The sequence below is a fragment of the Martes martes genome (genome assembly GCF_963455335.1).
Source record: "Martes martes genome assembly, chromosome: 2".
Lineage (NCBI taxonomy): Eukaryota > Metazoa > Chordata > Mammalia > Carnivora > Mustelidae > Martes > Martes martes.
The window spans coordinates 170,145,996-170,433,711 of NC_137889.1; the positions used below are offsets into that span (position 1 = coordinate 170,145,996).

Below are 287,716 nucleotides of genomic sequence, written 5' to 3' on the forward strand. Positions count from 1 at the left end.
AGAGTTAAAAGATAACGTACAATTTGGGAGAAGATATTCACAACTCTTCTAACAATATTAGCGATGAAGATTTTACGTGAATTTTATTAGCTTTGGATTCCTATACTAACTTGTGAGCACGAATTCACACTTCATCCGCTGTGGGACTCCGGTCATGAACTCACTCTCCCCTCAACCCTCTGCCCCAGCCTGTCGCCCCAGGGACCCCCACCCCCACCCACCATGTTAAGCAGACTACAAACTTCCCTGATCCTGGACCAGGAGTACCTTTGTTTCTAGTTCCCTTTCACAGAAGTACAGTCCTTTCAGGATTCTTGGACACTGAGGCACAAGATAGGACACCATGAATAAGAACAGGAAATTTGAAAAAAGAACCCTATAGAACTTTCTTGGGGTGCCTGCCTGGCTTAGTCCATAGAGCATGAGACTCTTGATCTCAGGGTCATGAACTTGAGCTCCTCTTTGGGTGTAGAGATTACTTAAATAAAAACTTTAAAAAAAATAGACCTTTTTTTCGGGGGGGATGGGGACAAAAACAACTGAGTCAGTTCTAACTCCCTGGGTTCTATCAGCCCAGGGCCGTATTTCCTGTGTGTGTGTGTGTGTGTGTGTGTGTGTGTGTGTGTGTGAGAGAGAGAGAGAGAGAGAGAGAGGGAGAGAGAGAGAGAGAGAAAGAGAAAGGTCTCAAACTCCTAGCTCTTGAGGCCCTGTGTCCTTCCATACCACCTCCCCACCCCACCCCCGCCAAGGTCATGGCTTCTCCAGCTGCTGCTTTTCTGCTCTCCCCATTTCACCTTGGAAATGTTTTTCAACACCTAGGAAGCTTCCTCTTCTTTCTTTGGAGCTCTCTGTATTTTAAAACTTATTTAAGAAATACTTTCTCTAGCTCATATACATTTCAATTGTGAGTCTTCTCCACACCTGCACAGCCCACAGGTGGCCAGAATTGCCTCACTCCTGACTGTCCCTTCCCACACACCCTGCCGGCCCGGGCAAAATCCCATTTGGGGCAAACAGGGCTTGAAAGAATTTTGAAAGTTGTTAAATCATTGTTGTTCAATTTTAACTTAAAAAAAAAAAAAGTTCTTGTGTTTGGATAAGCTTGCCTGGCAAAATCTTTGCCATTTAGAAGAGAAAATAATGCAAAAAAAACAAAAACAAAAACAAAACAAAACTTTTTTTTTTTTTTTACAGCGATCACTATACTGTTTCTGAAGCAGCCCAGCCCCTAAATTCATGAAGAATCCCTGCATTCCTGAAGAACTCCAAGAAAAGATTGGAGTTTGTTTAGTTTTCACCTGAAAGAAATAGTCTAAGATTCACATCCCGTTCTCCCTACAGGGAGATAGAAGAGAAGACCGGTAAGATCCAGAGATGAAGGAGAAGAAGAGAAATTGTAGCCCTGAGTAATAATGATCATCGCATGCTTTGCTACTTACTAGATTTTGATTTTGTTCTAAGTATTTTGCCTTTATTCATGCGCTTAACCCATTGACAACATCATAAGGTAAGTACTATTATTTGCATCCCTGTCTTATGGGTGAGGACACCGAGAACAGATAGAAGTCAGTGAAGTAATGTGCCTACAAGTCCTTGCCATCCAGTGCTGGTCGGTGCAATGGGTATGGGGTCTTCCTTCAAAGGAACATTCAAACCTCAAGGAGCTTCTGGGATTCTGGAGCAGTAAAGGGGAATTTAACACAGATTTGTGGAGGGAGTCTTGTCACTAATTACAGGAGGACGTGAGCTGTGATGATTGGTGGGTGAGGTTGAGTCCAGGTGTGAGTTTGCGAACATGCCCAGAATTTCGAAGCCCTGGGTGAGTAATGAGACACAAAGAAAATACTGGCCACTCAGAAGAACCTCTCTGTGTTTTGAGAACATCTGTAGGTGTAACACACAGCGTGTTAATCTTGGAGAACTTGTGAAATATGGGACAATTGCCAGGAAACGTAGATTTGGAAAACATTACTCACTTGTATAAATTAGCTTTTGCTGTGTAAGAATCAATCCCCCCCCCACACACACACACGTGAGTGACTTAAGGCAACAGACGTTTAATTAGCACAGTGTGTGGGATTGGCCGTGTGGGCTGGGCTCAGCCTGGCAGTTCTGGCTTAGACAGGGCTGGCCGGACTTGGTTGAGGCTCACTCCTGAGTCTGCAGGGCGAGTGGATAAGAGATGAATAAAGGGATTACCAAAAGGTACTGGGGCCTGGTTAAGGTTGAGTAACTTGGCATTGTATGGAAACCTAATAGTTTTTTTTTTTCCTTTTCCTTCTTTCCTTCCTTCCTTCCCTTTCCGTCTGTCTTTTCCTCATCTCTTCCTTTCTGTTTTCATCAAATTCTAATTTAATATTGAGGAACAAGGCTGACTCTCTCCTACAGAAGAAATATCCCAAATTAAAGAGCAGAGATAAACCTTAGACTTTTCCCATTATAAAGTAATACACATTTGTTGTAGATAATGAGAAACAAAATAAAATGTAACAGTCCAACAAGAAGAATCACCCTTTGTTCCCACCAGTAGAGTTGATATTAAAGAAGTCGCAAGTGCTTCTGACAAGTTGGGGTGAATTCTTGGCAGAGAGTAACTCTGTTCCAAACCACTCTACATATCTACTCATCATGACCTCAAATTATGGTTGTTACTAGACCTATGGCCAGATCTTGTTATTTCATGTTATTAAAAAAGCATCTATGAACTCTTATGGGATATGTGGTTTGCAAATGTTTTCTCCCACGCCTTTTCATTTTGTTGCTATTTCCCTTTACTGTCCAGAAACTTTTGAGTTTGCTGAAGTTGTTTTTATGTTTTAAGTGATTGAAAAAAACTTAAAAATAAAATAATATTTCATGACGCGCCATAATTTGTGAAACTCACGTTTCAGCGTCCATCGCCACTAGAACACAGCTGTATTCGTTTGTGTATGTCCTGTTTATGGTGACTTCTGCACTATAGTGACAGAACTCAAAGTCAAAACAGAGACCAAATGGCCTGCAAAGGCTGAAATATTTACTAAATGGGCCTGAGTTTGTTGACCCTGAATTAGAAGAGCACGAACAGTGCTGTGGACAAGGACAAGGTCTCATCTGTCTTTCCGTCACTTCTGTGCGTAGCTCAAGTCTGTAGAAAGAATTGCTGATCAACAAAACTCTGCCGGTCAAGAGATTCTACTAAGCCCCTTGTGGTCACATACCTGCCAGTTTAAGAAGCTTGGTGTTTTAAATCTTAATTTTTTCTTAATCTTTTCATCTTAATTTTTCTCTAAGCTTCCAATTCAAAGACTCACGTTCCTTTCCCTTGAATAATAGGAGAACTTCAACTTATGTTTTATATTTAGCAACAAGAAAATGAGAAGAGTGCCGAATGTCTCTAGCTCAGTGTTACTGTTAAAGGAAATTACTAAATGGTGAAATGAGCTCCCGCTCTGTGCTGTTGCCCAATGTGAATTATTATGCAATAGAAACAGGGACCAAAAGGAGACTACCCTGCAGCCCATGGCTTCAATATGTGCTGATCAAGGGAACCTTGCCTCTGTTCCGTGGATGCTCCCTCTGACTAAAGGGTCAGAGCGGCCTCGTGGAAGTACAGCCCTCCCACAGAACACCTTGCAACAAGGAAGGTTATTCTGAAAGCCAAGGAAATAACCGGCTCTCCTGATGTCTCCTGAAAAACCAAAGCAAAAACAAAATCCTCACACGATACCATCCTCAAAAACAGCAGTTTTAAAAGGTGGTAATCTGGTATAGAAGAAAGGAATTGGGCTTGGAGGGAGAATATCTAGGTTAAAATTCCAATCCCCACTCCCCCCCCCCGATTTTCTGCCAAGGAGGAAAAGGTAAAAAATAACACCCCTGGGTGCTACTGAGAGGATTAAAGAAGAGGAGGCATGTCAATTACAAAGCACAGTATACTTGAAGACAGGCATGTCAATTACAGAGCACTGTATACTTGCAGATAATACTCAGGGTGGGGATGAATGAGAGCATTTGGTGCAGCGGGGAGCTGGAGATGGGCTAAGCAGGTGCAGGTTGACCTGTTCTTTGCTTTGTATAACTTCCTTCCTTCCTTCCTTCCTTCCTCTCTGCCTCAGCCAAGAAATGATAGAAGGAGTCTTTTTTTTTTTTACATTTATAAAACGCTTGGGATTTTAAAAAATTATTTATTTATTTGAGAAAGTAAGAGAGAGCGTGGGGAGGAGGAACAGAGGGAGAAGAAGAAGCAGGCTCCCTACAGAGCACGGAGCCCAATGCAGGGACTCAATCCTAGGACCCCGGGATCATGACCTGAGCCAAAGGCAGATGTTTAACCGACTGATCCACCCAGGCATCCAAAACACTTTCAATTTTTATTTATTTGTTAAGTAATCTCTACACTCAGTGTGGGGCTGGAACTCATGATTCTGAGATCAAGAATCATGCTCTATTGACTGAGCCAGCCAGGCGCCCCTTGAAGGCATCTTAAATGCATACAAGGCAACAACAACACACACACAAAAAAAACCCTAAAAACAAGTGAACAAGAAAATAGGTCTAAAGGAAGAGAAAACAGGTGAGGCCGAATGAAGCTAGGAGTAAGGGAGAAAACCACTGTTTCTTAGACTTCGGATTTTCTAAACCAGTAAAATTTTCCATAACACTAGGAAAGGACAGAAGGGTGCCAGCATATTCTTTTTGCCAGGTAAAGGCATTCACAACCAAAAATAAAGCAAGACAACAAAGGCTCCCACCACTCTCACCATCATTTCATAAAAGAAAGACTCTTCTGTTAATACCTACAAAGTGGGAATAACGTGATTTCAGAGTACAAGATAGTCGAATTCAGTTTTGTGAGATTATACATTACATTGTTATTTACATTTTGTCCTGGATGGATGAAAACACACAAACTGGCAAAGGCTTAGAAAGGACATCTGTGAAGCAATGACTTCATATACAAAATGACGTCGATACTCATCAAGCAATGGATCCTAAATCCTACCCATGAGCCAATTAGTTAGTGCAAGGAGGAAGATAAATCCAGTTGCCAAAGAAAAGTTATTCCTTGTAGAACCCTAAAAGAATTGTTTTCTCCTTAAAAGGACATTGTGTTAGGTATTAAACGACATCCTCAGACTGAATAGGGCATCTTAATAAAATACATTCCCATGATATGGGCAAATGGGATAATGTCAAAATGCAATTCGATAAAAGGAATTTCTTTTAGATACATACAGTCCAGGCAAACTGCTCTTCACTTGGGTTGACCTGACATGGTAACTGATTTTAGGGGGTCCAGATCTAGAGGGCCAACCAGACTGTGTATCTTTCGGACAGTTCTCCAAAATGGTATTTTTCTTAGCCCAACTTGAAACAAATATCCTGTGTGGACAAATTCTCAGCTGTTCCATGATTTTACAACCCCTTTATAGTATACCTGGAAATCAGGTCCTATGTTGTTGGTGTAGTAACTATTCAGCTCACCGAGAGGGGAGGACTGAACTCTTAGGACAGTTGAAAAATGGATGAGAGCACAAAGGGTTAAATAGAGGGAAACGTGGAAAAGTTTCTGCTCTGAGGGAAGTACTATATAGACAATCAACGAATTCACATATGTCATGTGTTGTAAATTATTTTCGTTCATTCATTCATTCATTCCCTATTTATTGAATGACTCCTACGTGCTATTGTATACACTGAAGAAACAGCAGGCAGCAGTGAGGAAAGCAGAAAAAATTCTCTGCCCTCATGGGGTTTGGTGGTGGAAGAGGGAAACATAACAAGATACACAAATGACAAGATACAAAAGTAACATCAACAAAATATGTACAAGTAACATATTAGAAAGCAATACATGCTATGGAGAAAGACAGATCAAGAAAAGGGGATAACAAGTGTTGGGGAGGGTGTAGCAGTGGTTTCCATTTTCAAAAATTTGGAGAGAGAAGGCCTCATGGAGAAAATAATATTTTAAACAATGACTTAAGAAGGTAAGTTAAGTAGGGCTAATGTGGGTATCTGAAGCAGGAGTACCCCTGGCAGAGAGGATAGAGTCAAAGGCCCTGGGGCAAGTGTATGCCTGGCAGGGATGAGGAAGAGGAAGGTCAGTGTGTGCAGAGTGACCCAGGGCTGGGAGCAGACAATGAAGTGCAGAGGTAGTGGTGTGGGTTGGGGAAGGGGAAGGTCCCATAGGGCTTTACAAACCATTACAATGACTGACCTTTACTCTGGGATATCTGGGAAGCCTGGGAGGGCTCTAAGTAGAGTAGTCATATGGCCCAACTAATATTTCAGCACCTTCCCTTGGCTGCTGTGTTAAACATAGACTGTAGGGTGGTGAGAACAAAAGTAGGGAGAACAGTTAGCCGGCAACTGCATTTTTCTATGTGAGATTACACTTTATGCACCAGCAAAGTTGTAACAGCCTTTGGGATTAAATGACGTGGGAATCTTGCAGTGTTGGAGGTTTGGTCATTCTGCCCATTCAGGTCTGGGTAAAATCCCCGAGATCCAGGACTCTTACAATTTATGCAGAGAAATTCCCACTGACTCTAGACAAATTCAGATGCCATAACAAAAGGTGATGTGCTGGGGCGCCTGGGTGGCTCAGTGGGTTAAGGCCGCTGCCTTCAGCTCAGGTCATGATCCCAGCGTCCTGGGATCGAGCCCCGGATCGGGCTCTCGGCTCAGCAGGGAGCCTGCTTCCTGCTTCCTCCCTTCTCTCTGCCTGCCTCTCTGCCTACTTGTGATCTGTCAGTCAAATAAATAAATAAAATCTTAAAAAAAAAAAAAAAGGTGACATGCTATAGAACACTTGCGTAGCTTGGTGCTTGGCGTCCAAACCCACAAAACCAGCTCATGTGGCCAGTGGGAGCCCCAAGTAAAGGCTGGATACTGTCAGAGGGCTGCGTGGAACCCTTGCTAGTGTAGAGAGAGCAATGATTTAACAAACAGGAGAAGAAGCTGAAAAGGGAAATGGAACCAGTGCCCAGAGTTTTACATGCTTTGTCCATAAAAGGCAATTAGAGACTTGACAGAAGCCCTCTCGTTCGCTCTGTAAGTTCACTTCTTCTCACTGCACAGAGATTTATGTTGTCTCTTCCATGGTAAGCATGAATCTTCCATGCAGTACAATTTTTGTTTATTTAAACTGCTGAAATTCCAAGATCCACATTGGTTATCTGTTCATTTTATTTTATTGTTTACTGTAGTATGTTTTATCATTCTTGTGCCTTTTATTGCAAGGCTCTTGTATTGTAGGCTAAACCATATAATGTATTCTCTCATTTGACTTCAATCCATTTCCTTGTCAACAAGGATTTTTTTTTTTTAAGATTTATTCACTTTATTCACTTACTGAGAGAGAGAGTGCACTTGAGTACACAGGGCGCAGGGCCAGGAGAGAGGGAGAGAGAGAGCCCCAAGCAGACTCCCCACTGATGTGGAGCCTGATGTGGGGCTCAATCTCAGGAACTGAGATCAGGACCTCAGGCAAAACCAAGAGTCCACGCTTAACCACCTGAGCCATCCAGGTGCCCCATGAGGAATATTCCCTAAAGCTGATAACTTAATGTGCTGTTCTTAGTTATGCCTCCGGTTGGCAGGATTGGGGAATTACCCAGCGTTGCTCCTGCTTCTGCGATGCTGCCTTTTTCCATGCTTCCCATGCTGGTTCCCCACCTCGCTCACTCTCCCACTGAGCTCGGGCTTGCCTCAGGAACCTTCTCCACCTCGGGCTCCAGAAAGCCACCCCCAATCGTGGGAGCAAGCATCCCCAGTGAACCACCTTACTGTCCTAGGGTTCTCTCCTGTGTAATCTTAATTTCTTGCCTTTATTGATGCCAATTTTGGAAATAGGCCCACTAGTCAAGAACGCTTACCTTATTATGTATATTTAGAAATTAGGTGACAACTTACCGTAGCAATGCGTTTGGGTTCCAAATGACTATGAACATTTAAACACCTGATAGATTTAATAATAAAGGTCGCTTTTCTACATTAACCAAGGACTTTTCATTCTAGATTTATATATGGTTCCCTTAGCCTTTTTTTTTTTTTTAAGATTTTATTTATTTATTTGACAGGCAGAGATCACAAGTCGGCAGAGAGGCAGGCAGGGAGAGGGGGAGAAGCAGGCTCCCTGCTGAGCAGAGAGCCTGATGTGGAGCTCCATCCCAGGACCCTGAGATCATGACCTGAGCTGAAGGCAGAGGTTTTAACCCACAGAGCCACCCAGGCGCCGCCCCTCCCTTAGCCTTTTAAAAAGTAAAGTGACCTCTATTTTTTCTTTCAGTCCCTGGGCTTCCCAGTTGATTTAATGGCATCAATGGCTCACAATTTGCTAGAGTTCCATGGCCATCTTAAAGTCAATATTAATGTTCCTGACCATTGACAATGAACAATTAAATATGCTGCAAAGGACTAAATTAGGGGAAAAAAACCTATAAAGGAAGCCCCCAAAAGAATGATTCATGGCAGGATTTCAGGAAGAGCTGGGGTGCAGAAGTTGTCCACACAAGGAGGTGGTGGCAGCTGTTGGGAGTTTTCACTCACCGAGCCAAAAGGTCAGTAAATCCCCCATGTGGGGAAGGGCTCTACGCGCCTGGGTCACACCAGTCAAGAGAATCAAGGGTCTGAAGCAGGGTGACGGCAGGGCTTAGCCCCACTCCCTACTCAGTTTTGTTATTGGTGACTTAAAGAACTATGGACAGAATACCTTCCTGGGCAGCCAGGGAGCTCTCTGTAGCCATCACCAAGGCTCTGTAGTCCACTCCCCCCCCCCGCCCCGCCGCCCCAGGCACAATGATATCCTTGTACAGTAAGGGCAAGGAGATACTTTCCTCCGAGAACAGTGGTACTTGGCAGATACTAGCTGGGCGGCTAGCTCTTACCTGTCTATTCTACACTGGGACAACAACATGGATGTCCTCTCCCAGTTTGCCAGTCTTCAAGCTGCTAGCCCAGGTATCACCATCGGTTCCAAAACCCTCTCAACTATTTCTTCCCTTTGTGCTGGACATGAGTGCAAAAGAGATTGATGGCAGCCTATCCCCTACTCTCTGAGACAATGCTTTATGACAAAAAGGTTTGAAAATCTTTCTCACATCTCATAAAGAAGTTCTGTATCCAGGAAGCTAAGAGTATTATAAAATCCCTTATTATCATTCCAAGGGCACCAACTCACCCTGGAAATTGGAAAAGTGATGCAGAAATCACTGCTTCTCACCAGGCCATGGCCCTTCTCTAACCCAGGGTGGGGTCAGGGCAAACGGTCCAGTCATTTCCCACTAGGTTATAACTCTGAGCTGCAACTTGCTAGATTTTAGCAAGGGCGTGGGGAGAAGGAAGTTTCCCCCCTCCACACCACTATAATATGAGAGACTCCGGGTCTCGGCCTACCTTTGCTCCTCACCCCTTTCACTTTCTACGTTGGTGACCTGATGAGCACCTAACGGCCTACCGGTACTAAGCTTTCCTGTACTCTGATACTGGGGGGTATGGATGGAGTTGGGGTGAAGGGGATTAGCGAGAGAGAGAAAAGGGAGTGGAGTGGCAGGTGGGAGGGGGTTTGAGCAGGGATGTTCCGTATGCAGTGCCCAGCCTTGGCCTGACCCCACCTCCCAGGGGCAGTGGCTGGCTGGCAGGGTTGTTACGTTGTTAGGTCACAGTTTCAACCATCATCTGGCAGGATACATGTGGAAGGCAGTTTGGGGGTGTCAGTGAAATGGATGACGGTGTGTCTGTCTCGACATCCTCGCTCTCTGGAGGTAGCTATGTTCAGAGGGCTGCTGCAGAGAAGGAATGAGAACTGTATGGGGGAATTGGAGATAAAGATGTGAAATAATCATGGTGTGATCCAAGAGACAACAAGATGGATTAAACGCTTTACCTGGTCTTTTAACCTAATGAAGAACAATTTCCATGATCCAATAAATGTTCCAACCACTAGAGTATTTATGTCTGCATATGTTCTTCAGTTCTCTTGAAAAAAATTCAAGGTCAAGTACACAAATAACTATGTGATAACAGAATGAGCTGAGTGCTACAAGAGGGGTACACATTGGCAGGAGAGAAAATGTGTTACTAGTAGCTTTGGTTTTTTGGGGGTCCCAGCACCAACTTGCTGTTGTGAGGAAAATAAAGAGGAAAATAACCTCTTATTTTCCTCATTAGTCAAGGAGGATTTAATCATCTCTGTACAGCAGAATTTTTGTCAGGATTAGAGACAACCTATGTCAAGTACCTACCACAGTTCCCCAAATAGGCTGGCCCCTCTCGGAATAACAGCTATCACTTTTTTTAAAAATTGTATTTATTTATTTGTGAGAAAGTGCATGAACAGGGTGAGGGGCAGAGGGAGAGAGAGAGGCAGACTCCTGGCTGAGCAGGGAGCCCCAGGATCATGACCTGAGCAAGAGGCAGACAGACGCTTAACCAACTGAGCCCCCCAGGAAGGCGCCCACAAGAGCTACCACTTTTTATGAGGGTTTTAAAATCAAGCTGTGGATGAAACTTTTGTGTCCCACTGAAATATACCCTCCATGGGTGGGAGCGTCCAGAGGAATGGGATCAAGGAATCCCATAGGGTAGGTCTACTGGAGAAGGACGAGAATAGAGGTCCGGCAGCTTGCCTAAAGCACCCGGTGGTGGAGTTGGGATCTGGGTTTAAGTCCAACTCTGCTGCCCAAAGTCTCAGCCACTTCCCTCAAGTCAGCTTCCAGCTCCAACGAGAAAAAAAATAAAATAAAATAAAATAAAATTCCTGCAAGAGGCCACCGGGCTCCTCCACGGCTCTTTCTCCTTCCTGCTCTTCCTTCCCTGCTCACTCGTCTCCGGAGTTGGTGCTCCGTCCCCTACTTGCCTCAGATCCCCCTCGCGCCTCTGTCCCCCAGGATTGAACCTGCCCCAGTTTACCTGCTGGGCAGCAGTGCGGCGGCCCGGGGGGTTTCCCGCGCCCGGCCATCCCCTCCGCCTGGGAGCCCGCTCTCGCCGCCGGCTTCCGTCTCCCGGGTCTCTCCTCACACCCCGCGGCCGCCAGGAACTTCCCCGAACCCCACTCTAGGGTAGGCGCCGCGAAGGGAGGAGAGGTGAGGCGAGGGGAGCGTGTGCGCCGTGTGTGCGTGTGAGTGTGAGTGTGTGTGCGCGCGCGCTGGACCCGCGGGAGGGAAGAGGACCCGGGTCGAGTGGCTGCGTCACCCGCGCGGTTCAGAAAAGGGGCTGACTGGCGTTTCGGGGAGGGGGGGCGACCCTTCAGCCTTCGCTGTTTGAGCCCCTGATTGTCCTGCCTCGCCTGCCGGCGTCCCCAGAGAATGGCCCTGCCTCAGTTCCCTCCTTGCCATTGTGTCCAACCCTGAGACGGGACGAAGGGGCGGTGCGGGCGACGGCCAGGTGGCGAGGTCGCCTTCCCGCGTTCCGTGCGGTTCTCACTCCGTCCGTTCCGCGAGGTGAAAGCGAGGGTGCCGGGGAGGTGACACTACCGCGGGGGAGCGAAGAGCGGGCGGGCAGTGCCACCTGCTGAGAGCGCGGCGGGACGAGAGCGGCGGGCAGCGCCACCTGCTATAAATAGGCTGCCGAGGACACGGCGTGCGACCGCACATCCCGCCGCGAGGGCCTTCATCACACGCGGGGCCCCGTGTCCTCGCAGCGCAGGCGGACGGCGAGCCAGGACCCTGCGCCGGGGCTGGCTGGGGCGTCGCCCGGACTCCCCCTCCCCCCACCGCCCAGCCCCGCGCGCTGAAGATGGGCCGTCCCGCAGGGGAGAGGCGGGGAGAGGAGGGAGGCCGCGGCGGACCCGCACTGCAGCAGCTGTTACCCGCGTGTGACTCGCCTGTCCCGGCCGTGCCGCTCGGGCAGAGTCACAAGGCGCAGTGGGGAGGGAAGGAGCACCGCGTCCCCCTCTTAGGTCCCTGGGGACCGAGTTGGGAGATCCCGGCTTCTGCCCTCCCCTCGCCTCCCCCGCGCTCGCCCAGCCGGGGAGGAGGAAACGCGAGCCGCGCGCAGACACCTCCGCCGCCGCCGCCGCAGCAGCCCCCGCGCCGCCGTGCCTGTTGCTGCCGCGGCCGCGGGACCCGCCGTGTCCTCAGCCGGGTGAAGAAGAGGCGGGAGCCCAGCGGAGGGGATCCCTCCCGGCCCCCCGCCGCGGAAGAGCGCAGCCAGCCCGGCACGATGGGCGCCCCGCCCGCCCAGGCCGGCCCCACGCCGCCCCCGAGCACCTGCGCGCCCCGGCCGGGCCCTGGGCTCTGAGCGAGCAGCGGTGCAGGTAGGTGCTCTCTGGGGCTTCCGCGCCTCCCGGCCGCCCCCCTCCCGGCACCGAGCACGCCCGTGCGTTCCCGGGCCCGCGAAGCTGGAATCCGGCAGCCCCAGGGCGTTCCTGTGCTCGCCGCGCCGGGGGCTTCCGGGGTGGGTGGGTGGGGTTCATTGCCACCTCGTTGCCCCCCTACTTGAACGAAAGTGAAACCTTCGAGTTCGTGATCGCGCAGGACCTTCGACGGGCACCTTCCTCCAGCCCCCCTCACTCCTGCTCGCTGGGCATCTACCCTCTCCCGCCAAATATCTCTGGGGGCTGTTGTGTTTGTAGGGCGACCGGAATGGGGGGAGGGAGGTCAGAGTGACCCCTTGCCATCCTTTAAAAGTTCACGGTACTTTGCAGTAGTAACTTTGGCAGCTTCACCAGTACGCACATTTCTTTCTATGGGCACATCCTGTACTCGTCATTTTGAAACCCTGCTTGTTTCTAGCAGCTTCCTGATCCTTCTGTAGTTATGAGACCCCTCAAACTTCGCCACACACTGTTGTTGTTTTTAAGAGACTGTTTTCCTTAAAATCCACTTAGAAGTGGCTTTACCTGTTATTTTATTTAAAATAGATTATTCTCTGAAAGTTGCTTAAAAAGGAAAAGAAATTGAAAGTGATGATTGTTCCTCCCACCAAACAGTTTAATTTCCAGAGGGCCTTACATTAAGGGATCGGTATAGATCTCTCATTCTTCCTTCTAGGTGATTGGATGATTTCAGTTGCTAATATAATCAGACTTTGAAAGAGCATTTTTAAATGACCTGGTTTAAATGGGTCACACCCAAGAAATTCAGCAGTTATCTCTACACGTCCAAACTTCGAAACTTCTCACACTGTACTTAAGCAGAACTACAGAGGCCTTGATCGAAACCCCTTCTTTTTGAAAGCAGAAATTCATTCTCTGCTTCGATTTGATGGCATTGATAAGAGTTGGAGCACGGCCACCTCTGGGTTTTGGGGTGTGTTGGGAGCCTGCTCTGTGTGGGAGGGGTTGGGGAAAAAGACTGAATGAGGAGTTGTTGCAAGAGGCTGGGGATCCACCTTGCTAAATGACTCTCCTGTGTTTCTGAACACTTCATGTTCTAGGACTGTCTTGGGTTAGGGATCTCTGAAGCAACTAGAGTTGAGGTGCCTTCTCCTGCCAGGGGAGACGGTGTTCCTCGGGATCCTCTCCTTCCCGAGAATCCTGAAGACTGTCTATAGGAATAAGAACATTGCATGAAAAAAATCTGTATAAAAAAGGATTGACTGCTTTTGTAAACAGGTGTTTTAGAACTGTTTGAAAAAGAATGCTTATCATGGTCTTGAATTTCCCTGTTTCTTTTTTTTCCGCCAAGTTATAGGGAAATCAGACCATGAAAAAGGGCTTTCTCCTTAGATTTGTCTGTAAGTAACACTTGACATAATATGAGTTATTGGACCATGGACTCAGCTGTGAATTGCAGGGTGCCATGTGAAATGTTTAGGGGATACTTTCTGGAGTGAACACAGGAGGAATATCCCGAGACTATTAGCTGAGTTCAAGGAGATGCAGAAGGGACTAAGTGTGGTTCAAAGCAGTGAATAAAATGATCAGGTGAAAATGAAAATAAATGTCTTTTTTTTTTTAAAGATTTTATTTATTTATTTGACAGACAGAGATCACAAGTAGGCAGAGAGGCAGGCAGAGAGAGAGGAGGAAGCAGGCTCCCCGCTGAGCAGAGAGCCCCATGTGGGGCTCGATCCCAGGACTCTGGGATCGTGACCTGAGCCGAAGGCAGAGGCTTTAACTCACTGAGCCACCCAGGCACCCTGAAAATAAATGTCTTTATGTTGATTTATCCAGCCATGTGCAAACCAGCAAAATAGGGGGGAAATTCATGGGTTTACTTATAAATTATTAATGTCAAATTTAAGTTTTGTAAATGGGACTCCCTGCCTGAGTCTGCCACTGTCTTTCCCACTGAGAGGTCTGAGGATTTCCCTTTTCGCTGTAATAGCATTTCTGGTTGGGTGCTGTTCTGTCAGTGTTGGGACGACTTCTCCCCCATGTGACATTGATTGTTGTAGGAAATACAGAGGGTATGAGGAGGAAGTGAGTGACTCTGGGGAAATGCACCTTGCCTCTTCTTCCTCATTAACCAGCTGTTGACAGTCTTTACCCTCCATTTCCGGAGCAGGCAGCCTCAACCGGAGAGGCTGCCTCACAATCAGATAGACTCCTCTGCAGTGCCGGGTGGGGGTGGCGACTCCTGTCTGCCAGATCTTCTGGGATCTTCTGGGACAGACCACTGGTGAGCAGGAGGGAATGGCACATATCTGTTCCCCATTGACACCCAGCATGCCCATCACCATGGCATCCGGAGTAGGGATGCCTGCCTGAGAGGATTGTGTCTTTGTAAAGGCTTTTAATTTTATCTTGTCAGAATGGCAACTCCCTCAGGCCCCTTTTCTGCTCTTCATGACATTTCTCTGAAGTTCCCCAGCCTGGGCTCCTTACGTTCCCCAGATGGCCTAAGTCGGCTCAGGTGTCAGGGTAGCTTCTTTGCCCTTCTCCCTGTCTGCTGGGCTGTGCTTCTTCTTCTTTTTTTTTTTTTTTTTTAAGATTTTATTTATTTGCCAGAGAGAGAGAGAGTACACCCAAGCAGGTAGAGAGGCAGGCAGAGGCAGTGAGAGAAGCAGGCTCCCTGTTGAGCAAGGAACCTGATGCGGGACTCGATCCCAGGACCCTGGGATCATGACCTGAGCTGAAGGCGGCAGCTGAACCCACTGAGCCACCCAGGCATCCCGTGGGCTGTGCTTCTTAAGCCTCATGGCCATGAGGGTTCCCATACGTGGTGTTTTCCAGCCCTCATCTTTTCTTGGTCATTGAAACTTGGAGGCTCACAGTCTGTTGCAGGGAAGTGAATGATTCCACTCAGCAGACGGGCTGAGTATAATTTTGACATTAGATTTGGATTAATGAGACCAAGCAAAATGTAGATAGAAAAATCACCCAGCTAAATCACTAGAAAGATATTTTAGGGCTATTGCCTTCTAGAGATGTTTCTATCACAAAGAATAGAAATTTGGGCCTAGGACAAATCCTGCCTACAGCACTAGCCCAGGGATCCATACGGAAATGGGAATGATAAAACATAAATCTCAGAGTTGTAAGAATAGAGAAGATCTTGTATGGAATGTCCAAGAGAGGTGGTTGGTCAATAAATATTCCCCTAACAAAGTGGTTAAGAGCAAACACGAAGCCTGGAGGGGAAGGCCCTGGGTTCAAAACCCGGTTCTGCCATCTGCTGCTAGGATGACCTTGGGAGAGTGACCTGTCCTCTCTGTGCCAGCACCTCCTTCCTCATTTCTTATCTGAAAGTTAGAGCTGATGATGGCAAAAATCTTTTGGAGTCCTTATTTAGATATGATAATAATAGTCTTTATTGTCCAGCGTTGTTGTAAGAGCTCAGTTAACAGTCACGCAGTAAGTGCTATTTTGTCTGTGTTCACAGTTATTATTATTACTTTCAGGAGGATAGCAAGGCAGCCATGCCAGAGGGAGGGATAGACACCCCTGAGGGCCTGCAAGGGCTCCCCCCAACCCCTTTATCCTGGGCCATTAGGTGGAAGAGCATAGAGGAAGTGGCCACGGCATCCTAGGGGACCAGGCTTACACTGGCCCTGATTTATGTAGGAGGGAAGTCGTTCCAAACATCATTACTTTATGTGTCAAATTAGAGAGGTGCTTGCTGGGGCTGGAGTGTCCTGGATGATGCAGAGGTTAGATCCACGGGCTCCAGGAGCTCCGCGTGATGGCTGTGCGTGAAATAAGGTAGTGTCCGGAGGATCTTCTGAGCCTGTGGGCAATTCTTAGGTAGCAGCCCACTGCTCTGACTGGGTGAGATTCTGGGACACATCGTGTAGCCTTTCCCCAGGTGATCTTACCACAGGAGACGAAGAGTATTTAGGTGGAAGAATAATTCTGTTCAGCAGCATGCCCTTTCTATCTGGGATAAAAAGCAGAAAAACGAAGCCACTGATTTGCAGGGGGAGGTGATTAGCTCTCCGGGGAGTGTCTGCCCATCCTGGGTAGGGGGCGTCCCGGGCAGCTAATCAGTCTTGGCTGGTTCCTAAACTGGCTTGGAGCTAGAAGCTTCAATACCTCTCCTGTCTGTCCCTCTTTTATTCCCTCCTCTCCTCCCACCAGCGCTCTGAGAAGGTGAGGGCTGGATGTGCTGTGGCTGTGGTGTTTATTGCTAGCTTCTGGGAAGTCCCTCTCCCATTCCCCATGGTTGGCTGGGGTGGCACGGAGAGGGGGCTGGGAAGAGAGGGGTATTCCAATGGCGGCTTGCTAACTCCTACCATCTCTTCTCTCACTTCCTGATCAATAAACTCCATTCTTTCTTCTGGTACCTCCCCCGTATTTGTATTCTTGACAGGAAGATGGGAGCAGCTTTCTATCCCCACATAATGTCGGGGACATTTGGTATTATACATTATGAAAATTAGATTTTCCCGATTTGAGAGGTTGAAGACAACTTGAGGATGATCTTGTTCCATTCTCTTATAAGAATGAGCTTGAGATTTGGAGAAGTTCAGTGACTCGCTTTCTCAGCTTCACCCTTGAAAGTGTTTTCATCAGGAAACTGAGATTCTCTGCTGCACTTGGATGGCAGTCAGGAATCGGACTGTCCTAATTCTGTCATCCAGCTTGGACAAGGCACTAACTTCTGCAGAACCACATTTCCTCATGTCAAATATAAGGGAAAAATTTTTTTTAAAAATTTATTTATTTACCCGACAGAGAGAGAGAGCACAAGCTGGGGGAGCAGCAGAGGGAGAGGGAGAAGCAGGCTCCCTGCTGAGCAGGGAGCCCGATGCTGGGCTGGATCCCAGAGCCTGGGGATCATGACCTGAGCTGAAGATAGATCCTTAAGTCCTGAGCCAGCCAGGCATCCCTCAAATATAAGGGAAATTTCTAAAGAGCTGAAAAGGACATTTCTGACTTACGGATTTTATAATTCTAAGTGCATGCCTTTAGGGATGTTTGATATAGAAGGACTCACTAACAAGACGATTGCAACTGTTCTCATAAAAGCATCTTTGTGTTTGCGATGCCTACCATGTTTATGGACTGTGGTAGGTAGGAATTGTGTAGCATACAGATGGTCTGTGTGAGGGACAGAGCTTGTACACAGATGAATCTACCAACAAAAACATAGTTTGAAGTTCACTCGGAGTAACAGATCACAGTATTTCTTTCTTTCTTTCCTTTTTTTTTTTTTTAAGATTTTATTTATTTATTTGACAGAGAGATCACAAGCAGGCAGAGCGGCAGGCAGAGAAAGAGATGGGGAAGCAGGATCCCTGCTGAGCAGAGAGCCTAATGCGGGGCTGGATCCCAGGACCCTGAGACCATGACCCGAGAGGAAGGCAGAGGCTTAACCCACTGAGTCACCCAGGCGCCCCTGGATTGCAGTATCTCTTACTCAGTGTATGAGACCCGAGAGCTCTCTTAGAGTTGGTGGTTCTACCTGGGAAGGATGGTCAGAGGTTGCATGCTGATCATGTGGACTGAGATGGCTTTAAAAATAATCTAATGATGTATTAGTATTATTTGAATAGATCTTCTATTTCACAGAACTTTTTATTGAAAAGTAGTACAGACAGTTACTCACCTAGTCTAAGATACCATGAATCTTACATCAGCAGAATCTGAATTATTGATAAATAATTATGGCTATGTTTGGGGGTAGAACTTACTTTTTCTTTAATTTTTACTTATTTAAGTAATCTCTCCACCCAACGTGAGGCCTGAACTCATGACCCTGAGATCAAGAGTTACATGCTCTTCTGACCGAGCCAGCCAGACGCCCCCTGGGGTAGAACTTATTATTTGAGAGTTTACCAACAGTGTTACGGACCAGTCTACTTTTTACAGAGAAACTGAGAATGTGCCACGGCTGGTTCAGAAATGAAAACTGTAGGCATTTAGATAATTTTGTCAATGACATGGCAGAACTAATTTGATGACTATTCACTAAATGTTTGAAATTCTAAATGGTATAGTTTTTTTTGCACTATGTATATATTGCCTTACAAGAAGACTGAAAACAATCCCGTATATTGTTGCCACCATATTAATAATTGCCCCATCTACACTAATTGGTAGATCTCAGGTCTCCCCTTTGTAATAATTCTAGTCCTTCTTTTAGCATGTCTTGGGATTAGCGGCTGTCAACGGTTAGGACTTGAAGCAGATTCAGTTACAGGAGTGGAAGCCGAGCAAGATATTTAATGCCACTCTCACCAGGTGAGAGAGAGAAAAAAGAAGAGAGAGAGACCATTATTTATGGGGTTATGTGAACTTCAAGTCTGTTTTTATCATCAAGAGAGGTTGTCCCTTAGAGGAGAAGAGACAGGGAATACATTTCCACAAACTCTGTTGGAGCTCGAAAGTGTGAGCTTATTTCTGAATTTTTGAACATTTAAAATTAAAAAGTGGCTCTGAACTGTGTTCAAATCCTATTATAAAAATACACTCTTATCATTTATGCATCTATATTACATAGAAAAATATAGAGTTAAAGGAAGAGACTTCAGTTCTATTTCAGAAAATGTTTAGAATGTGAATATTGAATATATTCCCGGTTCATACACAGCCGTCTTGCCTCTTATTTCCTCACATGATGGAAGGGGGCAAGGGAGCACCCCGGGTCTCTTTTGAGGGCGCTAATCCCATTCATAAGGGCTTCAGTCTCATGACCCAGTCACCTCCCAAAGGCCTGACCTGCAAACACTATCACATTGGGGATTAGGAGTTCACCGTTCAGTCTGTAGCAGTGATCTCTTGGCCTTTGCCTTGGCCAGTAGAATAGTGATGCTATTTATAGAGATGGAGTTCATGGGCAGCAAGAGAAGTTCTGGGAACTGGGGAGATGAGACTGAGTTAGTTTTAAAATAACTAAATTGGGTGGTTCAGTGGGTTAAGCATCCGACTCTTGATTCCAGCTCAGGTCATGATCTTGGGGTTGTGGGATCGAGCCCTGCATGGGGCTGCAGGCCCACTGGGGCGTCTGCTTCTCTCTCTCTCCCTGAGCCCCTCCCCGTGCTTGCATGCGGACACGCAAGGTCTCTCTCTAAAATAAATAAATAAATCTTTAAAAATGACTGATTGAAGCTGAGGTGCCTCTAGGCTATCCAGATAGAAATACCGAATGGTCTGCCCTGATCTGGATCTCAGCAAAGAGGTTCAAGGGGAGACATTCACGTGGGAATCATCAGGGTCTGTGTGGTAGATGTCATTCTTGTGCAGCCCTCAGGAGGATGGGTGGAGAATCAGGAGCTGACTCTCCCACGCCCCCCTGTGACACGCAGATGAAGCTCTCCAGGCCTCCGTGACCCAGCCCAATGATGGCAATGCTAGTAGTCTGTACCCGAGGCTAGGGTTGGGGATGAGGGTGCAGTGAGGTCACACTTGCGGTGTGCCCGGAGTGCTAGCAGCAGCAGGAACGTCTGAATGTGGTTGTGGACACGCAAGCCATTAGGTGAGACTCTCCAAAGAAAGCAAGTGGAGTAAGGACAAGGGATGGAGTGAAACAGGGGCCAAAAGCCATCAAAGAACCTGAAAGAAGCAAAAAGGAGGTAAGAGGAGACGCAGAAGAGTTTCAGGCAGGAAGGAGGGGTCACCCTTGAGAAATTCATCAGAAAGGACAAGGCAGTTAAGGACCAAAAAGCCCCCCTTGGGTTTCACAGCCCGAAGATGCAGATGACCTTAATGGGCGCAGGTTCAGTGCACAGGCTGTGCATCCGGTCACAGTCGAGATTGTCCATGGGCACTGGGTAGTGAGCCAGTAAGTGTGGAAGGAAGTTGTGTGGGGAAGGAAGACTTGGGGCTCGGGAGGGTTGAGGTCAAAGGAAAATGTCTTTTTTTTATCCCCCCCTCAGATGGGAGAGACTTTATTCCTTAGTTTACAATATTATTGAGCCTCTATTGTGAGTCAGACAACTGGCAGGCTCTGGGGACACAATGTTGAGTCAGACAGATGCCGTGGCAAGGTGCTCAGGGAGGGAAGGATGAGCCAATGAGGAAGGACGAGGTTTGAGATCCTATAGACAAGTCAGTTCTGCCCAGAAGGCTTTTGTGTCCAGTGGAACAGGAAGGCGTTAGGCTATATCAGAGGTGGTTGTTGAAAGTCACCCATGGGGGGGGGTGGGGAGGTAAGAGAGTTTGGGGCCACCGGAAGCAGCATTTTCTACTGATGAGCGGCAGTGTGGGCACAATGGCTGATAATACATGAGTTACATGAAACTGTATTTATGGCGATCTGTGGGACATAACTGGCACCAATTACATGTTAATGAAATTTGAATTCCTGTTCAGCACCTCTGGACTAAGTCAGGGAGAGGCTTTTAAAACTTAAGTAGCATCATAATTGAAAAGGTCAGTTGTTGAAAACTGGTCTGGTTCAGTGGACTCTGATAATGGATAGATAGCCACTCTTTTTTTCTCTCAAGATTACTTGTGGGGGGAGAATCACCACTACTGAATTTGATTATCTTGAAAAAAAAAAAAAAAGTCCTTGAGGGATATCTGGCAGGCTCAGTCCACAGAGCATGCAACTCTTGATCGAGGGGTCATGAGTTCGAGCCCCACACTGGGTGTAGAGATTACTTAAAAAAAAAAAAAATTCCTTGAACTATGTGTTAATACAACAGGGTTTAAAGGGATCTGAGCAGGACGATATTGTTTTCTGTCCTGCTTGTTTTGGCTGGATCATCGAGGCATACAAACGTTTCACAGGAGTTTCCTGGTGGGATCTTTGTAACCTGTAGTGAGCGCGACAGTTACAGCATTCGTATAAAGAAGCACAATTTCAAGAAGGCTCTTTCTAGGCCAAACACCTTGTTTGAACTAAGATCTGTTTGTTTCCCCATGTTTGGGTTTCAGGCTTTTTAGTTCTTCAGGAATAATAACTCTTCGAAAGTAGCTATTGCTGTGATTTCATTAAATTCTAATGTCTTTGTTTTTCTCCCCCAGGATTCTGCCCCAGAAGCACATAAAATAGATTGCTCGTTCTCAAACAGAAAACAGTGGCAACGTTTTGCTGAGTTTCCAGATCTTTCCCAAGATGGAGCCAATCACATTCACAGCGAGGAAGCATCCGTTTCCTACCGAGGCCTCGGTGGACTTCAGCCTGCGGCTGGTGGGCTCCTTGCCTGTACATCCGCTGACCACCATGCCAATGCTGCCCTGGGTGGTGGCGGAGGTGCGGAGGCTCAGTGGCCAGTCCTCCAAAAAGGAGCCCGGTGCCAGAGAAGTCCGGCTTTGTGTGTCCCCCTCTGGACTGAGGTGTGAACCCGAGCCGGGGAAAAGCCAACAGTGGGATCCACTGATCTGTTCCAGCATCTTCGAGTGTAAGCCCCAGCACGTTCACAAACTGATCCACAACAGTCACGATCCAAGTTACTTTGCTTGTCTGATTAAGGACCATGCAGCCAGTCAGCAGAGTATCTGCTACGTGTTCAAAGCTGACGATCAAACAAAAGTAAGTGGAAGTGGGGACGAGAACCATGGAGGTGGAGCGGGACGGCTTTCCTCGCGTGGGGGTCGGGGCGTTGACTTTGCGGATCCTGGAATGAATAAGAGAACGCTGCGGTCATACATAGATTATTTCACTGGTGAGGGTTCAGATCATTTAGGGTGTGTGTTCTAAAGCAGTGCTTTTCCCACAGAAAGGTGCACACGAATCAGCTGGAGATCTTGTGAAAATACAGATGTGGGTCCAGGAGGTCTGGGATGGACCCTAAGACTGCATTTCTAACAAGATACCAGGGAGGTGCTGATGCTGCTTCTTTGCAGATTGTGGTTTGGGTGGCAGAATGTTACCTAGATCAGTGAGCTCCACATCTTTGACCCCGTTAAAAAAATATGTATGTATTTAGAAGCTATATCCGAATACTATTAGCCAATTTCCTGAGGTATCATGGTCACTTGAGCAAAGACTGTTGATAAGAACAACGGGTTTGAATCCAAGGTTTGATACATGGAGGTTTTGCGTGTGTGGATGCCAACTTTATGTTGGATCTGATTAAGTCGTTATCGTTATAGCTTATGACGTGGCTGAGAAACGTATCATATGGGAAACGGAAAAGGTATCATCGGCTCTATGACTTTCCTGGGTATTGGTGCTTGCGTTGTTTTTACCTTGTTTTGTGGTTCGGTGCAGAACTCGTTGAAAGTCGCTTGTCCATTTTGTGAGGCTCAGTTGAGATCAAATTGAAAACATAATCCGCACGGCTACAATCTCCGTTGGGCCCATATAAACTGCATTTTGATAGAGCCTCCTCGGCTGACCAACCCCAGGAGCTGAGGAATGCCCCTGCCAGGCCTAGCATCCCTCTGTGGCTGTCTGCCAGGCCCATGGAGTGAGGCGGCCAGTGTCAATCATGTGGTAAATGTCAGTAAATAGAAATAGAAAGGCTAATGTTTTTCAGCCTGTACCCCACTGTTTTGTTTGGTTTTGGTTTTGGTTTTTTGTTTGTTTGTTTGCTGTGCATCCCCTCCACGGTGCAAGAACTTCATTGGGAAATTCATGTTCTTGGTGACCAAGTAGACTCTTCGAGATTCACTTTTAAGCAAAAGTGGCTCTTTGATTCCTTCATTCAGCGAGTGCTGCTCCAGGTGTCAACCAAGAGGGTCTCAGTGCAGGCTAGAAGGAAGACAGAAGCAACGATAGCTCAATATCACATGGTCCATGTCCAGGTCATGACCGGAAGACAGAGAACGGAGCCGAACACACTGGCTGTACGGAGGGTTTTCTTCAATAAAAGCTAATTTGAAGCTTACAATCACTATTTTATCCACAGAATTCGGTATCTCCTTAGTCATAGATCACTTAATGTTGTCATCCATGCACCTCAAATAGATGGGACAGCAACCCAGTACAGAGGTTCTGAGGGCTTCAATTCCAGTCCAGTCTGCCACTTATAAACTGGGTCGCCTCAGGCAACTCTGAGCCCTAGTGTTTCATCCGTAAAATGGGGATAATTATCGTGTCTATCTCAATGTTGCCAGGGGGACCAAATGAGCTAGAACAGCACCTTAGTAAGCAGTTAATGGCCATAAAAAATTTTCATTAAAGAGAGTTTTACTGAAAGCAGGTTATATGCTAATTTCACTTCATCTCTAAGGTAACAGGAAAAAGGAGGCTAAGATGAGTGTCTTCAACTCCCAAGATCCTGGTCATCCTTCAGCAACATTTTTTTCAGAAACTAGATACTTTAAAAAGTGCATAAATAAACTTAATGGTTCTTATTATTTGGGCAAATTCCAGAATGTAAATGAAAGGACGGAACAGCCTGTACTCCAGGCCCACCCGATCTATATAAGGACTGAATTTCCTTGGGGAGAGTCTTTGCGTGAGATACTTGTCCAGCACTTTCCACTTTTTGACTCTTTCCCAGAATTTTTTACAGCCATCTGAGAACAGGCTCCTGGCCGGTCATTCAGACACCTGACAGGAAGAAGAGATTTATAACTAAATTCTGTAACTGGAGCTCCCTGTCTTGCTGAAAGTAGACAACTGGCCTTACTCTACGTTCTGAAAAGCCATGGGAGAGGTAGGAATTAGGTCCTGAGTTATTTTTGGCTGGCGTACAGTTTTTCCAAGCACAGATTGCCAGGGCTCAGAGTAATACATTGCTGTCAGCCTGCTCCTCGTGTAAGAGAGGTATTTGTAGCACAGTTACCTCAATCAGAGATTTGGGTTGGTTGGAGACTGAATGGTACACCAAACTGGGCCCCATTCTCCATCAGGCGTGACAGCTTTGATGTTCTTGGGACGTCCCTGGCACCGCATCCCACGGGAGAGGATCATCTGCTGACGGAGCACGTTAACCTCCGTCATCATTTCAAGGGATTATTGGAAACATTCGCTCAGTTGAATCATTCTCTAGATTAAGGCCTCTCCTGAATAAATGAGGTCGCTTTCAGCCATGCTTGCCAGAGGAGATGTACGCATTTACTGCCAGGCTTATGAACACGGAGCTACTACTTGAGAGGAAACCCTCCGATAGCATGTAAATTGACTTGCTGAAGAACGTCTAGGGAGAAGAGGCATATAAAGGAATAATTTTTAGAGCGTGAGATGAGACCGTGTTTCCCATAGTGTGTTGCATGGAATACACTCGAGGTGTTCCACAGAGAAAAGCTTCCACAGTCGAAAAGCAATCTCCACCTTTTTTGACGTGAAGGACCCTTTTCAGTCTTAAAAATTATAGAGGATCCTGAAGAGCATGCATGTGGGTTATATTTATTAATAATCACTGCATCAGAAAGTGAAACAAATTGTGAAGGAACTAATTTCTTAATTTGTTAAAAAAACAAAAGGAATACGCCTCTTATGTGTGAGCATCAACAGTATTTTTCTGGGGGCACCTGGGTGGCTCAGTGGGTTAAGCCTCTGCCTTCGGCTCAGGTCATGATCTCGGGGTCCTGGGATCGAGCCCCACATCGGGCTCTCTGCTCAGTGGGGAGCCTGCTTTCCTCTCTTTCTCTGGTGCCTCTCTACCTACTTGTGATCTCTTTCTGTCAAATAAATAAATAAAATCTTTTAAAAAAAGAATATTTTTGTGAAAAATAGCTATATATTTTCCCCAAAATATTTAATGATAAGAGTGACATAGTTTTACTTCTTGGTTTGTTTGTTTGTTTCACATCTCTTATTATCTGGATTAATAGACAACAACCAGATTCTCCGCTGCCTCTCCATTCATTCTGTTGTGGTATGCTGCTTCGGTTGAGCGTATGAAGAAAACTTGTCCTCACGCAGATATGTGGTAGGAAAATGGAGAAGCACTGTATGGCCTTTTTAGAAAATTGTGGGTATTTTTCTTTATACTATACCAAAACTCGACAAGTGGGAGTTGCTTAAAGGCTTGTTGCAATGTGAAATCTGGAACCGTATCAATGCACTCTCGCACTTTGTTATATTAAAACCTGTTGGTTTATCGTGCATTTTAATGAATCTTTTAAGCACTTATGACTGTGTAACATCATGCATAGGTTATTTGGAAGATATTGGTTCACAGAGCTACATAGTTCACACTCTGAGAACCACGGTTTTAGAGAAGCTGTCTTCTATTTCACTCTTGAGTTGGACACTCATCCATGAAATCCCCAAATTTATTGGGCCAAAGATTACATTTTTCTCATAACATCCAAGAACATCCCTCAGGACACATCCGAACTCAGTGGGATAAGGTTCTGGGTTGAAGTATAGTTTTGAGTTTGGGTCCATGGTAGGAAGTGAAGACTTCCATTCTGGAAAACAGATGGTTGCGTGAGAGTGACCCCGACTAGACCTTTCCTCCTCACATCACAAAGAAACCAGGCGTTCTGCCCAGACTCAGCCCTTGAAAATGAGTCTAGGTCTTTCTTCCTCCAGTGCTTCAACTTTGTCTCTTCTATGAAAATCCGTACTCAGAAGAACGTCAGACATTTCACTCACTTGAGTTTTACTTGAGATCATTCGTAAGAATATTTCTATTTCTATAATTTTCTTTATTCACGGAGAGAAAAACTCCGCTTCCTTGAAAGGGAGTTTCCAATCACTGAGTTGCAGGCAGTGTAAGTTCTGGGGCTTCTGACGTTGTCTGTTGCTGTTTTGTGTCAATAGGAAGAAAGAACGGATTTTGAGAGGGGAGTGTCGGCATTATTGAGATGGTAACAAATGGAGCAGTGTAGGTTGGTGAGCAGGTGATGGGAGGGGACAGTGGAGGACCCCAGAGTAAGTCAGATTGGGTACATGAGAGCAGTTTTACTAAGCGCCCGTTGTTTTTTAAGTGATCTTCCTTTTCTGCTTGGATCATGTCTTCGCTTTTCAAACACTGTTTTTGACTCTCTTCAGATTCTGATCTTCTGGATGCTGTGTCCAGCCTGGGCACAGCATGGGTGTTTCATAATTGTGATGGGACAGATGTCATTAATGTAAGAGTGCTCGTGGGCTTTCGTCTTCTCCATCAGAGAATCTGGTATTTGCTAGAATCTTTTTTTTTTTTTAATATTGTGAAATTTCTATGTTATATTTTCTAAATTTAAATGTTGTATTTAAAAATGTTTTAAATTTTAGAAGTTTATATTTTCTAAGCTTGAAAGTAAAAAATCAGGGGTATTCGAAGATTTGTAACTGGATTAATACTGACCATGACTGAGAGAAAAACACTATTCTGTTGCCTATGTAACCAAAGGGACCAGAAAAGATTTTGAGATAAACCTAGAGGACAACATGAGTTGAAGGCAACAGCACATTCACAAGAAAAACTTTTCTTTGACAGCCGAGGACATGATAAAGTCAACATAAAAAACAACCAGTTATGCTGAAAAGATATAAAACCTCTGATAATGGACACTCTATATAGAAGAGAATGACTTTCTACTATCCTTTGTTAAGACTCTAAGACAAATTCAACATTTTAACTGAGAAAAAGCATAAATATAATACTTAGATGAATATAATAATTCACAGTAAAAATTTTAAACTACTTTCTTAAAAAGACAGTTATATTTGTCATTATTTTTTTAAAGATTTTACTTATTTATTTGGCAGACAGAGATCACAAGCAGGCAGAGAGGCAGGCAGAGAGAGAGGAAGGGAAGCAGACTCCCCGCTGAGCAGAGGGCTGGGTGTGGGGCTCCATCCCAGGACTTGAGCTGAAGGCAGAGGCTTTAACCCACTGAGCTACTCAGTTGCCCCATACTTGTCATTACTGTTCCTGGTATAATTTCACCCATCCGTATTGATGATAATTTTTCCCCAAAGTAATAACTTCTATTTGTAGAAAAAACTGAGAGGCAAAAAAGTAAAAACTGTCATATATCAGTGTTGCTAGCAGACTAGCAAAGCTTCGAAGTACACATAATGCATCTTTTTCTGTTGTTGTTTTAGCTTTTTAAAAATTTCTTTTTTAAAATTTAAATCCGATTAATTAACGTATCGTGTATCATTGGTTTCAGAGGTAGAGCTCAGTGGTTCATCAGTCTTATCTAATAATACCTAGTGCTCATTACCTCACGTGCCCTCCTTAACATCCGTCTTGCTAGTCTTATTCTTCACTCTTCCAAAGAGGAAGTGTCCTTTCTTACTGGGAGAGAGGCTACGTTGATCTCCATAATAACGTGCTAAACCCTTCCCGGGATGAGGAGGAGGAGGGGGAAAGTGTGGGAAAGGAGCTCGGGGTCAGGGGTAGAGTAACTGCATGAACTTGTAGCGGAAGGAGACTTCTAGAAAGACGTCTGCGTATAGATGAGGACTTTATTAAATGCTGCTGAGGAAGATGTACTTGAGAGGCCGTCAATGTCCTTTGAGGGAATGGGTTTCCTTCTCCATGATTTTTGGCATCTAAACTGCATTTCTTGAACGTGACACGTACCTGAAACTGAACCCCGGGGGCTCCCCTACCACGAAATTGAAGAGGGCTTAACTATGTGTAGATTTAAGTTCAGAGCAATAAGTATTTCCCTTTAAGATTTCCAGTGAAGAACCAGTGTATTCTCTGAGGACCTGGGCTTTCTCAGTAACCCCCTGGATTTTTGAGCTCCCTCACCCAGGCTTTCTGGATTAGGTTACTTTACATATTCAATGAAGAGGTGGTCTTATTTTGTTTTCTCGCGATTAGCAGAACTAAGACTTCAAATCTCTATCAAAAAAGCCAGAGTTTGCTTTAGCTGAGTTTAATGATTTAATTTAAATTTTTTTGGAGTTTGATTTTTTTAAATTTTTTTTTTAAGATTTTCTTTATTTATTTGACAGAAAGAGAGAGAGAGAGAGAGAGATCACAAGTAGGGAGAGAGGCAGGCAGTGGGGGCGGGGCAGGCTCCCTGCCAAGCAGAGAGCCCAATGCGGGGGCTTGATCCCAGGACCCTGAGATCATGACCTGAGCAGAAGGCAGGAGCTTAACCCACTGAGTCACCCAGGCACCCATGGAATTTGATTTTTGATTGCAGCTTTGTTTGGGTTGCATTTTACCCATTACCGATTTGTCTTCCTAACCCCCCATCTGCATGGGGTTTTCTTTTAGTCCCAACTGTGTACTGCTTATTTCAGGATTTTCAGTAGTCTGGCTCCCATCGCGTCTCTAGCTTGGCTGGTGCATTTGCCGGCTCATTACTTTCTTTCTTTGCTAGAGCGAAGATGGAAATTACAACACTGAGCTGGAGCGTTTTGTTCCTAAGGGTGATGATTCTGAGGAATATAGGATTACTTTTCAGATGTTCTTATCGGTTGCCCTTCTGCATTTGGCTTTCATAATTTCTAAACTTCAGACGTTAGTCTCTTTTTGTTCCTCAAGGGATGGTTCTGAAAAGGTTTTGTTGTATATATTGTGGAGGACTTTTGATCTGTGTTCCATTCCTGCCGCGCCTCTTTGATCCCTTCTGGTTTATTATGTAAGGTTTCATTCGGGGTCCCACTCGGCAGCAATGACTCAGTGCACGGTTGCCGGGAACAGCGTATCCGTGTCAGCTAATCAACACTTGACCGTCTGTCCCGCTAGACAGAAGTCAGTTGCTGGGTGCAAAGGTTGGCAGGGATTCTTTCTCATCTATAAAAAGAACGTCCCGGACTGCATGAACTCCGAAGTATTTGTTGGAGGGTTTGGGTTAGAGACACGGGATTGATTGCATAATTTATTTTTGACTTTGAAAGATGAGTCTGAGGGCTGCAGGAAGCACCCACCTTGTGAGAGACCCTTAATTTTTTAAAAGACCTTGTTTTTCAATACATACCACTTTGTATAGCTTTGCATTTTTCACCCAATGTAATTATTTTTTAATATAAGTCTGTTCCTAAGAATAGAGCTTACAAGTATCTTGAGCCCAAAGTTGACTTGCATCTTAAAAGGATTTATTTATAGCCCAGACCTTTACCATCCAGTGGAATAATCAGTAGCCCGATGAGAGATGAGCACTTGTGATGTAGCTAGTCTGAGTTGAAATGTGCTGTAAGTGTCAAAACACAGTAAATTGCAAAAACTTCATTTGAAGAAAAAAAAAGAACTTAAAACATTTCAATAACTTTCTATATTGGTTACAGTTGAAATGATAGTATTTTGGATATATTGAGTTAAATAAAATATAACACTAGAATTAATTTTACCTGCTTATTTTACTTTCTTTGATAAGCCTCCTAGAAAATTTAAAATTACATATGTAGCTTGTACCCTCTCCACTAGTCAGCACTGGGCTAGACTAGCTATCCAGGAAGTATTTCCAGAAATAATCTGAGCATTCATCCCAGAGTGACTCCAGGCTTCCCACTTTTCTTTGCTGCCTTCTATTTGTTAATGATAGAATTTTGCTCAAAGTTCTTCTGAAAAGATCACATTCAAAACTACAACCTAGGGTGCCTGGGTGGCTCAGCTGATTAAGCGCCTGCCTTTGGCTCAGGTCATGATCTCAGAGTCCTGGGATCGAGCCCCACGTCGGGCTCCCTGCTCATTGGAGAGCCTGCTTCCCCCTCTCCTCTCCCTCTGCCTGCCGCTCTGCTTACTTGTGCTCTCCTATCTCTCTGTCAAATAAATGAATGAAACCTTACAACAAACAAACAAAAAGCTACATCCTATTTTTAACTCTAGATTTGTACTGAGATAGACAAGAACCCTGTGAGCCGCTAGTTTGGAATATACTGGAAGAGACAAATCTCTTCTTTCTACTTTCTCTCTCTCTCTTTTTTAAAGATTTTTTATTTATTTGAGAGAGAGACAGAGCGCAAGCAGGGGCAGGGACAGAGGCAGAGGGAGGGGGATAAGCAGACTCCCCACTGAGCTGGGAGCTGGATCCCAGGACCCTGAGCTCGTGACTAGAGCTGAAGTCAGATGCTTAACCAACTGAGCCACCCAGGCGCCTCTCTCTCTTTTTTTTTTTTGTAAGTACATTTCCACCCTTTGGATGCTTAGGGATGTGCCCCACTAAGGGTGTCCTGTGAGCCTGAACCAACAACCAGAGCAGGCCAAGTGCAGAGAGGCCTGGCCCTGAGAACCTCAAACGGAGCTGGATGGCAGGTAGGGCTTGGGGGAGGAGCTGATGTAGGACCAGGAGAAGAGGTGGCCTTGAGTGGTGTGATCCCCGATGTTGGACTCTGTGTCTGACTGAGCGTTCGCATTTGACTTCACGACAGCTGATCCTGCAGAAACACTTTCCTAGCTGCCTTGGTTCTGGGCAGTGTGTCAGAAGTCATGGTTTCTTGCGCTCTAGTGAGGTAGGTATTTGAAATGTTGCAGATTCAACATCAGTGCATGTGTTGGAAGGTTACCAGTATGTCGTGTACTTGGCTGGGTGTTCTGGTACAAAATCAAGTGAGATAAGATTGCCCCCTCAAGAGGTATGATGATGTTTTCATGTTCTGAATGCTGTACTGCCAGGAGTTAGCAACATCTGTAAGTTATAGAAGAGAAAATTGGGGAGAATGGGAGGAGGCCCAGTGTAATGCCTGCAGTTGTTTGAAAAGCTGCCATGTTCGTACAAAAAGAAATAGACACACCACGAGTTGCTCTGGAGGGCAAAGTAGGAACGGTAGAAACTTGCAGAGAGACAGATTTTTGGCCCTTCCTAGCACTGATAGGGAACTGTCTTGAACAATGGATGTGGAGGGATTGTGTCCCAAGGAGATTTCACCCGACAAGTCATCTTCCTCCTGTTTGTACACTTCCCACTTAGAAGGAGTGAATCACCTGACAAGCTTCCCCTATGGTTTCAGACAATTGACCCGCTCCCAAATCTATTTCACGTTGAAGCGAAGTTGTTGCCTGGAATGTCTAGCTGTGTGTCATAGCTCTATCTTCCGAAAGGACCCTGAGTAAATGTATTTGATGTGGGATATTTGAATGGGTATTAAAGACCCACTAAGGGGGCGTCTGGGTGGCTCAGTGGGTTAAAGCCTCTGCCTTCGGCTCAGGTCACGATCCCAGGACCCTGAGCCCCGCATCGGGCTCTCTGCTCATCAGGGAGCCTGCTTCCCTTCTTTCTCTCTGCCTGCCTCTCTGCCTATTTGTGATCTCTGTCTGTCAAATGAATACATAAAATCTTTAAAAAAAAAAAAAAAAAAAGTAAAGACCCACTAGGCATTTTCTAGGCCAGTGAGTTGGGTGGAGATTGAATGGGCATTCTAGGTGGAGGAAAGAGGGTGTGCCAAGCCATTGCAGGACAAGGGAATGCAGAGGTGCCCACGGTGGCTGGGACTGCTGTGTTAGAGTTTTGCAAATTGCATGGTCTGAGATGAGACTGGGAGGAAGGATGGGGACAGGTTTTATAGGGCTTTGTAAGCCTTACCAAGGGGGTTGGATATATATATTTTTTAAAAAACATTTTATTTATTTATTTGACAGAGAGAGATCACAAGTAGGCAGAGAGGCAGGTGGAGGGGGTTGGGGGTGGAAAGCAGGCTTCCCGCTGAGCAGAGAGCCCGAGGCTAGATCCCGGGGCTCCATCCCAGAACTCTGGGATCATGACCTGAGCCAAAGGCAGAGGCTTTAACCCACGGAGCCACCCAGGCGCCCCGGGGGTTGGATATTCTTAAGAAGGTTGTTACTTAGAGGCATTGATCAGGGCAAGTGAAATAACCGGGCTTATATTTAGATTTTGGAGTGGAGGACAAAGTAGAGGAATGAGAGGCAGATGAGGCAGACCAGCTGGGAACCTACTGCAATAGTGAGTGTGAAAGCTCAAGAAGTGTGTTGACCCTCTGTGCCTGGCTGACTCAGTCGGCCTAGCATGCAACCGTCGATCTCAGGGTTGTGAGTTCAAACCCCACATTGGGTAGTGGTTACATAAATAAATAGAAAGATAGGAGTATCTTCATCCATCAGTATGATGTGAAATAGCTTATTCTCATATCAACCAAGATATCAACCAAGTTGATATCTTCAAACTCTTTCCCTTCTAGATAAATTAGTGGTTTAATTTAACACTTTGCTGGTCTCTCATGAAAGAGAAAGTCTTATTCTGATTTGCCGTCCTATTGACGCTGACCTACCTGGTTCCTCAGGAATGATGTGAAAAAGAACACAGAAGTAAAATTGCTAATCTAGTTCTGCTTGGTCTTCTAAAAATATTTATCCTGGCATCTCCCATCTTAAACAAACGCTCCACTGAGCCCAAATCCCATTCCTAGCTCCCTCCAGTCACTGGCCCAATTTCTTGCTCTACTTTTTAAGAGTAGTCCTGGTGATTATCTTCACGTTTATGCACCCATTTTCTCCTCGACTTACCAAGTGGCCTTCTGTCCTGATCGCTGCTTCCAACTTGTGAGCTCTGGTGATCCCTTCTTGGCTTCTCTCATCCAATTTCTCAGTAGCTTTTGGCACAGTTGGCAGGACAGTGTTTCTTCTGTCTTGAAACACTGTCCCCTCTTGGCTTTTGAAGAACCATACCCTCCTATTTCCTCTTTTACTTCAGTAGTGGTTTCCACCCAGACCCTTTTGTTTGTTCTTCTTCTTCTCAATTCTGAATTTCATGTCCCCCGAGACCCAGTCTTCTACATTTCTCTTCTCGACACTCTCTCCAGATGAGCTCACCCGGTCTCATAGTATTAAATACCACCTGTTTAGGGGCGCCTGGGTGGCTCAGTGGGTTAAGCCTCTGCCTTCGGCTCAGGTCATGATCTCGGGGTCCTGGGATCGAGCCACACATCAGGCTCTCTGCTCAGCGGGGAGCCTGCTTCCCCCTCTCTCTCTGCCTGCCTCTCTGCCTACTTGTGATCTCTGTCTGTCAAATAAATAAATAAAATCTTAAAAAAAAAAAAAGACTACGTAGATCGCCTCTCTGCCTCCTTGTGATCTCTGTCAAATAAATAAATAAATCTTTAAAAATAAAAATAAAATAAGTAAATACCACCTGTTTGATGGCGACACCCCAAAGCGAATCCATTCTTTCGAACTCGCTGGTGAGTTCCAGACTGGTCTCTCCAGGATCCAACTGGACTTGTCTACTTGGCTGTTACTAGGGCATCTGAAACTCAACCTGGTTGAAAAAGACCCCCTGAATTCACTCCCCACGAACCTTCTCCGGTCTTGGGCAGCTCTGAAGTGGCGAGGAGGGTTGGTCTGGCTGAAATCTTGGCATTGTCTTTGATTTCTCTCTTTTCTTCACATTCTCATTCAGATTATTCAGCGCCCGGTCCAGATCTGGCTCTTCTCTGATTCTGTTGCAAACCCTGAGCCTGAGGCTGTGTCATCTCTCATCTGGGCTGCTATAATACTTCCTAATTGTTCTCCCTGTTGCCATCCTTGCTTCTCCTCTCCACCAGCCAATCATCTAGAGAGAACCTGGAGGCATTTTTAGAAAACCTATATATTCATGGCACTTCCCTGCCTAAAACCTCTCTTGTAACTCTCCCCCGAATAGGAACTAAAACCCCTGATCCTAGGACCTACCATGCGGACCTTGTTTTTCACACCCTTGCAGGGCTGTCTGGACCCCAGCCTCCCTGGCGTTTATATTCCTAAAACGTGACAGCCTCGTTCTTCACATGGGGACTGTGCATTTGTTCTCTCTGCCTGGAAGACTGCTCCTTCCTTAGACCATTTTGGAGTTGCTTTAAACCTTATCCTCTGGCCACCCTGTCAAAAGAACCTCCACACCAATTATTATCACTCTGTCTGGTTTTAATGTCTTCATAATACTTACCAGTATCTGAAATTATCTTGTTCGTTGCTATGCTTCCTTGTTTACCATCGTCACACCTGCTTAAATTCCAAGAGAACAGGGCTCTTGGCTTTCTTGTTCATGACCAGACCTGGGCACCCAGGAAGGGCCTGACACGTAGCGGGGACTTCATGAATGAATGAATGGGTGAATGTTACCTTTCTGTGGTCATTCTTGGAGATGCGCTTCTCCTTTCTGTTTTTGATTTTTTTTTTTTTTAATCCAATCTCATCTGGAAGGCCCACGTGCAGCCATATGCATTTATTTTCCTGTTTTGCCTTTCCTTCCTCATCAGGACAGATTTCTCTTGTTCAGTTGGGATTTTTGTTCTTAGATACCATCCGTCTCTCCCCATCCCTCCTGAGATTCTTCCCCTTGGTCTTTGTTCATAACATGACATTCATTGGTTCTGAACTCTTTGAAATCTGTACAGGTCTCTTCCTTGCTTTTATGAACTCAAATTTTTTTTGGCATTTACTGGGGACTACTGTGGGAGAGATTTCATGAATATTGAGCAGTCTATTATTGAGAAACTCTTGTGTGTAAGTTAAATCCTTTTAGCAGGAAGTTGAGCCCTTTTTTTTTTTTTTGCATCGGTCTTTTGTCTTCCTTTTTTTTTTTTTTTAAAGATTTTATTTATGTATTTGACACATTGAGAGAGAGAGATCAGAAGTAGGCAGAGAGGCAGGCGGAGAGAGAGGGGGAAGCAGGCTCCCCACTAAGCAGAGAGCCCGACGCCGGGTTTGATCCCAGGACTCCGAGGTCACGACCTGAGCCGAGGGCAGAGGCTTAACCTACTGAGCCACCCAGGCGCCCCAGTCTTTTGTCTCCCAAATTAAATAGTTTTTCTGATTATAGCGGCATTAATGTTGAATGTAAAAAAAATTAGTACACACGTGTTCAATTTAAAGTTGCCTCTGAATCCCCCCTCCTAGAGAGAACCCAACAAATTGGTGTCCATTCTTGTAGATATAATTATTTTGTTATATAAGCAAATGTTTCTATATGGAATTAATTTCTATATTTATTTCTGCCATTTTTTCTAAACTCTGTGCTCTCTCTCTCCATATATATAATAGAAATAAACACACAGGTATAGTGGTGACTATAGCTATATCGTAGATCTTTCTTGTGGTAGTACAGGTTCATTTTTTGGGTGATTGCACAGTTGGGTGCAGCAGGGAGAAAGGAGGGGCTGATCATAACTGTGGCAGAACTGTTCCTGGGTGATAGCGTCATCTTTGTTTAGCTTGGATGAGCCATTCTCATTATGAAAAGAGAACATAGCCAGGATGGGCTGCAAGTGACTCAGAGACGTCTAATCTGCTTAGCATAAGACACAAACAAGATTTGGGAGCAACAAAAGCGAAAATAAGCCATTGGGACCACATTAAACTCAAAAGCTCCTGCACAACAAAAAATGAAAACCTATGGAGTAGGAGAAGGTGTTTGGAAATCACATATCTGATAAGGGATGAATATCTAGAATATATAATGAACTCATACAACTCAACAGCAAAAAACCAATTGAATTGAAAAATGGGCAGAGGAACTGAAAAGACATTTTTCCAAAGAAGTCATACAGATGGCCGACAGGTCCATGAGAAAGTACTCAACACTGCTCATAATCGGGGCTAAGAAATCAGAACCACGACGTCACCTCTATACCCAATAGAATAGTTATCTTCAAAAAAACAAGAGATAGCAAGTGTCAGCGAGGATGTGGAGAAAAGGGAACCCTTGTGCACTGTTGGTGGGAACGTACATTGGTGCAGCCACTGTGAAGACAGTATGGAAGTTCACCACCAAATAAAAACTAGAATTAGCATAAGGTCCCACTATTCCCCTTCTGGGTGTATATACAAAGGAAGTAAAAACCACAGTCAAAGAGATGTCTGCCCTTCCATGTTCATTGCAATGTTATTCACAATAGCCAAGGGATGGAGGCAGCCTAGGTCTCCATCGATGGGTAAATGAATGAAGAAGTGGTGCTATATACACAATGAAGTACTATGCAGCCATGAAAAAGAAGGAAATTCTGCTGTTTGAAACAACATGGATGGACCTTGAGCGCATGATGCTAAGTGAAATAAGTCAGACAGAGAAAGACAAATACCATGATCTCACTTATCTATAGAATATTAAAAAAGCTGAAATCATAGAAACAGAATAGAATGGTGGCTACCAGGGGCTGGAGGTGGAGGAAATGGGGAGATGTTGGTCAAGGAATATAAACTTCCAGTTGTTTTTTAAATATATCTATTTTTTTTAGGGGGAGAGAGAGAGGGAGGGAGCGGAGGGTGGTAGAGGGAGGGGGGAGAGAGAATTTTAAGCAGGATCCACACCTAGCACAGAGCCCTTTGCAGGACTCAGTCTCACGACCCTGAGATCATGACCTGAGCTGAAATCAAGAGTCGGGCGCTTAACCACCTGAGCCACCCATGCGCCCCTTAACTTCCAGTTATAAGGAAAATAAGCTTTATGGATCTAAGGTACAAAATGGTGATTGTAGTTAATAATACCATATTATGTACTTGAAAGTTTCTAACAGAGTAGAACTTAAATGTTCTCACTCCCAGAAAGAAATGCTAATTATCTTATGAGATGGAGGTGTTAGCTGATGGGGTGCCGTGCTTAGCGGTGGTGGTAATCATTTTGTGATACATAGGTGTGTCAAATCAACACCTTACACTCACACAGTGCTAAATGTCAATCATAGCTCAATAATGCTGGAAGAAAAGGTACACAAGAACAACAAAAAATAAATAAAATGAAATTTTTAAAAAAGGCAAGACAAGAAAAGAACCACAAAGAGTTTGGAGAAAGTCAGGTCTCAATGTTGAGTATGGGAAGCAGAAGCCAGAGTGAAATTCCTATTCTCATAGGCAGAATTGGGGGAATGGCCAAGGTTTTCTAAGAACAGGAGGTCAGATATTAGTTTTTAGTTAGCTACGGTGGTGTATTATGTTGCAGTAAAATATCTCACTCCTCTCTCGCCATGGCCTCCGCTCGCTGATAACCCCAGATAGCTATTCTAGCCTACAGCCCAGAAGAGGTCATGTGAGTGCCATTTGGGGAAATCAAAGAAAAGGGGCCATGTAGTCTGTCTGCACACAGTGAACAGGGAAATGATGAGTAATAAGAGTGATAGGAGGCGGGGGTGCGGGGCTGGCTCAGTTGCCTGCCTTTGGCTCAGGTCATGATCTCAGGGTCCTGGGATCGAGCCCTGCACGGGGCTCCATACTCAGCAGAGGGTCTGCTTAGGGATTCTTTCTCTCCCTCTCCTTCTGCGCCTCCCGCTGTGCTCACCGGCTCTCTCGCAAACAAACAAACAATAGTGATAGCAGGCAGGACAGGAAAGAGAGCTGGTTGTTGATACAGGATCTGGAAACTGGAGCAGAGGGACTAGGATTTGCTGTGGCCTCTCGAGAATCCCTGGAGAATTTGGGACAGATGCTGACCTTCTCTGTCCCCATAAGGGGAGATTTTGATCCAGTTTTTTAATCTCTCAAATGACAGAATGACCTCTGCTGCTTATCTGGTCTCTATACGGAGATACCCTCTTGTAACCAGTCCTCACAACTGGTCATTCCAATTTTCCCAACTTTTCTCTCTTCATGATGGTTTTTTCCTGCAACAAAGATCTGGTGTAGCTGTCTCCTTGTGTCTCCTTCTGCACAGAAATAGTTAATTCATAGAGATCAACAGAAATAATGCTGCCTCCCACAAAAAAAAAAAAAAGACTAAAAAATATTTTGACAATCCCCTTAGCAGCAGACATGACTTGGAGCCCACAGTTGCCCTGTGCTACTTCCACGATGTTAAATTTCAAACCAGAGATTACATTTTAATTACGGTGGCATGCCTCGATGAGATTCGGAGCTTTGAAAAACAACCGGAGACAAGTTGGACAGGCGAGTGAATAAATGTCACATCCAGGCGATTTCCATTCTCAAAGGTTGATTTATAATGCTTGGACTTCTAAATTCTGTTCCTGCCTTTCTCCTTCCATGATATTATGGATTTTCTCAGGACTACTTATAATAAAAGAGGTCACTACCACTGATTTTTACAACAAAGAGAAGATAAAGCAGTATATACCACTTGTGCTTTATGAAGCAAATAAAATTACACTAAATAAGATTTTCTATTTTTTGTTCTTGGCTTTCATGTTTTAAATAGTGACTGAACCAATGTCGTCATGGAGTGTTTCTGGCATTTTCTTTGTAAGGCTAGCCTACAATTTTTGATCAGTATCCAAAACCGAGATATACAAATGTACACTTTATCTGTCAACTAATTACAAAGGATGCTTTTATTTTTGTAAGTATACACATATACTATTTTAAAATTTCTTATTATGTTCTTGCATATATAACATTTTAAAAATGTTAATTAGTATAATTCAACATAGTTGTTGAATAACTTTTCCTTTAAGGTTTTAGTTGATATTTTACTTGTAACAAAATATCAAAACAAGGAGAAAAAGATGTGAACAAAAATGATTCCTGTCTGGAGGCTTGAAGACTTATCCCCCGCCATGCACGTACCTTTTTTTTTTCTTTTAATGAGAAATGTGCATCTTGGAGATAAAAGGTTCAAAAGAAGAAATAGACCAAAGAATTTTAAGGTCATAGATTTTAATTTGATCAGACAGTTTCTATGCAGTTAACGATACTGGAAAAGAACATCCACTCCTATTTAAGACTCATAATGTGATCACTGGTTAAAAAAATGCATGTGCATATTTCTGGAAATAAATACTCTAATGTAGATTCAGAATGTGCTGTATCATCTGTTTCATAGTTTAGATATGTCAACCTCCTTTTTGTCTCTGTCAGTGCTGAGGGATTACATTCAATTATCTATACTGACTCTTAAAGGTTGACAAATTACTTTCATCACAAGGAGAACGTTCTTATTAACTTCACTACAGCGGGTGAAGATTGTTTTCATTCAGTAAACATTAACTAAACATGTACTACGTGCCCGACACAGTGCTAGGCCAAATTGCCCAGGCCCTTGAGGGACTCAGAGTCCAGGGGCTGTGAAGGTTGGGAGGAGGCTTAGAGGACAGTCCCAAATGAATGCTTTAGTATAGTCTGGTGAGACGTAATGGGGATCAGTTGGACCACTAGATGAGCTGTCCTCCACCTGGGGCGTCGAGGAAGCTGTCTTGGAGGAGATGATGGGTAAGCTGAATCAGGTGAGGATACAAGGAATAGAACCATGGAAAGTGTGACGTGGGGGTGGCCAGAAAGAGGAGGGAGGATGTGTGAGTAGGTTTCTGAGTAGGTGGCTGGCTGAATAAGGGGGAAGATCATAATAAGGGAAAAGGAGTTGATGACTTCCATTTGGGGCTTGTGGGGTAATGGAGTTGTTTGAGGGACATGCCATGGGCTGAAGCTCAGTTGAGTGGAGTCTACACATGATAGTCAAAACTATGAGAGTGGTTGACAGCAGCCACGTTGAGAAAGGAACCCCCCAGGAATATGAGTATTTTAGGAGGTGGGTGAGGGAAGAGGAGACCAAAAGGGAATACAGAGATAGGAGGAGACGCATGAGACGGCAGTGTCCTGAGAGCCAAGACAGTAGGGATTTTCAAGAATGAGGGCAAGGATAACAATGTCAAGGGAAGTAATAAAGTTTGTATAGATAATAGCTGGCAGATGTTTCCTAGACGTGGCCCCAGGGGAGAACCCTGAACGGGCACCTTTGTTTCAGTGAAGTAGGAGGAAGTGAATGCCAGGTATCATTGAAGAGTGGATGGACATCAAAGACATTGAGATGCTGTTGTGACTTCTAACCGAATCCAGGAAAAAAAATGTGTATGCATACACACACACACACACACACACACACACACACAGATATATAAAATTTTCATTCTGATCTACTTTTTCTTCCCTTTCCTATTTTTACCTCTACTCAAGGCCATTTTGTTTTTGCTTTTTACCACCCCCCTACCTTTTGACTGTAAAAATAATGATCATAATAAATTTGCATGACTCTAATCTACAAAATGCTTTCATATACATCAATGTATTTCATATGCTCACCCACCCTTTGAGTTGATATAAAAACTAATTTACAGGGGCACCTGGGCGGTGCAGTCGATTAAGTGTCTGACTCTTGGTTTATGGCTCAGGTCATGATCTCAGGGTCGTGAGATCGAACCCTACTTTGGGCTCCTTACTGAGCATGAGGTCTGCTTAAGATTCTCTCTCCTTCTGCCTCTCCCCACTGCATGCACACATACTCTCTCTCTCTCAAATAAATCTTTTTTTAAAAAACCCTAATTATTTAGGGTGGAGGCTCAGATGTCCTAGATGCCTTATAATTCAATCCCCCTTTTGATAATTAGGAAACTGAGGTTCAGAGAGACTTGGTGTCTTATGTCACATGTCACCACTCTTTGGAGAGTCCTAGCACTAGAAGCCAATCCTGATTTTCATTGCATGATTCTCAGTACAGGGTAGGGACAACAGTGTGGTTCAGGCAACCGTGTTAGAACTCAGTGCAGAAGGAGCTTTGGCCCATAGCCAGCTAAGATCCTGCAGATTTAAATCACTCTGACTCACCCATATGCTATTTGTTGGTGGACGAGAAAACCAAAGCACAGACCCTCCAGCCTCATGTGTGTTAATGACCTAAGCCTCCGCTACTTTGTTCCCACTCATGTCCCCTACTGTTGGACATTTGTTCTTTTTTGCCTGAGGAGCAACTATTCTTTTTTTTTTTTTTTTCATTTTAAACAAGAAGTTTATTTAAACAACAAGACGCTTGACTTGAAGGGAAAACTATCTAGGATTCATTTCTTTTAGAGTAATTTATCCCTACTTAAAGACAGATTGCCCTACATGTAACAGCTACGTACAAAAAAGTTATAAAATTGTCCTTGGTTTTACAATGATAAATGAAAAACATTAAAATTCTCCAATCGAACAAGGTATGCAAGGATTTTTATGTTGTTCTTTTTTTTTTGTTAAACAGTGAGAGCAAAATAACTTACTGGAATATAAAGATAAGAGCTGACTGAGCATGCCACTAATGGAGAGAGGGGGTATTTTCACAGAAGCAGTATTTTCCCCCATCCCATCTCCATTTGATGTCGATCAAAACATACCATTGGCCATTTAGTTAAAAAAAAAATGCAATATGCTTGTGCACATACACAGTTACTTTATGTACAATAAAGGAATGGGGAAGGGGAAAATGAAAGAATAGAGAAAACTATACTGTAGTAGTCAGGATGTGGTGGAACCAAATTGCGGCTTTCTAATTGAGAATGTCTTCTTGGTCTGGAGGAACAGAGTTCTGGAGTAAAGTAGCAGGTTCCCTTTTTAGTAGACATCTCCTGTCTGCTGCTGGAACACATCAATTGTATCTTCATCCTCCATTTCCAACTGTGCAGGTGTGTCTGTTTCATTGATTGGCTGCCCATCAAATCGGAATCTGATCTGCCTCATTGACAAACCCTTTTAAAGTAGCAGCAGCCCAACTTGCTTCAGAAATCAACAGGTTTCTCATTCTGTATGATAAAAGAGTATACAGCTGTTTTCAGCCGCTGAAATCAATCTGAAAGATGGAAAATCCTTGGGCTTTTCGTCGGCCATGGCGAGCGCCGGGGTCTCCTCAGCTGCCGCTTCACAAAAGAGGTACCAGGTCCGCACCGAACGAGCACACAAGCAGCACCAGGAGCGGTAGAAGAAGGAGGCGGCAGCGGTGGAGGAGGGAGAGGGCGCGCCAGGAGCAACTATTCTTAATCTATCAATCGCTTCTCCATTTGGTCCTCTGGGAATGACCCATGGCTAATTAGCATATTCTGTTTCCTTGGCTTCAGTGATTGGTTCAGGGGGAGTGTGTGATCCAAGCCGAGCCAATCAGATTCAGTCTTGGAAACACAGGCTCTCTGCTGGGGACCACCGGGCCACCGCCTGGAAAGAGCCTGATGGATGAAGTAGCTGGGCCCCGATGACATCATCTCCACCCTGGGAGCCAGCGCCCTAGACCTGGAGCTCTCCCCGCACTTTCAGGTGCCCGAGCCGGTCAAGTCCCCATTGATGCCTAATCCCTTTGGGTGGCAGTTGGCAACCACAAGATCTTTAAGTGATAATTCTCCTCTTTCCTCCTTAGTTCGTTTGCCCCTTGTGTTGACTTGACTCACTGGGTTTGATCATTGCATTCTCTGGGATTTCTCTCCCATCCTCTTACTCTGGGCTTTTTCAAGTATGCTCCCCCTTGTTGGCTCCGGTCCCGTTCCCCCTCCCCAAACCGCCTCATGGGATAGTTTCGCATCACTCTGCAGTGAGTCAGAGTTTATAAGTTTATGAGAGGTCTGTACTTTGTATCAACCGATGCTTGCTATTGTTAATAAGGACAGAAAAAAATTCTACCATTAATGCAGCACTTCTTTTTTATTGTGCTAAAATATGCATGTCATAAAATTTATCATTTTAACCGTTCTTGCAGTCCAGTGGCTTTAAGTACATCCGCTATCTTGTACAAGTATTGCCGCTGTTTCCAGAACTTTTTCATCATCCCAAACAGAAACTCTGTACCCATGAAAAATAACTCCCCAGACCCTGGTAACATTTAATCTACTTACCATCTCCCCGAATGTGCCGATTCTAGGTATCTTCTGTAAGTGGAACTCTATAACATTTGTCCTTTTGTGTTTGGTTTATTTATTTTTAAGGTTCACGCGGTAGCATGTATCAGAAGTTCTTTCCTTTTTAAGGCTGAGTTACATTCCACTGACTATCTAGCCCACATTTTTTTTTTAAGATTTTATTTATTTATTTGAGAAAGAGAGAACGGGAGACAACACAAGCAGGGGGAGGGGGAGAGAAAGAAGCAGACTCCCTGCTAAGCAGGGAGCTCGATGCGGGACTTGATACCGGGACCCTGGGATCACGACCAGAGCCAAACGCAAATGCTCAACCATGTGAGCCACCCAGGCACCCCACTTGTTTATCTATCCATCTGTTGCTGGGCATTTGCGTCATTTCTAGCTTTTGACTCTTGTGAATAATGCAGCTGCGAACGTTGATACACAGTATCTGAGTCCCTGCTTTCAATTCTTTGGGAATATACTGAGAAGTGAAATTGCTGCATCAACTCTGAACTTTCTATACGCCAGGCACTGTGCCGTGTATTTTATGCCCATTATTTTATTTAATTTTCGCGAAAGCTTTGTAAAGTGGTATTATTATTCTTACTTTAGAGTTGAGGAAGCTGAGGCTGGGGGAAATTAACATGCCCAACACATTCTTTTCCAGGAACAACCCACATATGTGGGACTCCAGAGGCTATGCCTTTAGTCAGAATGACGTGGCCACAATACAGTCAGCCCTCTAGGCCCTCCAAGAAACACGTTCCTGTCCCTTGTGTCAGGCACTGGGCTGGAGGCTGGAGTCCAGAGGCCTGTGTTCATTATGCCCAGTGTGCTCTTTAGTGAATGGGGAGGAAGGGCAGTAACTCTGTAGCTGATAGCCTGGGCTGCGGGGTGGCTGGCCCGTCTTACCTACGGCTGTCTTCTCTTCTCCATCTGCACTGCCGGGCCTTATCTTTGCCCAGCCGGTGACCGATTTGGCCAGCCTCTTTCAGAACATGTACAGCCTCTTTCTTTTATGAACCCAATCCTGTCTGTAGGTGGAGGGAACAAAGAAACAAGTTAAAAACAAATTTATATACTTCTTGTGATTAAAAAAAAAAGACACACATAACCGTTGCAGACAATTTAGGGGGAAAAAAGACAAGAAACATGACAAAGAAAACGGAAACCATCTTCAAATTATGCTATTCAGAGATAATTGTTTTTAATGGAAGTTTAAAGTAAATTAATAAAATGCTTTATCATCCTCTATGAGAAAAGATCAAAGCATTTTGGTATCAATTTACTCTGTAAAACAAAAGGGAGAAATTGGCCCTAAAAGGCCCCCCAGCTACCTCTAATATGTTTAAATTACTGAATTCAGTTACTGAAGATTTATGTCTTTCTGTTTGGAGGACATTCATCCTACAGAATTTGCCAGATGGTGCCCTGCAGTGGCTTTATGATTATCCATCATCATTAGAAGGAAATGCTCTATAATCTGTCTGTATTAACTTTCAGCTCTTTCAAAGGCATGTGTGTGCTTTGGAAGAAAGGTGCTACATGAGGAAAACATACAGGAAGCCCTTTCTAGAGAAGATGGGGAATTCTAGCAGTAAAAAGTACCTAAATGCAAATGCTAGAGGCAGACGGTATGTAAATGACAGCGGACAGATGACGGGTGACAGGTCTTACTCTGGGACATAGATTCCTTCCCTTTGTGCCCCCCTGTAGGATGCACTCTGCCTCCCATCCTTTAGGTTAGGTTGCTGTGGCCCCTTAATGCTTTAGCATTGATCTCCAGGGCTGTTGACATCCTGTGGCCTCCTTGTCATTAGAAAAAGTCTCCCCTTCCTTCCTCAGAGAGGAAGCGGTCCCGCTCTACAGCTCAGCCGTGGGGCAGTGCTGAGTTCACTCTTTACTTGCTTCCTTGGCTGGCCATCCTGGGTCAGCAAGCAACACAGAAGACTCCATGGAGTGGTCCTGGCTCTGCCTTTTTTTTTTTTTTTTTAAAGATTATTTATTTATTTATTTATTTGACAGACAGAGATCACAAGTTGGCAGAAAGGGAGGCTGGGGTGGGGTGGGGAAGCAGGATCCCCACTGAGCAGAGAGCCCGATGCGGGGCTCGATCCCAGGACCCTGAGATCACGACATGAGCCAAAGGCAGAGGCTTAACCCACTGAGCCACCCAGGCACCCCTGCCTTTTTTTTTTTTTTTAATTGGAACATAATTGACATACAGTGTTCTGAGTTTCAGATGTACAATATAATGGTTCCACAATGCTGTGCCTTCCTCAGTGCTCATTCCATAAGTGTACTCTTAACCCCTTTTATCTGTTTCCCCCATCCTCCCACCCACCTCTCCTCTGGCAACCACCACTTGGTTCTCTGCAGTCAGTTGTCTGGTTTCTTTGGTTTACCTCTTTTTTTCCCCACTTTGTTCATTTATTTCTTAAATTCCACATAGGAATGAAATCATGTGGTATTTGTCCTTTTCTGCCTATTTCACTTAGCATGATCCCCTCTAGCCCCACCCACGTTGTGACACATGGCAAGACCTTCTTCTTTTTGTGATAGAGTGATCGTTCCATTGTGGACCTATAATACATCTTCTTTATCCATTCCTCTATTGGTGGACACTTGGGTTGTTTCCATTGTTTGGCTATTGTAAATAATGTATCACATAAAGCTTTATATCGTGGTCCTAGCTCTGCCTTTTTGAGGCTTGCCTCTCTCTCTGGGGACATGAAGGTTGTATATATTCGAGATCTAGGTGATGCAACACTAATTCTAGAAGAACCCTGGTGACGTGGTCCTCAATTCAACACACACTTATTGAGCTCTATCCAAGTCTAGTCCTGGTGGAAAGCTACCTGGATGGAGACATCAATCCTACCTCTTTCTTGGCCACCACCACCACCAGCAAGCTCTGTTTTTTGGAGACTAGTACTTTCACTAAAGCCCTCTAAATCTTGGCTGAATTTATGTGAAGTAGTGTTGTCTACAGGTGCTTGAATTATCACTTTGTAATTATTAGTAGCGATTCAGATTAATACAGACTCCTAATATAGTCAGAAACACATCAGCTAGATCTTCCAAAGCTCTGGTTCCATCTGAAACTCTCATTTCCAGGGTGCCTGGGTGGCTCAGTCGGTTGGGCATCTGCCTTCAGCTCAGGTCATGACCCCAGGGTCCTGGGATCGAGCCCTGCATCAGGCTCCCTGCTCAGTAGGGAGACTGCTTCTCCCTCTCCCTCTGCCTGCTGCTCCCCCTCCTTGTGCTCTCTATCAAATAAATAAAATCTAATAAATAAATAAATAAAAACTCCTCATTTCTGATTTTTTTTTTATTTGAAGGTAGTCCCCTTTCCTTCTGCTAAAACAAATTCTATTTCTTCTTTCAGTCTCCTTAAATTTACCAGGTATGCTTGTTCTCAAATGTTTCCATCTCTCCCTCCCTCTCTCTCTCTCTCGTTTTAAAGAGGAGGCAGTGTGGGGGGTGGGGGGTAGAGGGAAGGGAAAGAGAAAAATATTAAGCAGGTTCCACGCCCAGCGCAGAGCCTGATGCAGGGCTCTGTCTCGCGACCCTGAGATTACCCTGAGCTGAAGTAAAAATTCGGATGCTTAAGCCACTGAGCCCTCCAGGTGCCCCTCTTTCCCTCTCTTAAGCTACTACTTAAGAGTCTCTCTTACAACTATTGCTACTTAACTCCTGTTTTCTTTGGTCTGGAGAGCCCAAATCCGAAATCCCAGCCATACCCATTTTTGCTATACCACCGTGATGTTTGTGTTAAAGGAAACCCTGCAGGGGGATTGTCTTAGATGTGATAGATGAATGTTTTATGTTAGAAACAATCATCGTGCCGTTTTGCAAATGAAATGTAATTTTGTGGAAATTCATGATACATGGTAAAGCTGAGCTGCTTAGACACAAATCCGTATGTTTTTATCTGCTTAATGCACCTTCAAAAATATTGGTGCTTTGAAATTCAGGTCATTTTTGTCCCTTCTCCCAAATACTGAGGGTTGATACACGGCAAGTGTGGTTACAAGCTGCGTCCTAGAGCCACATATTAGCTTAAGGACCTTGGAAAGTTACTGAATTTCTCTGTGCCTCAGTTCCCATGTCTATCAAACTAGGATACTCATAGTACCACTGTCTTGGGTTGTTGTATGGATTAAATGAATTGAGATACGTCAAGTGCTGGAATAGGACCCTGCATGTGGCTGCAGCTACTCTATCCAAATATTATCCATTTTATGAAAAAATACCATGTGACTTACTTTTTGGAAGTCAGACAACATTTAGGTCTGCGTATTGATAATGTATTACTTTTTGAATGCATTGGCCAAGCTCATTGTGATTCCCACCACGATAAATATCAAATGTTTAAATGTTTTAAAACAGAGCAATATTCTGTATTCTGTTTTATTTTGCAAACTTCTGATAATTGCATCACCCCAGGAGTTTTCCTCCTTGGATGGGCTACAGAGAGATCAGAGTCAAGGTAAGGGTCATAAAAAAGAGTCTGAATGTTTCTTTTAGCTCGGATTGCTTTTTAGGTTTTCTTTGTTTGTTTGTTTTAACTTCTGGTCGTTGAAGCTCTCTTTTGGTTCCTTTGTCTTCCTCCTGGTGGCAAGGTCCTGGTTCTGTTTTGCCTCTGGTACGGTTTGTTGGGATTCTGCTTTCTCTCTCGCTCACTGCAGTTAGGCTGCCCGCCTTGGCAGTGGGTATGCCTTAGAAAATTTAGATCTTGATTTTACAGCTTGTCTGTGCACAATAAACAGCCGACCTGTGCCAATTTTTTTTTTCCAGGCTCTTTTTGGCAGAGGAATGACAACCGGCCGCTGGGGTCAGGAATGCTGCGCGCTCCTCCGTGGGCGGCTCGAATCTGAGCTCCACTCTAAGAACTCCGGCCTTAATCTAAGCTTCTCTGTCATAGATATGGATGTCGTGATCACTGGGACAAGTGTCTGGTCACTTTTTAGACTGCAGTAGTTGTTCTTTCCAGTAACTTCTAGAAATTCAAGGTCCTATGAATCATGAGCAGTTACCCAGAGTGTGGTGAGCTCTTCCTGAAAGGTGTCCAGAATGGGTTTAGGAACTGTGTGGGCAGGAGAACAAAGAATGTTCTTCTGGGCTGCTAGTCTGAGCTCATTGTGGCCTCCTTTATCTATTGGTGCTTTAAACTTCGTAATGAAATTATAAATAGCTCGTGTAAAACCACATAGGGTAATTTGTGTTTTCTTAATCTTTTTTTTTTTGATACTTTCATAAGTGACTAATGATGTCTTTAGAGAAGGGATACCAGAGCAATTTTTTTTTCTTTCCATATATGTAGTCTAGCATTTATCTATTGGTCTATCTGTTCAGTTCTTGAATCAGAAGTGATCGTAAGTGACTTACACGTGTACACGAAATAGAACAATATTCTGTGGATTACAAGTTGGGTGACAGAGGAGAGAAACACAATAAGGACAGACTCTTGAGTCAGAAAGAAAAGTTACAATGGGATACTATGTAACATGATGTTTTAACCAGTGGTTTCCAAATGCAGCGTGCATTGGCCTCACAGTTGGGTACTTTTTAGAAATGCAGGTTCTTTGGCCTTGCCCCATGAACTTTGGCCCCTGCATTGTGAACCTGTGCCTCTAGGTGATCCTGATGCAGTGGTCCAGGGCCACCGCCAGAAGCACTGACCTGTTCACTTGCGGCAGATAAGTAAGTTGGGCTCCAAGCTTTCTGGCAGCCAACAGGAAAAGGGAAGGTTGCTTTTTCGTAGTGTGCAGATGATAACATCTCTGGCTTAGGTATAAATGAAGGTTTAACTATGCTTATATTAACTTTGATATCTGAATAGGATCTTGACTTACATAGGAATTTGGAAAGAAAAGTCTTCTATCCTCCTCCCTACCATGAAATATGTCAGTGGGTCTGTGGTATTCAACTAAATGGTATTAACTGACCTTTTTGGGGTATGTAATAAAGTCTCTTAGAAAAGTAAAGACGGGGGGAAAGGTGGGGATGGGGAGGATGGATAAATACAAAACAGGAGGAGGAGCGAGCAGATGAAAAACGCAGATGGACACCGGTTTGGATAACAATTTGATATTACCTGCAAAAGTGACTATACTGCACACCTCGTAACCTAGCAGTTTCGATCCTAAGACAGTATGTATGAATTTGTGCACCCTGATGCCAGGAAACAGGAACAGAAAGTTTTTAGCAGCGTAGTGTGTAGTAACCAAAAATTGGAAACAATCCAACTACCCATCACCAGGAGAAAGGACAAACTGGGGAATACGACGGATTTCTAAATAGCAACAAAAATAAATCAAATTTTTAAATTAAATTTTAAACTTAAATATTTAAATATTTAAATTTAAAAATTTTTTTTAAAGATTGTATTTATTTATTTGAGAGAGAGAGCATGAGAGAGAGAGAGAGAGAGAGCATGAGAGGAGAGAGGTCAGTGGAGAAGCAGACTCCCTGCCAAGCAGGGAGCCTGATGTGGGACTCGATCCTGGGACTCCAGGATCATGACCTGAGCCAAAGGCAGTCGCTTAACCAACTGAGCCACCCATGTGCCCTTAAATTTAAATTTTAACTTAATTTAAGTATTAAACTTAAATTTAAATTTAGTAAGTAATTACATTTTTATTTAATTTAAATATTAAATATTAAATTTAGTATTTACATTTAAATATTTAAATTTAGTCTAAAATTTAAATATTTAGATATTTAAATTTAAATATTTAAAATATTTTTTAAATTAAAAAAAATTACAGCTATGTGCAAAAACATGAATTAAGTTAAAAACCATAATGCTGATCAAGGGAAACCAGATAGAGGAAAATACACATTGTGTGATTCTATTTGTATACATTTCAAATGGGTGAAGAAAAGAACAAACTGGCTCACTGTTTAGGGGTGTGTGTTTGGAAGCTGGGAGTCACCACCTTTCCAGGGAAAGGAAGGAGCCAGGATCATAAAGAGATACATAGGGGTCCTTGGGCAAATGAAGTTTATTAAATATAACAGCAGATCTAGAAACTAAATTGTAGAAATTGACATCTCAGCTGGAAACACTTAGAAAAATTATGTTTGCTTGTTCTTTAATTGGAATTAATATTAACATCAATGGATACACTGAATGAATATGGAAGTTGGTATGTCCCCAAGATGTGTCTTTCTTTTCCGGTTTTGCTGAGGTCTAATTGGCAGACAGCACTGTGTAAGTTCAAGGTGTACAGCATAATGATTTGACTTACAGAGGTTGTGAAATGGTAACCATAATAAGTTTAGTTAATATCCATGATCTCATAGAGATATGGAAAAAGAAAGAGAAAAAACAAGATGTTTCTCCTTGTGGTAGAAACTGTTAGGATTTATCCTTTGAACTTACATACATGTCGAACAGTAGCATTAGCCCGAGTCCTCGTGATGTGTCTTACATCCCCAGGTTTTATTTATCCTGTAGCTGGAACTTTGTACCTTTTGATCACCTTCCTCCAATCCCTCACCACCCCCACCCCCCACCAACCCCACACACAGACACACTCTTACCTCTGGTAACCACAAATCTGATTCTTTTTCTGTGACTTTGTATTTGTTTTTGTTTTTAGAGTCCACATGTAAATAAGGTCATACGATACTGTCTCTCTCTGTCTGAGTTATTTCATTTAGCATGATGCCTTCAAGGTCGATCCATACTGTCACAAGTGGCAGAATTTACTTGGGTTTTTTTAGCTGAAGAATATTCCATTGTAGGGGCAACTGGGTGGCTCATTGGATTGGGACTCTGCCTTTGGCTTGGGTCGTGGTCTCAGGGTCCTGGGATCAAGCCCTGCATCGGGCTCTCTGCTTGGTGGGGAGCCTGCTTCCCCCTCTCTCTCTGCCTGCCGCTCTGCCTACTTGTGATCTCTCTCTGTCGAATAAATAGATAAAATCTTAAAAAAAAAAAAAAGAATATTCCATTGTATGTGTACACCACAACTCCTTTATCCATTCATCCACTGATGGATACTTAGGTTGTTTCCATGTCTTGGCTATCGCGAATAATGCTGTTATTAACAGAAGTGCAGATCTGTCTTGGACACAGCATTTTCATTTCCTTCAGATATATTCCCAGAGGTGGAACTGCTGAATCATATGGTAGTTCTCATTCATTTCTTGACTTGGTTGGTAGTTATATATGTTTCTGTTTAAATATAATTTGAGAAGCTGCTTTATGTACTTTTCTGTATGTGTGTTACGTTGTTTTCCTTGCGGAGAATTGTCAGATATTAAAATAATACCTAATTATTTAAAACCATGAATGATGAAAAGGTGAAGGATTAAGGTACATTCACAAGATAAAAACTCACTTCAGCAAAGGTAGAGAACATGGTATTGGGTTATATACCTTGAGTACTTTAACTGTCATATGGAGAAAGACTGCATTAGGAAACTTTCTGATACTGAGTTTATGTGAGAACAATCATGGCCATTACTATTTCTTTTTTCCTTTTTTTTTTTTTTAAGATTTATTTATTTATTTGAGAGAGAGAGAGAGAGTGTGGGGAGCAGAGGGAAAGGGAGAGAGAGAATCTTAAGCAGGCTCCACGCCCAGCATGGAGCCCCATTCGGGGCTCCATCTCAAAGTCCGGGAGGTCATGACCGGAAACCCAGACCTAGAGTTGGAAGCTGAACCGACCTATGCACCCAGGCGCCCAAGGCCATTCCTATTTTTCGTAAGCCTTCTTCATGCCATTCTCCATGATGGGTACTTATTGTCACAAATAATTATGGGAAGGAAGCACTGTTCTCCCATTACCCCGAATCTTTTCCATTCCCCTCATTCCTTTCTGTTCAGACTCACACCAGACGTTCTGCGAACTCATCCTGCAGCGTAAAAGAACTTTTACTCTTCCTTGTGTCTCACATTGAATTTCCTTTGTCCTCATGATGGTCACTGAGCAGGACCCACAAATACATTGTGAAAAAATGAATTAGAACGAAAAGCTCTGTTCTGTTCCATTTCTTCTCCCCATCAGCTTCAATCGGAAGGGTTTTGACTAACAAATTTGGAATCATCTGAGAAAACTTTAAACTCATCTGTCATTGTTTTTTTTTTCCCCAGTGACAGCTAAAGATTGCATTCATGGGCATCTGCCAGAATAAGCAGTCTGAATCTTTAGCGGGATCTCTGAAACTCAACTCCCAGTCATTTCTAAAGGATGTGTCAAGATGGGGCATCTTTAGTTCGCCCTTTACAGAAATAGCTTCTGTCGGTTCTCTAGAACGGGTCCCTCACATGGTGCATTGCAGAGCCCACTCGACTCAGAACATGCAACTTATTTTTTTATTTCTGAGCTTTTAATTGATGTGAGAAAACAAGAATTACCACTGATGTTCTATTACGGTTATGTGTTAAAGCATTCATTAGATTGGAGGTCCTATGAAACCAGCTTTTACTGTTTTCATTGATACTTGGGGAAAATGGCTTTACAAAGCTTTCGGGATGGAAAAAGGCACTGGAACATCAAAAGTGCAAATACTAGTAACTGTTACGAGCAAGCATTAATCTTCTTTAAGTATAAAGCTGTTATTTTAAGAGGGATTTGATGGGACACTTAATATCTTCCGGATTGTGGCATTTTAGAGCGGGAATGGCCCTGATGGGGCATTAAGTCAAATTCCTTCCTTTTACAGATTAAAAAAAAAATGGATTCAGAGAAGTTAGGGATTGCTAGGCAATGTCAAAGGTGGGACAGGGACCCAGGGCTCCTGGCTTCCTGCCCTGACAGAGCAATTTCTAAATGATTTTCACATAAAACATAATTTTAGAGGAAGAGTTTCTTTAGTACACTTAAAGCTTAATAAATTTCAGAGTCTTAAAACTTCCACTGGAATATTGTATTGTACAAGGTGTGATAGCAGACAGTTAAAACACAGTATAGTAGGGACACCTGGCTGGCTCGATGGGTAGAGCCTGCGATGCTTGATCTCAGGGTCATGAGTTCAAGCCCCATGTTGGACATAGAGCTTAACATTAAAAAAATAATAATAATAAATAGACACACACACACACACACACACACACATATATATATATATATATATATATATATATATATATATATTTGTTACCTACTGTCTAACCAAAGATTAGAACATTTTGACACCTTCAACTACACACATAGAAGTAGCAGCATAGTAGAAAATAAAGACTCGGGAATCAGGCAAACCTACACCCCTCCTGGTATTGGCAGTGTTTCATCAGGCAGTTGTATAAACTTTTAAACTCCAAGTTTCACGTTTGTAAAACGCGGAGAGTAAAACTACTCTTGGACCGACTGAGAGGAAGAAAATGGGTAATATGTAAAGTGTTCAGCACATTGCCATCTCCTAAACATTCAATAAATGTTAGTAGCTAACAATATGTACAAAATGTTGAACAATGAGTGAACTTAAGAAGAGCTAGGTGTGCTTTGTCATCTTTTTTTAAGGATTTTTATTTATTTGTCAGAGAGAGAGAGAGTGCACAAGTGGAGGGGAGGGGCAGGCAGAGGCTGAGGGAGAAGTGGGCTCTCCGTTGAGCCCAGAGCCAGATGCGGGACTCAATCCCAGGACCTTGGATCATGACCTGAGCCAGAGGCAGACACTTAACTAACTGAGCCACCCAGGCACCCCTGTGCTGCTTCATCTTGACCACCATGCTGATCCTAAGCATTGTATAGACTGAGTATCTCTGGTTTGCGGACTGGGTCTGCACTGAGGAAGTGGCATAGTTTTATTGATTTGGGGGAGGGGGGCGCAGAAAGGCTTTTAGGCAGAAGGAAAAAACGTGTCAAGGAGCCTGGAAGGTCAGGGAGCCAGACAGCCTGTTGAATGGCCTTTTCAGGGGCTGAAAGTGAGCCGAAGCCACCTGCATTGCACGTGGTCAGTGTAAATGAGGACATTTACCCTTGTCAGTTTGTAACAGGTGAACAGTGACCCTCTGGTCAACTGGGAGAAAGCTGGTGGGTGAGAAGCTTTGGCCATAGGCATCCATGTGTCACGGTGTGAATTCTGAGGCTGGGGGTGGTGTGGGGGTGGTGTGTGAGGGTGAGGGGAAGAGGAGCCAGACTGACTAGAATCTGGAAAGGTCTACCGGCTAGACAACTGTTTGGCAGGGAACATATCTGAGAGCAAAGACTAGAAGCTCGGGGTGAGTCAGAGTGGGTGCCACGGGTGTGGGCTGTCCCAGAGGCTGTTCCAGGAGCCTGTACACATCAGGCTACCCAGACAACCCCAGACAGAGGCGGGCGGGGGTGGGGTGGGGTCCAAGACCAGTGACAGCACGGCCAGAAATAAATCCAAGAAATCGGTCGAAAACTGGAGAGAGCGAAGAAAGGAAGTCACAGACCAGGCCAAGGTAGGGACAGGTTTGGAGGGAGGGGATGAGGACATGTTGCTTCTACTAACCTCTGTCCCCAGATGCTCCCTGTGCTGAGTTGGTGCCCGTAAGCATGAAAATTGATGCAAATGGCTTCAGACAAAAGGAGAAGGAGCAGAGTGAACAGGAAAAAAGGTGCGGGGAGTGTTTTTGTGAGAGTGGACACCTGCATTGGCCAGCAGAGAGGAGTCTGACAAAGGCTAATTTGCAGAAGTTTCTGCAAGTCAGCGGCCGGGACAGGAGCAGTCTTTCTTTGAAGGCTCTGCTTTATCGGCTAAATAAATAAAAGCTAAATAAAAGCTAAATAAATAACTAAATGTTGCTTTTCCTCAGGGTTCTGTCATAGACCTGCTTCTCTTCCCACCTGTATCAGCCAGAGTAGTCTTGATTTTGTAGCAACAACACACAATCTCCAAATCTCAGTGACTTATAACAATAAACATTTATCATTATCGCTTGATTGCTCGTAATCTTTATTCTGAGACCCAGGCTCACGGAGTGGCCTCTGTCTGAAATGTTGCTGCTTGTCATAACAGATGGAAACAAGACCATGGAGAACCTTCTGGCCTGAGAGCTTCTGTGCAGAAGGGAGGGGACACACATCATTTCCATGTGCATGTCATTGGTCAAAACAAGTAACATGACCAGACATGACATCAACAAGGTGGTAAAAACCTCCTTGTTCCCCAGGGAGGGGCACTGAAGCCTTATACCAATAATATAATGCACCCCATGACTGTACTAACCTCAGGATCATCTCAACTATTCCTATGATCCCACTGACTGTCCTCATGATCCTAGATCCCGTCCTTTACCTCCCATCTCTGCCCTGAAAGCCAGATCCACATAGACAGCTGTTGTCCTTGGCCGCTTTAAATTGAAAATGACCAGAAAAAAAAAAAAGAAAGAAAGAAAATGACCAAACTAAAGTCATTTCCTCTTTAACATTTCATTTCCTTTTTTTTTTTTTTTTTTAAGATTTATTTATTTAAGAGAGAGATGGAGGAAAGGCAGAGGGAGAGGGAGAGAATCTCAATCAGACTCTCTGAGCACGGAACCTGACAGAGGACTGGATCCCATGACCCTGAGATCATGACCTGAGCTGAAACCATGAGTCGGACGCTTAACCAACTGAGCCACCCAGGCGTTCCTGGCATTTCGTTTCTTTTTGATTAAAGACCCACTGTCCACCTGGCTACCCAAATCAGACACCTGGGTGTTGTCTCTGAGTTCTCACCTTCCTTATTCATCCCACATTCAGCCCAACCAGAAAGTCTTCTTGATGGTAAGCACTGCGTGTCTCTCCAATACTTCTGCTTCTTTTCATCTCTCCTACCTCCTACTCGTTCAGGATATAGTCTTTCTATTCTGGACTACTGTGGTGAGCTCTTAAACCATCTCAAGGCTTCCATGTTTCCCCTCTCCAATTCATTCCACCCAGCATCCAAGTGATTGTTCTGATTGGCCGATCTGACGACACAGCCTTCCGTGGCCACCTCTGGGTAAACTCTTGCATGGCTTCTGGTTGAGAAGAAAGCTGTGGAACACTACTGAGATTCTTCATCTGCCCCGTGGTTTCCGCTAAACCATTGTCCCACCCTTCAAGCCTTCCTACCTTCCATGCCCTGACCGGAGTGAGCCCCTTCCGTTTTCTCGAATGCGCCGTGCTCTCTCTTAGTTCTAGAATACCTCGAGCGTTGTTCCTGCTGACTGTTATGCTCCGTATCCTCTTCAGCTGGCGAGCTGTTGCTCATCCCTCAGATCCCACCCTCCCCCAGGAGGCCTTCTCCGACTCCTTGCTAAACTAGGTAAGATGTTCCTACTGCGTATTTGTGGGTCACCATACTTCCTTTCCTGTGGCCCGGATCACCTGCTTTCTGCTTACTTCGGTGTCTGTTGTCTGTCTTTGCGGCTCCACGGCGATCTCTTTGAGGCAGTGACTACTTCAACATTACATCCCCAGCTCCTGGCAGTTGAATAGTCCAGGGGTTAGTAAGGGTGTATGGTGTGAGGGTGAATGACCATTCATGGTGTCCAACAGTAGGGTTTGTGCTGAACCCAAGAGTAAGAACAGAAAAACATGAAAAGTTTCTGGTTTCCTTCATGTCAAGGTGAGCTGAGAAAGACTAGCCGGCTGAGGGCTGGAGGGATGTGGAGAAAGGTAAAGAAAAGCAGGGTCGAGAGGAAGTGAGATCCACTGGAATATAAGCCGCTCAAGGGAATGAATTTTCGTTTTGTTCACTACGAAATCCCTGTGCTCACAACAGTGTTCCACACGTGTTAGCCCGTTCATAATCACTTTACTGAATGAATGAAGGAATGAATGAACGAGCAAATTGTGAGTCAGGCTTCCAGAACTGATCCTGGCTGATGGAAGCAGAAAAAGGAATTAATAGAAGGATAGAAGGTCATTCGCAGAATCAACATAAAGACTATAGTGTCAAGCCCTGAAAATGAACGGCCACCAAGAGGAGGGGAGCAGGTGGAACTGTGGCCAAGGTGACATCACAGAAATACCCCACTAAGGGACCACCACTGCTGCAAGGCACTGCTGTCCCTGGCCTGCCACCACTGGTCATGAGCTGCTGTGACACTGGACTCTAACCATGCCCGTCCTGTGAGTCCGGTCTCACTGACCCCGTGATCTGACTTGACTCCTTCAAGCCCCAGACAGGAATATCTGACTGAAAACAGTAGCACCGGGAAGAGTACATATTTGTCCCCTGTCAGCAGAGGGGGCCATGCCGCCACCTGTTCCAGATTTCTCCCTGAGTAAGACAGTGCAGGTCGGCCCCCAAAACCTCTAAGTGTCCACTCTGGGAGGACTGGATAGAAACATGGAGAACCAAGGAAAGTATTTTCTCATTTAAATTGTTTTATCATCGAGGTACCTGGGTGGCTCAGTGGGTTAAGCATCTGCCTTCGGCTCAGGTCATGATCCCAAGGTCCTGGGATTGAACCCCATATCGGGCTCCCTGCTCAGTGGGGAGCGTGCTTCTCCCTCTCCCACTCCCCCTGCTTGTACCATGCTCCCTCTCTTTCTTTGTCAAATAAGTAAAATAAAATAAAATCTTAAAAAAATAAATTATTTTATCATAAACACTATTAAAAACACAATCAGTTCGGAAGTTTGTAAAGTATAAAATGTAATTTTACTCCCTACTTCCCAAACCCCATTTCACCACAGGAAATAACCCCGGTCATCAGCTGGGAATTTGTTCTTATATACTTCCTCAAGGAACCACTCCGACAAGAATTGTTTCTTAAACCGCACAGGTCTGGACATCATAGCTATTACAGGGTGTTTATAATTTACGTATAGGGCTCATCATCTGGTATTTCTTACTTGGGAATCAAGGGGTTGCTTAGAACCTCAAGTCCTGTGATGGTATCTGTCATTTTGATGGGCAAGCACAGCTTGAGTTCTGTTGGAGGGAAGGTGCTCGCTCTGCCTTAACCGATTCTTGTTGCCAAGGAGACAACTTCCTATTCAGGATGTCTCCTGCGGAGAGCTCTTTTCTTCTTCAAAAGCAAAAATCATCTGAAATAATGCTGGGATTTTCAAGAAAGTTCTAGAATGAACCCATCCTCGACCAGGCTTCAGGGATGTCATTCTGGGTGTGCAGGTGTTACTTTTCCTTATTATGCTGGTGGCTGGCTGCGCTGCTGGGTCCGGGAAACCGTGCTCAGGTGCCCCACATGGCGGGACAGTGCGGACAGAAGACGCTTTTGTTCGAGACCATTGCACGCAAAGAACAGAGGGTTGCTCAAAGAAGCAAGTTGAATTTTAACAAAGCAGAACTAGCTCTTAAAGATCAATGTTCTTAAGATATGTGACCAACCACATGTTAAAAGTTGTACACGGAATACTATTGTTAAGTGAGGCTGGGTGAATGTGTCTCCGAGGGTTACATGACTGACCCAGATGGGTCATGAGATTAGCCCCAAAATAAGTATCCAGTGTCATCTCCAGGGTGGCCTTTCAAGAATGTGGAAGCCAACCTAGCCCTTCAGGCCAGCTTGCTTTGCTCTGTCATCACGTGACCCAGTTTCTGTCATTGAAAGATGCTGCCTCCGTAGTTCATGAGGAGTATCACCTGCTGCTTCTTTATCAAATATTTCTACTTGGAAGGGAGCAGCTATGATAAGATTTAGGGGAGATATCAGGATTCCTGTATGAAACTTTTATGTCTGAAATTCATGCTATATTAGTCCCAAAACTGCTATAGCAGTTCCTTTTTACACTCAGGATTAATTTTAGGTCTTCTTTGATAGAATCTAATAAGCAGATATGGGTTGAAATTTGTAAATATCAATGAACGGAGATAATTCCAGTTAGGAATCTCAGCCAAAGTAAAAGTCAGCTTTTTATGGATAATTTATGGACATTTTGATAACAGAAAAGGGCCTTTATTTAGAAATCTCCTTTTACTGGGCACCTGGGTGGCTCAGTCGATTAAGCGGCTGCCTTCAGGTCGGGTCACGATCCAGGGTCCTGGGATCGAGCCCCACGTCAGGCTCCCTGTTCAGCAGAGAGCCTGTTTCTCCCTCTCTCTCTGCCTGCCACTCTGCCTACTTGTGCTCTCTCTCTCTCTGTCGAATAAATAAATAAAAATCTTTTTTTTTCTTAAATCTCATTTTACAGGGGGCACCTGGGTGGCTCAGTTAAGTGTCCGACTCTTGATTTTGGCTCAGGTCAGGATCTCAGGGTCATGAGATCGAGCCAGTGTTGGGCTAGGTGCTCAGCGGGGTGTCTGCTTGGGATTCTCTCTCTCCCTCCCCCTGTGCTCCTCCCCACACTCCTGTGGGTCCACACACACTCTCTCTCTCAAATAAACGAATAAATGTTAAAATAATATATATCAGATTACACATAATTATAGCTAAGCTGTGGGCGTATGACCTAAAGTCATCATATTTTACAAAGAACCATTGGCTCTTTAAAAAAAAAAGATACTAGTTCAAGTGAGAACATTTAAAAAGAGGTGAAAGCAATGAACTTTGATGTTTTCATTGGAGTTAAATTTGTCCTTGCCTTGGTGTCTTTTCTGTTACACAAACAATCCTCAGGAGACAAGGCATGTTGGAAAACTCAGTATCACATGTATCTCTTAAAATACCACCCTTGTTTTGCCTGAGCAGGAAGTGAACAGTTTTGTCGTGTCCCCAGGGAGAGGCCAGACCGTGACCAGGGCATTGAAGGGTCGACAGCTGCCCAGGGAAAAGAATTAGAGGCATCAGCTGCAGAAAAAGGAAGCTGGCCAGTGGTGGCCACGAGGACGAGACGTGGGAGCTATGGTGGTGGCAGCAGAGGTCCGTGGTGCCTGGAGCGGGTGTTTGGGAGCGCACTTCGTGGCGATGCTGATTCAGGCTTCCTTTTCAGTCTCTGGGTCATGAGCCAGGGGCTCTCCTGAGCTTTACAAACTGTTGGTACAGCCACAGGATTCTACGTGGAAATGAAAATACACGTCCCCACAAGTCTCGTTCACCAGGACTCCGCGCAGTTTCAGCCGTCATAGCCGCGAATGGAAAACAGCGCAGAAACCGAAAAAACCCCAGATGTCCATCAACAGGTGGCAAGTAGAGTGCTACTTACTAGTAAAAAGGATGCACCTAGTGATGTGGAAAATGTCAAAATCACTACGCTGAGGGAAACAAGTCCCTACTCCCAAAAAAAAGGGTGCATGCTATACAGTTCCATTTATAGAAAGTTCTGGAAAATGCCGGCTAATCTTTAGCAGAGAAAACGGATCAGTAGTTGGTGGTGGATGGAGTAGAGGAAGGTTTGGATTGCAAGGGGGCATGTGGACTTTTGGGGGCGATGAAAATGTTTGGTCAGTTGCGTTGGTTTCACAGATATGTTCATATGTCAAAACACATCCAATCGTGGACCTTAAATATATGCAGCGTTTATTATAAATAAATGTTAAAGAGAAAACCTACAAAGAAAAGAATAGGGCTCATGAAATAGTACATGCTCAATAAGTGTCCATTAATAATGGTAATAACAATAGTAGGTAGGCACTATTACTGTCTGTTTTACAGATGAGGAAACTAAAGCCTAGAGAGGTTAAGTAACTTGCCCAAGGTCACACAGCCAACAGGTGGTATGGCCAGAATGCAGTCACACTCCAAGACCTGACCCCCCACGGTGTGAAGACACAGCCAGAAGAAGGAGGGGGCCCAGAAAGAAGCCTGGAAGAGGCAATGTGCTAGAGAGACAGGGAGAGGGAATGAAGGCAGTGAGCAGGGTTCAGTGTGGCCACAGAGAACATTTTGTGAGCACATTCTTTATTGAGTACAGAAGCCTGGCTCTTCTTATTCGGTTTTTGATTCACATCCCATAAAATTCACCATGTCAAGTGTGCAATCCAGTGGTTTTTGGTGTATTCACAGGGTTGTGCAATCATCACAAGCGAATTTTATAACAGTTTTGGCACTTCGCAAAGGAGACGCTGTGCCTATCAGCGGTCACTCTCCAGCTTCCCCTCGCCCCACTCAATCTCTCCAGTGCTAGAAACCACGCATTGACGTCCTGTTCCTCTAGATATTTCATATCAGTGGAATCCTACACATGTGGCCTTTTGTATCTGGCATCTTTTACTTAGTATAATGTCTTCAAAGTTCATCCGTGTTGCAGTGTCTGTTAGTAGCTCATTCCTTCTCGTGGCTGAATAATATTCCATCGTACTAATTGATTCATCTGATCAGCTGTTGATGGACCGCTGGATTGCTTCCGCTTGTTGGTGACTGTGAATAATGCTGCTGTTCTCAATCAGTTTTGTTTCAGCAGCTGATGGTGGTTTTAAGTGGCAAAGTGAGAGGCGGATATCAGTGATGGGCAGAAGCCTCTCAATTTATTGGTGGGCTTCTAGTTTCCCTTATAGTTAACAATATCTCTGAGGGCTCTTCTGAAATATTTGCCCACGTGGTGGAGAATTTTAGACCGAGGCTATAGGTGACAATGATTGTGTTTAGGAAAATTATTTGCAAAACAACTGATAACGTTTTTTGAGCCCTTTTAAGTTTTTTGAGTGTATTTTCCAATATAATTTTACACTCATCTCTGTGCTAAATCTAATTATTATTTGTTTGTGCTAGAAGAGTCTTTGAGGCCCAGAGAGGTGGGAGGTAGCCCATGTCCTTGCCACCTGGTGGGTGGCCCTTGACCACGCTCCGAGCTCACCTGCAGCTCCCAGGCGGGAGCTTCTCATTTTAGCCATCCTGTTTCTGCTTCTCAGCCCAAGGCTTTCTCAGGAGCCCCAGGGGTGAGCTCAGATTGCCTGAGGTCAGCTTGGCAGTGCTGGGGAACTAATGACCCCAGGGCAACCCAAAACTAATAAGGTAAATAAATACTCAGCTTCCCTCCCTTCTCCCGGATGTTCTACATCTGGGGTCAGCAAACTCCTTCTCTTAAGGGTCAGATAGTAAATGATTTGAACCTTCCAGGCTGCATGGTGTCCGTTGCTGCTGTATCCAGACCTGCTCCTTCGGCGGGAGAGCAGCCGCAGATCTGGGTGGGGAGAATGAGCTGGGCAAGTGCCAGTTCAACTTTCTCTACAGAAAGAGGCAGTGGGTTGGCTTTGACCTGCTGGCTGCCGTGTGTCCACCACTGTTCTCTGGGATTCCTCCGATTCCCCAGTGGAGTCGAACCCCAGGTGCCTCCGGAGGTAACCCCTTCATGACCATACACTTTGGGGCTTTTCTTTCTTTCCTGTGTTGTTAACTTGTACTTCCGGGGATTTCTAGCCAGACACATGGCCTGTCCCCAATTCCTTTTCTCAGGGCTTGTTTTTAGGGGAACTGAATTTGAGAAGCCGGGACGATGTTAGTCAATATAATCTTATGACAAGCTAACCCTGTGAAGAGGTACCGGGCTCTGGAATGAGTCTGAGCTGCTGTTCTGCTGCTGAATGGCCCAGGCTGAATGATGTCACCCCTTTGTGCCTCAGTTGCTTCGTCTGTAAAGTGGGTATCATCAGAGAACCTACCACAAAGTATTGTTAAGAAGATTTTATGTAAATCTTTGTGAAGAGGGCTTAATACAATGCATTTAGGCATTATAAAGCATAGTGACTTTTGCACAGGTGATAAAGTTTTTTTTGTTGGTTTTTTTTGTTGTTTTTTTACTTGTGGAAAAGTGCCTTGATGATCTCTTGGCAGAAAAACTTTATATTGAACTGATGGAATTTTCTTATTTATTATAAGTGAGAAATATAAATGACCGACTGATGGTATGCATTTTTAACCCATTTTGGACCTTGCTTATTTGAAAATCTCTCATGCTTCGTGTTCAAACAACACCAAGCACAAAGATATCCGAATATCTGTTTAGTAAAACACTTAGGATCTCTAAAGCGGTGGTAGTATTGTCCAGGAGAATAAAACATGGATAATCTAGAAAGGGGTCCCAGTCTTTACCCCAAGGAGGAACTCATTAAGAGTTTTAGGTTTTAGACAATTGTCCTCAAGTTCAGTTGATAATGGACATGGGTTTTTCCCGTGGCCCCCGCTCTGTGAGTGTGGAACCGATCTACAAGTCCTCAGCTATAAATAAGCCTTTCCCTTGTTTGTAATAACTCATGATTCCTACGGGCAACCTTGCAAGGAGGTGAAGACGAAGGCGGAGAAGACCTACGTAGAAAGCAGCCCTGGGCTAGCGGTGTGGGCAAGGTGGGGACCACAGAGCCCAGGGGCCTCCCGTTCACACCAGCGGCCTCAAAACGGTGTAGCCTACATCTTCACACTGGTCTTTGAGATCAGGCTGTGGTCTTCCTTCAGTCAGTGGATGACAGCCCAGAGTAGTTTTTAGATTTTTAACTTTTACCGTGTATGATTTAAAGTCCTTGGGATTCGGCTGATATTCTTGGGCAGTCATTGGAAGAATGTGAATTAAAACCTCCATTCCTGGAGTCCTGGTTTTTCCATTGTCTCTCATGTCCTTGTTTTGTGCACAGATAATGGGATGGTTTTGAGTTGATCTGGGCTGCAGAAAATTTACAGAGGAAATCAAAGCAAATCCACATATTTGATTGAGGATATGCAGTCATCGCTGTGTGCTGCTTGGTGTAAGGCCCCTGACAGCCCCAGAGACTGGTTCCCACACCCGCCCCCATGCCTCTCCCTCCAGCCCCGGCACTCAGGCACATTTTGCATTTCTTTTTTTCTTTTCTTTCTTTTTTTTTTTTTTTTTTTTAAGATTTTAGTTGTTTATGGGGCGCCTCGGTGGCTCAGTGGGTTAAAGCCTCCGCCTTCGGCTCAGGTCATGATCTCAGCATCCTGGGATCGAGCCCTCCATCAGGCTCTCTGCTCAGCAGGGAGCCTGCTTCCTCCTCTCTCTCTGCCTGCCTCTCTGCCTACTTGTGTTCTCTGTCTGTCAAATAAATAAATAAGATTTTAGTTGTTTATCTGACACAGAGAGAGAGGAGAGACAGCACAAGCACAGGGAGCAGGAGAGGGAGAGCAGGCCCCCTGTTGAGCAGAGAGCCTGACTTGGGGCTCGATCCCAGGATCCTGAGATCATGACCTGAGTAGAAGGCGGATGCTTAACCAACTGAGCCCCCCGGGCGCCCCCTACATTTTGCATTCAAATCAGATGATTTGATGTCTTTCCTGGCAATTTTAGGAGGAAAAGTATGAAAGCTAAATTGTAGAATAATATTAAAAAAGATACATGGGAATATAGTGTGATATGAAAAGCATGTTGTTAATGAAATAGAGTCAGGTTGGAATTCCTTGGATAAGAGAGGGATAGTGCTTTTAATCTGGGAGTGATCCGGAAGAATTCTTTGGAGTATGTTTTTAAGCTGATGCATATTAATATCAGACTTTTTTTAAAGAGCGTCAGAATGCTATGTGCAATTAAGGCTTAATCAAGGAGTGTCACGTGCCTGTCATTACTGGCAATAGAACATTGCTTACGTAGTTTTAAATTCACATGTTACTAAAGCAGAACATACCAGTTATATAATATATCAAATCTACTACTTTGCTGTTAACTTTGAGATCTTTCCAAATCATTTTACCTATTAAACATGTCCCTTTCAATGCTTAATAATGACTTGGGTAAAAGGCTGTAGAGAAGCATAGTTGCAAGTAAGTGCAAATAAATTAAAATGACCCAGGCTGATGTGCAGAGAATCCTGGTAAAATCCATGGAAGTTCTGTCAAGGGAGGGATGAGCATGAGCCAAGTCTGGAGAACTGTGTACATTGCGAAGTTGGGATGGTAGGACTCCTGGGTGGCTCAGTCAGTTAAGCATCTGTCTTCAGCTCGGGTCATGATCCCAGGATCCTGGGATCGAGTTCCTCATCAGGATCCCTGCTTAGCGGAGAGCCTGCTTCTCCCTCTCCCTTTGCCTGTCGCTGGCCCTGCTTGTGCGCTCTCTTTCTCTCTCTCTCTTTCTCTGTCTCTGACAAATAAATAAATAAATAAAATCTTAAAAAGAAGAAATTTGGATGGTTATTGTGGTCAGTTGGTATGTGGGGAAGGACAGCAGACAGTAAGGATGAGTTCAGCTAAAAGCAACAGAATAATGGAATGCCCAGTTTATAGCCGTGCATATCCTTATTCCTCAGAATGTGGCTCTTCAGACAGAAACACCACCTGGGAGCCTCTTATCCACATAGGTTCTTGGGCCCCACCTCACACCTACTGAATCAGAATGTTCACTTCAATGAGATTTTCAGATGATTCATAGATACATAAAATAAGTCCCATTTAGACACTAAAGATATTTTGATGTCTCACTTAATAAGGATTTAGAAGTAAGACGTTATATCACCAGTCATCCAGGCTGCCATTTCATGATCCTCTATCATCTGTAGCATGTTGATTTTGACCTTTTAGGTTGTGACCTCATGGTTCCAAGATGGCTGCTGTAGTTCCTGGCACACGTGAGTTCCAAGCAGGAAAGAGGAGGCTTGCTTCTATTATCTCTGTTAGCCAGGCTGGGTCACATGTTGATTTGTAGATTCATCTCTTGGGAAGAGGAATAGTATAAATATGGCTAGTTTATACCATTCATCCCTCTAGTAAAAAAAAAAAAAAAATCAAAATAAAAGATTGCCAACTCGTAAGCATCCTTAGGACTAAAGTCTGATATCAAGGGTCTCTGTTCATTAATTACATAAAATTAGGGTTCTGTTAGGAAAGAGGAGTGGGGGAATTGTTCTTAGGCAGAAATCATTATCTACCACAGGTAGGCAAGGCCAGATGTGGAAGAGTCTTGGGAGTCATGCCAAGATTGGACTGGTTGTTATGAGAGAATCAAGGTAGGGATAGATTCATATCTGTGGTTGAGAAGTAACTCTAGCTCTGTGGAGGACAGGCCAGGACCAGTAAAGAGATGTATGCAGTCATCCAGGGGAGAGATGATGAGGTTGACCCGGGACAGTGGCAGGTGGACTGGAGAGAAGAGGATGCATTGGAAGACTGCTTAGAGACGCACGTCATTACCTGGAGAAGCTGCAGGTGGATGGTGAGGAAGGGAGAGGATGCATGAGACTTGTGTGTGCTCACTCACTCAGCTGTCTAACTCTGGATGCCATTAGAAAGAAAAAAAAAAACTATGTGACATATACATGCTCACAGGTTACAAAGCTCTGTAACCTGCACTTTCCACTTTCTGCATCACAGACTGATTTCTGTATCAATACATCTAGAACTCTTTCATCCCTGCCAGTTAAATGATACTGATAATCTGATAAATTTAAGAAACCGTAGCAAGTAGGGACACCTGGGTGGCTCAGTAGGTTAAGTGTCTGTCTTCGGCTTGGGTCATGATCCCAGGGTTCTGGGATCGAGCCCCACATCGGGCTCCCTGCTCAGCAGGGAGTCTGCTTCTCCCTCTGCGTCTGCCCCCCCCACCTTGTGCTTCCACTCTCTCTCTCTCAAATAAACAAATAAAAGTCATTTAAAAAAAGAGAGACACTGTAACAGGTAAGAAAGGAATCTCTCTCTCCATCATGTTTCCGAAACATGCCTCTCCCAATTTCTTTCCTAACGTAATACAGACATACTTAGAGATACCTAAACACGTTCATGTCTCTCTTTTCCTCTCATAATCATGCTATTCTCATGCTTTCCTTGTGCGGTTTCCAGTCGACTCTTTTCTACAAAAATCCCTGCCCTTTATTTGTCACGAGCGGCCTGTGCTCCAGGAATAACCACTGTTAACCATACTTCACCTCCAAGTGTACACCTTCCAATTTTCCATTTATATATATAGATCGCAGTCTAGACAGTCTGCCTCTAATGAACTTCTAACATAGTATGGCGTTAACATTTGAGTTTTGTGTGCTGTCTGTCTCTCCACTAGGATGTAAGTTTCGTGAGGGCAGGGATTTGTGTTATTGTGTTAACAGACCTATCCCCACAGTCTACAGTATCTGGCTCCAAATGGGGGCTTTGGTAAATATTAGCGGACAAAAGAATGAATTTCCAGTGGATTATCCTCATTGTGCTTTGCTTTAATACATTTCAAATCTCCAAATGGCTTTTCCCTGGACCTCCTTTCTGTATCTTCCCTGCTAGAACTCATATGATACATTCAAGTGTGTCCACTGATTTTAATATGAATCTACAGGAAAGGGGAGTAAATTAATTACCCCCCCTCCCTCGACCAGTCACCTGATTCGTGCCAGGATGGAAATCATGATGATTTTTATCTGGTCTCTGGGGTTATCTGCCCCCCCTGCCCCACCCTTGCATGAAGCCTCCCGCTGACTGGGTCCACATCAAGACTCCCTTCATGTGTTGGGAGAACATAAGCCGCGGATGGGTTTGTGAAATATCCACGGCCACAAGCTCAAGAGGGCAGGCACATCCCTTCCTTCCCACAGGAAGAAAAGACACGAACGTACGTGATACACGACACCATGCTTTTATCCCTCACCATTTTATCACCATTACAGGAAGAAATAATATTATCCTTTTAGAGATGAGGAAATTTAGCTCATCCCAGGAATATAGAGTCAAAGGAGAGAGTTGAGATTCCAACATAGCCTCTCTGACTCCAAATTTCAATTTTTTTATGCCCTTTACTGCTTTTTCGTAAAAGTTCAGCACAGATTGTTTGATATTTTTCTTTTCCTTCGTCATTACTTTTAAAAAGGTCACTTCTGACATTCGATGTACATTTCCGACAAGCTACATACCCTTTCTCCTTCTCTTCCTCCCTCCCTCCCCTGCTTTTTCATTTCTTGCATTTGTAATGCAACAGATGATAGTTTTTCACGATGTCCTGGGGATGATATGTTTTATTGAAGATTCCAGACAAATAAATGATAAGTAGTCACTTGTGGAATCCTACACTGGAAATGATTTCAGCTGTAGTTTTGTGGTTTTAAAAAATGCTATTTTTGCTGATCTGTACTCAGAGCTGTGGAAACAGATGGCCACATTTGCTGGATTTGCTAGTTTTGTGCCCCTTTTCTCATATACATTCATGGTGACCAAGTTTACTTTTAAAAACATATGCTAAGAATAATGACATATTTTTCAGATTGAAGTAGTCTAGGAAAAATGTATGCTTAAGAAAGAGTGAGTCTATAAGGGGCACCTGGGTGGCTGAGTTGTTAAACGTTCGGCTCAGGTCATTATCCCAGGGTCCTGGGATCGGGTCCCACATCAGGCTTGCTCCTCGGCGGGAAACCTGCTTCTCCCTCTCCCACTCCCCCTGCTTGTGCTCCTTCTTTCTCTTGCTGTCTCTCTCAAATAAATGAATAAAATCTTGGAAGGAAGGAAGGAAAAAAGAAGGAAAGAAAGAGTCTATAAGACCATGGGGCATCTGGCTGGCTTAGTAGAGCATGTGATTCTTGATTTTGGGTTCATAAGTTCAAGTCCCATGTTAGGCATAGAGATTACTTAAGGAAAAAAAAGTCTGTAAGATCAACATTGCATATTTATCTCCAAGAAAACCCACTCTTTGACCTGTCTACCTTCCAAGTCCAACCCATAAATGCCAAACTCCTTAGTTTGACAGTCAAGGGCCTTGACCATGATGACTTTTCATACTTTTCTCTGTAGTTCCACGATTTTGTACCCTATTCTCCAACAAAATGAGACTGTTTATTCTTCTTTTTAAAAAGATTTTATTTTATTTATTTTATTTTTAAAAGATGTTATTTTTAAGTAATCTTTACACCCAACATGGGGGTTGAACCTACAATACCGAGATCAAGAGTCACATACTAAACTGACTGAGCCTGCCAGGTACCCTGGTTATTCTCCTGAAATAACCAAGCTTTCCTCTTTTTTGCTCATTCCTATTTCTTTAGTCTAGAGAGCTTCCTCTCTTTCATAACCTTTAAGAAGCTTTCTATCTCTCTCAGCTCAAATGCCACCTCCTCCAGAAGGCTTTCCTGGATTGGATTTGCTTTCACACCTGTACACCCCACTAGTCTTTGTTTATCCCTTCTTTAGGACACTTAAACTACATCTTTTACTTTATGTCTGCCCAGATTCAGAGTACCATTTTAAGACGATTTATTAAAGATGAATGTGTCAAAATGCTTTCAAAGATGGCAGTTCGTGGTATTTTACACTAACAGTACTTTGGTTGTCGACAGGTGTCTACAGATTTTTTTTTTTGAAGAAGGAAAGCAATTCGCTGAGTGCCTGCAGACTGGCATGCAGAATCTATTTGACACTCTTCCTACTCTCCAGTGCCTTCCACCCAGCATTTCACACATTTACGTGGTCTGCCTGACCGCTAATGGCACTCAGTTCCCAGCTCTGTATAGCAGTTAAATTAATCACACAATATACCAGATCCAAATCCTAGCTCTGTTACTTACTAGCTAGCAGTCTCAGGCTAAGAGTAGGAGCTCTGATAATACCCATGAGCGCCTGCTTGTATTTAAGGTGGGCCTTTTGCAAATAAATAGATTTTGTTTTCTTCTGCGTACAAACTCAGGTGCAGACACACACTTGGGTTAAAGAGTCCTGGAATGGGGGCACCTGGGTGGCTCAGTCGGTTAAGCATCTGCCTTTGACTCGGGTCATAATCCCGGGGTCCATGATCAAGCCCAGCTGCTCAGCAGAGAGCCTGCTCCTCCCTCTCCTTTTGCCTACTGCTCCCCTTGCTTGTGCTCAGTCTCTCTCTGTGTCAGGGAAATAACATCTTAAAAAAAAAATAGAGCGTTCTGGGATAAATTGGAGAGCAAGCGTATTTATCTTTGAACTGAACGGACACTCAGTAAAACTGCCTTCCACATCGAAGCAGAAGTGGCCCTTTACTGCTGTGCATCAAGGTGCTGGGCTAGGTTGGAGTAGGGTTGGCAGATGTCTGCTGGATACAACACCCCTGTATCCTGTGCCCGCGGCCAAGGTCGTTGGTACTCCCATTGCCCAGGACAGGACTGCGGAGCCCAGACAGATTCTTGCGACTCTACTTACCACGGGTGCTATATTTCTCCTACCAGAGGAACAGAGCTGGCGAAAGAGATAAGTCGGGGTGAGGTCTATTTTTCATCTTGCAGTTGCTTTGGGGTAAATTTGGGGAGCTGCTTTGGTCACAGTGGAGGACTTGAATTTACCACAGGTTAATAGGAAGTGAAATCATGTCTGCAAAAGTACGTTACAAGTTAGGAAATGCTATGGAGGCAGCTGCCCTTTCTTTCTGGGTGGTTCTGTGCTTGAGCTAAGTGGTTTTCGAGTGTTTCAAAATGCCTGAAAAATCACACTCCAGCATGTTAAGTTTGTGATTACCACAACCATTTCTATGATAGTTAACATTCTATTTACATATAAAGTGGGTTGTGTTCCTTCTTACCCTCCCCCTGCTGTCCCCGGGTTCCACACTCCCTCTCTGCGAAGGCTCCCACTTTTTGAAATATGTGAACAAGATTGGCTCCCGCAGAGAAAACAGGAGGCAGGAAATAGCACAGGATAAAGGAGCAGAGGCCAGGGTCAGGTCAAGAGCTTCCCACGTCTTCTCCCCAGTCCAGCAGGAACCAGATGAAAGCCTTGAGGAGGTCCTGGAAGCAAAAGGCGATAACCCAGAGAAGACTGAGAGTTACATGGAATATGCTGGAAAAAATAGGAAACACATTTGCAGCTTGGACTAACACTGATTATCTTAAAACGTCTGAATGGTTAGGGTGCCTGGGTGGCTCAGTCCGTTAAGCATCCGACTCTTGATTTCAGCTGGGGTCATGAGCTCAGGGTCATGAGATCGACCCTTGCAGCGGGCTCCGCACTGAGCGTGGAGCCTCTGTAGGGTTCTCTTTCTCCCTCTGCCCCCCATTCCTTAAAAAATGTCTGAATTCTTAAATAATATTCGTGAACTCTCATTTTGCAGCTTAGAACTAACATCTTACAGCTGCAAGCTGTAAGCATTTGCAGAACTGACATCTTACAGCTTCAAGCAGCTTATGTCCATGCCTTAGATTCTGTACAAAGCTTTGATGGAGCCACAGATGTCTCATGTCAATCTAGGAGTTGCTCTGTGATGGCTGAATTTCAGGATTTAGGGAGTTTTCTAGATCAAGAGTTGGTATTTATCATACATGTTAATAGTTTGCTGCTGCTACCGAAAGTGGATAGCAGTCATGTCTCTGAATGTCTTATTCCATAAAAAACCAACTGGATACACCTTTTTAAGAACCATCAGGGGCAGCCAGAGGTCAAGGATTCCGGATTCCTTCCCAGTCAAAGGATGCGCTGAGGGACCTCCAGAAAAGATACAAAGTCTCAGTCCCAGGCTGCTTTACAGCTCCTTAGACAAGAGTCATGATCATGTGAACTTCTATCCCCCTCACACTTCCTACTGGAGAGGGTTTGCTAAGTTTCAAAACTCAAAATTCAAGACAAATCATGAAACATTTGAGCAATAATTCTAGACAGTTCTTTATTCATATATTTTTAAAATTTTTTTGAAACCTAGAGGTCATTCTTGATTCTTCTCTCTTATACCTACCTTCCATTCTATTGCAATCCCTATTGGTTATGTTTCCAAAATATATCTTTAATCCATCAGCTTCTACCTAATTTTCACTGTGAGCCCCAGACTAAGCTAAGCCATCACAGTAACCTCTTTTTTTCCCTTTTTTTAGTATTTTATTTATTTATTTGACAGAGAGAGACCTAGTGAGAGAGAGAACACAGCAGAGGGAGTGGGAGAGGGAGAGGCAGGCTCTCTGAGGAGCAGGGAGCCCAGTGCAGGTCTCAATCCCAGGACCCTGGATCGTGACCGGAGCTGAAGGCAGACGCTTAAAGACTGAGCCACCCAGGTGCCCCATCACAGTAACCTCTTAAACTGGAGGACTGGTCTCTTGTTCCCATGCTGCTCCCCAGTGCTCCATTCTCCATGTGGTCGCCAGAGTGACCAGAGTAGAGGATTGAGCCACGTGATTCCTTTCCTTAAACCCATTAATATTGCCCCAATTACACTGAGGATAAAGTTCAATTTTTAACACAGCCTCAGGGCCCCGAGTCATCTATCCCTTGCTTCCATCTCCAGCTTTATCGTGAGCCACTTTCTACCTCTCTCTCTCTCTTGCATTCACAGAGATATTTTTCCCCTTCCATTCACAGAGCCTTTGCACATGCTTTTCTCCTGACTTGTGACCTGGCTGCCTCATTCAGATCTCAGTTTTAGCATTAATTGGGGGCTTTTTGACTACACATTCTAAAGTAAGTCTCTTGCCCACAAGTCTTTTTCTCCCACATTACCTTGTTCTTCATAGCATTCGGTACACTTTGTAATTACGTGTCCCACTGGTTTCCTTACTTGCTTAATGTCTGTCCCCTCCTCTAGACCATGAGCCCCATGAAGGACAGGGACTGTGATGTTGTTCACCATGATGGCCAAGTCCTTACACTGCCCCTAGAGTAAGGACTCGAGGGGCAGACTAGAGTCTGCCAACTCTGGTGGGTTCTCTGTATCAGTAGTCTTTGTCTTGACTACACAGGTCAATGATGAGTTTCTACTAGGGGTGGGCGTAAACTCCTTAGCCCCATCCATTGCCCTCTTCAATGGAATAACTGGATCTCATCTATGAAGCAGGACATCATATTGTGTGAATGCTACGACCTTGTTGTTCTGTAAGGTTTGTATCTCTGTGTTTTGAACTCAGGCCAAGCATCACTGGTGTATCCTATTGCTGGGGTCAGAATCTTTGCATCTTAACCCTGGTTTCCTTTACTTATAAGCCTTGGGCAAGCTGTTTAACTTCTCAGATTTTACCTCTTGAAGCTGTTCTTAGAGACATCAAATGTCTCTAATTTTTGTTTTAGTGTCTAATGCTTAAACTTATATGAAAGTCTTAGCTTAATGTCTGGTACATAGTAAGCACCTGAATAATGTCTGTTAGAGCAGAAGCTCAATACATATCTATTGAATGAATAGATATTGATTGAATAAGATATTGAATGAATAACTTAACCTCTCTCAGTGATGAATTTCAAGTTCAAGTTCAACCTCAAGTTCATCACCTGTAAATAAAGAGGTTTAGCTAGGTGATAACTTTCTAGGCTACTAGCCTAGGGATTTAGTTATGAAGATGTTAATAATTATGACATTTGCAGTTATGTTTTTATAGATTTTTTTCAGAATTATTCTAAGCAATGAAAGTCAAATTCTAAGCTGAAATCAAATAAATTAAACAAAAAATTGGGCAAAAAAGAAAATATTTAACAAATCACCCTAAGTCCAGTGGTAAGCTGGTCTTTGGTTTAGTCTGCCTGGGGTCACCACAGGACTTGTAGCTTCTCTGAGGGTCTTTAACATTTCTAGGACAGTAATTAACCATTTAGTAGAGGTATCTCCTACACTAAATGAACATGAACTCTTCATTTCAGGTATCTCTTTGCATATCCCCAAGGGCAGGAGACATGAAACCATTAAGAAAATATAAACCAGGGGCACTTGCTGGCTTAGTAGGGAGCACATGTGACTCTTGATCTCATGGTCATGAGCTCCAGCCCCATGTTGGGCAGAGAGCTTGCTTAAAATAAATAAGCAAATGAAATATATAATGAATTTTTGTAAATCAGTTTTTAAAAAGGCAACCCAGGGATGCCTGGGTGGCTCAGTCAGTTACGCCGCTGCCTTCGGCTCAGGTCATGATTCCAGGGTCCTGGGATTGAGTCCCACATCGGGCTGCTTGCTTGGCGGGGAGCCTGCTTCTTTCTCTGCCTCAGTCTGCCACTCTGTCTGATTGCGTGCTTGCGTTTGCGCTCTCTCTCTCTCTCTCTGACAAATAAATAAATAAATAAAATCTTAAAAAAAAAAAAAGAAAAGGGAACCCAGTAAAAAAATGGGCTGATAATGTGAACAGGCAATTTATGGAGGAGGAAACCTGAATAGCCATTTGACCTATGAAAAGATGGCAACTCACCAGCAACCAGACAAGAGTAGAATAAAGCAAGAAAATAATATTGTATTCATTAGATTTTTGAAATTTAAGAGCTTGATAACATCAGGACAGGTAAGGATGTGAAGAAGCAGGAACACATGCATGTGTGTGGGAATATAAATGGGAACAGCGATTCTGCAGCAGAATACGGCCATGTGCGGTAGAGCTGAAGATGTGGTTGTCTGTAACAGAGCTGTTCCATGTCTGGGTATATATTGTGGACATGAGCACAAAGAAACCAGTAAAAGGGTGTTGTTGCTATGGTTAAAAAAAAGAAAAATTCTGTATTTCCATCAAAAATGGAAGAGATGATTAAATTATGGACTAGTCATGCAATTTGTTACAATTGAATTTTATTCAGCAGCTAAAATACACCATGTTGAGTATAAAAAAGCCATTGCCTAAAATAAAGTATACACTGTGAAACCATGTAGGATGAAATTGAAAAGCACAAGATGTGAGTGCATATTGTTTGTGCATTCATACTTATGGGGATAATGTAATAGAGAGGGAAAGATATATAATATCTTAAATATATTATATATAATATATATCTTAAATATAATAGAGAGGGAAAGATAGACCCATCACGGGACAGTGGGTACTTCTGGGGATGTAGGAAGAACTCTGTAAGTAATATTTTACTTCTTTAAACATATACATATGTATACACATGTGCAAAATATTTAAAAGTGTTAAAACTGGGTAGTAGCTACATGAGTGTCTATCAAAATATTCTATTTGATCTTTTTGAAATATTGTATAATTAAAAAATAAAACCTTAGAAAATGAGAATGTTATATGTAATAAAAAGTCCAGTATCAGAATCTGCTCTTTTGTAGTTTAGGGATAATCTCACTCTTCTTTTGCCTTTTGCAGCTAATTTCCGCTTGACTTTTGTGTGCATCCTTAAACTTCACCCGCTCCAGGTGGGTTTGTAGATCCCAGGGTTGAGTTCAAGGTCTTCTCTTTGTACCTGCTCGTTCCTTTCTTGCAACATTTCTCACTCAGCCATGCAGTTTCCTGTTTACTTGCTGCTTGGGTCCACTGGACCCCAAGACGTCCCTCTGGGGACAGGTGGCTTGTTTGCTGTAGCATCTCCAGGGACTGGTGTGCACTGGTGTGCAACAGATCTATATTAAGTGACAATGAATTCATGGATGCTTCGGTGGTTTACATTCACTGCTGTGCACACAGTGGGCTGGACTTGGATACTTGAAATCACCATCAGTAGATACTAGGAACTATATTATCAACTATGAATTGAAACTACTTAGCAACGTGTCTTGCCTCGGGGAGGCTGTGTGCCCCATTGACATGGCCCGCCCGTAGCCCTTGCACCACAGTGTCATGGTGGAGAGGAGGACCAGGTGATGGGCTTCTTACAAGGAAACCTTGTCTTAGATCCCCGGACTCATCTTCCTCAAGAATCAGGTCGTCATGAAGCTTTGGCAGGGGATGTACCCATCCAGCTAATTTCCTGGGCACCAGGAGGGAGGTCAGGGTCCTTTAGTCCATCAGCCAAGTCAGCTCTTCACAGGGAGGATCACTGTGGCCACCTCCCCTGACCCAAGAGCCCAGCCCCTGCTTTGTCCCTGGTCACTTCGGGTTTGGGTTGAGTGGGCTTGCCAGCCCCCAGTGTGGCCTCAGAGGAGAGCCTGCTGTAGGCCCCACTGCCTTCTTCCTAGCCCTGGCCAGCTGTAGCCTCGAGCAGGGCCCCGCTTCTTCAGACCTGGGGAGAACGTGCTTCCTTTCTCTTTTCTTCCTCTCTCCTTTGTTTGATTATTAGAATCTGCTCCCATGCCATGCCCAGATCCACGTGGCCTTGCTGGCATTGGCTCAACCTCCAGCCCCACAAAACAGGCAGAACTTCTTCCCCCCACGAATCCAGCTCTTGGCTGGAAGCTGGTGGGTGTCTTCAGAACCTCTCTTGACCAGAAGAGACCCCTCAAATCTCAGAGCACAAAGCCCTGTGTTGAGAGCACTTGGGACCATTTGCTTTCCTGCCACTGTGGAGAGAGCCTCAGCTCTACGCAGGCCTTGACCTCGGGCCAGGTAGTTTACTTTTCTGACCCTCAGCGTCTTGCAGCAGGGTTTTGAGACAATTAGGGGAGGTTGTAAAGAGGCTAAGTGGACAAGCTTGGGCTTGAATCCTGGTTTTGCCTTGGCGTTTCCCCATCCCAAATAGGGCAACCCTGACCCCCACATGCAGATCGTAAATGCTCACAACAATGCCTGGTCTGTAATGAACACTTTCTGAAGGTTCGCTGGTTTTAGGGGTGGCTCGTAGATAGCATGCTCTCAATATGCATTACGTTCTATTACCATTATTTTTATTTACCTTAAGTTCCTTCAGGTTACTGTAACAAAAACACCACAGACCGAGTGGCTTATAAATGACAGAAATTCACTTCTCACAGTTCTGGAGGCTGAGAAGTACAAGATCAAGGTGCGGGCAGACTCAGTGCCCAGTGAGGACCACTTCCTGGTTCGCGTAGAAGGCCCTCTTCTCCATGTGTCCTCGCATAGTGGAAGGGGCAAGGAGATCTGTGGGGTCTCTTTTGTAAGATGTAAAGATGTAAGATGTAAATGCTAATCCCATTTAGGAGGGCTCTACCCTCATGACCTAATCCCTTCCCAAAGGCCCCCCTCCAAATACTATCACATGGAGGATTTGGTTTCAACATGAATTTTGGGAGGATATGGACATGAAGTCTATAGCCTTTTGTCCCTGGGCCTCCAAATTCATGCCTTTCTCACATGCGAAACACATTCATTCCATTCCCAAACCCCCAGTGTCTTCACTGGTTCCAACATCAACTCAAAAGTCTGAAGTCCAAAGTCTCATCTAAATATCTCAGTCAGGGGCGCCTGGTGGCTCAGTGCGTCAAGCCTCTGCCTTCGGCTGAGGTCATGATCTAGGGGTCCTGGGATCGAGCCCCGCATCAGGCTCTCTGCTCAGCCGGGTGACTGCTTTCCCCTCTCTCTCTGCCTGCCTCTCTGCCTACTTGTGATCTCTGTCTGTCAAATAAATAAATAAAATCTTTAAATATCTCAATCAGATGTGGGTGAGTCTAGTAATTCATCCTGAGACACATGGAGACAAACTCCTAAGCTGTGAACCTGTGAAACCAAACAAATTATGCTCTTCCAAAACATAATGGTGAGCTAGGCAGAGGATAAACATTTCCATTCAAAAAAAATAAAAAAAAAAAATCCAAACTATAAGGCAAAGCTCTCATTCGATCCTAAAGTTTGAGAAAAAGTCTTCTTCATCTTGATTCTCTGCCCTCCAGACCCACTAGGGGAGGAGTAGCACCTTCTAGACCCACTGAGACAGAGGTCCTGACCCTGCAGCTTTGTAGGGTAGGAGTTGGGCCCACAAGACTTTGGGGCTGTTGTAAGATTAGCGAGATGATGTATGAAAATGCCTGGCATGGAATAAATGTTCAGTATATATTATTTCCTCCCTTCCTGATCCTTGATCTTGGAGAAGGACTACCTTAGACCAGAGGCTGGTGACCTCTTCCACTGGAGTCATAGGCATTCATTCTTGCAAACTTCTCCCCTGAGGTAAGGAACCAACTCTAGATCTCTTGAAAAGTTCCAGGGGCTTTGGCATCCTTGTGACATCCTTGTGACATAAGGACCTGGTGACTGGTGAGCAGGTGTGTTTAGTTGTGTCTGGACCCTGAGCCAAGGCTGCCAGGCATAAACCCATCATGGGCATTTAACTGAGCACATATTTCATAGCATTCCTGAAAGAAGCTTGGGAGGAATCTTGGAGATCTCGAGTCTAACCTCTGAAATGTGCGAGGTGGAAATGGGAGATGTAGCATTCGCTGCCTGAGATCACACAGCCGGTGGTGTGTAGGTTAGACACGGGCACCCCGACCCCCCCCACCCCCCCGCAGCACTGCCTCCACAAAGAGGAAGATTCCAAAGGACTGTGTGCAAATCAATCAGACCACTTTAGAGGACTTCTGATCTCCTCTGAAAGCTGGTTTATCTTCACTTCACCCAGAGCACAACCTCTGTCAAGTCTGAACAATTTCAGGGGAGGAGAGTGCTGTTGCAGACCTCCCTAGCTGTAAGCATTTGAGACATCAAAGGAGATTCAAGTACAAAGGGAACCCAGAAGCCAGTTTCCTGCTTACACCTTCTCATCCCTTATATCTCTTGTCAAAGCCAGCAGAGATGGTTTTCAGTTACATATCTCCTCTAGCTGTGTGCAGAGACCAGGAGGCAGATGATGGTTTGGTTTTGTAACCTGTGCATTACTTTGCTGAGCTGTGGACCCAGAGGGACTGTCTATCTTAAAGTTTTGGGAGGAAACACCCAGGAATGTGGCTCCAGTGTCTTGACTCCTGGAACATGTGCTTGCTCTGTGCACCTGAAAATTGCACTGAGCGTAACCAGGCACTGTCCTTTTGGGGAAATGCAAGCGTACACGGCTCGGTGGACATTTTGGAGAATTTGCAAGCTATAGCGAGGAAGCAGATGTGAATTATTTGCCTGACCGTGCAAAAGTGCGTGGCTGTGTACCAGGCCTGGGGAACCAACATGGAAGAGTCACTGTTCTGCTTTTTAGGGGCTTGCTGCGTGGTTCCAAAAATATTGTGATCCAAAAATACTGACACGTAACAAATTTAGGCTTTGAAAAGAGCGAGAACATTCATAAGAAGAGTTTCCATTGTGTTTAAAACTCAGTGATTTTTTTTAAGACTTCATTTGTTTAGAACAGTTTTAGGTTCATAGCAGAAAGTGTGCAGAAAGTATAGACGGCCAGCGTTCACGTATAACTAGCCTCTCTGATTATTAGCATTCCCCCCACCATCTGAGTTGACACATTTATTACAGCTGGTGAACCTACATCGATACGATGTAATCATCCAAAGTCCGTCGTTTATATTAGGACCCACTCTTGGTGTTGGACCTTCTTTGAGTTTAGACAAATGTATAATGACATTATCTATCATTATAAAAGCGTGCAAGGTAATTTTCACTGCCCTAAAAATCCTCTGTGCTTGGGGCACCTGGGTGGCTCAGTTGTTAAGCATCTGCCTTCAGCTCAGGTCATGATCCTGAGGTCCTGGGATCGAGCCCCAAGTCAGGCTCCCTGCTCAGTGGGAAGCCAACTTCTCCCTCTCCCACTCCCTGTGCTTGTGTTCCCTCTTTCACTGTGTCTCTCTCTGTCAAATAAATAAAAACCCTAAAAAATTCAAATCCTCTTTGCTCTCCCTACTCATCCCTCTCTTCCCATCCCCAGTCTCTTTGCAACCACTGATCTTTGACTATCTCCATAGTTTCACCTTTTCCAGAATGTCTTAGAGTCGGAATCGTGCAGTGTGTAGCCTTTTCAGATTGGCTTCTTTCATTGAGTAATATGCATTTACGGTTCCTCATGTCTTTCTGTGGCTTAACAGTTCATTTCTTTCTAGTGCTGAATGATATTCTATTATCTAGATGCACCACAGTTTACTTACGCATTCACCTACTGAAGGACAGCTTGGTTGCTTCCAGGCTTTGGTAATTAAATAAGGCTGCTCCGAACTTCTGTGTGCAGGGTTTTGTGGAGACGTAACTTTTCAACTGCTTTGGGTAAATACCAAGGAGCACGATTGCTGGATTGAAACTTGATGATTTTAAAGAACTAGATGGTAGAGAACAAACAGAAATTCTTTTAGAAGTGGGAAATCACTCTAATCAAAGAGAAACTAAACCACCTTTTTTTGTTTTGTTTTGTTTAAGGGAATTGTAATTTACCATGAAAAAAGGGAGAAAGGGGAATTTGGGTCCGTTTTTTTTCACTAATAGATTTTATCAGGAGATAAGGATTAGTATTTTTCAGTCTTATTTTTTAGGAGAAACCCTAACTTTCAGTTTAGAAAAGAGGTTATTGTTTCAGTAGGTCAGCGCTATGTAAAATGGTGTTTTTAATGTTTCCATTATAAATTATGATAAAAATGTATAATCTTTAATTATAAAATAAATAGCTTAAAGAGCTTAAAGCTGAGCATCTATGTTTAGTTATAACCCAGGATGAGGATGTCAAAAATCTTATGACTAAATTTTCAGTGTTTTCTTTTGTGAGCTCATTGCTGCTGGGTTTTTCCATGATTTTGAAACATGTGTGTACAGTTTTTGGGAAGAGTTTATTTGCTTAAACTTTATAGACTGACTAAAAATAGAAAAACATTGTTTCTATTTTTGGAATGTTTTACGAGCTAAAACGTGAACACAATTACCATACATATTAGGCCAAAATAATGAGACAGGAACAGATATTAAAATAGTAAATACATGAATTTATCTTGTTTAGAAATGTCATAAGCATTTTAATGAATTCAGTGCTTTTCTTAATGAAGAGATGAATCTGTCACAAAATACATTTCTTTTTCTTTCTTTCCTTCCTCTCCTCCCTCCCTTGCTCCCTCCCTTCTTCCTAATTTTAAGTAGGTTCTATGCCCAGTGCAGGGCTTGAACTCATGACCTTGAGATCAAAACCTGTCCTGAGACCCATGATTGGACGCTTAACCGACTGAGCCACCCAGGTGCCCCTAAATTTCTGTTTTAAAAAGACTGCTGAGAGAGGAGGGAAAAAAGGCATCCTGCAGTTGGAGTGAACTGTATTTGTAAGGGGGTTAGTCACTGGCTGGTCACCTCTCGAGTTAACAATTCAATGACTCACTTTTTACACTGCAGAGTCTTATTATTTCTAGTTGGGCTGCAGCCAGCTTTTAATTTTGCAAGGTTTTTTGGTAAACGTACTAAAGGTGCCTGGAGCCCTTAAAAATGTCTTACTAAATCTGTTTGCTGTTATGCTGGTTAATAAGAAATGACAACCTGATGCCCGAAATCAAAACAAAATTAGAGGCCTTAATTTAAATGTTGATATGGAGGCATCAAAGTAGAATGTTCTTTAGTTAATAACCTGAATTTATTGTCTACATCCAAATAAGTCTTCACCAAATTTATCCTTCTACTTCCCTCCCAGAACTCTCTTTCCCTCACTCACCAATTTATGAAGCACTGTGTGTTCTGAAGGGGGCCTTCAAGTACTCGGTCTTGCCACCCAAAGACTCCATTTTGAATTTACCATGATTTAAAATGTGATTGCTTGTATGTGCTTGAGAGAAAGTGACAGAGGTACCCAGGTGAGGAGGGCTGGGATGTGTGGGAAGAGGACCAGGGGAGAAGTAGTGGGAATTCACAGGATTCATTGCTGGGGGAGGAATTTCCGAGGTGTCTGAAAATGAGGGGCAGGAATGCTTGTGCATTTCCAGTCTCTCCCTGGCTAGAATGATGGGAATTTACCAGAGAGACTTGGACAATTCGTGGTGGCTTTAAAGAGTTAAAGGAACAAATGGAACACAGTCATGCCGCTAGATTTAGCAACTCATAAAAAGGGAGAGGAAAATATTGAGATGCATGGAGGCCCACCCGTCCTGGAATTAGTTTTGGCTGACACACAGTCTCCTCTTTGATCTCAACTGTTTGTCCTGTCTGTAAACCAGTCATGAACTTGAGACCTCTAGCCCATCATCTCTCTTTTATTTTTGCATTTATAACATATGCTGTATTAGTCCGAGTTCTCCGGAGAAACAGAACCAATGCAGATAGAGGTAAGAGGAGACTTATTATAGGAATTGGGTCATGTGGTTATGGAGGCTGAAAAGTCCCAGGATTGCCGCCTGTAGGCTGGAGGACCAGGAAAGCTGGTGGTGTAACGTAGTGCAGGTCTGAAGGCCTGTGAATTTGGGAGCTGGTAGTGTTAAGTCCTGGTCTGGAGGCCCAAGAACCAGGAGCACTGATGCCCATAGGTAGGAGAAGATGAATGTCTCAGCTCAAGCAGAGAGTACGAATTTGCCCTTCCTCCGCCCTTTTGTTCTATGGAGGCCCTCAACTCTTGGATCATACCAACCCAACAGTGGGGAGGGCTATCTTCTTTAGGCAGTCTACTGATTGAACTGTTAACCTTCACAGATATACCCAGAAATATTTACCAACCATTTGAGCATCCCTTAGCCCATTCAGGAGGACACATAAAATTAATCACCATAAATACCCATCACTAACCAATAGCAATCACTGGTAGTACTCCTCCTCCTACTTCTACCACTATAGTTACCATTTCCTAGGCACCTACTATATGCAGGGATTCAGGCTGAGATGCTTCACATGCATCTCATTCAATCCGAAAACTCATTCTGTAGAGCATGCGACTCTTGATCCTGGGGTTGTAAGTTCAAGCCCCACGTTGTGCTGCAGGAATTCTCTTCCTGGTCATGCCACTTCGAAGAGTGAAGAGGTAGACAGAGAAAGAGTGGTGGGCCGCAAAGCAGAGTTTATTGAGAGATAGTATAAAGCTCCCGGAGAGGGAGGTGGGCCCGAGAGGATTGCCCTTGGAGTTTCTAAGCGTAGGGATTTTTATGAGCTCTTTTGCAGAACTATATTAAGCAATCAGGGTGTGCTGAGTCGTGCCAGTCAGGGCTTTGGTAACCTATCTGTCTACCTGTTAGGTTAAGGTCTACATACTGACGGTCTCTTTTTTGGCTGACATCTGGAGGCTTAAGTCTTAACTGCCCCTTGTCCGTGATATTGACAAATGCTTTGTGGTTAACTGTCTTATTTTAGGACGTTTTGCAGAAGTCATTTCTGCAAAGGCCGCAAAGCAGAATGCCAGTCCTGTCTAAGCTGCAAAACAGGATGTCAGTGCTGCTTTAGTGTAGCTGTCCTGACTTTAGATTTTCTTGTTGGAGACCCTGGCCCTGACTCCCTAACTGTCCAACTCACTCCTAACAGTTGGGTGTAGAGATTACTTAAAAAAAAAAATTGCTGGGGCGCCTGGGTGGCTCAGTGGGTTAAAGACTCTGCCTTTGGCTCAAGTCATGATCTCAGTGTCCTGGGATTGAGCCCCATTTCGGGCTCTCTGTTCAGCAGGGAGCCTGCTCCCCTCCCCCCCTTCTCTGCCTGCCTCTCTGCCTACTTATGATCTCTGTCAAGTAAATAAATAAAATATTTAAAAATAATTCTTACAACTAGCCCTCTAAAGTGTGGGTCCCATTATTATAAAGCCTCATGGCATTAACTTACATAAAGTCATTAAAGCATCATCACCTAGAGATATTTTTAAAATTGATTCATAATTTGCATACCATGGAATTTTGGTTTTTAGTATATTTTTAGTGTATTTGGTATAGTGAATGTACTAAAAATTCCAAAATATCTTCATCACCCCAGAACAGAAACCCTATACTCATTAGCAGTCACTCCCCATTTTTCCCTCCTTCCAATTCCTGGAAACCAGGAATCTACTTTCTGTCTCTATGGATTTGCCTTTTCTGGATATATAAGTGGAATCATACAATATATAATCTGTTGTGTCTGGCTTCTTTCACTTAGCATATTGTTTGCAAGGTCCATTTACATTGTAACATGGATCGGTACTTCATTACTTTTTATGACAAAATAATGCTCTGTTGTGTGGCATATTACATTTTGTTTATCCATTCATCAGTGGATGGACACTTGGCTTGTTTCTACTTTATAGCTGTTATGAATACTACTACTATGAACGTTCACATGCAAGTTTTTTCATGGCATATGTTTTCAGTTCATACAGAGGGATTTTTGTTGCATGACTTTTTTTTTGGACTTGATAGTATCCTCAGCAAATATTTTTTCTGGAAACAAAGTTTTATGCCTGAAAGGGATAACTGCACACCTCCAGACTAAAATTTGCTAAAACTTTCTGCAATGTGAGCTCTGGTTTCTGTCCTGTCTTAGTAAGACTTGGTTTCCAGAGACAAGCACTCATTTTTTTATTCCCTTTGTCCAGCTGATCCTTCCTCCTGGAAAGTCTTATCACCATCTGTAAAAGTTCTAAAGTCTTGGGACACCCGGCTGGCTCAGTCCCTAGAGCATGCATGTGATTCTTGGTTTCCCGGTTGTGAGTTTGAACCCCTTACTGGGTGTAGAGATTCCTTAAAAAAGAAAAAAGGAAAAAGAGAAAAGATTCTTGACCTTCCAGCCAGAAGAAGTTGGTTCTTCCTTTGCAGCATAAGTTAACTTTCTTTTTTTTTTTTTCTGGGAACTCCCTGGAGCTTCACCTGGGCCTTTCTCTGGGCATTGCTCACTCTTTTCCTTCCCAGTCCTACTGGCTACCCCTCTATTCCCCTTGAGGTCAAGATTCAGGTCTTAATCACATTTCTGTTCCTTGCCAAGACACGTGTTGCTTTATACAATAGATGATGAATGTCCTCGAACTGAATAAATCCCTGATTACTTGCTGTGATATTGTGATTTATGAGAGAGATATATTTGATCTTTGTCCCCTTTCCTGGCACAGAGCTCCTAAACCCCTTGGAATTTCCTGTGAAGAGAGCCAGAAAGGTGTTCTTTTATCATGTTAATGAAGTGACTTTTGGAAAGGCCCTCGGTCACCTAGGAAAGGAGATTGGTTGCCAGGGAACTAACCACGTGATCAGAGGATAGGAAACCTTCAGTCCTACCCCGTGACCTCTGGGGTTGGGGGTAGGGGGTTGAGTGGAGAGGCGCACTGAAGTTTGAGTTCATTCCCTGGGGCCAAGGATTTAATTGATCGTGTTGAGGTAATGAAGGCTCCATTGAAAACCCACATGGTGGGGTTTGGAGAGCTTCCGGCTTGGTGAGCCCTTTGGAGACGCCATGACAGTGGCGCTCGCTCAGAGAGAGTGTGCACGTTGCCTGCACTTTCTCCACACCTCGCCCTGTGCATCTCTCTCATCTGGCTGTTCCTGAGTTACAATCCTTTCTACTACACCAGTCATCTAGGAAGTGAAATGTTACTCTGAGTCCTGTGAGCCACTCTAGCGTATTAATGGAACCCAAGGATGGGGTGAGGAGAACCTGTGGCTGGTGGGTCAGAAGCCCAAGAGGCAACTTGGCCTTGTGATTGCCGTGGGAAGAGTGTGTGGGGGCCACGGTCTTGTGGGAGCGAGCTCTTAACCTGGGGGTCTGACACTATCTCCAGGTCAGTAGTGTCCCAACTGAGGTGACTTGTCAGACACCCAGCTGGTGTCAGAGATTGCTTGGTGGTGTGGGAAAAAAACAAAACAAAACCCATATTGTCATTGGTGTCAGGATCATGGCTGCCCTGTGGTTCTGATGAACTTGAAGCCATGTTGTTTCCTTGTGTTACAACGGCCCTGTTCTTAGCCAGGTCTTGTGGGGGAGAGGACCAGGCTGGCGAGTGAGGTCGGGCTTTTGCATGCTTCCCCCTCTTTGCCTCCACATCGAAGCTGGTGGAGTGCAGCCACGCAGGTACAGCTCCTCTGGAATCCTCGGGAGATTCTGGGGTCCTTGCTTCTTGCTCCTCCTCAAAGGAGGAACATGGCAGGAGAGTCGGGCAGCAGTGTTGGGATCTTCTTGCAGGGGTGGGGGTGATTATGGTCAGACTTAGGAGGGGGTCAACTCTTCCAGTTCCCGGGTTCCCCCATCTCTCTTCAAATCCTCCTTTAGTGTCTCAGGAAAACAGATTAAATCATCTTTTTAAAGCTACAAGAAAGACAGCAGTCTTGGATTTTCTATAGATCCTGTTTAGATCTCCTCGATCCTACTTGGATAGCCCATCGATCTTCACAGAGCAACCTTATCTTATTTTTTCTTTTTATTCATTCGTTCACTCCTCCATTCCTATAATCTCTATACCCAACGTGGGACTCGAACTCATGACCCTGAGATCAAGAGTCACATGCTTTTCTGACTGAACCATTCAGATATCCCGCATACCTTTTTTTTTTTTTTTTTTTTTAAATAAGGGATCTAGCACTTTGGAAGTAGTTCTCAATCCTGGCTGATAGCCAGACTCACCTGTTAGGGTAGGAACCCACATACATCCACTCCTCCAAGCTTTAAGTAAAGTGAGAGGTCAACACCAGTATTGACCTCTGGCCAAGTACATTTGGCTGACACATTGTGCTTGGTTGGGTGGAGTTGTGCTAATTGGGTGTCCCTTCTTGGAGATGCCCCAGCTCATTCAGTCCTTATCATCTCACACCTGGCTCTCTTCATGCATTTATTGACCTGCCTGCCCTTTGAGGTCCCTGAGAATTCGCCTCTGCCCCCAGAGCGCCAATTTATCCACCCTCTTCCCCCACCTACCCCTTAGCACCAGTGGTAACTCTGATAGACAATCAGGGCTGGAAACCATCAGCACCTTGGAGCATTGACTGTTCTGTCTGTAGGGGTTCTCAATTCCAACTGAAAGAGAAGCACTAGGGAACTGTTAAAAATAACCAATCCCTGGCCCATGTATAGTCCTTCCCTGGGGGAATAGACAGTTTCTTGGGGGAAGGATACTTTTTTTCAGACGGGAGGGGGTGTGGTGTTTCAATGAAAATTGTATTATTTGAATGCGGAATCAGTAGACTGTCTGATGTTAACAGTCTCCTTTTTTTTTTTTTTTTAAATATTTTTATTTATTTATTTGACAGACAGAAATCACAAGTAGGCAGAGAGGCAGGCAGAGAGAGAGGAAGGGAAGCAGGCTTCCCGCTGAGCAGAGAGCCCGACGCGGGGCTCGATCCCAGGACCCTGGGATCATGACCTGAGCTGAAGGCAGAGGCTTCAACCCACTGAGCCACCCAGGTGCCCCAACAGTCTCCTTTTAATAAAATTCCAAATTACAACAGAATTGCTTCCTACATTGTGACTTGCAAGGAATTTTCAACAGGAATTTTCAACAGAATTGCTTCCTGCATTGTGACTTACATGTTGGCAGTGAATTAAAATAAGACCCTTCTATATTTTTTAAACTATTTGGTGTTGGAGCCCCGCCTGTTACTGCCTGTCAAGTGTGTTCAGTGGAAAGACCCTTGTATTCCCATGAAATGAGTGCTTTCTTTTTTTTTTTTTTTTAAAGATTTTATTTATTCATTTGACACAGAGAGAGAGAGAGAGAGAGAGAGAGAGAGATCACAAGTAGGCAGGCGGAGGGGGGAGGGGGAAGCAGGCTCCCTGCTGAGCAGAGAGCCCCATGTGGGGCTCGATCCCAGGACCCTGGAATCATGACCCAAGCCGAAGGCAGAGGCTTTAACCCACTGAGCCACCCAGGCGCCCCGAAATGAGTGCTTTCTGCCCAGTCCTGGATCAGGCAGAGAGCTCTGGGGCAGAGGGAGACCTCTGTGTGTCTAAAGGGTATGTAAGTTCAAACCAGGTTCCGATGAACCTCCGCCCCGATGCGTATATATGGAGAATTGGATCCAGGGTAAAACAGTGAAGACGATGTCCCTATCTCACCTTCCAGCACACTCTCCCATTGTAACGGTTAGATCCAGAATTTGACCCAACTTTATTTCTTTGTGTGTGTGTACGCACATGCTCAAGAAGCGTGATTTTTATTCTCCTAAATTTAATCTAATTTCTTTTTTTGCCTCCCGCTTGCCCAACTGGCAGAAAATTTACCTCGGTTGGGAGTAATTTAGGTTTCTTTAATCAATTTTGGGTTCCCTTCATCCTCACCCCAGAGTTGCTTCTAAATTCTGGGCATTTTCATAGAGCTCAGTCTGGGAATTGGAGTGATGGAGTATGGTGATGTTTGTCCTGGACCCAGCTTGTTCCACTTGTCCTCAGCTCTCTACCCACTGCCATCTAACCATGTTGTTGCCTAGGAACCCTCCAGGTCTCCCTCTAGCTGAGCTAGTGCTCATCATCCCCGGGACACAGGACAGTTTCAGCTGTTCTTTCAAGGGTCTGTTGGCCAGGAGCTCATTTTAAACCCCACGTCAATAATGACTCTCATATACTAGTGCATCTCAGATGCAAGTGTGCACACTGGCCGTCCAGAATCATGGTAAAATGAAAGTTCTGACTCTGTAGGACTGGGTTAGGGAAGGGCCTGAGATTCTGCATTTCTAACAAATTGCCAGAGGGTGACCAGGCACTGGTTGAGTAGCAAAGTTGCAGAAGACAGAGGGGCATCCTCAGTGTTTATCTCTTCTACTTGCTGGGGGTGAGGGGTGGGGTGGGGAGGGGAGTGATTTGCTAACAGGGAAGGATCTGGTTAAATGGCTGCAAATGCCCTCTCCCTTTTTTAGCTTTAATTTTTTTTTTTTTTTAACATAAACTCTACCCACAACGTGGATCTCGAGCTCACAACCCCAAGATCAAGAGTCGTATGCTCTACCCACTGGTCTCAATTTCTTTTGAAGAAATCAATCACTGCTTAAAAGCATGAAGAAGCCCCTTAAGATGGTCCTAAGGCCCTTTTCAGTTACCTAGATAGGCTCTGTTAGAATGCTGTTGGAACTCTTGGCTTTCCCCATACACCCTACCTGCAAGGAGAAATAAGATGACATCTCCCTCGCCCCCACCATCCTCTCCTCTTGGCAGTCATGCCTGTGTGTAATCCCCCTTGCCTTGCGCATGGACTGGACTTCCTTCCTCGTCTTTTAATGAATAGAATACAGCAGAAGTTTGGGGCTGTCACTTCTGAGATGAGTTTATGAAATGATTGATGTCTTTTGCGGACACATGCTCTTTCTTGGATCATTTGTGCTGGGGCATTCGAACTGCCATTTTATGAGCAGCCCCGTAGAGAGGACCACGTGATGCCACAGAACCCAAAGTCCTCAGTCCAACAGCCTGCAAGGAACTAACCGTGTGAGTGAGTTTGGAAGATGGAGATTGCTGCAGCCTCGGCTAACAGCTTGAACCTAGCCTCAAGAGAGAAGTTGGGCCAGAGCAGCCAGCCAAGAGGCTTCTGGATCTCTGACCCACAGGCACTTGTGTTTTCAGCTTCTCAGTTTTGGGGTAATTTGTTATGCGGCAATAGATGATAATACCCACCTAACTCAGATGCCAGACATTTGGAGATCATTAAAACGTTCTGTTGGCCTATCTGAAAATGAGGCACAACGTAACAAAAGGAAACAGAAGCAAAATTCTTGCGCCCGGGGTTGCGTTGGGCATGATGAACTCAGTGAGTGGCTAGACGTCACGCAATGTATTTACACATTGGCCGTTAGACCTTTGGACATTTTTTTTTTTTCCCAACGTGGAACTCCAGGGTGCCTGGAGTTAGAAACCTGCCTTAACCTTTGTAGCTATAAGCTGACTACGCTGTCTTATCATCTTGCCTTGGGAGAGAAGAAAACTCTCGAAATCAAAATTTCTCACGTGGCTGAAAGCTGCGGGCGAGCAGGAGCTGGAGCTACTCCCCCCCACCCCCCAATAGCGTAGTTTTCTGACTCCAAGAAAACCACCTTTGATTATATAAAGGTATTAGGGGCTGGGGAAACACTAGTCCTTTTGTTACCAGCAATCTCAGCGTTTAGAAAGAAAGGCTGTGGGGGTGGGGGTAACCCCGGGTAAGTTGGGCGGGCTTTGTGTTAGCTCAACTCGGCGGGGCCTTCTGAGACAGGATTCCTAGTTTTCGGAAAGTTGTCGGACTCCTCCTCCGGGAGCTGCGCAGCCCGGGGCACCCCGGAGGAGGGCGACCCCCGCGAGCCCCAACTTCCCGCCCGGAGCCCCGCGTGGGGGGGGGGTGGGCGGGGTGGGGGCGGGGTCGGTGGCGCTCCCTCCCCTCTCCGTCCCTCCCCTCCCCTTCCCCGCGCTCTCCCCACCCACTTCCCTTTCTCGGCTGGCCGGGCCGGGCCGCCCCGCGGGCGCGACCTCTCCCGGCCGTGACGAGCGGGGAGGAGCCCGCCGCCGCCGCTGCCGCCGCCGCCGCCGGGGGAGCCATGCCCGCGCCCCGCCGCGCCCCGAGCCCGCCCCCGGCGACCCGCCGCCTCCCGGGCCGGCGGCGGGAGTGAGCGGGAGCGACCGGCGAGGAGCTGCCGCCCGGCCCGCGATGTCACCATTGTTCAGCTGGGTGGCCAAGGTAGGCGGCGTCGGGGCAGCGTCGGGCCGGCGCCCGTTACCGGAGCGGACGGCGCTGGGAGCCGGCGTCCCCGCGGGCGCCGTTCTGGGCACCTCTGTAACCGTCGGGCCGTGAGGGGGTCCGGAGCGCGGGGAGCGCCCCCGGCTCGGGGTGGAGGGGCGGGGGTCTGACCGTGCCGGGACTGCCCGCGGCGGGGGACGTCCCGCGGCCAGGGGACAGCGACCGGAGAGTGGCGGGCGCCGCCGGAGTCGTTTCCCGGGCGGCTCTCATTCATTAGTCGGCCGGGCGGGCCAGGTGGCGTCACGCCCATTTCACGGATGGGAAGAGCGAGGCCCGACGCCCGGCCCCAGGTGTTCGCCCTGGAGGCCGGCTGCTGCTTTTCCCCGCGCAGCCCACCGCGCGCAGCGCTGGGTGTTGCCCCGCGGCGGGACCGTGTGTGGCATCTTCCCTGACACAGGGTCGTGCCTGGTGGCCTGGGATAGGGCGCTGCGGGGGCCGAAAGGCTGGACTTGGTGCACGCAGAGGGTATTTGTCCTTTGTCTTAAACTCCCTGATTTCAGAGGGTACGGTGGTGCGAGTTTTGAATGTAAATTCTATCTCCATGAAGTTTTATTTTCCGAACATGAGCGCTTTCAGAGTAACGGAGCCTTACAAAGCCCTGCCAATTTCACGATTGCTGGAACGGAGGGACTGGAGTAGCTCTCCGGAGTTCCCACCAGTTGGAGGACGTGGAATTATTTTTATTCTTCCCGGAGTACCAGGCATTTGGGTGATTTGAATGATGCCTCCCTCGCAGCCTCTAAAAGGCCGGCAGGACCCCAGGGCACCTTTCTCACACCCTGTGGCGTTTCGCAGATTGAGTAATAAACTCTTATTGGAAGAACCCGTTAGCCATTATGTGACCCTTTACAAATAGTAATTAGGTGGTGGTTCCATCTGCTAGTTATACAGTGCTTTTAGAGTGCTGGTTTTATAATAAATACCTGTCCTTGAGCCAGAGAAAGCTTTGGCTATCAATTAGTGCTAATAAAATGGAGACACAGAAACCGGATTATCAGGCACTGTATCCTATCTTCTCATCCTCACCAGAATTTTCACTTCCTGAAACACAGCGGGTGGTAAATGAAAAAGTTTTGAATCACAGTTTTGTATTGAAAAAGACACAAATGATATGCCCAGATTTCCTGGTTTGATGTGATAGCTGATTAGCTTTTATAAATAATGCTAAATTAAAAAATGATGTGAGGTAGTTTAAGAAGTAATTCAGGGTGTGTTGTCTGATTATATTTTATTTTAGGTTGAGGATTTGAGTCTACTTGTATACTGTTATACTTGATATCATAAGGCCAAAGGGAGAAACAAAAAAAAAACCCCAGACTTACTGTTTGAAGTCTAAATAAACAAAACCCCAAATACTTATTGTTCATACTGTTTTATGGTTTTATTTACTTTTCCAAAACCTATTTAATAAAGATGTTTTTCACTACAGGAGTGAGGTGGACTTTTGTTCACGTTGGCTTAGGAGATGACAGTGAAAACACCAGACCAAAGTTTTATTAAAAAAAAAACAAACACAAACTCAAAAAACAAAACTGTAAGGACTTCTATAAGGATTGTCAGCTTTCTCCAACTGGCAATACTTTTGAAAAGGTTATTTAAATGAAATGTATATTGATAACTTCATCTAAATTCTGAATCATGTTATTCCAAAGTTATTTAAACTGCAAAACAACAAAACTATGAAATGTTTTTGGAACACATTTGTCAGTTGTCAGCAGAAAGTGCAGTCATTTTATATTTCATTCCTGTTAGGTGGTGTGTGATTATAAATTGGATCCTGAAATTGATTTTTATAGACAATATGTTCTGTGAGATTTTAGAATATGAAATTATTTGAAAGTTCATTTCTTGGGGCTGTAGATGATAAGAGTGACTTTCTAGGGAACCTGATTTGGTTTACTGTTAAGAGATAAGGCATCAACATGGTTAGCATTATAAACTAGGGAATATTTTAAAGGCAGAAACAGGAGTTGCAAATAGGACACACAATGTGCATAATCCCAAAGTACAGTTATATTTGACTTTAGAATGACCCTTCAAGAGCACATAAATGAATATGAGCACACACCTCACACAAACACTACATCTAATTGCTGTTCTATTTTGACCTTTGCAAACTGGCTCCACACCTGGTTGGGAGAGGGAAAGGGGCGTGGACATGGCTTGGTGCAGATGGATACCTGAACAGAAATTTGTTTTTCTTGGGTGCCGCATTAATATTGTATAAATATTGACTATGCAGTGTGAGGAATAGAGCCCAAACAGAGAATTCTATGTTAAAAAAAAAATTAAGATGCACTTCCTTTTATGTTGGACATGGCCTTGAAACAGTAAGGCAGGTGTGCATTGTATTACAAATGGGGCAGGTTTTACAGAGGTGAGATTCCTTGGTTAGTCTCTCATTGGGACACATGAGTTTTCCCATAGATTGCTAATAAAAACAAATTTCTCGGGCATCGTGATTTTTATACTAAACCCACAGATGTCCCAGCCACCTGGCAGTTTTGAGTATTTCTGTTGATCACTTCTGTGCCTCCCATGCATCAGTTAGTGAAACCTGCCGCAGAACCACCGGTAACTTTCTGAATTTATTTGGATTCGCACCTGCCTGTAAAGATACTGGCTAAGATTATTGCTAGTATTCCAAAGTAGTGGATTTTCAATATATATGTTAGTCAGGTTAAAAGGAAAATGAGCCTAAATATATCCACGTCTGCTGTGTTCTCAAATTCAAGTGCAGTTTCATGCAGTTGATGCCTTGTATTTTTTTCCATTGCTCGTGTATTCACCAGATGTTATTGGGCACCTTTTATGTACCAGGTACTGTGAATGCCCTGAAGGAGTTAGTTCAGTTTGCACACAGGCTTATCCTTTTTTTATTATTATTTTTTTAAAAAGATTTTATTTATTTATTTAATTTATTATTTTTTAAAAAGATTTTTATTTATTTATTTGACAGATCACAAGTAGGCAGAGAGGCAGGCAGAGAGAGAGGAGGAAGCAGACTCCCTGCTGAGCAGGGAGCCCCATGCAGGGCTCGATCCCAGGACCCTGGGATCATGACCCGAGCCGAAGGCAGAGACTTAACCCACTGAGCCACCTAGGGGTCCCAGTTTTATTTATTTGTTTGACAGAGAGGCAGGCAGAGGGAGGGGGAAGCGGCTCCCCGCTGAGCAGAGAGCCCGATACAGGGTTCAATCCCAGGACCCTGAGATCATGACCTGAGCCGAAGGTAGAGGCTTAACCCACTGAGCCACCCAAGCGCCCCTACTTATTATTTTTTAAAAGATTTTATTTATTTGTCAGAGTACGAGCGAGTGAGCACACAAGCAGAGGGAGTGGCAGGCAGAGGGAGAAGCCGCCTTCCTGCTAAGCAAGGAGCCCCAATGTCCAAGACCCCGGGATCATGACTCCAGCTAAAGGCAGACGCTTAACCGACTGAGCCACCCAGGCGTCCCAAGACTTATCCTTTAAAAAGTGTACACACTGGGGGCACCTGGCTGCCTCAGTGGGTAGAGTATATGATTCTTGATCTCAGGGTTGTGAGCTGGAGCCCCATGTTAGGTGTAGAGATTACTTAAAAGTCAAATCTTTAAAAAAAAATTAAAGAACTGTGTACACTGAAGCTTTGTAAGGCAAATATTTAAAAATGCATTAGTTAAGGAATCATTTTGTAAAATAGTGGCTAACATTTTATGTGAAACCAGGTTTTTCATATTTTGGCTTTGCTGAAAACAAAGGTTTCTAGCGACTATTCATTCAGCAAGTCATTTCAGAAATGCGTTCTGCACAGATACTTACTGCGCACCTAGTATATGCCCACTCCTGTTTGAGGAGCTGGAGATACAGCAATGACTAAGGCAGACCAGCTCCCTTCTTTCCTGGAGCTCGGGTCCTGGATGGTGGAGACTGTGCAGAAGCAAACAAACAGACGAACAAGGTAGTTTCAAGGGGTGGCAAGTGCTAGGGAGAAAAGTAAGCAAGGTGCTTGGTGCAGAGTGACGAGGGGCTGGGTTGGCAAGGAGGTGGCAGTTTCTCCCCGGGAGGACGGGGGGACAGAAACGCAGAGACCAGGGCCTGGAGGTGGCTCAAGTGGGCACGTTAGAGCAGTGGGGAGAAGGCAGGTGTGACTGCCATCTGGCGAGTGCGGCGAGCTGTGGGCCCTGAGTTGGGGAGGTGCCTTCTGGGCCAGGCCCTTTAGGGCTCTGCAGGCCCAGGACCGGGTTTGTCTTGGCTTCAAGTGCAGAGGGAGCCATTGGAGGGTGTGAACTTGAGGAGTGCTGTGGGCTGATGTGTACGTGGGGCGGAAGCAGAGAGACACTTAGGCTGTTGTGTTTTGGGCAGGGGTGACGGGGCTAGCTTGGACTTCGGTAGTAAGGAAGGGACACCTGTGGAGGCATCACTGTTCTTTATCTTCTGAAATGAGGTGACTGGGTGGCTTTGCTATCGTGTTCATCTGAGACTGGTGCAAATGACCGAGAAACTAATTACGTCTATGTTGAGTACAACTTGCCCTTGGTTGGCTGCCTCTGAAGAGCAGGGCTTTCCGGCCCAGTTGTGTCCCGATGCCAGTGTGGTTTGTTTACCTTTGCAGTTTCCTGCAGACCAGAGCAGCCCATTTTGCGAGCCTCTGGCCAGCTGGGCTGCCCTGGCGAGGGCCACCCGGCAGCCTTCTGGAAGGCGCGCATCTGCCCACACCTGGTGCTTAGGTAGCGGGTCCTCTGCTTGCCGGGGTCGAGCCCGTTGCGTGTGGTGCGTCCTAGGTTCATGTGATGAGTTATTCAAAAATATAATTTTTTTTGGGTAGACTTCTATTATGTTTAATTAGTGAGTGTTTGAGTTTAATAAAGAGGGGAGGACTCCTTGTCCTAATCAGACCATTCCTTCACTTCGAAAAATGTGCTGCCTCTGCTAAGCGAAGCTGGCGTAGCCGGGATCAGGATTTGGGCAGGGCTCCCGTGAGGCCCATTTGCCCGCCTGGGGCAGCAGCCTCTCTGGGGGAGCTCCGGTTGCTTAGAGTAACAACACCATGGGCACAGGTTGGTTTTATGAAAAGAGAAGGGAGAAAAACAGGAGTAGAAACCCTGCCTCATCCACAACACAGCAGGGAGCTCAGAGCAGATCTCATAATGACCAAAAAGCACATTAGTTCTTTATCCCCCCGCAAATTCCCTAAACTGATCTTAACCTATATATGTGTCTGCCTTGGTCTGTCCCTGACTATCTAAACCCGTCCCATCCTTCACGCCTGAAGCATCTTTGAGTATTCATTCATTCCTTGGATGCGTATACTATCCTGGTAGAAAAGAGCCCCCAAGGCATGTCCTCTCCCAGGAGGATAGCCCGCTGGCCATGGGGGAGTACGGAGTGGCTCTTGCACTAGCCAGGGACGGTCACGGTGTGCCAGGTGGTTAGAGGGGCAGGTGCAGAGGCCTGGAGGCACATCGGAGAAACCTCAGCCCCAGGCTGCTGGCAAGGCCGGCTGGAGAATCCACTGTAGCGAGCAGGAGAGGAGGAGACCAGACAGGTGAGCAGCCACCTGAATGCACGTGGCAGGCAGACCCCTTCAGAGAGGCTGGCGTTTGATCGAGGGGGGCCCCCCCGGGGACCAAAGCTTATCTTTCCCCAAATTCCTGTAGCCATGTACTCAATTCTGTATGATGCCTCCTGTTGTGGTTGATTCTTTTATCTCCTCTACTGGCCTATAAACTCTGCAAAAACAAGGGTGGTGTGGTCGTCTGTACTGTGCATACAAATCCCTTGGACATCTTGTTAAAATATAGTTCTGCTCTAGTAAGTCCGGATGAAACCCCAAATCCTGCGTTTGCCGCAGGCTCCCAGGTAACACGGATGACCTGGGGACTGCACTTCACGTAGCAAGGTTCTCTGTATTTTCTGTTATACCTACCATTCGAGGAGTTGCTTATAGTTTATGGAACAAATGCCATGATTTCAGAGTAGTCACTTTTATCTGGGAGGATAATAGTGGAAATAATAAAACCTAAAAAAATTAACCTTGAAATTGGGTGTCTGAGGAGTAGGAGTGGAAAGAAAATTTTGCATTGCATACTCTTACACCTTTATAAAAAAGTCAGCATTTTGTGTATTAACTATTCAGTTGGTCAAATTTAAAAAATGTTTTGGCCTTTTCTCTATTTCAATGTATTTAACTTTACCCTGGATACCATTAGGATATTATAACAGACTAGGAATCAGATTATTATTGAAAAATGGACTCAAATTGCCTTCCTTTTTTTTTTTTTTTAAATAGACTTAATTTTTAAGAGCAATTTTAGGTTCGCAGCAAAACTGAGCAGCAGGTACAGAGAGTTCTTGTACAACCTCTGTTCCCACACATGCGGAGATAGCCTTTCCCATCATCAATATCTCCAACCTTTTGTTACAGCTGATGGACCTGCACTGACACATTATCTCGGAAAGTCCCACGTGTATGCTACAGTTCATTCCTGGTGTTGTGCATTCTGTGCATTTGGACAAAGGTGTAATGGCATGTATTTTTACTACCATACAGAATAGTTTCACTGTCCTAAAAATCCCCTGTCCTCTGCCTGTTCCTCTTGTCCTCCCTCCCCACCCCCTGTCAACCACTGTTCTTCATAGTTTTGCCTTTTCCAGAATGTCCTATAGCTGGAATCATGAAGTACATATCCTTTTCAGACTGGCTTCTTTCACTTAGTAATGTACATTTAAGTTTCTTCTGTATCTTTTCATGGCTTGATTGCTCACTATAGCTCTGAACAACATTCCATTGTCTAGATGGAATCGCCTAGAAGGGCATCAGTTGCTTTCAAGGTTTGGCAGGTATGAATAAAGCTGTAAACGTTTTTGTGCAGCTTTTTTTTTTGTGGGTGTAAGTTTCCAGCTCCCTTCAGTTAGGCTGGTGACATCAAGAAGAATGATTGCTGGATTATATGGTAAGAATACGTTTAGTTTTGTAAGAAGCTGCCAAACTGTCTTCTAACTGGGTGGACAGTTTTTGCGTGCCCATCAGCAGTGCATGAGAGTTCCTGTTGCTCCACATCCTGGTTAGCGCTTGGTGTTGTCAGTGTTTCAGTGGGTATGTAATGGTATCTCATTGTTGCTTTAATTTCTGTTTCCCTGATGACATAATGTGGAGGCCACCTTCCTGTTGATTTTTTTTTTTTAAGATTTTATTTATTTATTTGACAGAGATCACAAGCAGTCAGAGAGGCAGACAGAGAGAGAGGAGGAAGCAGGCTCCCTGCTGAGCAGAGAGCCCAATGTGGGGCTCTCGATCCAAGGACCCTGAGATCATGACCTGAGCCGAAGGCAGAGGCTTTAACCCACTGAGCCACGCAGGTGCCCCCTTCCTTTTGATTTTTAACTTTTAAGCAGTAGAAATAATAAATTTGTCCTTTTGAATTTTATTTCATAATATGTGGTGGTATTTACTAAATATATAATAAAGTTATAGGAAAACAAAAATTTTAATGGTTATATTTGTGTATCTGTAGTTAAGTATCTTTGATTTTTCCATTATTTCTGTTACTTCTGATTTTGCTATTGGGAGCATGAAATAGCTGTTTACATCATTTTGTTAGGTTTAAAGAAAAGACTTGGTGGAAAAAATTTCCTTGATCTTTATGTACTTTGGTACAAAAATGATTTTGCAAATTATTTTTATATCTGTCATATGTTATAATGAGATTAGACTGCTAGGCTTTGTTCATTTAGTTTCGTTGAGCTGGGCTAAGTTAACCTTGAGCCTTTCTTATCTAAAAAATAACATATTCCCTAGTCATCTTTTTAAAGATGCTGTTTTAAAGTTGAGTAATGTCAAAATCTGCATAGTAAGGAGATAGCGAAGATCATCTGCGAGTGTAAACTCTTTGAATGTGGTTGGTTGAGTTTGCAGTTTGTCTGCAGTTTTTGTGCAAGTGAGGTGTAGGCATGAGGACCCCGAGATGAGCAGGACAGGGGCCCAGCCTTTGAGCAGCTTGGGATTTAACAGGGAGAGGTACACCTGCGAAGATGATTTAATGAAATTGTACAGATGTGTGCATGGGGAATCACTCAGCTGGGGATTCGGGGAGATTTTTTTGAGGATATGAGATGAGTTAAGTCCTTCTTTTAAAAAACAATATTTATTTTAGAGTGAGAGAGTGTGAATGTGCAGGTGCATGAGTTGGGGGAGGGGCAGAGGGAGTGAGAGAATCAAGCAGAGTAAAGCCGACTCCCCACAAAACCAAGATCGGCTGCTTAGCCGACTGAGTTACCTGGGTGCCCCCTGAGCTAAGTCTTTAAGGAAAGGTGGTTGAGTTGTAGGTCCCTGATGTGTGGTGAATGGAAAAGAATTGCTAGGGTCTACTTGTAGTTTTCCAGCATGTTTTGGAATCATTCAGGGTTGCTTTCCAACTCTGTTGCCTTGTTTTTGAGACCAGTGATTTTTAACCTTGGGGAAGGCAGTAACTTCAACAAATGGCCCAGATAGTGTGAGATTCAGAGTTGAGAGTGGCCCTTTTCCTTCAGCAGGGCGTGCCCTCAGGCCTGCACATGCCTCTCTGTAGTGGCGACTAGGGAAGTGGTCATTCTGCTGCAGCCAGAATGTCATTCCATTTTCTCTCTTCTCCATGAGGAAACTGAGTCCCAGAGCAGGGAAGCAACTTAATTCGAACAAGATCACACAGCTCATTGTGGCAGAACTTAGACTCAGAGTTTTGGACCCCTGGGTTTTGCACACCTTGTTGATGTTGTCCTGCTGTTCCCACTTTTTTCTTTGAAGTATTTTTCTAAAATCAAAAGTGTGCCTGTCTGTTAACATACCGTATTTCAGAATACCTTATTTAATCACTAGGCTGTTTACACATGTATTTTCAGCGTTGGTCCAGGTGCCTGCAGGGAAGCAGACAAAGAAAGGAAGCCTGAAGTCGAGCAGTCTGCTGGGGTGGGTAGAGGTCCTCCAACACGTGAGGGGTGTCATAAATGCTCAACAGCCCCGGAGGTCTGCCCCGTGGTGTGAGCTCTGAGTAGGAAGAACCCAGGGCCCAAGTAGTTGAAGAGAGTGGAAGTTGCCCAAGTCCAGTGTGGCGACACAGCTCCCTGTGCTGGGCTCCAGTGACTTGCTGATTCACTCTAGTTCCTGGAGGGCGTCCTGTGGGACAGAGGGGAGGTGTGTATAATGTGTCTCTTCTCCTCTAATAGGGGAGATTGAGTTTTTTCAGAGAAACATCATTTGCAAAGCGGATTTAACAAGAGAGAAAACTTCATTAGTGTTAACGCAGCTGAAAGGAAGAGATGATTGTGTTTTTGAGCCCTTAATATGCGCCAGCCCTTGTGTAGGGAGTAGTCAGCTCAGATCATCCCGGGGTGGGGGTGTTCTTCCCTCCTCCTGTTTCTTTGGGGAAGTACTGTAAAGAAAATGAAGTTAAGAGCGCTTAGGTCATTTGTCAGCGCTGTTAAGATTAAAACTTGAATGGTCTGGCTGTAAATTCACGTTTTATCTGTTGTACCTATGCGATCCCTGTCATAAAGGGATTACAACACATGTTCAAGATACGAAGCAAGTGTGGTCAGAACTTCAAATATTTTGTCCCACTAAGAATTTGAATTTTCCTTCTTCCTTAAGGGAGAGGCGTAAAATGTTATGTCCACCTAAGCTGCTTTTGAAAATATGTGTGTAAGAGTGAAATTACACCAGAAGTGGAGCTCCTATTTTTAAAAAGCTTGAATTTCATGATGTTCTTGGTTAGGGAGGGAAGAGAACAGGAAGTAAGAAGAAAATCACTGGTAGGAAGATTGAAGATTGGTCAAGATTGGTGGGGAGGCTAGGGGCAATTGAATGATGGACCAAAGAGGTCAGTTTTGAGATGACCATAGCCTGATTTTTGATTTTCTTACTGACTGGAGTTGTGGGCCTTAGAGTATTATCTGAGATTTTTTCTCAGAGCACCATGGAAGCATGTTTTTAGCCTCTCTGGGAAATTCTCTTTGTGTTTAGACACTATTTTGAATAGGCTCTCCAGAGACTTCTACCACGGTGGACATTTTTTCAAGCCTGGGATAATACACAGGACTAGAGGCGAGAGGCTAGGGTTGGAGGCCCCAGCTCACCTCGAGTTTGCTGCTTAACCATGGCTAGTTGCCATGGGAGTGAGGGTCGTTGCCCCACTGCTGTCAGAGAGTCGTGTTTGGGTGGCACATGAGATGGTGCAAGTGATGGGAGCCACGAAAGCACTTTTTAGGATAAGCTTGTCTAGGAAGTGGGGTGGGTGTAGCCATTCAATTTCCTGACTGAAGTTCTACTTCCCTGGGCCTCCGTCCTTGATCTGTAAAATCAGAACATTGTGTTGAATGATCGCTGTAATTGTTCTCGGTTTGGACTCTCTGTTACTGCAAGGGGGCCAGTCATCAGAGATTGTCCACCACTGATAAGAGAGGGCCCCTGCAGCCGCTGGCCTGGGACACATCCCCTCTCCACGTGTCCCCCTTGGAGCCGTGACCGCAGACAGGTCCCTTCTCTGCATGGATGAATGTGTTCATCCACAAAATGGGGATGGGGGCTGTCCTCTAGGCTGTGGAGGACAGCCCCCGTCCCCACAGAATGTACTCAGAACAGTGCCAGGCTCTGATGAAGCCCTTAATGGGGGTGAAACCTCGCCGCCCCCTCACTCAAGGTAGGGGTGGAGACGACATCTGCACTTGCTTCGTTCTGGTCCCTCTTTTCAAAGATGAAATATTGAGCCCTCCAGAGGTGAGGTGGCTTTCCCAAAGTCAGAGCTAAGGTTAAGGTGTTCTGGTTCTTAGCCCAGAGTTCTTCATGTCACCTGGTTCTTGCTATGATATTTAGATTCTTTGTTGTTTTATCACATTCTGCATGAATTAAACATAAGCTCTGGTTCACTAGTATGGAACGAGCAAAATACTTCATCAGGCCACAGGTAATTTCGATCAGATAAGGGGAAAACCGGGCAGAGAGAATTACACCGGCCTCTGCCCCCAGCACCCCCCATGTGACCTTGCCCAAGGTCACAACTTCACCTTGTGTTCCCCTTCCCTGAGATAGAGGTGGGGAACAGCTGCCTGGCCATTTCTGAAGTCCTTTCATCTCTCAAAATACTATGAAGAATTTCTTCACGGCCAGGGCTCTAAGTCCGGGAAATAGTGTGCCAACCAAAGATGTAGATTCTCCAATTTTGGAAAACTTTAAGAATAGGAAGGAAGTTTATTTGTTTAGCCGAGTTCATAATTGTAGGCCTGCTGAAGGCAGAGAATTGGCCAAATGGTATTTTGAGGAAGTTCTTTCTACAGGGTGGGCCAAGAGGAAATCAGTCATTAGGTGAAAATAAACTCTAAGGTCTGTGAGATAATATTTGCTTAGAGAGATTTACATGGGTCTATTGTGATGGCCACTGTTGTGTCAGGTTTTTTCCCTAAATGTGTAGGTTTCTTAAGTTAAAGTATTGGAGACTTAGTTGTAAAGTTTGACTTCAGACACACAAACCAGAAGCCTGCTTATGAGCAATGACTTTGTGGCCCTTTGTGCACTGGTTATTGATTAATTGTCTGAGTGTGAAATATTGCTGATACTTTTACTATGGTCACAACTCTCTTGTAGTTCCACAAAGAGCCGTGTTACTGGTGTGTGGGTGAACTGAAGGGATTCTCTTCCATAACTTGGAAATATGTGGAGGTAATACATAGGCGTTTATAGAACACTGGATTTCAGTGAAGGCAGCTCTCTGAGTTTGTACCACCTACTGTTACTTAGCTGAATGAATATCAGACCAAAGTTTGATTTCGTCAGATCCGTAGCATCTAAACTAGCTGAGATTGTGATCTCCAGATGTGCCCCCGCTCCCCACCTGGGGAAAGAGTTCAGTGTGCTCGACCATCGGAGCATACACTTCTGTCTCACTGTTTTGCGGTTGCCACACCATCTAGCGTATTTTGTGGTACTCTAGACATCTTGGCCAAGAAACCTGGCATCTTCAAGTGCAGTGTTGGTCATGATACATTGAATGTGGATCTTCTCTGGGCTGGGCACTCGGGACACGGATGCCAAGAGGAGAAAGGCGCAGTTCACGCTGGTGCGGTGAAGGCTGGCGCTGGAAACGGTGGGCTGAGGGAGGGGTCAGCCGCGGAGCAGCCTTTGTTACACAGAGGTCGTCCCTTTCCACGTGCCGTGAATCCCACCTGGCCATCTCCTCATTGTGTTTCCCCAGCAGGGATAGCTGACCGTACACTTTTTTTTTTGTTTAAGATTTTATTTATTTATTTGTCAGAGAGAGCACAGGCAGGCGGAGTGGCCACAGAAGCAGAGGGAGAAGCAGGCTCCCTGCCGAGCAAGGAGCCTGATGTGGGACTCCATCCTGGGACGCTGGGATCATGACCTGAGCTGAAGGCAGCCGCTTAACCAACTGATCCGCCCAGGCGTCCCTGACCGTGCACTTTTAACTTACATATCGTCCTTCTTAAAGGCATTGCTTTTGGTTTGGGAGCCAGTACTGTGGTTTGGATGTGGGGGTCCTGGAGGACCTCTCTGCACATTTTAGGGCACTTTTTCGATCTAACAGTTGTGTTTTGCTCTGATCCTGATTGAATAAACAGAGGCAGTTGGAGCCCACTTGGCTCTTCTGTGTGGGGGAAAGCACAGTTCTGTCCTGCAGCCCCTGGTGCACCAGAGTCATCTTCATACTCACATGGTGCCTGTTGTTATACTTACATGGTGCCTGTTGTTAAACTTGGAAGTGCAGATCCAATAAGGCTTGTAAGTCTGAGAGACTAGAAATCTGGACACTGGCTGGTGCTCTGTTGTTTTTGTTTTTGGGAGGGTTTTGTTTTTTTTGTTTTTTTTTTTTCTTTTTGGTATGTGTTTGTTTTAATTTAATGAACTTAGGGGCTTTAGTCTAACAAGGAAATTTCAAACTGAAGACTTTATTACCTCCTAGTTAAAATTAAAAGCAAATCATGGGCACCTGGTGGGGTCTAGAGCAAGAGTCCTGAACGGGGAGGTCCAGTTCTGGGCGGCCTAACCAGGTGCCAGTGGTTCCAGCGCTCTGAGGCTCTGTTTCCTGATAAAATCAATAGGTTGAGGGTGCCTGGGTGGCTTAGTCGGTGAAGCCTCTGCCTTCAGCTGAGATCATGATCCCCGGGTCTTGGGATCAAGTCCCACATCGGGCTCTCTGCTCAGCGGTGAGTCTGCTCCTCCCCCTCCCTCCGCCCCTACCCCCTTCTTGTGCATACTCCTCTCGCTCTCAGGCTCTCTCAAAGAAATAAATAAAATCTTTAAAAAAAAAAATGACTGGGTTGAGTGAGTGGTTCGAGGGCCCCATCAGGGGATGAGAAAATACATTTGGATGGAAGAAGCTGCATAAGCCAAAGCACAAAGTAGAAATCCAAACGAGCGGAAGCGCAAGATCGGTGGTGGTGCATGAACCCCCCCACCCCTGCGCGGTGAACTCCCAGGAGGAAATGATCGCAGACCCCCCTACCCCCCACCCCTCCACCCCACCCCCCATGGGGCATTCTGAAGCCCTTGCCTGCAGTTGTCAGTGCTTGGTAGAGATTAGAGGGAAGTCCTGGATGGTCTGTGAGTGGTAGGCTGATGCCATCGGGGCTGTCCGCAGAGAGTAGGGTGGGTGGGTATGTACCCTGGGGGTGGCCGAGCAGGGCCGAGCATCCGTGGTCTTGCTGTGGTCTGGTGGGAGTGCATACGGGCTGAGACCTACGCTTGAGGTTTGGGGCTCCTAGTGATAGAGCACACAGGCTGATGGCTGATGGCAGGTAGAGGGAGGAGAGGGAAGAGGAAACACTTCCCAGGTTTTCAGACTAGTTACCTGGAAGGCATTTGGGGAAACAAGAGAGAGGCCAGTTTTAGGGCAAAGAGATGAGCTTGATTGGGATGCTTTAAGGTCATGGTGCCTGAAGTTTGGGGATCCTTCGAGGTGATTGGAAATTTGAGTTGAGTTCAGAGCTAGAGATGTAGATAAAGAAATTATCTTTTATTTTTTAAAGGTTTTATTTATTGAGAGCGAATGCATGCGAGTGGGGTGGCCAGAGGGAGAGCGAGACCCTCAGGCAGACTCCCCGCTAAGCCCAGAGCGTGACCTGGGGCTCGGTCCCACGACCCAGGGAGCATGACCTGAGCTGAAATCAAGAGTCAGACACTCAATTGAATGAGTCACCCAGGCACCCCAAGGGATTATCTTTGTTGGTCTTGGGGCAGTGCGTGAGATCCCGGGAGACAAAGAGAGTAGAGAGAGAAGCAGAAGACCATAAGGGGTCATCCCCGGGATGTCTGAGAAATGGAAGTGCATTTGACTAAATACTTCTAAAGGAACAAATTACATTCATAAGATTTCATGACCCCATGCCTTCCTTTAGGACTTATATTTATTCCTTTCCTCTTGTAAGTGAAGATGAAGTCTCACTTTTGAAAATGTCAGGATTCATGGGGTACCTGGGTGGCTCAGTGTGTTAACCGTCTGCCTTCTGCTTGGTTGTGGTCCCAGGGTCCTGGGATGGAGCCCTGTTTCAGGCTCCAGCCCCATTTCAGGCTTCCTACTTGTCAGGGAGTCTGCTTCTCTCTCTCCCTCTGCCCATGTCCCTCCTCCCCACTTGTTCTCTCTCCCTTGCTCTCTAATAAATAAAAATAAAATCTTTAAAAAAAAAAAAAAAGAAAATGTCAGGATTCAGAGACTACAATTTGCCGTTGGTAGGTGGAATTCTTGTTCCTTGATTGTAGACTTAATCGGGAGTAGATCAGAGTTCAGTTTTAGCAAGTCGCTGAAACTTCTCGACACACATTAGCCATTCCTTGGCACGGGAAAAGCAACTAAACTTTGAATACATTGCTTGCAGCAGCTCTTGGCTGGAACAAGTCTTTAACTACTGTCAGCCTTGGTTTCGGTGTTGGTTCTCTAGGAATGTTCCTGATTGTAAAATATCTTGTCTCGTGAAGATGAAGTCAGCCCCCCACTCCTCACACATAGGGGAGCCCGAGCCAGAGAAGGAACTGTGCTTTCAGACTTCTGCTTGGTGGGAACCACACAGCAAGCCCTCGAAGGTGGTGGAAGCAAGTTGCCTGTCTTTATTTTATTTATTAAGTTTTTGGGTTTTTTTAAAGATTTTATTTATTTATTTGACAGAGACAGTGAGAGAGGGAACAAAAGCACGGGGAGTGGAAGAGGGAGAAGCAGGCTTCCTGCTGAGCAGGGAGCCTGATGCAGGGCTCTATCCCAGGACCCTGAGATCATGACCTGAGCTGAAGGCAGGCACCTAACGACTGAGTCGCCCAGGTGCCCGTCTTTAAATGAAGCCCTAAGCCTGGGAGTTGAAAGTCTGACTCTGAGCAGTGTGGATTTAATCCCCCTCCCGTGCTCAAATCTTCTCGAGGGATGCTCAGCATTCCTCAGGAAATCCATACCATTGCACATCGCTCTAATAGAAAGATGTTTATATTCGAAGCAGAAATCTTTCTCCCTTTGTGACTCACAACTTTGCCTTCCCCTTTATGAGAGGGAGCGCTAATGCCTCTTCCTTGAGACAGATTTGCAGAGGCTTCCTGGCACCCCCTTCCCACACTGAAAGCCCTGGGTCTCCATTGAAGGAATTGTAGGCACGTTGTGACTCCTGCTGCTGCTGCTTTTAAAGTCTACTAAAACTGAAAATGAAACTTCGGTGTGGCCCAGTCAGTGGCAAGGTTGATGAGGCTGTGACCCCCTACTTCCCCTTAGTGTAAGGGTGACGTTCCCCCTAATGCCATAGGCTTTTTGTTCCTTTTCACTCTTCGGGTTTCCAGGCCATTCTGTCGGCTTATCCTGAGCTAAATGGTCAACTAAAATCCTTAAATCTTTTTCTCATGAACTTTTGGCAAGCTGAGTCTGCCCCACGGGTACTTATTTACCCGGCTGAGGTTTCTAGGTTTTTTGGCTTTGTAATTTACATATATTACAGACTTCACTTGTGTTCCTGATGTTGGGATTTTTTTTTTTTTTCATGTTTTCATTCTATATTCTAATTTATTTTTATAGAATAGTGGAATTTTGGAACTGGAAGTGATTTTGAGAATGCAGCTCTTTCCCTTCAGTGTGACACGAGTAAGCCTCCTTAGGGAGACGGGACATGGAGGTTTGGCTGGGTGCTAGGACAAGAACAAGATTTTCTTTCTCATGCACTAGGAACATTGGGTGGGTCAGGGAGGAAGGGAAATGTTAGCTGAGGGCTGGGCACTGGTTATGAATACAGGCTTGAACTACTTTATTCTTTGGGCACTGTTATACCCTGATTTTTTTCTTGTGTGTTTCTTTTATTGATTTCCTTCATCTCTGAAAGCAGGAAAAGTATTAGCCACTTGCTCTGCTTTAGGGGTATTGTGCTAGGATACAGTCTCAGATTTAGAACTTCTGAGAAAACCAAGGAGCCACAAATAGTGTTGTTGTTACAGTTAGTATCACAGAGAGTTAAAATATGTCAAGTGGAAAACAGATGAGACTGGTTCTAACTACTATCCTTTACTCGCCAAAATTCTGAGTTGCCTGTTGATCAAGATTAAAGGAAAGGAATGGCTGCTTGGTGAGGAGAGTTTATTTCCAGGTAAAATGATATGAGAGAAAAGACCTATTTCTACTGTTGATCTGAGTGAGGTTCAGGATTCCTGAACGTGTGTGATCGGTTTTGTTCAAAAATGCAGTCCATGTTCTAAAAGCTAGTTGTTGCGTGTTGTAAAATGGTAAATAATTGATTTATTTATGACACCCTAGAATGTGATTGAGTCTGGCAATCATGCATTCGTAAGTTTAGATATCAGACATTTGCTTGGCAATTGCCATGGATCTCCCCGATGCCGGTGACAGGACGGTGACGGGGCTGGGATTGGACTGCCCTGTGGGCTGGAGCAGGTGGCATGCCACACAGAGGCAGAGACTGGGATCAGCCCACACCTGGCTTCCCGGACTCTACCACATACGGGTTTTGGTATGTGAGGGGGAGGACAGAGTTTTGGCTTTGAATAATTTGAATATGGTGCCTTGAAAAAGGCACTATAAGTGAATGTGAGGGGTAGCCTGTGCTATAAATGACTTTGTGTTTAAAAAAATTAATACCGTTGTCAAGGGGATTCCATACTGTGACCACAAATGTCATCATTTGAATTACATTCATTTTACTGCAGTTCCTAGGAAGTAGCAAGAATATTTGTCTGGTTAGTAAGGTTAATGGTTACCTAAACTCAAGTTTGAACTGTCAGCTTCATAAAGTAGACCAGTTCTTACTATTTTTTCTTTGTATAATTTTATTTTTGGATGCAATCCTTGGCACATTTTATTTTTTTTAAGAGATTTTATTTATTTGACAGAGAGAGAGTAGGCAGAGAGGCAGGAAGAGAGAGAGGAGGAAGCAGGCTCCCTCCTGAGCAGGGAGCCTGATGCGGGGCTCGATCCCAGGACCCTGAGATCATGACCTGAGCCAAAGGCAGAGGCTTTAACCCATTGAGCCACCCAGGCACCCCCCAGTTCTTACTATTATCACAATTTTGATTTAAGATAAAATTTTTGTCATAAGTAATTACCTAGGCATATAGAAGGAGTCTTTTGAATATTTCTTTTAGACTGTCATCTAAGGTTTTTAGTTTCTGTAGATGTTGATGTTTGTCTTTCAGATTGTATTTCATGACTTAAGGGCTTCTATAGGTTACGTAGTGAACGTTTGGGGCCACTTAGAAATATATGCCAATTCACTTGTACTGTTGAAATAATTTATCCTCATGTATTTACAATGATGATTTTTTCCCCTTCCACTCTCCATATAATTTTGTCCCTGGAAGGCCTCATCTAATAACAATATACCATAATCTCTAAAATTTCTTAAAGTTTAAAAAAATGTATTTTTAAAAAATGAAAAATAATCTTTAAGATTACAAAAGCAATACATGAAAATTAGAGCAAAAGAGCCTATTGATAAGAAAAGATAGCAAACCACCCCATTCCTGCTACCCGGAGACTATCACGGGCAGCCTCTCCAGATCTTTTCACATTGTATGTCTTTGGCTGAAAAGAAGTAGAAGAGAGAGCCGCTCTTGAACACACGTGGCATGTTTTTCAGTCTGTCGAAACTTGTAGCCAGAATGCCCAGGGGACTGGAGGGTCAGAGGGTGGGGACCCCGGCCAAGCCACGGCACACTCAGGATTCTCCGTCCTCACCGTTTCCAGTGCTGGTTGGACAAGGAAGGGGCCTTGAGGAGAGCGAGAACTCGTGAATAAATACTAGATTGTGATCTGTGCTCAGGTTTCTGGAGGTTTTTTGTTCCCGTGGGTGGGTAGATGGATCTGCTAACCTGCTGGCTCTCCCATCCAGTTGGTTTCGTAGTCGTGTTACCTTCTGGTTGTGGTTGATTTCCCCCCTTCTCTGTATGTGTGTGCACCACCACTGACCCAAGCAGAGGCCGGGGAGGAGGCTGGTGCCTCTCCCTCCCGGGTCCTTCATCACTCATCTTGCGGTCTGGGTGTGAAGACTGGTTGGGCCCTGAGTGACTCCCTCAGCATCGTCCTCCCCTCCAGCCTTGTGGTCTGCTGGAAGGCATATGGGCCCAGACCCATCTGTCCCATGTGGGGGCTTGTAGGCGGCCTGAGCAGGCTGGGGGCCAGGCCTCTTCTCCCTGCTGCCTGCTCCCCACAGTGGGTACCTCTGCTCTGTTCACCTGGTGAGCAAGGCCGCTGTTATCCCAGGGCTTCCCTCGCCTTGTTTCCTAACTAGTGTCCATCTCAGTCCCCAATCCTGGTGGTGCCACATTCAGGTACAGTCCTGGTGCCCTGTGCAGATCCCAATCCAGAAGAGTCTGCATTTCTCTAAATGGAAATGTTTTTCTCAGAGGCTTGAGGGGAAGAGTCAGTGAGATGTGTGTGAAGCACAGTGCTTGGTGCAGTTAGTGCCTGTGAGTGGTGGTAGGCCCTGAGATGCTGTGTGAACTTGAGGCAAGTGAAGGTGTCCAAAGTTTGACTTTTCCTCCTGACAGTGTACATATGATTATATGAAATAATGGGGTCTCTACCTGATTTCTTTACCTGATTTTAGGTAAGGTTAGAAAATAAAGCCCTTTTATTGTTTCTTTCATTTCAGTTTAGAGTTTACCTAGAGCACTTCGGTGTACCTTCAACTAAATATGTTTAAATTGAGGTTAATTAGTATTACAATATCCACGTTGAACGTTAAGGTGGAGAAATAGAAAATTGCCATTTATTTTCCTCTCACATTTAAGTTGTGTGTTAAGTCAGTGCCCTGACAAGGTCTGCATGGTCCATACAATTTATTAGGCACTATTCCACCTTTACCCAAAGTATGGTGTGGGAGACAGACTCAGTGTGTTGACCTGTGTGACAGCAGGGGGGCCAGGTTCCATGGGATCCTGGGGGAATGGAACAGAGGAGACGTTTGAACTGGATCTGGAAGAATGGGCAGATGGTAGTGGAGAGTTGATGGAAGGACATTCTAGAATAAAGTCTCCTCTGCCTGCCTGTGGTTGTCAAATGTGAGCTGCAACCCAAATAAGTTTCCTGAAATGAGGATTCATTTGTCACATTTTTCCTCTTCTCCCATTGGCAGGGATAATATAAAGTTTATAGTAGAAAATAATTTTCCATCTATTTATTAGACTAAATTGTCATATTCAAGGACTAGCTGGGCAGTAAATCACATCAGACTTAAACTGAGCCTTGGTAACACTTGAAAAGAGTTGTAATGTTTTTATATTGATGAAGAATTTGCATATGTAGAAATTAATTCCATAACTCTAACTAATGGACACTTGAGTTTTAGTCCGTTGGAATTTACTCTCCATACCGATGGCATCATTCCATTTTAATTTCTCTTTGTAGATTTTGATGGCTATAATTTCTGGTGCAGCTTTCCCATTTTCAGTTGGGTTTATGTTTGCATTGGCATGGTGTGATGGCTTTGTTGCATTATTCATTGCACAATATATATACTGTGTGGCTCTGAGAGAGATGCCTGGTGGTCTTTGAGTTAGTTGTATGTACCTGGTTTCCCTTGCCCCCGCAGGCTTCCTTCAGTCCATGGGTCCTTAACAGGGGATCTGGAGTGGGGGATGGGGTGGTCCATGAACTAGGGAAGAAAATTACATCTTTATTTTTATTAACTTCTAAATAAAATTTAACATTTCCTTCATTTGTGAATGCAGTCATCAAATCCAGTAGCATTGGATTTGATGCTCTGTCTCTCCCACTTTCTCTCTCTCTCTCAAATAAATAAAATCTTTAAAAACATTTCTTTGTTTATTTGAGAAAGAGAGTGCACGTGGTGTGCACGTGCAAGTGAGTGGAGGGGCGGAGGGAGAGAATCCTCAAGCAGACTCCTCACGGAGTGTGGAGCCTGATGTGGGGCTCCATCTTACGACTCTGAGATCATGACCTGCGCCAAAACCAAGAATCGGATACTTAACTGATTGAGCCCCCCAGGGGCCCCTACAGGAGCTACACATTTCTAAAAAATACTGTGTTTGCTCATCATTACTTTGAACTACGGCATTCATTTGACTTGCCTCTAGATCTTGTCAAATCTGGTAATAAAGCACGACTACCATATCATAATTATTTGGATAATTCCCTTTTAGTATAATTCTTTTGTATTCCTTTGTGTTCTGTATATTTAAAAACTTCATTCTGAGAAGAGTCCTTAGGTTTCACTGTGCTGTCACTCTGCCTGTCTGGGACACAAGTTTCGGAACCTTTGCCATTTGCTTGGGGAGGGTTGGTAGGAATGTGGGATAGGTAATGAAAAGCTGAGATGCCGGCTCTCACCCGAGATGCCCGCTAATCCCATAGTCTTGCCTGCTGTTCCAGCCCACAGCGGCACCCAGCTCAGCACACCCTCACTCACTCTGCTGGTCCTTGTAATACACATGTGCAGCAGGGAAGGAAGGGTTAGACTTCGTTCTCTTAGTCTTTACATAAAACGCACTAAATGATTCCCATCTAAAAATGGTGAAAATAAAAATAGCTTAGGCGTTTAAAGGGGTCAACCTTCAGCTGTCTAGAAAAATCTTCTAATCCACAAGGACTTAGTCCCGCTGTTTCTGGTTTACTATTTTTACAGTATTTGTTCTTCCGCAAATACTTTTTTTAGTTTGTTTGTTTTGTTTTCTTTAAGATTTTATTTATTTATTTGACAGAGAGAGACAGCGAGAGTGGGAACACAGCAGGGCTTCCCGCTGAGCAGAGAGCCTCATGCAGGGCTCCATCCCAGGACCCCGGGATCATGACCTGAGCTGAAGGCAGACACTTCACAACTGAGCCACCCAGGCGCCCCCAAATACTTTAATACAACCATTTATTATATATGTGGTCTTGTGGGTAAGGAATTTGGGAAGGGCTCCAGTGGGCAGTTTGTCTGCCTGGCTTCCTGTGGGGCAGCAAGGTCTAGATGATTCCTTTCCAACGTGGCATGTTTGCTCAGGTGTCTGGTGGTTCAGTGGTCCTGGGCTTCTCTTGCTGTGCACCTGGGGCCTGAGACCCCAGGGCCGCTTCACGTGCCTTGGGCTCCTCAGGCACTGTCACTTTCATAGGGAGTCAATCTTTTCTTGCTTTGTAAGTAGATCTTTTCTTACTTTGTAAACATGGAGGGAACAGCTAGCAGTTATTGGGAGTGAATATGTGCAAGGCTTTATACTAACAGCTTTCACGTTTTATCCTCCAGGCCTCCAAGGTAGCTGGTAATGTCCCATTTTCATAGAAAAGGAGACTGAGGTTCTAGGAAGTGGGTGACCTGCCCAGGCTTGCACGTGAAATTGCAGAAGCCAGAGCCAATGTCTGCATTTCCAGCTATAGAACCACCCTGAGGATCTGTCTGTAGGAGGTTCCCAGCTGCGAAGGTGTAGGAGTTGGGGCTGACTTTCTCCTCCAAGATGTGACCTGCAGGACTGAGAGCTCATCTCTGTCTTCCTAGAGGTTATTCTGTTTCCGTGTCTGCTCCTAGAGGCCCATTCCCTGGAGTGGAAAGCTTCTCTCCCATCCAGGAGGCAACACTGGTTCATTCTCATAGTTTCCACCTTTTCCCCATTCCCTCCCATAACATGCACACAAGCACCATACTACTTGAAAACAACAACTAGGGGTCCAGGCAGTTTTTTGTTTTGTTTTGTTTTGTTTTAAGATTTCATTTATTTTAGAGAGAGAGAGAGAGCACACGTGAGAGGGGCAGGAGGAGGAGAGAAAGAATCTCAAGTAGACTCTACGTTGAGTGTGGGGCTCGATCCCAGGATCCTGAGATGACAACCTGAACCGAAACTGGGTCGGATGCTTAACCGACTGAGCCATTCAGGTGCCCTGGGGTCCAGGCAGTTTATGCAAAGAATGGGATGCTCATTGTATGGCTGCTGAGACAGTGTGTTGGGCAGAGCTCATGACAGCTGGTGTAAGTTTTGTTGGAACTGGATCCTGAGTAGGTTTTTTTATTATTATTATTATTATTATTTGCATTCTTGTGTATACTGTGTTTCAGTGACTGGAACTGATGCTGTGGTTATCAGGACCGAAATGGCTCTTTAGGGGATGATAGGCCACTGCAGTGTGCTTGTGATGATAAAAGGTAGCTTTAGAAAGCTGATCACCCACACACTTTTTTTTTTTTTTTTTTTTTGGTAGAGGAAATTAGCATTTAGCATAGGCAAAGAACCACATGTCAGGAAAACTGAACTGTTAACTGTGGCTTTTTTTGGGCTTAGGATAATATGGACAACTTTACAGGTTTCTGTATTTTTCTGTTACATGAATGGGTATTAAACTTCCTAGAAATAAAGATGACTGAAGAATGCATCCTGCTGCCGTGTTTATTAAGGACACTGTCTTACCTAGAAGTGGCTTTGCATGGTCCTTGAGCTTGGTCCTTTCCCAGCAAGGTGAGAGGCGGGGGCAAGGGGTCCCTCCTCTCTGTCCCTTCTCCATAGGAACCTGCCTGCAACATCTTGACCTCTCTGCTCAACCCGGAGATGTCCGCCCGGTTGCCCCAGAGGCACTGTGGCTGGCACTGACTGGGAGCCAGGAGCCCTGGGGAGGGGGCGGGGTTGCAGAGTACAGGAATGGAAGAGGAGGGCATCGCAGAGGAGAAAAGCGTTAACTTTATTTTCCTGTTAAAACAAGGGGGTGGAGGGGGGAAGAATTGGAGAGCAAAGCCTACATTTTCCAGTATTTGGCTTCAATTCTGATAAACTGATTCCATTCAATGTGTTTTAAGAACATGAAGTCCGATTGGAAGGTGCTGTCTGGGGCTAGCTGACTGGGAGCCTCAGGGGTTGCACATTCTGCCGAGAAGCTTCTGATTTGGTTAGGAAGACTGGACCTCATAGTTTAGGGATGGGTGTGTTTATGTGCTGTGCGTGCAATGCTGTTCCCAGCCCGGTGCTGAGCTGCTGAGGTTCTGAGTGCGAGTGCAGCCACCTCGGGGATGGCTCCTTGCTGTGGCTCTGAACCCTGCCCTTGGCCAAGGGACGCTCTCCTTGATCTGTTTGGTTTCTTGGGGGACAGTAAGCCTTGTACCTAAGTCCTACCCTTGAAGATGTGGTGGAAACTAGGAAATTCCTTTGCTGTCTTTTCCCTTGGAGTGGATTCTGCTCATAGATCTGCAAAGGAGGGCGGTGGAGCCCCGTGGCAAGCGCAGGACCGTGTGCTACCCCCTCGGCCCCAGTCACTGAGGACTGGCCCCACTCCAGCTGTATGCGTGGACCCTGGTGCAACGGGAAGAAAGTTACCTTTTGAGAGGAGCAGGAGCATCTTTGAGTGACTCCTTTAGACCTGTGTGTAAGGCAGTGTGTGGATACTTTGTAAATTACACACATTTTTGGGGTCCTGTTTCTTAGTTCTTTTGTGTATTCTATGTGATTACAGCTCTGGCATGAGAATAATGCTTAAACAAGTCACTCAAACTTGAAATCTACTTTAGCTCTTTCTGAACATTGTTTGAAGTGATCTAAAATTTTATGTATTCCCCTTTTTAATAGGGAAAAAATTGAGTCAGTTGGACTCCCTGAGGGTCTTTGGTGGCTGGTTTTAATTTTTTTTCAAAGATTTTGTTTATTTATTTGACAGAGAGAGAGATCACAAGTAGGCAGAGAGGCAGGCAGAGAGAGAGGGGGCAAATCAGGCTCTCTGCTGAGCAGAGAGCCTGATGCTGGCCTCGATCCCAGGACCCAGAGATCATGACCTGAGCCGAAGGCAGAGGCTTAATCCACTGAACCACCCAGGTGCCCAGCGGCTTTTATTCTAAGGGCAGAGTTTGGTAAATATTTAAATCTTCATATTTGTTCTTTTAAAAAAATTTTTTTTAATTTTTAAAAAAAGATTTTATTTATTTAATAGAGATCACAAGTAGGCAGAGCGACAGGCAGAGAGAGAGGGGGAAGCAGGCTCCCCACTGAGCAGAGAGCCAGAAACGGGGTTTGATCCCAGGATGCCGAGATCATGAGCTGAGCTGGAGGTAGAGGCTTCACCCACTGAGCCACCCAGGCGCCCCATTCCTGTTTGCTCTTGATAATTTATTTGAAATGTACTCCATACTGATATTTTGTGTTTCTCTATCTTCTTACCCTTCTTAGGCACTTCCATGCCTTTGTTGGGTCATTTGTCTACTTCTTGATCCCCTCTGTCTAGATTGTAGGTTACCCAAAGAATGGGATCTATGTGTGGTTCATCCTTGTATTCAAGAAGAATTTGACATAGAATTTGGCATAAAGTGTTCTATATAGTGAGAGTATGAACAGGATTCTTAGTTGCAAGTGACACATACCCAGTATAAAATGGCACAATAAAAAATTTACTGGCACAAGAATCCCAGTTTATTGGCTTCAGGCATGGCTGGATCCAGGTCCTCAAACCTCAGAACCATCATTCTCACCCCCTCTCTTCCATTTTTTACCTCCTGTCTTGGTTTCACCTCCTCTGGAACTATGTAGCATGGCTTTATTGGTGATAGCATCGGAAATTCCAGGCTTTTGTCCTCAGAATTCTCAGTTCAAAAGCAGGATTTCTCAACCTGGGCAATACTACATTTTGGGCAAGATAATGGTTAATTGTGGGGAGCTCTCCCATGCATTGTAGGATGTGCAGCAGCATCTCTGGCCTCTACCAATGAGGTGCCAGTTGCAACTCTTACCCTCCAGTTGTGACAAACCAGAATACTTCTAGACATTGCCAGGTGTCCCCTGGGGAGATGGTGGTGGGCAGAGTTGCCCCAGGTTGGAGAACCTCTGATCTAAAACCACAGCAATTTTCTTTTTTCTACCAATTCCTTAAAACGCATAGGTCCTGGTCTGGATTGGATTATGTGACCAATCCTGTACTAATTCTGTGTTGGGGTGGGGTAATAGAATATGCTGGTTGGTTCGGTCCAGGGTTGCCAGCTGGGGCGAGGCCTATCTGTGCCATTGAACCATCAGAATGAGAGTGGGGTGAGGTACTACTTATTATTAGGGGGAGAGGGCACTGGATTCCAGGTAAGACCACAACAAGAAACTCCTGAACCAAAGCCAAAAAAACACGTGGACCCTCACAGGACCTGGGAAGTCCTTCTGAATTGAGAATGAAGTCTTGGTGTGATGGAAAGAGGATGCGTCTTGGCATCAGGTCTGCTGCTGTCCTGACTCTTCAGCTAATTAGCTAGTAACTTTGGGCTAGTGTTTTACCCTTTTCTCAATCAGATTCTATCATGCTTGTGAAAATACTATTTTTTCATAAAATTTTCATTGATGTTCTACGAACAGAATTATACGTAAATCATGTATCCAGTGACTTCAAAGTTTGAATAATCTTGTATAGCCAGTGCCCAGATGAAGAAACAGGACAGTCCAGAAGCCCCACAGGCCCGTTCCCAGGCACTCCTCCTCCAGAGATAATAGCCCTCCTGTCTTCTGTCGTCATAGTTTAGTTTTTTTTTTTTTTTAAAGATTTTATTTATTTATTTGACAGAGAGAGGTCACAAGTGGGCAGAGAGGCAGGCAGAGAGAGAGGGGGAAGTAGGTTCCATGCTGAGCAGAGAGCCCGACGAGGGGCTCGATCCCAGCACCCTGAGATCATGACCGGAGCCGAAAGCAGAGGCTCAACACACTGAGCCACCCAGGTGCCCCCATCATAGTTTGGTCTTGCCAGTTTTTGAAATTTGCCAAAAGTGGGATTCTACTGCGTGATTCTGTTCTACGTGTTGTTTCTGCTCGGCCTGATGCTTACTTACCCATGTCGTTGCACATAGCATAGCTTGCTTATTCTCCTTCTCCATGTTTTTGATCGGGCACTGGCTCCCGTCCGAGGGGTTTAACTGCTCAACTGCTCTGGGATTCTCAAGGACTTTGATTTTGAGGCACAAATGAGAATGGGTGGAAAGACTTGTGTCTGTTGCCCGATAGACAGTCCAGACCTCCTGTAAGTGTTTCATCGGAGGGTATTGATTTGGACATGAAAAGACAACACATGGGCACTTGTTAGCTTGAAAACCAGTTTTAATCAGTTTAATGTATGTGGCCCTGGGTGATTTTAGGTAGAAGCACAACTGTATTGGTGCCCAGTGTTCTAGCTGATTTTGCTGTTTTAGTAACCAATATACCCTATGTGACCAAATACTTTATTAACGATCTCTCAGTGGCAAAATTTTATAAGGGCATCATTTATAAAAACCGATTGTGGTGTGTGTCCTGGAGAAGGAACCAGTGCTTTGTTTAATGTTTCTTCCTAGTACATTTACATGTTTATAGTTCCCTCTGCCTTGTAGGAAAGGCACCCAGTGTCCCTTCGCAAACATTATGTACCATACATAACTCAAATGGGGGATTGCCGGGATCAACTGCTAGTTCATTGTATTTGTGAGCGTTTCTTAATCTTTGAGAGATTATTTTGAAGTAGACTTTGATCAGAATTTATACAGTAGCATTTCTTGTAGGGCATTTGCACCTGTGCATTTAATGCGCTGAGACTTCAGAGATGTGGTGAATTTATTTGGAAACCAAATTTACCTTATATGGTATGAACAGCTTGTCAGATACCTGTGTGGTGATTTTGTCTTTTTTTGTCTTGGTTAGTTTCTTCATCTCTGACACCAGCATGGTGTGGATCTGGGCATTTGGGGTGTTTCAGGGCTGCTAAAGCACACAGCTTATCTAGGGCCTTAATAATCAAATAGGATTTGGGTACAGTGGTGTGGAGGACAGGGCAAGGATAGAGCTTTCCTTACCTTGGGACACGAGAAAGGACAGGTGATAGGAACATCAGAGATGCTGCCTGTCAGGACTGCCTAGTGCTTCTGAACACTGCGGAAGCCAGGGCCCCACCCCCAAACAGGCTGCCGCTTCCAGGCTGGGGGTTGCGGGGGGCAGTTTGCCTGCAGCCCCACTTGAGGTGAGAGTCAGTACATTCCCTGGAGAGGACTGGACGTGGAGGACCTAGGTTTTCAGGTCGAGCATTCAGTGATTTATTCCATGATCTCTGTTAGTATCTGTGCTAACCGAACAAAATGTTTTGACTTTTTACCATTGTTTTAGGAAAGTTACAAAAAATTTCCCAGTCTTCCAGCAGCTGCCTTCTCTCACTCTTCCTTGTGTGCTTTCTCCCACCCGCTTTTGTTAGCGCCCGCAGCTGTTCAGTCACTCAGGTTGGATTTTTGTCTCATTGTTTCAGACCCTCATAGAAACGTGTTGGTTGCGACAAAAGGTTGTAGTGAACCTTTCAAATGGTTATTTTGGAGTAGGATGCTGGGTTTTGTGTTTGCAGAGACTCCAGGTGGTTTGAAAGCTAAGAGTCTGTCCCATTTGCCATTTCAGAACTAGGGAAGCTGAACACTACTTGAGCAAGACCCAAAGGATGGAGTGAATGAGGTGACGGCCTGGGTTAGGGCCAGTGGTCATTAGCATTTCTTAGGTGCCAAATGCTGCCTCAGTCAGCTATTGAGCACGGCTCCTCTCTTTTTGGGAAGACCTAGGCCGTGAGTCTGACCGTTGGGCTGATGGAAAGCGTAAAGCAGGAGTGGAGGCATTAGCTCACCCTGAGGACCAGCTGGCAGAGAAGAGAGGCCTGTGGTCAGGACCAGCCTTCTCTAGCACACAGTCGGTCGCTTTGCTCCTGTCTGTGTTCTAGCATCGGCAACGTTATCCTGGAAATCACGTATTTAGATATGTAGAGTGTCTCATTTTCTAGACTATGAGCCTCTCAGGTGGGAAGAATCCTGTCTTCCTCATCGGGTGAGGTGTGTTCTCATCTCTGCGTTGAATCCGGTCTCACTCAGCAGTGCTCTTGGACAACATGGGTGCTCACGTGTATCGTATCTGGATAGTGTTTTAGTCTCGTTAAATAATTTCAGTCATGAGCACTTGTAAGAAGATGTTGCCTTAAGAGTTTTGTATAAAATTTAAGACATGTAATATAGAGGCAATACTTGATTTAATTTCATTTTTTCCCCTTACATTTACCTTGTTTCTGACGAGATCGGGCGCGTTCAGGGTGGTATGGCCGTAGGCTCATTTACCTTGTTTCTGACCAACGGATGCAAAAACCACTTCTCACCAACAAAAATGAAACACAAGTCTGTTCCTTCTAGAAAATAATTATGCAGAATAATTTTCTCTTAGAAGTGCTTGTTTTAACTTTTTGCCGTGAGAGAACATTTCATCCAAGGGACAAAAGTACAGTGTGGCCTGCCATTTTTTTGCAGTTTGGGAATGTTTTACTGTTAAATAACAGGAAAAAAAATGCTAGAATTTTAAATACAAATCTGGGCTTCTTCAGATTCATTTAATATTTCTTTGTTACCAGTTAGCAGCAAAACAAAAGTATAAATGTAAAGTAAAAATTACTTTTTATTCTAAATACCGTTTTAGAAGCTTTTTCCTCTGTCAGTTCTTGTGAGTAAAATTACACTTGTGGTGTGTTTCTAATCCTTTAGAATCCCTAAATCCTTACAAAAAAAAAAAGTTGACCCAAATGTTTAAATAAGGACTTTATTTACAGAAATGAATGTTTCTAGTTCTCTTACACTAAGTATCATTTTTCTGGTAACTTATAAAAACAATATTTATTTAAGTTTGTACCATGCTTTTTCAGTGTGTGAATTTGAAAGAAAGTTGTTTTGTGCAACTTTCTGTGAAACAGTGCAGATTTGCTTTAAAAAGGAGCTTTAGTATAAACTCAGATAGGTTGAGAGAAGAGCAGTTTAATACATTTTATGTCAAAACAGGGCCTTTATAAAATTGGTGATTCATTTTAATTAACCTTTTTTTGTTATTGTGACTCCCAATGTAAAAGGAAATAAAATCTCAAACCCTTACTGAATTTATGCCAGTATAATGCTTTTCAGTTTCTTGTTTTTGCTGTAGTTAGCTTTGATTTACTCTGTCTGCTTATCTGTGATCAGAAATGACGTAGATATTATTGCTGTGACTACATTAAAAAAAGATTTTTGTTGAAAGTACCCAGATCGTATCAGTGGAAATAAACTCCTCGGCCTCAGTGTATTTGCCCTAATAGGGTCGGTGTATTTGCAGTAAATATTCTAACTTGGAAGTTTATGTTCTCAGAAACTGCAGTTTTACCTTGAGACGCTTTTCGGTTAAGTTTGCTTATTTTAGGGGTTAGTGTTGGCATCACCCCTTCCTTTATTTTTACATATCTCTATGAGCTGCCAACTCCAGCAGCTGCTGGTTCTCAGTGGCCCATCTCCCTTGGCTGGCATTCTGACCTCATCCTTGACCGCTTCCCTTCCTCCTCCTCCTCCTCGTCCCGTCCTCCACCTTCCAGATTCCCCAGCTTCTTTACGTTTGAAACATTGGTGTGGCCCCCACTCCCATCCTGGCCTGCTTCCTTTCCTTTGCCTTTTCTGTTCCCAGGTGGCCACCACCTCTTATACTGGAGCTGCTGATGTTGTGGTCTGCATCTCCCATCTTGGACTCCAGGCCCAACTGCCTGCTGGATGCCTTACTTTCAAGTCCTCCTGGTCTTACTCAGCAGGTGCAAAAGCCAAACTCCTCATGTCATTTCTACACACCTGCTTCTGTGTTCCCTGCTCACGCAGCTTCAGGCAACTCTGCGAGTCATGGGCTGGCCTCCATGCCCTCGGCGCCCCCATGCAGACAGCCACCAAATCTTGTGCATTCTCTCTTCTGGAAGCTTTTATTTAGCCTTTCCTTGACTTTCGTCTTCATCCAGGCTCCCCCAGGCCCCATCTCAGTTCTGTAAATGTTCTAAGCCTCCCTTGGGGCCCCACTCCCCGTCTGCGTAGGGCTGCCTTGTTTGCATCTCCTGTTCCTGGATCCCTGCCTCCTGGCATCTAGTGCTACTTAGATAAATGTTTGGCAATAAAAGGAAGTAAATGACTCCGTCCCCTCGTGTGACCGGTAACCCTGTAGGTGAGTCCAGGACAGAGCAAAAAGAACGGAGAAGTCACGTTCTATCACAAGTGGGTATCATGCCTTCATTTCTCGAGAAACCGTGCTCCAGGTCTCTTCTGGGAAAGAGAATGTAGCTCTCAGTACAGGTTTACAAACTCACACACAGGTGGAGTCCATTTTTTATTGAAAAAGTCTCCTGTTTTGCTTACAGTAATTTTAAAACATTAGATTTTTCATTGTTGACAGTTTATTGCTGAAATTATGTTTGGTGATTTGCTGTCAAATATTCTGAGATGGTTAGGTTCTTGTCAGGATCCCAGTGATTTCTTTTTAAACCCCGTTGTCTCCTTTATGCCCATGTTACAGTTCCCCAGAGCAAGGAGAGGGACAGGGACCACTGACAGGGCTTTGATGAAAGCCCGTCTCCCAAAGGTTGTGATTAGTGTGTAGGAAAGACAGGCGGTTGGAAAAACTTCCACAGCCTCAGCCCTGACCAAGGTTGTGGTGTGCCCTTTAGCCTCTTGTGACCTTGGGAAGTGGGGAAATAATCAGATTCTCTACTGTGTGTCTTACTTCTCTCTGTGCCATTTACTATTGAGTCACCATAATTTCACACATTTTCTCTGTGCTTCGGTTATGTAACAAAAGACACCATTACCTCAGATGCAGTGGAAGACCCAGCATATAGAAACGATACTTCTTTTAACAAGCCTCAGGAGCCTGTGTAAGACTTTTCTGTTCGGAGAGTAAGTTTAATAATGGGGAAGATTCATGTGACTCCTGATATTATAATTACATAGACTTGCTCAGTAAAGTGGTGAGGCTCTTTACTTGCATGAATTGGTTATTTTTCTTTGAAAATTCTTCACATTACTTCACAAAAATAACTTCTACCTGAAAAATGTGATTTTTTAAAAATATTTTTTTATTTTTTTGAGGCGCCTGGGTGGCTCAGTGGGTTAAAGCCTCTGCCTTCGGCTCAGGTCATGATCTCAGGGTCCTGGGATCGAGCCCCGCGTCGGGCTCTCTGCTCCGCAGGGAGCCTGCTTCCTCCTCTCTCTCTGCCTGCCTCTCTGCCTAGTTGTGATTTCTCTCTGTCAAATTTAAAAAATATATATATATATATTATTTTAAGAAACTGAGGCAGTTCTTACCAATGTCTTATAGTAAGTACCTTGTTGGCAAAGGTGTGAATGGAACCTAGGCTTCCTCCCTTCCTCTTCTCTCTATCCTGTCTTCTTATATATTAACCATTTTCAGGCTGCCATGGGATGTGTAGTTTGGCAGTAGGAGAGTATGCTATAGCACAAGCAAATAGTGCAAATAATGCTGGACAGATGTTGAAATTTGGGCCTATTTAGTATTATTTAGTTCGTAAGCTTCAGTAATCCGTTTTTAAAATACTATACCTAAATATATTTTATCTCTGTTTGATAAAATACCTTGGAAGGATATATCATAGTCTTTATGCCAAGATACTGTCTTTAAGACATGCTTGATATAAAATCACAAAGAGAAATCTTTTGAGTCATTGGGTCTTAAAGAATAGAAGCATACATTTTAAATCTACAACCATGTCCCTTTACTGTATATGTTGATTTTTTTTTAAAGACTTTATTTATTTATTTGACAGAGAGATAGATCACAGGTAGGCAGAGAGGCAGGCAGAGAGAGGGGGGGAAGCAGGCTCCCTGCTGAGCAGAAAGCTGGATGTGGGGCTCGATCCCACCCTAGGATCATGACCTGAGCCAAAGGCAGAGGCTTTAACCCACTGGGGCACCCAGGCGCTCCTATATGTGGATCTTTGACCTGAATTGTTAACTGGTGTTTTGTTGTTGTTCTTTCCTCTCTAATGTTGTTAGAAGACTTCATGCTTCTGGGCCTTACATTGAATTTTCTTACATAGAAAAAAAGGGAAAAAATTGCTTTGGGTATTAGGTCATAACGAAAATCAGGTCCTTCCTTATGAAGATGGAATTCGTGGCCATCTTGTTTCAGTGTCGTGGCTGTATCTCTTCTAGGGGATCACACAGGTGGTAACTGCGCTCATGGATTCATCTTCATGTCTGCTGCTGCCTTGAAGGCTCCTGTCAGAAGCTGGTGATGAGAGGGTATAGCAGGAGGGACGGTGATAACACACGGGAACCTTTTGTTCACCCTCTTGATCATGGCTCCGCATGGACCCCAAAGGCTTTGGAGTCTGTGTAGGGAGAAGCCCCAGTGTGTTGCCATGGTAATGATGCGTCTTGGTTGCTCCCTCCTTGCTTAAGGCCTCCTAGCTCTGTAGTCAGTACAGTCAACTATTAGAAAATAGAGAACTGAGTAATAAAGTGCCAGTTGTCCTTGAAGAAAAAACAGTGATATGATTTGGAGAAGTGTTTTATAGATTTCAGTCTTCACTTGTCATCCTCATACTGCCCATTTATTGTCGAAGACTCTCCAAGACACCCTGCCATGAAATCTAGAAAACTTGCCTAATGTTTCCGTGAGCCACACTGGAGACAGTCCTCTTAGGGAGGGGACAGCGGCTGTGGGCAGGACTGTGACTTTGCAGTGGGACTAACCCGGGCTTGCCTCTGAGACTGGCCATGGGGCGGCGTGTCCGTGGGCTCGCCCTGCGCCCCGTGAAGTGCTGTGGGCATGTGACTCCTGTGGCATCGTCCCTGGCACGTCAGAGGTGCGTGATGAATATTGTTGCTCCTCTCCTGCGGCGAAAGAAGGCGTCTGCGGTCCCGGCTTCCTGCTTAGGCCGGGAGCACGCAGGGGGGCGAAGGGGGGAGCGGGGCGGAGGCTGCTCGCCCCTCCGTGCCGCGGGGGCCCGTGTGGGGGTGCCATGCCCTGCGGCCTCTGGGTAACGCGCTCCCTTTCCCGGCAGGTGCCCGAGATCATCAGCTCCATCCGCCAGGCCGGGAAGATCGCCCGCCAGGAGGAGCTGCGCTGCCCGTCCGAGTTCGACGACACGTTTGCCAAGAAGTTCGAGGTGCTCTTCTGCGGCCGCGTGACGGTGGCCCACAAGAAGGCGCCGCCGGCCCTGATCGACGAGTGCATCGAGAAGTTCAAGCACGTCAGCGGCCGCCGCAGAGCCGAGTTCGACGTGGGCTCCCCGCGCTCGGAGAGTCCGCATCCCGCGGGAGGCCCTTCCTTCCCGGAGAGGATCCCGCCGGGGCCGCCGCCCACGGGCGACAGCGAGCAGGGCCGCGGGCCGATGCGCAAGTCCTTCTCCCAGCCCGGGCTGCGCTCGCTGGCCTTCCGCAAGGAGTTTCAGGATGGCAGCCTTCGCAGCAGGAGTTTCTTCAGCTCCTTCGAGGAGAACGACATCGAGAACCACCTCATTAGCGGACACAATATTGTGCAGCCGACAGACATGGAGGAAAATCGAACTATGCTCTTCACGGTAAAGCAGCCCGGCGCCCGGGCTCCTCCCCGGGGGCAGGTCCGCCTTGGATCTGCTCTCCTGAGCCCGGATTCCTAGCGGATTGCTTTCGGATTTATTGTGTGTGAATCTGTGTGTTTTATAGTGAATAATCCTTTTCTCGGAGGAAATCCTTACTTTAGCCCTAGGCCTTTACCCTCATGGTGGGAAAGCTAAAGAGAACCCATCTTCTGTCCTCGTTTTTGTCTCTATCCACCCCACCCCTCCCTGCTCAGTCGAAAGAGACCTTTTCAATGGAAGCAACAGGGCACTCGAAAATGTGTATCAATTTCAAGTAATGTATCACAACAAAATCTTTTAGTTGGAAAATACTCCCTCTTTACTGTTTCTGTTAATTTTTAAAACATTTCTCCTCGGCTAATAGGGATAATTGGATTTGGGGATAAGATGGTATTTGAAATTTATACCCGAACTGAAAGAATAGTTTAGCCAACTGTTTACTCTCTTTTTTCCTCGGAAAGGTTTGCTACACTGAGAGCCAAGTGCCAGAAAAGGAATGGACGCAGAAGCTGTCCTTGGCACTTGGGGTTCCTGGGTTCTGGGCTGCTCTGGGCTCCCCTGGCTGGGCTTGCCCTCCTTGGGAGTCCCCTGGGTCTGAGCTGATGGGGCTGGGGGCCTTCCCAGCAGTGAGCTGGCCTCTGAGGATCTAGGGAACTGATTTTTCTTCAGCCCCCTTCTAGAATGTCGTGACCGGTATTCTAGAGAGAACAAAATTACCTTATTGTAGGTGTGATGTTCTTGTGCCTAACTCAGAGCAGTGAGAGGGCCGACGGGTAAGGGTAAGGAAGCTGCTGCTTCGGGGAAAGCTGCGTTGCTTTAAGCAGGGTTAAGATGAAGGTGATGTGTCCGTGCGTAAATAGTGCTTTTTTCTTCCTCTTTTCATGGTGTCCTGCAAAGGGTGCTGTGTCGGCCCTCAGGCTTATGCTTTAGTCTGTGATGTATATTTAAAAAGAACAACTCTTGGTGTCATTGTGAAAGCTGCTCAGTGTGTGTATGTTAAGTACTTAGTGTGTGACTGCTGTGTCCGGGGTCCCTTGCGACATTCTAGTAATAACAGCAGTGAACAGGACAGCCATGATTCCAGCAAGGGGCGTTGACAACTGAGTGTTCAAGTAATTGTTTCATTACAGTTGTGGTCTGGGGTTTCCAGGAAGGTTTCGTGGAGGAAGGAGCAGAGGTTCATTGTGACCAACTAGATATTCTTCTAGCTGGAGTATCCTGGGAGCAGCGGGGGAAAGGCCCTGAGGGAGGGATGGGCTGAATGTAGTTTATTACGCTGACCCAAGGCTGTAATGCTAATGAGCTAACTTTAAGAAGTCAAGTAAGTAGTATTTAAATTCCTAACACATAGTTATGCACTCCACAAATGGTAGGTTGTTTTAACAATAATTTAAAAAGATTTTTCAGTAAAACAGTTAATAGTGTTTTGGAAGTTTCAAAAGGAGAGCTTTTGTTTTCTGGAAGCTTTACTTTTTTAGAAAGCTCACTTCCTTATAAAGCGGAGATGTGGCATCTGTGGTTTTGTTGTTAACTTTTGGATATTTGGTTCTTTGATCTCAAAGAAGACTGCTGTCTTATGTGGGTGAATGTACTAGCAGGTATCCTGTGCTACGTGAAATCTGTAGGGTCAGCCGAAACCTCTGGAGGTGATTCTCCACAGTTAAATAGTCAGAATCCTATAGGAGCTTGCCCCCTTTTCTTCTTTATTTTCATAGGTCACAGAATGAGAACTGAATTAGACTTTCATGAAAAACTAGTTTCTTTTTTTGTCTTTTAAGATTGGCCAATCTGAAGTTTACCTCATCAGTCCTGACACCAAAAAAATAGCACTGGAGAAAAATTTTAAGGAGATATCCTTTTGCTCTCAGGTAAATGGAGATGGGTTATTGGCTCATTTGCATTTGAATTTTTAATGAATTCTGTCATTCAGCAGAAGTGCTAAAAGGTCACAAGATGTATGCCTTCTGGGTATACTTGATTTTCGATCTTGGCATTTCTCCTTTGAATATTAAGGCAAAATATACGTATAATTTTGAAATTAAGAAGTTCGCTGTTAGCAGCAATAATGTACTGGAGAAAATAGATGGACTTTTCTTTTTTCGGTTATTGGTGGTAATGTTATATAGTCACAAATTCAAGGTGTATATGTGTGGGTTTGCATACACATCTTATATATATCTTCATATGTACACACAAATATTTTTAAATAGATCTCATTTCTACTTTATAAAAATTCTTAAGTTCTTTTTGGGTACGAGTCATTATTCTTCCTTAAGATAGTGACTCTCTATAAGGATGTTTTCCTCAGAATACAATGTCTACTTGAGTTCTTTCCTGATAATCTCTCAAAGTGTGTTTCATAGATTTTTGGGGGAATCAATTACAGTGAGCTGTGTCAATTGTACTCAGGGTTTTCCTAGCAAATAGGAGATCGCTTAAAGTTATTGTTTGTCTATATTTTAAAACTCTGACTTCTTACTTCCTTGCTTCCATTTTCTCATAATTAAGAAGATGTAATGACAGTCTCATTCCTGATTTATAACATTCCTGATTTTTAAAAAATGCCTTTTGAATCCTTTTCCCAAAATGTGAAAATAAAGAATGTTCCTTTTCTAGTCAAATAGAGAACCATTTACAAAAGAAATTTTTCCAAGCCCTGCTCCCCGGAGAACGAACGTCCAGCAGGTGCTTACCTTGCTTTGCAAGAACTTGGAATGAGATGCCAGGATATGTCAATGGTTGCCCGTTTATTGGGAAAATGTTCAACCTGGAAGGGAGATGATCCACAGAATTTAATCTCAATTTGCTGCTATGTCTATTGAAATGTTAATGTTTAAAGTTTGCTTTTTCATGTAACAGTTTTATTATTTCCTGAAGGGTCCAGCTTACAAGTACACACGATGGCCTGAATTTCAAGTTATTGGCACTCGTATCTCTGCACGCTGGTGCTTCCTGGAGATGCTCATGTGTTAATATTTATGGGCTCTGTCTTATCTGCATCAAGGTGCCTCTTAGCTGATAACCTCCAAAACAAGTTTACATATTAGATCAGAAGAGCTCTTAGGAAACTATGGTGTACAGCCTTGGCCTTCATATCTTACATTTAAAAGCTTCTCTGCTCTTTGTGCATGTAATTCTTGACTCGTTCTTCATACCACTATACTTCAGTGCTTACTTGTTCTTGTAGGAGAGTAAAAATATGTTTTTAGTCTTTTTTTTTTTAACCTTTGTGTCTGTGAGTGTTTGCGTGTGTGTGTGCATGTGTGTGCATAGTTGTGTTTCTTCAATAATCTTTTGTCTACTTTTGATTTTCAAAGTAATTTTTTATTCTTAATACCTAGGAAAAGTTCTCATTTTTCTGTGTCCACTTTTCTGCCCTTCATTTTAGTACTAAAATAAACATTACAAACTCTGGTTTTCAGTTCTTGTATTATGGAGGTAATCAGAATAATATTTTAGTAGAATGATGTTAATCTTCATATTTGAGAGATGTCTTTAGATACTTAAAATATCTGAGAAAATCGTGTGGAGCCACAAAAGACCAAAAAAAGCCAAAGCAATCCAGAGAACAACAAAACTGGAGGTATCATAACCCCAGATTTCAATATATACTACAAAATTGTAGTGATCAAAACAGTATGGTACTGGCACAAAAGCAGACACACAGATCAGTGAAACAGAATAGAAAACCCAGAAATAAACCCACGATTGTATGGTCAATTAGTCTATGCAAAGGAAGCAAGAGTATATAATGGGGAAAAGACTGTATCTTCAACAGTGGCACTGGGAAACCTGGTCCGCTGAATGAAAAAGAATGACACTGGACTGCTTGCTTACACCATACACAGATATAAACTCAAAAATGGATTAAAGACCTAAATGTGTGAAACACGAAGCCGTAAAACTCCTTGAAGAAAACACAGTAACCTCTTTGACATTGGCTGTTGCAGAATTTTCCAGATATCTCCTCAGGCAAGAGAAACAAAAGCCAAAATAAACTACTGAGATTAAAACAAAATAAAAAGCTTTTGCACAGAGAGGGAAACCAACAACAAAATGAAAAAGTAGCTTACTGAATAAGAAAAGATATTTGCAGATGATATATCCCATGAGGGGTTAATGTCCAAAATATGTAAAGAACTTAGACAACACCAAAGCCCAAATAATCTAATTAAAAAATGGGCAGAGGACCTGAATAGACATTTTTCCAAAGAAGTCATACAGATGGCCAAGAGACACATGGAAAGATACTCAACATCACTCATCATCAGGGCAATACAAATCAGGATCACAGTGAGCTACCCCTGGCAAGGATGTGGGGAAAAAGGAACCCTTGGTACACTGCTGGTGGGAATGCAAGCAGCCACTGTGGAGAACAGCATGGACGTTTCTCAAAAACCTTAAAAATAGAACCACCATATGATCCAGTAATTCCGCTACTGGCTGTTTACCCGGAGGTATCAAAAGCACTAAATCAAAAAGCTGTGCATCCCTGTTTTTATTGCTGCGTTATTGACAATAGCTCAGATACGGAAGCAGCCCAGGTGTCCATAAATGAACAGCTGAGGAAGAAGTGGTGTGTATATAAATACCCCATGGGGTATTTCTCAGCCATAGAAAGGGTGGAGATCTTGCCATTTGTGACCGCATGGATGGACCTAGAGGGCATTATGCTAAGTGAAATAAGTTCAAGAAAGAGACATACCACATGATTTCACTTATATGTGGAATCTGAAAAGCAAATGAAGAAACAAAAAGCAGAAACAAACCCAGATAGAGAACAAACTGACAGTTGCCAGAGGGGAGAGTGGTGGAGTGTGCCGGCTTCGAGGTCCAGTCTGGAGCGTGTTAAGTCGCGGGGATGAGAGGTCACAGCGCTGGGAGGACAGTCTGCGCGATTGTGAGGGCGTGGTATGGTGGGAGATGGGAGCTGCGCTCAAGGTGAGCACAGACTTGTCGAGTCACCAAGTCGCACACCTGAAACTCGGGTAACATTCAGTGTGCCTGTACTTCAGAAAAATCTGGGAAATTGTTTTAGAGTGCTCTAGAAGGCCGCGCTGCCTAAGTCTTGTTGCCTTCTGGCACTTGTGGCTTTCGGATACCGCTCACCGCTCCTTCCTCTCTTCCCCGTCTGCAACAGGGTATCCGACATGTGGACCACTTTGGGTTTATCTGCCGAGAGTCCTCAGGGGGTGGAGGCTTTCATTTCGTCTGTTACGTGTTTCAGTGCACAAATGAAGCTCTGGTAAGTGACACTGAGCAGCTCTTACCTGGAAAATGTGTTTCTGGGCAATGTCAACCTCACTGATTTTTCTTTCCTTCGCAAACCATAGAGCTACATTGACGTGTCGTTATTTGGCTTTAATTATCCGCCATGACTGTTTAGTGACTAGCTAGTACACATGCAAGCCTTGTTTGGGTATGTGTCTTGGGTTTCATCGTTTTTGAGGAACGTGCTCAACGTTTGCCCTCTGGCCTGGCATTAAAGTATGTCATTTTGGACATTTGACCCAGAGGAGCTGGCTCTTTCATGAGTATTGAATTTGTGTTTTTAGTTTCTACCTTCTTTACAAGCTTTGAGCCGCTGGGTAGTGTTTCTCAGACTCTAATCCTAGCGGTTATCACGATTATTATCTGTCAGTCGGTGACAAATAGTCCCCCCCAAATCTTAAAATGCTGAAAGTGTTTGCAGAGTCCTGAAATCTCAGCCCCACTCGTCTTACACGTGCTGGCTCCCTGTGTCTTCTCTCTGATCAGGTTGATGAAATCATGCTGACCCTGAAGCAGGCCTTCACCGTGGCTGCAGTGCAGCGGACGGCTCAGGTGCCTGCCCAGCTGTGCGAGGGCTGCCCCCTGCAGGGCCTGCACAAGCTCTGCGAGCGGATAGAGGGTGAGTAGCCTTAGTTACCTGGACCGCTGGTGGATTTCAGCACGGCGGGGGATTGGGGGGGGTGTCTTCTGTGCATGGCCAAGCTATTGTGTTCTGTGGTCAGGGTTTGAAGGGAGGCGTCCCTGCCCTTTCTCCATCGCTGCTCTAAGGGTCGTGGAGCAGAGAAGTAGAAGCTACAGATGCAGCCGCCTAGCATTTATCCAGGCCGTGAATGGTCAGGTCGGCCCTGTTGGCTGCTTTGAAGAGGTCTAGTAAGGTGAGAGCTGCAGGATCTCCGCCAAGTGTTTCAGTTCCGAGGTCACCGGTCATCCCTGCCAGGACAGTGTTCACGGAGTGAAGGGGCAGAAGACGGGTTGCACCTGAGTCACAAGGAAGGAATAAAAGGGACTGGGAGTCGACTGTAGTTTCTAGAAATGTGCTGTAGGGAGAAAGTAAATGTTCTCATTGGCAGCTGCTGTTTTTTGAGCACCTAAGGTGTGCCAGGCCCTGTGCCAGGTGCTTTCACGAGTGGGAGGAAAGAGGATTGCTGATTTACGTTTTAGGGATAAGTACACCGAGCACTTGTGAGGTCGAGGGGAATACTAGTGTGTGAGCCCAGGAGTCTGCGCATGTGGGAAAGCCCTCCCTGTCACCTGCACACAGAGCTGCCCCCTGGGGAAGGCCGTGCTGGGGGAAGAGCCAGCGGACCCAGCTCTGCACAGCTGGGAAGTTTCGAGCAGATCCAGGGCCACAGGGGCCCACTGGGTCAGAATGGAATGGAGGAGACCCTTTTCTGGGGGGAGGTGCGTGGAAACTTCCTCAGGTGGGAAGAGAGATGCTCCATTTCTGGGCCTGCAGGGGAGGCCGGGGCGAGGGGAAGAGAATGAGGGTAAACCTGCCATGATGATCCTCTGAGGGACCCTGGCGCTGAAGGGGTGCATTCCTCTCTCTCTCTTTGGTTTTCGTTTTTTTCCATTTATAGGAGGATTTCTAAAACTTTGTGATTCTGAGGGGAGTCACAGGATTTAAACAACCCATGTTATTGTAAAACACACACACACATACACAAAACCCCTCCAGATTTGCTCATGTCCCATGTCCCTAGAACACTTGTAATGAGTTCTACTTGGGTAGAGAAAAACACTATACTATTTGGATTTCATTTCCCTTTTTTCATAATTGTGGTAAAAGTACACATCATATAAAATCGACCATTTTTACCTTTTTAAAGGGGGCAGTCCGGTGTGGCATAAAGTACACTCACGTTGTTTTGAGGCCATCACTGCCATCCATTGGTGGAGCTTTTTAATCTTTCTGAACTGAAAGTCATTAAACCGTAACTGCCCAGTTCCCCTGCCCCAGTCCCTGGCAGCCACCACTCTGCTTCTGTGTCTGTGAGTGTGACAGCTTCCAGGCACCTCATCCACGTGGAGTCATCCAGCTTTTGTCCTTTCGTGACTGTCTTATTTAGCATAAATCTCCTTTCACATCTTAGCAGGAATGTTATTCCCTTTTAAGGCAGATGAGTATCCCTTCGTGTGCCTGAACCACATTGTCTAGTTCTCTGTCCACAGACATTTGAATTGTTTCCTCAGTTGGCTGTTGGGAATGACATTGCTGTAAAGCTTGCGGATAATCTCTCCTCACGTTCCCATTTTCAGTTCTTCTGGGAATATACCCAGAAGGGAATTGCCGGATCAGATGGTAATTATGTGTTAAATCTTTTGAGGGACCGCCATTGTATATTCCACGGTGGCTACACCATTTTACATTCCCATTAGCAGTGCACTCCATCCTTGCCAACATACGTTCGTTTCTCTCTACTACTTCTTTTTAACGATAACCATCCCAGCGGGTGTGCAGTAGTATCTGATTTCCCTTTTTAAATGAGCTAAACTGACAATCACCACCTTAAGTTTCAAAGGTTCATTTGCTGGCATTATAGTGCTCTTTAAAATGAATCAAAATGATTAATGTTTTCTTTTTTTTTTTTTTAAAGATTTTATTTATCAGATAGAGATAACAAGTAGGCAGAGAGGCAGGCAGAGAGAGAGAGAGAGAGAGAGAGAGGAAGGGAAGCAGGCTCCCTGCTGAGCAGAGAGCCCGATACAGGGCTCGATCCCAGGACCCTGAGATCATGACCTGATCCAAAGGCAGAGGCTTTAACCCACTGAGCCACCCAGGCGCCCCTGATTAATATTTTCAATTGTGCTTCCCTAATTGTTACTGTTTGCTGACATTATACAAAATACAGCTGGAAAGGAGAAAAGTTGAGTTTTACCTAGAGATCTCATCTGAAAAGATCACTAAACCGTCCCTTAGTGGTTGTCAAGATAAGGGAAACAATGACAGAATGTCCCTTAAGAGCTTGTTAAGAAGCCAACAACAACGTTGGCCTTGAAGATAAAGCAGACCGTGATCTGCAGGGACTGGAAGGATTGCAGAGTTCTACTTGATAAATCTTTCTGTGGTCTGGCTTAGCTTTCCGAAAGTGAGAGCTGAAAAGTTCAGTCAGGGTAGGGATTTTGCTGCTGTATTTTGAAGTCATTATTTAATTCGTCTTTTTACCTGATAAAATCCAAGCAAAGCAAAAAGCTCTGCTAAGGTAGAAACGTTCTTGATAGCACAATTAGAAGTTTGGGGTTTTGCATGCCTGATGGGAAGCATTTCTTAGGTAGAGCGGGCACAGTGTTATAGGCATCCTAAGGAGGGGAGATGGGTCCTTTGTTGGGGAGATGCTGGTTTCATGAACACTTCGAGGCCCTTGCTCTCTGCTGTAATGTGTTCCTAATGCGGTTTATGAAAGCTCATTGCGTGTTCCCATAAGCGTAGTGCTAATAGGAAGTCAGGCTCTGTCCAGGAACTCCATACACTGGGGAGAGGACTAATGACATGGCCACAAGAAGAAAGACTTAAACACTGTTTCCTTCATCAAATGATTTAGTCCGGTTATGCTCCAGGATTTAAAAAAAAATACATACATTCTGCCCAGCAGCGGCGGTGGGACACGCCACTCTGAACATGTAAGACGAGCAGCTTTGCTCGGGCCTGAATTTGAACTCTGAGCAACTCCTAGCAGTGCTTTATCTAGCATTTTGCTTATTTTAAAGTTGGGCAGAGCATTTTGGGAATTCGTAGAATGAATTTGATGTTCACTAAGAAGAAAAAAAAGTTGAGCTGAGTTTTCCTTTTGCCATCTAAGTAAGTTTGCCTCTGGCCAAGCAACTGCTCATCAGAGCCCCCTTAATAAGAGACTTTTCTGCACCAGCAGTGTGACGGTGGCCTCATTGACCACCGGGCTGGAGGGATTAGAGTTTTGGAATGCCCTTGACTCTGCTTACCTTTTTCTCTGTTGTTCCCTGCATCCCTTTCCCCCTGTAAAGCCTTTAGGCTTCACATGGGGGGTGCCACCTTCCTGCTGCAGAAACCAGCCAGCAGTGCCTGATGGTGTTGAGAAGCCACTAGAAGGTTCACTGTAAAGACAGAGTGGAGAGCCAGGCCAGGCCTGGGGCCTGCGCGGCAGGGATCAGAAACCTCCCCTGCTGTCTGAGGTGGGGCAGGAGGGACCTTCTGAGGTGAGGCGTCCTGAGAACAAGGATAAAACTTGTCAAAGAGTGTCTTCACCTGCCCCCCAATATGGAGAATTTTCTGTGCTGTGGCCTGATTGTTAGAAGTGTACAATCAGGCTGTTGTGCAATCAGTCTGTTACGCTGTTAGTTGTTGTACAATTCGTCGAACTTTCCTCCGAGCTCTGGGGTGCTCTCCACATGTGAGCGTCTCGTCAAACAACACACATATGTCCTGATAGGATGCTTATGACATTGTGTCAGGGACCTGTGGAGAGGCTTTTGGTTAACCATGATGGCTCCTTTTGCTCATCAATTTAAACACTCTTGAGTCAACATTTAAGTAGTGCAGTAAAAAACCACCCCTCCGTGTTCCCGGCTTGTCTGACCTGCCAGCTTGCCGGAAGAGTACCTGAATTGCGTTCTGGCAGAAACCAGCTGTGTTTTTGGCACTTCACCGCCTCTGTGGTCACGTTAGTATGGAAGCCACCTGCGGGTCGGGCGACTGGACTCTCTAGGAAAGGGAGGCAGCGGAGAGTTGAGGAGCTGTCGGTGGAGGGAAACGGACCTGGTTCAGAGTCTAACTCTGTCCCTTACTTAGCCGATGACCTAGGACAAAATACTGGACTTTGCCTCTGCCTCAGTTTCTTCATATATACATTGGAATTGCTTAGAATTGCTAAGAATGGTGTCCACTCGGATTGTTTTGGGGGTGAGGGGATGCACGTAGCGCTGAGTATGGTGGTAGACCAGCCATTTCAGAAGTGTTGGCTTTTATTTTTATAGGATTTTCTTGGCAAAAAATAAAGGGAGGTGGGGGCGGACGGGAGGGAGGACGTCCTGGAAGCTGAGATGGACCCAGCAGAGCTGTAAGCAGGGTGGGGGCTCTGGGCCCAGCAGGGGTGGGGGGGGTGTGGGGAGGCAGCGGCTCATCAGCCTCCTGACTTTGGAGAGTCACCTGGCTTCTCTCGACCTCAGCGATGTCACCTCTGTAAAAACAGGCTTGATTTCCATGTCCCGGGTCCAGACTTGAGAGGCGGCCCCTCCTGGCCACGCTCAGCCGTGCAGATGAGTTCCCAGTGTTCTCGGGGCAGACTGCGGCCCTGCACCTTCCCCGGGGGAGGGGGGTGTGCAACAGGTGCGTAAGCTGAGAGCCGCCCTCGGAATGAAAGTGCCCGGCGACAGTGCTCCCACGGTATTCTGCTCAGCAAACCCTTCCATTCTAAATCTTCTCGGCAGGTGTAACATTTCTCTCTGGCACCAAGAAAAGGCAAAACAGGATCTAAGCCCTGTTTGTGTGAAGAAACAACTTTCCGAAGCATCAGTTTCTCGTTGGCACTAGATTGTGACTGTGTAACTTTTCCTCACAATCCTCTGTAATGGTAATTAGATGGGCTTAGACTAGTAAGAAGCAAGTGGTGCTAAAACGAAGGTGGGTAGCTGCATGAATCAGTCTGCGGGGAGCCGACCGTGGAGGAGAACACGATAGGGCAGCAGATGTTTTCCCTTGAGTTGTCCAGTTTGTATATAAGTACTCATGCGGACAGTGTTCTGATTGTGTGAGGTGTTCTAACACGGAGTGGTGGAAAAAAGAAAATTCGGAACCGCAGAGGCCTGAGATGGGGTCTAGCACAGTGGTCTTTTGGTGATCACGTCAGCTCTCTGGGTCTCGGTTTCCTCAAGTGTGAAATGGGGCTAACTTGATCGTCTTCACCAGTTGTTCTTAGAGTTAACTGAGGCAGGCCTGGTGTCTAAGACCGTGCCTGGCACGTGAAGACTCAGCTAAAAAACATTAGCTGTCATCATTGCCATCACGAATGTTATGACTGAGTAGAATGTCCGGAAAACTTTGGACGTAAAAAGCCCGAGTCGGAAGTTTAACTCTGCCTTGTGACTTCTCCATAGCGTGTTTTCATGTCTCTCTCTCTCTCTTTTTTTCTTAACAGGAATGAATTCTTCCAAAACCAAACTAGAACTCCAGAAGCACCTGACGACATTAAGTAATCAGGAGCAAGCAACCATTTTTGAGGAGGTTCAGGTATGGTACGAGTTTCTAATTGCTAGACTTGAAGCAGAGCTAAGCAGCTTAGTTGTGAGATGGTACATATGAAAAACAGCAAACCAGAGCTGTCCCAGCTCGGAGGAAGCGGACCTGGTTCCTCCTGGTTTAGGCTCACCGGCCCTGGGCAGGGGCCAGGTCAGACGCAGACTCCCACCGGGTCTTGGTTTTCACGGTGAGTGTGACTAACCCGGAGAAGTCCTGCCTTAAAGAACATTTTGGGATGAGAGAAAGGAAATTGCTGAGTGGAAAGAGCCTGCCACCCAGGAGAAAGACGATGTGGACTTTGGTCCCTGAGCATTCCTCTGCTCCCCAGGAAACCTCTGCCAGCCCCTTCCTGCTTGGGGTTCCAGCCCCAAAGTGTGGGAGTGGGCAGAGACAGCATTTCGTACGTGAGCTTAGTCACTCACTGTTCCTCCCTTCGTCCTCAGTGTTGGAAAGGAATGGAGATGATGTTATCTACTTAGAACTGTGTATCAAGCCTAAATATAAAAACAAAATACAAAACCAGAGCCAGGCTCGTCGCTGTTCTGGAAACTCGCTCTTGTCCTTGCACGCAGAGGCCACGTAGCTCGGGAAACAACGCCGCGTGTGCCGGCACGCCTGGACTGTGTTCATTATGAATCTTTAGTGAGCTCATCGCAGATTTCATGTCCACTTTGGCCGAGGGGCATCTTCTGCGGTTTCCTGGCACTTTTGTAGGGAGGAGAGCACATCAGGAAGAAGAATATCTTTTTTTTTCTGTGGGGAGGGGAGCGGCAGGGGTTCTGCAGAGGAGTCATCAACTCAATCTAGAAGGCCGACAGCTCTGGAAGGCGAGTTCTCTCCACCTCCTCACTGGCACGGGGCTGTGCACACAGGCCCTTGGCCTGTTTTCTGGCGGGAGTGACACATGTTCAGAGAAGGAAAGCAATGGAAGGTTTTTCAGTTTCATAAGTGGCTTAGATTGTAGTTTTCACAGTTTCCGATTGCCTTTAAATTTTCTTGTTTTCTTCTGAATCGACTTGAGACAGGCTACTTTGTTTTTTCTTAAAGGATCTTTAGAGTTCTGAGTACACAGTACTCAGAAAACCTTAGTGCGATTTGTACTTGGAGTTCATAAACGGACGGGCAGTTTGCTTCTGACTCTAAATGCATTTACGGCAGAGGCTGGGCCTTTTCCCTGGATGCCGGTCCGCTTGATGGTCGAGTGTTAGCAAGCCACTTTGGGAAACATCTTTGCAGCAAGCTCAGGAGATGCATATTCCTCCCCTAATGTGTGTTTCATTTTTTGTTCAGACAGCACTGTGTAGCCATCCTAATACAGTGCGATGACTCAGCGTAGGCAATAAGTGTTCTTCGGCAGTGAGAAATTCCTAACGGATGTGATCCTGAGATTCCCTTTGACCCGTTTAAGTTTTTAGACAGTCAGTGCATTATGGACAAGAGACTTTAGAGAAAAGTGATGACACAGGGTTTTTGTTTTTGTTTTTTTCCCTGTTATTTTTAAATGCACGCAGTCCATATCTTGGGGCCCCTATGTGTTGTTCTAGAAGGCTCTGTAACTCAATTGGCTTGAAGACTGAAGGGAAGTGACACTGCGCGTGAAAAGCCAGCGCTTACTTGTCCTCCATCATTGTAAGCAAGGCTCTTCCTTATGTGATACAACTTGACATGGATATCTTCTTCTAATGGCTTGGGGGTTTCGTTGAATTATTTTCAATGGCCATTCTTGGTTTTGTTTTGTTTTTTTGTTTTTTGGTGTTGTTAGAGGAATTTTTTTTAAAAGAATTTATGAGGGAGAATCAGGCTTCCTGCGGAGCAGGGAGCCCAATGCAGGATTTGATCCCAGGAGCCTGGGATCATCACCTGAGCCTGGGATCATCACCTGAGCCGAAGGCAGATGCTTAACGACTGAGCCACCCAGGTACCCCCATTCTTGGTTCTTATAAAACATTTTATAAACCAAGTTTCTTTCTAGGTAGGAGCGCCTGCTAATGTGTTTGCAATTCATACTTTTCAAACAGATCATAGAAAGGTGACTTTGCAGTGTCAGGAGCCCTTTTGTAAACAGGAAGGTTAATACGTTCCTTTGTACAGTTTTCCTAGGGGGTGATTTATTTCTGAAGAGTTCTCCAAGGGCAGACCTTCATAAGACAAATGTAATTACGGTTGAAATGAATGGTACATGATTACTTAGTTAAAGAATACATAATCAGTGTTTTTGTAAATAAATGCTTAATGCAGAGAAACAAGGGCAGACCACACAGGACACAAAGAGTGGAAATCTGTGGTGGCCCTGGGTGTTTCGCAGGAGGTTGTCGCTGCTGCATGCAAGCTGACTTTGAGCACGCTGAGAGAACTTGGCGCCTGATGAGCCTGGGGGCCTGTGAACCCTTCTGTCGGGGGACTTGTGACACTTCACAGCCATTGTTTAATTGACAGCCTTCTGAAAGGCACCATTTTCAGGCACATCTCACCGTGCAGTTGCCCATGGCAGCTGGTGGTCGGTCCCCCTGCAGTGCTTTCCAGCCCAAGTAGGGCTAGCAAAGGAGATGCCTCACAAGTCCAGCTCTGTCCTGCTGAATGAGGGTATTTCAGGGAATGGCTGAACCAACACTGAGTAGATAAAACAAGTGGATTCATACTCAGTGGGGGGTCAATAATGGATTAAAGAACTGATTTTTCACAAGTTTTAAGGATTAATAGAGGAGCTCCCCCTCCCCGACTTTGTGAAGAATATCAACTTGGTTGGCTTTTCCATGGCTTTAAAATTATTTCCCCTAAGATTTGATTATAACTTTGTAAGAAGATGTCAGAAAGCAGTGTCCAAGTGAGCATTGCCATTTCAGGTAGCACCTGCCCAAGTCCGCAGACTCTCAGTGTTCTGGTATTCATCAGTCCGCGTTGGGAATTCAGTTTTCAGCCCCTCTGATGTCCAACTCATAGGCCTTCTCGTAGAAATAAGGTCAAGAAGCATGCGGCAGAATTGGCTTTGTTACCTTTTTTTTTTTATTAAAGATTTTATTTATTTATATGACAGGCAGAGATCACAAGTAGACAGAGAGAGAGGGGGAAGCAGGCTCCCTGCTAAGCAGAGAGCCCGATGTGGGGCTCGATCCCAGGACGCTGAGATCATGACCTGAGCCGAAGGCAGAGGCTTTAACCCACTGAGCCACCCAGGCGCCCCTTGGCTTTGTTACTTTTAACAGGCAATCAGTTGTTTTGTATTTGTTTAAATGATATCTAATAGGAGAAAAGCACACAGATCAGTGGTGTATTTCAGTAAGTTTTTATAAGATGAATAAGTTTTTATAAGTTTTTATAAGATGAATAAGTTTTTATAAGTTTTTATAAGATGAATACTCCTGTGCAGCCAGCCAGCATGCAGATTAAGAAATAGAGCATTTCCAGCTCCTCAGAATCACCTCTCCCTCCCGCCCCCCTCCCCCACTGGTATTACCCCCAGGATTGATTTTTTTTTTAAGATTTTATTTATTTGACAGAGATCACAAGTATGCAGAGAGGCAGGCAGAGAGAGGGTTAAACAGGCTCCCTGCTGAGCAGAGAGCCTGATGCCCAGGACCCTGGGATCATGACCTAAGCCAAAGGCAGAGGCTTTAACCTGCTGAGCCACCTAGGTGCCCCAGCAGGATTGATTTTTTTACAAGCAAGTTCGTTTTTAACTGCAAAGTGATGCTGTCCAACTGGATTCCCCATCATTTTCCCCAGACTTGTCTCTCTGTTGAGTGTTTATAAAATCAAATCACCCGTACAAAGGGGTGAGTTGCCATGTGGAGGGTGGTGAGACACCTTGCTAATCATTTGAACTCAATAGAAGAGTAGCCCCAATCACCTTTTAGTTATTTTAAGGAAGGATTTATTTTTTGACATTATAGGGCATCGTGGATATGGATTTCTGAACTTAGTGACGTCCTCTGTTTCACGACCTCGTGATGTATATATCTTCCTCTGCTTCAGTTTCTAATGCCTGTGACAATACGTGGTGCTCATTTGTCTCATTTTCTGTCCATCTGAACTTCTTTCTTGCATATTTTGAGGAAAGGAAAATGTCTTCTCTTATTCCTGCATTTTTAGCCTTTTTTGAGACTTTGAAATAAGCAAGTGCACCGTTTCTCAAAGAAAAATACACATTTTCCTGTGAGAACAGCCCCAAATATTTAATTGTTATAGAAGAAGGAATGGTTCTAACTCTTGGGTGTCTGTTCAGAGGCCTCCCCTAATTCCTGTGTGTTCCTCTTTCATAGACTTAAAAAAAAATAGACTTTATTTTTTTACAGCTGTTTTAGTTTTGTAGAAAAAGTGGGTAGAAAATATAGAGTCCACATATGACCGCCCACACCCCACCCTTACCCTTAGGCCACTTTTCCCTATGATTAACATCGGGTCTTAGTGTGGAACATTTGTTACTACTGGTTAGCCCATATTGATACATTATTAGTAATTGAAGTCCATAGTTGACATTAGGGTTAGCTTTTACTGTTGTTCATTCTTTGGGTTCTAACAAATGCATAGTGGCATGTACCCACCATTACAGGACCAGACAGAATTGTTTTCCACTACCCTAAAACTCCTCTCTGCTCCATCAGTTCACTCCTCTCCCTCCAGCAAACCCCAGGCCCCTGTTCATCTGTTACTGTCTCCATAGTTTTGCCTTTTCCAGAATGTCGTACAGTTGGAATCATACAGCGTGCAGGGGATTGGCTTTCACTCAGCAACATGCATTTAAAATTCCTCCATGTCTTTTCATGGCATGATAGTTCTTTTTATTTTAGTGCCGAATAATAATCCATTTTTTAAAAGGTTTTATTTATTCATTTGAGAGAGAGGGTGCAAGCAGGGAGAGGAGCAGAGGCAGAGGGAGAAGCAGACTCCCTCCCCGCTGTGCAGGGAGCCCGACACCAGGCTCCATCCCAGGACCCCGGGGTCATGACCTGAGCCCTAGGCAGGTAGATGCTGAACAGCCTGGGCCACCCAGGTGCCCCTAATATTCCATTTTATGGACTTGTCACAATTTGTTCACTGTTGAAGGACATCTGGGTTGCTCCTAAGTTTTGGCAGTTATAAATAAAGCTGCTATAAACATTTGTGTGTTGGTTTTAGTATGGACGTAAATTTTCCACTCCTTTGGGTAAATTTGAAGCAGTGTAATTTGCTGGATCTCGTGGTAAGAGCATGGTTGGTTTTGTAAGAAGCTGTCAAACTGGCCCCCGTGGTGGCTGGTCATTGTGCAGTCCCACCAGCAGTGAACGAGCGTCCCTTTTGCCTCCTGGGCATGTAGACTCACAGTGTGTGTGTCACCTCCTTGAGGTGCTCGGTGCGAAGTTGGGATTGTGGTGCATGACTATCCCTCTCCTTTCTTGAAGATCTTAATGGGAACTTTCTTTGGAAAAATGCACTTGTTACATAAAATGTGTAAAACTTCATAACATTGAGGTTTGCGGCTTGGAATCGAGATTGAGAGCATCTGTTCTAGGGTATTCAGTCCTGAAATCTGAAATTTAAAGAACAGGAAGTCCTCAGTGAAAACAACCCGTTCTAATCATTTACTGTCTTTTCCTTGAGTCATAGGAACAACTTATCATTTCAAATGTCTTTTTTAAAGAGCAGGAATACCAGAAGGTCTGGGTTAATGTCACCTTTGCTTCCAAAACCTGCGACACGCCGGGTGAAATCATGGTTTCTAGGTTAGCTCAGGGAGGAGGTTTCCACGAGTGGCCTTGATCCAGACTGGATGTCTGTAAAGTTGACTCATTTATTACCACCTTTGTTCTGAAGGGCAGGCTACAGGTTTGGAATGGGGGTGGGAAGCAGGAAAATGGATAATTGCCATTATGAAAAACACATATTTTCAAGGCGCTTGGGTGGCTCAGTTGGTTAAGTGTTTGCCTTCAACTCAGGTCATGATCCCGGGGTCCTAGGGCTCGAACTCTACCCGCTGACTGGCAGGCTCTCTGCTCAGCGCGGAGTCTGCTTCTCCTTCTTCCTCTCTTCCCCCTGCCCGTGTTCTCTCTCTCTCTCTCTCTCTCTCTCTCTCTCTCTCACTTGCTCTCTCAAACAAAATCTTCAAAAAACCTGTATTTTCAAGGTTTATAGACTAGCAACTTTGTATGTCTTCAGAATAACTTTTCTCTTCATTTTTCTGAGAAAATAACACATTAAATTACATGGTCTTCTAAAAATGAACCCTGATGTTTTAGATCCAAAGAATTTGGGACCTTGGAGTTTATTTGGTGCATAATCTTTCTCTGGACAGATGAGGAAGCTAAGATGCAATGACTCGCCTTTGGTCACACTCACAGGCAGTATCCAGGACCTACGTATCCTGATTTCTGGTTCAGTGTGCTTTGCCACTCCCTGTCTGAAAAATAAAAGGTGTAGGGAGAATGTCCTTAAAAAAGAAGGGAAAAAGCAAAGTGACTCAGTGCCATGAAATACTGCGTGCAAGTTTATGCCGCGCGGAGCTTGCAGAAAGTGCTTCACGCTGACCAGCACGTTGGCTGTGGGGGACCATGACCCTGGGCCAGTTGCTCTTTTCTTTCCGGTTCCCTAGCCCGAAAAGTTTATAAACTTGTAGCTAGCCACTGTGGCTCTTGACCTTTGGATGTTTACACTGATTTTATTCTTTTCTTGTTTTCAAGACAACTTATTTATTAAATATTTGTGCTTCTGATGTGAAATATTTATTTTAGGTATAAGGACATCAGAGGTCAAAAGCTGAATATGGCTCACGGGGTTCCATTGTCCAGTTTCAAGACGCATGTCCCTGTCTAGCTAGGATCATTGGTGCCCCCTAGTGAGGTGATTGGGTAAAAGCACCCATTATAACGGGCAGATGGACGCTGTTAGCATTTTCAAAGGCATGGTTTAGCAGTTTTGTTGACAACTAAAAATAAATGTAATATTTTCTTTCTTTCTTTCTTTCTTTCTTTTTTTTAAGAAATCAAGACCAAGAAGTGAACAGCGAGAGAATGAATTGATTATTTCTTTCCTAAGATGTTTATACGAAGAGAAACAAAAAGGTCATATCCATATTGGGGAGATAAAGCAGGTATGGGATTTTTTTTCCTCTTTTTAAAATTTTACCAGAACGCTGTGTAAAATGGAATCTTGGGGATTTTCTCAAGTTCTGAAACTCTTTTTCTCCCTGTGTTTTATTTTTACTTGTTGCACACGTAGGGGAAATTTGGAAATATTTAGACTGTGCTTGGAGGCAGTGAGGGAAGTTGGCATCAGCACCCTGGGGGTGGGGGCGGAGTAGGCTCTCCCAGCAGAGGGTGGGTGTAGAGCTGCGAGAATGAAGTTTAAGAGTAGATACTCCTGCAACGAGTTACTTGACCTGCAGGGAGCCCGTCTTGGTCATCTCCCTTCTCTCCCTGGGAAAATGGGAATGACCTTGCCTCCCTGCCTTCAGAATTCCTAAGGAGCCTGGAGGTTCTCTGGAATGTCAGTACCACGAGGATGTAAGGTAGCTCCCCTGAGCCATCAGGGGCAGCGTTAGAGAGCCTGGCTTACATACTGGCCACATACTGAACTGACATTAATTCCGTTCTGTGTGGTGGAGGTCCGGAATTAGCTTGCCTTCCTCTTTTGGCCACAAGCATTGTTCATCTTTTCTGTCTCGGGGAGCTGTGTCCGAAGCTGGGGATCGCTGCAGGTCTGCTCTTTGAAGAGCTCCGAGTCTGGGATTCCATGCACAACTTCTTACTTTTCTTGTTTCCACTCCTTTTGTTTTTTTTTCCCTCTTGTGCCATTAATAGTTTTTTCCTGTTGTAATTTTCTTCCCTAACTTTTCCCAACAGGAAATTGACAATTTTGAAATGATTTATAACTGCTAGAGGGGAATAAAGCATTTATGCTGGATGGAAAGTTTTGACCTAAGTACAAACCGATATTTAGGGAACAGAGAAGTATCTTTATGATTTGGGCATAGTTGAGCCCAGTGAAGTATATTTAATTTTTTTTTCCACTTGAAAACATGAGAGAATTTAACGTCACAGCGTCCAAACCTCACAAAGCAGAGTTTCCAGCGCTTTCTCTAGAGGTTTCTAAACCTTTTGTTACCCAGCAGGCTCATGTCTGTGACTGTAAAGAAGTTGCTCCGATTCCCAGTTGTGGTTGGGGCTCCCCCAGAATGGACATCCGCTTGAGCTCTGAGGAGTGGGCTTTTCAGAGCAGCTGCTGCTTTTAGATGGGTCAGATGATGCTTTGAGATTCACCAGTCCATTCCTGCTCTCCTTTTCTGCTCCCAAATAGTTTAACTACATGAATGTCAATTCCATTCTTGTTGCACCTGAAAATTCCCATAGCCTTTGGATAGTGTTACGACTTGACCTAGAGAGGAGCAGGACCATGGCCTTGGCAGTGAACTTCTGTGGCCCTCTGGCCTTCAAGTGTTCAGAAGACGCTGAGCACAGACTCAGGGCTGCACTGCTCCGAGCCAGTGGTGATGCTGTATGTGCTTTCCAAAGACTAAAATGGCAACGTTGGCTAGCTGTCAGAGGAGCCATTTTTATAAAATAGAAAAACTAAAGGACATTTTGTTCTTATGGGAAATGAAGAATTGCTTTGGGCAAAGACCTGTAAAGTAATAAAGTTAGAAAAGTGTCACATTTTAGTCCGTGGACATATTGTTTCTACTTGTCTGGATAGAGCTGGTGCAAAAAATTAAGAATATTGAATCAGCTGCCACTTACTGAATATTTGCCACGTACCAGAGTTTGAATTTTTTGCATGAGCGATTCCAGTTTTTCTACAACTTTTTCGAGGCAGGTGGTGTAATACCGTCGTTGGAGGTGGGGGTGTGGGGGAAGAGGTCAAGCAGCACGTGCAGGAACAGCAGCCCATGTCGCAGGTCCGAGGGCTATATCTTTTTTTTTTTTTAATTTTAAAAGATTTTATTTATTTCACAGGCGGAGATCACAAGTAGTCAGAGAGGCAGGCAGACAGAGAGGGAAGCAGGCTCCCTGCTGAGCAGAGAGCCCGATGCAGGGCTCGATCCCAGGCCCCTGGGACCATGACCTGAGCTGAAGGCAGAGGCTTTAACCCACTGAGCCACCCAGGTGCCCCCCAAGGACAATATCTTAATCATTGTGCTTTTTAGGAGCTTACCCAACAAAATCTAATGTTATATAACCACTCACCGATTTGCCTGGGTCCGTTTTCCAGTAGAGGAGTTTTTTTCTGACATTTTATTTTGAAAAATTTTCAATCATGTAGAAAAGTTGGAGGAAACACACAGTGAGCATTCATATGCCCACCATCCAGATTATACCATTTGTAGCGTTCTGCAATATTTGCTTTCCCGTATATCCGTCCATCTCTTATTTCACCTTTTTTGGGGATCACTTGTAAGTTTCGGATACCAGCACCCTTTATTCCTACACACTTCAACGTGATACAATTAGCTGTAGTTCACAGTCGTGTTTGGAAATTTGCATCCTGTAAGTTTCACAGATCTGGAGTGTCCTACTTGTTGAGTTTTGAGATCTTCATACATTTGGGTGGCCCAGGCCCCATCAAGACAGAGAACGTCCTCTTTCACCCCAGAGTGTACCCCCATACCTCTGCTGGTCCTCACCACCCCTCCTGCAGGCAACCACGGTTTTGATTCTTTATATCATAGATTAATCTTGCCTGTTCTAGAACTTCTGCAGACGGAATCAGAGAGTCTGTGCTCGCTCAGCTCTGGCTTCTTTCACGTAGCCTGTTCGTGTCCTTATCTATGCTGTTGCATGGATGAGTTGTTTGTTCCTTTTTGTTCCATGGGCTGGCCCCACAATTTCTCCCATCGTCCTTGGGGTGGACACCTTGGCTACTTGCCGGTGCTCATGGTTACGAATAAGGCTGCTGGTGGGTGCACTGTGGCGCCATGGGATGGTGGATTCTGACTGAGAACGTCAGTGTAGCCGCAGAATTGAAAACTTGGCTCCAGACTGTCATGCACAGAGTTCCCCCATGCGTTGCTGGCTGGGCAGTGTGACGACTGGGGTGCAAATCACTCTAGCTCCCCAAATTGGAAACTTATTGAAGAACCAGCATCATCTTTGAAGGAGAAACGTCTAGATGCTTATTTTAAAATAAACAAGGAATATACTTTCTAAACATGAATTATTTTCTAATTATATTAGAATTGTAGACCTGGAGAAGCATCTTGTTAGGTGGGAGAGGAGAGCAGAAGGAGCTTGAACTCAGTGTACATTCTCATGGCCTGATTTCGAAAAAGAAGTGCAGTTTTTCTTGTATATACTTTCTGCTGTGTGCTACTGGTCTTCTAGCCAGTGTTTTCTTTATATATCCAAAGAGTCCATTCACAATGCTTCTACTTTATGGAAACTTGTGTGGGGTTTGAAAGCAAGTCCACGATTTCTTAACTTTGTGGGAGAACTGGCAGTGGGCGAGTCCTGGGCAGGCCCCTGAGGGCCCTGTGTGGGTCCCAGTGGCAATGAGGAAGGCACCTGCCCGTGGTGCCTGCTGTGGCCGGCACTTAGTCGGTGTCTGCTGTGTAAGTCTGTTGCTTTGGGTACGTGTTTCCCACAGGCCTGCCTGATGATCATTGCTCACTCACTCCTCCTTCAGCAAGCCAAGTGCAAAGTGTCCAGAGCAGGCTCAGTATACTCTGTGAAAACACATAGATAAATGACGGTCTCCCTCAAAGGAATTTCTAAGCAGGTTGTCATTCTCTTAATGCGTGTTCTAGTTCTCACAGAAGTAAAACTCTGATGACCACATGAAGCCAAAAGGTAGATCTTATCAGGGCTTTTTCTTTCTCTTTTTTGCCTTGAAAAATGTGTGACATTCATTGATGAATTAAGATTTCATCATTTCAAAGAAGATATGATATCTTTAACCACCAAATAGCTAAACAAAATAAAAAATGCATAGTCACATAGGAATCAGGGGAAGACAAAAGACCACGTTTACCCATCAAATGGACAGAAATGGAAAAGTCTGACCATGCCATGTAGAGGTGAACTGCGACTATGAATTAGTATCATTTAGGGGAGAAAAACTTGACAATATCTGGTCCATGTGAAGACACACAGACCTGGTGACCCGGCAAGGCCATTTCTAATTATTTGCCTTGCAGAAACTTTCACATGTGTGCTAAGGAGCTATGTTTGGGAGAGATTAGCACAGTCGCCTTTATAAAAGCACAAAGGAATCCGTATTTAAGCACAGGAACATAAATTACATTGTCATACAGTGAACTACTGCACTCTAATTAAAGTGAGTGAATCAAAGAACATTTGTCAACATAGACGAATCTCAAAAACTACATTGAAAGACACAAGGTAGTTATGGGAGGGTATTACAGGGTAATCGGTTCATTTAAAGTTTCAGCTACATGTAGACCATCACGTGTTTTACGGATACATACACGTATGTGACGGTACCCAGTACGAGTTGATGAACACCACATTCAGGAGCAGGGCTGTTTATGCGGCTGGAAAACGGAAGGTGGTTCCAGGAGGCATCAAAGAAGTCTGCACCGTGTTCCGTTAAACATGGGCAACAGTAGCTAAGACATGTTTCTCTGCGGCTCCCCAGCTCTGTGGCCCTGGACAGGTCTTCACCCACCATCCCTCAGCTCCTCCACCTGCAGACTGAGGACACGGGGAGCTTTCCTCACAGGCCGCTTCTGAGCTTCAGATGAACCAACACACATTAAAGCCCCAAGAACATACCCGACGCTCAGTGGACGTCAGCAGTCGTGACTCTTAGCTGCTGTCCGGGGCTCCTCGCTGCTCTCAACTCGTGCATGTGCGCTTGGCCAGAGCTGGGGGGCGGGGGTGCAGATGCATGTGTTGTCTTGGTCAGTGAGGGGGGCAAGCGTGGTTGCAGGGGGAAGGGGTGACGGAAGCCTTCGGTGGGGGAGAGGCAGAAGTGGAGAAGACAGAGCTCCACAGAAAGCAACAAAGGGATTGGCTTAGGGTTATGGAGTAGATTCTTCAGGTGATTAATTTAATCTGTTCCAACCTCTGAAATTCCCCCAAATGCAAGTTGTCCTCTGCTTGGCAGAGCTAACGCTATCCACCTGGGCACCAGCAGCTCTGCTCAGAGCTTTACACGGTAAATTACCTGTTTCCTCTCGCAACAAGGCGTTTGGATTAGGTCCTGAGGCGGGTCTGAATTGACAGAGGAAGGACCTAAGGCGAGGAGAGAGGAAGTAACTTGTCCAGGGCCAGTTAGTGAGTGACATGGCTCTAATGCTGACCACAGAGCCCAAGCTCTCGAGCTTGGTTAATGGAGTAGTTTCCAAGCACAATTCCTTGTTTTGTTTGGAGCGGACAGAGCAACACTTTGAAGCAAACTGTTTCCTGGACTTGGAGCCAGGCCTTCGAGGAGCAGGTGAGAGGAGGTCACAGGGCCAGAATAGTGGCCTGGGGTCAAAAAGATGTATCCTAGCGATCGTTCCTTTGAGAAGGAAGAAAGGAAGCCAGCAAGCCGTGAGTGACTGACTTAACTTTTCATTGTTTCACTTTTTAGACCTCCCAGATCGCAGCAGAGAACATTGGAAGTGAGTTACCTCCGAGTGCCACTCGATTTAGGCTAGATATGCTGAAAAACAAAGCAAAGAGATCTCTAACAGAGTCTTTAGAAAGTATTTTATCCCGGGTAAGTAGCATAATTTCTCCTAATCTAAGTTAAAATCGCTTTTTAAGAGAACATAAGATTCAGTTCTTTGCCTTAAAAAAAAAAAAATTTCCTTTGAAGAAATCTCTGCGCTCACCATGGGGCTCACCCTCACGACCCTGAGAGCAGGAGTCATGTGCTCTCCCAGTGGGGCCGGCCAGGCACCCTCATTTCTTTGCTTCTGTGCCGTCAGTATTTGTTGTAAAGTACAGAAGCGTAAAAACCTTTTTAATGTCTTCTCTGTCTTAGAGCAAGGTTACCCACACTTGAGTTTTTAACTTGGCTTAGGTTAAAAGAAATTTTCTTACATAGCCTGGTATTTTTGTTTCCCAAAAGGATGTTACTCATTGGCCAGTCTCTGTGAAGAGCACAGATTAGATGTAGTAAAGCATGAGTCCCCTTGTCCCTAAGTGCCACCAAGCACAGCTTCAAAAGCCATTCACCGTCAGCCATGGCTGGCATGTGTCTAGGCCTATCTGCAGCGGGCCAGTGAACTGTGGCGCTCAGGTCAAGTGCTTCCCACCTCCTGTTTTTATAAAGTTTTGGAGACACGGCTATATGCATTCATTTGCCTGTATTCTTAGTTTGCTTTTGTGCAGAGCTGAGTAGTTGCCACAGAGAGTATGGGCCCCAGAGCCTGGGAGATTTAGTATCTCGCCCTTCACAGGCATGTTTGCAGACTGCATTCTGCAGGAAGAGTGAAGGAAATATAGGTTTCCTTAGGAAACCGATCTGGGAGCTCCCTAAGAAATTTCGTGCTCTGTGCTCCCCACCACAGTGGGTGGAGATGACCTTTGATGGCATGCCTAAGAAATCAGAGCTTGATTTTCTTTGAAAGTTTCACATCTTTCTGGAGCTTGAAATATCTTACAGGGTATGTTTGTTTTTATTGTTGTTGGTTTTTTAAAAAAAATTTCATGATATATTCCATTTGAACCATGCTTAATTTTGTTCTAGTTGAATTTTATTTTGTTTGAAGGTGTTTCTCAGAATTTTGCAACATCCTTAGAGATAATTGGCAGCAGTCCGTGTACAAAACCAGGTGGCCACCTTTGAGAGCTCCTGAGTGGATAGAATGTCTGAGTGTCCTGTTGCTGGTGGGCGGTGACAGCTTGGGACTCGGGAGAGAGGTGTTGAGCCTGCCTGCTTTAGCACTGCTTTTCTTCAGAGACAGATTGTCTCTTCTTCCTGCCCGTCATCCCTGCCGAATGACTCATCTGCATGGTGTTCAGGAACATTTAGGTGGTTGCGCTATTAAAAAAAACAAAACAAACAAATGTTGATTATCTTTTTTTTTTTTAAGGATTTTATTTATTTGAGAAAGAGAGAGTGAGAGAGAACATGAGAGGGGAGAACGTCAGAGGGAGAAGCAGACTCCCCGCAGAGCCGGGAGCCCGATGCGGGACTCGATCCCGGGACTCTGGGATCATGACCTGAGCCGAGAGCAGTGGCTTAACCCACTGAGCCACCCAGGCACCCAGACATGTGGATTATCTTAATGCATATATGTGCTCCGCAGCTTTTCTCAGTAGATGCATTTTTCCCGAGACTGTTTAAATAGACCAAGCTGCTTCTAGCTGACGCCTTTGCAGCAGCCTAAGGGATCCTAACTTGACTGCTTTCCTTTCTGTAGGGCAGCAAAGCCAGAGGCCTCCAGGAACCCTCCGCCAGTCTGGATCTGGACAGCTCCGCGTCTAGCACTTTAAAGAACACGAGCAAAGTAAGCACATTTCCCTTTCTGTGACCTCTGACGGAGTCAGCAGATGGGTCGTGCTCATCTGCTACCCACACAGCCTACAAAAGGACCCCAGGGAGCCCCATGTTGTTCGTCATGACAAGTTTGGTGCCTGAGAATCCTTGGCGCAGGGGGAGGGTCTTGCAATTCTGTGACTGAAAAGTCTCACGTCACAAAGCAGTGGTCCTTCCATAAGCAAAGAAACGCGGTCACAGTTTGAGATCCCTGAGAGCCTGGGAGGTCGTTTATCACAAAACAGCTAATGGGCTTCTTGGCCAGTACGAAAAATAATTGAAATTGGGAAAACCTCCAAAGTGGGTTTGTGAATTGCATGAAGTTTGCAGCCTGAATACTTTGACCCTTCGGCTGGCTCTACGATTGTGATTAAATATTACTGATCTTGTGAATCAGACAACTAAGCTTCGCCCCTTGGGTCTCTCCCCAAGCACAGCTTCGTGGTAACGAGCAAGCCAGCGGTTCTCTTCGGTGACAAACCTGTGTCCATGTCCTTGTTTCTTGCTTTCTAGACATTTAAGCAGCCTCAACTTTTTTTAACCACCAGGAAGTGAGTTTGGGGTTTGTGCTGGGGGGGGCCCAGCTTTCCTGCTGCTACCAAAGCCACTTCAGATGCAACAGAGACGGAGGCTGTGGGGAGCTGTCTCCTGACCACACAGTTCCGAAGTTCTCCTGAGTTTCCTCCTGGACATGTGGCTTCCAGAGCGCTTAGACCATGGCCAACAGTGAGAAACTCATTTAACACTGTGACACGTTCACACACACACACACACACACACACACGTACACACTCACGTCCAGAATTAAAATTGTCCCAAACAGTATTTACCATAAATAGCCTGTGACACACACTGTTCTCTTTGGTTCTTTTTAATATTAAAAATGTTCGTGGCGGACCAACAAGATTGTTCCTACCACCTGCAGTCGATCCCTTGAGATACACTGCCTTGGAAGGGGCTATTTAAGTTCTCAGGCCTACTGTTAATGGGGTTCCAGTGAAAATCCAGCCTCTGGCTCAGAAGGCTGGGGGCGGGGCAGGGGGGCTGGAATGCCGCATTTGTGAAAAGCTCCAGGGTGGCGTGGGTGCTCCGGGTTTGTGGACTGTCTCTGGGGGGGCAAGGCTCTAGATACCAGTCCTCTGAAAAGGATTTTCTGTGTTAAAATCTAGTGGGATGGAGTGTCATCTGACCTCTGTCCACCATATATTGGTTCTACCGTACAGTTTACTTCACATTTGGAAACAGTTTATGGTTTAACAGATGAATGGGACAAAGCCCCTGTCCTCAGGAGCTCACCTGGGAAGTGACATTCCAGTGACAGCAGCATCAGAGTATGGAAGGAGCCCTGAGAGTTAGACTAAGAGATGGCGGGAATGTAGCCGTCCCAGGAACCAAGGGGAAGGGTGGTTATTTTGGATCAGTGGAACCAGAGAAATGGGGGCAATGGTGCTTTTGAATTAAATTGTAAAGGCTACGCATTGCACCCATGGGAGTGGATAGGGAAGAGGCTTTCCAGATCTTTGCAAATAAAGATACTGTGAAGAAGTTCGTGTCACTCAAGTGACTTTTCCAGGAAGTCTTACCGCTTGTTTTGTATTCTTCTCCGAAGCACAGATCTAGGAAAATACACGAAGCTTGAATTTGTATAATCTTAAGAGAAGTGCAACTTTCAGAAGCCACCTGCTTGTATTGTGCGTGGGAGTATCTTTTTTTTTTTTTAAGATTTTATTTATTTATATTTCAGAGAGATCACAAGTAGGCAGAGAGGCAGGCAGAGAGAGGGGGAAACGGGCTCCCCACTGAGCAGAGAGCCCGACTTGGGGCTCCATCGCAGCCCCCTGAGATCATGACCTGAGCCGAAGGCAGAGGCTTTTCCACTGAAGCCACCCAGACACCCCTTTATGTGTACTTCTTTACACATCTTTTTTTTTATCCTGAGATTGAGAAACTGTTGTAAAAATAAGCTATTTTACATAATTGGATCTCTACCAGTAAATTGATCATCTAATTGTTGAGGAACATCCAAGTGGCCCTTTTAGGTGTAAGATTAAGGATTAACTCCTTCATATAATTTGGAAGGAAGTTAGTAAGAGTTGAGATGAACAAGTTTGCATAATGGAAATTGTTTGCTGTGATGTACTGTCTTAGACAAAATTTTAAATCCTTAAAAGGTCTTTGGAACTACAGAGTCTTGAAGAATGAAAAATTTCAGCTATATTTAAAGGTAACTAATATTTTGTAGTATGTTGGGAATTAAATTTTCCTAATTCCTACAAAATTAAATGTATGTAATCTCTCCCTTCAATAAACATATATTTCTAAAAATTAAAATCCTTAATACATATCATCTGAAAGGCATTCAACCATATAGCAAATGAACAGATAGAATTTAGATTCTTCAGTCCATCACTAGATGCATTCATTTCGTTTTACTCTTTCCATGTTGATTTACTTATTCCCTCTAGCAGGTTCATCAGGGCAAGCTATTGCACCTTAGCCCTGCCCCCTATTTTATATGGTCTTTGATTGGAGAAAAATATATTGGCCACCAACCATGTCCTGGGCACAGTGCTAAGCATAGAATTGCCCGAGTACTAGTTCATCTCTTCGAAAAAGCGTACATCTCGAAAAACTGTGGTATTACTGTCATGCTTCTCAGCGAATGTTGGGGTTACCCCTCAGTAGCTTCATTGAGTACCTGATACAGTAACTTATATTTGTATAACATTTTACAGTGCACTTTCACTTGGATTACCTTGCCGAATTCTTGAAACCCCGTGAGATAAATTTTCTCTCTTCCCTTGTACAGTTGAGAAAATTGGGATACAGAAAGAAGTTAAACAATTGGCCCTGAGTTCTGGCAATAAGTGTCTAAAGGGAGATTCTTCATTTTCTAAGAATAATATAGGATATAGTTTTTAGCTTCAGGATCACCAAGTTAAATTTCAGCATTAGATCAAAGTCAGAGAGCCTTAAGAATGTGGCGAGAACATGTGTGAACGCACTTGGCAGAGATAAAGAACGTCTTAATTGGTGTGAACGGTGCAGACAAGTTCTGCGGGTTCAAAGCACTGTAGAGCTTTTACAGGGAGAAGGGGCTGTGCGCGGCTTACCTACAATAGCTCCGTCCTCCCCCTGGGCTGTGGGCAGGTTTCCCCCTCTGGCCAGCAGCCCAGCGTTTGGTCTCTAAGCAGGCACTTACTGGGCCTTCATGTCCTTGGATTGTCGGTGGCCTCTAGATGGCATTATGATCAGATGTGCTTACGCATCAGAATGTTTTCCTGCCCCTGGGTGGAGATTCCCGGGATACGCCTGACCTGCTGTCCCTCTACCGCCAGGAGCCGTCTGGGTGTGAGAGAGAGGCCTTGCCCGCCCCCGAGAGCTCCTTCAGGCTCCTCGGCTCCTCGGAGGACCTGTCCAGTGACCCGGAGAGCCACCCCGCAGAAGAGCCCGCCCCTTTGTCACCCCGGCAGAGCTTCCGAAGGCGCGCCAACACCCTGAGCCACTTGCCTGTGGAGTGCCAGGAGCCTCCGGAACCGGCTCAGGGGTCTCCGGGGGTCTCCCAAAGGAAACTTCTGAGGTACCACTCCGTGAGCACAGAGACACCTCGGGACCGGAAGTAAGATTTGTTTACAAATGCGACTCTGTTGTATACATAGCTGGGGCACGTCCGTTAGCCCCCGGTTATGGGCAGCCCAGGTATCGTGGGGTGACAGACTTGAGAACTTGACAGTTCTCGAGTTACGGTCTACCGAGGGCTCACAAGCTAACACTCGAAGGTGAGTTCTTCTCCTCCCGTAGGAACTCTGTTGACATAAGAGGTTTGTTACTTGTCCAGGAGCCGGTACGAGCATCAGGAGGAAGCCGGTGGGAAGTGGCCCTCAAAGGAGTTAGGAATCCTGCGGACAGTGTGCGAGGTGGGCGTGCTGGAACCTAGCTGCCGGCTTTGGGGCCAGGTGGCAGAGGGGCGAGCTGCTGAGTCCTCCTTGGCAGACCCGGGACCCTTCTCTGCTGGGACGGAGATGCAGCATCCTGTCCCCAGCGGAGCGCGAGTGGCGACCTGGCTGCCTCTGCTGCCTGCATGGCCCAGGGTCCCGGGGCTGGCTCGGTCCTGAGCTGTTGTGACCCGGGCACATCTGCTTCTCTGGGTAACCAAACCGGCATGAATGCTGCCTGAAATTTCCTGCAGTGTGAGAATTCTGGAGTCTGCTATCCTGGATTTACTTATTTTAATAATTTGGCTCGAATGAGCAGTTGGAATTTCCTGGTTGTAGAGATGGGTAATCTGCAGGGGAGCAGAAGATCTCCTGGCTCTTTCTGGGGTCCCTTGGCAATTAACTGGACCCTAAGCAGTCACGGAGTTACCCTTAAAAATAACTTCAAAAATCTTTTAAAATCCCTCAGTGTATAAATATATGGGCCACACCTGTGTAGAGTTGCTGTCTTCCCGGGACTGACATGTGTCGGGGGGGTCGTGCACGGATCACGCAGAGTCTGGATGGAGGTTTTGGCCAGGTTTTGAGTGAAGAAATGAAACCACCTGTAGAACATAGCAGAGCCTCTCCTCTGGTTTCCAGTCAGCCATGGAAAATAATTATGATGGTTTTCAAGAATTCGGCTGCATAACTATGATCCCAAGGCAGGACGCACGCCGGGAGCTAGTGTTTAATATATGACCTCTCAGAGGCAACAGTGTAAGGCGTTATGGGGTTCTTGCTGTGTTCTTCAAACCCTGCATACCCATGCTGCTTTTCCACCTCTCTGCCATGTCCCCAGCCCTCTGTTTCACTAGCGTTTTCTGTGATCGTGGATGCACTCCTGTCTAGAGATTCCCAGTTCTCTTGCTCGGCCCGCAGTTTCATACAAGCGGAGGTGGTAGGAAAGGGGTATTCCTGACGGTACATTTCCCTTCTCGCCAAGAGTGCAGCTTCCTAATGGACCTTGCTGGACAGGGGAGGGCAGAGGAGGGTGAAAAGATGACCATCTCCCTCCCTCCCTCCCTAGCATACCTGTTTTGCTTTTTGCTTCCTTATGAACTCTTTCCTCATTTATGCACAAGAAATAAAACCTTGAGTTCAAGGCAGGTCATTGTTCACTTTAAAGAAAAATGCATTTTAAAAACTATGGATTTTGTTTTGCTTTCCTTTGCTTTTGGTTTAAGTAAAAAACAAAAAGAAATTGCTGTCAGTTTCCAAAAAGCGAAGGGAGGAAAAAGCACTATTGGGTGCGTACACGTGTGAAAAATGGTCAAGAATCACTTTCCACCCTACTCTTTTTTTTTTTTTTTTTTTTTTAAATGAAAACTACCTTTGCCAATGAGACAGTGGATACAGAAGAGAAGTGAAGAGCCATCCTCTGACCCATGACAGCTGCTGTTGAAATAAGTGGATGGCAGCCTAGCCTGCTCTGGCCTGTTTCCTCTGCATCCCCAGTCTGCGTCCCCCCCTTGGGGGCCCCCTTGGCTCCCCTCCTCTTCCCGCTAATCGCCCTGCCTTCTCTCTAATTGCTATTTAGTGTGAATCATCCAGCTGTGGGCGAGTCTAAAAGTTGCTCAGGTCAGCCTTCAGCTCCTGCTCCTCCGCCTCGTCTTAATCCCTCCGCCTCCTCGCCCAATTTTTTTAAGTACCTAAAACATAGCTCAAGTGGAGAAGCAAGTGGGAATGCCGTGCCGAAGAGGTGAGCACACTCACGCGGCAAGTTCAGTGTCGTTTGTCTTCCTGGGAAGTTTGCACAGAGAGGATGTGCTGCATGGCGGGGAGAACCCAGGGCCACCGTTTGGGGGTGTGTGTGTGTGTGTGTGTGTGTGTGTGTTCTTGTCTGATTTTGGTTTTACTATTTTCAGTCTATCATCTGAACTGACTTGATTTACTATTAATTTTACTATCGATTAATCACTCTTGCCAGATCTTCATGTCAAGCCGTTTCGTACATACTTATTTTCACATACCTCTGCCCATTGTATGCACGTGCGTACGCACACACGCACACACAGTTTAACAAGAACTGTGTTAGATCTTATACACTGTGATTTGTGCCAAATCAGAAATGTCCTCATGAATTTAGGAAAATTATTTTTTCTAGTTTGAAAGGAAAAGTCATTTTGGAAGATGGACTGATTTTTTTGTTAGGTTTTTATTTTTTTCTGGTGAGAATGCTTAACATGAGATCTACACCCTTAACACACCATTAAAGTGCATAGCACAGTCTTGCTAACTATGGGCACAGTGTCGCACAGCCAATGTCTGGAGCTTGTTATGCTGCACGACTGAATGGACTGATGTTTTTGAATTAGCTCATTGACTCCATTCATTTAAAATAGAATTTTATTGACTGAATGCAGAAGTTAAATCTCATTTATAAACTTTTTAATTTCTGACTTGGTTTAATTTTTTTCTTAGAATAAGAACTAAAGTGTTTATTTTAAAGCTTATATTTTATACTTTTTGTGTTTGTATTTCTTTATTCTAAACTCTCTTCTCAAACTCTCAGCATCTCCTACCGTAATGCCCTGCGGAAAAAACTTCATTCTTCTTCCTCTGTGCCAAATTTTCTAAAATTTCTGGCTCCTGTAGATGAAAATAACACCTCTGACTTTATGAATACGAAAAGGTAGGGTTTAATTTAGACATATCAAGCCTGAGTAGAAGTGTTGAATTGTTGATATATGCAGGGATTTTTCAGCTATTTTTTTTGACACTCAAAAAATCATTTTAGCTAAATTGATTCCTATCTTCTTTCTTATACTTTCCTATTGAATGTAGTCCTTTCGTTCCCCAGGTTTGACTAGGAGTAGTTTATTAATGTGTTTTCAGAAGATTCAAGAAAGTCTTAAGCAGTTCTCTAAGTGATAATAGTGTTTCTGGAGAGTGAGCATATGGTTCTGGTAAATTAGTCAGGATGTCTGACCTGTAAGCCAAGGTGATCCATAGTTGTGGGTGTGTACGCGGGTGTAAGTTTCATGGGCTTTCCTAAGTCCTGCGAATAGGAAGAAGAATCACTAATTAGATTATATTTATGATATGTGTTGATAAATATACTTTGTTTTGTAGTTTAAAAAATACAGTTGTTAAAATAGTTGTCATCAAGCAAATGACTGCGTAATTATTGCCTTGAAGGTTCTGTGTAATCTAACTATTTTCATTTTTGCGGCCGTCTGTGGAGATGCAGACCTATGCCGAGAAAATACTCCCACACTTGGGTTGGGGGAGATGGAGGCCCTGCTGCCAGCGCCCCCTTTAGACAGTTCCTCTTTCCTGAAGTGGGGCCAGGAAAGGTCCAGCTGGAAGCTAGTGATCTGTGGAACCTATTTCTTAGTATCTTTTACAAAAGGTCATGCAACCTTGTGATCTCGTGAAAAGCGTCCTATAAGAAAGCAGTCCCTTAGTAGTGTTGACTCACTGTGGGCTTGATTCACCTTTCAGGATTATCTGATTATGTTCTCTTATACAAAGATGATTTATAAGGTAGTGTTTTGTTTAAAAACAAAAGGTCAAGCTAAAATACCTGATTACATCTCCCCATCACTCATGAGTCCGTCATTTTGTGCTTTCAGGGACTTTGACTCCAAAGCTAACCACCTTGGCGATGGCAGCAGGACCCCCGTGAAGACACGGAGACACTCGTGGAGGCAGCAGATTTTCCTCCGAGTGGCCACCCCACAGAAAGCCTGCGACTCTCCCAGCAGATACGAAGGTACTGTACGCTCCGGAGATGACCCTGTGAGATTCTGGCATGAGGAACAGCAGTGTTAGGTGAAGGAAAAGATGAAATGAGATTTCAGGTCAATTCACCCCTGATTTTAAAGCTCCCTAGGTAAGAAGCTTAAATGACCAGAGAGATCCCCAAACTCCAGGGATGCGTGTAAGAGAACCCAGCAGCCTTTGGCGCCTCGAGTGAAAGATGGTGCCTTTGCCGAGCTGTTGGGACCTCTCCCCCACGTGTGTGTGGGAATGCGCAGGGGATCCTTCCCTTCTCGCTCGCTCCCAAGCCTGGCTACCTACCCCTGCGATCTGAGTGTGGGTTTGCTCTCCACCTCAGTGTAGTGGGCTTGTGGAGGGCGCCCGGGTCCCAGCGCTCTGGTTACGCCTGTCACATCCCCTGCTGTGTCTGCTGCTGGCCCTCGGTGTGCTGTCACAGGAGGACCATCTTGTGCCCTCGCAGCCTGCTTTGTCTCCCAGATACAGATTATGCTCTCAGGTCTTGTCTTTGGGCCTTCCTGTGTGGAGTCACAATGTAAAAAATGAGTTTGGATGTAGTTCTAAACTTAAGTTCGTCTCTGCCCAGTGATAACCTAAATTTTCAGCAACAAGTATTTCTTTTCCCTAATGCTCTTTAATCAGAAAGCATTTTTTTTTTTTTTTTTGTAAGGAAAAGCAAAGCAGGGCGCCTGGGTGGCTCAGTTGGTTACGCGTCTGCCTTCAGCTCAGGCTTTGATCCCAGGGTCTTGGAATCGAGCCCCATGTTGTGCTCCTTGCTCAGCAGGGAGTCTGCTTCTCCCTCTGCCCCTCCACCCTGCTCGTGATCTCTCTGTCTCTTTTTCTCTCTCTCTACACACACACACACTCTCTCTCTCAAATACAATCTAAAAAAGCAAAAGCAAGGCAACATAGTAGACCTCTCAAAGATTCCTTGAGTTCCTCTGGTTGTGTGTAGCACAGACTCATTCTTGTTCCCTGGCATACTTCTGGGCAGGAGTTAAGCAGCAGCTCAGATGACCCCGAGACTTTGCAGAGTAGGTTTGGTGTGGCTGCCCCACATGGGGGACTCCTACACCCTCCTTGCGCTCCTCACCCTCTGCCCATTTCCTGCTTCTCTCTTTCTCCCTCTCCTTTCCACTCCCTCGCCCAGAGTTCTTAATATTTAATTTAAAAAATGCTTTCCCTGCCAAATTAAACAAGAGCCTGGTTTGGGCTCAACTAGCTTTGCAATATAAATCATATAACCTTATTTACCTTGAGCTGTAAAATGGTTATAGTGAACGTTGGCTCTTCTTATCTCATGAAATTACATTAAATTATGAATGCAAAAGTACTTTGGAAACCTAAGACATATCAAATGTAAAGACATATCAAATGTAAAGACATATTTTTGTTGACCATTATTGAGGCCGGAGTGCTGGTGTTAAGCTTCCCCAGCAGGAAGGAGTAAGTAAAGGAACGCTAGAAAGACTGGGTTTATAAATGCAGTGAGATTTTTTTTTTTTAAAGTCATAAATTGAGTTATTTCAGTGTGTATCAGTTTAGAAAGTTAAGTTTTAAAGATTTCATTTTCACTTTTGTAGATCGTGTGGAAATGTCCAACAGTCCGATTGTGTGACCCAGTTCCTTCCTTCCTAAACTTCTGAGCCCAGGGGGTCTGCTGGGCTGGTGGCTGTGGGAAACTCTGGGCTTGTCAAGTGCATAGCCTGGGAGGCTATATCCCTTGTGGGAGCTCTGACGGCCGAGGAAGTGCGGTGAGCTCTGCGGGCCCTACCACAGGGCTGCTCTCTGCCTGAGTGGGGAAGTGTGGCGAGTGCCCGGATGGACGCTGGTGTCTCCCATTTGGCCTCTGAGGGACTGGAGTCAGAAGGTTAGTCAGTGCTGGCATGTTTGCCTCTCTGGAGGACCCCAAGATAAAGTGGGCGAGCAGAATGCACTGTGGGTCCATGCGGAGAACGTGACCTTGTGTGACCCAGGGGGTAGAAGCACCAGGGCTGTAATGTGTGTCCCCCTTCTCTTTTTGGAGGCTTCTGTTTTTAGTTGGTTTAGTCTGGAAATACCATAAGAAGTGGATGTTTAACCCCAAGCGGCATTCTTATTTATGGTGTTTGCAGTCGACAGGGTTCCTTGGTGAATTCCGGACTAGCCAACACTGTTGGGCCAGAGTTTGCAGTGAGTAAGTTGGGATGATGCATCGTTTCCCCAGAGGCCAGAGCACTGAGCAGATCACCCCCAGACCCCAAAACCTGGGCTGCGCGGTCTCTCCAGACAGAGAACAGAACACTGGGTATTTCTCATCCCCTCACTGGAATGGTACTGGAGTGCTGTCAGTCCACCGGGCAGGGCCCCAGGAGTCACTTGTTTGTGTATTGATAGAAAGCAGAGAGCTGGCCTCCTCGGTGTCAGAGGGTCTGGGGAGCCATGAAGGTGAACTTAGGGAAGGAATTTAGAGCTCATTTAGAAACCTCTTCTGAAGGCTGGAGCCAGAGCGGCTGTGTTTAAATCGCAGCTTTCCCCCTTAGGAGCCTTGAACTGGAACAAGCTGTTGAAACGTCTCCCCTGTGATAGAGGGTTCATTATGCCGATTGCCATACTGAGTGAAATAAGGACGCATGATATTTCCGCTGACATTTTATTTCAAAGCTTTCAGAATTCATAGATTAGAAAAAAAAATCCGTGAGGCCAAAGTTTTCAATGTGCAGAAAGGTCCTTCTGGATCTCGGGGCCACTCCTGCTCCTGCCTGAGCCCCTCCACAGGGGGGCGCCTTTCTGCCGCCTGGAGCCCCTCAGGGGAGCTGCCGAGCTCAGTAGCAGGGATTTGATTCCCCTTACTGCCAGCGGGAGTGGGAGTGGGAGCTGGATGGCTGTGCCTCCCTCTTCCCCTTCCCCTGCCTTAGTGGAGAGGCCAGCCTGCTGCTGAGGGCTCCTCCTCCTAGGTCCTGGTGGTACCCTGTTAGCAGGTGGGGTGGGCAGAGAACAGGAAGGGACAGGAGGGAGGCCCAGGAGGGGGAGCCAAGCTGTGACTTGTGGCAGAAACGAGAATAGCAGCAACACCAGAAGTGGGGTTTAGAGTAGAGCTACCCTACGACCCAGCAATGGCACTACTGGGTACTTACCCTAAAGATACAAATGTAGTGATCCGCAGGGGCACGTGCACCTGAATGTTTATAGCAGCAGTGTCCACAATAGCCAAACTATGGAGAGAACCTAGATGTCCATCAGCAGATAAATGGATAAAGAAGATGTGGTGTCTATATACAGTGGAATATTATGCAGCCATCAAAAAACAAAGTCTTGCCATTTGCAATGATGTGGATGGAACTGGAGGGTATTATGCTAAGCAAAATAAGTCAATCAGAAAAAGGCAATTATCATATGATCTCTCTGATATGAGGAATTTGAGAGGTAGGGTGGGGGGTTGTAGGGGAAGGGAGGGAAAAAATGAAACAAGATGGGGTCAGGAGGGAGACAAACCGTAAGAGACCCTTAATCTCAGGAAACAAACTGAGGGTTGCTGGGGGGGTGGGTAGTGTTAAATTGGCTGGGTGATGGACATTGGGGAGGGTATGTGCTATGGTGAGTGCTGTGAAATGTGTAAGACTGATGATTCACAGACCTGTACCCCTGGGGCAAATAATACATTATATGTTAATAAAGAAAAGAAGTGGGGTTTCGAGGTTTAAAAGTAGTGCCCCAGTATTGCAGTGACCATACCTCACGGGCACTGTAGAGACTGATGTGTGGTGATGTATGAAATGTATTTAAATGTGCAGCAGTAATGGGTTTGAAACCCTTGGTGCACTGGTTGAGTGTATAGTAAGGGCTGTGGGTGACTGTGGGAAGCAGCCTGTCCCATTTTAGAACAGCTTTCAATTTTCCAGCGAATCTCTTAGATTGAACCAGATTCTGCTCCCTGTCATTTCATCCCTTGGTGCCACTCTGTTCTGTGTCTGAAGCCACACAATATGCCTCCACTTCCCGTCGTTCAGGTGGCAGGAGGTCATGGAAACCATGACTTCCTCTAAAGCGCCTCCCCAGCCGAACTGCCCTCACCCTCCTGCGGGTCACTGTCGACTCCCCTCCGGTCCAGGTCTTGTCCTCCGAGCATAGTGTCCCCAGCTGCAGGGCCGGGCACCCACATAGCGCGATGCTGTCCCTGGCCTTCTGGTATACCTCCTCCTTCCACTGACTGTTTCCTTCGTGTGGTTTTGCCTTCCTAATCTGTTTCTGCTTTAAGTCATGACCTCACATTCCTGTCTCTGACTGTAGCTTGTCCTTTGGAGCATTCATTGCTATTTAAAAGTCAGACTGATTTCTAGGTGCCCTCAAAAAGGTTTTCATTTTTTACAAAAATGAAGCTCTTTGCCCACACACCTTGTCCTTGGGAAGTGCTAGAGCACTGGCCAGTCCTTTGGGGTGGTTCCGAAGCTTGATACTGATGAGCAGTACGTTGCGGAGAGTAGAGAGCAGTGTGAAGTTGACCAGGCACATCTCTGCCTTTACATATTGAACACAGCAGGGCTCCGGGCAGATGCAGCCCCTGCCCTGCCCAGCCCATAATTCTCACCGATTCTTCAGGCCCCAGCTACTGAGCTAGTGTGGGTTCTCCCCATCTCTTGCAGTGAGGTGTCCTGAGAGCCCCCTCCCACCATGCCGTGCTAGTGACATTGTGATACATCGCCCACCTGTTTTCTCTGATGGAGGCTTCTGCCGGGGTCCCTGGCTCCTGCCACACATGCCCTGAGGCCTTTGCATGGGCTGTTCTCTCTGTCTGGAATGCTGTTCTCATAAGCCGATTAACCTCCTCACCTGCCTCACATCATTGCTTAAAGTCACCTTTCCAAGGGGGCCCCTCCTGGCCACTCCATTTCAAATCCCACCCTCCTTCTCCTACTTCGAGATGTTCCTGGTCTCCTTCTCCTGACTTTTCCCCTAGCACTCCCTTCCTTGTAACACGCTGTAGGATTTACTTACTCATGATCTCTGTCATCAGCTTCTCTAATCTTTACACGCTTGATGACTTTTAAAGGAAGGCAAGTAAATTGCTCAGATTTTCACAAACTTAGTATATGCTCATTAGTGATTTCTTAACTCCCTCTCTCTTCCTCCTCTATGGGAACATGTTCTTATGCTCTTTATTTAGAATTAAATATTGAACGGGTTTTGGGGTTATAGTGTAGGTACTCTGTATGAGAGGGAGAGAGAGAATAAAAGCATTTAGGACTCTGAATTGGTATAATAATTACTTATGGCATTCTCTGTGGTGGGTGCTTTATAGGAATTCTTGAATTCCCTGTCAGCCTTAGGAAGGTTGGCATTTTTATGACACTCATTTCACAGATGAGGGAGCAGAGGCTTGAATTGACTTAAATCCGTTTCTCCAAACCTCAGAGCTAGTGGGCGACAGAGGCAGGCCTGGAGCTCACGGACCTGTGCCCTGAGGTTTGTGCTGTGACCCACACAGGAGCCCAGCTGAGATGCGAGGCACGGTGTGGTTCCTCTTCTGGAGTCCCATCCCAGAGGATGTTCCTGCCCGCGCCTGCCCTGAGCATTTATTCTGTCTGCGCACAGGTCTCCATGTCAGCTAGGCAGCCCCCTTCCCCCTCCGCCCCCGCCATTTCTGAGTATCTTAATGTGTGGACTCGCCTTTGGTCATCCGTCTACCCCTCCGTGTGCACATCGGGACTGGAGTGTGCAGGGGAGGGAGAGAGATTTCTCAGTGTCAGTCTGTGACTTTTCTCCCAAACCAGGCATCCTCAGCCTCTGCCTGTGTCTGGTCCCCATCTCAAGGGCACAGACATGCCACCTCCTTCCACTGTGCTCTGGGACCACTTGGCCCCACGCTGAAGTGTGTGTCCCTCACAGCTGGGACTCCTCCAGATTGTTTTAGCCAGACTGTCCCTGGCAGTGAGTGTGCCGCTGCAGGTGGCTCGAGGCCTCTGTTCCCGCCTTGCCCGGTGGGCTGGACCTGCGGGCAGGGCAGCCCAGGTGTTTGCCGCTGGCGGCCACAGGGAGCTCACTCTAGGGCTTAAGCACAGCGGGCAGGAAGTGTCCTTGCTAGGAACCCTGAATAGGGTTCAGATGCTCAGAGTGACTCCTTGTGACCATTTGGTATTTGGTATTTCTCTCCTGGTAGCGCACACTTAAGTTAGAAACCTTTTGGCCTTTTTTCAAGCTGAAAAAGTGAGGCCCCTATTCGAGCCGTCCCACCCATTTCATCCCACTATGTTAAATACTAATAAAACAAACCGCCAGTGATTTAAAAGCCATGGTGTTTGTGTTAGTGCTAAGGATATAAGTGAAGGAGAAATAGGATTTCCTGTAACTTTGGGGCCCTAATTTTTTTTTAACAGATGGGCTCAGACCTGGAGAGAAGGGTGTTAGCAAGCAGTGAGTGTGGCTCTAAGTGTAGTACAAGATGAGGAAAATACGAAGGCCTCGTGGACAGAGGTGGACAACAGAATCAGCTGGTCGTTTACTGGGGGGCGTTTACTCAGGGGCATGTGACTTTCTGTATACAAAAACTCTGTGAAATAATTTAGTTGGAAGAATCTCAATTTTGTGTTTTGGAGACCCATCCGAAGTAGGTAGGCAGTTAATTTCTATTTAGAAACGTACTCACATATGTCTAATAGGACCAGCACAAACACTCCCAAATCCCAGACTGTTTTACTTTTTTAACTCAACAGAGACCAATTGGCTTGTTGTAGGAATCCCTGCTTGACTTTAGCACAGTCTAGGTGGGATCGTTCCCATCCTGAACTTCGGAGGGGCTGGGCGGGTGTCCGCCAGCGCACTGAAAGGAAAGCAGTAAGTAGGGGAGTCCCCAGTTGGTACTCAAAGACTTGGCAAGCAGATGTTTTTGCAATAAAACAAACATAGTTAGATCATAAAATTGAATCCAAAAAGCTGCCCAATTGCTTAAATTTAAAGCAGGAGTCCTCAGTGGTGCTCTGAGTTTGTGGTGGCCACCTATGGCTACTGCCCCAGAAGCCCCAGGAAGATGAATTCTCTCTCCATCGTGTCTGGGTTCTTTGGGTGAGGAGTCTGTGGTGTGGGGTGCCGAGTGTGGGGACGGTCAGTGGAGTAAACTACGAACTACCCAGACGTGGTATCATGGAGGCGCCGTTCAGTCCGCCTCAGGGCGAAGCTCCTGAGAGTTGGGAGCGCTTGGGGCTGCATTTGTAGGGCACTGCTGAGTGCAGACGTCATTGTTCCGAGAGGGTGCCCATGCTGAAGTCTGGATGGCAGCCTTCTCATTTTTAGAGCTTTCCCACTGTTGATCCCACCATAGGCCTGCCCCAGAGGTGGAGCCGGGGGAGGTGGTCTCCTCCCGCAGACGAAGACGTGAAGGCATCTGTACATTGAGAGGTCGCCAATGTTCATGTCCTTGGAGTCCTCTGGGGAACCCGTGCAGAGGCAGGCTCTGGTCCGGTGGGTCCAGATGGTCTCCCTTTCTGACAGACGCCCCAGTGATGCCGATGGTGCTGGCCCAATCCGAGTAGCAGGAGCTTAAAACAAATGACCACGATCAATCCAGCCTGGACCTTCTGGACTCAGAGTGGGACTCCTGTGCCTCTTTCTGCCGTGACGCATCCCTGCGGATCCCCCAAGGGACCACCCACATGTCTCAGACCTCTAAGAAATCTGGGTCACCCGTGACTTTTTTTTTGAAGGCTGGTGCTTCTAGAGAAGGAAAGAGTTTTCTGGAGAAAATACAGTGATACACATGTGCTGGTAGCGATAAGAAAAATTTGATAATGTGCCAAATGAAACCAAACGCGTGGTGCTCTGCCTCTTTCCTGCCCCCTTATTTTCCAGGGAAGCTTTGCCTCTTGGGTGGCCCCCAGGGCACAGAGACTGTTCAAGTGTTTGTTTTCTTAGTGGGCTCTGACCCCATTGTCAGGCCTGCAGAATGTGGAAAGTCAACTCCTGACCAGGTACTTGTAGCAGAAACACTCCACAGTTTTGCCTCCAAGTGTATCATGCAGAAGATAAGTCTTTGTTGTTAAAGAAATAATTTTTTAGCTAACTCCGGACTCGGGGAAGGGGGGATATCCTTCTCTTTATGTCTGTGTGCCAAGGAACAATTTTAGTGGTAGTCTGATAGCTTTCCCTGAAGTGTTTCAGATTACATTGTGTATTGACAGATTCCACCAACAATAGAAGCTTTCAGGCTTTCTATGTCTTGTTTAAAATAGAAAAAAGAAAAACACATCTAATATAGATAAGATTTATTGATTTGAAACCCATAGTATAAGCAGAGAGTCCAGTGAAACTAACATGCAAAGGGTTTTGTAAGTATAGCTGTGTCTGATTTATGATCAGCTGAAGTCTGCTGGATGAGATACTAGATATAGACACTAATGGCAAAACTAAGGAATGTACTCGGAATCTTTGTGATGATTATATCATGCAACATGTAAAAACCGTTACAGAAATATGATCTGTGTTGTACATAGCCAAATTTTCAAGAATTTATATACCATTAGGAAATTTTAATGGATCACATAAGCAGAATGACTACAAGTAAAACTTCACTGAAAATAGAAGTAGCCTAGTGACATCGGTATGACCTTTTGTTTGATCCCCTGTTCTTGGCTTTCCCTGTGCTCCAGAGTCACCTGGGGATGTTTTAAAAATACAACCGCACCTGCCCCTCTGCATTCCGCCTCGCCACGTCAGTTGGGTGAGGATGGGGCCTGGGCATGAATTCTTTGAAAACACACACACACACACACACACACACACACCCCACCTCCCCCCCCCCCCCCCCCCCCCAGGATTCTGTTTGCTGTCCCAGTTGAGATTGCGGGTGGAGATGGCAGAGGGTGACCTGAGGCACCGTCACCACTTGGTGGCAGTGTTGTTCCCTGTGTCTTGATGGGCCTGCGTTCCTTCCAATCTCGGATAGCCCTTTTTTTCTCCTGTGATTTTGTTTTTGGTCCTGTTTTTGTTACAGTATGTATCTTCCTTGCTCATTTCCAGCTTATTTGAATGGAGAGAGCTACCTTCTGAAATTGACATGTTTTCTTTTTCTACTGGACTCTAGGAAGGGGGTAAAATAAGAAAGAAAAAATGGTCTCTGGTTGCCAGTCGCATGGTTTTTTAAAATTCTTCTTAATTTATTCTCCCTATACCTTTGCTTTCCTGCAGTGAGTAAAGACCAGGTTCAAGATTAAATATCATAAGCCAGAAATCTGATTGTTCATGGATTTCTGTAGTTTGAAGCTAGTAGATGTTTTCCCCCCTTTTATTGTGCTTCTTGGCCCATCATTACAGTCATTGGGAAGCCATGGTAAATGGCAAGATTTTTACCTTAGTTGGCTAATTTTGTGCATGATAACAATTGTTAGCATTGATTGAAATTTTCCTAATTAACCGTCCACATTTGAACACTCCATCCTTAATACTTTGTGCAAAGACTGAAGTTAAGGTTGTTGATGATACAAAGATACCATCTCAGCCTCCCCCACTTGGTAGGACGTCTGCAGGGGCAGAGGGCTGGAAGCCCTGTGATTTGAGGGCCTCAGTGTGAATCTCTGCTTCCAGCACTCTGGTTGACAAGGGAGTTCCTCCTTAGGGCTGATCTAACTCTGGAGCCTTTGAAGGTGTGCCCCAGGCTTAACAAGTAGATCTTGATTTGTCACCTTTGAACCTTGATTTGTCTGTGCTAGGGAGCCGTTGAAGTTTACCAAGCAAGGGGGATGGTAAGCAGTTTGAAAATATGTTTAGGGGCTAAAATCTGTAGATAGATTCGAACACGAAGCAGCCTCAAAAATCCGGGCAGGATTGTGGACAAGGCGTCCTGCACACAAAATTAGAAGAGGCGCTCACTTTCGGGGTCCTGTAAGAACCGACCCTGTGCTTACGCGGTCCTGAGAATGAGGATCTTCGACACTGCGCCTTGGGTGCCTGCTTCCCTCGTCGTCGTCCTGGCCCTCCTCACCGCTGTGCCCTTCTTCCCTACAGCCTGCTTATGTGACCTACAGCACTGCCAGGCAGGTTCGATTAGCTCTGAGGAAGGGTATGTTTTGTTTAAAAAAAGGACCTTTTTGAAATATAATTCATATATTTTACAACTTATCTATTTAAAGTGTATAATTAAAAAAAAAACACGTACAGTTGTTTTTAATCCCCATATTCATGGAGTTGTGCAATCATTAGCATAACCAAATTTTAAAACACTTTTGGCCCCCCAGAAGAAACCCCACACTTCCCCCACCTCCTTCAAGTCCGAGACAGCCGCTCCTCTGTTTGCTGTCTCTGCAGACTGCCTGCTCGGCCCCAGAAATGGAATCAGACACTACCTGGTCCTTTGTGGCTTTGTTCACTGAGCACGTTTGCAGGGTTCACCAGGTTGTGGGGTGTGTTAGTGCTTCATTCCTTTCTCTGGGCCGTTCACAGGCCGTTGTAAGGATGGGCCACATCCTGTTTATCCATCGGCAGGTTGACGGCCATTCTGGTTCTTCCCGCCCGTTGGCTGTTAGGAACAGCGCTGCTGTGAACATTCATGGACCTGTTTTTGTGTGGACGTATGTTAAGGAGGGGTTTTATGGGTGAGCCGGTGTGAACACACTCCTCTCGGGTCAGAATCACAGGTGACATTCGGATGGTTAGGCTTGTAGGCCTGTGGCGGGGGGTGGGGGTGGGCACGAGGTTTGGTCCCTAGGACCAGGCTTCCCTGCTGGCTGGCCTTGTGTGCCTGCCTTCTGCTTCAGGCTGAGTGGGGTGGGGAGGGGACAGGGGACTCTGGTGTTGCCCCCAGGAGCACCTGGGAAGGCAAGGGGTGCAGGGCCCCCATAGCTCTCCCAATCCCAGGGAGGCCATCAGAGGGCTACAGGTTAGTGGTATTGGCCCAAGATGACATTTCCTTTAGCTCTTCTCAAACCGAGTGTACTAAAAGATGTACTTGGAAGATTCATGGAGACACATGTTGCTGTTCCTAGTTCTGATGTTTGTGGTTCTGGAGATTGAATTCTTGGGAGAGCCCGAGAATTTGCATTTCTTACAGCTTCCCAGGTGACGCTGGTGTTGCAGGTTTGTAGCAAGGGCACATCCCATCCTGATTTAAACTCCAACCAAAAAAGCCCTCAGTGGTCATTAGTGAGACGAACAACGGACTGAAATTCAGAAATGCGTTCTATGGCAGATTATGGAGCAGCCAACAAGTCCTATTTTCTTTGCAATAAAAGTAATCATGTATTAATACTAGCCATTGTAATTATCCTTACCATGTATTCAGTATTTAGTGTTCGCACTCTTACGCGGCTGGATGGTAATTCTCGTGGTGGCTTCCTGCTGGGGGTGGCCCTGCCCTTTACCTTAGCAGGGAGGCTGAAAATGCCGGATGACGTGGCCTCTGCTCCCACGGCACTTAGTCTGCACGGCCACGATTCACACCAAGTCGGCTCTAAAGCCAGTCTCTTTTTCTTATATTTTATTTTATCTCTAGGCCCAGTGTGGGTCTTGAACTCATGACCCCAAGATTAAGAATCATATGTTTCACAGACTGAGCCAGCCAGGCGCCCCTGAATCCAGTCTCTTAAACCCAGTGATGAAATGTTGAGTTTTAGGAACATTTGCTTGAATTTGTGTTTGTGATAGGTGAAGAAACGATTCTTGTGTTGGACGGATTCTAGAATTCAGTGCTAGCCTTTGCTAATACAGCACCCAGTTTAGGCATTATTGTATCCTAATTTTTAGAAACAGAACTAGAATTTTCCTAGTTGAATGGTTTCTATTAAGATCATTTATTTAAATGAAGGAATGTGGATCTCCTGGAGGTAGCAAAGCCATACCTTCCCACTGGACGTGGGCTAGCTAGCGGCTCCAGAATTACAGCTGTTGGCACATGTGATGAGCCCTTGATTTTGTAGATGCTGAAACAAAGCCAAGGGATGCATTAAACTACTTTCTAAATGGGTTTTTTTCAAGTAAATTTGTTTTACCGCTTTCATCTGAATGAAAATATTTACAGAATGGACACTAACAAGATTTTAAACATCATTTATTGATAAGCAAATGCTGGAACTATGGCCTTATATAATTCTGAAAATAATTTGTGGTGCCAGACTATGCATTTTACACTTGAGAGAATAATAGGTTTTTCACAGAACGTTGAGGTATTGTGGTTCACTTCCTGTCCAGGTGTGTTTGCTTGAGAACTTTTGATTAAGGACAGTTCTGGTGATGAGAGGTTATAGTCTTACCTCAGTGGGTTTGGTTTTTAGAATTGTTTTTTGGTAGCATCACCTTCCCCAGACAGTTACTGAGGGGAAGTTGTTCTTACAGGCACCGGCCTTGTTTTGGGTCACAGAAGCCGATGGCTTTGTTAGCCCAGCGAGGCTTCAGATGGTGGGATTTACAGGTCATAGGCAGGCAGAGCGGCCTTGATAGAGTGGCCTGTCTTCCTGTTGCTACTTGCAGAATGCGTTCATCATTCTGCCCTAGAGAAATCTCTGCACCCCACATTCTGGAAGTTTCTTTCCTCGTTCCCGATGCTGCCGTATGTCACAAACATTGTGCGGCCCTGAGCAGAGCAGGCTGCGGACAGTCAGACCGGGTGTTTTACCAGCCCAGAGCAGAGACCCTTGATTGCCATGCCTCCTCAGTTCCTGCTCCCCAATTTTCTCTGCCCTGATGGTTCTGCATTTTTTAGCCCCTCACCTCTAAGTGCCAAATGTAATGTCCTCTAGAGATTGTCTGACTGAATGTACTAGAAATTCTGCTACTCCGGCATAACCAGGAGGGACTGGTTTTTCTCACAAAACAAGGAGTTTGGGGAGTGTCAGAACATGGCTGGTTCAGTAGCTCCTTTATGTGATGGGTAATCTGGGGGCTTTTCTGTTTTCCTGTTTCACCCTCCTGAATGCCTCCTGGTCACGAGATGGCAGCCCCACCTTTGCTCCCCTCACACTTCCAAGATGGATGAAGAAGGAAACAATAAGGAGGAAAAGTGACCCCTCGGTATCCAGAGAGCCACACCGCTGCAGAAATCCCTAGCAGAGCTCCCCTTGGTCTCGTTACCTGGAACCATGCCATGGGCCACTTGCAGCTGCAAGGGAGGCTGGGAGACTGTGATCTTGGGCTGAGCCTGTTGCCGCCTCGTGCACCGTCGGCGGTTGTGAGGACAGAGGGGAGGATAGATGTGGGGGGTGGCAGTCCGGGGTTGTCGCTCTGCCCGCGCACAGCACTTTGCCGCCCGCTCACATGGTGCCTTTCTGCATGGGCTGTTTCCTTTGCCCAGAAAGCTCCTCTTGCTCTCTTGTCCTCTGCACACCCAGCGCACCACACTTCAGCCCCGACAGACCCTCCTGATCTGTCTGGGCCCCTTCAGTGTCACCGTCTCTTCCTCTCTTCTCTTGGACATAATCAGCCTTTCCTTCTCTGATGCGTGTTCCCTGCTGGAGAGGCGTGTGCTCTGTTCTGGGGTTATCTGTCCCCACTTGTAGGTCTGTGCTGTCCCGTAGTTGCCACTAGCCACATAAGGCTAATTAAGCCTAAATGTAAACTAATTACCCTTAAATATGGTACAAGATTTAGCTCCTCACCCTAGCCCCACTTCAAGTGCTCAAGGACCACGTGTGACCAGTGGCTCGAGAACATTTCCCTCGTCCAGCTTCTCCCGCGCAAGCTGCTCAAGGTGACGAGCTCTTTAAGGCCCCACTTCACCCTGACCCCATCACTCGGAACTGCAGACGCAGCCTTCAGGATGGCGCTCGTGTTGTGTCGTCTCCCAGCCAAGGTGGTTAACTTGGGCAGAAGCTACGATCTTCTCCATCCAACGTGGCTTCTAAAAATACTGTCACTGGATACGTAGGTGGTATTGGGCTCACTGCTTTTAAAGAATAGTAAAAGCACATGAGGACTTGGAAATTTCCAATTTTTTAATTTTACAGTTTAAGAAACCGAGGCTCTGAGAGGGAGAGGGACCCTACCTAAGGTCATACAGCCCGTCAGTGGTAGAAGGGACTGGACCCTTGGTTGTCCTGGCTGCATTCTCTTCTCTTCCCATTAAACCTGACCTCATTATCACCAACCTGCTTTCCCTGATTATGTTCTAGTCTCGCCTACCCACCAGTTTCTAGTTTCTTGTGAGAGGAAGATGTTTTCAGCTCTCAGCTGTCCTCAAATGCCCACTGCATATAGGCGGCATTCAGGGAATGCTCAGGAAACGGATGAGTCTTCGTCAGCCAGTGATTGTTCTATTGCAAGAAACAGAAAATGACTCAAGCAAGCTTAATGAGAAGGAGGCTTTTAAAAATCAAGATAAGGGCAAGAGCTGGAAACCAGAAGTTGTCCGGAACCACGGAACTCTCTCTGGCTCCTTCTCTTTGGGGCCATGTAATCTTTCTTCTGGTTTCCTCTTTATTCTGCACACTGGCTTTCCCAGCTGACAAGTCACTCTGTACAGTCACACCAGCCTCCAAGTCTGCGTGACCTCTTCGCTCCAGGGGCAGCCGATGACTTAACAGCCAGTCTGGATTTCCCTCGAGATGTTCGGGAGCTGATTGGCCCAACTCATGGCAGCTCCTCTGAGGAGAGACCGGAGAAGCATGGTGCCAGCCTGGCATGGGGGACCCACTCAACTTACTATCCAGACATGGGAAGGAACAGGGCGGGGCCCACGCTGGAAGAAGACGGCTCAGCCTCCATCTCCCGCAAGTCAGTGTACGCTTGTTCCTGATCTTGTTTACCAGCCAAAGGCAGAACCTTGATAGTGACAATAACTGGAGCTCACGGGCTTCATCACGCTTTCAGGTTATCTGGAAGTAGGTGAAATGATGTGTGGCAAGCATGTACATTTCTCATTACCAGAAGTGCTTAGAAAGAAGCTGGTGACCTTCTGTCAGAAATTCTGTTGCTGGGAAGGAAGTTTGATTAACATACTTACCCAGTAATAAGAATTTGGGATTCTTAGAGCAAGGTAGGGAGTAGTCATTGGCTCAGCAGCCAGAGGTGGTCAAGGTGTCCCTGGAGGAAGAAAGACCAGTGAGCCATTGCTGGGCTCTCCATGGACCTTAGACCGGTGGTGTGGGGGAGCCTGCCTGGGGCTTGCATCCGCTTACGCTTCCACGACAGGCCACTGTGAGCACTGTGGGCACATTTCTGGAAAGGAGTTAAAGCTCCGTGAGGACAAGGACCCTGTCTTGTTATGCTTCTGGGACCTAGCACGGGGTTTAGTTCATAGATGAGTTTTGATTTCCCTGGATACATGATAGGTGATTTTCAAATATTAACCAAATATGGGTATTTTATTATAACGACTCAGATTATGTGTGACAATGTATACGTGGAGAAAAAGTATAAAGAAAACGTGCTGATATTCTACAGAAGTTTGGAAAGTTGTGATAATAGATGGTATTTTCCTCTTTTCTCTTTTTCAGTTTTATAAGGTAGTGACATTTGATAGGAGGAAGAATTAATTTTTAATTAAGAAAGATGTTCAAAACATATTTAATCTCATAGAGGGTTATAATGGAAACATAGTCCTGTCACAAATCATGGTAAACAGCAAGTATTCCAATTTGTTGGAAATGGACCTGATTTTAAAATCACTTCTTGTGGACTTGAACCACAGATGCTCGTTTGCTGATCCCCCTTCCATCCTTTCTGTCTGGAATTATGCAACTTGGCGTAACCAGTAGTTTGAGTGGAGAAAGTGACAGCCTTAATTTGCAGAAATCTAGCCTAAAAGTTAGAGCTACACCCCTTCCTTTGAAGGGCTTTTCTGGTTGCCTTCCGGCCACTGTCCTCTTTCCTGCCTGAGGTGTTCTGGCCTCCTGAGGGTCCCTCCCTACCCGCTCGCCGTCCCAGGAAGGACCTCAGGTGTCCTAGAGCACTCAGCTACCTAAGAATCTTTGAGATTCCGAATTATTCTGCACACCGGCTTTCCCAGCCGGTAAGTCATTCTGTACAGTCACAGCAGTCTCCAAGTCTGCGCGACCTCTTAGCTCAGCAGAAATAAAATGGCAGTACGTTATGTTTATAGTTTCAGAGAATAGTTTAAACATTTATTTGTTAAAAAAAAAGTTACATTAAGAAATTTAAAAGCCCACGGAACCTTTTTCTCTATATGCGGTTGCTCCAAAGAGACCACGCTCCCTCTCCTCGGATCGCTCTGACTGTACAACTACAGACTTTGCTTTTGGAATTGTCATTGGTAGGCTGGTCCGAATCAGTGTGTTCGCTAAATTAACAGTTGGTTAAAGTTTAAACTCTGCGGTTGAAGTCATTTTAAGGTTCCTGATAATGCAGTGTTTTATTTCTTCTGAAGAAGTCACATCAGTGATATGAGAAAAGCAAACATACCATGGTGTCTATTTTTATTTCGTTTTATTATGTTGTTAATTGAGGCGAAACTGGTTTATAACGTTATGAAAGTTTCAGGTGTGCAGTACTGTAATTTGACTCCTGTGTTCTTTACCAAGTGATCACTTCCAAAAGTCAGGTTACCATCTGTACATTTGACCCCCCCTTGCCCATTTACCCACCCCCTCCTCCTTCCCTTCTGATGACTACCAATCTGTAAGTTCGGTTTGGGTTGTTTTGTTTTAGATTCCACATGAGTAAAGTCATACTGTTTCTGTTTTTCTTGTTTGGATTTATTTCACTCAGCGTAGTCCCTTCCGGGTTCATCCATGTTGTCAGAAATAGCAAAATTTCTCCCCCCACCCCCCATGGCTGGGTGGTCTTCTACCGTGTCTGTGTACACCACATCTTCTCTGTCCACTCATACAGCAGTGGACACGTATGTGGTTGCCTTTTCTTGGCTCTTGTAAATAATGCTACTGTGAACAGAAGGGACACCTATCTTTTCTGTTTGTGATTTTGCATTCTCCACATGAGTACCCAGGAGTGGAGTAGCTGGGTTGTAGGGTAGTTCTCTTCTTAACTTTTTGAGCAACCCCCATACTGTTTTCCAGGCTGGCTGCACCAGTTTGCATCCCCACCAACCGTGCACGAGGGTTCCCTTTCCTCCATGTCCCACGAGGGTTCCCTTTCCTCCACGTCCCCTCCAGCACTTGTCGTTTCTTGTCTTGATAACCCTTCTGACCGGCGTGAGGGGATAGCTCCTCGTGGCTTCGGTTTGCGTTTCCCTGGGGGTTAGTGATGTCGAGCATCTTTGCAGGGCCTTGGGGCCATATAAATGTCATTTTTGGAAAATTGTCTCTTTATATCCTCTGCCCATTTTTTTCCTTAAAGATTTTATTTATTTATTTGACAGAGAAATTACAAGCAGGCAGAGAGGCAGGCAGAGAGTGGGGGAAGCAGGCTCCCGGCTGAGCAGAGAGCCCGATTCGGGGCTCGATCCCAGGACTCTGAGATCATGACCTGAGCCGAAGGCAGAGGCTTAACCCACTGAGCCACCCAGGTGTCCCACCTGCCCAGTTTTTTTTAATCGGATTGTTTTTTGTTGTTGTTAAATTGTGTGAGTTCTTTATATGTTTGGGATGTTAACCCCTTGTTGGATATGTGATTTGCAATATCTTCTCTTAGTAGGTTGCCTTTTTTCGTTTTGATGATGGTTTCCTTTGGTGCCGGAGCTTTTTTTTAGTTTGATATAATCTCGTTTGTTTTTGCTTTTGTTGGCCTTGCCCTTGGAGTCAGATCCACAAAGACCATTAGGACTGATATCAAGGCGCTTACTGCCGATGTTTTCATCTGGGAATCTTACAGTTCCAGGTCTTATGTTCAAGTCTTTAATCCATTTGAGTTAATTTGTATATAGGATATAAGCTAGCAGGCTAGTCTCATCCTTTTGCATGTGGCTGTCCAGTTTTCCCAACACGTGGTGTCCATTTTCAGTGGTACAATGACCCAGGTTGTTGCCCTCTAGATGCTTCTCAGGGGAGGGCTTTGGCCTTTTGCCTTTTCTGGTTTCCCGTGCTAATGGAAACTCCAGTTCACTGCCACAGTCCCTGGCCGTCCCACCCTCAGGGGGTCGCAGAACTCCTTTGGTTGTGAGTGATAACCATTTTACTGCTGTGGTCGAAAGTGGCTTCGTAATCATCCTGTTGCTACTTCATGCTTTTCCGAATGGTGTAGTTCTGTCTCCTTCGGCAGGTGTGTCTGTATTGATGCCTGTCCTAGACAGCGGACTCTTGGATGGCAGCACAAAAGGCTCTTGCTTGTTTAGTCCTTCTGTTTCACCCTCCTGTTATGATACCCTGAGTCTGTGGAGCTCAGTATAGTCTCTTTGATATTACTGAAAACTTAGAAGCTTCAGAGCTTTTCATGTTAGAGAAGGGATTCTTACTCCAATGCCTCATTTTATGGACGAGAAGACTGAGGCTCGAAGCCCGTATGACCCCCAGGGGCCTTCATCTGCATCGTATTTGGAAATAGTGTCCAGGGTCAGTGCTCCCCCGCGTTCGCCGACTGCAGGGCAGCCCGAGTGGGAGCTGTGCTGGTGGCTGGGTCTGGGTGCTGGCTGTACCCACTGCCTCCCACCTCTAGGACCCTGGGCCTGCCACTAGACCTAAGTCCCTCCTTTTGTAACATGGGGCTGGCAGTAATGGTCTACTTCCATGAGAGGCAGTATTGCATAGTGAATGACAGCTCGGGCCCCAAGAAGGCAAAAGTGCATGGCCTTGGAAAACCTCAGACCCAGCGAGAGACACGTGTTTGTATGGCAGAGAGACACGGCTTGGGAATGTTCTGACTGCATGTTTTGAATAGTGACCTTTGGGAGGATATCCTGGACTCTCAGATTTTCATTTACATCAGGACTCCTTCCTTGCACGCCCACCTTTTCTGAGTTGCCAGAGGTTTAAAAATGGGCCCTTTGAGATTTTTCCATTGCCTCCTTCCAGCCTGTGGTTCTCTGTTTTCTTTGTCCTGAGGAGAAATAAAGTGATACTTGGTGCTGGTTGATAACTCCCATTGTGATGAATATTTCTGAAAATGGCTTCTGGCTGCTGGAGAGGAAAAGGATAATTTCAGAAAGGCAGGATCCACCAGAGAATCAGTGGGCAGCATCCTGGTTAAGAGTATGAATTTGAAAGAATAAATACATTTGAAAATTTTTCATGGTGATAAGAAATGCATAAAATTTATCGTCTTCACCATTTTTTTCTTTTTTTTAAAGAGGGATGACAAGTAGGCAGAGAGGCAGGCAGAGAGATGGGGAAGCAGGCTCCCCGCCGAGCAGAGAGCCCCATGCGGGCCTCAATCCCAAGACCCTGGGATCATGACCTGAGCCAAAAGCAGAGGCTTAACCCACTGAGCCACCCAGGTGTCCCCATCTTCATCATTTTTAAGTGTATAGTTTAGTAGTGTTAAGTTAATTCACATTTTTTGTGCAGTGGTTCTACAGAACTTTTTAATTTTGCAAAACTGAAATTCTATACCCATGAAACACTGACCCTTTACTCCTTCTTCCCCCGGACTCCTGCCAGCCTTGCTCTACTTTCTGTTTTCTGCGAGCTTGACTACCTTAGCTGCTTCTTGTAAGGGGAATCCGTATAGTATTTGTCTTTTTGTGACGGGCTTATTTCGCTTAACATAGTGCCCTCAAGGTTCTTCCAGCATATGACAAGATTTCCTTCCTTTTTAAGACTGAAGAGTCTTCCACTCTGTGTGTGGGGGGGGGGGTGGTTTTTTCCTCTCTCAGTGGATATTTAGGTTGTTTCTACCTTTTGGTCATAGCGAATAACGATGGCACTTGACCTGGGTGTGCACATATCTGCCCAAGATCTTGCCTTCAGTTCTCTTCCAGGTGTACCTAGAAGTGGAGCTGCTGGATCACACGGAGATTCTGTTTTTAATCTGGGGTAGAGGAGCCACCATACTGTTTTCCACAGCCCCCGCACCATTCTACATTCTGTATTCCTGCCAGCAGTACGCAGGAGTTCCAGTTTCTCCATATCCTCACCGATAACCATTTTCTGGGGTTCTTCCGAAGTGGCCATCCTAATGGGTGCAAGGTGATACCCCGTTGTGGTCTTGATTTGCATTCCTTTAATGAGTACTGGTGTTGAGCATCTTTTCATATTCCTGTTGGCCACTTGTGTATCATCTTTGGAGCGATGTCTTTTTTCAAGTCTTGTGCCTACTTTGTAATTGAGTTATCTGTTCTTTCCATGTTGGTGAGTTGAAGAGTATGGATCCTGAAGTCCGACTGGGTCTGGGCTTAAGTCATGGCTCCTCCGAGTGTGAGCTGTTGACCAAGGGCAGTTGCCACAGAGTCCTCCATTGTCACACGGGCATGATAACAGCGCCCACCTTGTGCCACTCGGGATGATAGGATTGCCAGCGAGGAAGCATCCGAGAGATGGGCGCTACCTGAGTGTAGACAGTCTGTTCCTTGTAGGGTTTGGGAGGCTCTGAAACCAGCTCTCAGTCTCCACCACAAATGGCAGCCATCCTTTAATTCCACGTCCTACCACCTTCCCTTTTATCATCACTGGATTTTAAGGACAAGCAAAGGGATGGTCTTGGGCTGTCAGAGACTGCCGCATATGAAGGACACTCACGTCACCAGAAAGGATTTCTCTGAGCCTCCTGGGCAGTGTGCAGGTGGTTCACACTGTGTCTTCAGCTGGTTGGCAAAGTATGTGGTGTAGCTTGAAGTCAGAGCTAGAGGAGACACGGGTCTTGCTATTGTGCCACCCGAGGCGCACCTCTGTGGAGACAGACACTACCTCGCCGAGCCACCGTGTGCTCTGGATTCAGAGGGGGAAAAGCCACACGTGGGCCAAGAGTGCCGACAGACACAGGGGACTGGTCTCTCTTCAAACCCCCGCGGTGGGGAGAGGCAAGACCACAGTGATCGCAAAGAAATGTCATCGATGTTGTGCTCTTTAAAACGACCCCGCAGAAGGTCAGACAGCGTGCAGCTTTCCAGATGCCCAGAGGTTGATCAGTGCAGTGAGCTGAGGCCTGGCTGGCTACGCACGGGGTCCCCAGGCGCTGGAGGGTCAACTCCTGCCGTGCGGACCTTCCTTGAAATTTAAGGTGCCGCTTTGGGGCTGTGTGCACCATACTTGGTTTACTGTGTTGTGCCAGGGTGCTTACAAAAGTGTCCATCCTTTGAAGGGGAGCCGTGTTAAGTCTTTGCCAAATGACTTGGCTCCCTCCGAGCGGCCAGGTTCTCGCATCTGTGCGCTCACGTAGCACCTCTCCCTCTGAGGAACTGCCGATGGAAGCTCAGCGCTCTGGGAGGCGCCATGTTCAGTTATGGTCACTAGAGACTTTCCAAGGGGAATGTTGCTTCTTTCTTGAGTTTGTTTGGGTGAAGAAGCTCTGGAAATGTTTAAAGAGTTTACTTACAAGCAACACAGTCTTCAACGAACATTCGCACTTGACACGTCCACTCTAACTCATCAACCCGATTGTGTGAGGGCTGTTAGGGTTTTGAATGAACATCAGGGTGCTGACTTCTAAGGATGGAAGCCACCTCGATGACCACGCTGTTGGTTTCCATTTTCTCCTCAAGGACAAAGCCCGAAATTTTACACAGCTAAAACCCAAGTTTCCCAGCTGCCAAGCAGGCGTGGATACCTAAAAAGAGTGCTGCTCTCTGAGTTGGCTTCCTTCAGGAGATGGGCCCTTCTAAGGAAGGCGGTGAGGCGGGGGTTTTCCAGGTGGAAAGGTCACATTTCCACATATAGCCCAATGATCACTGTGTCGAGTCGGGGGAAGAACCGGGGCCGCTGTGGTCACCTCCTTGTTTCACAGGGTGGACTTCCCCATCTCCTCTCCCCAGCGAAGCCCAGAAGTATTTCCTAACTTTTACGACGTGGCCTTCCTCTCATGGAGTCTGACCTTAGATCATATCCAGATAAGCATTGTGTAATGGGATGGGTGGGGTTCGTGTTTCTAGCCACAGATGTGTGGGAGGAGGGGGGAGGGCGGCGGAGTTTAAAGCTGGGGCTTCTAGCATCCATCCTCGTCTGCCTTCAGGTCTGAGTCCTCACTGTGGGACTGTCCTGCCACCAGAGCCCCATCAAGGTTTCCTAGCTGCCCGGGGGTGCTATTGGGACCTTTCCTTCCTCCCTCCTGCCTTGGATATTTTGAGGGGTTCAAGGGGGGTCATAGATTTCTTCCTTATATTCCCCACCATCTCCTCTCCTGAGCTTCTTATAATGACAGGGCTCCCCGTTCCCTCAAGTTCCCACGGAAGACCTCCCCAGCTCTTCGGTGGGACCCGAGGAGGTCACATCACAGCCCCGTATTTGAGATTATTTCTGGGGGAATAGTTCCAAATACTCCTCCCTGCAGGCGAGTCCTAAGTGTGCTCAGGCCACCTATCCCCTTCGCCCACCTAAGGCCCCTCGCCTGGTCCAGAAGGGAGAATGGGGCTCCTCTTCTTGAGAATCACCATCTGTGCCACTGGTTCCCATTTTGCCAGTCACGGGAGATTGGCCCCCGCGACCTTGGCCCTGACTGCGCGGAGCTCTCTCTCCTTCCACACGCGCTATCTCTGCCCCCTCCTTCCTGTTCCTGGGCTGCCTCTCAGGCCCATCTTTCAGGCCCCCGTGGCGGCGGCAGCTTTTCCTCTGCCTCTCCATGTGGTTCTTCCTATGCCTGACTCAGTCTTGATCTCACATCACCAGGGCCCACCCATTTTTAACAGAACATTTTTAACAGTTTTTAACAGAAGTCCGAAGTCTGCCGACAAGATACAATCCCTGCCCCTGACGCAATGTGAGTGCCTTACTGCGCTCTTTAACCTAAAAATATTCTGAGTGCACAGCTGTGTGCGAAGCCCTGTACGGAGAATTGGGTTGAAAGTGGATTTACGCTGGATGAAGGAGTGTGCAGGTGTGGTAGGAGAGACAAATGACAAATACTGGGGGAAAAAAGGAGAGGAGAAGGCCGAGTGCAGCTAGAGCCGAGTTCCAGGTTCTGAATTAGAAAGCTGCCCTCTGGGGGGATGGGGGGTTTTCATTGCTTCATAGTGATGACGTTAATGATTTGGGGTTTATGACTTTGTCAGGATAAAACGATCCTTTTCCACACCAAACTTAATATTATTTATTAAATAAACTACATCTACCTGTTTATATTTGTCTGTGTGGCGGAAACTGTATCTTGACTTTTGTTTCTTTCACAAAACTTGAATTTTTTTTGCCTTGAATGTACCTTTGACCCTTGATGACCAATATGGGGTTGAACTGTACAGATCCACTTCTACAGGGATTTTTTTTTTCAACAGATACAGTACAGGATTATAAATATATTTTTTCCTTCCTTAAGATGTTCTTAACACTTTCTTTTCCCTACCTTTGTCGTAAGAATACAGTAAATAATACAACAAAATATGCTTTAAATTGACTGTTGCCTATCAGTAAGGCTTCTGGTCAGTAGTATGCTGTTGGTCGTTAAATTTTGAGGGAGTCAGAGTTCTTTATGGATTTTCAGCTGCATGGGGGTCGTGCCCTAGCCCCTGCGTTGTTCCTAGGTCCACTGCATTTTCTCTGATTTTATATCAACAGATTGTGTTTGTCTTGTGTCTTGAGGTTGCAGAGTTGTCCTGTGCTCTTTTTCTTCATCACCTTATGGATGTTTGAGTGATTTTCGCTGGAAGTGGGGCTTCTCGTGCAAGCCCTGGTTTAAGTGCCCAGATGGTGCCCTGAAACAGGTGGGGTTGGATGTACCATTCGACCTCGGCTTCCTGTTGGGGGCTGGCCAGGTTGTCTTGCACTGACACAGAAGCCGGCCGGTCATGACATGACATGCATTACATGACAGTCCACATGTAAACCCTATCCCAGGACCTGGCTTATAAAAGATGCCCAAGATAAAATGGGTAAGGGGTCCCGTGGCAGCACAAGCCAGCTGCCACACTGACGTCGATAACAAGCACCGTGGATTCGGAAGGAAGGGCGGCTCTGGGCCGGAATACCATGGCACCCTCACTCGAGCAGCTCCTCCTTTCTGGCCTCCAGGTCTCCCCTCTCCTGCAAGAAAGGTTCTGAATTGTGCCAGTCCATCAAGCCTCAAAACACCATCCTATTCCTTCTGGTCATAATAAAACCTTTTACCTGTACCCTCAAAACTTTTTTCATAGCTACTGACAACCCTCTTAAAAGAAAGTTTTTAGAGGCCCTAAAACCCATGAAATCCCATGGCTCTGCTGAAATGGAGAGAAGGGGTAGTTTCGAATCATATTTGCTCCTGCTGTGGATTGAGTGTGTCCCTGAAAATTCACATGTTGAAGCCCCAGTACTTACCATGTTGGTGTTTGGAGCTGGGGCCTTTGGGAGGCAGCTGGGTTTACGTGAGCGCGTGCGTGCGGGTCAGGCCTCCATGATGGGATCAGTGCCTTCTAAGAGGAGACCAGAGTGCGTGTGCTCTCTCTCTCTCTCTCTGCCACATGGGAGCACAACAAGGAAGAGGCAAGCCAGGAAAAGGGCCTTCTCCAAGGACCTGAGCATGCTGGCACTCTGAATTTGCACTTTCAGCTTCAGGAACGGTGAGAAATCAGTGTTGTCGTAGCCCCTTGGCCTCACTGCTGAGCTCAGGCAGCTGCGTCCCCCACCACTCCCCAGGCCCCTGCATGGACTTTGCTGTCAGCTTCATGGGGTAGAGTTTGAAAGCTCTCACTCCATGATGCAGCCATGTACTTGCACCAGGTTTAACTCGGACCCCACAGTGCCCTTTGCTGTGGTCGGGGGGATTTGAGGGTAGAATGTTGCCATCCTCTCCAGGCTTCTAGTAGGAGCAAATGCCAAAAGTGCACCCCCCACTCCGCCACCTTTCTTGCAGGGTGTGGGGCGGGGGCTTACGTTGGGGGGGGGGGCGTTCCAAAAGCCATGCTGTAAACAGATGAGCTGCTTTTCTGCAGAGGGTCCAATATCAGAGATCGAGAAATCGTGATCTTAGCTTTAGTAGTAGGTTTTTCTCTTTCTGTTGGGTGACTCATCGGTCTGTGTTGCTGACTATTTATGTTCAGATCTGGAAGTTTTCTGGAAGGAAATTTATCGGTGTAATAGCATGGGTAGTTGATCTGGGTCAGCAGGAAGGGATGACTCTCTGAATGCATTTCTTGAGAAAATGGTATTAATTTTATTTCTAACAGTTGCCTTTGACAAAGATGAAAACGAGATTTGGCTGGTATTTGACCATCAAGATATGTCGTATTTTAAATTTTTATTTAATGACCAGGTTATCTGTAATGGATGGAGTCCTTAATTAATTTGAAATAATTTATTTAAAAGGTAACTCCACTTCCTAGTGTTGGATAATGTGAAACCACCAATTAAGGTAAATCTACAACCTAAGAAAGCTGAGAAAATGCTGACTTGCCAAAGGCCAGGGATTCTTGTGCTTCAGTGTGCATAGAATTCCAGATGTTAAAACTCTGGTCCCTGGGCCTCCCCCGCCCCAGTCTGTGAGCCAGTCAGTCTAAGTGGTGGCAAGACCGACAGCTCCACCAAGCACTCGGAGGATGCGGAGGCTGCTGGCCTGGAGCTGCTCCCATGGGCCCAACTCCCGGCCTGGGTTGGGAGGACGGGGTCAGGAAGGCTTGACCAGCAGCTGTCGTCCTGGAGAGTTACCGACATAAATGATGAACGCAGGGCTGTCTGACACCTTTAGAATCTCCATATGGACGAGATCGAAGGGCTGAGTGTGGGCAGCAGGGGAGCCTCTGAAACAGACCCTGGCGGCTTGTGGTTTCTTCCCGTCTCCTTGCAATGTGTCAGGATGGCCGTCGGGCTTCCTAGCGCGGGAGGGTTCAACCTGACTCCTGTCCTACCGTCTGCCTGTCTGGCCCCACCCCAACCTGCACACAACCTGTGTCCTTTCGTCCTGGGCAGTCGGCCCACCTGGTCACGCTTAGGGACTCAGCCCCTGACCGTTGTCTGCAGTGCTGTCCCTGCACCCTCCCCACCCCGCCACGCGCGCACGCCAGGACCAGATTAGGTTCGTGTCTCTGGCACGTCGGCCACCCTCTATGGGCCCTCCTGCTGCCGCCGCGCCCACCTACCTGTCATGGTGGCGTCCTCTGCTCTCTCCTTGGGCACAGAGAGGGGTTTCATTTCATTGTTCTTGGGGAAAATTAATGATGGGTCACGGGGGTGATTAACACGTGCTTCGTACTGTTTTTCTTATAAAGCTCTGTGTATACATAGGTATCAGGCATCTGTATGTTCACATATGGTTGTATAAAGTTTATATCAAGCTTTATAATAGCTTTTGCACAATTTAGGAATAAAACTGTGGAAGAGAGCTGAGTCTGTTCCTTGGGCTGGAACTGAGTGCCACCCAAGGGCCTTGCTTGTGTCTCCCATGTGTGTTTGTCTTGTCGCCTCTGTCTAAACTGTCCCTCTTTTTACTTCTTTGCCTTCTGCTTTGTTTTTCCCCAAGATGGTCCAAGCTGCTTGATCTTCTGCTTCTCAGAGCTCCTCTGGACATAATTGTCTGTGCTCAGAGGATGGTCTTCGGCCCCAGGGATGCCGTCCTCAGAGTCCTGGTGACTCAGTTGACGTTTGCCAGGGTGCTGGGACAGCATAAAGGGGGTGCTGCAGGATCTGACAGGGCAGGGAATGGTGAGAGGAGTCTCTCCAGAGGCTGCAGCAGCCAAACAAATGCTGAAGGGCATCCCCGCTGTTATGAGGGTGGCTGTCCCTGTCCCATGAGTCTGTGTCTGTCAGGACTCCGGGTCCAGACATGCTAAGGCAGACCAGGGACCTCCTGTTGTTGACAGGAGCCCCAGGAAGAATAAGCGCCTGTCTTCCCCGGTGCTCTTCAGTAAACCGGATTTCTTCTTTCTCCCCAGCCCCAGTTTGATTGTGATTGTGGACAAGTCTTTCTTCTCCTTTCTTCCTTGTGGAGAAGCAGAATTTTGCCAGGCTTAGTAGATACTGATGATATTAGGAATTCTGTACTTATCCTTGGCCACATACAATTTCACATGTTCATAAGGATTTTTTTGTTTGGTCTCGCAACAAAGCAGAGGCAGTTATTGTCTGGGATTTCTGGATGAGGGAACTGAGGCACAGAGAGTCAGGTGGCTTCTCTCCTGGGTAGGGAGTGGCAGCCCGGACTCCCTCCCATCAACTCGAGCACCTGGCATTCGAGTGTGAGTTCCGTATCTCGGGCTGTGCCATTAGGGGATAGAAACAGTCCTTGCTTATCGGGTGGCTGTGAGCATGGAATCAGCGGGGTCTTGGAAACCGCATGGCCTGGCACGTGCATAGTCAGGAGTCCAAAAAATGTGAGTTTGGACCTCTCTGAGCCCAGTTTCCACCTCTGAGAAAGGAGGGGGGTTGAGCTACGTCATCTTCTGGTGCCCTTTTAGCCCTGGGTCCCTGTGTTCCTGTGAAAGCTGACCCCCCCCCCAAGTCCCAAAGAAGTAAGGAGCGTGAGCAAGGGGTGTCTGGGGCAGTGGGCACTCAGTGACTGCTAGCGGGACATCCCCGGACACCTCCTTTCTCTCTCTCTCTCTCTCTCTCTCACACACACACACACACACACACACACACACATCCTGCTGGCACTGACTAGGGGGCTTTGGAGCTACTCGTGGTGCTTTTCCACCATGAGGTGTCCCACAAGATCCCAAGGACCACGGTTTGAGGTCCAGTATTATGTACGTGATAATAGGAGAGAGCAAACTGTGACCGAGCTCAGCGCTTTATAATCCGACAGACTGAATATATGTTCCTCTTCATGGTCTTATTGACTTTAATCAAGAAACAAGAGCTCTGACCTTCAGCCCTGTTGAAGAGTACAGTATCATTCCCCTTGCAGATGCAAAAACAAATGTTACTTATTTCAAAGGGTAATTTTATTGCCTGCATTAAATATAAAAATTCATCTACAGCATTCTTTTGGTTCTTTTCAAGCTTTACGTAGGACTTAACTTCCATAGCCGCCAGCTCCCCACCACCAGGAAACTAAGCTCTGGGTGCTGCTCGCCTCTGCTCTCAGAGCTCAGCCCAGAAGGGGGCAGCTGGGGGCATGGCGGGCTGACCGGAGTCCCCAGGAGCATCCCCCATCCACCTTGCCTTCAGTCCCGATCCCTCTGCCTGGCTGTCTGTGCTGGACTTCCCAGCTCATGCCACCTCCACTGCTGCTCCTTGGAGCCGTCCTCACAACTCTGAGTAGGGGGGTTCGGGCTTTTGACTTCATAGAGTCTTGGAAACTCTCACCCCCAAACAGCTAATTTGGAAGGGTGTAGGGGTGGAGACCTGTGAGACCCTTGCTCCTGCTTCTAGTTTCTACATATATGGGCTGCTCATGTTTAATAAAATGTGTGTGCCCGCTCCCCAGCACTCATCCTCTCCTCCCCTTGCGCGCCATCTCAGGCAGAGTTAGGCTCCCTCTTCTGTCTTCACAGCCGCCCCCTCCCCCCACTGCCGCCCAGGGCTTTCTCACGTGGTTTTGTACTAGCCCTTCATTTGTCTGATCTGCTAAGCTGTGCATTCCCTGACAGCCACGGTCTCTTTCCAGGGCTGGAGAACACACAAATAAAACACATTTTCCTTAAAAACTGTAAAAAGCTCAAATCTCGCATGATTCCCATTTCCTTACCCACTAATACATAAATTAATCATTCAGTGTTTTCCATAATCTGGGCTTAACCATTCTTGTCTTATTTTCACATACACACATACACCTGCTCATTAGCTGAAACGGGTCACTGGACGAGTAGCTGATAGTCAGCCGGCCACCTTGTTTTTGTTGTCCCATTTACCTGAAATGGCTCCCATCATTTCCACCTGTGTGACTTTTCCTTGTCCTTCGAGAACCACCCCCACTTCCAGAAACCTGGTCCTGATGACGGTGATAAGAAGGATGGTAGTTGCCATTTGATTGGACGCTTGCTGTGTGCCCGGCTTGTGTTTTCCACACATTTACTACTTAACCACACACACGATTCCACAGAGGAGTCTGCAGATGAGGCAATGAGTGTAAAGTGTCAGACCACATGTTTGCGTTCGAGTGGCTGGGTTAGCGGTGGAGCTGGGATTTGACCCCGAAAGTGTGACCCCAGGCCTCATGCTCTTGACCTGACAGGAGAGATTCATTTTCTTTGTTAATTTTCTAGAACATTTTCTTTGTACTTCCTAGCAACCACACATTTCTCCTAATCACGCTGTTGAAACTTGAGGGACTGTGTCTAGTCATATTTGGATTTCTAGCAGGCATGTGGTAAAAACTCAAAAATATTTCTTTTTACAAAATACTATTTTTATTTATTTATTTTTTTAAAGATTTTATTTATTTGACAGACAGAGATCACAAGTAGGCAGAGAGGCAGGCAGAGAGAGAGGAAGGGAAGCAGGCTCCCCGCCGAGCAGAGAGCCCGATGCGGGGCTCGATCCCAGGACCCCGGGATCATGACCCGAGCCGAAGCAGAGGCTCAACCCACTGAGCCACCCAGGCGCCCCCAAGGATTTCTTCTTTTAAAAATAGTATTTTGTGGGGCACCTGGGTGGCTCAGTGGGTTGAGCCTCTGCTTCGGCTCGGGTCATGATCCCGGGGTCCTGGGATCGAGCCCCGCATCGGGCTCTCTGCTCGGCGGGGAGCCTGCTTCCCTTCCTCTCTCTCTGCCTGCCTCTCTGCCTACTTGTGATCTCTGTCTGTCAAATAAATAAAATCTTTAAAAAAAAAATAACAAAAGAAGAAATCCTATCTCCCTGTGGCTGGGCTGTTCTATAATGCACCTGTAGAAAGTAACGAAGTTCTATTACTATTACTACTGTTGTTATTTTCCAAAGAAGACACGACAGGGTGTAGGGCAGTCTTGGGTAAATGAATCCTTTTGTTCAGTGACTGTTCCGTGTGTGTCTGCTGTTTCCCTGGCATGGGGCTGACCAGGGGCCACAGAAGTCCCTGCTCTCCACACCAACCTCCTGTCGCAGGAGAGGTAAAGTTGTTTGTGCTTTGTAAACAGTCTGACAGCGTTCACAGAGGACTGCCTGTTCCTTTCCTGAGTCTGCACCGTTATTTTACTCTGGTTTTTAAAGGAATTGTCTTCAGCTGTTGGTAACAACAGATGCTGTAGATGTTAATCCCTGTTGTTAACTTTTCTCCAGAGGCTTATTGTTCAGTTTTAATTCTCATTTCCAAAATCTACTCATGTTGCTAAAACAGAGGTTCCAGAATAAACTGGACTCTTAAGCATTTCTTTCTCTTTTGGAACAAGAGATCAGGATTTTTGAGATGGAGAGAGTTCTAAAATGCTCTGCTATGGGATAACAGAAAAGCCCAGAATGTTGAGAGAAGCGGGGCCTTCACGTTCCTCCTGGAGGTCCCCTTTGTTACAGGGCATTTAGTGTGTGGCTTACTGTCCTGCCTCTACAAGAAGGAGAACCGTCCAAAGCTGCTAGCGTGTCTTGTGACCGTACCAGCCAGTGGCCCCGTATTCCACACTGTCGGTCCTCGAGGGACAGCTGGGAGGCTGTGTGCACCGTAGCACCGTGTTCCTTTGCCTCCGCCTAGTCACAGCATCAGCCGTGCTCATGCCGACGCTGCGGAGTCCTGCGCTTCCCGAACACCTGTGTGCAGAGGCGGGGAGGGAAGGATGGAGCAGCGCGGGTTCAGGAGAACAGTTTAGCCGCTCAAGTATTGACGCACCAACCTAGGTCATACTTACCTCCCTGTTGGGAATGTCACGGCAAGGATTTCAGGGGAGGCAGTTGCCTGGTTCAGAGCGGCTGATCTTAAGGTTCTCAGAACCCTCTGAAGGGTCTTGTTTCTGAAAGGCTCTTGATCTCAGCATACAGTCTAATCCCAGGCTAACGTGTCATTGCGGCCCTTTGGTTTCGGGGCCCTGCAGATGTAGAAGTCTGTCTGTCTGTCAGTGCCTGTGGGCTCCACAGTTGGGGCAGTCAGAGGTATCATTTCTCACACTCTGCACCAAGGGACCAGAGCCCCAAAGGTGTACGTGCTTACAGAGGTTTACAAAGAGGGACCGCCAAGCCGGCCTGGGGGTGGAGGGTCCCTAGCCCGGCCCCTACTGGGCTCTTCCCCATCAGCCTCTGTCCAGCAGCCTCTCAGCAAGAGTATATAAGTCGGGGAAGGAAGCCAGATCCTCAATGTTGTTCTGAAGAGTGTTAGAAACATCAAAGGAGCTTCTCTTAGACCACCTAGCACGTCACATCATCCCAGGTACATATAAGGGACTCGATAACTACTGGTGTAAATGGCTCTGGAGTGATCCAAGTTAAAATAATGCACATATTTATTATTAGAATAAGGGTCTCAGCAGACCGTTGACCATCATCTTCATGTTATCCTCACCTGGCCACTCCCCTCATCCCCGTGTGTGTTGAGTATATGTCTCAAAGACTATACCCCAAGCACTCTGTACCCCCAAGCATGTGCCCATGAAAGAGGACTGGTAGAAAGCTATACCCTCGGCCCAAGCCTGGGTCATTTTGCACTGATCAGAACAGTCCACTCGGGTTCATTTAGTCAGGCCAGATCTAGAACAAACTGATATTTAACTATCAGCCTTTTTGTAAGTTACTAAACTACTTTTTACCTAGGCTACGCTTAATAGGAACAAAGGATGATATGCCTAAAAGTTGTTAATTACAAACTGGAACATCGGTAATTGACAGCACCTAAAATGAACTTGGGTGAAGGGGATATATTTTTACCCCTTCCTAGGGTTTAGGAGAGGAATAGCGATGGATTTTTAATTCTGCGTGGGGTTCTTCTGGGTGATTGTGTCCTCTCCCTTCTCCCTTAGATGCCTAGCAATGTCAGCGCATTTCGGATGCCCACTACTGGGGTGGGTGGATGCTACTGTCCTCTGGTGGGTAGTGCCCAGGGATCCTGCTAAATGCTCTAAAATGCACAAAACAATCCCTGTGACGAAGAATTAGCCAGCCCAAAATGTCAGTAGTGCTGAGAAGTTGAGAAAACACTGCTGTCAACTGTTAGGGTTATTTGGTGACCTTTACAGTGGATTAGCTCTTATTTCATATACTGAGAGGCGAAACTAACGCCGATACTTGCAGTCTTTCTTCGTGTTCTGCACTTTCTTCATGTTCTGCACCCCGGCCAAGATCAGGCCAGGCTCTGGCCACGTGTGAATGCCTCAACTCAGGCAGCTGACCCTGACAGTGCCTGCCCTGTGCTCCATGGCGGCAGGGAAAGGAAATGAGCTGACATGCTGTGGGGCACAGAGCACCACATGAGTGAATGAAGAGGGGTGCTGCGGTGTAGAGCCCCCAAATGTGCTCTGAAAACCAGCAGTGGCAGCCTCGCCAGGCAGCTGCCTAGAAATGCAGACTCCCAGGCCCCCCCAAAGATGACCTGAATCAAAATCTGGATCGTAGCAAGATGCCTACGTGATGCTTGCGCGTCTACATGTGATGGCTCTGACCTTGACCAGGTTACAAAACCTCACTGCTCCTTAATTATTTGGGCTGTAAAATGAGGATGGCAGGGTCACCTGTTTCATGAAGTGGTCGTGAGAATCAGACAAGCTTATTGGTGTCAAAGACTCAGAGTGAATGCTTCACAAACGGAGCTGCGATCAAGAGCAAAAAGTAGGCAGAAGCCGAGAACATTAGGGAAACGACTTTAGGGAGACAGCGCGTATCACCGTTGCCAAACAATGCCTGTAACCTTGCAGATCTTGTGCTTCCTTAGACTCTGGCTTTCGTCAGCAGGCCAACCAGCAGAGAGTAGTGGACCCGGCGACCAAGCAGCATCAACTCCCAGACCTGTCCCATCAGCCCGGCCTGGGTCTCCCCTGCTCTGTTCATGACGTTGCAGGATTTGAAAGTAACGTCGTAGGAATTTTCCAGACGCAGCAGAGGAGAAGGGCAGTGCTGAAGAGTAGGGGTGAGGCCTGAGGCAGGAGGCTAGGCGACAAGAGCCCTTGACCGATGAGCAGGGTTTGAGGGTGAGGGAAATGTCTACACTGTGCCTCCTGCTGTCACTGGGACGGGTCCCTGGTTGTCTTCCTGCGTGCCCGTGAAAGCTCGGCACTGCTCACGGCTGTCCCCATGGCACCTGCCCATGGCGAGGCCGTCTCCCCGCCATCACTTTTGGGAAACGAGACCCTTGACACCCGGTGGGAGTGTGACTCCTTCCGATGAGGTGAAGCAGAGCTTGAATCGCCACCGCAGTGTCCAGTAGAGTTTCAACAGCCAAGAGGGAAGACTCCAGGCTGCAGAGTAAGACTGAAGAAGAACACAGAGTAAAATGCCTCCTGGAAAAAGGATCCACTTTGGCTCTGTCGGGACCAACTCATGCTAAGTGCACAAGTTTGGGGGGATTCGTTTGTCTTCTAAGTGTTTTGCAGAACATTTGCAATCTTTGATTCAAATCGGGAACAGATTTGCATTACCTTTCTACAGTTGGTTCTAAAAATTACATTTATTGTCACGATTTAGGAAGTACAAAGAAGAACAGCCAGCACATGCAAACCTAGCACCCGTCTGTGTGTCTCCTTCAGCACTGTCTGCTCAGCACCTGCTGGGTGCCAGGCATTGTGCTGGGTGCCAGGCAGACCCTCCCTGACAATTGGTCTGTCTTGTCTTTTTAGAGCTTAGCACGGAGTGGCTAAATTTTGATGTGTTTCCTTCCATTATTTTTTTCTTTGCTATTAAGGGCTATGTAATAACAAATGATAAGAAGCTAGTATTCACAGTGCTCTTACCGTGTGTTTGACCCTGTTTCAGTTAGCTTCTAGGATATGTATTAACTCAATCCCTGTAATGCTTCTGTTAAAAAAAAATGATTTTATTTATTTTAAAGAGAGAGAGCATGCAAGCAGGAGGCCAGAGAGAGACAGGCAAACTCCACACACGGCACAGATCTCGAGATCCCGAGATCATGACCTGAGCTGAAATTAAGAGTTGATGCTTAACCTCCTGAGCCACCCAGGTGCCCCAATCCCTCACTTGCGTGAGGGAGGTGCTGTTATTCCTGCTTGGCAGATTGGGAAACTGAGGCATAAAGGGGTTAAGCAACTTGCTGAAGGTCACAAAGTAAAAAACTGGAGAGTCTTAATTAAAATCCAGACAACCTGGCTCCAGAGTCTGATCTTTTGGTCACTGAACGGGTCCCGCTTCTCTTAATAATTTTAAGATTGAGATCATCCAGTGCAGACAGTTGGGATTCCTGCTTCTATACTGACCATTACACATGAGCGTCCTCCTGTAACATGCATAAACTACCTCCAAAAGAATTTTTATTTGTTCATTCATTTAAAGGATCATAATGAAATAGATGTAGGTAGAAATGTGATAAGCATTTAAATGATTACAGAGATGACAAAGCATTCTTAATGCTTATCAGAGATAAGTTTCTTTCATCCAGTAACTTTAATAGAGTTAAGATGGACAAGTCACTTTAGGAAATGAAACATTTTGTGGCTTGTGTTGGTTTCACAGATTTCATAACAGGAAGTCAAACCCACCTTTAGATAATGAGCAGTCAATGCTGAAACTCTTTTGGAAATTAATTGTAGTGTGGGATTTTGTTGGAACTGTACCCTGGAAGAGAGTGTATGTTGTGATCTGGGTGGTCATGAGATCTGGGTTGTCTGTGAAGGGCTTTCCACAGAATGTTTAGGACCGTGATTTTGTATAGGTTCAATTTAGAGGCAAGTTCAAGAATACATTGCCTCAGATGGGGCCCACTCATATAAAACCTTTTTTTTTATTATGTTCAATTGGCCAACATATAGTCCATCGTTAGTTTTTGAGGTAATGTTCAACAATTCATTAGTCGTGTGTAATACCCAGTGGTCACCACCACCCTCCTTAATGCCCATCACCCAGTCACCCCATCCCTTTACCCCCTTCCCCTCTATAACCCTCAGTTTGTTTTCTGGAGTTCAGAGTCTCTCATGGTTTGTCTCCCTCTGATTTCTTCCCATTCAGTTTTCCCTCCCTTCCCCTGTGGTCCTCTGCGCCATTCCTTATGTTCCACACAGGAGTGAAACCATGTGATAGTTGTCTTTATCTTCTTGACTTATTTCACTCTGCATAGTCCCCTCCATTTCCATCCATGTCAATGCAAATGGTGGGCATTCATCCTTCCTGATGGCTGAGTCATGCTCCACATAAAAACTCCTGCTGTTTGTAGCTAGTTTCAGAGTAAGCAGGTGGGATGATCTTTCTGCTTGTCTGTAAGGTACTTGTGAGTTAGAACAGCCCTGTGTCCCAGCCACATGGGGTCTGCACTTGAGAAAGTTACAAATTTGTGAAATGTAAAGAGATTTCAGCCAATAAATAGAAATTTGAAACTTGATGACATATAGGAAACATTTGAATTACAGGGATATTGAGCCGAAAGCATGAACTTCCAAGTCAGGCAGGCATATTTTGCGATCCCAACACACGTGCTTATTCACTGTCTGACCCTGGCCGGCTTCTTTTGCTTCTCTAAGCCTCAGTTTTCTCTTCAGGCGAATCCCTGCCTTTTGGAGTTGTCCTCAGGATTCAATGAGTCTGTCCATATAAAACACCTGGCATGGTGCCCAGCACTTGGTACAGGACCCATTAGTGGTCACTGTTATTATTGGCTATTATTGGCTATTAAATACGTGTTAATCTTCTTCCAGAATACCTAGCCTTAGAACATGGTGCTTAAGAAAGCACATGGAAGCCAGCCAGCTTGGGTCCCCGATCCTGGTTCTGCACTTTGAGCTGTGTGACATTTGGCAAGTGTCAAATGTGCTTCGGTTTGCTTTTCTTTAAAACTGAATAGTAATGGTAGCTACATCTTAGGGTAGTTGAGTGTTAAATAAGCTAGTATCCATAAAGCCTTCAGAACAATCTGGTACAGAGTGAGCACTCTGTGAATGTTTGCCATCACCAATAATACATTAATTCAGAAGAAAATAGGAATTTTACACCTTTAAAAGTAGGTATCTTTGAACATTACCTCAGGTCCTCGAACTTTAACTTGCTGTTTGCTGTCTAATTTGATGGTTGTGGCTCAGACCTAACTTGTTTCAGTGCATATTAAAACCTGAATTTTAAATCTGGTGATATCACTTCATAATAACAGAAATTTTCTGATTTGATGCTGTGTTTAAATTTATTTGTAAAAAAAATGACCCCTTTCTGAAATGTCCTTTTCCATCCCCAGAATATTCCGAACTGGGAGAGCTTCCACCACGATCTCCTTTAGAACCAGTTTGCGAGGATGGACCCTTCTGCCCCGTCCCAGAGGAAAAGAAAAGGACCTCTCGAGAGCTTCGGGAGTTATGGCAAAAGGCTATTTTACAGCAGATACTGCTTCTCAGAATGGAGAAGGAAAATCAGAAGCTGCAAGGTTGGTTTGCCATTTTTTGGAATGATCAGGCCTGATCGTTTATCTTGCCTCTGAAGTGAATCACATCTGACATAAGTATGCTGTCTTTAAAAAAAAAACAAAGGAGCACCTGGGTGGCTCAGTGGGTTGAGCCTCTGCCTTCGGCTTAGTTTATGATCTCAGGGTCCTGGGATCGAGCCCCGAGTCGGGCTCTCTGCTCAGCGGGGAGCTTGCTTCCCCCCTTTCTCTCTCTGCCTGCTTGTGATCTCTTTCTCTCTCTCTGTCAAATAAATAAATAAAACCTTAAAAAAAAATAGTAAAGCACGGGGACAGGACCCATGGGCAGAAAGGGCTGCACTGGGGTCACGAGGAGTGACCCATTTTATACTTTCAAGTTGGGAAGGGGTTCGGGATAGTGTAAGTCTCTAAGGAATTTTGGAAGCTCGGTTTCCAGGACCTTGAGGGGGCTAGCTCTTGTTGAGAAAAGGTCATTTATTACCATGTAATATAGAAACAAGGGGCACCTGGGTGGCTCAGTCAGTTGAGCATCTGACTTGGTTTTGGCTCAGATCTTGGGGTTGTGGGATCGAGCCTGAGTCTGGCTCCACACGCGGCGTGGAGTTGGCTTGGAACTCTCTCTCTTTCTCTTTCCGCCCCCCTTCCCCATGCTCACCCGCGTGTGTGCACTCTCCCTCTCTCTCTCACACATAGATAAATTCTTAAATACATAAATCTTTAAATCAATACAGAAGCAAGATTTGACCAGAACCAACCAGGAGTGTACTGTGTATTAGAGACAGTCATTCTGTTGTGTTGGTTTTTGAAGCTGTTTTTTTATTTTTTTAAGGATTTATTTATGTTTTTAAAGATTTTATTTTATTTTATTTGAGAGAGAGAGAGCATGAGCTGGGGGTGGGGGGTGTAGCTGAGGGAGAGGGGGAAACAGGCTCCCCACTGAGCAGGGAGCCCCATGCGGGGCTCCATCCCAGGACCCTGGGATCATGACCTGAGCCGAAGGCAGACGCTTAACTGACTGAGCCACCCAGGCACCCGACTTATTTATTTCTTTTAGAGAGAGGGCACGCATGCACGAGTAGGAGGGGCAGGGAGAAGGAGAGAGAATCTCAAGGAAGCTCTGCACTGAGCACGGAGGGGCTCAGTCTCACCACCCTGAGATCGCAAACTGTGCGGAAGCCCGAGTCACCCTTTTAACCGGCTGCACCACCCAGGTGCCACTCCTAGTTGCTTTTTAAAGGAAAGTTAAATGGTAGCTGAGAGTGGTTGAAATTGATCAGATGTTAAAGCTGAATTGCTTGCTGTTTGGGAAAGAGATGAGAAGAACAGGTGTGCTGGGGTTCTTCTGTGGCTAAGCCTATTTCCTGGCTTTTGAATATGTGGATTAAGTATTTGTTACTATTCCAGAACCATTGCATCTGAGGAAGAACCAGATCACATGATCTGAAGCCACTTCACTCCATTGTAGGCAGTCGGAAGCTGAATTCTGATTTCCCCTGAGTTAAACGGCTAACTTTTCGTGGTGCTGGGACTAAAAGGCATTGCCTGCCTCACAGGCCAGCAGTCTCAGCCGTACTCTTCTGCAACATCATTCTCCCCCTGTTCTACATGAAGACACGGGCAGCCTCATGCAGGACAGGGTGTGGTTCAATACAGCCATGGTCTGGGGATAGCACACGATTGCTTGTGGAACTGACTTCATGAATTCAGAATTTCATGCTTCATATTAAAGTTCGTATTAAAGATACTGTATCTGCATAATGGTATGATAACACATTGAATTTTGAATTTAAATGAATTGTAACTGAAGGTATTTTTTAAAGTTTTTTTTTTTTCCTGGTTGAGCAAGTGCAATATGTTGGCTATTAAAAAAAAATAAAGATTGAATCGGATTTTTCCAAAATCTCTACAGGTTTGGAGGTCATTTAATCACTGATGCTTCCAGCCTCTTAGCCTTTCCTTACTAAGTTTTTAAGAGATGGTGGCAGTTGAAAGAACATTTTATCTGTGAAGGCAATGTTAATGGTGCAGGATTGGGGGTGGGCAGCTACAGTCCACCCTGTGCAATGGGCGTAAATCAGACCTGAAGATTATTAGTCCGAAGTCCAAGTTCACTCCTACATCCATGGCAAATGGTGATATATGTTTTGAGGACTCTTTTTTGCAAAGTTCCATTTGATCTCATGTAGTCCTGGTTGCTCTAGCCCCAGAAATGCAAAATCATGGGTTTGTAGACCTTTATTTAATATTTTAAACAGTTTGGTCTTGTATCTAAAGGCCTTGGCTGGGAGCCTTGACGTTTGTCACAAGCATGCACCAACTGGCTTGCTTGATAAGACATTTTGGAGGCTTCGGATCTTCGGCAGCAGCGCTGGGATACTCAAACAGCAGGACGGTGCTCGGGCCAACAGTGAAATACATGGATTAAGCCTTTTCAACCGAATCTTCCAGCTGGATAGTATGGCTCTGTTGACCTCAGAGCGGGTTCCGCATGTTGCTTGCTGGGCTCTTCCATGCAGCCCGACAGGCTCACAGCCGGAGAAATGTCCATTGGCACCGAGAGTCCAGTGCTACCTGCAGTCACTGTCCCCAACAAAGCTGGTCCTGAACCCGATTTGTCCCAAGGGTTGTTAGTGGGACCTTAAAAAAAAAAAAAGTATTATTCAAAGTAAGGAAAAGATTAAAGTAGTAGATGAAAACTCGCAGGTGAGGCAGCCCTGGGCCCAGAATCACTTGATGACCCACCAGCTGGTGAATAACTTTGGGCAAGCCCTGTGCTTGCTTCGAACTTCAGTGTCTGTGTCCGTGAAATGAGAGGCTGGACGAGGGAGCTCTGCATCCCTTTTCAGCACATCTTTTGATGCATTTGTACTTGAAGGCGGTTATTGGGTCAGTTAAGTACATAATCTGCGCATCCGAGGAATAAGGTCTTACTGTTAGGAGAGTATTAACCAGATTAATGGAGCCAGCCTTTGCTCAATTTCTAATGTGGAAAAAGAAAATATTTTATTTCGTGTTATAGCACTAAATTTGCAAAGCAATGTTTTATGCTTTTCCTTGTTTGCCTTTATATTTCTGATAATTTGTGAGCACTTCCTGATTGGTAGACATTTTGTGGATGTTTAGTCTGTCTCATCTCCTTTAATCCTCATCAGAGCAACTCAGTACTGTAGCATAATTCCCATCTTAAAAATAATAGGCATTGGGGTTCAGAAGTGTAGTGGGTAAGCCGGGGGTCTTCAGGTAGGTCCTGTCTCCAGCACCTGCTACTTCTGTGGCCCTGGGCAGACTCGGAGCCTGCTCAGCCTCTTCTCCTGAATAACGTGGGGCTGGGGTGGGGAGAGTACACGTACTTTCAGGGGGATGGGGGCCGGGCAGACGCACGAGATGTTTGCATTGACTTGTCAGTGTCTCTAGGACTAAGAATGACTTTATGCCAGGAAACTGAACAGCTTAGACAGAATGCATAAACTTCATGAAAGGTGCAATTTGCCAAAACTGAAATGAGAAGAAAAAGATCTGAACGGCCCTGTATCTGTTAAAGAGATCACATTTGTGTTGAAAATCTTTCACTCAGAAAACTCTAGGCCCAGAAACCTCCACTGGATTCTGTCAAACATTTAAGGTCTCTGATAGATACATTCCTCGTCCCAGAAAAACTGTACAATAACAGCAAGCTCTGAGGGGGGCCATGGACAAGGGCAAGGGCAGGGCCTCAGTCCCCTCCCCCTCCTGCTGAGGTCGGTGGAGGCGCTACTCAGCCTCTGTGCCTCGATTTTCTCACCCAGAATCCTGCCTCAGAGTCGTTAGGATAAAATGTTGCTAAATACAGAGTACTGAGGACTTAGTCTTTGCTTATTAAATTGTAAAAGGCAGTAGTTGATCAGTTCTGCAGAGGCCTAGGTATTGGCTTATACTTAGCTATGCCTCCTACCTGTTGTCCTAATAAACTCGTAATTAGGATCCGAGACGTGAGGCAGAGTGAATTTGGGGGCTGACGTTATCCCTGTGTCGAAATAGGATAGAGTGGTTTTGGATGGCAGTGAAGTTGTCCGATCTAATCCTGAGAATTGTCAAGTTAAACTTTTCCTTTATTGATTCCCCGCTCCCCATTTTGGTAATTTAGGTACAACCCTTAATGCGGTTTAGGCTGAATAAGGTTGGTGGGAAATAATAAGTACCTTCGTGTATTTGGGGTGATGTCCTATGAAAAGGACAGATTTCTTCTGTTGAGCTGCAGGAAGCAGAAACGTGACTAAGTAGAAACTACCTAAAGAGGTTTGACTTTAAACAAGGAGGAACTTTCCTTGGGGTGGGGGGTGTCTCTCCTGGCTCAGATGAACAAATTTTGTTGGTCTCTAACCATGCCAGACACAAGGGATTTTCACACACAGCTCCTGTCCTTGAGGTATTTGTGGTTTAATAGGGCAGCTGTGGAGATTGCTAGAACTGGACAGGTAGGGAGCATATTTCGGGAGTAGAGCCAATGAAGGGGCAAGAGAGATCAAGGGTACCTCCTACGTGCATTTAGTGTTTCCCAAGGTAAGGGAAATGGGAAGTAAGCTAGCTTACTGTAACCGCTCAGCATCTCCGTGGTGACCTGTGAGTAGGCAGCCGTGGCGTTCTCTCTAACGTGTGTTCTTAAATGATCTCTTCTAGCCTCTGAAAATGACCTGCTGAACAAGCGCCTAAAGCTGGATTATGAAGAAATCACTCCTTGTCTTAAAGAAGTAACCACAGTGTGGGAAAAGATGCTTAGCACTCCAGGAAGATCAAAAATTAAGTTTGACATGGAGAAAATGCATTTGGCTGTTGGGCAAGGTAAGCGTTGTGGGAAATCTGTCCAGCCATCCTTACCTCGCCCTGATGACTGGGGAGAAGTATGGAATAAAAAAAAAATGTTCAAGTCCAATTTTGGTGGCCATTTCTCTCCTAGTTACCATATCTTTCCCTAATCTGTTTCCAGATATCTTAACTGATGTAAGTTATATCACCTTTAGGATTCTTCTTAATGAATTAAAATGCCCAGAAGCCCAGATAACAGGAAGAAGATAGGAAAACAGGGCTTGGTTGCCTACAACCTGGGTAATGATGACATACTCTGAGTTAAATGGTAAAGTGAAAACCAGTTGCACAGGCTTCTCTCTGAACACTCTCAGGAGAGAGAACACAGCGTTTTCTGCAGACTTCAGACAGGTAGTCCCAGGTTTAGATCCCAGCCCTACTGATCTGCCGTGTGATCTTAGGCAAATGGTTTAACTTCCCTGAGACCCACTTTCCCCAGGTGTGAATGTGGGTGTTGACAGTGATTGCTTTGAGCAGTAGATAAGCTGATCCCTGGAAGCCCACTGCGCATGCCTGCTGTCCTGGGAGGCCCAGGTGGGTGGGCAGTATTTGCTGTTACTCAGTGCGGTCTGCTGACTGTGCACCAGTCCACACGTGACGTCTAAACGTAGAACTTGAGACGAAGCATTTAGAAACTTTTCCAGCAATTTGATAAGGGTAATCCTTAAAAGAAAAAAAAAGTGGACTTCTGTTGTGTCAGTCTTTCTTTTTCCCGTTTCATTTTTCTATAAATTCACTTATAGTGTAATCTATAAAAGTATCAGTGGTGGATTGGAACACTTCAAAAGAAAACAAAAACCGGTCCCTCATCACAGCGAGTTTGAGTATCTCGGTTTTACATCTTAACCTTGAAGATTAGTTAGTGTTCAACTATTTCTTTTAGGTAAATATATATTAGTATCCGCTGGGAAAATCAGAGACTTTTGGAGTCTAATCTAGTGATCACTGAGTTCTGGTCAATGCAGTCATGAATAACCCAATAATTCAGACCAACCTTTGCAAATATGTATGAAGCTTACAGTTTTCTTCTGACTTTGTTAGCAGCTCAGTGGAAGAAGTTACACAAGTGTAATTCATCTCTGAGACAGTGAGTGGGACAAAGCAGTTTTCTGTAGCCTCCTGCAGGCATTATTAGACCTTTATCTGAATTTCACAGCACCTGTTTTAGTAATAAAAGGTTATTGCTAGTTATGACTTTCCCCTTCCTATGGATAAGGAAGCATTGCTCAGTTGTAATGGGCCTAGGGCCACAGAGCTGCACACACAACCGTCTGCTGGAGTTCTCACCACCACACACGGTACTACCTGTGGTTGAACTTGCCTCGACAGTTCTCTTCTCAGAGATCAGAAATGTGGCAGGTAGTGAATAGTCAGGCTCCAAGCTGGCCAGTGGCTCCCGGTGTTCAGCAGATGTCCTCGCCTTTTTGGGCACAGGCCTCCTGGCTGCTAGAATGAGAGGCATAGACCATACTGAGGGTCTCACAACTCTCTTCCAGTTCTCACATTCTTTGTGCCCTTAGTGGTTGCTGGAGGCTTAGCACTGCACCAAATGGCCCCAGATTGCTGTCTGGAAAAAGGAGAAAGCGGGGAAGGGAATGAGTCTAATGAGTCTATTCTTTCCCTTTCCACTGTTGATGGCACGATGGTCTCTAGGTGGCTTTGCTTCCACTAAAGGTATCGCATGGGTCTGTAACAGCCATTCCAAATGTTGGAGCTTCTCAGAAGCCCAGCAGCTGGATATGGTGGTTTTCATTATGCATTTTACAAGGGGGACCTGACGGAAGCACTCGGGGCATCTGGTGCCTGTGTAGTGAGGTTTGGGATAGGTGATTGTGTAGTTTGTATGCAGAGGTGAGCCAAACCTGGAATTCCCTCTGGATCCGCGGACATGGCCATATCGCCTTCTGCAGCAGGAACTCTGTATTTCTAAGTGCACGAAGGACTCTGTCAGTTTTTCAGCTGGTTTCAGTACGTAAGACGTAATGACTCTGAACAAATGCCCACAGTCCATCCTGTAGCTCAGACTAAAAAAGGAGATTAAATCAGAACCACCCCTTTCGCCTTTTAGGTAGAGGCCAGGTTAGGGCGGAACCTTTAGAAGACAGTCCTGTGTGGGTGATGAGGCCCTTCCTCCTAATGACCTAAGGATCCTGAAGACACGGGGAAAGGGAGTTCTGAGCTTTCCTGGTTAGAACTGGATCAAAGCAGCAGGATTAAGGTGTCACCTCGGGAGAAGGAAGAATAATTCTGTGGAGTTTTAAATAACTCAAAGCTTAGTTTGGGTTTAAATGATTTCACCAAAGATAGCAAAGTAGAACTTTACGAACCAGAACATACTTGTTAGGAAGGAGATTGCGAAAAGGCCACCTGAGCAATTGGCAATAAGGGCCAGAGGCAAACACTCCTTACCTTTGATCCAGCAACACCACATCTAGAAACCTAGTCTAGAAATTAATCAGTCAGAAATGCACTGCAGTAGGAAGAATGTTTATTGTGGCATTAGAGAGTCAGAAACCAAAACAGAACTCCAAAACCCCAACCATGTGCCCATCCTATGCCATAGTTCTTGAAAATGATGCAGTCAGTTTATAATTACTGATGCAGAAGGTGTCTGAGATAAGCAGTGCATGGTCTCACATACAGCTGTATATTTCTGTGTCCACGTACGTATGTAGAAAGCCACGCATGGCACATTTACAGATATCCAAGTAATAGGCGGGATGACCATAAATTAATACCTTCCTCCCTTTGCTTTCAAGAGCTTCCTGCTTTGGGTGGTGAATTATATGTTCACTCTAGCTCTGAGTGGTTTTTCACTTTCTTTATATCTTTTGCATTTTTAGAAGGGCTTTTTAAAAAAAAGTGGTGAGCACAAATTACTTTTAAAGTCAGTAAAAATAAAAAGGTATTTGCATTTAGGGGGAGAGTGGCGTCCTGTCCATGCAGAACCCTGCCTACAGCCCCGGGGTAAGACTGGGTTACGAGTGGAGGTAAACTGAGCCTGGGGAAGGGGGTTCCAGGTCCTTCTCAGCAAAGGCACTGGCTCCAATTCACATGACTCTTTGTTTTTATTTTTTTTATTTTTTAAGATTTTATTTATTTATTTGACAGATCACAAGTAGGCAGAGAGGCAGGCAGAGAGAGAGAGAGAGAGAGAGGGAAGCAGGCTCCCTGCTGAGCAGAGAGCCCGATGCGGGGCTCAATCCCAGTACCCTGGGATCATGACCTGAGCCGAAGGCAGCGGCTTAACCCACTGAGCCACCCAGGCGCCCCATGACTCTTTGTTTTTAAATCAGAAAACCTAAGCTCTCTTCAGTACCAGAATATGTGGTATTGTCCTATGACACAAGCAGTATCTTTTCCTCCAAAAAATAAAGATCTGATAAGATAATGGAAATAATTTAGTAACAAGAGGAAATTGGTCATCTCATACCTTGGGAAAATTTCCCAGTCCGAAAAAAATACTTTGTGAAAAGCCCCACTATAAATCACTTAACACGTTGACTGTTTTTCAAGCCACATTTACTTCTAATATAGTTTGAAATGTTGAGGGCTTGCACATGCACGTGCATGTGTACTCGCACCCTAAGGTACTCCTCTGAGCAGAGACAGTAGGGAGAGAAGGAATGGAATAACATAAAAAGGCAGACGTCAAGGTGGATTAGTTTCCTGTTGCTGCCGTAACAAATGATTACAAAACCGGTGGCTAAAACAACAGAGTGTTTCCTCTCCCACTCCTGGAGGCTGGAGGTCTAGAGGGGAGGTGTCTGCAGGGCTGCACTTGGCCGCTCGTGGAGGCTGTCAGTGACCTGGGGCTGCATCACTACAGTCTCTGCCTCCTGGACACACTGCCTGTTCCTCTTGGCTGCTCCAGAATCAGGATGATGAACTCAGTTCAAGGCCTTCATTATAATCTCTAAAAAACTCTTCTTCCAAATCACATTCCCAGGTTCCGGGGCTTAGGATGTGGACATACGTTTTGGGGGGCCGCCGTTCAACCCACGGCATGGGGAGTGTGGCCCTGGGTTTCTCCCACAGGCTCACCTTTTTTATTCTTTTACATCTGGTGTGTGTAAGGGAAAAATCAAATTACTTACTATACCTCAAGTCTTATTTATTTGTTTAAGTAGGCCCCACGCCCAGTGTGGAGCCCAGTGCAGGGCTTGAACTCACAACCCTGACATCAAGACCTGAGCTGAGATCAAGATTCAGATGCCTCACCGAATGAACCACCCAGCTGCCCCACCTAGAGAATTTCTGATAGCTGAGTATTCTAAATAGTTCCTTATGGATTTGGTAATAATAAATGACCTTGACTGTTCTCTGGTTCAGAGCCACACACAGTGATTTTATTACTAACTGCCAGGCAGAACACAACATATATTTTTCTGGTAGCAGCTTGTCTGACTGTTGTGACAGGGAAGACATGAAGAGAGAAACAGCAGTCCCTTTCTCGGCTCTGCTCCGAACCAGCGGCTGGCTGATCTCCGGTGAGGGATCTGTGCTCGTTGGCCTCAGTTTCCTTGTCTTTACCATGAGGAGCATCACCCTGTTTCCCTCAGCAGGTCGTGGGGGTGACAGAGTGCTCAGAATGCTGGCAGCGCCCAGTGACCTCACGGTGAATGTCACCCGCTGCTGAGACTTCTCTCAGGCATGGCCAGTGGAAAGCCAGGGAAGTGGTCTTCCTGGGCAGGCACCATGAGCAGCAGGAAGTGTACAAAGCAGTCAGTTTTTCCTGAATGGAAGGAAAGCTCAGTCCCTAAATCAGAGCTTCCTTTTCTCTCAAGAGAGCTCCTGTGGGAGATGAGAAAGATTTGGTGTCTTACTCTGCAGGTTCCCTTCTCTCCCCATGTCTGCGTTTGGGCCTCGTAACAACAGCAGAATGGTGAACCAAAAAGTTTTGAATCAAAACCGTCACTTTGGCTACTGAAGTTTGCCTTAAATAACATCATTGGCTTTAAAGAACTTTTCATATGACACTTCAGATGCCACTTTGAATCACTTGGAATATTCAAATAAGTGTATTTAAAACACAGAGTAGCAGCTCTCGGAAAGCTTTTCTTGTTTTCAGGTCCCGGGTGAATGTTCCCCGAGGCACATTTATGTGGACAGTGTCCAGCCTCTCCTCCCTATCTCCACCCACCTGGCACACGGGGTCTAAGCAGTATTCCCCAGTTAGGCCTCTCCCTCCCCAGGTCAGAAACTTCCATAGCTCCCCAGAGCTGCCAAATAAGGTGCAGTTTGCTTACCCTTAATCTCGCCTCTTAATAAAACCCTCCCAGCCTGACGGCCTCCTGCTTCCTCCACACGTGTGTGCCATGCCCGAGGCTCGGAAACACTTCAAGTTTCTTCCTGCGACTCATCTTCTCTCTTCCCTCCCACACTCTGACATCTTGGCACAAGTGAAGGATTCCATGACCTCTTGCTCTCCTTCATCCGAACCCCTTTACTCAGCTCACGTCCCTTGTACAAGATATCGTGCACTGTAACTTCATGCCCCGACTTCTTTCCTTAGAATGTTACTAATTGGCACCAGATAGGGGCTCGTGCCATTCGCCAGTTCATGCCTTGCTGAGTCTAGCTCCGTCCGAACATAGTATGCATTTGAACACTAAAAAGAAAGTGAGGGGCCGGGGAAGTAGGGGAATGATGGGGGAAGAACGGAGGGAAGCAGGGGAGTAGTAGACAGGACAGACTTTTGGTTGCTTCCTTTCCATTTCAATGCTGTCAATCCATATGGACCAAGAGGCCGGGTCAATGGAATGAAATCTAACTCATTTTTATTTTTAGCTTATTCTCTGAGCATGAAATATATTTTCTGCCACCCCTCCTCCCCATAGGTGTGCCACGTCATCTCCGGGGGGAAATCTGGAAATTCCTAGCAGAGCAATACCGCCTTCAACACCAGTTTCCCAGTAAACAGCAGCCAAAGGACACGCCATACAAAGAACTCTTAAAACGGCTCACCTCCCAACAGCACGCGATTCTTATCGACCTCGGTAAGTCTGTATTCAGTGTGACATGGAAACGGAAGCTTCACTCGGCAAACGGGAAGAGGCTGTCTGAGTTATTTAGTGATCTGCCTTTCGGTTTAGCAATCAAAATTTACCACTGAGTCTTTGAATTGGAAAAGCCCTGGAGTAATCACAGATGCCTTCAAGTAGATAAAAATCCCTCTCTTGTCTGGGCAGCTTGTTAACTCCGCTCTGCTCGAAGGCTCTGGTCGTGACCGTGGTTCAGCTCAGTGATTCTGATACCAATAGGAGGTTATATAGTCCACTGAAGGAATGTGCCGGAAGACAAGTGTTAGAACCAACGCTTGGCCTAATTACAGGAGCCACTCCCTAGGCTTTACTAATCACAGATAGGACTTACAAGCACAATTGTAGAAAGCAGTTGGTGAGTGGGTTTTGGGCCATTTTATTTTGGGAACAGGGTGGCAACCTTGTCTCCTAAACAGTGGTAACAACCCTGAGGCAGAGCCAGTGTATCGGCTGGACCTGCAGGTGCCCCAGTGAAGGATTCGCGGGGTCAGCATATCGATCACTAGGGTGAATGGAGCAGCCCTGGACCTGGCCGTGGCCGTGAGCCACGGTGGAGATGTGGCTGCTCCCAGGAACCCTGCCGGCCCCATGCGGCAGGAGCTCGGGCCTACGGCTTTCAGAGCACGTGGTCCTGCTTCCAGAATGGCCATCCCGGCTCCTGCCACCAAGGGCTCCCAGGAGTTACTATGCTCGGAGGCCCGAAGCCTCCTGGCTCTCCAAGCTCCCTACAGTATAGCGGCCAGGAGGGAAGGAGGCTATTGCCCGGGAGATGGAGGTGTGGGCTAGACGAGACCGTGTGGAGTCCTACCTTTCTAGCCACATAGCAAATCAAAGGGAAAACTGCACACAAGTTCTTTAGGTCCAAACTCAGATGTCCTTTCCGAGAAACTGCCCCTGACCCTCTAGCCTCTTCTCCCACCTTCAGACTGGATTCGGTCTTTCTGCTGAGCCTTTCTGTCCCACCCCGTGCTGTCCCACCATGATACTGCCCACATTCCTTATTGTTACGATGACCATTATTAGTTAAGGCAGATGCGTGACTTTACCTGGGGCCAAACGTTGTGTAGAGTTACTTAAACTCCCTTCTTTAGTCTTACCAACGCAATCAGTATTGTTCTGTCCCTCTTGAGAGTTGAGAAAATGGAACAGCACTGAGGTTGAGTAACGTACTGGGAATCCCACAGCCTGTGCACTGAGCATGGTGACCGCGGAGCCCATGCTCTTCCCCGCAGCCCCCCAGCCACCGTCCTCAGTGACCCGGCAGCGCCTTCTCATTGCCCTTCCCTGCCGAGGGAAGCGGCCCCCTGTGAGCTGGAGTAGGCCGATCTCCCAGTGTGCCCCCAGCCCTGAGGGCAGAGCCTGTCACATTGTGGATGCTGGAGGAAGCAGAGCTGTTGACCAGAGGCAGCCCTGCTAGCACCCCCATCTCACACGACCCCCATAACAGCCTTGGGAGTTGGCCCTGAATCCTCTTAAGGAAGAGCACACCAGGGCACTGGGGGACTGCAGTTGGGCAGGGACACACGGTTAAAGGGCAGGACCTTGCCCCCCCACCAAAGGTAGGCCCCTCGGAGCCCCGTGGGTTCCCATGGAGACGGCTGGCTGGGTGAAGGGTGGTGCTGACAGGCCGTGACTACCCCTTGGGGACAAAGTGTGAGGCATGGGGCTGGAGCCCATTTGGCCCACTGACCCCCAGAAAAGCAGTGTTGTGAGCTGGCTGCTGTGTTTGCTAATGTGATGAGTAACAGAAGAATGACTTTGTGTTCCTATCATGTGAAATGAAGTGAAAACTAAATTGAGAGTAAGCAGTGGAAGGGGGTGGGGGGTACAGACAGTCTCTCCCTGCCCCCTCTCCTTCCTGGGATGGAAGGGGGAGGGGGAGGAAGGGGGAGGAGGGGCACATTTTCCCCTCTTCAATCCAGATGTTCTTTTCTTTGGAGGATGTTTTCCCTCGGTATTCTCCTCCTTCCCCTGGCAGCGTCGGCCCTCTGCCTCCTGGTGCTCGCATGTCCTCCCTTCTCTGCAGAGGGGGACAACAAGGCCAGGTCAGCGCCAGGGCTCCGGGTGGGGGTGCCTCCCCCGCTGTGACACTACAGACTGTCCCCTGGTTGCCACTGGGTCCATGTGAGCCGAGACTGCCTTTTCTGGTTCACAGGCAGAGCCAGGCGGCCCTCCCTCCTGTCCTCTGGTCCCCACCTTTCTCCCACCTTCACTCCCTAGAAACGCCCCCCCCCCCCCGCCCAGAGGCCAGCTGTAACTGCCCCTCCCCGACAGCACTGGCCGCTGTTCCAGCTCACTTCTTCCCCCGTCCTGGCCCAGCCCCCCTCTTTGGATGCCCTCCGAATACCCACCCAAGGCCCAAAAGCTGTTTCCAACAACAGTATAGTTTCCAGGTAACCTCTGTGCATCTCTCCTAAGTTTTACCAGGGCCTCTACGGAGCCCAGCTTCTCTCCTGAGCTGAACTGGGGGAACCATCTGGCAGCAGCACCCAGGGCGCGCAACCCACCAGCTCCACTCTGTCGGGTGCAGGGAGGGCTCACTTAGGAGTCCCCCCAGACTTCGCCAGCGCCTCCGCTCTCCTCTCATGAGGGGTTGGCATTTGCCCAGGGAGTTGTTTGGTCTCCGCCCTGCATAACTCAAGGCCCAATAAAGGTGTGTCGTGCTGAGCAAAAAAAACCACATCAGTATTTCAGTTTTTCAAGGAGGTGGCATCTTCCCGGGCCGGAAGAACAGAATGCCCGTTAGTTGGTTGTATTTTGGGTCTTCATGAATTTCTGTTTTCCTGCCTCTTGTTTTACTTTCTGAAATTAGCTGTTAATGTAATCAGTTTTCCATGAGATTTTTTTCCTCCAAAGAGGAAGAATAGCGGACTTTGTAGTCAGGCATTGCTTTATAGCCTGTAAAACTTACTTTTTTAAGCCTTGTCCGATTTCACCTTTACGCAACCCTCTATGAAATTGGGTACATGTTATTTCCACTGTAGAGGTGATAAATGAAGCCCAGAGAGGTGTGTACTTTGCCCAAGTGACAAGCTACTCAGGGGCAGAAAGTTCTGGAATCTGGGTCATCTTAGTTTCTGTATCCTGTCCTTTCCAGGACACCATACAGTTCTCTCTTTCTTGGATCGGCCTACTCCATACCAACACAGCTTTCCCTGCCTCTCGTTACGTGGCAGTGCACTCTCAGAGCTGACCACACCCAGCCACGAGAACACAGCTTCTCTCGGGCTACGCAGAGGAAACTTAGCAAATCCTTCTTAGTTCAGGAACTTGCCCCACCCTTTAAGTCTGGTTCCACCTGCAATCATTTGGGTAGCCGGCAGGTGATTGCAAGCTTTCTCTGGTTCTGCATACTGAGTGGACAGCACGGACAGCCCAGCATCCTGCCTCCCACTCCCACACGAAAAGCTGCCAGTGATGAACAGCAGCAGCCAGAGACCCCTTTCAGGCTCCCTTCCTCTGTCCTCCACCACTGCAGGGTCTCCTCTTCCTGACGTCCCAGCCGGGACCCCTTCCAGCAATCAGAACTTCCACCCCTGAGGCTCTCCAGCCTCTCCCCTGATAGATCGGATTCCGCTGGGACAAAATGTGAACAGGTCCAGAAATCTGGGAACACCATGAAATCCAAGAGCGGAGCCAGGAACTGCCCCTAACCCTCCCCACATCGATGGCTCGTGTTATTAATCTGTGCTCCATGGGTCAGTACAGTGGTAACAGTGTATATACTCCGCAGAGGTCTGCTGAGTCTTTGGTTACCAGAGGTAGTATTTTCTGATGGCATTCTAAGACCCTCCATCAGTGACCCTGAACGCAGCTAGCCATGCCCACGCTGCCCTGAGCGGCAAAGCACATATCCAGAGACGTGGTTGTCTCCGCAAGCCAGCATGGGGCTGTCGTATTGGTCTTTGCTTCCACTTAATGTATTTTACCCAAAGATATAAAGCCTGCCTGGTATCGTAAAGGAAAGAAGCTATAATCCAATGTGAGAAAGAAGAATTCTCTCCTTGCTGTTTTAGAGTCCATAAAAGACGAGGAGGAGGAGGAAAGCCTCCAGAATGAAGGATGGACTGAGGATGTTGAGGAAGACTGACCACAGCAAGGCACAGAGGGTTTTCCCTTATATTTTGGTAGTTTGCCTTGCTTGGCTGCACCACAAAAGCTGAGTGCTGGGGGAAGTAGATGGGCGGTCTTGAGCAACACGTGGGGGCTGAGGGCAAGCACCACCTTGGGTGTCATCTTTGGGTTCAAGTCCTACATGAGAAACTAAGAAGCATTAATGGCAAAACCCAGAAAAGTCCCTAGAATTTGCCGTGTAGTGCCATGTGTTCTTGTTCTAGAACACATGTCTGTCCAGTCGGGGCCTTGGCCTTACAGAGGTGAGTTGAACAGTCACAACTGTAATAACTTCCTGCACCACGAGCTACATGCATAATTCCAGAGGGTCTGTCATTGTCACTGGTATTATCAAGACTACATCATGATAACGTATTTGTCATCTAAGTGGCACAGTGATCTCTCTTTAACGTCGGAGTGACAGAACTGAGCGTGGGTATGTTGAAGTGGGGCGATCTCCTCTCCTCTCCTCTCGTGGGGTCTGAGCTCTCCCTGGATGCTTCACGCCCGGTTGTGGCGTGCTGGCCAACAGCCAGCTCCCCATACCCCTCAGAAGTTGTCCTCAAGTAGAATTTGCTAACTTCCACAGTGTAATTGCTCCCACCTTGGCTAACTGTGAGCTACCAACCTGGGGTCACTGATGCTAGGGTTTAGCAGAGATGTGTCCAGACACACCTGGAGCAACTAGGGAGCCAGTTCCAGGGCTCACCCAGCTCAGTCAAATGGTTCCTAAAAATAATCTTGTAGAGAAGAACTCTCTCTCTCTGCCCCACCGTCGACTCCACCGCATCTCCGTCAGCAATCCTACAGATCCTTCCAGAGCACCTGTATGTTCTCTGCCCTCAGAAACACGTGTTCTGGTGGGGAAGACAGACATGAAACCACTGATAACCAGGTTATTTCATAAAAATTGTGAGGAGTTATACAAAGCATATTTTTTTCTCCAGTCCTTCGCACATTCTGCTCAGAACTAAGTGCAGCAATTTAAGAACAACTTCGGCTCACGGGTCTCATCAGGGAAGGAGACCTGGAGATGGTCAGGTTGTTAGGGTTCCTCTTCTGCCAGTGGGGAAGCCGAGGGGCAGGGAGGCCCAGGGTCCCAGCAGAGGGCTGCTTTGCCCCCGCCCCCTGGGGATGCAGAAGTCTCCAGGCTCTTGGTGAAAGGGGCAAGAGAAAGGAACTTGTTTGCCAGCTGTGGGGCTGCTGCACACTGACCAGCTGTGCAGGTGGCCCATGTGGCCTCCTGGAGCAGCTGCAGCCAAGTGAGCCAAACTGCAGGGTCCGGGGTCTCTGCCAAGAGGAAGTCAGGTGGGCCATGGAGACAGTAGGCTGGAATTGTGTTTCTTCTGGGACCAGGCAGGGCTCACATACAGATCCCTTGAAGACCTGGTGAAAATCACATTCCTGAGGCCACCGTCCCCACCGTGCCACTGAAAGGAGCACAGGTGGGGGCCGGGGTGTGCGTACCCCCAGGCACTCAGGTGATCCTGGATGTGGTTCGTGTTTGGAAACTGCTAGAAGGAAAGGTTCATCCCCGAGAAGCTTCCCTGTGAAGGGTGAACACTTAGATTATTGAACACTCTGTGAAATTAAGTTGTGGGTTATTTAGAAATACATCCAAATGCGGGTCTCCAGCACGTGGCTCCACGCAGACACACAAGACACAGAATCATCACAGGTCTTTTTAATACAAATCAGGAGTTCCTTCATGCCCACGTGTGACTCTGGCCACTAGGCCGTCTCCCCTGTGTGTGAGGGAGCCTCCGCCCTGGAGAGAAGTCTGAGAGCCTCATTTCTCTCCTCGGCAGCGAACCATCACACGGAAGCTGAAGAAGGCTTGTCCCGTCGCCTGCGCGTCTGGTCTGGAGGAAGGGTTTCACGGTGTTTATCCCGTTTCCTTCGAGGCTGGCCGGAGTGAGGGGCTTATCCTCGGCTGCAGGGTCTCGGTGCTATTCCCAGGTGGGTGGGCAGGGGGCCGCCTTTTCCAGCCCGTCCCACTGAGTCGGGCTGTCACTCCACAGACTTTGCACAGGCTGCGAGCACGAATGGGAAACCGCATTTCACTGATGTGCTTTGAGTGAGCAGTGAGCGAGCAGTGAGGTACAAGGGGCTGAACATGTTCTCGCGTGTGCTCAAGGCTCCAGTCCCCTGCCAGGGACTCACATGGGGAGATGCCGTCTTCATAAGAGGAGTTCTTCATTTTTTCTTCGCGGTGCTAACTTGGTATCTTCAGCATGGGGCTGGGGGGTGGCGGTACCAGATCCTGGATTATGTGAACACAGAGGCAGGCTGCCCGGGAACAGGGTTCATCTGCCTGGTCCTTTTTCAGCTTGCGAGGCCCACCTCCTCCCTTTACTGGGTATGTACTCAAGAGCGTGGGTGAGCCGTGGTGGTATTTTAAAAGAACTATCATAAACACATACATAGGAACATACCATTATGAACAACGCATTTTCCAAAATAAAAGAAATTTAGTGAGAGGCATTGTTTTACATTTTAATGTCTGGGGTAATAGAATTAACTGGCTTCTCATTTTTGTTTCTACATTCAATCTGTTGCATTTATGTTGTTGAAAATATATGAGGGAAAAGCTAAACTTGCATAGATAGATACACAGAGAGTGGAGGGGGCAGCTCACAGAGCCCGGAGAGACCATGTACATGGTCATGTACATGGTACACTGAGAACCATGGGACTTGAAGAATGCAGTGTAGGAGAAAAAGTGTCCCTCCCCCAAATAGAAACAAGTGTAATATTACGAAGTGTAATAATTGTAATAATTACGAAGGCAGACAGGCAGTCATTCTTCTCCTCCAGCCAGGACCTGGACACTGGAGACTGTGATTATTCCCAGCCTGGGAGTGGGAGTAGGGGCCTGTCTTGCTGTGCCGAGTTCCAGATGCTGTGGAACCAGAGTTGCATTGGGAATCTCCTGGAACACACGGAACCTTTGTTTCAGCTCGGTCAGGTTTTTGTGAACAGGATGCTCGCATAAAGAAAATCAGTGACAGGTTCTGACACCGCATCATGAGACAGTGGACTGGTTTGCGTAGTAACTAAAGATCTGGTAGTTTGCCCTTCACAGGGGTTTTGGTAGAATCTAGCTGGTGATGACGTTCAGTAGTGTTACTATTTGGAATTCGTACCCGCTTTCAGTTCCCCATGTGTATGAATCCCCAATTTCACAGAAATCAGTTGCTGGGCTCAACCTTTCCTTTGCCTTTGGAAGTCTGTTAGAATGTGAGATTCTCAGGCTGGGGAGGAATGTTGTGGTCAGTAGAGCGGTAGTGGCGGCACGACCTTGAAGTAGAAACTGTTGTGCCTTTATGCTACAGAACTGTTGTATGTGTTCCTTTTGTTTTTTCCTTGTCTTGGTTGGAAGCTGGGCTTTTTTGTGTTTTCTGGGGCATATCGGCCCACTGTTGCCCATGCTGGAACGCCATTAATTGCACCCACTTGTGCCAGCACCACCACAAAGTGTGTATTCTGCCCTCTGTCTAGAAGAGGGGACTGAGGTTCAGAGAGGCTGGGTGGGCCATGCTGAGCCACATACACATGCTGCAGTTGGGATCTTGGTCACGCTGCCTTGTGGACATACCCACATAGGAAGAGGCTGTCCATACAGCGGAGCTCATATGTGATGTTGTGTGGAAGATGTCAGCTAAATACTAAAAACACTGGATTTTTCTCCACTATTCAAATCGGGAAGCATAATGCCTCCTCCTCGGGGGCCGTGGGTGAAATACGAGAACTGAGTTCCATCCTGGTCCAAGATGTCCACCCCACCCCACGCCCATGATATCTTCTTTCCTTTCCTTCCTTTCAAGTGTCCAAGGTCTTCAAATAAAACCTGATTGTTCCTCACACATGCCCCCGAGCTTCCTACTTACCACGGGAGTCCCTTCTGTTGAGGTAATTAGCTTGGTTTTGCTTTCATAAAAGTGAGTTCTCCGGGAGCAAGGTTGAAGAGCTCTTGCTAAGCCTGACTAAAGTGATGCATTCAGAAGCAGAAAAGGTACTTTCCCTTAAAAATATTCTGTGATTTCTCCTCTCACCGATTCTGTAAATTGTAATAGAAATTAACACAGGTCCATAATCCTGTGTCTGCAATTCCAGAACCGAAAAGATGAAAACCAGAAGTTTTCCTGTAACTCATTTTGGCAGAATGCAGTGAGTCTTAAACCCTTTGGAGGCAAAATTTGACTTGAACTGCCAGGAGGCCTTTAGCAGACTTGGCTCTTGTCCTCAGTGTGGCTTTTCCTGTGTCTTTGCAGACGTGTAAGTGTGTTTCACTCTGGACTGCTGTCCTCAGCCCTGCTAGGGATTAGGTAATAAACAACCAATGTGCTGTGTCATCTTTCTGAAATTCACAGATTTGGAATTGTGATACCCATTTCCTTCAAGGGCTTTGGTTGAGACATTGCGGAACTTTGCTGAATTGGTCACAGTTATGAAATTCCCTAAGTTTTATAGGTCCAGATACGGATTTCTTTTTTTTTTTAAGATTTTATTCATTTATTTGACAGAGAGAGCAAGAGAGGGAACACAAGCAGGGGGAGTAAGGGAGGGAGAAGCAGGCTTCCCACTGAGCAGGGAGCCCCATGTGGGCCTCGATCGCAGGACCCTGGAATCATGACCTGAGCCGAAGGCAGACGCTTAACTGAGCCACCCAGGCACCCCATGTCCAGATAGGGATTTGCCGGTGCTCTACCCTCTACCCCAGTCTGCCCTTCCTGATCAGTTCATTTTGATGACTCGTCTGGTTTCCCATACTAGAAACTCCACCATCTGCACGCCCTTCTCTCAGTCTAAGGCTGCCCGGAGAGTAAGTCTGCAGTCCAGCCCCGTTCGCTGCCCCACCACTGCTCTCCAAGTTAAGGGCCTGTGACTGCTTCCTGGCTCCTGGCCCAGCTGACCTCCTCTGGTCTCTACCCGCCCTGGGCTATCTTGGCAGGCCTGCTCTTCGAGTTTTCTTTAGCGAGGAAGCACACATCTCCGACCTCTCCATGGCCTGTGCTGACTCCATGGCCTTCACAGGGCTCACAGGCTAAGCCTGGCGTCTAAGCTGTTCTCTTACAGGCCCTGCTTTGAACTCTTCCATTCTCTCCCCTGATGGCCAGCCCCAGACCTGCAGGTCGTACCCATTAGCAGTCTGGTGCCCGGCCTGTGGGGTTCCTGCTGCCTGTGTGCTCCCCTACCCCGCTCTGTTCATGCCTCTTTCTCCTGCTTGGTTCTGCTGAAGAGACTTCCTCTAGGCAGCCTTCCTGGACTGCTGCCCTCTGTCTGGGCCAGGCCTCTTGGTTTGGGGACTTGTCTCCATAAACCGCACTTCTGTACCTCTCTTCTCCGTGCTTGTTACAGCCACCTGATGGAAGAGAACCACTAGAACCAATTCTCGTGAAGCCGCCCGCAAGCAGGGCCACGTCCCTCTTGGGCCCAGCACCCTGTATAAGTCCTGCAGTCAGCAAATATTTGAATTTTCTGGATTTATCTGTTTTGTTCTCCCAGACTGTGAGTTTCTTAAGGGCCAGGAAGGGGTTGGTTTTTCAGTTCCGTGGCACAGTTCCTGTCACACGGGGAGCTTTGAGTGCAGGGCGGGTGTTTCTGTCACCATGCTCACGTGAGTACTGTGAAAAGTCCACATCTCATCTGCAAAGTCTTCAGGGCAAGGAGCAGGTGTGTTGCTGTGTGCTGCTGCTTGGGAAGAAGCCCATTTACACGAATAGCCCTGTTTCTCAGAAAGCCGGCTTGGTGGTCATGTGGAGCTCGCTGCCCTCCTGGCCGTTAGGGCCAGCTGTGTGGCGTCACACCAGGCACGCACACCTGCCTGCATTTAACCCTCACGGGGACCCCAGCAAATGCAGGCAAAAAGCGGAGGTGCTGCGGAATTAACCCAGTGCCCGCGGTCCCATGGCCGGGACAAATAGAGGAGGCAGTGCCTGGTCCCAGGGATCACGCGGAAGCACAGAGTGAGGAGGAAAGCAGGAAACACGCGCTGGAGGAGCTGGGACTCCCTGGGGTGAGGGGCTCGGCTGAGCGTGTGGAGGACGGGAACTCGCCAGGAGGAAAGGAATGCAGGACCCTGGCTCTCCCAACAGCTCGTGCGTTGAGCTGGGGACACCGTGAGTGGTAGGAGCTGTGCTACCCCAGTTCTCATACTTTTCACTTCGACATCTGCAGGAGAACTCCGTGTCTGGAGCTCGGGATCAGTGTTCAGATCCTGGGTTTGCCCCTTCACAGATTGGGCGGCGTGACAGTAGGGCTGAGGCACTCACCTGCCACTTTTTTCTCATGAATAAAACAAGGGTGATGTTGTTTGTGTGGTGACCTGCCTAAAATGCTTCATGGGGTATCACCAAGACGACGGATGGTGTTGTAGGATTTTTTTTTTTTTTTAGATTTTTTATTTATTTATTTGACAGACAGAGATCACAAGCAGGCAAAGAGGCAAGCAGAGAGAGGAAGGGAAGCAGGCTCTCCACTGAGCAGGGAGCCCGATGCGGGGCTTGATCCCAGGATCCTCAGATCATGACCTGAGCTGAAGGCAGAAGCTTAACCCACTGAGCCACCCAGGCGCCCTGGTGTTGTAGGACTAATCCTGTTCCCACCTACCGTGCTTGGTTGGCGTTTGGAAGGTCCCTAAGTCAGGGACCCCATGCCAAGGGTTGCTTATGGACTTCAGATGCGGCTGAAATGTACATTCGAGGGCTTGTGCTTGGCAGAAGAGATGCCACGTGTAATTTTTTATTGGTGAAATTGGGTAACATTCAAGATCTGCGGTTGATCAGAATGTGTCTGGGCTTTGCCACCAGTGGCTCACTGAGACCATGTCCCTGCGCTCCACGGAGTATCATTGTGGGACAGTTGGGGGCCTGGCTGTGCCATCAGACTGCCATAGTACCATCCTCCAGCTGAACCTTTCCCAAGAGGTGCTTGCTGGAGGCCAGAACACAGAGCATGAGACGTTCTTACGTGGTTCTTTTTTCACATCAGCGTGCTAATAAAGGTCATATGTTTGGTGGAATTTGGCCTAAGGCTTGTTTTCTCATAACTGCTTGGTGGCAAAGCTGTGGGCGACGTGGCTGTAGCCATCCCAGGAAACTACCCAGGGGGCTGCCCACCTCAGACAGGGTATAATCTGCAGGACCTGTTGCAAAATGAAAATGTGGAATCCGTTGTTCAAAAGAATGTCAAGACTGACAGCAGAGCTTTAGACCCAGCATGAAACCCTTGTAGGCACAGAGCCATTGATCACACAGGAGATGATTGCCCTGCCTCAAACCTGACAATTACCAATTGGTCTAAGTGACACCAGTCCCTCCCCAGCCTGCAGGCTCATCCTCCCGGGAGCCTTGCAACGATTAAATGAGGAATGTCCCCCATCAACAGATAAATAGATAAACGTGAGGTATATGTACAGTGGAATATTATTCGGCCATAAATAATGAAATCTTGCCATTTGCAATATGGATGGACCTAGAGGGTCTGATGGTTAAGGGAAGACAGAGAAAGACAAATACCACATGCTTTCGCTTATATACGGAATCTAAAAAACAAACAAAAAGACTCATAGACATAGAGGAACTAGTGGTTGCTAGAGGAGAGGGGAGAGGAAGGAGGCAAATGGAACAAAGAGAAGGGGATAATGCCCAGTTCCAGCATGAGTCCGAGAAGAAACGCGGAGCATAGGAAGTGTGGTGGACAGGATGGTAGTAAGGGCACGTGGCAACTGCCCTCATCATGCTGAGTACCGAGTAACGTGAAGAATTATTGCATTGGTGCGTTGTAGCCCCGAAACTAACGTAACATTGCACGTCAACCAGAATAATAACAGGAACATTAAGTTTAAAAAGGCCCACTCCACCAATAGGGCCAGCGAGTGTCCGTTCTTGTTTCTGCAGGGGGTGGAATCTGACACCAGCGGGTACTGGGTAAGTAGGTGCTCATGGGGACCGATGGAAAGGGGACCAGATCCTTCCTAGCACTGTGTGCCTCATGTGGCCTGTATGTCTGCCACCCAGACCTGTTGGGAGACCCGGAGGCCGTCAGAGGGAAGGGTGTGGGCCAGGCTGGGGTGGGGCCGTGTGCAAAATGTGCAGAGGTGGGCAGGGCTCCATCTGCTTGGCGGCAGGTGGGGGTGATGGCGTGAAGAGCCCCCTGTATTCTCTTGCCCTCATCCCCCGGAGAATCTGGGGAAAGAGCACACCTGCACGCTCAGTGGGGCGGTCACAGGTGCTTACGGAGCCCTGGAAATACGGTGGCTCCAAACTGAGATGCACCATCAGTGTGAGGACCTGGGTTTCAAAGGTCTAGCAAGAAAAAGGAATACAGAATGTCCCAAAGATTTGTGTACTGATTACATGTTGAAATAACATTTGCATATGTTGGGTTAAACAAACGGTCATAGAATTAGTTTTACCTCTTGCTTTTGACCGTGGCTGCTGGAAAATGTTTCATTACAGTTGAGTCGCACGTGCTGTTGTAGACTGGGAGGGTGCACGGGGTAAGTACCCCCCTCACACGCACACACAGGCACTGTCCGCTCTGCACACGCACCCCCTGCCCACTCTGAGGCCAGTCCTGGAGTAGGGGATGAAGCTGGGGGAGTGGGTGAGAGATGCACAGAGCTCCCTGGCTAGGGGTGTAGAATTTGTTCTTTGAGCGCTGGGGGGCTGCTGAGTGCTTTCTAGCAGTGGGGGTGACATGTTCAGGGTGTGTTTGGGGACAGTTCGTTGGGGGAAGGAGGTAGAGCAGGCAAAAAATGAAAGCAGGGCAGGAAATCAGGAGAGTAGTTAGACTGTTGCTGTCCCCTTGATTCAAAATCAAACAAGCCGATCTGGATTGATTAAATGCTTTCTCGTGAGGCTGAGGAAGAGCCCACGAATGTATCGTGCTCCCTTTGCCAAGGCTGAATGATTAAGGTGAACAGTTGCCTTGTGGCCTAGATGTACCTTCTGCCTTTGCTAATCCAGATGAGGCCCAATTCTCCCCCTGGGTCCAAGCTTGGCCCTTGGCGTGGCTCTAGACGGTTGTCCTCTCAATCATGTACTTTTCTCCCTGGAAACACACTGCCCCATCAGGCACATTCCAGAAGGAGGGGGGTGAGGTGGGATTTGACAGATAGCAGCCCCAAAAGCCCCTGGACAAAAGAAGTCTTTAAACCTTATCTGAACACCACCTTTTTGTGAAAATAATCAGGATGTTGAGGGTTTTTCTTTTCTTTTATTTTCTTTTTTTTTTTTTATAACTTTCTGGAAGGTTACTGTTTTGGGTAAAAGAAAACACCTGCTGCTTCTCAGGCCATTTCAAAGCACGCCTGTGGTTAAGAAGTACAGAAATCTGAGTGGGGTGTGAAGCATTTGCAGACAGGCTGTGCGCGGGCTGGGAAGAGCTGGTTGGGCTGTGTCCGTAGCGCTCTGGGGCTTTGGGCTGCCTGCAGGTGTTGGGGGACAGCGCGGCGGTGATGAGCCCAGGCCATCTGCTCCTCTGGAGGGTAGACATACGTTTAGAGGATCAACTGTTTTCTTTTTGCTGGAGCTTGAAATCCAGATACCTGCAGGACCCAGGGTAGTCCTAGTGTCTTTCACCTTGAACCACCATTGAAAAAGCATCAATAATTGATTTCTAATTGCCCCCATTTTTCTGAGAACAAGCACCCACCCTCGTGTCCAGAGCCGACTTATGATCGAGCTCCTGGAGTTCTGTTCCTCCATCTGAAGCATGTCAGAGTTCTGGTTCCATGGGCTTGCTTTCTTCAACTGCATCTAACCCGTGTTGTTTCTGCAGGGAGAACCTTCCCGACACATCCGTACTTCTCTGCCCAGCTCGGGGCAGGGCAGCTGTCTCTCTACAACATCCTCAAGGCCTACTCGCTTCTCGACCAGGAAGTGGGATACTGCCAAGGTCTCAGCTTTGTAGCAGGCATTTTGCTGCTTCACATGGGTGAGGAAGAGGCATTTACCATGCTCAAGTTTCTGATGTTTGAAATGGGACTGCGGAAACAGTATCGGCCGGACATGATTATTTTACAGGTAGAGAGCGTTCCTTGTGTATTTGTTAGAGACAAATGCCAGAAATGTTTCGGATCCCTTTCCAGGTCTAAGAAAATTTCCCCACCCTCCGTTAACATGGGAGTAGCTGTCTTTGCTGAGCACTTAGCTCTGTGCTAGGCAAGACGGCAAGTGTTTCATACTGAACTTACCGCCCCGGTAACCCTCAGGAAGACACTATGAAGCAGCTCAATTTACAGATGGGAAGACTCACCTTAATTCAGTTTACCCGACTAGCAAGTGGCCGAGCTGGGGTTTCAGCCCAGGCCTGTCTGACTGCAGGACCCTCCCTTTACCCTTCATCAAACCATCCTCAGATGATCTAATTCTTAACCCACTGTATCTGTCACTTCCTTTGCCAGGCATCCCCCTCATGCCACCTTAGCCCTTGTCACCCAGGGTTCAGCTCAAATATCAAATCCTGGGAGAGACTCTTTCTGACCATCCTGATGTTATACCCATCCCCCTCCCCACCACCTTCCACCCCAGGCACGTGTCTCATGCATCCTGTCTCGTTTCTTTTGGCGTAGAACACTAACTGCCTGAAATTACCCTGTTCTCTTATTCATTGACCTGATTGCTCTCTGACTTTCCTTAGCATATCTCATGAGAAGGCAGGGATCTAACCTATCTTGGAGCAGCATCCCTAGTTCCTAGAGCAGTGTCTGGGATGAAGGAGGCACCCAGTGCGTATCTGTTGAACGAACAGTGGCAGGTCAGAGCAAAGGAAATCCAAAGGGCAATGTGTGCCTAACGCTGCAACTGCCGCTGTCAGCGGTGGGAGCGCTCCAGACCCCGCTCTGGGAATATTTCTAAATGTGAGATCCCACGTATACACGCTCCTCTACCAGCAGGCTACTCTGATTTCAGAGCCTTAGTATTTTCTTTAAAAAAGGACCCGTTAGAGCCAAGGACTCTTTGAGAGGACCAAACTGGGTGGTTAAAAATCCTTTTATCTCCACCTGTGAATATGAACCTCCCCATGAACACAAATCTCATCGAAGGAAGCCATTTCATTACCTAAAGGATGTGGAGCCCGTAACGCTTCCCACAGACCCTGTCAGGTTCTTTCTATGTTCTCCCCATTAGCTTTAATATGGGTGCACCTGCCATTGGAGAGAGTGGAGTTTTCAAATTCATTTAGTTCTTTAACACATGACTCTTGTGGGGCTTAGGTACTGCAGCTGGTGCCTAAGGGCTGTGTTATCTGGGCCCCTGCAAATGGTTTAGTTTTGTTTTGTTTTGTTTTTGCCAGTTTGGGTGGTATGTGTCCAACCTGTAGCATCTCAGTGGGGCTCGGACCCTCTCTTGGTGGTGGTACCTTGGGCTCAGGCCATCAGACTGCTGAGCCCCAGGCTGACTCTAGGAGCCCAGCGCGCTGTGGGACCCATCGTGGGCTTCCCGCCAGGACAGTAACACGATCTGGAGAGGGGCCCTTTGGAAGTTATTTTCTCCATCTTGAGATAAACAGTTGTCTTCTTCTTTAAAATTGCCCAGGATCTGTATAGTCCATATGTTACAAACCTAAGGAAGTCACACCTGTCCTGCCTATTGAGTAATTTCAGGGGAGTCTAGAGCGAATTTGCTAAATGAATGGGTCTAATGGGGTTCTTCCACAGAATCATCCTACGCCCCCATTTCACGCTTACGTTTTGAATTCCCCCGGGTGTGAGTTTTGCTAGGAGTGTGTATTTTATAAGAGAATATGTGAAGTGTTCCCACAAGACAGGTCTTTAGATTTTAGTAGCCAAGGAACACGGGGGGCAGTAGAAGGAAAGGAAGCGGTAGGAGAAGCCTGGGCGTGCGTGTTCTGGGCTCCTCCTGGCCGGGGCCTCCTGTGCACCAGGCCTCCGGTAGGTGCTCCTTGGGTAAGTCAGCGGTCGACAGTGGTTATCACCATCCAAGCAGAGTATCTCTCAGTGTAAGAATTCTCCACGGCCTGTGAGTAGGACATGTAACTGAGCCCAGCAGCAGGTACCTGGTTCTGAGCCCCGCGTGTGCATGTGTCCCTGCAGATCCAGATGTACCAGCTCTCGAGGCTTCTTCATGATTACCACAGAGACCTCTACAACCACCTCGAGGAGCACGAGATCGGGCCCAGCCTCTACGCCGCCCCCTGGTTTCTCACTGTGTTTGCCTCCCAGTTCCCACTGGGATTTGTAGCCAGAGTCTTTGGTAAGTGTGTGTCTGTCCGTTTGCTCGAACCAGCTTTCTCCTGGCAGGTGGGAAACACGTATTCTAGTTCCCTGCTGAGCCTCCGATCTTCTAGAGCTGAGTGCTCAGCAAGAACAGGGTGGTGGTCAACACTCAAGAGTCTAGTCGGCACTGGGTTTGTGAACTTCACGACTGGCTTCACCTCTCATGCTCGCTGGGCTTGCCTGGGCGCCATCGTCTGGTGGAGTTCGGCTCCGGTCCCTCACTACCAGGTTCTACCCCAGAGCAAACATCTTTAAAGACGTGGCCAGGGGACCCCGTGCATGTTTTCCAGGCACGTGCCTCTCATGACTCGTCTTCCTCCACCTCTCTGACCCGAGACACTGCATTGATGGCTCCTTCAGACTTTTCAACAGGGGACTTCTGGGCTCCTGTTCTTTCTCGATTCCCTTCGCATCTCCTCCTGTTTCTCTTCTTCCTGCCCTTGGCTCTTCATTTCCTCCGCCAGGTCACTCTGCAAGGACCACCCCCCCATGCTGATGACTCACAGGTCCACCCTCACAGCACCCCCACCCCCATCTTCCCAGACGCCTCAGCCCCTTCCACGTGGGGGCCTCACTGTGACCATAGGCGGCTCACATTTCACACCATCTCCTGCTTTCTTGATTTACTTTTGGAGAAGATTGTCTCCGTCAGAGTTAAGCAGGTGTTCACGGGCAGAGTCTCAGGGGCCTTGAGATGGCGGGGGAAGCACGTGCACTTGTGCCCTGAGAGCCGAGCGACGCTGGGAGCACAGGCAGTTCTTGCACCGTGGGTTTTCCCTGCTTCAGAGTGAAAGAATCGTTTTGACAATTCAGGTTTTTTTTTAATTTTTTTTTTTTTTTACTTTGGAGGTTATTAGAGAATTAATAATCATCACCCATCAAGTGTTTTAAAGTGTCATTAATGTTCATTTACCTGATAATTTAAAAATCTGTAATCTCATACTTTTTTAGATTTGCTTCTGGAATTAGAGAACATCTCAAGGGGGAGGCCATGCCAAGCACTATTGGGAGAGCACTCCTTTGGCATGCTTGGGAAAGACAGCTTTGTAGATCCAAATTCTAGAAATCCTGAAATTTGCTTTTTAACAAAGGTGGGCACTGAGTTGATATTTGCATCTCTTTTCCCCAGAGTACGAGATTTTTATTCTTATTCTTATCCACAAGAACTTCTAAAGACTGTCCCATTGAGCTTTACTAGAAAAATCCATGTTCTTAAAATATTCACAACCCCCACCCCCTTTTGCATAACTCCCTCCCCAAACTGATTCTTTCTTTCTGTCCCTAAATCTCTTCTGGTTTAATAAATCATTAGTGAGATTTCATGAAGGGTTTATACCAGAGTTTAAAAAGAAGATAATGGTGCCTGGGTGGCCTGTTCGGTTAAGCATCTGCCTTCAGCTCAGGTCCTAATCCCAGCCTCCTGGGATGGAGCCCTGTGTTGGGCTCCCTGCTCAGTTGGGAGTCTACTTACCCACTCCCTCTGCCCCTCCCCCTGCTTGTGCGTGCTCTCACACACGTGTGCACGTGCTCGCTCGCTCTCTCAAATAAGTAAATAAAATCTTTAAAAAAATTAAAAATAAATAAAAAGAAGATAATTTAAAACAACAATAACAAAGCCTGAAAATTGTCTGCTTAGTTTACTAACAGAAGAGTCACCAAAATCATAAGATCTCTAGCTATAGGCTGAAGTCTTTCTTACCAAAAATGTCTGTGGTTTTTGATTTGTTTTTGACTTTTCTTACTCTAGAAATTAAAATCATTAGTCCACTTTTTCTCCTAATTTTTTACTGTATTTTTGAAAACCTGGGTAACAGGAGTGAAGACTGAAAGAGGTGGGAGGGAAGAAGTTGGTGTTCATGGTTTGAAAATAGCTCAAGCATCGAATTACAGCATTTGTGAGAAAAAATTCTGCAGAGATTCCGATGGGAGGGCAAGTACTGAGGGCTCACCGCCTGGGCTCTCAGCTGCTGCCTCGCAGGGAGCTCTGGGCACCCCAGGGCCACAGAACTCTGGGAGAGCCTGTCCTTGCCTAAGTCAGATAAGTCAGAGGCATAAACTCTGCTTTGGAGTCGACAGCCCTCCTGTTAGAGAATATGTGCTGCTCTAAAGTACATTCTGACGACTTCATAAATTAAAAGCTAAAGCCGGCAAGAGCAGGATATTTATATTACATAATCAGTGTTGAGTCTTGGAGGCGTTCCTACATTATGCATAAAGACACCAGTGTGTGGAAACTCTGGGGTCCCACAGACCCCTGCTGTGCTCAGGGGGTCTGTGTCCAGCTGGCTGAGGCTCCTCAGATGGTAGGCAGGAAGTGGCAGCCCAGCGCAGCACTATGTGTGATGTCATTTTGGAAAAACTTGGTTTTTGTTTTGGTTTTTTGATTTGGATTTTTTCATTTTTTTTGTTTTTGTTTTGTTTTGTTTTTCTTTTTGCACATCTGTTCCATCTACCAGTATGTAAAACCAAACCATCTTATTGGCAGGTTCCACAGGAAGGTTTTTTAAAAACCACTTCTGCATTTAGCAGTGGTGACTTGAACCTTGTTTGTTTAGCTTCGTGATGGTAGATAGCTTAGTTTTAAATCCCTAAACCTGCCATTCGTACACTGTAGTCTATTTTGGCCTGAAGCCCATTTCATTGTAAGCTTTTTGGCCTGAATAAACCCTAAAAACAAACGGACCTTTGTCAGCTGTTGACATTTCATATGGACGTGCAGGATTCTCAGCTTGCAGACAGCACAGCTCCTATATTACTGAACAGGTTAGTTGGCATGAAGTACATTCTCCTTGGAGGACACCAGCCGGAGATGGGTGTGCCCTAACCTTCCCGTGGTGATCACTGTCAGCCTTACCGAACGGGTGTCCCAGAATGTAAAATAGCCTCCTCCTGCGTGTTTCTAGTTCGGGTAGAGAGGGGTCCTGGGAGAGACGCTTGCTCTGTTCACCTTCAGATCACACCTACCTTTGGGGGGAACGTATAATCTGAAAAATAGGACCTGGCTTGCTCCTGCCAGAGGCGGCAGCTGTGGTCTGAGGCTCCCGGTGTTGGAGGGTGTCCTGCCGAGCAGCTGAGGGAGGAGGCGGAGGATAGAAAGGAAGGGTTTGGCAGAAAACACAGAGGCCACCTGTAATACAGGGAAGGATTCAGAGAGGCTTTAGGACTAAAATAGACTTGGGAAAACAAGATGGTTTAAAGGGCCAGGAAAAAAGGCTCCCCCGGGGAACATGCTCCAATGGCCGGGAAGTGAGATTGTGCACGATCTGTTTGTGCTGCGGGCCTGCTGCAGATCGGCCATCATCCTTCATGTCCCTCCCACCTGGTCCTGGGGGGAAGGGGGTGCTCTCACACCCAGAGCACCCCAGCCTCCCAGGAGAGAGTTAGGAGAGGGCTTGCCCTTGACAGCAACAAAGGTGTCTGGAAAAGAGGATGCAGGATAAGTTTGCTTTACTGCCCCCCCTTCCCCCCAGGAATACAGCACCTTTAGGTCATGGGCACCTTTAGGTCATGGGCGTTTCCAACAGAGTTCCGATAGGTTAACACAATAACAGAACAATAGGGCTGCTGAAGCGTCTTCAAAGGAAAGTGGTTATTTGCATTGTTCTCAGCAAATAATTTACAAAAGTGGTTGAGTCAGCTGAATTTCAGGTTCCCTTTACTTCCTGCCTGATAAAACCCTTTGCCTGTTTCTGGGTGGTTTGCAGCAGGAGGGAAGGGAAGTTGGCTGCAGTGTGGGGGGCACGGCCTCTGGGGGCCGCCGGGGTGGCTCCAGCCGTCCGCTTTCTTGTGCAGTGATCTTCAGATGCAGGCAATGAACTCACTTTTCCAAGGAGGTTCTTTTGTTTAATTTCCAGAATGTCAATGTATAAGGAATAGAAGATAGACAAAAATGAAAATAATTGAGTTGGAGCAGTGAATTTATAGGTAACATTTTTCTCTACAATTCTTTAAAAGTTATTTAAGTTTTTAAATTTCCAGAGGGAAAAAAAGGTATCCACTGTTTAAGGGTTATAGATATTGCCCCCAAGGCTAGTCAGATAAATTGAGTAGTCCCTGCCTCCAAGCAAAACTTTGGCAGGCAGGAGGGTGAGGGGTGTGGGGGTCCTTCCTTTAACCCTTCTGGCACAGTCCATTATCGCGCACCCAAATGAAGTCCTTATTTGAGGCCTTCCCAGGCTGACAAGCTTCTGGGGCCGAGCTCGCTCAGCCGGCCTCGTGTGGACTGCCGGCCGGCCTGCTTTCAGGAGGGTGGGCATCTGGAGTGGGCCTCCAGGAGCGCTAGGCGAGCACGTCGGGCTGGCGGAAGGCCCCTGGGAGTCTGCGGGTGGGAGTCAGGGTCCTCTCACCTGTGATGGCTCTTCTCTGTCTAAAGCTAAGTAGCCTTGGCTAGATCAGACTCACGGGTCTCATTAATATCATCCCTTTACCTGGGCACTGACCTACTCGGATCAAAGGGAACAGAAAGCTTTGGGTGACCCCTGCTGTGCCTTGGGTAAATCAGGATGCTGATGTCTGGACGGAGAGCCCTTGGGGACCCAGCCCCACGCGGTGCGGCACCGAGCTCTGGCCTTCTGCTCTTCAAGCTCCCGGACTTGGTGTGCGGCTTCCACACCCCCAGGCATTCACACCTTCTTTTCCTCCTCCTTCCTGACTCTTGACCTCGAAAGCTTCTGTGGGTTCTTCAAGATTGGGTCTGGCAGCCACCTTCCCTTAGAATGTTTTCATCCCTCTTGCTCTCCTGACGCCAGGGCCTAACTCTCCCAAACCAACAGATTTTGGTGTCTCTGCAGTTTTCTCCTTGAGCTTTTGTTCATGGCTCGATCTCTGGTGCCCAGTACAAAGCCTGGCATGTAGTAGATGCTCAGCGAATGCCTGCTGACTTAAATGCGAGGAACTTCTCAGCAGATAGAAGAGCGCTCTTAAGGCCCTGGGAATAGCATCAGGAAAGAGCATTTGTATTGTTAAATGCAGACACACCCAAGAAGACAAATATATCCAGGGCTATATTTTCAAAGAGTGATTTAAAAACAACAACAACAAAACACCTCTCGCAGCTTTTTTCTGTTTTCTTCATACAGCCCAGAAAAGTCAGAGTTTAGAATGCTGGGGAGCACTCCGCTAAGCAGATTTGTTCTAAAAACCAAGATCCTGGGGCGCCTGGGTGGCTCAGTTGGTTAAGCGACTGCCTTCGGCTCAGGTCATGATCCCAGAGTCCTAGGATCAAGTCCCGCATCAGGATCCCAGCTCCATGGGGAGTCTGCTTCTCCCTCTGACCTCCCCTGTCATACTCTCTCACTCTGTCTCTCTCTCAAATAAATAAAATCTTTTTTAAAAAATAAAAATATAAAATAAAAACCAAGATCCTGGGACGCCTGGGTGGCTCAGTCAGTGAAGCGTTCGACTCTTGATTTCAACTCAGGTCATGATCTCAGGGTCGTGAGATCGAGCCCAGGTTTGGCTCCATGCTGGGTGTGGAGCCTGCTTGAGTAAGATTCTCTCTCCCTCTGCTCCCCCCGCCCCCCTCTCTAAAACAACAACAACAAAACCACCAGTAAAATTTGGAGGTCCCAGTTGTCTGCCTAAAGAGACTGTGGCTATGGGTTGCATGTTTGTGCTCATAAAACGTCCCCGATAATTACTTCTCTTACTTTGCTTAGACGAGGCACTATCTGGTTACTAGTTACAAGTCTCTCAGAGACTAAGGTCCCTGAGCCGTGACAGTTAGCCTGTCGTGCAGCCCTCTCCCAGGACCCTTGCGCAGAAGAATTGCTGTTTCTTTTGATAGATGCCGTCATGTTTGTTCGGCTCTAAAAGTGGATCTATTGAAAGGAAGCCTTGCTGTCTAAACCATAGATGCTTCAAGTTTGTTTTATTTGGGGAAATACTTCTTTTTAAAAACACATCTCAGGTATGGTGCTGTCTGAGACCTTCTCTATTTTCTGTAGTGATGACTTACGTGGTTAAACTGGTGTAGTTCATGAAGCAGACGTTTCACAAGAGTATTCTTACGGTGGGCTGTCTGATACCCATAGTACTTCCCCCCGAGAGCTCAGATTTCAAAGATACGACCAGTTCTCTAATTTATCTTTCCAGCCTCTGCAGCCACACCTAAGGAGGAGGCTGCTCTCCTCCTTCCCGCTTCATGGGGAGGTCCGCACCATGAGCACTTGTGATGTTTGTGGAAACAGTGTGGCCCTGAGCTCTGTGAGAGAGACCAGTGACACACATGCACCCTGGCACGGGGTCTGCTGGTGTGGCCGAAGCCTTGGGGAAGGTCACAGGGCATCCCAGGGCTGACTCGGCCGGCCAGCTGGGGGCGCCCGGGGCCTGCCCTGTGCGCGCTCGCACAAATCACTCCGATGCGGACACCTTCCCCTTCCCCGTGGGCAGCAGCTTCCAGCCTTTCCTGTTTCTTCATGGCCTTTCTGCCTTGTCACGCTAAACCACCTAGAGAAGCCCACTGCTGGGGGGTTCTTCCTCTCCCCTGCTTTTGTTTTTCCAGGACCTGATGACCCGGAGGACCACTTCTCTGTCTCTCTCCTTACCCAGCAGCCCCTCCCCCCCATATTGACAGTTGCCTCTAGTTAGAGCTATGCCCTCATTTTTAGAAGTATGTTTTCCTCTTGCATTTTTAGTTCCAGTTGTTAGGTTGCTTGCCTGAATTTAGTCATCAAACAATTAGTTGCTAGGGCAGTGCTCTGGCCCTGGGACGATCTCTTTCTCAAGTGGCTTCAGCTCTGTGAGGAAGGGGGCGCTGGGGCGAGGCCGGCTGCTCACCCCGTGGCCTGGCCACTGGCCGTTCCTCTCACTGTCCGTGTAGGGGTTGCTAACATTGGCCAACTGCTCTAAGAAAAACTATGGCAAGAACTAGAAAATAACTCTCACAGGGTTCTTTGAATTTTTCTGAAGGAAGATGGTTTTCACTCCATTGTTATGCTAAAACCCAGCATACGGGCAAGTATTTAATAATGTACTTTTGCAACTCTGCAGATGGTTTATAGATTTTAGTGGTCTTTTAATTCAATTTCTTATGTCAAAACAGGGGAAAAAGATGCTTTTTTTTTTTACTTTAATTTCTGATGCTGTGTATCTAAACATCTTTCAGTTTTACTCACAAAAATGTGTTTTGTAACTCCTTTAAAAACCTAGAGCATCTCTAGAAAAACAGTGTAATTAAAAGTTTTCTCTTAACTTTTGAAGCTTTTTTGAGTTTAACATATTTTAGAACAATAACAAAAAAGATTTATCTGAACCTGTGACAAAAATCTTAGCAGTATGTTTATCTGTATTTCTTTCATTATTTGCAATATTGTCTTGACAACCTTATCTGAAATATCAGGCACTTAAAAAGGAAATAAAGTCCGCAATTTGGGTTCACATTTCCCACCATCCTGCTCTGATGTGTGGACAAGAAAACGCAATGTTACTTCATCAGAAACTGGTCTGGTTTAACTTTTCTGCATTTCTGTGTTTTCCCAGATATGATCTTTCTTCAGGGATCAGAGGTCATATTTAAAGTGGCTTTAAGTCTGTTGGGAAGCCATAAGCCCTTGATTCTGCAACATGAAAACCTAGAAACCATAGTTGACTTTATAAAAAACACCCTTCCCAACCTGGGCTTGGTGCAAATGGAAAAGACCATCAGTCAGGTACGCTTCAGTCCGACCTTCCAAAGGCTTACGCCGTCCTGGATTTGGAGAGCTTAACTTTCTTTCTCTTGGGACCTGTCTCCTACCACTTGGTCCTGTGGGCAGCACCCTGTGTGTTGCCGGGCAGGTAGGAAGCACATGGCCAAGTACGCGGTCAGTGACTAAGCGTGTGTCCGAGTGCGCGTGCGTTGGGAATGTGATGGGGCTCTGCCATGTGCAAACAAGGGGGCAGCGGTCAGGGCTGAGAACCGGCCCAGGCTGTTGGCAGCTGCTTATAGTCAAGCGGCTTCACTCCTGGATGTTCTTCTGAAATACACGTGCACAATCAGGCTGGCCCTACAGTGGGGAAGCTTTGATTTTTTTTTTTTTTTTTTTTTTTAGCTGCGTGGGGGTATTTGGAATTTTCTAAAAATAACCCTTTGATAGCAAAATCATGGTAGTATATATTCTAGGGGTTTGTTCCATGATATGTGTGTGTGTGTGTGTTTTAGAATTCAGTTCCACATCTGTGGCTTGAGCACCTCTGGTTTCTGTAGCCAGTAGGACCATTCCTCTCAAACGTTAGGGTCGAGGGTGGGTTAATCCAGAATTACAACTAGATCAGTTGTTCAGTGGTCTGGTTTAGTGGTGATTTCAACTCTGTATAAAGAAGAACCTTCTAGTAACGTTTGCTGGCTCCAAAGGACTGGGTTGTTTAGCAGGGGGTGGGTCACTGCTGCAAGTGTCCAGGGGCTGGATGGCTCAGGATGCTCTGGCAGGGATTTCTGCGTCGGGGCCAGCAGTCAGGCCTCACCTGCTCCCAATGCAACGAAAACATAGAGTATAGAGCAGTCAGATAAAAACAAGTCGTGAAACAAAGCTGTTTTTTAAGCAAGTCCTTACTTGGAGGACTTCTCATGGTCCAAGAGGAGTCCGGCGACTCCTGTGGACTGCACCCAGACTCGGTGTTTCTAATTTTATTCGCTGCCCCTCCTGTGGTGTGGCACACAGAGAAAGAAGCAGGTGTGGCCTGGGGAGGGGAGCCTCTGTGAGCCCCGGGGGACCTGGATCTCTGCTCGTCTCCTACGCCTGTGCTGCCAAAGGACACTGCTTCCCCACTCTGCGCTTTGGTTTTTCGTGAATTGATGCGTCTCTCCGTATTTTGCTTCCCTGGCACGTTTCTCTCAATGTGAATAGCTTTGGCTTATTCAGGCCCTACTTTCTGCCAGGTTCTGTGTGAATCTACATGTGCACACGATCTCATTTCATCATGACCGCGGTCCTGACAGGATAGGTGGTTTTAACCCGTGAGGCCCGTAGGGCGCAAAGAGGCAGACTCACTGGCCCTCGGTCGCCCTGCTGTCGAGGGGGTGGTGACCTCGCAGCTTCGCAGCGCCACGGTGCGCCACAGTATCATTTAATTACAGAGGCTTTTCTGTATTTTACCTGTATGTTAACACTGAATTCTCTGTCCTTTTGATTCTTAAATGTTTGGCATTTATGTGCACCGATTGCTTTACAGCTCTCACGGCGTAAACGTACGTGCTCCGGCCGCCAGGGCAGACAGCGCCGTGGTTACCTCAAGTCCGTGCCCAGGGAGGGCCTCCCCTGGCTCTCAGGCAAGCAGGCAGGCTCAGCGAACATTCAGTTTACCTCCTAGATACTGAGTCCCAGAAAAGAATCCTGTTTTCTCCTCCCTTTTCTGTAAAGAATACTTACTCAAAGTATCAGGGTCTATTTAATTGTTGGGGGACTGGAAATGGACACGACATGGAGATTGTAGAATTTTGTGTGTGTGCACCTGATTTGTTTCAGGCAGCCGTCTTGGACTTGGGGTCCTTTATTCCATGGACCCCTTAACAGCCCTGGGATGTGTGTTATAATCCCCGTTTTTATAGGCAGGGAAGCTGGGCATGGAGAGGGTAATATGCCCAACACTCTGTTTGCGGTGGCAGAGCCAAGAATGGGATGGGTCTCTGACAGCAGAGCCCATCTTGTGCAGAAGACGAGCATGGAACCCAGTAATTCCAAGTGTGGTAAGAGCCACAGTGGTGCTTGTGCAAGGGTATGTGGGAGCCAGGCTGGTGGGGTGAGCGCTGCTGACTGGGAGTTGGGAGAGATGAGTTCAAGTGGGCCCAAGGAGTGAGCTAAGAGCAGGGGTCAGCACCCATCTTCTGCAGTGGGCCAGATAGTAAGTCATTCAGGCTTTGGGGGCCAGAAGGTCTCTTGTAGTCACTCCACTCTGTCTTTGCAGCACAAAGATAATATGCACATGAATGGAGTGACTGTTGTTTCAGTAAAACTTTATTTGTAATAACATGCAGTGGGACAGATTCAGTCCATAGGTAGTGCTTTGCTGATTCCTGATCACAGGCATGGGAGTGAGAATTGAGGGAAAACCAAGATGCCTCTGCATTGAACTTTGAAGGGAAGGGTGGTTGTGGATTGGGAGCAGCAGTGTGGGAAATGCAGAATCTACATTTCAGGGCCCAGGTTTACATCCTACCAAGAGTCTTGATGGGAAGCCCAGCTCTCTGCCCTCTTGCCCTCCCCTGCATTCCAGGCTCACTGCCCCCTTCCCACCTAGAGGGTGCCCTAGTTTCAAGTCCCACTCGGAGATGAGGCCTGAGGTACAGTGCAATTCCTTGGCAGCCTGAGAGGGCCCCCAGGCTCAGCTCTTGGAGGTCCACAGGGTGCAAGTGACAGACGCATTCATTGCACCCATCAGAGCAGCTGTCAGTATGTGAGTGGGTGGCGTCCTGATGGTCCTCTGGGGTAGTTCTGGCTCATTTCGTTCGATGCTCTTTCTGTAGATAGCCTCAGCTCGAGCAGTGGGGACACGGCGTGCAGCTGGGATGGGAGGGAGGGAGCGAAGGGCAGGGCTCTGCAGCCTTGGCTCGGAATGGGCAGGCTGGGAGCCGCCACAGCAGGGCAGGTCCAGAGCTGATGGAGCCCAGGGTAGAAGGAGAAGGGTCTCTGAAGTCTGTGGCAGGTCCTCAGTTTACCTGTCAGTTGAATATGAGCCATAAAAATCCTCTGACCCAACAAGGGGGAAACCTTGGGAAGACACAGGAACAAAGAGAAGGAGGTCAGGTTGTCTGCTTGTCGCGGGGAGTGCTGTCTGCCTTTGCCGGTTCATTTCAGTATAAGGAAAAAAATCCGAGTCGAAGGGGGACTTTGGGAGACAGAGCAAAGAGTTCTTGGGGCTGTGTTTGCAGTGTGGCCCCAGACCTGCACCTGTCATTGTACTCTGTAGGAACTTGCCAGAAATGCAGAATCTGGGGCCTCGCCCCAGACCTGCTGAGTCAGAATCTGCATTTTAACAAGATCCCCAGGGGATTCACACACACTGGAACATTTGAAAAGCTCTGCTGTGGGCAGCTTCAGTGAACACATTAGACAATTCCCTGTTCTAGTTGAGCTTGTAGAATAGAAACCAGAATCTTAACAAGGTTCCTTTGTTCCGGAGCCGCTCCTCAGAATCACAGCGTTGAGATGGCCTCGTCTGCACCGGGAGGAGCCCTCGCGGCTCGGGCAGTTTGCACGGCTGACAACGAGGACTTTCTTCAAAGGCCAGTCAATGCCATACCAAAAGGGTGGGTACAGTGAGGAGGAATATTTTACCACTGATATTGTTTAGAATTGCTTGCATGTGGTGATAATAAAGAACAGACCAGTTTTTAGATGGGTTTCTTATTTTTAAATTCACTACAGGCACTGTAGCCCCTCGTGACCGATCCCGGGGCCCCTGCTCCTCTCTCCAGCCCTGGCGATGCCACCGAGATGGACAGACCTGGGGGCAGGGCCTGGAGGCTGGGAAGGTGGAAAGTTTGTGGCCAGTTCTGCAGGCGTCAGGGTTAACGGCTTCATTATACAGAGTGTGCACAGACTGCAAAGAGGAACCCACTGTGTTTCCAGGAGCAAACGAGCCAAGAACATAAACAGACGATTCACTAAAGAGGAGATCCATCTAGTAAACAAATATCTGGGAAAATATTTATCTTCATGCATAATTTAAATAACATACAATGCTCTACCTGCTAGATTAACAAAATGAAACATATTAAGGTCGGTACCGGGCGCCAGGGGTAGACTGTGTCTGGCACATTGGTGTGTTGTTGTCGATGGCATTGTGCATTGATTATTCCCATTTGGGAGGCAACTTGGCGATGTGTATCACAAGCCAGTAAAATATTCATGGCCTTTGACTCAGTAATCCCATTTCTTGGAATGTATCCTTAGGAAATAATCCAAAATATGGGAAAAGCCATATGTGTGAGGATGTTTAGAGTTGTCATTTATAACCACAGAAACTTTATAAGTAACTAGATACCCAGCACTGGACGAATGGATTAACGGGGTTATGACACGTTGAGTAGGTAGAACAATGAAGCCACTTGTAATTACGGTCATGAAGAATATAGAGCAACTTGAAAAAGCCTCGTTTGAGGACCGGGGCTCTGCCTTCCCGATCAGCCACAGAGTGCCATGCTTTGGGATCAATTCTAGAGCATACCTGCAAAACCCAGGGATCTAAGTATTTCTGCCGCCAGGAGATAATGATGCAATTAAGCAGGATGACCCAGGGTGGTTCCTGGGAATTAATGGATCCCTGAAAGAGTATACAGCTTTGGGCACAGCTGAGAGCCATAAACCTTAGCATGGCATCAATCTGTATGAGAGACCACAGATTTTGTTCCCAGGTTTTCCACATTAGTAGCTCATTTAAAACTAAATCTCGGTGGAAAGAGAAGGAACTGTATATTTATTCTGCACCCTAATTATACACCAGTGCCACGGCAGTCTCGGTTTTAATGTTTGCGGTTTTTGCCCCGTTTGAGCTGTTCAGAGGTTCCGTGATGTGGCATCCTTTGTAACTTTGCTGAAGTGCAAGGTTGAATGTGAGGGTTTCATGACCGGCGCGTGGAAGCAGCTTCCTTAGCTAAATGAGCACCTGCTCCCCCCTGCCAGGTGTGTGCTGGGAACTCCCACGAGTTGCCTCACGGAGTTCCCACAGCGATGCTGGCGGTGGGTGCTCTCACCCCTGTGTCCGGGGCCAGGAGCCGAGGCCGGGAGAAGTCACGTAACTTGCTCAAGGTCATTCAGGGCATCACCAGGGGAGCCCTGATTTGAGGGCTGAGTCCTTGTTCTTGGCTGAACTGCAGCGAGAGAAAGCCCTACTGACCTCGTGGTCACTCGGAGGGACAACAGAGGATTGCCTGTCAACACGGCAAGCTTGCACACACACCCACACCGCGAATACAATACATAGTAGTTTGGGGCATAGAATGACTTTTGTGCCTAATTGGTCTTGTGCATTGAATTCCATTGAAAAGCAGGAAGCTGAAAAATTAATCTCCAAGCAGAGAAGATTGTTAGGAATGGTGAGAAAGTAAACATGGTTTTTGAATATCGATTTCAGGGAAGATAGGGTTCATCCGTGTTTGAGTGCTAACAGGGCGCCGTCGGGGAATGCGAGCTTTCCATTGATTCGCACTATACTGGAATTTCTTTCTTAAAGAAAGGCAGTGAAGAGTTCCTTTGTGCTCTTGTAAGGCCTAACCTCATCTTCCAAGTGTGTGTTCTGGGACACTGGCCTTGTTTCCACCGAGCCAGCATGACCGGACGCCCAGACCCACACGCAGAGCCTCCCTGGGACTTGGCTCCGGCGCTCCGAGCCCCAGGCCGCAGGGTGATCCCACAGAAGCAGCTGCAGGGGAGAGGCTGCGGCCGCTCCTGACCCCTCTGCAGCTCCCACCCCGCTCCCTCAGAGAAAGTCCAAACATAACGACGCACTTGGGCACTTCGGGGCTGTTTTTCACACGGGTGGTTTCTCGATCACTGTTACTATTATGGGCAGGAAGGCATTGTTTCATGTTCACTCATCTGCGTGGGCGACATTTGGGTTTTGGCTCATTTCTGCATATCTTATGTGCAAAGGAGGGTTTTTTAGTAAACAGTTCCATTACTTAGCTGTTCTTGTAACTCTAAAAACCCTGTGAACTATAATTAAACTTTGACTCGGTGACTGGGCAAATAGGGCTATGATTCTTCTGTTTTGTTTTGTTTTGTTTTTTCTCCCTCTTTGACCATAGCTGATGTGTCTAACATAATAGAATTTTCAGAGAAAAAGGAAATCTGTGCTGAAATAGGAACTAAAAATAAATTTTTATAAAAAGCCTTTAAAAAAAAAAAAAAGTAAGGTTTGGGCCTTTGGAAAATGAGTTACCCGAGACCCATACCTATTGTTACCTTGGGTTTATGTCTCAGTGCTTCTTTTGTTTTTTCTTCCCAAGTAGAATTGTTACCTTTTCGATGCAGGGAGTTTTGCTTGTTTCTCTCTGACAGTACCAGGCCCGGAGTAGGTGTGTGGGGGATGCTTGCTGACGGGGCCGCACACGTGCATGTGGGATTTGTCTCATTCTCGGGGCCTGACGGCTTGTCTGTACGTAACAGGTGTCTGAGATGGATATCGCTAAACAGTTACAAGCCTACGAAGTCGAGTACCACGTGCTTCAAGAAGAACTTATCGATTCCTCTCCTCTCAGCGACAACCAAAGAATGGACAAATTGGAGAAGACCAATAGCAGCCTGCGCAAACAGAACCTTGACCTCCTTGAACAACTGCAGGTAGAGCATATTTAGAAAGCCTCTTCCTGAGCCCTGAGCGTGGGGTAGATCATTAGCGCACCAAAGCACCGGCGGGCTGGGTTTTCTCATGACCGCGGGACCTCTCCTCCCACCCCCTGGTCTGTTTATAGTTGGGATCAAAGGTAGCCCAGGAGAATTGGTCCTTTTTATTAGGGAGCAGGCAGATGATGCTTTGCTGAGGTCAGACAGTCCTGGAAATTTCTGAGAGGCTGTCTCTGCACTTAACCCTTTTAGGAGGGAGGCCCAGCAGTGAACTGGGGTCCAGGATGCTGAGGGTTCGCTGAATGCCAGCAATTGTGCTTTGAGGAATAACCAGAGAATCAAAGGCTTGGGCTTCTGTGAGCAAAACCATCTAGGTCCATGGAGGGACGTTAGGGTAGGGGGGAGTAACGCAGAGATCTACCTAACCAAACAAACCGGAGCATGTGGTCATGATTTGCGAGTCCTCATTGCAAATACAAAAGTTTACTTCATGAGGGACACAGTTCTCCCCTCTAGAAGCTTCCATCTTAACATGGATGAATGTGGGTGAGGACATGTGGTAGAAAGGCAAACAGACCATGTGTACAGAAGGGTGAGATGGGGTAAGCCTGGGGATGTAGTCCAGAAACCCAGCTCCCGCCAGATCCAGTGTTGTCTCCACATTGTTGCCCTGGGCAGACCACTGACCTGCCCTGTCCTGATTGCCGCGTCTGTGTGACACACAGTCCCTGACAGCTTAGCACAGCTCCTTTACCGATCACATCGAATAACATAATGGTACCGTCTACTTTCTTAATGCCATGAGTGGGTGGTAATGCTATTAATGTCAAGGAATTGTTTGGAGGGATTTTTAAAAAACCTTATTTGCTACAAAGACAAATACATATTTGTCCCCAAAGCATGTATTTTATGGTGTTCCCGGGCTGACCTTAGAATAAGCCTTCCATCCCGACCTAAGCCTCTTAGTTTTCTCCATAGAAAGTTGCCGCTTTGCAGACACAGGCTTGGCAGTGATATGAGAAAGGCCAGCATTGAGAGCTTAATAAATCAACCCTAGTCCAAAATGCATTCCTCCCAGCAGGGATTTATCCCAGGAGACCTAGTGGCTATTTACTGTAGAGGAACAAAGAAAAACGCTTTCCCTGCCCAGTCCTAACCACCAGGCACATTCTGAAATTTAGCTTCTTTTTTTCCCCTACAACTGAGATGTCCTAACTGGAAATACGTTTGTGTACACTGTCTCCAGGATGTCTTGGCTGTCCCCGAAGGGGAGGCTCACGGGGATAAAGAGCCTTATCTGGCCTGTAATGGTCTGCATGGGAGGTGGTAATTTTAAGTGACTTCCAGACAAACTAGGTCTCTGAAATAGAACGTAATAGGAACGTTTCTGACAAAGCTCGGACTAGCATTTGAAGCATTTGGCTTGTGAAGATAGGCAGCACGGAAATAGAAGATTCCATTTATTGGGCTAATGCCTGTGTGATTTTTTTTTTCATGGTAAAGGGTGCACATAATTTCATGTTGCTTCTCTGATACTATACCCTTTTCATGATGAGAAAAGCTGTGCAAAGCTGCTCAGATCTCGAAATCCCTCAAGAAGGACCCCGGGTTGTAATTAGTCATGACAGACATCCTCCTTGCAGTGGTGTTTCACCAAGCGGCTGTGCTCTGTGGAGGGATCATTCAAGGCTGCTGCTGTGCCAACCCACCAATATTGAGGGCCCTCGCCTTGCCGGGTGCCAGGGCCACTGAGACTCAGAAGACACTGCTGCTGTCCAAGACCTGGGACCGGCAGGACACTGTGTCAGTTTGCGGGAGCTTGAAGATCATTTTCCCAGTTCCCTCTGCGAGTCACATGGGCTTACTGTCTTGCAGCCACACTTATCTATGTTCTGTAAGACTCACACCGCCTTTCCTTTTTTTTTTTTTTTAACAGTTTTCAGAGTCCAAAGATAGTGTTAACTATAATAGTTTTTGACCATAGATTCTTTGTTTTTTTCCAAAGTATCAAAATTGACCTGTTTTCTATCTTTGTTCTGTTCCTGTTAGTTGCCAGAGAGACCAAGATCCCATTTATTTTCCTGTTAAACACTTAATGTTATCTAGCAGCTTGAGAGCAAAGGGTTCTCCCTGTTTTGTCCAGCAGCACAAGACGATAGAAGACAATTGGATACACCCACCAAATGGTGCCACATAATAATGGACATGCTTTTTTTATACTAAGCATCTGTGAGTCATCAAGTGCCAGTGATCTAGGTGCTGTGAGAGGCCAAACCCATGTACAGGAGACATGCTTTTCTCCATGAAAGCGCTTCAGTCTCGTGGAGGAGAGTGACAGCTGTGCAGAACCGCTCACCACGAAGCTGGGTGGCACGCGGGGATCCCGTGGGCCTCGAGAACGGGCGGTCCTTCATGGGGGCGGTGGACCTGCCCCAGATCCCGACCATGGGAAGGAGTGTGAGGTTCACAGAGCACCCCTCGCGAGTGTACACTCGGTGCAGCCGCCCCTGCCTGGCAGGCACACCGACCTGGACGCGCAGTCCTTTCCTCCTCCTATTTTGGGCGCTCCGGCGGCACAGCCGGAGCTAGACTTTGAGTCGTGAGGCGTCTGTCTGGCACAAGTGTTGTCTTGTTCAAAAACCTGTTTCCCTTGTTTCGAAAATGAGGGAGAAAAAAATACAAGTACCATTTTCCCCACCCCAAATAAGCGGGAACGTGTGCAGCAGGGTGGATTAGCGAGGTGAAGTGGCGGCTCCCCGACTCGGAGCTGAGCGCCGCAGGAGTCACTGTGTACCGACGACCCGGCCGGGAAGGCCTTGGGGACAGCTGCCTCTAAAGGTCGGACTGGCTGTGGCTTTCTCAGGAAACCCCGCAGCCTCACTGGAGCCCACTGGTTGCCTGGGAAGCCGGCCCTGGTAGCTGAGAACTAGGAAGGGCAGTTGCTAGAGAGAAGCCCCTGGAAGTTCTCCGTTGTGTGTGGCCGTCGTGTGCTCGGTGCCCAGAATGTGGGCTGGGCGGGAGGGGGGACACCGCTTATCTCAGGGGCAGTGGTGGTGACCAGTCAGCAAGACTGATGCTGGGATGCCCGGACCCCAGATGCGGTGAGACCTGCTGACCTTGAGGAGAATAGAAAGGATCTGGGAGGAGAGGGCTGGTGCTGCTGGGGCCGCCCCACGGAAACCACTGGCCTCTCGGTCTGAAGTCCATCTGTGCGCACGAGTGTGTGTGTTTGTATGGATGGTCCAGGCTCTGCCCAGTGGTCCGCAAAGCTCCAGATCGCAGGGCCGGGGGCCAGAGGCAGTCCCTTTGTCCCTGAAGCTCCGCCCCTTGTTCCTGAAGCAGTCTTGGCCTGGATCAGAGCTGTCTTCCCTGTTGTCGGAGACGGGGTCCCTTAGCACTGTGAAGGCGCCAAGCCTTTCAGAGAGGCCACAGCAGGGAAGATGCTGGAGGCTCTCAGACTGGCCCAGCCTTCCTGAGAAGGAACCTGGGAAATGTAGTCTTCCTGTGTGTGTGTCCAGAAGACCAGGCCACCAATAAACAAATAGGCTCGTCTCTGCCGAAACAGGGCTCCAAAGCGTCTCCGAGGCTGGCCAGTGGAGTGTAGAGTGGATCCCCGGCCACCCCCCAACCCCTCCGCATTCTTATTGGCCAGTTCACACTCGCTTCTTTGATTCTCCAGGTGGCGAACGGGAGGATCCAGAGCCTGGAAGCCACGGTTGAGAAGCTTCTGAGCAGTGAAAGCAAGCTGAAGCAGGCCACCCTCGCCCTGGAGCTGGAGCGGTCAGCCCTGCTGCAGACGGTGGAGGCGCTCCGGAGCCAGGGGATGGCGGAGCCGCACGGGCCGGAGCCGGACTTCACGGGGCCCGGGCCCGCAGGTGACTGACCGCGCAGGACACGGCCCCTCGCCAGAGCACGGCTGCAGGGGAGCCTCTGCGGCCCGTCCTCGCGCTGTCCGGGCCTTCACTGAGAGGGACAGAAGATGCCTGAGGGAGAGAACGAGGCATGACGCGTGCTTCTCAGGGAGGACACTGGCTTGCCAGCATGCAGACTGTTCTGAACTAGAACTTGCGAGTCATGGGGACAGAGGTCCCAAGTTTTTGTTGTTGTTTAAGTTGCAATCCGTCCCTTCCTCAGTCCCGATTACTGTACCCAGTAGGTTTAGGTGGCACGGATGTGAATAAATGCGCCTTCGAGTTTCCTTGTTGCCTCCTTTCTCAGCAGCCCTGTGCTTGCGAGGAACAGCGAGTCCTGGGGCGGGGCCGGGGCGGGGGCTCGAGGGGAGTCCTCCGGCCCCGAAGTGGGGCCGGCGCTCTTCCATGCGGGTTTGTGGGACCACACCCTCTGGTCCCCGGCAGGCAGGCAATGCAGCTGGCCCCCGTCTGTCTCTCCTGGCTGCAGAAGCCCCCAAAGAACCGTCAAGACGTCTTGAATTTAACACTCTCCTGGGTATTCACTGAAGTCTGTCTTTTAAAAAAACAAAAACACTTTTTAAATTTTTTTACTTAGTCCTTAAGTATCAAAGTCATTGTAGATCAATGTTTTCTGGGTAAATCACCAGTTCTTAGGCTCAAACCAAGTGCCGCTAGGGAGCGATCTGCATCTGTGGACTCGGATGCGTGTATTTCTTCGTGGGTTGTTGTCGCCGGGTCAGGGCCGGGTATTTACTTTTGCCCTTGTGTGAGGCAGGCGCTGTGAGTCCCTTTGAGGGCACACCCTTGGGAACTGCATTCCCCAAAGAAGTAGCCCGGTGTGTCAGGATTGTCGTGGGCGCCAGAGAGATGGCTTTGGAAAAAAGCCATCAGCCTGAAACCACAATCAGACAGTGGCAGCTGAGCACAGTTGTTCAGAGCGGGGCAGTGTGTTCTGACTATGACTCACAACACGGTGACCCCTTCCCTTGGGGGATGAGAACCCTGTGCCTTCAGCAAGCAGAAAGCCGCTCACAGCCAGTGTGGCTTCCTTGGGTCCCTGCGTGAGGCCTCCACACAAGTGCTCTCAGAACCGGGGGTTGGGGCAGAGAGCGGCTCTGAGGGCCCTTTCTGACAGCAGGATCACTCTGGCCCTTGCCATCATAGTCCCCTCTCGTCCACAGGGCCTTCTTGGGACTCTCAGCCGTGGGCGTCTCTTTCAGTATGAGGTGAAAGGAGGGATTTTCATACTCAGAGTCATCCCAGATCTCCCCGGACATTTCTGAGGGTGACGCGCACTCCCCAGTGCCTAAAAGTTGGCCAACATTCAGGACTTCCCGCATGGGGGGATAGTGGTTCTCCTCACAAATCAAGATGCCCAGCCCAGTAGCGTCTATCCCGAGTTGTTCCACCAGACAGAATTTAGAGGAGTTAATATTCGAGGGCTTCTTTCCACCTATTTTACTGTTTGAGTCTTTAATAATGTTGAATTTTGGACATCTTCTTACCATGACTCAAAAAACATGAACCCTGCACTAAATAAGGAACGAAACAGCAATAAATGTGTGCCCACACTTTTATGATGTCTGTTTTACTTGTCGACTTTGGTTCTTTGCTTTTCAGGCCAGGGAAGGGAAGCCGTGAAGGCATCTGAGGGATTGGCGCCTTGTGTTCCCAATATTGTTACCCAAGTGCTGGTTAAACTGTGGCACCTCGGCAGGAGCAGGAGTGGTAGTGGTGATGAGACCGGCCCCATCAGTCGCCAGTGCCCATGGGTGCTGGGAGGTCGCACAAGCCCTCGAATACAGGTTAGACAGAGGCTTAGGGAGAGAAACCTCCATAAAGCCAATTCACATTACTGTGTGAGGATTTGCGGAAGCAAATTCTTCAACCGAGCAAATATCGTGTTCTGTTTTTCTCTAACACCCAACTGTATGCGCCTGCATGTGCACATCAAGGTTGTCTTTCTTTTGCTACCATTTATGTTTTCTTAGACTTAGGATGCTAGGAGCCCGCCGGAAGCACACTATTACATACACGTCTATTTGTAAATGCGTAACACGCATGTGTTTATGTGCTGGCACTCAGTGCTGTGGACAAACACCCAGCCCCAGGCCCCTCTTAGGGCTGTGTGTGGAAGGAGCAGGAGAAAATGAGGGTGCAGAGGGAGCTACTTGAGTTAGGAGGAGTCACCCATGGGTCCATCCGAGAGGCAAAGCACACACAGGGCCAGAGTGGGCCAGGGCAAGGTGGCATGCAGGGAGCTCTGTGGGATGCTGTTGCAGCCACATGGTGACTGTCTCTTGGCATCTACAGCCAGGTGTCCAGTGGGAGGCCTGGGGTCAACACTTGGAAGGTCAACACTTGGGTAGAAGAGGTGGAGCAGAGAAGTCACTTTTAACTACCATGACCTTCAGAGAAAATGGCTCTTGCTTTCCTTTTGTTTTCTGTGTCTCACACAAGCATGTCTTTGAGCCATGTCTGACTTAGAGCCACCAGGGAAAGGGACTCTGGGACAAGCTGACATAGTACAAACTACCATGATTAATTTTGGAAACTGCCTGATTCGGATGAAAGCAGGCACGAATGGGGGCGTTATTAGAAAGACCTCCACCCAAGTGTCTCTGGTCAGTGACCTGTAACATTTAGATTCATCCATTGGTTTTGACTTTGAAAGTCATGATGGTGAAATATGGCGGAGACAAGAGTCTGCTGGGATCCCGGACTGCCGCCCCCTTTGTCTGCTCCCCTCTGTCAAGTGTTACCAAATGTTTTGCTCGTTAAGATCCAGAAATTCTATGCGGTAAAAATAATTTACAGGCCACATTGTCTTTACATTGATACTACTTAAGGGTTTGTAATGGCTCCAAGTAATCTTGGACTGGGAAAGCCAGAAGGAAACTTGTGCTTCCTACTAGAAAACCATTTCTGACCTCATTTGATAGAGGAAAACACTGAGTGAGATGATGAGATGTTCAAGATCCCCTAATGATTAGCTGCAGGATCAGTTAGATCCCCAGTCTCCTGTCTGCTGAAGAGTCCACACCACCCACCTTTAATTCCAGTGACATTTGGAAATCATTTCTGGCGACCTCAAGCAAGATTCGGAGCAACGATGATCTGTATTAGTGAGGAGCCCAGATCAGATTCTCTCCTAAGATGCAGGGTCTTCAAGGAGCCTTGAGTTAAAGACGGGGCTGGGTGGGGGGGGGCACTCTCCAGCTCTCTCTTATCTGTGGTCAAGGACACAGAGGACTTCTACTTCACGAGGGTCTAAATTAGGTATGGTGTTGGCTCCCAAAAGAGATTTCCTTTTTACCTTGAGACTTTGAAAACCCTTGCATTGTAATGTATTTAAAACAACCAGATTTGCCTTTGGTTTTATAGAAGTGAAGTTTTCCATTTATGTCAAGTTTCTTGCTGCCATCTTTGGAAAAGATCAGAACGACTAGGGAAATGGAAGAGTTCTGGAGCAACCCCAACAGTTGTTCTTTGGACAATTTGAAACTGGTAACAAAAGATGAGGAAGAATATTCTTGGTATCCAGGCTTCACAGCACCTGCCTTTGTATCTCTGAACTGAATAACCAACGATTTTGGTTGTAAACTCTTACTAGCAAAGTTTGAATTTATGCCACTGTATGCCTATTAAAATATCTTGAACATGAGTAAGTTTTATCAAAAAAACAAAATCGGAGTACCTGGGTGGCTCAGTGGGTTAAGCCTCTGCCTTCAGCTCAGGTCATGTTCTCTGGGTCCTGGGATGGAGGCCAGCATTCCCAGGGGCCTGGGATCGAGGCCAGCATCAGGCTCTCTGCTCAGTGGGGAGCCTGCTTCCCTCTCTCTCTCTGCCTGCCTCCCTGCCTACCTGTGATCTCTCTCTGTCAAATAAATAAATAAAATCTTAAAAAAAAAATCAGAATCAGTTGAAACAAAATAATTTAAAAACATTGATTATAATGTTGATATCCAGTGGTTGTTTTTTTTTTTTTTTTTAAGGTTTTATTTACTTGAGAGAGCGCACCAGAGTGCGCACATGAGATGGGAGGAAGGGTAGACTCCCCTCCCCCCTGAGCGTGAGGCCTGGACATGTAGTGGGATCCTAGGACCCAGGACCTAGGACCCAGGGATCATGACCTGAGCTGAAGGTCAGATGTTTAACTCACTGAGCCACCCAGGCTCCCCTCTAGTGTTTCTAAGAACAACGAACCCCTGATCATTTTTAAATACATTTTTAAGACTGTGACACAGTAATTCAGATGTCAGTTCCCAAGTCCAGCCTAGTTCGATTGTTGGTTTTAATGCTGGAAAAAGATGGCTTCCGCATTCTAAATGGAGGAAGGGCACTGCTGGTCATTAATTCACTTTTATTCACCAATTGTGCGCAGATGTTTGTTGAAATCCAGTTAGTAGATTTCCATCCTCTCATGGCTAAGGCAAATGAGTCGAAACATGTTACAGTTTTATGTGTGTGTGTGTGTTTAAACCAAGGACTTTAAAAGACTCAAACTCTTCATTTGGAAAGTTTTGAGCCAGTTATAAAAGCATCTCCAAGACTGTTTGAGCAACGTTTACATGAGTTTTGGCCAAGAGATGACCTAAGTACAGCAACACTTCCAAACATCCTTTTCCGAAAAGCTCTTTCCACAGAACTTCCCTGCAGTCTCGTCTTGGGCTCCCCCCATCGGGGCCCTCCGCTGTCGGTAATGGGGCAGGGGTGGGGTAGGTTCTAGCCTGCGGCTCTGGGTCTGCCCCCTCACAGGCCTGCAGCCTGCCGCAGACACACGATCTCAATGCCCTCCAGCCGCCCCCCCCCCCCCGCCCCGCCGCCGTCCCCTCCAGGGGCCAGAGGACCTACCTGCAGGAGAGCAGAGAGAGCTGGATGGCTCGCACGTTAAAAATAGCACCTGTGATTCACCGCACCTCATTGCTGCAGTGCCTTAGCTTAGAACCGGGGAGACAGCCTGGACTGTCCGACAGGGGAGGGGACCAGAGTTCTCTCATTTCTCCCAGATTCAGCTGCGTTTCCTCAGCCTTCCGGCTGTGTCCCGCCACTGTGTTTGCCCTATTCTGTATGCACATCCACGTCAACCAGCTTGCCGGGTCTTCCTCCTGCTCTTCTCAGCATTTCTTTCTAACATTCTTTGTTTCCCATTTCTTCCAACTGTAGGAAAAGCTGACTGGTTACTGTTAGACTCTGGCTGGGGCTGTCAGCCCCCTGCAGGGTAACCTCTCAGGTCCCATTGTGAGGAACCCGCAGATGGTAAAGCAGCACATTAGGGAAGTAGAGGCAAGCTTGCTTGAACTGGGCGGGGAGGGGTCCATCTGAGGACATCAGATTTCTGCCCTCCTCAGGCCTTCTGGTACTTTCTACGAAGCACAGCATGATCCATTCTCCTTCCCTTGACGTACGTGGCCGTCATTTTCCTCCTAGATTTCATATGCTCAGATCATCTAAAAGGTTGGGTTATTAGAAAGGACTTGAGCTTTTTCACTCAAGAGCCTTCTCTTCCTCCCATCTGTTTCTGTGATCATTCTAAGATCACTATCCCCTGCTGTCTTCCCATCAAGAAGAACTGGACGGGCCCACCTCCCAGCCTGGACTCTGTAGCCTCTCATACCCAGCTTGCTTGCCTGCCTGCTTTCACTCTTGCCAGCAAATAGTTGCTGTGCTCCCTTCCTTGAACCAGTCCCTGATGGCGGTCCTGGGACTACAAGGTAAGTGTCTGTCATCAGGGAGCTTTTGTTCAGCAGGGAACATAGGTAATTGAAACAAACAAATCAATCAGGGGATGTGGGGGCTCCCTGCATAGAGCCGTCAGAGAAGACTCAGCTGAGGACCTGGGATTCAGGGTGAGAGCTCAAGGATAAGAAAAGGAAGCGGCTGAGAAGGAGTTGGGTGAGAGTGTCTGGCAGCTTGATGTTGGAAGAGTACTTTCCAAATGCTGCATGATTCTATGCTAAGGTTGAATCTGGTACCAAGAGACCTTTCTAAAATCCCAGTGCAGGGACGTCTGGGTGGCTCAGTCGGCTAAGTGTCTGACATCAGCCAGGTCATGAACGAACTGGGATCGAGCTCCACTGAGCAGGGAGTCTGCTTGTCCCTCTCTCTGTGCCCCTCCCCCTGCTCATGTTCTCTCTCAAATAAATAAAATCTTAAAAAAAAAAAAAGTACCAATGCACTTTTTAAAAATTTTATTTGGCCCAGAGAGAGAGAGCACAAGCAGGGGGAGCGGCAGGCAGAGGCAGAGGGAGAAGCAGGCTCCTTGCTGAGCTGGGAGCCGGCCACAAGCCTCGATCCCAAGACTTTGGGATCATGACCTGAGCTAAAGGCAGACGCTTAGCTGACTGAGCCACCCAGGCGCCCCTCCAATGCATTTTTAACACTATGTCTTTTTCAGATGGCAAGGAAATACCAATACTTTTCAAGAGAAAACTCCCATTACTGTTTAGTCCCATAAATATAAACGATAAAACATCTATCTCATCCAGTGACTGTTTCAACGGACCCGAGGGCATCTGCTGTTCTCGACTTCACATGAAGCTACAGGGAGGAATGAGTGGTGAAATGACACGGTGATGGGCACCGGACAGGGAGAGACCCGGTTGTGTCGGTCTGTGCAGCTGTCCCTGCCGCTCTCACAGCCTGTGCGCACGGCCCCATCAGCTCCATGCCGGGACGGTCAGCAAGGGGAAACCAGCCGGGAGGAGACGTTCCTTAGTTTCGGTGAGACTTCATGGCCTGAGACTCCAACGGAGAAGGAGAGTCAAGAGACCGTGAAACTCTCCACAGGTAAATCCCGACCACTCACATCCCATTCTGGGGTACTGAGCAAAGAATTCCCCAGTTGCTATGAATATTCTCTTGGAATGGGTTGAGGATGGTGGAAGAGGTCCTGCAAACGAGAATGCAGAAATCTTGGAAGAATTATAAAACTTGCCAAAATTCCCAATTTTTTTTTTTAAATGAGGGAGGAAGTGGATGGTGTAAATGATGGTTTGTCGAGCCCCACGAGGCTCCTGTCTGCATAGATCAGGAGAATATTCTTGTAGACATCCCTGGAGCCTTCTTCAAGAGTCTTCTTCAAGAAGCCCCAGGGCTTCTCAGGTACTTCTCTTGAGCGATGTTTGTGTTTAATTATGTCAGCGGTGCAACTGAACATTGCATTGACATTTCCAGAACACTCAAAGCCAAATCGGTGACCCTTCAGTTACCAAATGTGCAAGCATTTTGTTCTGACCCGTGACTCGCTTTGACCCTGGCTGGTCTTACTTTACTACAGTGATTTCATGCTTTCTCGCACTTTTAGTATTTTAAAAGTCGCTATAAAGCATTTGAGGAACAAGATGGAGCCTGGCAAATAGAAACAAGCAAAATCCGGCGGTGAAAATCAGACGCTGGAGTCAGCCGGATCCAACCTTGGCTCCCTGGCCGTCAAATAGGAATCGTCACAGCCATTTCACAGCCACATTCATTTGGATGTTTATAAAGAGCACTGAACACCGTCCCCGAGACAAAGTTAAGCAATAAATTAGCTGTCATTGCACTATGATCATATAAACGAAGTGTATCCAATTCTGCGGGCTTGGCATGGGCCCCAGGAAAAATTCCTCAACAGATTGTGATCACAGTTCACAGGTGATCTTTTAAAAACTAGTATGATTCCCTAAGACCGTGTCCTAGTTGGCCAATATCATTTTATGGTTTTGAAAGTGGGACGATCAAAAAGAAGATGGAAAGCTGTAGGAACACATACCTTGATCTCAGCAAAGCTTGTAACTACATAGATCAATAACTAAGAGCTTATTTGACTTATTAAAGCTTAAATAGGTTAAATCTACACAGACAGAGGACAGTTCAATGGGGCTGATTCCACAGATGAAACCCGGAAGACTCTAGATGGTAGTTCCCAGGCCAGGTTACACTTTGGAACCACCTAGAGATATCTTTGTTTTATTTATTTATTTATTTATTTATTCATTCATTCATTCATTCATCCATTCAGACACAGAGAGAGCATGAGCAGGGGGAGGGGCAGAAGAAGAAGCAGACTCCCTGCTGAGCAAGGAGCCAGGCCTGGCTGGATCCCAGGACAGATCATAACCTGATCTAAAGGCAGACGCTTAACTGACTGAGCCACCCAGGCGCCTTTGTTTCACCAGTGCCTGTGGGTAGTCCGGGCTGATCAACTCCGGCCCTCTGGGCTGGGACTGGGGCAGTATATTTTGTTTAGTTTTTTTTTGTTGTTTTTTTTTTTTTCAGATCCTCTCTGATTCTAACATTTGATCAAAATTGAGAACCCCTGCTGTAATTATATAGCTTGAAGGGAGCCTACAAGCTAGGGGTTTAACCATCGGACTGGGCTTTGTCCGTAGCCAGCCCTGTCCACATTCATGTCGGTGACCTACAGAAGGACCTAGAGTGCACACCCCTCAGGTGCCTGGATGCCACGAAGCAAACGCAATGAATGACATGACAGACCATGACTGATGTTGACAAGCCGGACCTGTGACCTGATTTGAGCAAAATGCTCTGTTAAATGTTGGGTTCTCCATCCATATGGTGGGCTCTGGGTCCCAGAGTGTAATCCCCAGACCCATAGCATCAGCATCATCTGAGAACTTGTTGAAACTGTAAATTTGCTGGCTCTACCCCAATCTACTAATTCAGAAACTGTAGAGGGTAGAGCTGGCAAGCTTTTTAAAAAGTCTTTTGGGGAATTCTGGGTGGCTCTAAGGCTTGAAAACCACTTGTATTGTGTGTGTGCGTGTGTGTGTGTGTGTGTGTGCGCGTGCTGTGGGATGGGGGGGGCGGGAATCCCAATGGCCAGATACTGAGTGGGAGACACATGTGTTAGCAACAACACTGTGAAGAGAATCTCTTTATTAGTGACCTGCTATCTTTATCTGATTAGTGATCACTGATTAGTGATCTTTTAATTCTCGCTCTCCTGTTGCTATGAAGACCTTTCATACTTTGCGGGCTGGACCATGGGTTTTCCTCTTTGGACCTCATTCAGGGTGTAAATCTGTTCACCGAAAGTCCGAATAATTCCAGAAACTGTTAAATAGTGAGAAATGTTGAGTGTAGGATATGGTGATACAGTCCCTAAAAGAACGGCCGTCACCGGATGCCCAGACGCCAGGCACTGTGATGAGCTCTGTAGACGAGTGTGAACTCTTCTGATGAGGGAAGGCCCAGTCAGGATTTGATCTGTTGCAGCTGTGAAGGGATGGCCGTTGTGGTTGGGTAGCAAGGGTTGAAGGGTGGGCTTGGTGAACTTCCAGGGTTTTTGGTAGGTCACTAGGTGTGCCGTGTGCCCGAGGAGCTTTTGGATAAATAGTAAAGAAAAGTAAGAATGAATGATCACCAGGATTTAAATTTTAACCCCCCCTCCCTCATTCTATTCCATTCTCTGAAAATGGGCAAGTGAGGTGGAGAAGAAAAATCTGCCTCAACGCATTGGAGGGAACAGAAGAAGGCAAAAGAAGGAGGGACCCTGCAAGGCAGACAGCTGGCCCTGTTCCAGGGACCATTGATGGACATGCCCAGGCCATGTGGGAATGGGGTGTGGAGGGTGAGCATACGCCTTGGGCAGTGGAGCCCATATACTCCCCACTCCTGCAGCTCCTTGAGAACTTTCGGGTAGCTCATGTGCAAGGGGAGGTACAGGCCAGAGAAACCCAGACCGCCTGGGGGGCCTTTTCTGGACAGTGAATTGTTTGGAGCCAGTCAAAGTTGCCTGTGACAACTGTCCTATCTCAAGGTGCATTTCTCAGCTGAATGTGGGAGGAACAGTCTCATTCCAACAAAATGCCCAGAACAGATTTTTCGGTGGCTGTGGCTAGACTTTGCCACTTTTCACTGTGTCTTGCACTTGGAGGGCTCCAGGAAACAGTGTCCCAAAGTGTTCTGGGGCACGCCATTTTGAATGTGGCTCCTCTAGGTGAAACACACGTTAGCATGCGTTAAGGATTCTAAGTCCTGTAGTAGATGTGATATTGTGATTTATAATAAGAGACACACATATTTGTTCTTTATCCTGGTTCCTGGCACAGAGCTCCTAAAAGCATTGGAAGTTCCTGTGATGAGAGCAATAAAGGTATCATTTGTGAGGTTAATGAGGTGACTTTTAGAAAGTGCCTAGGACTGGAGGCTGGTCTCTAGTGGCACCAACCACATGATTAGAGGGTTGGAACTTTAGGTCCTACTCCCTGACCTCCTAGGAGGGAAGAGGCCTCCTCCCCACGTTGAATCAGTCATCAATCATGCCAATGAAAGGAAGCCTCTATAAAAACCCATAATGGACAGGGTTCAGAGAGCCCATGGGTTGGTGAACATGCGGAGATTCTGGAAGCATCCATGCCCAGAGAGAGCATGGGAGCTCCACACCCACTCCTCTCCCTTCCCCATTTCTCCCACCCGACTGATCCTGGGTTATGTATAGCTTTTTTTTTTTTTTTTTTTTTAAGATTTCATGTATTTATTTGACAGAGAGATCACAGGTAGGCAGAGAGACAGGCAGAGAGAGAGGGGGGGAAGCAGGCTCCCTGCCGAGTAGAGAGCCTGATGTGGGGCTCGATCCGAGGACTCTGGGATCATGACCTGAGCTAAAGGCAGAGGCTTTAACCCACTGAGCCACCCAGGTGCCCCTGTATAGCCTTTTACAATAAACCGGTAGGAAGCAGACTTACACTGGTTTCCTAGGTTCTGTGAGCAGCGGTTCTGTAACCGACTCCGAGAAAGGGGTCATGAGGACTTGGATCTGTGGCCAGTGGGTCAGAATCACAGTGACAGCCTGGACTTAAGGATGGCACCTGATGGGATGGAGGAGGTGGGGGGTGGTCTTATAGGACCGAGCCCATTGCTGTGGGATATGACACCGTCTCCAGGCAGACAGTGAACAAACAGTAGAGTTGTGGGCACCCTGGCCACTGCCTGGGAGTTGCTTGGTGCTGTGCAAAATTCCCCCACATTGGAGTGGTCTCCTAACTATAGTAAAGAGACCTAGTGTCCACTTTTCCAATGTGCGGTCTTCCTACATTTTCCCACGTGACTGTGTTATGTTACACACACGTGGTAAAAACACACCGCAGAAATGTACAAAGTAAAAGCCAAGTTCTCCAAATGCCCCTCTTCCCATTTGCTACAACCCAAAGGTTCCCCTTACTAGTTTATCAGCTCTTCTTCCAAAAATTGACCTGCATCTCACAGGAAACACCTATATGTGTGCTCATGGACGCGGAGGTTGTAAAAAACTGGCAGACTGGTGGGGTGTGCCCCTGTCTTCCAGTGGGTAGAGGGCAGAGACGCCGTTGCAAATAGCCCCCCCCCCCCAAAAGAGTTCTGGACCCAGAGCCAACTCGAGCTGACAGCTGAGAAACGCGGCTCTCGGTTAGTGGTTTTGAAACCCGACTGCATCAGAATCCCCTGGAGGTTTATTAGAGCACAGATTGCAGGGCCCCGCCCCCGATGCTTGTAATTCAGTAGGTCTGGAGTGGGTCCCACAATTTGCATTTCTACAAGTTTCCAGGTGATGCCAAGGTCCTGGGTCCAGGACCACACTTCCTGAACCTCTGCCTGTGACCTTCCCTGGGTGTGGGTGGGGGACTTCCCCTTGTCCTCCTGGGCCAGGTGGACTCTGTAGTGCCTGCTCTTGGTGCAGCCAGAAGGCAGGGACAAGAGCCAACCCTGCCCACCCTGTGAGCACTGAACCAAGAAGCAGCAGAAGTAGCAGAAATGGTTTCCACTCAGAGCCGGTTGGCAAGAACCCCACGGAGAAGCCACACCCAGTGGGGTTTCTAGTGCCGTGTGCGTGAGCCCCGAAAGGACAGCAAGGGATGGTATTACTAAGAAGCAGGAGAGAGGATCCGTGCCCCAGCCCTGCTCCGTCTCCTCTCCCTCACCACCTATCCCCCTCCCTTAGGCACACCCAGCTCCCTTGCCACTCCCTTGCCAGCTAGCCTCGGGCATTTGCATGTGCCATCCCCTCTGCTTTGGAAGCTCCTGGCCCAGACAGTCGCTTGGCTTGTGCTCACTTCATTCTGGTCTCAGCTCCAACGTTCCTCCTCAGAGGGGCCGCCCCCATCACCCCAGCAGGGAGCCCCCCCCCCCACTCCATCCACCCCTGTGGTCTTTCTCCCCTTCCTCTGTTTCCCCTATCCCTGTCCCTCGGGGCTGTCAACGGCGTGTGCTGCATTATCTGTCTCCTTCTCTATTTGTCCCTGACGCAGGAAAGCGCGGTCCGTGAGCGCAAGGCCTGCCTTCTTCACTGCACCGTTCTGGAACAGCTCCTTGCGCGGGGACACTCTCAAATCTTGGTTGCACGGGTGCAATCTTCCTCATCTGATAGGCACGGCCAGATCCCTCTTTGATAGATTTGTATTTCGGTTTTAAAGTCACGAGCCCACGCAACCCTTGTTAATTTGCCATATTTTCTTTGGGCTTCTTGTCCTCAATGTTTTTGTATATAGTGGCCCTAAAATATTCATCACGGGTTCCTGTGGGTGCTGGTGTGGCCTCAGCTCCGCAGGTCCTGGAAGCATCACTTCCCAGCTGGGGTGTGAGCCAGAAGAAACAAAGTGGGCTGGCAGCGCAATCTTCCTAACTAGGCAACACTTTTTCTCCAAGGAACATGTGACAGTCCCACCCATTTAATGTAAGAGCCCAATCAAGGGAGAAGCATCGATCCAGCTGATCTAGCCCTCATCAGAAAAATCATCCCCTATCTACACTATCTTGATTTACAAGATTCTTAATGGCTCAAAAGTGCTGTATCAGCTTAAGCCGATCTAAGAAAATAAACATTTCATAACTGTGATACTATAACCGCCTCCAGACACAGAACAGCTCAGCCCCAGTGGCTGGCTCTTATAAATAAAGCAGGCAATAGCACACTACAGAAATAACTAGAATTTCTGTGATTTCATGGGGAGCCAAATGGAAATGCCCTTGCCAAGCGAATGCTAAAGTCATCCCATAGTCAAATTGCGGTCAGGCGCGAGGTGGGGGCCGGACATTTTGCTCCTAGAGCCCCTTCTCCGGTGGGACCCGGTTCCCGCGAGCCCTCAAGTGGAATTTTTAGGCTTTGGGTTTAGAGAAAGGGGACCCACAACAACAAAATGAGTTCATCTAAAGGGTCTGGTGAAAACCAAGCAGAAACGAAACGTCAGCAGCAGGCCCGGAACCAGCCAGACTCAGTGGCTTCTGTGTTTGGCATCGCTGGCCCGTGGCATCTGGATTCACAACGGCCCGCAGCCCAGCAGGGTCCTGTGTGATTAAAAACAGGCCAGGCACTGGTCCATGAGACAGAGATTTTCAGCATCGCTGGTTAAAATAAAAACAGTTTCCTGTTAATCAGAAGGGGCCAGTTATCGGAAGAACCCCATTTCCTCAGCATGTTAATTTTTGAGATTTTATGGTGATAAGAAGAAAGTAAATTATTTTTCAAGGGAGTCTGCTGTAGCAATTCCTCCGGGAAATGATATTTTCTGGGACAAGGGATCCACGTGGGTTTTTTGGGATGGTCGTAGGAGTATCCCAGACAAAATCAAGGGAGCACTGTCCCCGCCTTTGCCCACTGGCTGGGTTCTGGGGTCACTGTGCCTCCATAGGGACTGGGCTGCACTGAAGCCAAGGATGCCCAGAGAGGTCATTGGGTTCATTCTGGCCCCCATGGTCTTTCCCTGGAGCGTAGCTGGTGATTTTTCTTACTCCCCAGATTCCAGATCCTCTCAGTAACTAGCTTGGCTGTCTGCGTGATGGGCAGTCAAGAGAGAGGAGTGAATGAGTCAGAAAACCAGGCCAATGTGAGGTTCGGGAAGGCTCCTGGCAGGTGGGGACCTGTGTGAATCCATGGGTCATCACCTCTGTGACTTCAGGACTAGCAGGCACTCGTCACAAAGTCCCATTTTGGCCCTATCCAGAGTCTTCTAGAGAGTTCCAGCATTTTCTGCACAGGGCAGGGAAGATAAGGCTGGGGTTTAACGGGCGTGCCTGCAGCGGCTACTTATGGCAGCTTATGGGTCAGGGAGTGCCTTCCGCCATGTTCACTGGTAGGATCAGCCCTCGGTGAGCTCAGGCCCTCAGAGCACCGCAAGAAAATATTTTCCATGTGACGTGAAACTGTTTCTCATATGCAGAGGCACACCGAGCAAACCTAACAATGTTGCAGACACTTTGGAAGCCAAAGAAACTTTCCCAGTTTCCGAGGCTGTGTGAAAAGCCTGCCACGGCCCGGACAGCTGGTGGTTTGAAGATTCTCCCCTTTCATTCTTTTCTTTTGGTTTCTTCCCCTATCCGATCCCCTCCTTCCCCAGCCTTAACAGCCTGGTCTCCCCTGAAAGCCTCCCTCCAGCTGTAAACTTGGGGGGAGGTGCAGAAACTGTGTCCTCTGAGAGCAGAAGTCTCAGCTGCCCACGGGGGCCTCCCAGTGTCAGAGGGATGCCACCCCAAACTGGTCCACGGCAAATCCAGCCAACGATCCAGCGCCACTGGCCACACCAGCAGACGAGCACTTGTAATGTCGCTAGTGGGAATGGAGATTCTAGAAGTATAAAATACACAGCAGACTGGGGATACCTAGCAGAAAAAGAGAATGTAAAATGGCTCATTAATAGTGTTTCTGAAATTATACTATTTTTGATATATTGCGTAAAATAAAATACATTCAAATTAACTTCACTGTTTGCTTCTTTTAACTGATGCGTGTGGCTGCTAGGAAACTTAACAATGCCACTGGGACCTCACCTGCATTTTTTCAGGCGCGTGTGTCAGATGACCCGGGAGCTCAGGCCGGCCTTTCTGGGCACCATGGCACTCAGACCTGGGAAGCCGCGATGTGATCTGTCCCCAAGCCCTTGAGCCCCGCGGGAGGAGAGGGACCTGCATTTGCCCTGCAAGTCTCTGGTCCAGAGAGTCAGCGGCCCACACAGAGGAGTTTCTGCACCTGGGCGAAAAGTCCAAGAGGAACAGGTGTTGTTCCAACGCTGGGGAACTGTCTGAAGCCCATGCTGTCTGTTCTGTTTTCTCAAAAACCCTACCCAGTGGGCTTAATGACAGCCCGGGTGTCACAAACAAGGAAGCGGAGGTTGGCAACGGGCATGAGGTTCCACCAGGTAAGAGAAGAAGAAAGCAGGGCTGCCCCCTCCCGGTCCCTGCTTCTGCCCCCTGTGCCCCCGCCGTGCCCCACCCAGTTCCCGCAGCTGCGGGGACCCGCGCCCCTCCCCTCCCCGGCGGCCCGCCAGGCCACCCCGCCGCTGGCTGCAGGCCCCGGCGGCTTTCCTGGACTCTGCCCGCTGCGCCTGATCCAACAGGTACAACCCCGAGTCCCTGCCCGGCACCCAGCCCTGCGCCCCAGGCTGTGGAATGTCGGGGAAGCATCCAGCCGCCCGCATTTCCAAGTTCCCAGCTGGCTGGGGCCCCGGCGGCTTGGGTGGGGCCAGAGGGGCCGCGGAGGCGCCGGCTCCCCCTGCGCCCTCCCCCTGCCTTCCCTGCTCCCGCTCTGCTCCCCGCAGGCGCCTCCTGGGGCCTCTGCCTTCGGCCCAGCCCTGTGTTTTCTGTTTCACCCTGGCAGGTTCCATCTGGCATTTAGATCTTATAAATAGCCGCAGCTGGGGTGGGACTCGGGCGGAGACCTGGAGCTGGTACTCCACCCTGGAGGGGGAAAAAAGCTTGTTTAATTCATTTCTGCACTTGGAAGCCTCTCCCTGTTTCCAACGCCAATTAGGCGGCGGCTGCCGGGGTTTTTCCTCTCCCCGTCCCGAGATGGCCGGCTGGTGGCTGGTTCCCGGCCCCCGCTGCCTTCAGCGCCTGCAGGAGGCTGAGTGGGGCGGGCGGGGTAGGGCCCCGGGGCTCTGAAGGGGCCTGGCTGAGTCGCGCTGACTTTGTGCGAGAGCCTGCGGGTGGGGCGGGGCGAGGTTCCACCGAGGACCCAGCCCTTCTCTGTTTCTTCCAGGACGCAGGAATTTGGGGAAAGAGGAAGCCCCTAAACCGGTACCCTAAACAGATACCCCCCTGGGAGGGTTCTGGCCTCTTCTCTCCTGGAAAATGTGGGTCTCCGCCCCGTGCATCCTCTCCTGCCTTGTCCTTTGTATGGGCTTTCAAGAGCAGGGTCCTGGTCAGCGCAGTGGGGATTACAGCGCCCGCCCGGAGTTCCTGGGAGGGGGGTCTGGTTCAGTGTATGGAAGGCACCGGGCACAGCGCCTGGCACACAGCGAGGGCTCCCAGATGCTCTCGCCGGCTTCCAGATAGGTTGAGACAGGGAGCAGTTCCTGAAGGTTCCAAAGCAACTTAGAGGAAGACCAGAAATAAACTGGAGGGTGTCCAGTTATTGGCCAAATGTTAGTATCTTAAGGGACTTTTAAAAATGAAAGCATTAGGTAATAAAATGTAAAATATGTATTAATACACAGTTTAAAAAAAAAGCATTACAACATAAAAAATAACAAGAAAGCAAAGCAAGTGGGTATGTCAGCAGACAAAAATGTGGGACGCCCAAGCACTCACCCTCCAGAGATCATCGTTATTATGAAAACTCCTTGATGTGTGACCTTTTGGCTCCTGCTCTATACAGATATTAATTCGCGTGCATGCGTGTGTGTGCTTGAGTGCACACGTGCCTGTGTGTGTCTGGGCGGACAGGATGAGGCTCTGATGTCATTAGTGAAAAGGGTTCTTTGGCTGTCTGTGGGTATGCCTGGGGTGGAGAGATGGGCCTGGGTGTGTGCAGGGCGTCCCACGGGCAGAGAAGGGATGACTGGGAAGGGATGTAGTGATCTTTGTCCAACCCTCCTTGGACAGGTTCACGTTTTCACCACAGAGATGGGTAAGGACCGTGGTCTACAGGAAATGTCTTTCTGGAGACTTTGTGAGACTCTGGGCATTGGCCTCGGCACCCAAATGACAAGCTGTGACACAGAGTTGGGGGGACGGTCTTGGCACTGCCAGTGGTGGGAGGTTTCGTGAAGGGTCTGTTTGGTGGACTCCAGCCCTGAGGACTCACTGTCGAAAAAGGCAGTGGAGAACTCTGTGTGGTTCCTGCGGCCGAGACACCGACACCCCCTTTGCAGTTGCCTGAATATAATGGGAAGATTTCAAAGGGAGGCTCAGGTCCCTCTGTTTGGCAAGGGGAGCTCGGAGTCATTGGAATTGGGGCATACATATGAATATGATGTCATTATTAAGTAATATTGAATCATTTGTGTCACTTCATTAGTAGCTCTTGCATGGTTAATTAGGATGAAAATGTATTACTGATTTGATTTATTTTTTTATTCAAGTATAATTGACATACAGTGTTACCTTAGTTTCAGGTGTACGATATTAATTCAACAGTTCTAGGGGCACCTGGGTGGCTCAGTAGGTTAAAGCCTCTGCCTTCAGCTCAGGTCATGATCCCAGGGTGCTGGGATCGAGTCCCGCATCGGGCTCTCTGCTCGGTGGGGGGCCTACTACCCCACCCCCCTGCCTGCTTCTCTGCCTACTTGTGATATCTGTCAAATAAACAAATAAAATCTTAAAAAAAAACCCAAACAGTTCTACACCTTTCTCAGCGCTCATTATGGTTAAGTGTATTCTTTAATCCCCTTCACCTATTTCGTCCATCCCCTCACCCACCTCCCCTCTGGTAACCAACCACCAACCAGTTTGTTCTCTCTAGTGAAGAGTCTGGTTTTTTTTTGTTTGTTTGTTTCCACAGAGTCAATTCCAGCGTCTCTTGAACAAGAGTAGAAGGTAAGAGTCAAAGCAATTCCTCCCCAACATTCTTCAGATCCTGTCAGCTGGGAGACACTACCGGCTATTCCAAGATGGCTGGCCGCCTTTCAGTCCTCTGAACTCCATCCATCCTTGGCATGATGGAGAAGGAAAAGGAACTCAAGACCCACCCAGTGCAGCATCTTACATCTAATCAGGTCCCCAACTGAGCGAACAATTTGAACTTCACACATCCCAAGTTGCAAGGGTGGGCCAAGATTCTTGGCACGGGGAACTACAGCTTTGCCTCCTTTGGGAGCTAGAAATCTGATGCTGAAGAGAACCTCAGGTGCGTGCCGGGCCCCTGGGAAGAAGCACACCCTCCTAGGTAAAGCAAAGGCCACCATCTGGACTTTATACTCATCCCCGTGTCTAAAGCATAGGCCAACGGAGGAGGAAACTCTCCCTACAGAAGCTTCAGCCCTTCCTGGGTGATACCAGCGTCTTGCAGGGCGCCTTGGGGGAGCTCTACTGTATAGAATGTTCCTTCTGTACATGATGCCCATGAGTCATGCTCCTTAGGGATATGAGGTCAGAGAAAGCTTGGGGCTGGCAGGTGCTGAAGGTCCTTCAGATAGAGCCTTGTCTTGGGACCTCTCTGACCTGTGGAAGCCTCCAGGGGTCAAACCTCTTGCTCTCTCTTCGATGGGCCTCCCTTCCCCAACTAGAAAGAGTATCATCGTCTCCTCTGCGTACTGTTGAACTTCCTCTTCTTCAGAGATGAAGTCTTTATTATCAGATGTCAAGATGCTTTGTACTCAGGCATCAATGTCACTCCTCAGAGAGACGGTATTTTATAACCTGAAGACAGAGAAGCGCATGGAATAGCGGCAGATTCAGAAAGTTAATTTCATTCATGAATTCCTTTTTCCTCTCAATGAGTGCCTAGAGAAGTCCTTCTTAAATCTGCCATTTCCACGGCTACCACCTCGTTCAAGCCCACACACTCTCTGAGCTGGACCAGTGCGATAGTTTTAATAGTTCTATTTGCTTCCGTTCCTTTCTTTTCTTTAATATTTAAAAAATATTTTTTAAAGTTAATTAATTAATTAATGTTTAAGTAAGCTCTACACCCAACATGGGGCTCGAACTCACGACCCCGAGATCAAGAGTTGCTCGCTCTACTGACTGAGCCAGGCGTTCTTGACTTTCTCCAGCCATTCTCATCAAAGTGGTCTTTAAAATAAAGGAAGTGGAGGGTGCCTGGGTGGCACAGTTAAGCATTGGACTCTTGGTTTTGGCTCAGGTCATTGTCTCAACGGTGGTCATCTCCTAGTCATGAGATTTGTTGGTTCTGTGATCATCATGAGGTCAGCTTGAGATTCTCTCCCTCTCTCTCTGCCTCTCCCACTCATGCTTGCTCTCACTCTCTCTCTCTAAAATAAATAAATCTTTAATTTTTTTTTTTTTTTTTAAGGGGGCATCTGGGTGGCTCAGTTGCTGAAGGATCCAACTCTTGATTTCAGCTCAGGTCATGATCTCAGGGTTGGGAGATTGAGCCCCAGGTCATGCCTTGGGTTGGGCTTTGAGCCCTTGGGATCTGCTTGATTCTTTCCGTCTGCCCCTCCCTCACTCCTGCACATGCTCTCTCTCTCTCTCTCTTTCTCTCAAATAAATAAATCTTTAAAAAAAATAAAAAAATACAACTTTAATCTTGCCCCTCTGGATCCCTGCTGAAAGTCATTGACTGGCTTTCCCCGTTCTATCCATCGCTCTCAGATGACGACTAAACCATCGGAGGCCCTGCAGACCACGGCTACTGCCTGCTCCCAGGGTCAGTTCCTCCTCCTCTCTGAGCTGCAATGACCCTGGCTGTCTTTCAGATCCTCAAATCTGCATGCGCCTCCCCTCCTGTTCCAGAGCCTTCTCCTGGACTGTCCCCTCCCTTTCCCTCTTCCCCTAAAATTAACTCCTCTACTTCAGATCTCCGCTCAAACCTCACTTCCTCAAAAAGCCCTTCAGAGCCTCCAGGCTTGAACAACTTCCTTGCAATACGTTCTCTTAACACTTGGTAATGTCCCTTTGTACCACTTACCAGGCTGAGTGCCTGTATACGTTTCTGGGGGGTTGTTTAATATTGAGCGACATTAGTCTGTGTCCCCAGGGGGTTAGAATTGCCTGAGAATCGGGACTGTGCCTGCTTGCTCTCCATCATATCCTCAGTGCCTTGCATGGAGTCTAGCACAAAAGTGCCCAGTGAATGTTGTCAGATGCTTACTTGCCAGATACGGAGTCTTGGCTCCCAGGAGTTTGCCATCAGCTAGGACAGGAAAAGACCCCAGCTTACTCTCCAAAGCCCTCTTTAAGTGTCATCTTCGTTATGATGTTCCCTGTCCCTTCCCCTTTCCTCCCCTCTACCCTGGGCAAGATAAAGCTCTCGCAGCACGTGCCCCAGCCCGCTCTCTGCTCCTTATGGATCCCTCCTGGGCCTCTAGAAGACTGGTCTGACCTCACCGTACGTTCAGCGGGGCAGCCCCGCCTGGATGCCTGTGTCCGTTTCTTAGGGCCGCCATAACTGAGTCCCACGAACTGCTTAAAACAGCAGAAGTTTATTTTCTCACAGTTCTGGAGGCCAGAAGTCAAAAATCAAGGTGTTGGCGGGGCAATGCTCCTCCTGAAACAGGCAGAGGAGAATCCTTCCTTATCCCCTCGAGATTCTGATGTTTGGTGTTTCTTGCCTTGTAAGTGTGTCTCTCCAGTCTCTGCCTCCTTTGTCACGTGGCTGTCTTATAAGGACACCAGTCATGTTAGAGTAAGGGTCCACTCTACTCCAGAGGACCTCATCCTAATCTTAACTAATTAGATCTGCAGCTACCTTATTTCTAAGTAAGGTCACGTTCTGAGCTCTTGGGGGGTTTAACTTGAACATTTCTTTTTGAGGGATACAGTTCAACTCATAACAAGCACATTGGGTAACTCACGCTCAGGTCCCAAATTGCCCTCCGTGTCTTTGCCCCAAGCCCAGTATCCTCCTGTATTCACCATCTTAATTGGTGCCACTTAGTGGGATCTAGAGCAGAAGAGAAAGTCAACCTATTTTTCTCTTTCTTCCATAGCTAATTAGCCATCAAGTTCTACTGACTGTCTCTTTTACCTTTCTCATATTCATCCCCAAAGACCCTAGTTTAGTTCCTCCACCACCTTTAACCCGGACAATTGTAGGAATCAAACCGTTCTTTGCATCTCCTATTTCAATCCCTTTCTAATACATCCCCTGTGGTGCTGCATGAAGAATGCACTTAAAACACAATATAGGGGCCTGGGTGGCTCAGTCGGTTAAGCAGCTGCCTTCACCTCAGGTCATGATCCTGGTTCCTGGGATCGAGCCCCATGTCAGGTTCCCTGCTCAGCCGGGAACCCTGCTCGTTCTCTCTCTCTCTCGCTCTCTCTCTTTCTTTCTCAAATAGATAAATAAAATCTTTTTAAAAAACCCACAAATATGATCACAATACTATGTTTAAAACTCTTCAAAAGCTTTGTTTTGGACATACAGTGATCCAGACTCCCGTGCACGGTGCACAAGAGTTCACCATCTTATCCCCACCTTTCTTACCTTCTGCTACTGCCTCTCTGCACTCTCTTCTCTGATCACTTTGAACTCCTCAGTTTCCTAAGCCTGGGAAATGGCTTCACGCCTTTGTGCTTGTAGCAGAGATGTTAACTATGTTCATGGAATAGCCACCTGGTCCTATACATTTCACCATCTGCTTGGCGATGGGATTAGTTCTTGCCAATGCAGTGGGAGTGGAAATTCTATAGATCACCTCTGTGCTGAGGAATTTATCTTCCATGGGTTACCTGCCAGCTTTTTGCGTCCTTCAGGGCCAACGTGGTAGCCCCATGTTCTGGGGCTATAAGGGCCATCCATACATTATAACTATACACTATAAGAGTGTATGGACACTGCTAACTTCGGTCCTCAAGGTACTGTATAGCCTTGCCTGCTGCTCCTCCTACCCACCCCCTAAGCAGCTGACCTGCCTTGGACCTATGATCCCAGTGGAAAATGAATCTTAGTTATATTTAGCTCCTTAGACTTCAGGGTCATTTTGTTACTGTGGCATAACTTAGGTGATCCTGACTCACGCAGTGCCTCTGTCCAAGCTGTTCCTTCTGCCTGCCCTCCCCACTTCGGCCTCCTGGCAAAGTCTTAACTGATCCTTCCAGCCCGACGGTCTTCTCGTCTGTAAAAATGATCTGATCCATTGCCGAGCAGAGTTCATGACTCCCTCCTGTGCTCCCACTGCACCTGGTAGATCACGCCAACATTGTCCTTCTGGCCTGTTATCATGATAACTTAGTATTCACCGAATCATGAAATGGTAGATGGCGCATGCCTCGGGGTCAGGGAGTGTGTGTTCTCAGCTATCACGTTTGTACCTCCAGCACCCCACAGGGTGATTGGTATAAAGGGGGTACCCAAGCCAATAAATGATGAATGAATGAATGAACTGACCGCAGGGAGTCTGTGAGTGGCAAGTGATGGGGAAGGCCTTAAGGAACATGAAAACACCATGTGGGATGCCGTGGCTTGGAGACATCAGGGGTTAGTGGCTGTGATTTTGAGATCATGTGGTGTTCAGAGTCTCATCAGCGCATTCAGGATACCTCCCCGAGGCTTTGGTAAAGGAAAGGCTTACAGAAGATAAAACTCTCACGTGTGCAATCAGGAAGATGAAGTTTAAAAGGAGGTCCAAAAATTACTTTTAACTCAGGAGTGAGTTAGAGTGGAATAAAAGTGGGTCTTGTTAGCAGAAAGTGATGATTTAGGAAATAACATTACACGTGTGCGACACAGCCAGAATGACTATCTGGCTCACTGGAAAATCACGGAACAGGGCTTGTGAACAAAATGCAACTCTCTCTCTCCCCATCTGTCTATCATCACTCTGTCCCTGAGAGCTGTAGAGGGCTGATCCACATTTTGTGCCGCACCTCCATGGTCTCCTTACATTTTATTCGAAGGCTGCAGAATCTCTCTTCCTCCGATGCTGACTTGGGCAAGCCGATGAACTTACTGTCATATTCAGACAATACAAAAAAATCCTTTGAGTTGCAAACCAAAAAAACCCCCCAAAAAACAAAAACAGCCTCACTTCAGACCTTAACATTCCAAGTCCCAGGTAATAGTTAAAACCCTGAAACTGATTCAGCCTGAAATCTTTTCTTCTCCCTTGGCTCAGACCTGCCTCATCCTGGAAGTCTGCCCTGGGAAAGGGGGAACAGTCCTTTTCCTCGACTCTCCCTCTACTTACCTCCTCCCCCTGGCTAGCTGCTGTTTCCCTCCATGCTTGGAATGAAGCCCAGAAAGGGGAGAGGTAAGGGAATAAGATAGTTCTCACGTGGCTGGGTGGCCTAAGCCCTCTGGGCCGGCAGCTGGCCTCTGTAGGGTGGCCTGGCAGATGATGAAAGTGGGCTCTGTCACAGACTCTGCAGCGGCCTCCAGCTGGGCCCCCCGTCTCCCGTGGTTCTCTTGACCCAGGCTGAAGGGCTCTCTCCCTCTGGGTGGTCTCATGTGACTCCTTCCCCAGCTCCTGGGATTCCGGGGGTATGACGGCCAATCCCTTTCTGCTGAGGTCTTCTGTTCATGCCTACAGGCCCCAAGACCACCCCACACTGCCCCACACCTGCTCCTTTTCCCACGGGGCCCACATCTGGCCTCGGGACATTCTCCTGGCTCTGCCACCAAAGTCGTATCCATGCTAACGCTGAAATGTCTCTGTTCCAGCCCTGGGTTATGGACTTGACATTTGTTATCCCAGATTATGCTCTTCACCGCCTACGATGCGGGTACATCTGGCAGGCCATATCCAGGAGTGTTTATTTAAAAACTTCTGCCTTAAGGTCTGTTGTCACAAAACACTGCAGGCACATCTCACCTGTCACTGGCTTTGATCACGGACGGAGGGATAGAGAGATGGAGGCTCTAGCTTAGCTTGACCATTATTAACTCACTCTGAGACTTAGGGCGAGTCAGCTCAGACTCATCAACACCCAGCTGCCTTCTCACCCTGAAATTCTGGGACTTCAGACATAATTCTAGAATAAGGAATTGCGTTTCGGTGTTTCACGTGGCAGGTGAAAAAAGCCTAGTTAGGACCTCAGACGTGGAGAACCCCAGACAGTACAGATAGAGGTCATCCTTAAATGTCTGGAGCAAATCTAAGCTGTGAGAAAATGTTATTTAAAATGTCTCAAAATCTAGGTCTTTATCGTTGTTGTTTCTTTTTCAATTTTATTTATTTGTCAGAGAGAGAGAGCGCGCGAGCACAGGCAGGGGGAGCAGCAGGCAGAGGGAGAAGCAGGCTTCCCGCTGAGCAGGGAGCCTGATGCGGGGCTCGATCCCAGGACCCTGAGATCATGACCTGAGCCGAAGGCAGAGGCTTAACCCACTGAGCCACCCAGGTGTCCCTTGCATTTCAAGAACCTGAAGAACATTTGTCCTTCTGACTCGTTAACTCCACTAGCAGAAATAAATTCTGAAAAACAATCAGCAGCACACACCGGGATCTGTGAATGACGCTCGTCTTTAGTAAAAAGTAGGAACAGCTCCCCTCCTTCAATGGCTGCTCACCTGACTCCAGAAAGGCTCTTGGGGCGCACTGAATATAGCAGGGCTCTCTCCCCTCCCCTGACTGTGGTTGTACAACACCCATCCGCCTCTGCTGTTGTATACGTTCATTTGTTCACTGTTGACTTTCTTTCTTCCGGCTAAGCTGTTAGCCCCACGAGAGCAGCAGGGGCAGATCCAAATTTTGTGAGGCCTGGAGAGCCTATAAATCTGAGGTCCTCATTCCAAAAAACAATTAAAAAAAAAAGAACATGAGAATGAATATTGATTTGGAATGAAAAGAAAAAGTCCTTGGAAGGCTCCTCATTAGCCTTAGAGTGAATGGGCTTCAGAGTGGAAGGGGTGTGGTCTGTCTTGTTCAAAGTGGCGTCCCCTGGATCTCGAACAGAGTCTGGCCCGTAGTAGGTGCTCAAGAAATACTTGCAGAATGAAAGAGCGACTGACAATCGAGAGCCAGTTCAATGAATGAGCTGGAAGAGCTAGAAGGAGTTTCCGTAACTGGCCCCCAGACACCATCGGTAATCAAAAAAACTGGATTTGCATGGAGGTCTCACTCCCCTTTTCTCTGGGTGCATGGCTGGACCGCTAGACTCCATCCCCAGCCTCCCCAGTGGCCAGGGGTTCTGTGACCATGTGACACGATTGTCGCAAGTTAAAACGTGAACAGAGATCGTGGTGCCACTTTTTCAGCTTGAGCCTTAAGTCCATGGGTATGCCCTCTCCTCCTGGCTTCCTTCTACCTGCTGTCCAAAATCCAGACGTGGTGGAGGATTCAGTTTGACAAGATCTGGGGTTGGCAGAGCAACAACATAGAAAGAACCAGGGTTCTCAAGTGATCGTAAGGAAACAGAGCTCCCTCACTGACCAGCACAGTTTACATCAGGATTGTGATGTGACAGAGAAATAATTTTTGTTCTGGAAGTCATGTTTTTTTGTTTTGTTTTGTTTTGGTTTGTTTTTGTTTTTTTAAGTTTATTCGTTTGAGAGAGAGAGAGAGAGTGCACATGTGCAAGCAGGGAGGGGGCTAGGGGGAGGGAGAAAGAATCCAAAACAGACTCCACACTGAGCACGAAGCCCTACCCGGGGCTCGAATTCATCAGGGCAAGATAATGACCTGAGCGGGAAGCAAGAGATAGAAGCTCAACCCACTGACCCACACAGGCACCCAAGTTAAGGTGTTTTGAGGCCTGTTAGAGCCATGGAGCCCCACACTGACTAACACCCTTTTTATTATTTATTTATTTATTTTTAAAAATTTTATTTATTTATTTGGCAGGCAGAGATCACAAGTAGGCAGAGAGGCATGCAGAGAGAGAGAGGGGGAAGCAGGCTCCCCGCTGAGCAGAGAGCCCGATGCGGGGCTCAATCCCAGGACCCTGAGATCATGACCTGAGCCAAAGGCAGAGGCTTAACCCACTGAGCCACCCAGGAGCCCCGTGACTAACACCCTTTTTAAATCCTGGCGTTTTTCATCAAGCTGCACTCTCTCCTAGCAACACTACCAGAAACAAGGAGAAGGATTTATTTCCGGTCAGCCTGAGAGAGGTCCTGCAGCTTTCTCTGGACTGTTCCTCATGCTTCCTTCCCTGGTAGGACATCAATGGCTCGCTATGTGTCCCGTTCTGTCTAAAGTACTTTCCATGAAATGGCTCGTTTAATCCATACCTTTGGAGCACAAAGATTATGTCCATAGCTGGTAAGTGAGAGAGCAGGATTTAGATCCCTGCTGGCTGGTTCCATGGCTCACTCTCCCAGCCACCATGGTACTTCTTCTGACTCTCTTGCTTCATTTATTTGTTTATTTATTTATTTATTTATTTATTTATTCTTCTTCTTCTAAGATTTTATTTATTTATTTGAGAGAGAGAGAAAGAGCATGAGCAGGAGAAGAGGAGGAGGGAGAAGCAGGCTCCCCGCTGAGCACAGAGCCCATTCTTGGGCTCGATCCCAGGACCCTGAGATCCTGACCTGAGCGGGAGTCAGACACTTTCCCAACTGAACCATCCCGGCGCCCCTTGCTTCATTTCTTTTGCAGCCCTCCTGTCCTTCAGATCATTCAGTTCTCCCACTGTGAAGAGGCCAACAGAACACCAGCTGGCCATAAAGAAAAAGAAGTTTCTGCCCCCTTCTCTGTCGATGGTTTTGCCTTTTATGTCCCTTCAGTATCTTCCTGTGGTGTTGGCAGCTCTAGCGTTTGGGGGTGCCGTTTGCTACAAATCAACAGCTTTCCATCAGGCACCCTGGGCATAGCGAGGAGAGCCCTGAACTGGGAGCCCAAGGTTCTGTCTCTTCGCCTGGGTCTGCCATGGGCTGGTATACAACCTTGCCCACGGCACTCTTCTCTGTAAAGTGACAAAGATGGATGATCTCATCGGGAACTAAGGTTCCAGGGCTCTGAAATCGATACCCTGTGCATCTTCCCTTCCTCGGTCCACTATCTGTCCACTGGTACTGCAGGCCTGCCTTTTTGCAGAAGGCCAGGGGGCAGGGCTCAGCTCCGTATTCCGGCTTTTGGAGGGACCCCACGTGGTTTCACTGGATTTAGAGATGCAAAAGGAGAAGACGAGGATGAGTCAGACTCTGCTGGTTTCCTAGCAGCTGCTCCTTACAGGCTCCAACGTCTCCCGCATATACAGATGCAAGCGAAACAGCATTCAAGAGTGAGAGTGGGGACAAGGAAGCTTCCGAGCTTGAAGAGGGGAGCTGAGTCCAACTGACCAGTGGAATGACACCCAGCCTGCAATCCTAGCTCGCCGGCAAGTTGGGAGAGCACACCCTCCAAGAGACTAGTGGACGAATGTGGGCTCCTGTGCCTAGGGACTTCTGCCAATCATGGCAAAATGAGTTTCTCCTAAAAGAGAGAGACTGGGCAAGAAGAAGGTGAGGATGCGTGAATGAATAAATAAGGGGAAAGGCAATTTTCCTTCTACAAACATCTTTGAGCCATCACACAGGATGGCCCTCCAGGACGGAGTCAGTGGAGCCCTCCATCACTGCTTCATGTTGCCCTGGTCGTGGCCGGAACACCTGTAGGTCGTGGGCAATCTTTGAGTCTGATTGGTTGCTCAAATGTCTCCTTCCTGATTTGACCAGAGTCCCCCTTCTGGAAATGACTCGCACGTGGTCGATAAGAGTATCAGTTCCGGGCTACAAAAATGGCAAGCCAGGCCCCATGTGGTCATAGGATGAGCAGTGACAGGAAAAAACAGGGAAGAGACAAAACCTTAAACAGGGTGGGCCTCTGCCAAAGGGAGGGGTGTCTAGCACTCTTTCGCTTTCTCAACAAAATTACGAAACCGAGAGCCTTGACTCGCGTGGCTAAGCAGATGTTCGCTTTGCTGTAAATCTCTTAGCTCCTCTCTCACTCTGTTGAGTGGGCGGTGCACGGGAGGAGCTGGCAGTGACAGGAAGGGACATGAGGCTCTGAGAGGTCAGGAGCTGAGGGACAAGGACCGGGAATCCAGAGGAAAGGGGCATCGAAAGGAGCAAGTCTGCGTCGTGTTTAGCTAACTTCTTTCTAACAAAGGAGACGTTCGGTGCAGACACAGATCATCAGCAATCCAAAGAGCCAGAACCAAAGTGAGTTGAAAACTTACTTTGTGTGGAAGGAGAGGTGTTCGTAGCGCCCATGCCCCACGAGCCCCCCACCCAAGGGAAGTTGTCTGCTACCTTTCAGAACTTGTCAATGACACGGGTCCCTCGGTGCCACCATTCTTCCCTCTCTCCTCCACTCTCCCTTTCCTCTCCCCTGCTTCCATACCACTTACGTGTCTGTCACTTCAATTCAGTTCCGCCATCTGGAACCTTCCCTCCTGGATATTATCCCCACCTCACATTAAAAATGGCCTTTTCCTGCTTGATGGGAGCCCCGGTGTCAGGATGGTGGAGGACGCTTGCTGAATGGCAGTGTGATGTGGAGATTTCCCGGGGATTTCAATTACGTGGCTCCTCCTACCCTTTCACGATAAAGGTTAATCACGAGGGGAATGAAAACAACACACCATCTTATGGGAAATGAGGAATGGGTCAGATGGAACCCACGGAGGCTGGCTGAGATTTCAATTTTCTTACTGTAATGAAAACTGCATTTCCATTAACTGCGGCGGTAGAAATTACTTACCGGCGGTCTCTGCTGATAGCATCGTCCCGCGGGTCACGTGGGGCGCAGAGATGCTGCCGGGGAGGCTGGTCGCTGAAGCGCCTCTCATTGTCGCCTTCCACGCCGTCCTGGGGAGGCTGTGAATGAGCAAAGGCGGCGCTTTTGTGTGCAAAAAGAGGCCCAGTACATCATATCATGGTGATTTAAAAAATGTTTCCTTCCCCTGCCCTGTTTCTGTGACCTTCCCTTCACTGATTTGAATTCGTGGTTTTTTGCATGTGTTCTGCAGGACGCCTGATAGAGGTCAGTCATAGTAAATGACCATGTTATGTTCCAGAGACCTACTCTGAGCCAGGCAGTGGACCCGGTTCTTCATTTACCTTCTCCTTCTTTCTTTCCTCCTTCCTTCCTACCTTCCTTCTTTCCTTTTCTTTATATCTTCATCCCTCCCTCCCTCCCTCTTCTTCTTCCCTCCTTCCTTTGTTCAATTTTTAAATTTATTTGACACAGAGAGAGAGAGAGGGAGCACGAATGAGGGGGAGTGGCAGGCAAAGGGAGAAGCAGACTCCCCACTGAGCAAGGAGCCCAATTCGGGGCTCGATCCCAGGACCCTGGGATCATGACCTGAGCCAAAGGCAGATGCTTAATGACTGAGCCACCCAGGCACCCCTCCCTCATAGTTCCTACTACCCCACACACCAGAGATTGTCCCCCAGTGCTCACCCATCCCTTCTTCCTTAATAATATAATAATGCCACATTGTTTAATTAGGCACATGAAGTCCTGTGAGAAGAACACAGAGCCCAGCCTCCTTTGTGGCTACATGTGCCTGTGTGGTCACCATGTTGTAAGCTGAAGTGTTGCATGCAATTCTTAGGAAGTGTCCTAAACAGGAAGAAATATGCCCATTTTTGTCTCTTCTTTTCTGTGCCAACTGGAATGTGGACATGATGGCTGGATGTGAACAGCCATCTTGGACCATGAGGTGGAAGTCAGTTACTGGAAATGGTAAAGCAGTAAGAAGGAGCCGCAGTCCCTGATGATTGTGAAGGAGAATGCTGAGGGTTTTTTGTCACTTGCAAGTGAACCTGTCCTGCCAGGTACTACCCTGTGAGAAGGTAGTAGAATGAGGTGCTGGAGAATAGGAGCTCTGGGGTCCCATACACCTGGGTTAAAATCCTGCCTCTGCCACACTTACTAGCTTCATGATCTTAGGCAAATTACTTAGCCGCACTAGGTCTGATTCTTCATTTGCAAAATCAGTGTAAGTAAAAAATAAACTTTTTTACTTGGGGAAAAATTATATTATAGAATTATATGTATTATATATTTTATAGAAAAAAATTATAGAATAGCATACACTTAAAATTTTCAGCATCGTAGAAATAAATTTTCAGTGTCGTGCCTGGCACATGGTAAGTGCATGACAAAGGATAGATATTATTATTTTAATATTATAAGTGAGGAAACAAACCTTGACAAAGTTAGGAAACTTCTCCAAGGCCATAGACACAGATAAACAACTGAGAATATTAGACCGGGAACCTCCCAAGGCTTGTGATTTTTCCATGACATTGACCACCATGGAGGCCCAGATGTCCCCATGAAAAACAAGGGGAAAAAGTTAACTCTTTTTCATACTTGCTAGTGAACACACACACACATACATACACACACACTACACACTTTAGGCAGCTCAGCTCATTCTTGGAATGTAAAATTATTCGTTGTACAAAAGGGTCGACCGAAACAGAAATGTTTGTTTGCGCGAATATGTGCCCGTATCAGTAGGTACAAAGTTTCCAGCAAGTTGTGCTGTCATCTGCAGACCCCTCAGGGTCCCCAGCTGGTGATCCGTCCCGTCCTGCATTTCCTTGAGTCTGTGCAGAGCTCGAGCTCACTTTTTCATTTGCAAATGAGTTGAGCTTAGAGATCTCAGTCCTTTGTATTTCAAGTCCGGGCAAGCCGGTCCTTTGAGTCAGACCTGGGCTGAGGTTTGGATGGGACCGTTTACAGTCACTGAGGGCTTTTAACAGCAAGGATGAACTCAGTGCCCCATAATTCAAGGTGGATGATTTGAGGAGGCAGGGACTGTGTCTGTTTTGTCCACTGATGCCTCTCTCCTCACGTCTTAATCGCTCTGCAGTGAATGGTGTTTGGGTGAATGGGAACTCTCAGAATCACCGTGCAATAAACCATCTTGGATAAATCAAGCCACTGAGCTGACATCACAGGACTCCCCCCATGGGGCCCGGGCATGGGGATCACTCATCCCCATCTGCTCCCAGCGCCTGGTCCCACCCTTCCAATAGCACTCCTCCTTTCTTGTAGGGAGCTTCTCAACATAGGCTTTTTTTTGGAGGGCAGGTGGTAGAGGAAAGTGACTGCTCTTAGAAACCAAAGGGGCTAGATCCTCTCCCTGAGAGCTCTGAATTTGCACAACCATTGCAAGAATGTGGGATGGTTGGAGGCCATTGGCTGCAGGACAAGGGTAGAGCACAGACCACAGGGCTCTGCTCTGAGTCTCCTTCGGCTTCGGCCTTGCCTTTACCAGCTGCCTTAGTCACTGCCCATATTCCCACCCTTGACTTCCAACCTCCCATGGAGTCTGATGTGCCATGAAGTCTTTGAATAATCCCCAGACCCTTTGTTTCTTAAAATAGCTTTCAAGCAACATTGCAAGAGGGATTTTGCTGCTAAACTTTGTCTTCCCTGATAGAACTAAACATTGTGTGGTAAATTTCCAAATAGCAGCTTGGGAGCAGCAGAGAGAAGTTGTACGGTCAAGGCCAATATCTTTCCAATTTGGAATGTGGAGACCGAAGTCATGGGAGAGGGTGACGGTCACTATTTCTGAAATGATTATTAGGAACAACTCTTTGGCACTGAAAATGTTGGAAAGGAGTGAGTCGAAAAACTAGAACCGTGGCTCAGAATAGTGCCAAACACCTAATTTTATAATCGTTGATGCATTTTTCTCATCAATGAAGAATGTACTTTGGCAGGTTTCTCTCCCTACCCCACCTCCAACCCTCATAGAACGGTCATTGCCATGAAACCTCTTTGCGTGTTGTGATGATTCTGGTTCATTTTCTCAAGTTTGAAATTGTGGATGTGGCCATAGCTGTTTCCAGACAGAAAACAGTGGAATCCTGGAAAGAGCTGAAGAAATGATCAACTGTGATTTCATACTTTGATCCAACTGAATGAAGAAAGCAGGTCCTTTGGGTTTTACACATCCATGAAAGCAATCAGGCTCTCCTGTTCTCCCCTCTGAGTGTTCTTCGCTGAAAAGAATGCACTTGCATTTTTTAAATTGTATCAGAAAATATGTTTCTTTGGTCTTTATAGCTTAAAAAGAATGTTTTTGAGAATCAAGTTTCGCAGGCCGATTTTAATAGCATCATCTCTGTTGGAGTCATTGCCTCCCTTCTTCCTCATCTTTTTCTGAATCCACTGGAAAAAGCAAAAAGACAATGGAGGGAGGCCGAGAGACACCAAAATAGCATCTTTCCTATTGATAAGGCCGACATTAGAGAAAGTGGAACATATCACGTAGGCACATGGACTTCTAAACCTGAGCCCACATATTGGCCAGACCTGCCCATCTGGCCGCGGAGAGAGTCAGACCACTGCTAGCCTCCACACAGGGTAGGTGTGGAGAGCTCTCCTGCTATGCTGGCTGTGGGTTTGAGGGCCACCAAGATCATCTTTTCTCTGGTATTTCCTAAAAAGAGGAAGACACAGGAAGGGGCTGGGCTGTGCACGCTCTGTTTCTTCTCACAGATTCCCCAATTAGTAAGTCCCTCTGCTGTCCTGGGGAAGGGTGAGTGAGGCTTCAGGGAGATGCTCTTTAGCACTAACGGGGCTTACAGCGTAGGGAAGGGCGCTCCTGAGTGGGAAGAAGTACGTTCCCTGCGAGAGTCTTCGGTGACAAAATCTATTGCAGTCAGCATTTTTTACTTACCAGTTTTGGTTTCTAGCCCTCTCTCCTCCTCACTGCCCCTTGAACATTCTAATTTGAGCAAGAGAAAAAAAAAATCTGCATAGGAAAAAGAACACTGGAGACCTGGGTCCTGGTTGGGCTGGTGGGTAAGTCATGTGGGCTCTCTGGGTCTTGTTTTCCTCCAGTCTGACGGGTATAAGAGAGGTTGTTCCTTGCTAAAGCCAGTCCTATGGTCTGGCTTTAGCGATCCCATACATTTCCTTTTGGGAAACTTGCCTTCCCCTGTATTTTCACTTTTTCTTCTCCCCTGCTGAGTTCCTTCCATAGGCATTTAGACATTTACAGATCTTGGCCCCTTAAAAACAATATCCTCAATTGACCCTTCCCTTTCTAGCAACTTCCTTATCTCTGTATCATCTTTTTAAAAAATAAAGCAACTTTTTCAAAATGTTGTCAAAATGTGCTGCTTCCTTCATCTGTCCCTCAGAACAGCCTGGCTTCTGGCTTCTAGCTTTATGATACCCCCAAATGCTTCTTGCTAGGTTGGTCACTCAGTCCTTTGCAGCTCAGTCCAGTAGACATTTTGGTTCTCGTTGTACTTGATTTCTCAGCATTATTTGACACTGCTGACCAGTTCCCTGCTCTTCAGAAATCTCATTTCCCTTTGTTTTCCTGACACAACACTTTCTTGGTGATCTGCTTCTGAAGGCTCATGTTGTTCTAGTCAGCGAGATCTTAGAGTTCTGCAATACCCAGGCCCTCTCTAGATTTCTCCTTATTCTCTTTCACTAAAAGAATGATTAGACAGTTTATTTATTCAACACATTTTTATAGGCACCACTATGTGGTAAGCACTCTCTGAGGCATGGAGCATTCAACAGTGGAAAAAAAATTCCCTGCTCTGATAGAGCTCCCACGTTCTAGAGGGAGAAGAGAGTCAATAAATAAATAAGAAAATGAGTATATGATACATTAAGTGATGATGAAAAATAAGTTGAGGCAAGGAAATGCATATTTGTGTGTGGGGCGGAGATACCATAGTTAGAACGATCAGGGAGGGCACGAGTGACTAGAAGGGTTTGAGAAGGGTTGGTGTTAATTTTCTTTTAAATATTTAGCAGCATTCACCTGTGAAGACATCTGGTCCTGGACTTATTTTCATAGGGAGGTTTGATTACTGATTCATTCTCTTTACTTGTTATAGGTCTGTTATGGTTTCTATTTCTTCTTAAGTCAGTTTAGGTGATCTGTGTGTGTTTCTAAGAATTCGCTATTTCGTGTAAATTATCAAATTTTTGGTGTACGGTTGTTCATTGTATTCTCTCCTAATGCTTTTTATCTCTTTACAGTTGGTTGTAAGGTCCCCACTTGCATTTCGTTTTATTTCATTTTTTTCTTTGTCAGCCTACCGACAGGTTTGTTAAGTTTTGATGTGCGTGACTGAGGCACAGAACTGTCTAGTGGGCTAGCATTCTAGGTGAGATGACAAGTAACACCAGCTAACATTTACTGAGAACTGACTGTGCATCCAAGTGCTTTCCCCGGGTGGTAAGTGTCGTAATTCGTCTTCTTTTTCTTCTCACTTTCCAGATGAGGAAACTAGGGCACAGGGACAGGTGAATGTCTTGTGGAGATCCCATGGCACAAGGGGCAGAGGTGTGATTCAAACCAACAGTCTGATTCTAGGGCCCCATCTTTACCTCCACACTCTTACTTTCCCAGACAGTGAGTCCAGTGAAAAGAATTATTATCAGACTGTCAAAACAAAGACAAGGAAGCAAAACCTCATCTCATATAAATCTCAATATGTAATTTTTCTTTTTTTTAGAATTATCTGAGAAATATGTCATCTCCAGCTCAGATTAAGAAATGGTACAATAATTTTACCACCTAATTTTACTCCCTAATTGGTTCCAGGATATTAAGAACTAGAGTTGGGCCATCCCTGCTACATTTTGGTTTTCTTAAAAATCCCTAGCTATTTTCCAATATATGTCATTTTATAGAAGATATTTTTTCCCAAGTTTTTTTTTTTCCTTCCTGAGGAAACAAAAGCATGTTTTAACAGCACATAATCCATATGCTGCTGATTTACTTGTACTCAAATCTCCAAAGTGTTGCTTTATAAGAGCTATTTTATTCCCTTCAAACTGGCTTGAATAAACATTTCTTAACATTTTCTTCCTCTTGAACACTAAGTGGTATTTTGCTAGGGAAAGAATATTCTGAGAACACCATAACTTGATTGGTTTAAGAAGCCAGGGCTTCTTAAAAGGCCCTGGAAAAACATGCTTCCCCATCCACAGCTAAATCATAGGATGATTCAGAACCTCTGGGCAGCTAATGGCATGGGTTAAGGATGCTGATCGCTCCAAAGACATGGAAGAGTTTTTAATTATTGGCCATTCCTATGCACCCCATAGTGGAATTGTAAGTATTTTTTCTTCTCTGTACAGAAAAAAAAAAAAAAAGAAAAAAGAAAGAAAGAAAAAAAGGTGAGTGGGAGAAGAAATTTCTCTTGTCAGCCTGAGCTTTAAAAAGAAGGAGGAAGTATGGGATGAGTGGATGTTTTTAAGCTCAGGCATATGTTAGAGGGGGAGGAAATGAGACTGAGTGAGAAACAAAGTGCTGACGCTGAGGATCCTCCGCGGCCTCAGGATGACCCAGGAATCTCACCAGTTCCTGTAAAAAACGCCACATGCTAAGAGCATGCTTTGTCAAAGAAGCGTCAGCACTGAGTGAAATCAGCAGAATTAGGAGTGGTGCCAACCAGGGCTCCTCTGTAAGGTGAGAACTCAGTTTTCCTTCAACCATCCATTGTCCATCCATCCACCTGTCTGTCCATCTGTCTGTCTATCTATCCATCTGGCTGTCCATCCATCCATCCATCCATCCACCATATCCATCTACCCCTCCGACTGTCTGTCCATCCATCCATCCATCCATCCACCCATCCTTCCTTCCATCCACCCATCCACCTCTCTATCCATCCCAGAAGCACCGGGGAAGGCAGGCAGGAAAGATAGAAGGGAACGGAAATTAAGTTCAGTTGATCATTTGCTATGCCAATAAGGACAGGCTTAATCTCAGGGCAATGCTGATGGATTGGTGGTGTCTACCTGGAATGCTGTATTGAGAAGGATTCTGAGGTCTGGTCTATCTTCTTTAGCAAAGAGTATTGGGATCAATTCAGGGATATCCACTATGAGCACGACTGCGGCAAGTGTCAGCAGTCACACACATCCTCAGAACCACCATGCTGTGCCACACTCCCAGCTCAGGGCTAGTTAGGGGAGCAGACAAAGGACATTTTGGCCTGAAAGCCACTCAGTGTGGGATGGGAGTGAACAGCTGGCCATGGTTAGGAGGAGAGGGCAGGATTTGGGGAATGAGGGCTTGATCTGAGCAGTCTGTGCTGCTCTGCCAGGAAAAGCATGAACGACTTTAGCATGCTAGTCAACTTTTTTCTGTTCTGAGCCCTGACATGTCTTACACAGTGTCCTGATCCGTTAGGACCTGGTTACTGAAAGCTTCCCTGGGTCATCCGGTGAAACCCTGGGAAGTCCAGAGAGGTAATGAGCTCAGCTTTGCAAAGGAGCCCGTCCTGGAACTCTACCCACATCAATAAGAAGCAGTTTGCACTCCCAGAATCCTTCTGAGCCTCGGTTTTCTCATCTGTAAAATGGAAAGAAGCCCCACTCCTGTAGGATTGCAGTGAGAATGAAACATGATGTTCAGGTCTGGGCTATAGTGACACTTTCTAAATGATTCATGTTTTTATTTTTATTTTTAATTTTTTAAGATTTTATTTCTTTATCAGAGAGAGAGAGAGCGCACGGGTGCACAAGCAGGCAGAGGCGGAGAGAGAAGCCAGATGCGGGACTCGATCCCAGGACCCTGGAATAATGACCTGAGCCGAAGGCAGCGGCTTAACTGACTGAGCCACCCAGGCATCCCATGACTCATGTTTTTATAAAAACCCTCACGACTTTAATTTGGCTCCAGGCTTTCTATCAGTCAGTAATATTTATTATACACTTAGTAGGTACAAAAGGGAGCAGAAAGAGGGCTGAGGTCTAGGGTGACACAGAAGACAGGCACAACATAGAAAACTGTGGGATCAGGGACAAGTGGCTGATTTCCCAGACTTCAGGAAGAGGTGGAGAATTTGAACGCGGTGCCCATTGAGGACAAACAGTAAAGTGACTTCCCTTTTCCCAGCCATGGATTTGGGATACTCTTCTCTTTTCCTGTGTGGGCTTTTGTGTTCCTCAGAGAAGAAATCTGTACTTCTGAGAAGCGGACAAGAGAAGGTCAGGTTGTTGCTCACGAAACACTGACTCAAAACCCTGAGTCTTTTCCGGATTTGTCTACACTTAAAAAAAAAAAAAAAAAAAAAAAAAGAGCCAAACACTTTGCCCCATTTAGGAGAGCAGGAGGAGCGGTGGGAGAGGCCGCAGCGGGGTGGGGGGTGTCCTGTGGCTTTCTGGCCAAGGCAGTGGGGTGTGAGGAAACCCCGCCAGCCAGCCCTGCCCCCAGAAGGAACCAAAACACAATAAGAAACCCCATTCGGCAGACCACGGAAAAGTCCTCTTTGTTGTTCGAAATTTTTATCTTGTTTGTGGCAAATCTAATGATTTAGTAACGACCACAGCTGTGTTGGGGCCTACAAATTTCCTCCGAGGCGTTCCCCCCACTTCGGGGCAGGAACAAAACCAGCTGGGGAGGCCGCCCTCCCCCCAACTCTCTTTCCAGTTTCTGAGATGCGTTTGGGACGAGCAGAACTCGGAGCGGCCGGCCTGAGATTTTATCAGACGTTTCATGAATCTTACTCTGGCCGGGAGGAAGCCAAGGAAAACTGGCTGTTTGGGTTCATGGACAATGCATTTCTGGGCATGAAATTCAGCTCTCTTTATCCTGCTGTTGAAGTACGTTTGAAAGAGCCCAACAGTTTCTCATTTTGGTCCTCACTATGGTCATGACAGAGAATCCCAGAGAAGATTCAGGGTTCCCGGACCCTGCCAAGGGAGGGGGCAATTGGTATCTGCCAGTGACTGCTTTCTTGCCCCGATGTCGCCTTGGTTGGCGTCTCCCTGCTATGTGCTCTGAACCCAGGGGCAGCAGACAGAAGGCAAGGCAAGGTGGCGTGCCGTGTCGGCCACCGAAGGGTGGTGCGGGATGCTGACTGCGTGACCTCAGCCCACAGCTGCTGGGAGGCCTGCAGCTGGCGAGGGTGTGGCTCCTGGGGGGGGGGGTCCTCCCTCCACCCCCATGTGCCTTGGTCTCAGGGCATGCTAATGTGCCCCAGAGCCTCACTCTCCTCATCAAGGAAATGAAGGCATGGAGGTGTGTGTGTGGGGGCGGGGGTTGGTCATTCACGGATCTATTTATTTGTTCACTGAACACCCATCCCCCTCTCCCCCAGCCACACAAACACAGGGACTCTGTGCTAGGTGCCCGAGATAGGAAATGAATAAGACTGGGCTCCTGCCCTCCGGGGCTCACAGTCTTGCCAGCAGAAGAGAGAAATATGCAAATCAGTCTAGAAAAGTCATCTGCACGGATAGCGGGAGTGTGTGAGGGGCCCAGCCCTGCTGGGAAATGTGGAGAAAGCTGCTCTGGAAGGATGAGTCAAGGAGGCCGAGAGAGTGGAAGGGTATTCTAGAAGCTTCTAGAAGCGAGTCCCCATCTTGCTAAAGAACTTGGCCTGAGAACAATTGCAAGGGGGGGAAGAGATTTTAAGCCCAGAGGGAGAGACAAAGGACGCAGCAGGGACTCTCCAGTTCTCAGGGTCTGGCTGAGATTCCAGTTTATTGAAAGAGAGGAATTTTTCCTTCCTCTGAATTTTGAAAAACGTATGGACTTTCATCAGGATGGCCCAACTGTTGACAGACCGCAGATCAGACCACTGATTCTTGTTTCCCCGGCCAGGCATGGGAAGAGGCTCTTTCTAGACTTTATAAAGACTGTTGTGATTCTTACCCTCTATGGGATCAAGGGCTCCTTGGAGAATGGGAAGAAAGTGATACACCATCTCCCTAGAAAATGGACAACATTTGGCCAGAAATTTCAGGGACTTCCAGAACCATCCCCCGTCCCAACCCACTCATCCATTCCAGGTGAAGAACTTCCTGCCTAGCCTCTGGTGTGGACCAGGGGCCTGGCATGACCCAGTGTAGACACAGAATTTGATGGTGATCTGGCCAGATGTGGGCATTCAGCTCTGACATTGTTGAGAAAGTAAAGTCCCAAGGCAGACCCTCAGCTGGGCGTGGCCAAGGTCAGGCGAGGGCACGCAGTGCGGACAGATGCTCTTGGCTCAGACTTATGGCCCGGTGTGCTGGGACCCGGCAGAAACACAGGCAGGTTTGCTCCCTGCCCCAGGGTCGATGTCTGTGACCAGGCCAGGGAGGGGCACACGTGTTTGGTCACGTTATTCAGCAGTTACACGGAAGTGCGTCCCCGGTTTAAGTACTTTCTTTTTGACTTGAGTGGGCGAGTTGGGTAGGAAGGAGTGGGGTGACACCGAGACCGTTGTCAGAAGGACAGAGCAAAGGCAGGCCTGCGAGGAAGCCTCAGGAGCTATGTGTCACTCCTGTACGGACAGAGCTTTGAAAGCAAACAGAATCCTTCTTTGGAGGACTTTGGCAGAGCCCATTCAGGGGTGTGGCAAGGGGTGTTTGTGGTGTGTTAAAACACAAGGGTGGGGTGCTTCCGAGTCAGCAATTAAGGTAACTAATAATTTAACGTGATCTTAAAACGCCGAAATCAATGCAAAAAAAAAAAAATCCATGATGAAAAGTTTCAAAATTTTAAATAAAGATGAGATGCCGTCCTGGTCCTGAAGTGGAAGGCCTGCCTCTTACCTCACCCTAATCCCACCAGGTTTTGGAGCCCAGAAGGCATGACTTTAAAGTCCCCAACTTCCATTTGAGTAAGACTTTGAACTTCATGCAGTCAGTGCATGGACCGTGCTGAGTGAGTTCTTGTAGTTGTCTAGGAATGGTCCCAGGCAGTGGGGACACCCGTGGGCCCTTGATGTAGCTGGAACCACCGCCACCCACCCCCACCACCTTTGCCCAGGGAACATTGTTGGCAGTGACCCAAATGTCCCACCAGGTGGCACTCTTGCTTTGCTCCAACCAGGGGCCCCGGCCAGGGGGGATTCTTCGCCCAACTGAAGAGATCTAAACTAGTTGCTAAATTGTTGCCAGTTGTTTTCTGAAAGGCCAGAAAGAATCCTAAGCAGGGATGAGGGCCAGCGGAGATGGCAACGTGAAGAGGATTGGAGGGATCTTCTGGAGAGCCCGGAGCCAGGTCCAGCCTGATTAGGAACAATAGACAGTCCCACTCCTGGGCAGGTGAGAAAAATGAGAATTTTAAACCATCTTTTGTTCTCGGATGCAGTATAAACACACATGACAGGGGAGAGAAAAGGGGGATTAATGGTTTTCGGTGAAGCGGGGGCTGATGGGAAGAGCTCCGGCACTTACCTCCAGTGCTTGGGTCCACCACCAACGAGCTGTGATCTTGGACAAATAACTGAACTGCGCAAGCCTGAGATTCTCCGTCTAGATGGGGATCCTTGTAGCTGCCCCCCCGGGGAGGCGGTCATCAGAGGCTGAAGTAAACCACCGTGCAGAGCGCTGCTTGCCTGGCGCTGGGCACCCAGGAAGTGTTCAACCGAAGGAAGGTGCTACCATGGGCTTTCTGGCAGGGGCTGAGAAGCTAGGGTTTGTGCCCCCTCCCCCACGGCTGTACTTAATTAAGAGATGACCTCAGAGTGACCCAGAGAAATAACTTGATAATGAACCATGGCTTCAGCAGAATCAACCAGAAGAATTTCCCACCCGGATCGAGTTTCACAGGTGTGATTTTTGAACCAGGAAATCAAACTGGGTTCCGGGGGCAAAAGCGTCTCACCCTGGGTGACTGGGGTGGGAAGGGGGGGGAACACCTGACCACCAGGTGACCGGCCCCACTTAAGCTGTGCATTGTTGTGGAAAGTATCCGTTTACGGGTGTGTCCATCATCACCTTCCCATTAGCCCTGTCTGTCTCCTTACCAGTCCGAAATCCTGAACTCACAAAGATGCCCCCAGATTAACTGTTGTTCAGTGAGAATAATGGTGGTAGTGGTTTCTGTTTATTGAGGCTTACTTTATCGTTGCTTCATTAAGTTGTTGACGCGCACGGTTTCGTTTATGTCTTAATACCACCTGGAGAGTAATTGAGCCCATTTTACAGATGAGGAAAGGTAGGTTGAGGGAACTTAGTACCTTATCCTTCTGCAGGTTATTGGTATAAACTTAGGTCTATCTGACTCCTACATCAACCATCAATGGATCGATCATGGACCTATCTATGCATCTATCATTGACCAGTCTACCATCTATTTGATATGTTAAATACCAACTGCTTAATCTACTAATTAAGACAAGTTCCTTAGAAACCTCTAGGCTCCAGGGAAATCTTTGTTGACCTCAGCTCAGAAACCTGTTTCGACAATACAGAGATCTGTTCATGGAGTAGTTTGAAGACACCTACATACGTAACAGACGTACGTGACCTTCTGAGAGCATGTTCTTATCCTTCATACAAGATTATGATCCCCTCGGTGTCAGCCACATGTCCAGGAGCTCCCGGAGAGAGAATTTCGTGCCGCGTCGTCTCACTTGGGAGGACAATCAGACAACGCCATTCTCCATTTGGCACTGAGCTCCCTTTGTGGCCTCGGACAAACCTCGTTGACCAGAATGGTCTCACTTTTCAATGGGAAGCTGTTGGCCAAGAGAGGAAGTGTCAGAACATCAAGCTCAAGTTGACTTGGCTGTAAGAAGGGGCAGAAGAAAAAAATCAGTCTTCCCAAAGGAAAAATATCTTCAGCCATTGTGGAGGGAGCTCGGTTTTCGGTTCCAAACTGGAGAAGACAGCTGTCTGTGAAATGATGTGCAGTCAGACGGGGAGATGGTGGGCATAAATGAGAGTTCTCACTTATAGCATGTTTGATTTTCTCTCCGAAAAGGCAGTTTAATGCCTCTACATTCACATTGTAACTCATCCCAGATTAAGAAAGTTTTCTCTATTAGAGGAGGCCCTTAGAGGTTCTACTTTATTATACTAAATGGGTTTTAATTAGACAATTAGAGAAGGAGTTCTTCTCCAGGACTTCAAAACTGTCTCATCAGATATTTCAATGAAAATATGGTTGGCTTTATTTATTTAGCAACCTGGGAAAAGCAGTCACTTCCTGTTTATATTATTAGAAATTAATTCAGTCTTAAATATCAATAAGGTTTATGGATTAGGAGAGAGGAAAAAATAATGTGTTTCTTTGGTACATAAATCTTTTTATTAAAATAAAAAATAAGCCCCAGTAGTATAATAACATATAAAATCACTACCATTTCTTAGGGAAGTCGATGCGTTGAAAGACATTTTGCATTCTTGAATCGCCACACGCCAAGATGTATGGAGGCTGGGAGGAAGGGGCCAAGCTTGCCCTTGGCTTCATCCTCCGTTCCTAGCACAGAGTCGGCGTGCAGGTCTGTGCTCAGCCCAGGCTCACTGATTGGAATTCAAGTCCAGTGCACGGATCCCCCTTTATCTGATTCCCTGAGATGGAAAGGAGCAGTCTCCTCTCAGTGCGGGCTCCTTCTGTAAAAGGCAGGGCACAGGAGCCAGGCCTCAGAGAGCCACCTCCAGGGAGAACACCTGCTCCAACCCCTCTCCTTTCTCGTATGCCCTGGAGAGAAGGACAGGAGCTCAGGTGAGCGGGAGGCCAGACGGTGGAATGGAGGCCCTTTCCCTGAGGGTGCCTCAGGAACTTGGTTAATGTGTTACTCCCCTGGTTGGCACAACAGAGCTCTATTTCTTGGTCTTTTATCGGATGCTCACAAGAAGGATAAGAAGAAGCTCCCATCACTCATTTCCTCTCCACTCTTAGAGAGTCAACTGACCTGTACCAGGAAGGACCTGGAATGCAAATCTGGGACTTGAGAATGGACACTCCTTACACGAGACCAGGCTACTCTCCGCAGTAGGGATCCACGCGGGAAGAAGGGATCAGCTCAGAACAGTAACCAGGGTATTTGTGACTTTTTGAACAAGGGCATTTCTAGGGCGCTAGAGGACAAGGGGTTGATCCTCCAGGCAACCCACCAGACAGCTAGAAAATGAAGCTGACTTGAAGGTGGATAATTTCATGTTCAAATTTTCGTTTCCTCCACATCTACCCCCTGAAAAGTCCTAGGTCAGGAGGGGACCTGAAAAGAATGGAAGAATGGAAGCTACGAATGTCCTTCTTCTGTATTTATTATTTTTTTAAAGAGCCTTATCCAAAGTTCACGAGATCTGCTTACGTCTTATGTAGGAAGTTGAGTGAGTCTCATGCTCTTCCATTAGAAAACCACCTCCATAGGTCAAAAGAGCCAAAGGGCTCTGAGGTTCTACTTACATCGTCACAAAGCAAAATGCATCACTGCGTTCAACACCCACTCTCCTTTCAGTGACCCTAATTAAATTTCCATTTGTCGTCTTTTTATCTGGCTTTCGTGACCCTGAGATGTCATGAGTGCCTTGCCGAGATGCTCACTTCCTATCTGCTCTCTGCAATCCCCAATCTGTGAGCTTTGTTTACCCCACTCCCTGCATAGGAATCAAGTAAGGAAGAACAATTTCTGTGCCCAAGGAAAGGTTGGGTAGGAGAATTCAATGGAACAGCCATGAACATAGGGTCTACGGTGAAGTATGAGGGACGGAGTCCTTGACCTCAAGGGACTCAGTGTCTGGTGGGAGGACTATATGCCTCTATTGTCCAGGAACCCCTGGGCCAGCCCATGAGGTCCTCTGCTGGGTGCCTGATGAAGGTTCCCCTGAAGCTTTCTTTCATATCCAGAAACTGTCCCTTTGAATCCAGCTCCTGGCCAACTTCTAATTCGAAGACTTTTCTCCTTGCCAGGGAGACCTCAGATTTTTAATTGATTAGAGAGAAAGGCTCCTTTGACGCTAAAAAGGAGAGCATCTGAGTTGCCCAGTAATTTAATAAAAGAGCTGTCCTTCTTCGGAGGCTGGGATGAGGAAGGGAGAGAAAGTTTAGGAAGGGACCCACAACCAGTTACTTTCTCACTCGCTATCAGCAGATCAGGGGTGTTCTTTGAGGTTTATGATGCTGCCTGCCGGAGCGTGAGGTGTGTTAAACAAAACAAAATGATTTCTCTGTGTTTCCAAATACTTTCCAATGATTTCATTACCTAGAGAGATTCTGGGTTTTTGTTTGTTCTTGTTTTTAAATCCATTTGGAACATTTGTGTATCGAACTTCTGTTGGCATTTTTTTTTTTTTTTTTTTCCAGAATCTCCCCTTAGTGGTTTGCTTAGGCTCTGGTGGTGGAACGTATTTCCTCACAGTTCCAGAAGCTCCAAGTCCGAGCTCAAGGTGTCAGCAGGGTCAGCTCCTGCTGTGGGTGTTGAGGGAAGGATGCGTTCTGGGCTTTTCCCCCGGCTTCTGATGGTCTGCCGGCAATCCTTGGCGTTCCCCTGGCTCGTAGGTTCATCACCTCAATCTCCGCCTTCATGTTCACATGGCCTTCTCCCTGTGTGGAGGACTGTGTCCAAATTTCCCCCTTATATATGGTGCCCGCCATACTACACCAGGGGCCCACCCTCCTCCGGTATGGCCTCATCTTAGTTAATGACTTCTGAAATGATCTTATTTCCAAATAAGGCCACGTTTTGAAGTACTGGGGGTTAGGACTTCCATGAGTGACTCCTAATGTGTGGGGGAGGGGCTCCGTTCAACTTCTGGTTCCACCCGAGGCCCCTCCCCATCACTGGCGGAAACCAGAGACAGGGACGTTCCTTCACCGGCGTGCTTCTGGGTCAGGAACTTTTAGCCAGGGATGCAAACTGGAATCACCTGGGGAGCCTTCGGTAAAAAACAAAAAAACAAAACAAAAAAACCCAACCCCCCCCCCCCCCCGAAAACAGCAAAATGGAAGACCCAGCAGGATTGCCCCTAACAGGTGAGCAGCCTGGGCTCATACTGTTCGGTGGGGCTCCTGTCTATGAAATTAGTCAATTACAAAACACATTGCAAGGTTTGTGGACCCCTATGAGTAATTTATTGAAGAAGCATTGGAATAATAGTTAGAAAAAAGCTGTTTATAGATTTATTGTCAAATATAAAACCGGTTGATTACAAAATGTATTACAAAATTCACAGGCCCACGTGAGGTGGAGTGACTTAAGGAAGAAAAATTAGAATTATGGGTAGAAGAGCTACATTATGTATTAATTTATTTTCCAGTCATTGCACGTGGGAATTCTTCGTGGGGTTCACACACCCCTTTTTTTCTTGTTCTTTATTGTCCAAGGCACCATTCCTGGTTAACTGCATGTCTCCCACCACTGGAAGGGACGAATGTTATTGTCACAGCGCCGGGTTCCAGAAAGCCAGTCTGTATTGAAAGAGATCTCTCTTCAGCTTTACTCAACATCGTTTTTAAGGTTGTTACTTTGTTCCTGGTTCACCGTCTCATTGCTGCATTCTGGGTGAAGATTGGCTACCCTCCGTTCTCTCAAAGGTTGTACTCTGCTTCCCTCTTGGTGATGGGGAGAAAACGCAGGTGTTCCCCAGTACACACACAAAAAGAGTAAAGGATAAAATTCCTTTTTGGTGACATTCAATTTGCTGTTTGAAATTTCCTAGCACAAATGTGAAATTATCTTCCACTGTGTTCTGAACTCCTTGGGCGGCAATCATCGCCTTCCTAGAAAGGGATCTCCTTCCGTGGGGACCACACCCCTGCCGAACAGAGGGTGACGGCATGCAGAAAGGGTGAGAACAGGCTGATTCCCACAAAAAACATCCACCCTCATCGGGCACAGCTGAAGACGTGGTCAGCATGAGGTCACTACCCATGAGAGATAAGAGAGGACACTGACCAGCAGTATCCTTGACATCAAGGAGGAACAGCCTGGAAAGACACCTGAGAAGAATGCAGAGCCTGCCTTGGGGGTGGCTGGTCATCCTATGTGTCAGTGTGGGGTGGGCGGGGGAAATCACAGAGTCAGGGGTGCTGCCCATCCCCCGAAGTGGTGTGGGCCCAATGGTCCGAAGGGGGAGGGGCAAGAACCATGGTAGGTTCCACACATGCAACTCCAGCAGGGTGGGCGGTGGGTAAACCAGAACCCCAGACATACTCCACATTTGATATGAGTTGTCACCCCAAATCAGGAGCTAGTACAACCAGCAGCCTGATCTCTCCTGTAAGAAACAGTGCGGCAGGCAACTTCAACATCATGAGACAATGAGCCCGGAGGGCATCTGCCTCTTGGTCCCAGGGGACAACTGTGTTGGCCCCCTGGGGGTACAGACACCTGCCTAGAACTGGGAAAACTGTCACGAGGTCTCCCCAGCATGCAGAGTCACACCCAAGCCCCAGAGATTCTGATTCTGACCTACCAGGCTGGCGGCCAGACTCCCACAGTGTATGTAGAAAAACCGCCCCGGGAGGGTTCTAATGTTCAGCCAAGGTTAAGAACCACGGTGATCCGGCCCACTGATTCGCAAACTGGCCACACACTGGAGTCACCCTAGAGGTTTAATCGGTTCTAACACCTGGCTGCCACTCCCAGAATTTCTGCCTTCATTGGCCTGGAGTGTTAACCAGGCACAGGGATCAGGGAACCTTTCATCATCTTTCACCTAAGGCCGAACCTCAGATGGTGGCTTGCACCGAGCTGGCGATCATGGCAGACTCAGCTTGGAGAGGCTCTCGGTGCTGGTTTTGTGGAAGACATCCCGCTCTTTTCACTCTGCCCTTGTGGGTGGGCTCCCTGGGGCCTCCCGCGGTGTTTTCCTCAAATCAACCAACATGGCGGACAGCGAGGGCTCAAGGGAACTGGGACGAACTTGCCTGAAGGAGGGTTTTTGGAAGACGCGGTCACTGTGGTCAAACTCAGTCAACACGCCTAATGTGAGGGTGAAAAAGCATTTGTATAATCAGAGACAAAGCTCTGGTCTCTGTGCGTCTTTTAAAGGCTTTCTAGTTTTCAGACTGGGTGAACATTGCCTTTCCCTCACCCAAGGGATCAACAGAAGCTTCTTGCTCCATGGAGGACAGATTTTATTTGACAAGGTATGTTTGGGAAATCAGATCGTTGTGCTGACTAGAAAAGGAAAACAGTATTTTAATGTCCAAATGTGAGACTGTTATAAATTATAATGCACGGTTTGCACAATTTTAAAAAATGAAAATAAATATCTGAGAAATTTCACGCTACCTGAAGCTAACGTTATAGGCCAATTAATTATATTTTGATTAAAAAATTCATAAAAAAAAGAAATCTCATGTTGGTGCTGGATACCTCAGACTGGCCCACCATCAGTTACCGCTGTTATGAATTATTTGTTAGAAAATTGGTGACCCATTGAAACAAGTGGGTTCAGCCTGGTTTTCTATGATTTAAATGACTTTTAATATGCTTTCTTCTCTGTTCGGGATGCTCTTCCCTTTCTAGGGTACCTGATGAATTCCTACTTTGGCCTCAAAACCCACCTCAGGTCTCCCGCCCTATGGCACACCGTTACCTCCCCTCCCCCACCCATTAGAGGGTCTCACCACTTTCTCTGTACTGTGCAGAGTCTGTAACTCTACTTTTGTATTTACTACACGCCCGTGTAACTTCTTTGTTTATGCATCTATTTCATCTGTAAGATTGGATGCCCTTTGAGGGCAGGAATGACTTTCATTCACTTCTTTTCTGTGGGCTTTACCCTGGGCCTGACATAGAGCAGATCTCAGTTAAGAGCTGGTGAATGAAAAGCAATGCTGGGTTTTTGTTTTTGTTTTTTCCTTCTTAAAAAACAGCTGAAGAATCCCAAACGCTCCAAGTTGCTGCTGCTTAAAATCCAAAAGGAGATTGTGTGTGTGTGTGTGTGTGTGTGTGTGTGTGTGTGTGTGTGTTTTCCTGAGTCAGCTGTGTGACTCTGAATGTGTCCACAAAACATAGGAGTTGCCCTGGCAGGGGGCTCAGGGAGGGCTCGCCCCCAGATCCCGGCCCCTTGGTGGGAGGGAGAGAGAGGAGGACGTGGATGGAGGACCAGTCCAGCAGCTAGGCCGGCTCTAAGGCCTGCCGTCTGCTCCCTCCTCCCGGGCTCTTTGAACGGCCCTGTCTTTCCAGCCCCTCGGACAAGCCCTGGCATTGTTTGCCTCTGGTGCAGGGTCAGAGGCCTTATAGGAGTAGCATGACTCTACTTCCTTAAATAGCGACTTGGGAATGAAATGAGTAACCGTGTCTTTAATTAGCCATACCCCAGAGGCCTGGAGGGGGCTGGTCAATGGTGGGCTCCCAGCCAAGATCAGTGCTGTACTGCTGGCATTTGGTCTAGGCGGACTTGGTGGGATGCTTTATTTGCCTCGTTCCCCCAACTTGCCCCGCCAGCCCGCCCTCCGTTCCGCCATCATTTCGGCCTGCTGGGCTGCTCAGGGTCGACAGAGAGGAAGAAGGGAGGAGAAAAGCTGAACTTTTCTGAGCATCTCTCCTGTGCAGGCTCTGGGCCACACACCAGGAACAGCCAAGCAGAAGATTCGAGATGCGCGGGATGGAACCCAGGGGAAGGGTAGTCCGTGCCGGGCAGTCCCAGAGCGGTATCCAAGAAAGAGAGTCCTAGTGACCCAAGAAAGAGAGTCCTAGTGACCCAAAGATACTTCCAAGAAATTTAAGTCCTTTACGTGCATGTTCAAGCTCTGTAAATGGAATCCACATAGCCAGTCCTGAGCGACCCTTAATACAACAACCTCTTCCTTTCTATATCCTCACAGCCTGAGCCTCCCCCAACCCGGCACTCTTTCTTCAACCCCTCCCCCCGCAAACTGCCCAATCCATGCCAGCTTGCCTTTTCTATCCTAGAGAACACATCTTTTTGACCCCCCATCCCATGCCTCTTATCTCTTCATTTTTCTCTCCCAGCCTTTGATTCTGTATCACAGAAAGTAAAAATTCTGGCAATCTCTAATCCTTGGGAGTGCTAGAACGGTAGCAATGGTACAATGGTAGTAATGAAGTGGGAAGAGCCTGGTGAGGAAGGGGAGACAGGCTGGGAATCCTTACAGGGTAATCATCTCTTTCCTGTCACTCCGACATGTGAACAATAGGGACCAGGGGAAATGGGACAAGGTACAAGGAGCGAACAGAGAGGAAGGAATGACAACGCTCCCTGGGGTGCCGAGGGATCATGTCCTAAAGCCAGAAAGCCTGGGATGAGTGTGGAAGCAAGGTTAGGAGCTCCGCACAAGGCCAAGGAGGGAGGGAAGGGGTTCCCATTCAGAAAGAGCAACAGGGGCGCCGTTCCCTCAGATCCAAGAAGAGATAGTGGCGTCCCTCAGTGGATTGTGTCAGGTCCCTACTCTGTTTTCTAGATCTAGACCTCTGGGCTTTCTAGAACTGTAAGTGATTGCACCTGTGGGGCAGGATCCCTTCCTTCCGGCTGTTTGTATTGAAACCTTAGCTGTAGCAGGGACCTTGGTGAAGGCTATGTTCAAGACCTGGTAGGGCAGGGTGGACAGATGTCCCCGTCTTTCCCAAGGGAAGAGAATGCAAACGCAGACATCTGTGGTTGGGAGGTAAATTTACTCTCCTAAGGAAGGAGAGAACACCTTGGGCAGGTCTGGGCTTGGGCAGGGCAGGGCTGGCTTTGCCCAGACTAACTCTGGGACAGTTAGGAATGAGATGGAAAGCCTGCCTATAAAACAAGCCTCTCCTGCAAGTTCTTTCGGCTTCCTCTTTCCTCAGCCCCCCCATTCCTGACAGATTGGTTCTTAAGTATCCCTCCGCGTGGGCTGCACATGCCCCCCTTTCTTCACCCTCCCTCTTCACCTCTCACACTTGTGCTTCTGGGCTAGTAAGTATCACCTTGTCCTGGAATTGTGTTGTCAGCAGGGATTTCTAGGAATGAGTCCGCCGGTGCTAACACAGCCCCCGGAATCACACGGAGCCGTCTCTGGAGACACACGGGAGGGTCCCTAGACCAACAGCATCACCTGGGAACTTGTCAGAAATGCAGATTCTGGGGCTCTATCCCAGCCCCACAGAAGCAGCTGGATGGTGCTGGAAACACAATCCTTG

The 287,716-nt window shown here is 46.7% G+C and overlaps 1 protein-coding gene across 2 annotated transcripts; it reads left to right on the forward strand.

The window, feature by feature from the left end:
• The first annotated feature begins 11,746 nt into the window (after nt 1-11,746).
• TBC1D1 (TBC1 domain family member 1) lies at nt 11,747-238,508 on the forward strand. Of its 2 annotated transcripts, XM_080796164.1 has the most exons (22): nt 11,747-12,241; nt 21,281-21,788; nt 122,466-122,984; nt 124,802-124,891; nt 128,164-128,268; nt 128,781-128,913; nt 134,405-134,496; nt 141,458-141,568; nt 147,007-147,135; nt 148,787-148,873; nt 152,241-152,521; nt 154,417-154,578; nt 155,392-155,511; nt 156,455-156,594; nt 192,621-192,806; nt 197,460-197,621; nt 203,486-203,644; nt 217,589-217,833; nt 219,867-220,026; nt 227,529-227,698; nt 234,134-234,307; nt 237,990-238,508. In XM_080796164.1, the coding sequence occupies exons 2-22, from the start codon at nt 21,372-21,374 to the stop codon at nt 238,191-238,193; spliced, it is 3,846 nt and encodes a 1,281-aa protein (XP_080652290.1). In that variant the 5' UTR covers nt 11,747-12,241; nt 21,281-21,371; the 3' UTR covers nt 238,194-238,508. The 2 variants fall into 2 exon arrangements, with proteins under 2 accessions (XP_080652290.1, XP_080652291.1); XM_080796165.1 differs by lacking the exons at nt 11,747-12,241; nt 21,281-21,788; nt 154,417-154,578; nt 155,392-155,511 and adding an exon at nt 89,071-89,181.
• The last annotated feature ends 49,208 nt before the right edge of the window (nt 238,509-287,716 follow it).

Bases quoted from the DNA above. Each gene is read 5' to 3' on its own strand.
- TBC1D1 (XM_080796164.1), top strand. From the start codon at position 21,372: ATGGAGCCAATCACATTCACAGCGAGGAAGCATCCGTTTCCTACCGAG. The intron at 156,595-192,620 runs GTACTGTACGCT...TTCCATCCCCAG, and splicing joins CTCTCCCAGCAGATACGAAG to AATATTCCGAACTGGGAGAG. The intron at 217,834-219,866 runs GTAGAGAGCGTT...GTGTCCCTGCAG, and splicing joins CGGACATGATTATTTTACAG to ATCCAGATGTACCAGCTCTC.